The sequence below is a fragment of the Dendrobates tinctorius genome, unplaced genomic scaffold (genome assembly GCF_039654945.1).
Source record: "Dendrobates tinctorius isolate UK_male_01 unplaced genomic scaffold, ASM3965494v1 ptg000059l, whole genome shotgun sequence".
Classification (NCBI taxonomy): domain Eukaryota; kingdom Metazoa; phylum Chordata; class Amphibia; order Anura; family Dendrobatidae; genus Dendrobates; species Dendrobates tinctorius.
This window is the reverse complement of record NW_027361727.1, coordinates 11,525,768-11,774,753: the sequence shown is the minus strand read 5'-3', so window position 1 is coordinate 11,774,753 and position 248,986 is coordinate 11,525,768. Positions and strand designations below refer to the sequence as shown.

Sequence of the window (248,986 nt, the reverse complement as noted above, 5' to 3'; positions counted from 1 at the left end):
CGATTTTGATTTTACAGCCTGAAAGCGCCACTCTGAAGCCAAGTTAAGTCACTCTGCACTTCACCAGCGCTGCAGAGGTAATGTTACCTCTGCAAGTAGCATGGGAGAGTGGACAGTTAGGGACATCGGTTAAGCCATTCTGCCAGCCTGATCTGTCAATCAGGGAAGCAGCGCACCTTGGCAAGGAGAAGCGGTGCGCTCCAGGAGATATGTATTTGAGAACATCCCTTACGAGCCCTGAATAACTGCATAGTTAAAGCCAGCCATGGTGATTGATTAGGAGATTATACTTTGCTGACCATCACCCAGTACTGGTACAAATACGATACCACCGATGTCTGCAGTGAATGGTATAACTTTAGGACCACCATTATAAATTTGAGATACATAACATAAAGCTAACCTTTATGATGGGACCGCTGCCTAATTGCTTTTACTGTAGTTCCCGAAATGCACCCTAACAAAAAATGTACAATTAGTCCATGTTCACATATGGCAGAAATAATCCTAATTGCATATACACCAACTGGCATCTGTTTCTCTTTGGTGTCAGTCTCTGACAGCGGCATTTAGAAGAAATGCATGGATTGACCCCCAGATCGCGATCAATCTATGGGTTACTATTAAAGCTGGGGGCCTGCTGAAGGCCCCCATCGCTGTCCTCTCGCTATTAATGTGAAGGTCAGCCGTATACTATATGCTACAAAACCTTGTAGTAAATGGCACAAGCGATCATAGATTCAAATCCCCTAAGGGCACTAAAAAAAAGTAGTAACATTCCAAATTGACCCCCCCTTTTCTTCCGTTAAAAATAAGGAAAAAGGGTTGAAATGATAAAATACTCATCTGTAAAAGTTCCAAATATCAAAATATTTTTTTTACACCTCATCTTCCATATAAAATGTAGAAATAAGCAATCAAAGCATTGTATGTACTCCAGATTTGTGGTTAAAAAAAAGTCCACTCACTGTGCAAAAAACTAACCCTTACCCAACCCCATCAACAGAAAAATAATGATGTCATGGGTCTCTGAAAATGGTGACACAACACTACTTTTTTTTTTTTTTTTCTCCAATATTCTGAATTTTTTCTTTCTCATCACTTATACATAAAAAAATACAAAAATTGATATGATCGAAATTGTTTTCAGGTTATCTTTACTGCACAATGAACGCCATAAAATTGAAACCCCCAAAAAATGGTGAAACTGTATTTTTTAGTTTTTTAATTTTATTTGGGATTTTATTTTTCCCATTTTTCAGTCCATTGCATAGCAAAACTACAGCTGTTCTCGCAAATAAAAAACCTTTGTAAGTTTATGATGATGAAAAAAATACAAAAGTTACGGGTCTTGGAAGAAGCTGAGGGGGAGGGTAAAATCAAAAGCACAAAAAAATTATTTGGTGCTTAAGAGGCTAAAGCCTGAAGAGGCAAAGTTGTGGCCAAAAATCCAACAGGTTTAAATTTATTTATTTTTTTATGGCAGTTGCATATTTGGTTGCACATTTGCATATATTGTGTCCCATTGACAATTTGATACAATGTTACAAGTGGCATCACAATCTACACATGGCCCTGTTGCCCTTCAATAGGAGATGAGTTGTAGTACGGACAGCGGCCACCACACAATTTACGGCGCTGTGATGTAACGGCTCTTTACAACTGGCTGCAGCTGGAGCTGCAAACTGCTGATTGGTGCGTTTCTGGGGTTGAACCCTCACTGATCTGGTATTGATGACATCACCATCAATATCGAAGTTATGCAACACCCCTTTTAATGGCCTGAATAAATGCTTCATTTTTGCACCATTTCCAGAATGTTTTTTTGTGCCGTTTAGTTTAATTTTAATCCGCTGTTAATACAAAATTTTAATCATCTGTTTGCATAGAGGAAATATGCTACAACCTTCTGCCAAACCATTCATGACCATATACCTAGCCGCTGCTACATCCTGCGAAATCCACTCTGCTGCATCCGTCACACTAGTCAGAAAGAGAAGAGCTGACTCTGGAAACATTGGCTGGGGCGGTGGTAATGGGAGGCAGGTCCGGAGAGAGAAAGCAGGATGAGACAGCAAGTCCTGAAACGAGCCTCAGAAGGGAAGGAAAACCTGACCACTGACATCCGTCCACCCTAAACTCAACCGAAGACCCCCTAATAAACCTCACTATACCAGGAGGCTGCTGCGGTGGACCAGCCTGTGCTGTCATTGCCCGGTATGTGCCAGTCCGTTCTTAATTTTACAAAGTGGATTTTCTCGTTACAGTAATTTGTAGCAAATTTTCCAAGAGATTTAAAAAATGTAACTCGTTTGCTTAATGTGTTTGTAGAGCACATATGGGGTTAAATACAAAGGTAACGATAAATGCAGTATTATTATTTATTCCATTGTTATGCAAGTCCTTAATCTACAGATTTAAAGGGCAATCGCCGGGGTAGGAAGCAAAAATGACTGCACCAACATTTCTGCAAAAAAAAAAAAAAATTACATGGGGTTGCTACAAATGCTTATACAACTGTCACCGCTATGCTTCCTATTAATGACGCTGCTCCAGGAAACGTTTCTAGAACAATAGATCATGTATTGTCCTGTGCCTAAATAAAGCTTTTTGCTTGCACAATGTGGCGGCATTGTTTTATACAGTCTTGTATGTGGTTTTTAATATAAGGAAAATGTTCGTGAACTTTTGTGCGCGTGATTGCAAGATATGGGATAAAATCCTGTGCACCCCTCTGAACCTGATGGCTTGCAAAGCTAACAGGGTAAAATGTGAAGTAGGACAATGCTCCGCATAGGCAAATTTGTTTAGCTGCAATTTGAATCCCTTTTCAATGAGAAAATTATTTGAATTTATTGGGCGATGCCCTAATGTAAGGACTACTTTTAAGTTGTCAGCCGCACCCCCTGACCTGAATACCTATTACACTCTACACTTAGTTTTTTGTTTTTTTTCTCCTATTCGCAGTTTTTTCCACTTCAAACCCCATATTAATTTCTAGATATCTCCCTGCGTTCAAATGGGCAGCTGGAACCAGCACTATCTCGGCCTGAAGTGCAGACTCTGTGATTTATCTTTCTCTGTATATTCTCCTAAATAAGCGAATACATTATACGTATGCAGGCAGAGAGGCTAAGCTGTGATCTTCATTATATTTGTGTGGCAAGAGCTGTGTAATCATCATCAGTAACTGTGATAGGAGGTTCTGTCACCTACATGGAAATGATGTGTGCTGTGGCTAAGGCTAGTTTCACACTAGCGTTCTCGGGTGCAGCGCTGCATGCAATCAGCGTACCCTATATTTAGCGTTGGATACATTGACCGTGCGCTGCTCTGATTTTTGCTGGCGCTGCGCCCAGCGCACTGTCGGCGTACCCAACGCTAAATATAGGGTACGCTGATCGCATGCAGCGTCATGCGATCATAGGAGGAACTGACCGGAGTGGGTGCAGGCGGGGGCGGGGCTTTGCGGCGGCCCTGCGCTGCGCCCGAGAACCCTAGTGTGAAACTAGCCTAAGAGATATATTTTGCACTCATAGTTCTTTTGAACAGTCCAATCCCCCAACCACTTTAATGCATTGTAATCTTAGGCCTGTTTCACACATCAGTTTTTGTGGTCAGTCAAAATCCGCTAAAATGGCGGATAACTGATCCGTTCCTGAACTGACCACAACGTTTGGCACCGGACCGTTATTTTAACGGATCCGTCAAAGGAAGAATTTTGAAGGAACCGCTGCCTGGGGGGGGGGGGGAGAGAGAGAATTTTTCAGCCGCCAGAACAGAGTTTAGGGTTAAATTTGCGGCTGAGTGAAGTATTTCGGGCATGCGCAGTGAGAAGTGCGGATCCTGTCGCCTGAAAAAAACGTTGCATGGTCCGTTCGGGCATGTCGGCAGACGTCAAAATTTTGGCGGATCCACAAAAAAACGGATCCAACAGATGGCCATCCGTCAAGATCCGCCGGTAATTCAACTCAATGGGAAAAAAAACGGATCTTCCAAGAAAAATGGTGGATCCGTTTTTTTTTGCAAAACGGCGGATTTTGATTGATGGACACAAACGGATGTGTGAAACAGGCCTTAGTCTTCCAATACACCTGCATAATTAATATGCATACCAGACTTTGACATTGGATACAGTGCAGTTCCCTGCACATGATTCAGTACTTTGATGACTTTGCTATCGGATGAGGTGCTGTGCATAGGCAGCAAATACGATGAAAAAGCTCAGTGCAATGCTGAATACTTCTTTAGACCGGGTTCACACATTCGAGAAACTCGCATAAGTCACGCATCTCAATACCTAGCACTTCTGCCGGCACTCGGGGCCGGAGTGCTCAGCTGCATAGAAATACATGCAGCTGAGCGCTCCTGTCCCAAGTGCTGGCGGCAGTCCCCGGGTATTGAGATGCGAGACTCATGCGAGTTTCTCGCATGTGTGACCCCGGCCTTAAAGTGAGCTCTGTCATTTTTGCCACTGTCTATGTAGAGCTCAGCAGCCATTGACAAAGTCCTCTTGATTGCTGGGCTCTGCATGGGCACTGATGGCTGTGACCGAGATAACAAAAAGCAGCTGCTGCTTCCTGGACACCAGGTGAACTAGACAGGTGCTGCACCACTCATAGTTGAAGACAAAGCTGCGCTTGTCATTTATTGGATTATCCAACCCAAGTGAATGATTTGACACTATATTTTGTGCAACTAATAATGTTGCACCTGGGGCAGCTGCCCCTATATTCCCCCACTCTACACCAAAGGATGCTTGGTACAGCCCATATAGATTAGTTCCTGCAAGTTCTGTTCATTAAGCTATTAACACCACGAGGAAGAGAAAGGCGTCTGCTTCTGAGGTCATGTGAGCTCATGGTGCCCCTATCTGAATTTTCAGATTAAATCTAATAAATAAGATGATAATGCTAAAGTATATTTATTACGGGTTAAGAAAGAATTAAAAAAGTGTTACTTTAAAGTGTCTGCAGAGCCAGGAGATGAAACAACATTGTAAGTCACTGTCTACAGGAGATGATTACCTGCTATCTCTTTCTCGGATCTTGCCCTGTGTCTTCTTTTTAGTTCTGCTTATTTTGGCAGAGCTGTGATCTGTGACCTCCTAGATTGATTCACTGCCTACAGGGAGTCTGCGGTAGTCTGAGACACGCCTCCTATCTCATCATTGGTTTAAGTTGCTGCTTTGAGACACGCCTCCCGTCTTATCATTGGTTCAGGCTGCTGCTTTCTCCACCCACCTTCATCTCTACCTTTTCTTATTGGCTGCTGTGTATAAACACAAGACTTATAGCAGGCTCAGCGGGAAGACAGCGCATGCGGATCTAATGACCATTGGTCAAGGGCCGAACAATTACAGAGTGGAGATGAAAGTCAGAAAAAGTGATTATCGGGTGAATACCGACATTGGGGAGGGATATTGACTCTCATCAGGGAGCCTAGCGGGACCTTCACATTGCATTGTCATAATCGGCACATTTTTCGATCATCTGGAGACTTTTACCACTGATCATTCTTATCGTATGTTCTGAACAGTCGTCTGTGTCTATTGTCGTCTTCATCTACTAAAACGGCAACTATGGCAGAGAAGCGGCCGTACGGACATTTCCACCTCCAGTGAGTTAGTATTTTTTTTCCATTAACTCACCCCTGATGTTGATAACGATGGTTCTGCAGAGGTACTCCGAAAAAAAAACAGGAAATCTAATTTCCATGGTTAATCCCTTCGTGACCTTCAGCAGATATCGGTGCCCTCTCTTCATTTCTCTTTTTAAGAGAATGTGTCATCAGAAAACGTCCTATTGTTTAAAGGGAACCTGTCTTTTCGGGGAGGGAAAAAAACAATTTACCTGCAGATATAGGGTTAATCAGCACGGCATTAAAATCCTGCCTAAGGCTATGTTCACATGCATCTTTTTACAAAGGGGTTTTCTGTTTTGTTTTTGTTTCTTTTTTCATGCAAATTTAAAGATCCTTTTTACAGCGGCTACGGGGAGATAATGAACTTGTATCCTCCGTGTAGTCGCTCGCTTCCGGTTATCGGGGTGGTGCAGTGAGCGGTTACCGTTACCGCTCACTATATTGGAATGTGCACCTCGTAAGTTTAGACTGGAGGCAGCAAAGACATGTAAATTTAGACTGGAGGCAGCAAAGCCACAAAAAACAAGGAGTAAAGAAACATGTGAAACAAACCAGAATATGTGATAAACCTTAGATTTCTCAAAGTCACACCTTTTTTACTCTGATAACTGGTACTGTAGGTGTTACCTTTCTTTGTAATCCCATATGTGATGATAATGAGACTGCTGAAAAGTCTTTTGTGCTGTGTGAAAATTGTAATAATTGATGCTCCTTTAAAAATAGACGTCACAGAGAAGCCATCTTTTTATTAACAGATTGGCTTTTTGAGCACTTTTTTTTTTTTTAGAGGGCAGTTAGCCCTCATTCAGACTTTATTTTTATTTTTATTTTTACTGATGTGCACAGCGTTTTCTATAGGACTGTTCACTTTTGTTTGATTTTTTTTTTTTTTTTTTTCGTAAGCATTTATATCCGGTAAAAAAAAAATGATAGAAAACATACCCATTGTGCACTATGGTACTGATTACAGTTCTGTTTTTTGTTTTGGTGAGGGATTGTCATTTGTCTTTGAAGAGCTGTCCGCTTTTTATTTTTTAATAAGTGGGGAAAAGTTTTGAAATTTTTATATTTTTTGCATAGTAAAAAAAAAAACAACACTAATGGTACAAACTGGACACAAGGACGAAATAAAAAAAGGAGAGAGGATGCAACTCGCTGATAAAATGTTCCGTTTTTACTCACACGCAAAAAAAAAAATAAATGAATTTTTGGGCAGGATTCCGCTACAGTGGAACGTCCGTCTGGGCAGTAGAAGAACGTAACATTTGCGGGTTTTTTTTTGTTTTGTTTTTTGTTTTTTACTCCTCCAGCTACTTTTATGTATCATCTTTCCTTGAGAAAATCTATAGATCCGGTACACCCACAGCTCATTTGGGTTTTTATATCTATATCGCCACCTTTTTTGTTCTCTTTTTGGTTTGGTAATTTTCCAAGAAAGCGAGCAGCAATAGATAATATCCCAAGCTAAAGCTGAAACATCTCTGCTCCGTCGTTGTGATTGATATACTGCGCGAGGAAGCGAATGTTATTCATTGGTGGACGGCCAGAGAAACCCCAACTGTTGGTGTCCGATAGAAAAATGTTTTTCCTCTTTTGCTAAACTCAAGGGAAAAGGTTCAGACAGAATTCCAGGAAGTACAACGGGTGATTGCAAGTTTTCCCATTTTATTTTTTTTAGTGGGTTGATTTAGGTGTGTTCTGCTCTTTGTTCTTTAACTTTTACATAGTGTTTTTTTTATTTTTTTTTTAGACTAGCACAAGATTTCACTTTAAAAAATGCTGCGTTAAGTTATAAAAATTTTACATTGAGATATACTGTAATTCTTAATTTGGAATTGCCAGAATGTTGATCAAACTTTCTCACCTGTCCTGGATCCCTTCTCTTATGGCTGTCTTCTTTTATAGTATTCTGAGCCGGATTTCTCAGGTAACCTGGTGAACTCCTCTGTTATCACCATAAGCTTTTTTTTTTTAAGGGAATCTGTCAGTAGGATCATCCCTCCTAAGTCGTCTATATGGGTACGCAGCTCATAGGAAGATGAATAAAATGATACCTTGATATCTGAGATCCGATGAATGGTTCCCAAGAAATCCACGTTTTTCTTATATGCAAATGAGTTGTTCAGACCTATGGGCTGGGCTTAGATCTCCCCAAAGAATCTGCCTCCAGAGATTATTTTAAATAAAAGGGGGGTATTTCCAATATGATATGTAATGTCCTCTCTCTGCTCTACTGGTCTCACTGCAGAGCTGTTTGTTATTATAATTAACACAGTGCCCAGTGGCTTTCCCTGTATGGTGGCTCAGTGGTTAGCACTGCAGCCTTGTAGCGCTGGGGTCTTGGGTTCAAATCCCATCAAGGACGTAATCTGTAATGAGTTTGTATGTCCTCCCCATGTTTGCGTGAGTTTCCACCGGGGACTTCGGTTTCCTCCCACACTCCAAAGACCTACTGATAAGGAATTTATATTGTGAGCCTCAATGTTGACAGCGATGATGATGTATGTAAAGCACTGGCAGAATGTGATGGCGCTATATAAGCAAAGCATAATAATGTGCAGGTTCCATCTCACAGACAGAGTTGCAATACTTTTGCAGAAAAGCAGAGCTGTGAGAGCTGCAGCTCCTAACGTGTTTGTTATGAGACAAAGTTTGGTTCTGCTGTTCTGTGTTGGTCACATGTCTCACACTGATAACTCTCCCTTTCACTTACAATAAGCCCTGGAGGCAGATTCTCAGATCTATGTAGATCTTAACCGATCTTTTACATATGTGAAAGCTGTGGATTTCTCTGGAATAAGACATCGGATCTCAGAGATTAAGGTATTATTTTACTCAGCTTCTCATGACCTACATGTCCATATAGCTGACTTACAAAGGTTGATCCCACTGACCGTTTCCTTTTAATGCTGTCTTTGGCCCAAACAAAGGGTGTCACTGAAGATGCTTTGTTTCAGAGTGGAGACATAGACTGCGGCGGTGACCACAGCCTGTGGGCCCTGATGTATCTTTCCAGTTTCTCAGCATGCACTTTGAATAAAGCCGTAAGATATCGTAGGGAGGGAACAGTAGGGACTATTCAAAGTATATTAGAAAAGCTATTAGATGATTTTCATTAAATAGAGGTTTAGGATTAAATCAGTTAGTTTCAGACCACCCATTTACCGTAACTTCCGTCTTTATTTTGTGGGCCGGATCAGTCTTCCAGTGTGGTTTATCTTTTGGGTCTGGAATTTATTTCCTTAAAGGACTGATTTTACGGTTTATTTTGGGGCGTCATTGTGCTAATTGGAGTCATATACACTAATGTTTAAGGCTGGGGGCATTTGAAGGGTGTCCTCTATATCACCGCACTATTTAAGGCACCACTCCAGCATTCTTGTTAATGCAGCACTGGAGTGATGCTACTACTGTAGGGTCCCTGCCCTTAGTGTTACACTTACCAGCTGCCGTCTTCATCTTTATCCACGCTGCTCTTGACCGTCTGCAGCAGTTTGTGACCTGCTGGATCGCTCCAGTGTTTGCTGGAGGTCACTGCTCAATTTAAGTCTATGAGACCCTTGTTCTGGCTCTTACAGACTTGCATTGTTAGCTTGTTACCGTTACTTCTGCGTTCAGGCCACATTGTTGTGGTCACGAGATGGCGGCACGGGACCAGAGGGGCAACTGAAATAAATGCTGCAACGGTGCTTTAAAAGTAAAAAAAAAAAAAGTATGCATCTACACTAAAAGCTTTGAAAGATGCCTTGTTGTATGGCATACAATTTTAATTAGGTTTTATTGATTTTCAGTAAATGCAAAACAATAAAGAGCATTGAGAAATGTCATGTACATGTGTGCGACAGCACTAGAAGCCCATGGTGGCTGTACAGTATACACAATATATCCAGTGATGGGTACCATAGTGTCAGTCCCGATAACACGTAATGGCAATATCGAGAGAGGTCAGATTAGCTTCCCATCCAAACTATTCTCCGAGTGCATTTCAATAGCTTTTTTGGGTTCACAGCCCTTTTTTTTTTTTTTTTTTTTTCCATGGGTGTGGAACAAGTAACATTAATAAACTAAAAGGGAATCTGTCACCCCATTTTTGGCGTATAAGCTGTGGCCACCGCCATCAGGGGCTTCTGTAATGTTGTAGATAAGCCCCCAATGTAACCTGAAAGATAAGAAAAACGAGTTAGATTATACTCACCGGGGGCGTGGTGTGGTGGGTGTCGCGGTCCGGTCCGGCACCTCCCATCTTCTAGGGATGCCGTCCTCCTTCTTACTTCTCCCTCGGCTCCGGTGCAGGCGTACTTTCTCTGCCCTGTTGAGGGCAGAGTAAATTTCTGCAGTGCGCAGGCGCCGGGAAAGGTCGGAGAGGTCCGGCTCCTGCGCTCAACAGGGCAGAGCAGTGCGCCCGAGCTGCGATGGGAAGCAAAGAAGAGGATGTCATCTCTAGAAGTGGGAGGTGCCGGATCGGACCGCGACACCCATCGGACCGGACCCGGGACCGCCCCTGGGTGAGTATAATCTAAAGAGATTGTGTTTTAAAGGGTGAGACTGAAAAAAAGTAGGAAGTGAGTTCAGGTTTTTCACTCAGTCCCATTGTTCCCCGATGTATAGTCCGGCACCTCAGACCCGGTATATAATATCCGTCCTATTATCCTCGGTGTATAACAACCGTGCCCTCGCCTCCCCCCGGTGTATAATATCCTGCCCCTCGCCTATCCACCGGTATATAATATCTGGCCCATTAACCACAGTATATAACATCCGGCCCCTCACTCTCCACCCGGTGTATAATATTTGGACTCTCCACCTGGTATATAATATCCGTCCCATTACCCTCTGTGTATAACATTCGGGCCCTCGCCTCCCCCCAGCGTTTAATATCCTCCCCTGGTGTATAATATCCGGCCCCTTGCCTCTCTCCCCGATGTATAATATTCAGCCCCTCGCCTATCCCCCAGTGTAAAATATCTGGCCCCTCGCCTCTCCACCCGGTATATAATATCCGGCACATTACCCTCAGTGTATAACATTCGGGCCCTCACCTCCCCCCTCAGTGTATAACATTCAGGCCCTCGCCTCCCCCCGGTGTATAACATCCGGCCCCTCACACCTGGTATATAACATTCATAACAAGTCCGTCTATAACATTTCTTCCCCCCTGAATCTTCCCCCATCACTGGTGAGTGATATTATTGAGAAGTGGAAGGAACCGCAGCAACTCAGCCACAAATTGGAGACCCCATCATGTTACAGAGCGGGGGGCCGAGTGCTGAGGAGCAAAAGGTGGAAAAGTCGCCAATTCCCCTGCTGCTGATCACTTATCACTATGGCTCTGGTGGTCCCGTGCGGCTCATTACTTGCATTACAGTAGTAATGTCATGCCATACCCTCATATGACCAGTCCAACCAGTTATTGATCTAATCCTAATGCTGTAATTAATTGCTTTTGGAATGTAGTCTTTCTTTTTATTTTATGACATGACATTTTATTTTGTCTTTATAGATTGTCTTTTATCTACAGATTCCCTGTGTCATTTGTAGATTTTATAGAAAGGTAGTGCTTACCTGCAGCCGGCACTAGAGGGCGCCTAGGAGCTTACTGCATTGTTTCCTACTTCTTGCAGTTCTCATTTCTGCCACCATGTGTCAGTGTAGAGACATGCAGACTTGCCTGGTAAACAAGGTGTAATATTGCCCCTAATGTAGGGACACAAGTCCTGCACCATTACTGGGAGCTGTCACACATCACATTATTATGCTTCATTGATGATTACATTACTATAAAAGTATAGATCCAAGTGGGAACTGTCACTAAACTAACCTGCCCCTTACTGTATGTGACGGAGGAAACAAGTTGTAACAGAAGCTGAATAATGACCTAAATACATAGGAAATGAGTGTGCACCAGAGGTAATGCAGGATATTTCCAGATATTCATTTCTGGTATAGATGTGCACTAATATCACTGCTTTTGGTGTTTTATGCCTAACTGGTCATTCCATTTAAATTAAAGGGGCTTTCCACTACAATGGTATTGGTGCCCTATCTCTAGGGTGGGGCATCATTAGGAGCTCAGTAGGGGTCTGACACTTGGCAGCACCACTAATCGGCTGTCATTCCGGCAGCAAGTGGATGTATGTAACACAACAGCGCCACACACTGTGTAGTGGCCACTGTCGGTACTGCAAAGTGAATGAACGAAAGACAAAAGAGAACTAAATTAGAATAATCTCTGCTGAAAATGCACAGCGGACGGACGCAACATATGTCTGTGTGAAACCTAGAAAATATCATTAGAATTGACAGTCGAATAATCACTTTTTTTCGTGACTCACAGACTGCAAGAAATAATGAAGCAAAGGCTGTAATGTTTCCACACACTGGGATAAATCACACGTCAAAATCGGAGGTGTGAATGGGACCTTAGTATAAGCAAGAAACCTCTTTACATATGGATGTGCGCGGTGGGGTTTTTCTTTTCTCACTGACTTGAGGTTGAGTTGAAGTCCAGTCTTTTCTTTATATTACACTGTGAAAAGATTATAATTAACCAGGTAACTGTTTTTTTTAAATAAACTTTTCGCACTGGAACTCTATGCAAACATCCATTTGCTTGTTTGTGTCTAAAAAAAAACACATTATTATAGCACCATTTATTCCATGGCACTTTACATGTGAGGAGGGGTGTACATAATACATACAATTACCGTAATAATCAAAGTCACGACTGGTAGAGGAGGAGAGAGGACCCTGCCCGCGAGGGCTCACAATCTACAAGGGATGGGTGAGGATACAGTAGGCGAGGGTAGAGCTGGTCGTGCAGCGGTTTGGTCGATCGGTGGTTACTGCAGGTTATAGGCTTGTCGGAAGAGGTGGGTCTTCAGGTTCTTTTTGAAGGTTTCCATGGTAGGCGAGAGTCTGATATGTTGTGGTAGGGAGTTCCAGAGTAGGGGTGATGCGCGGGAGAAATCTAGTATGCGATTGTGGGAAGAGGAGACGAGGGGAGTAGAGATCTTGTGAGGATCGGAGGTTGCGTGGAGGTATCGGGAGACGAGGTCACAGATGTATGGAGGACTCAGGTTGTCGATGGCTTTGTATGCCATGATTGGGGTTTTATATCATGACATATCTACAGATGTCATCACGATATCAAATATCACTAAGTACTTCAGCAAGTCTGCAAGTTTGTGCAAGAAAAGGAGCCAAAGTTGTTTTTGGATCACCTTTTCAAAGTAAAAAAAAAAGTATTTTCTTTCCTTTCCCCATTTCCTTTTTATCCCTTTCCTTTTTGACCCTTTCCTTTTTTTTTTTTACCCTTTCCTTTTTTTTTACCCTTTCCTTTTTTTTTTACCCTTTCCTTTTTTTTATCCTTTTCTTTTTTTTTTACCTTTTACCCTTTGCATTTTTTTACCCTTTCCATTTTTTTACCCTTACCTTTTTTTTTACCCTTTCATTTTTTTTTTTACCCTTTTCTTTTTTTTTTACCCTTTTCTTTTTTTTTTTACCCTTTCCTTTTTTTTACCATTTCCTTTTTTCAGCTAAGTTGTATGACTGAAGATTATCAAAACGTTGTGTACACTGTCAAGATTCCCGTCTACTGCCAAATCGAGCGTGGGATAATGTGACCGTCCGTATGCCATGTTGAGAGAAGCGGATGACGTTTAGTCTGATGTTTTCTAATGCTGCTGGATGAGAGCCTGGTGAGTCGCCTCCTACCTGCCAGCATCTCTGCCTCCTCTTTGGATTGGCCGGTCTGACATGATGATATTATTGTGTCATGAAGCACACATAACATTGTGCCAAGTCGGCTTATCAAAGGAGGAGCTGGAAATGCTGGCAGATAGGTCCTGGATCCTGCAAATTGACTTGCCCATCTCTAAGGTGAATCCCGACAGCGTGCACAATGCACACTATCAGTAACCTTCAATCTGCAGTCACATAAAATGATTGCAGAAATTAAGCTGCAGCCCAGAAATCCCTTTTCAGCATCCACATCAATGCTCATCAGGAGCCTGGTCAAAAAATGATTTCTGTTCTGTACTTGAGTGCTGATATTCGGCGTGACATCTGCACAGGAAATCTGCCATAAATCTGAATTTAATTAAGTTTTAATCGGTTGTCTGATCATACCCGGGATTATCCTGTAAAGTCGGAGCAGAGAGCCTCAAGCCTGCCGCAGCTCTCATGTTTGTGGATTCTAACCATCCATTTCTTGCCATTGATGGCCATTCATCTAAGTCTACAGTAGGGTTCGTTAGTATTTAGACAGTGAGGAACTATGTAAAAAATGGCTGCGATTTCTAAAATGGCTACTGCAATAATTTTTTTTTAAACCATAATACTAAAAATTGAAAATCGTTTACATTTTATTCATGTCTTGATGACTTTGTGTCAAAACCCTTTCAGGCCCTCTAGGCTTCAGGGCCCGGATGTGATTGAAACCCCTGCGCCTATTATAGCTACTGCTCGACAGCCCCAATATATACAGGGATTTCCTGTTTGTTAGGCAAAACTTTGTGAAAATCTAGTGGTCATACATGCTCAGTCCCAGCAACCAGATCTTCTACATGAGCAACAGCGGGATAGTGACTATTCTACCAATAAAAGTCAATACTAGAAGATACTTTTTCTCACTTGCCTTAATTACTTTATTACTAGGGACTTCCTGAAGAAAAGGTTTCCACCTTTCCACCTCTGAGGAACATCTAAAGTCATTCCATAGTCAAATAAACTTTGCAAAGTGTTCTTTAAACTTTTATATCTAAAATATATATATATATATATATATATATATATATATATATATATATATATATATATATATATATATATATATATATATAAGTGTGTCTTCCTTTCTGTGTCATTTATTGGTTTTGACATTTACTGTTCTCTGGGAAATCTGTGATGAGGACTTAGTGCTTGCCCACCTATTTTGAACATTTAGGCTATGTGCACACGTTGCGGAATTGCCAGGGAAATAGACTAGTGTGACCAACTTTTTTACTATTGAGGCTGCCTATGCGGCATCAGTAGTAAAAAGATATAAAGTTAAGTTAAAAATAATAAAAAATGGTGTTTTTCTCACCTTCCGGCGTCCTGTGCAGCGTCCCGGATCCTCGCGATGCTCCCGGCAAGTCCCATTTCTAGCGATGCCTTGCGACAATGACCTTTGATGACGTAGCGGTCTCGCGAGACCGCGACTAGATCGAAGGTCATTGTCACAAGGCATCACTGGGAACGGGAGTTGGCGGGAGCATCGCTGAGGCCTGGGAACGCGGGAACGTAAGAATATCACCATTTTTTATTTTAATTCTATTTTTTTACAGGGATATGGTACTCAGAGCCTAGAGGAGAATTTCCTCTCCTCCAGACCCTGGGTACCATCCGCACATTTTTCGCTTACTTTGTGCATGGTGGCCATAGCAAAACAATGTTTTCCTATGTGTGCGGAATTCCCGCGATTCCGCACAAAGAATGAGCATGCTGTGTAATTTTCCGCGATGCGATTTTGCCGCAGAAAAATGCACAGCATGTGCAGAATACCATTGCATACAATGGCTTGCTTATTTGATGCGTTTTTGCAGCAAGTTCGCGGCGAAAACGCATAAAATCCGCGGGAATTCCGGACGTGTGCACACAGCCTTATTGTTATATAAATGCATGTATTTGGTGCTAAAATTATTTTTGCAATTAGATTTCATTAAAACTGATGCATGCTTTTTGCTTTTTTAAGCTCTTTGTTTTCCTGCACATTCCACTTTGACGTGGTCTGTGATTATAAATCAGCAGAAGAGGCGCTCAGAAAAATACAGATTAAGGCTATGTGCCCACGCTGCGGATTCTGCTGCGGATTCTGTTGCAGATCCACTGCGGATTTGCAGCAGTTCTGCAGACAGTGTACAGTACAATGTAAGTCTATGTGATTTACCTTCTGCTGTGCACATGCTGCCGATTTTCAACTGCGGAAAAGCTGCGGTTTTGAATCCGCAGAAAGAATTGACATGTCAGTTCTTTCTGCGGATTCCGCTGCGGTTTGCCACCTATTCCATTGTTCAGGGGGCAAACCGTAGGGGAAAACCGCAGGCCAATCCGCAGGTAAAACCGCAGGTCATTTTACCTGCGGATCCGCAGATACAAATCCGCGGGTGAATCCACAGCGTGTGCACATAGCCTAAGAGTTACAAACTCCTCAGACCATTAGAACAAGGTCACTGACAGATTCTAAGTTATCCCAATCTGCATCTAGGTATAGTCAGGGCAATATAGAAATCAAACTGTGCACAAATTTTAATGAAGCCTAATAGAAATTAAAAATATTTTAATACATTCATTCATAAGTATGAAATACAAAATTGCCCTAAAATGAAGACAACTCACATAGGAACTCTCATTTAGGAAACTCACTGCATTATGTAGATATTCAATACAATACCATACAACACCAGAGGGCGCAATAACAAGTATATAACAGAAATATCTACGTTCAGTAGCATTTTTGTATAATTCCAGTAGAGACTCTATTATATTTTGTGTGATCTCAAAGAGTGGTTAAACAATGCTATTCTGTTTAATGAAGAACATTAAATATAATGCCCTCAGCACTCTTCAGCATCTGTGGCTTCTTAGCAAAAATTTATATTTGGAATATGTTTTTTCTTCTGGCTTGTATTTTAGGTGTAATGAAAAAAAACTTTACTGTAAAATGTATTTCCATATTGGAAGGGACTGCTATGGGCACGGTGATCACGCCTGCAGAGATCAAAACTGATGAAAAATGGAGGATACAATTAGAATTATTCCTCTTGTGCACACACAGGACAGCTTATTTCGAATGCTAATATGAAATGACCGGTATTCTTTAATAAGCATATTATAGGTGCTATATGTTATCATTTGAGTAAATAAAAATAATATATGTAGTAGCATGAAGAGCAGTTATTATACTTTACCAGCAGTGCAACTACTATATTCTTATTAAGTTATGGAGTAATCCTAGAGAGAGCCTATAATTTAAAATCCCTTGAAAAACCCTTTTGGACAATACATGTCATATGGCACATACGCAAGTCCATTTAATACATTCATACTGTTATGTAGTAGTTTACCTTCCATGGAGGCCGATCATGCAACTGTTTAGGCACAACCTGCACTGAAGGAGGCTTTTCCTCCAGCTGCAACCAAAGGACCAGGATGGGGGGTTGCTGCATACAGCTCATGTTGAGTTTTATAGTAGCTGTGTAAGGCCACATGCATTGAGCTCCCCCTAGTGGTGCCTAGAGGCATTTAGAACTTTATCATTTACAATGCGGAGAGCAGCAGCAGGGAATTTGGAGCGCAATAAAGAGGATTTATCTGTGTTTTACATCGTTTTATGGCGTAAATACAATAAAAGATAAGGCTGTCAGGCTATCACTTTTTCTGACCAGTGCAGCTATAAGTCACGGGGTGTTAATGTCCATCGCTTTTAGAAAAGTGAAAGAAAATAACTACACCACAATGGCTGACATTAGTGCAGTGGGACCTATCCTACATTTTGCTATAGGGCACTCTAGATTCCATGTTCGAAAAAGTTGTAATTTTATCTATTATTTCTCCAGAATTTATTTATTTACTATTATTCCTAGAAAATGATTTCTGCTGAATAAGATGATGTATCACTGTATGTGATTAACCCCTTCCAATCCCAGCAGACAATATTATGTCATTAATCTTTTGGAGGTTTATGGAGTGGACTCTGGAGCTGGGCTCATGCCACACAAGGCAGGTGCCAGGTGCGTTATACAGCCAGTGTATACCTGTGAGAGCAGCAATCAGAGCTAACTCCCGTCGCAGCTTTTTAACCACTTAAATGCTGTGCAGCTGCTTAAAATGCAAGGTGTGTTTTGTCTTTGTTTTTTATTTCACAATGAACACCGTAAAAATAAAACTCCAAAAACGATATCAGAATTGTGTTTTTCCCATCATGTCACTGCACGTGGAATTGTTTTCCACAACATTGTATTAAAAATTATTGGTGTCATTCAAAAGTATAACTATTACCTTACACTTGTTTTTTTTAAGTACCTGTAATGTGATTTTTTTCATACCACGATCTTTATTATACTAAAAAAAACCACTAGTAATCTTGCAATTTTCACACTGGCCATTTGCTTTTTTAGACACGTTTCCTGTCGTTTCAGGAAGAATTTTCAGCAGTCTCATTATCAGCAGAGGCAGGATTACAATGACAGGTAACTCCTTTTTATACAGCTGATAACACAGGATTCATCAATCACAGTAGGTGACGTCACAGCACCCCTGCTCCCCCTCCCTTCATAATGACTTTTGCACCCGCTCATTAGATGCTTCAATACAAAAGATAAGGTCGGAATCTGTTCATTGTGGCTAATGTACATGTGCATTTCCTAAAACAAATTTTGGTATGGGTCTAAAAAAAATTAAAAAAAACAGTGGCCTGTGTGAAAATTGCGAAAGTTCTGTTATTTTTTTTTTTCAATTTTTAATACAGATAATGTGATAATTTAAAAAAAAAATCTTGACCAAAAAGGTAAAAAAAATAATTTAACACAAAAAAAACAATAGGTAATTTTCTGATTAAAGGCTTCTCTTTAAGGGGTTAAAAACATTAAGTTAGATTGTATCTTATGCCTAAAACATGATAATTTTTTAACCATATAATAGGAAAGAAAGCTGCAATCGGATGGGTTAGTGTGGGCATCCCTGGTCCCCTAGGTAGTATAGCGGTTCTGTATGAGGCGCACCACATCGGGTGACATTGTTTTCTCCCAGCTATTTCTGTTTGTGAACAGGAAATGTCACAAATGAGTCAGCATCATCCAATATGCTAAAATAGGCAGCGAGACGGTGCAAATGTGACCGTGACGCACAGTGTTTTCTAAAACTCTTAAAGGGAATGTGTCATCAGAAAATTGGGTAATGTTTAAATGTTTTGTTTTGTGATGAATGTAGTTTCTTAATGTATAAAGAGATATGGAAAATTTTGGGGTGAAAAAAAACTTTCACGCTGGCAACTGTGCCTAGATTCATACTTCCTGTTCTGGACAGATTACTTATTCAGCACTCATTATTGGGTCGCCCTCCCAGGGCCGTGGGGTACTCGGTACCGGGCTGGTGTCAGGGGGATGTGTCACAGCAGCGGTGACCCGGTCCGTGGCCCTGGGCGCCCAAGTAATCAATGGGAGTTTGTAATGTAGTTTAAGTGGAATGGAATAGTTTGTGACGCCACCTCTGGTGTTCGGCAAGTGAGATGTTAAGCCGACGCTGCATGCGGATCCTCTGGGGCTGGTGGTGTGCTGCAGCATAGATGGTGTAGCTCCCCACAGGTGAAGCTGTACCCCCAGGGCCGTGTAGTTGCAATGGATGAGGAGAGGCGCAGGCAGTGTAAAAGATGGTACCCAGATGTAGCGGTGCTGAGCGGCTTGGTGCAAGAATGAATGGAGGACATCGGGGCTTGTAGTTCCAAAGCTTTACTCACAGTCTGCGGTACACAAGGGTGCCTGCCTCCGGGCCGTGTCCTCCGGGTCAGAGACTCAGTCAACCTCCAGGCAAGATTGAACGCTCCTCTCCAACACTCCGCCAACATGTACCTTCCCTGAACGTCTCCTCTATAGCGCCTTAAAGTGTGAAGATCTCCTAGTACTGAGTTACACTGGAGTTCCTCCTGACTGATGTTCCATTGAACTCTACTTGTACGGCAGACAGCTGTAGCCTGCTTCGGGGACTCCTTTCTCCTGAGTCCCGGCTCTCTATCCAGTTGCAGTTGTGCCCCCAAGTCTTAGATGGGAGTAGTGCATTTACAGCTACTCCACCGGTGTCTGCTGCAGAACCATAAGTGTCCATACAACCTCGGGGACCGGGCCCCGGCCTTGCGTTGAGAACCTATTGGCACGGTTCCTCTTCTAACCCACGTCCTCTCTGTTCTCCTTACTCCTTCGTTCCGTACTTGTCTTTCTCTCTCTTATGGAAGCTTAGGTTTCAGTTCTACGTCTTTCTCCTATTCCTTTCCCGTGCCAGCTGGCTCAGATCACTGAGGCAGCTGCAGCACTCCTTCCTCCATCCCTTCTTCCAGGGATCCCCACTCCTGAGTGGCTTCCTTCCTTACTGACCTCCTGTCAGACTGACCGGTCATCCTACACTTTCCCACTCTTTTATGTATTCTCAACTCCACCCACCTCCCAGCACATCCAGTGTTCCAAGCAGGGAACCACCAAAGGTGCTCTGCTACTCTCTAAGCACTGAGCCGCAATGTGGTTGTGCAGAACTACCCTGTTGTGTGGGGAGCGAGTGTTGGAGTGTGGAAAGGAGTTCCGACCTTTCCTGGATGGTGGGGCATCACACCTTAGGAGAAGGTGCAGTATCTCTGTGGCGACCGAGCCTCAGGGGCGCCACATTATCATCAGACAGCATTACAATGACTGAACACAACTATATAAAGCTAATCACACAGGATCCACCATTCACAATAGGTGATGTCACAGCTCACCTCCTCCACCTGTACAATGACTGATAACACCTCTATATACAGTAGATAACACAGGATCCACCTGTGAGGATACCCAAGGGTGAACCCACTGGACCACGGAAACGAACCTCCCCTGGGTGAGCGGGCCAGGTGGACCACCCCCTATACAGGGAGCGTTATGGACAGGCCCAGGGGAAACTATTAACGCGGCAGCTGGTACCCGGGGCAGACACGGGAGACGTAACAGGTGGCAGGCAAGACAGTCGGGTAGATTGGTGAGACAAGAGTCAGGAGATACGGAGGGAGCGGGAATACAGGCAGGCACAGCTGGAACACAGGAACTCGGGCAGGGCGCAGACACAGACTGGCGCAGACACAGACTGGCACAGCAGGAACACTGGCAGGATGGAGACACAGGCTGACACGGCTGAAACACAGGAGCACAGGTAAGCGGTGAAGGAAACACAGGAGCACAGGTAAGCGGTGAAGGTAACACAGGTAACAGGAAGCTGAAGGCGGTAGCGGCAGGAGCGGAGGACAAGGCAAGCGTGGGGCCAGAATCACGAATAATACAAGTGGTGATCAGGCAGCGTCAATAGGAAGTGGCGGCCTGATATAGGAAGGTGAGGAGGTGCTTCCGGGTCAGAGACCTCCAGATCTTAGAGAGGAGGAGCGGCCGAGGCAACAAGGGTGAAGTGCGCGGCGAGGCCTGCAGTGTGTGTGCGCGCCCGAGAAGGAGCTGACAGCAGGAGAGAGGACGGGGGCGCGCCGGGAAACTGCGACCTGGTAAGTATGACGGGACACGGGGGGCGGCGGTGCGAGCGGCGGCGTGACACCACCATTCACAATAGGTGATGTCACAGCTCACTTCTTCCTCCCTGAAATGACATCTGACACATTGATGACCACATATCTGACCAAGGAATAGGTAGTTCACAGGACTGTGGTCCAGAAATCATGGACAACCAACATGGTCAATGAGCCAGGATCCTACAAATCAACTCTAATAAATACGTATGAACTAATGGCAAGGTTATGATAAAGTTTTGGACAATCCTTTTTTTTTCTTAAACGCATGTGATTTGGTCTAAACATAGTTTTTGCAGCTTGACTTCTTTCAATGTTTTGCATTGTTTGGCTTTTCGGCTCTTTGTTTTCCTGCACATTACCGGCTACAGTATAAGTTAACCAAGAATCCATCAAAAGCCTCTTTCTAACTTTTATTTGTCTGAGCTTGTTTCTGCTGAAGTTCATCTCAGCTTTGATGTGGTCTGGGGTCATAAATCAGCAGAGGAGCTCAAAAAAAAAAACTGAGCTCACTGATGGATTCTTAGATGAATCATTTTGCCAGATGATAATAAATAGTGCGACACGTAGGATGTAGGAGGCAAACTGTGCAAGATTTTTAGTGAAATCCATTTGTAAAAATTATTTTAACCCACAATGCCATTAAAGTTTAAACAGAAAAATAAGTATCCTTTACCAAGTTTTGGATTCTTTTCTCATCCTTTAATGATTGATGTAAAAAAAAAAAAAAAAGACATTTTTCGAGACCCATAGAGTCTCCATTTCTATATTTTTTCGGATGAGAGAGAAACAAAGAGAATTTTCTGGCTCCAAAATTCGGGTCCCCATAATTTTCAAAGGGGTTTCAGATACATTTCTGGAACCCAAACCAAACTTTGGTCTAATGTTCAAGTCAGGTACCAGAGCCCAAAGTTCCAGGGGTCCGCTTATCCCTGTTTCTATGCTTTACTTGCATCTTCAGGGGACGTTGATGGGGTCTTCTGTGGCTCCAATATTTGCAAGTATTTATGTGACTGCAGTTCAAAGTTAATATGTAAGTAACAGATTAATCTCTGGCTACCACATGTGGATATTTTTATGCTGTGGTAATGAAGAATTAACAAAGGCTGAGGAATATCTTAGTGCTTAACAGGAGCTGTTCAGACTTCCATTGGGGAGTGTTCTGAGTCTTTGTCATTTTTTAGATGTTGAGATGACGTTTCCCTCTACAATCAATTCCAAACTGCCAGATCAAAATATTATTTTGAGTCATAAAAACTCTCAAAGAAGCACTCCTCCTCATCATCCTTCTTTTCCTTATCCTCCTTCTCTTCCTCCTCTTCCTCCTCTTCATCCTCTTCCTCCTCATTCTCCTTCTCAGCCTCCTCCTTCTCATCCTCCTCTTCCTCCTTCTCATCCTCTTCTTCGGTCTCATCCTCTTCCTTCTCCTCATCCTCTTCTTCCTTCTCCTCATCCTCTTCCTCCTCCTCCTCATCCTCTTCCTCCTCATTCTCCTTCTCATCCTCCTCTTCCTCATCCTCCTTTTCCTCCTTCTCATCCTCCTCTTCCTTCTCCTCATCCTCTTCTTCGGTCTCATCCTCTTCCTTCTCCTCATCCTCTTCCTCCTTCTCCTCATTCTCCTCCTCATCCTCCTCCTCATCCTCTTCCTCCTTCTCATCCGCCTCCTTATCTTTCTCCCATGTTATTATCCTCTTAATATATTGCAGTCATCGTGTTGTATAGCACTGTGTACTTACAATTGCTCATTTTGACTTTCTATCCAGATAATTCTTCTCTTCCATTAGGTCTATAACATCAAGTGATTAAAGGGAACCTGTCACCAGTCCTGTTTTGGCCGATATGAGATACGGCCACCACCTTTCAGGCCTGATATCGAGCATTCTATACATTAATGCTTTATATCTGCCCCAACCCAATCTGCGAGCGAAGAAAAATAGCTTTTATTATATTCACCTGCGGGGAGGGGCGGTCCAGTCCGTAGAGAGTTGCTGTTCTTGGTCCAGCACCTCCCTTCTTCTTGTGACCGACCTCTTTCATAATTCTTGTGGATGATGCCACCCAGTGTCATCCGCAGTGTCTCCTCGGCATCATGCTGCTGCGCAAACGTACTTCTCTGCTCTGTTGAGCGAAGTACTGCAGTGCGTATGCACCGAGGCTCTTTGAACTTTCCCAGCGCCTGCGCAGTGCAGCACTTTGCTCTACCCTCAACAGGTCAGAGAAGTACGCCTGCACAGGAGCGCGGTGCTGAGTATATTGTGTGGATGACGTAGGGAAGTGTCATCAAAATAAGCAGGAGGACAACGATCATCAGTAGATGGGAGGCGCTGGGCCAAGACCTGAGACATCCCTCGGACCTGACCGCCCCGCAGGTGAGTATCCTTTAAAGTTATTTTTCTTCTCTTGCAGGTCGGGTTGAGGGCTTATATTCAGCATTATAGAATGCTGTATATCAGCCCCGAAAGGTGGTGGCTTTACTTCATATCAGCCATAACTGGTGACAGGTTCCCTTTAAAAACTGCCTAGCTGGATCCTTCTAAGCTCTCTGTCGAAACAGGAGGTATCTTTTCTCTTTGAGTCATCATTAGAACTGCACTCCAACCTCAATGACAAAAGGAAACCAGGAAGAGAGATAAAAGTAAGGGGGGGCAGGGGCAGCTGGGTCAGGAGTTTAAGAGGAGGTGAAGCTGGGCTGAATTGTAGTTCTAATGCTGACTCATGCAAGGAAAAGCAACTTCCTGTTTCTACATACAGTTGTGGCCAAAAGTATTGACACCCCTGCAATTTTGTCAGATAATACTCAGTTTCTTCCTGAAAATGATTGCAAACACAAATTCTTTGGTATTATTATCTTTATTTAATTTGTCTTAAATGAAAAAAACACAAAAGAGAATGAAGCAAAAAGCAAAACATTGATCATTTCACACAAAACTCCAAAAACGGGCCAGACAAAAGTATTGGCACCCTCAGCCTAATACTTGGTTGCACAACCTTTAGCCAAAATAACTGCGACCAACCGCTTCCGGTAACCATCAATGAGCTTCTTACAATGCTCTGCTGGAATTTTAGACCATTCTTCTTTGACAAACTGCTCCAGGTCCCTGATATTAGAAGGGTGCCTTCTCCAAACTGCCATTTTTAGATCTCTCCACAGGTGTTCTATGGGATTCAGGTCTGGACTCATTCCTGGCCACCTTAGAAGTCTCCAGTGCTTTCTCTCAAACCATTTTCTAGTGCTTTTTGAAGTGTGTTTTGGGTCATTGTCCTGCTGGAAGACCCATGACCTCTGAGGGAGACCCAGCTTTCTCACACTGGGCCCTACATTATGCTGCAAAATTTGTTGGTAGTCTTCAGACTTCATAATGCCATGCACACGGTCAAGCAGTCCAGTGCCAGAGGCAGCAAAGCAACCCCAAAACATCAGGGAACCTCCGCCATGTTTGACTGTAGGGACCGTGTTTTTCTCTTTGAATGCCTCTTCTTTTTTTTTTTTTTTCTCCTGTAAACTCTATGTTGATGCCTTTGCCCAAAAAGCTCTACTTTTGTCTCATCTGACCAGAGAACATTCTTCCAAAATGTTTTAGGCTTTTTCAGGTAAGTTTTGGCAAACTCCAGCCTGGCTTTTTTATTTCTCGGGGTAAGAAGTGGGGTCTTCCTGGGTCTCCTACCATACGGTACCTTTTCATTCAGATGCCGACGGATAGTATGGGTAGAAACTGTTGTACCCTCGGACTGCAGGGCAGCTTGAACTTGTTTGGATGTTAGTCGAGGTTCTTTATCCAACATCCGCACAATCTTGCGTTGAAATCTCTTGTCAATTTTTCTTTCCGTCCACATCTAGGGAGGTTAGCCACAGTGCCATGGGCTTTACACTTCTTGATGACACTGCGCACGGTAGACACAGGAACATTCAGGTCTTTGGAGATGGACTTGTAGCCTTGAGATTGCTCATGCTTCCTCACAATTTGGTTTCTCAAGTCCTCAGACAGTTCTTTGGTCTTCTTTCTTTTCTCCATGCTCAATGTGGTACACACAAGGACACAGGACAGAGGTTGAGTCAACTTTAATCCATGTCAACTGGCTGCAAGTGTGATTTAGTTATTGCCAACACCTGTTAGGTGCCACAGGTAAGTTACAGGTGCTGTTAATTACACAAATTAGAGAAGCATCACATGATTTTTCGAACAGTGCCAATACTTTTTTCCACCCTCTTTTTTATGTTTGGTGTGGAATTATATCCGATTTGGCTTTAGGACAATTCTTTTTGTGTTTTTTCATTTAAGACAAATTAAATGAAGATAATAATACCAAAGAATTTGTGTTTGCAATCATTTTCAGGAAGAAACTGAGTATTATCTGACAGAATTGCAGGGGTGTCAATACTTTTGGCCATAACTGTAGAGCTTAGACTGATTCAGTTTGTCAGTTTTTAATCACATGTCATAGACCTAATGGAAAAGAGAAGAATTAACTGGGTAGAAAAGCAAAATGAGCAATTGTAAGTACACAGTGCTGTATAACATGATGACTGCAATATATTAAGAGGATAAAAACATTGATAGGAGTGACCCACATACTTAAGACCACCCCTTTATCACCCTATAAAGGGATATGTGAAAAACTTGTTTAACAGTGGGGGTCTGACCCCTGGGACCTGCATTTATGTGATCACTTGCCTGCTGTATGATACACACATTGTCATCTCATATATTCATGTTTTTATCCTTGTTCTTGTTGCGATATGAATGCAGCGGCAGTGCGGATGCTTAATGGCAGCGTCATTGATTCCCAATGGAGCTGCCAAGCGTTGCGATTTGCTTTTAACTGCATCCCCATAGAAAATGGATTTTGCAGCGGTCGAGTGTCCCAAAATGTGCCCCAAATAACAAGAAACATGATGATGAACAACAACAAAAACTTTTTTGTTTAACGCCAGTTACCAGACATTTTATTTTTTTTCCATACGGTCAAAAATTAATATTAATTTCTGGAGCAGGAGGAGAAAGGTCCTGATGAGGAGGAGATGGGGATCCGGTAGCTTCCACGTGATTCATACCGGATATTACATGGGAATTACTGAACCCTGAGGGCTTGAACATGAATTGCATTTTATCAGGCTCTGCTAGGTTCCTGCTTATTTTGATAGTGGGATCAGCACAAACCTGACCAAGCAATCGTTACCAGATTCAGATCCATGTATTTGCAGTTTTTTGCTTTTGGAGCTAAATCCAGATCTATTTGTTAAATTACTATTAACACACACGAGTCTCGCGTCTCAATACCCGGCACTGTCGCCGGCACTCGGACCGGAGCGCTCAGCTGCATAGATATACATGCAGGCGCACACTCCGGTCCCGAGTATTGAGACGCAAGACTCGTGTGAGTTTCTCGCAATGTGACCCCGGCCTAAAACGTGAACGTGCAATCTATTCAAGTAAGAATTTTTGCAACATTCTATTTAGACTTTTTGTGCATTTTTTTTAATATGCACAAGAAGGTGAGAAGGAGTCTGTTATTTTGCGTGGACTTGTCGTGCTGTTTTGCCGATAATTGATCTATTTGTCTTTTGCCCCAGAGTATCTTGTGAAGTGCAATCTATAGAGCTGGAGGCAGAAGGCTGGAATTAACTCTATTTGTTTTATATTTACTACAGTTGGAAAATGCCATGTATTATCTATTGGCTTGTGTGCCATCCTGGCAGATTGGCATCTGTTTTCTTCTGGTAATCACTTTTGGGCCAGAAATGCTTTTATCTACATAATATAATAAACAGGTTCTCACCCTCCCCTGGTCCATTGCTGTCTCTCTGACTCTGCTCCGATCTCTGTGTTCTGAATGCAGCTTTGCCATCAATTTGATTACTCACATCACCACTGTAGAGAATAACTGAGCGTAGAGGCTCTGCCAATGTAGATGGCATGATCTGCTGCGTTCAGTGATTGGCTGCAGTGGCGATGTGCATATAAGGCCTCCTTCAGATGTCCCGATATTTCCACTGGAAAAACCTGTACTGTAGAAGTCAGTGTGTTTTCATACTTGTGGCATTATACTCACCTTAACACCTAAATCCCCTGAAGCCATTGTCTCCTGTAACTAAACAAAAATAAAAAAAAACATAATATCCCTCACCTGTCCGAAGTTGAAAGAATCCAGGGTGTCCCACACCGTAATCCATCCGTGCAACATTTGCTCATCAGCATGAGCGATGGCCGCAGACGACCACTCACGCTGAAGAGGAGGAGAGAATGACTGGCAGCAAGAGCAGGCCTTAAGGTGAATGGCGGTGACCTTAGTGAGATCATCGCAGTTCACTGTGAGATTTCTCACCATTCATGGGCCTACTCTCACTGCAGCTCCTCAGCATGAGCGGTCTCCTCCGGCCACCGTTCATGCTGATGAGCATATGTCGCACAGATGAATTACGGCGTGGGACAATGTGGATCATTTGAACTTCGGGCAGGTGAGGGATATAGTTTTTTTATTTTTGTTTATTTACGGGGACAATAGCTTCAGGGGATTAGGTGTTAAAATGAATAAAGTTTTTTTTTATTTTATTTTATTCTTCATTTTACACTCGATGTAGACAGCGGGGCTAAATATAACTCAACACTGTCTCCTGCTCGCAGGAAGAGCAGGGGACAATGAGGAGAGCCGTCTTCAGCACCCGGAGCGGGGGAACAGTGTGAACAGTACTGCTGTTTCCGAGGTGCGAGTACTTGTCACACAGATGTATCATCAATGTGCACATGTGTGAGACATTTTGCGGCCCGCGCTGCTGTTAAAAGATGGACATGTCAGTGAGTTTTGCCCACGGACACACGGTCTGTAGAAACACACAGACCCATTCACTTAAATGGGTCTACATGTGTCTCAGGTACGTGTGAAAACTGTCACCACACATACCAGACACACTGACCTGTGAGGAGGGCCCAAAAGTTTTTCATAAAGTGGGAAACTCCTTTAAGAGCGCATGTACATAGACCGGTTACAGGTCTGCGCAACCATGGAGCTTTTTATAGCCATAATACATCACCAATAACCTAAATAAGGCACGACTATACTTCTGTGTACTTCTGTGTACCTCTAATTTAAAGCCTACATAATCAGCTGGTTTTGGGGGGTTGCTTTTATTCTCTTTTTTAAAAATATTTGCGCTTTAATTTTTTTTCTCCCTTTTTCCCTAAAGCTAGAACTTTTTTTTTCCTGTCCATATAACCATAGGAGGGCTTGTTTTTTTTTGAAGGGCAAATTGTAGATTTGAGTGGTACCATTCATGTTCTAATGCACTGAAAAATGGGGGGAAAAAAATCCAAGTGCGATGAAATGGTGCAACCCCCCCCCCCACACACACACACACACAAATCCAATATTTTTGGGGGGCTATCATTGTGCAGTAGAGAGGACCCAGCAGTATGACTTTCTAGGTGAGAATTACTGCACAGACATCAAATTCATTCATTCATTCCTTTTAAAATGTTATTGGATTAAAATAATTCAGAACTTAAAAAAAATTGGTCAGTTTTGCCATTTTCTAAATCTTGTAACTTTTTTTCTTTTTTACACTTTTTTTTTTCCCATAGATGGACCTGTGATAGAATTTGATTTCTCTGAGCTGACATTTCTATTGACACCATTTCGAAGCACATACAATCTTTTCATCACTTTCATTTAAAAATTTTATTAGGGGAACTGAATCCAACCAAAATGACAATTGTTTTTTTTTTTTGTTTGTTTTTTTTTTTTGGATGTTAAAATAATTTAAAACATTTTTACAACTTGAACTTCTACAGATGTGACAACCAAATTTTTTAATGTTTTATTTGTTATTGAACTGAAAAGAAATCGGATTTATTTTTTTTTTTAATTTCTACTTAATTTTTTTTTTTTTTTGTTCTTTTTAGTTTTTGGTTCCCGCAAATCATTTCATTGCTTATACTATACACTGCATAGGCTGGGCGTCATATGAATACCATAATTGCAGCGATGGGACCTTTCAGCCAATCACTCGCTGCCGTACTAACCCATCGGCGTCCCGCGATCGCATGGGAGCCTGGTGCATGAACGCTCCTGCAATTTAGCTGTTTAAATGCTTCTGAGAGTGATTGACAGCAGAGATCAGAGCAGACTCTGATTGCTGCTGTCAGAGACAGATGCTGGCTGTATAATACAGCCGGCATCGGAGCCCGCTCCATACACGCACACCCTGATTATAACGTATCATTACGCCAGGGTACATAGAAGGGTTAATATGACAGACGGCATACTCCATAGAGGAATACCTACTTACAATGCTGACTCACACAGGCACCACAGTCAGCAGACAGAACCGCATTGCTGTGTGCACGGATCCTAAGCATAGTCATAGGCCTCTGAGGACACATATACCCTAAAATAGTTGTCGCTGATCTTCAGGCGTCTCTAGCGGCTGCTCGTCATTCACATTTTATGGTCTACAAATACTCAGCTGCCACCGGTCTTTGGCCTTTATGTGTCATCTCAACAGTGACCCCATTATTAAAGAATGTTCTAAAAATTAGAAGCGACGATAGTTTATCAACAAAATGTAAAGAGAAAATAAACAAAAGAGAGAAGTGAAAGTTTTACAGGAGGATGGCGGCCGGATTCCTTTGTCGTCTTGTGCGTTTAGTGAAATCATAGATAAATGTATTTAGGAGGATTTCCTCACTTCTCCTCTTCCATTTCCCTTTCCTCTTTCTCAGCAGTAGTACTGTGACTATTTAGTAAGTGCAGAACACGTCGGTCACTTTGCCTGGGGCCGTCACATTGCTTTTGCCTCCGTACATGTCACTTTGTATCGTCGTTTTCATCCTGCAGATGCCATATGTTTCACTTCACATCAAGAATAATACAACTTTTATGGGGCGGGTGGCGCGCTGGGAAACCTGACCGCAGGATTTAATTTATTTACCTTTATTACAGAGGTAGATTTGTGAATTTTACCTATGGAATCTGAGAGCAGAATGCAGGTGTAGGGGCAGAGACCCTGATTCCAACGATGTAGCACTTACTGGGCTGCTTTCTGTAGTTTTAACATAATCCCTGTTTTCTCTGCTTCAGATCTAGCGGTGCTTGAATGCTGAGCTGTGATAACCCCGCCCACACACCTGATTGGCAGCTCGCTCACAGTGTACACAGGAAGCTGCCAATCAGTAGTGGGGGGGTGGAGTTACACGGACTGGACCGGTTTGCACAGGCCGCCTAGTCTTCTAATGATAATCTGCTGATACAATCCATGTTTTTATCAAAACGACAGCAAGCTGCTGAACAAGTTGCACATCGCTGGTATCAGGCTCTCTGCCCCCTACGTTATGCTGTTCTCAGATTAAAAGAAGAAAAAACACCAGCACTAGATTACCACAAAGCCATATAAACGGCAACTCAAAAACAATTAAAAAAAAAAAGGAGAAAGAGTCCAAAAATCGCCAGAATGTATGCACAAAAAATAACATTTATTGAAAAATAGCCTAATAATAAATTGCAAAAAACTATTATATTACTCATTGCTTATACACAACAAATATATGGGTTCCACCATATACAATGTGACGGCATCCATGGGTATAGTAAATAGCTGAAGATACAGGACAGGTTAAATAGTTGTAAAACAGAGAGATCAAGGATAATGCAAATAAACATTCACAAGTATCCCCAATATTAGGTGCATATGCCTTTAAATATAGTGAACTAGTGCAAAGTGCAACAGTGTCTAGTATCCATACATCACTATATCACTCTGTGCAAATCATTTCTAAACAAATATCATAAAGATCAAAGCCGGGAATAATTACCCATAGAAGTGAAAGATCCTGCCTGGACCCCGGTCACATACCCCGACGCGCGTTTTGCATTCAAATTGTTCTCAGATTAAATGGCAAAAAAAACATCTGACAGATTCCCTTTAAAAGGGAACTTGTCATCAGAGTCACTCTGTTTGAAACACTGGATGCAAGATTTCAGCCAGGCGATTCAGAAAAAATGTAGTTTGAAAAGCCGTCTGGGGACTTTGTATGTCAGATGAGTAGTCCAAGGAAGATCCCTGGTGACTTCTCCCCGCCTCGCTCCCAATGATTGACAGGTCTCTCCCTATACACAGAGACAGACTGCAGCCTTTCAGAGTAAAACAGACCTGGCTGCAATCACGCATCCAATGTCTGAGGCATGATGCCCATGGTTCAGGCAGCGCGAATCTGATAACGGCTTCACTTTAAGGGCGCAGTCAGACGACCGTATAAATCGAGACCAAGATCGGACCGCAATGCACGGACTGGCCGGCGGCTCTCCCGCCCACAGTGTGACAGCTTCATATGGTTCTTTGATGCTGTTACATTCGGGTTGGGAGACTCGCCAACCACTCCGCGCATTGCGGTCCGATCTTGGTCTCGATTTATACGGTCGTCTGACTGCAACCCCAATGTCTGGGCAAAGATCCCAGAATAATGGTAAAATTAGTTTTCTATTATGGCAGGACCATGTTATAATTATCCGGACTAGTCCAAGAGGAGTGCGCTTAATGCTGCCCGGTCTGGCCCAGAAAGCTGATGATATACCCACCAAGGCTGCAGCGCCCCTTCTTCTCCTACTGCTACCTACAACTCATGAGTGCGCAGTTGCAGCCGCAGCTTCAGGCATGCACAGCGAAGATGGAAAAAAATATCTCTCCGTCTTCTCCATTCTGTCAGTGCTTAGAAAAAGGGCAGCAGTCAGATGTCATCCGAGCGCAGCCCCATGTTTTCCACGCACTCAATCACTCGCATCGGCCGAGCGCGAGCCACATGTCAGATAAAACTCGGGCCCGCTGCGGCTTTTTGATCGGAGCAAGGAAAAAAAAATAGACAAGTTAGAGAGACGAAGTCATAGATTGGTCATTTACGCAAAGCAAAACCGCGGCAGCACGTCTAAGGCTGCCAGGAATGTTTATCTGGGTGACGTCTTATGCCAGGGAGAAGGAAAAAAAAAATAATCCTAAATGTATTTAACCCCTTAATGCACCATGATCAGATGACTGCAGCAAAGGGGAACAATCAAGAAAAGAGGAACGTAAAAAAAAAGGTTCAAAAAAGTGCGAAAAATAATAAAACAAAAAAATAACAATAATCACCTTCCTTTTATCCTGTTAAGGATAATAAAAAATAAATAAATAAATAAATACACATCTGGGGTATCGCCGCGTTCAGAAAAGTCCGATCTATCGAAATCTAAAAATCATTAACCCGATCGGTAAACACCGTAAACGGAAAAAGAAAGCGAGAACGCCAAAATGAAGGGGTTTTTAGATGCTGCAACAAGCGATCGAAATGTCAAATTCATCTCAAAACGGTATCAATAAAAAAAGTCGTCTCGCCCTGTAAAGAATAAGCCGTCACGCAGGTCCACGGACCGAGAAATGAGAACATTACGGGTCTCGGAAAATGGCGACTACCCCCAATTTTTAATTTTTTTTTTTTACAAATTTCTGATTTTTTTTCACCAGTAAAATAACAGAGATGCTGCAGCCGCCGGGCACCGCCGCGATCGCACTGATGAGCAGGATCATAGCGTCTCTGCTGCTTGCTGACGGGCTCCTTCTCAGGACAGCCATGGATGTGATGTCAGCCTCATCCCCTCCTGATGGGAGCAATCTCAGGAAGCAGAGCGGCTGCTCCTCACTGCTCCCGCCCCCGCCCCCGCCCTCCTGCGCTGAGTGCAGCCGCCTGATGAGCCCTCTCCTCCTCCGCTCGGGCTGACAGCAGCAGCCGGGCGTCACCGGGGATGTGACCGCAGCAGCGGGGATTCCGGACCTGCCCACACTGCAGCTGACCCCGGAGCAGCCATGTAAGAGCCCGTGATTTGCTTCTAGTGGGGGAAGAATCTCCCGTGGATTCGGGATAAGCAGCTTTGTTGTTCGGTGCCGTCATCATTTAAAGCGCCAGTGCCCCCATTATCCCCGGCCGGGAGCTGCAGGGTTAATGTGGGCAGCTGCAAGAGACGTGCCAGGGCTGAGGGGGCACAGCGGCTGCGGGGTCTGCTGCCCCCCATACACCAGGCCACGGGGCTGGGGGCCGCTATATCGTGACAGCGGTGGTATCGTGACACTATCAGGGCCGGCTCCTGTTATGTGCGGGCTGGGGGTCTCCCTGCCCACCCTGGGGGTCTCCCTGCCCACCCTGGGGGTCTCCCTGCCCACCCTGGGAGTCTCCCTGCTGAACCCTGGGGGTCACCCTGCCCACCCTGGGGGTCTCCCTGCCCACCCTGGGGGTCTCCCTGCCGAACCCTGGGGGTCTCCCTGCCGAACCCTGGGGGTCACCCTGCCCACCCTGGGGGTCACCCTGCCCACCCTGGGGGTCACCCTGCCCACCCTGGGGGTCACCCTGCCCACCCTGGGGGTCACCCTGCCGAACCCTGGGGGTCACCCTGCCCACCCTGGGGGTCACCCTGCCCACCCTGGGGGTCACCCTGCCCACCCTGGGGGTCTCCCTGCCGAACCCTGGGGGTCACCCTGCCGAACCCTGGGGGTCACCCTGCCCACCCTGGGGGTCTCCCTGCTGAACCCTGGGGGTCTCCCTGCTGAACCCTAGGGGTCTCCCTGCTGAACCCTAGGGGTCTCCCTGCTGAACCCTAGGGGTCTCCCTGCCCACCCTGGGGGTCTCCCTGCCCACCCTGGGGGTCTCCCTGCTGAACCCTGGGGGTCTCCCTGCTGAACCCTAGGGGTCTCCCTGCTGAACCCTAGGGGTCTCCCTGCCGAACCCTGGGGGTCTCCCTGCCCACCCTGGGGGTCTCCCTGCCGAACCCTGGGGGTCTCCCTGCCCACCCTGGGGGTCTCCCTGCTGAACCCTGGGGGTCTCCCTGCTGAACCCTGGGGGTCTCCCTGCTGAACCCTAGGGGTCTCCCTGCCGAACCCTGGGGGTCTCCCTGCCGAACCCTGGGGGTCTCCCTGCCGAACCCTGGGGGTCTCCCTGCCGAACCCTGGGGGTCTCCCTGCCGAACCCTGGGGGTCTCCCTGCCCACCCTGGGGGTCTCCCTGCCGAACCCTGGGGCTCACCCTGCCCACCCTGGGGGTCTCCCTGCCGAACCCTGGGGGTCTCCCTGCCCACCCTGGGGGTCTCCCTGCTCACCCTGGGAGTCTCCCTGCGACCCCCTCTCTGCCTCCCAATACCCAGAACTTTAGTATTTGCGGTCAGTAGACCGGCACCAGGACGGGGGTTTTTTTTTTGTCTTTTTATTTGGGAGGGCTTAGCTTTTAGCATCATCACTTTGGGGTGTATATGACTCTCTGAGGGGAAGTGACCATAAAACAGCGATTCTGTCAGCGCCATATTTTTCAGGATTCCCCGCATGAGATAATGTTATGGTGCTATAATACACCACAGATAACGCTCCCTGTGGCACCAAATGCAATTTTATTTTATTTATTTTTTTTATTTTTTTTTTTAGATTTTATTTACTGTTTGCTTTTGTATTTGTATTTTTTTTTTTTTTTAATAAAAAATAGAATATTATAAAAAGAAAAATATAAATTTATGGTACATAAAATCTAAAAAAATATATATATTTTCTAGATGTTTACTGTAAACTTTTATTGTTTTTAAAGTATGTGTGTATGTGTATATATATATATATATATATATATATATATTATAATACTAGCTGAAGAGCCCGGCGCTGCCCGGGCATAGTAACTAACTGTGGTTAGCTATAGCAAATTATAATTATCCTCCATCCCATAGTCCCGTGCCCATATACCCATCATACATATCCTCCATCCTATAGTCGAGTGCCCATATACCCATCACACATCCTCCATCCCATAGTCCCGTGCCCATATACCCATCACACATATCCTCCATCCCATAGTCGAGTGCCCATATACCCATCACACACCCTCCATCCCATAGTCGAGTGCCCATATACCCATCACACATATCCTCCATCCCATAGTCGAGTGCCCATATACCCATCACACATCCTCCATCCCATAGTCCCGTGCCCATATACCCATCATACATATCCTCCATCCCATAGTCCCGTGCCCATATACCCATCATACATATCCTCCATCCCATAGTTCTGAGCCCATATACCCATCACACATCCTCCATCCCATAGTCCCGTGCCCATATACCCATCATACATATCCTCCATCCCATAGTCCCGTGCCCATATACCCGTCATACATATCCTCCATCCCATAGTCCCATGCCCATATACCCATCATACATATCCTCCATCCCATAGTCCCGTGCCCATATACCCATCACACATCCTCCATCCCATAGTCCAATGCGCATATACCCATCATACACATCCTCCATCCCATAGTCCCGTGCCCATATACCCATCACACATCCTCCATCCCATAGTCCAATGCGCATATACCCATCATACACATCCTCCATCCCATAGTCCCATGCCCATATACCCATCACACATCCTCCATCCCATAGTCCCGTGCCCATATACTCATCATACATATCCTCCATCCCATAGTCCCGTGCCCATATACCCATCATACATATCCTCCATCCCATAGTCCCGTGCCCATATACCCATCACACATCCTCCATCCCATAGGCCCGTGCCCATATACCCATCATACATATCCTCCATCCCATAGTCGAGTGCCCATATACCCATCACACATATCCTCCATCCCATAGTCCTGTGCCCATATAGCCGTCATACATATCCTCCATCCCATAGTCCCGTGCCCATATACCCGTCATACATATCCTCCATGCCCATATACCCATCACACATCCTCCATCCCATAGTCCCATGCGCATATACCCATCATACACATCCTCCATCCCATAGTCCCGTGCCCATATACCCATCACACATCCTCCATCCCATAGTCCTGTGCCCATATACCCATTACACATCCTCCATCCCCTAGTCCCGTGCCCATATACCCATCATGCATATTCGCCGTCCCATGCCCATATACCCATCACACATCCTCCATCCCATAGTCCCGTGCCCATATACTCATCATACATATCCTCCATCCCATAGTCCCGTGCCCATATACCCATCATACATATCCTCCATCCCATAGTCCCGTGCCCATATACTCATCATACATATCCTCCATCCCATAGTCCCGTGCCCATATACCCATCATACATATCCTCCATCCCACAGTCCCGTGCCCATATACCCATCACACATCCTCCATCCCATAGGCCCATGCCCATATACCCATCATACATATCCTCCATCCCATAGTCCCGTGCCCATATACCCATCACATATCCTACATCCCATAGTCCCATGGCCATATACCCATCACACATCCTCCATCCCATAGTCCCATGGCCATATACCCATTATGCATATCCTCCATCCCATAGTCCCGTGCCCATATACCCATCATACATATCCTCCATCCCATAGTCCCGTGCCCATATACCCATCATACATATCCTCCATCTCATAGTCCAGTGCCCATATACCCATCATACATATCCTCCATCCAATAATCCCATACCCATCATCCATATCCTCCATCCCATAGTCCCATGCCCATATACCCATCATACATATCCTCCATCCAATAGTCCCATGCCCATATACCCATCATACATATCCTCCATCCCATAGTCCCGTGCCCATATACCCATCATACATATCCTCCATGCCACAGTCCCGTGCCCATATACCCATCATACATATCCTCCATCCCATAGTCCCATGCCCATATACCCATCATACATATCCTCCATCCCATAGTCCCGTCCCCATATACCCATCATACATATCCTCCATCCCATAGTCCCGTGCCCATATACCCATCACACATCCTCCATCCCATAGTCCTGTGCCCATATACCCATTACACATCCTCCATCCCCTAGTCCCGTGCCCATATACCCATCATGCATATTCGCCGTCCCATGCCCATATACCCATCACACATCCTCCATCCCATAGTCCCGTGCCCATATACTCATCATACATATCCTCCATCCCATAGTCCCGTGCCCATATACCCATCATACATATCCTCCATCCCATAGTCCCGTGCCCATATACTCATCATACATATCCTCCATCCCATAGTCCCGTGCCCATATACCCATCATACATATCCTCCATCCCATAGTCCCGTGCCCATATACCCATCACACATCCTCCATCCCATAGGCCCGTGCCCATATACCCATCATACATATCCTCCATCCCATAGTCCCGTGCCCATATACCCATCACATATCCTACATCCCATAGTCCCATGGCCATATACCCATCACACATCCTCCATCCCATAGTCCCATGGCCATATACCCATTATGCATATCCTCCATCCCATAGTCCCGTGCCCATATACCCATCATACATATCCTCCATCTCATAGTCCCGTGCCCATATACCCATCATACATATCCTCCATCTCATAGTCCCGTGCCCATATACCCATCATACATATCCTCCATCCCATAGTCCCGTGCCCATATACCCATCATACATATCCTCCATCCCATAGTCCCGTGCCCATATACCCATCATACATATCCTCCATCTCATAGTCCCGTGCCCATATACCCATCATACATATCCTCCATCCAATAATCCCGTGCCCATATACCCATCATACATATCCTCCATCCCATAGTCCCGTGCCCATATACCCATCATACATATCCTCCATCCCATAGTCCCGTGCCCATATACCCATCATACATATCCTCCATCCCATAGTCCCGTGCCCATATACCCATCATACATATCTTCCATCTCATAGTCCCGTGCCCATATACCCATCATACATATCCTCCATCCAATAATCCCGTGCCCATATACCCATCATACATATCCTCCATCCCATAGTCCCGTGCCCATATACCCATCATACATATCCTCCATCCCATAGTCCCGTGCCCATATACCCATCATACATATCCTCCATCCCATAGTCCCGTGCCCATATACCCATCATACATATCCTCCATCCCATAGGCCAGTGCCCATATACCCATCATACATATCCTCCATCCCATAGTCCCGTGCCCATATACCCATCATACATATCCTCCATCCCATAGTCCCGTGCCCATATACCCATCATACATATCCTCCATCCCATAGTCCCGTGCCCATATACCCATCATACATATCCTCCATCCCATAGTCCCGTGCCCATATACCCATCATACATATCCTCCATCCCATAGGCCAGTGCCCATATACCCATCATACATATCCTCCATCCCATAGTCCCGTGCCCATATACCCATCATACATATCCTCCATCCCATAGTCCCGTGCCCATATACCCATCATACATATCCTCCATCCCATAGTCCCGTGCCCATATACCCATCATACATATCCTCCATCCCATAGTCCCGTGCCCATATACCCATCATACATATCCTCCATCCCATAGTCCCGTGCCCATATACCCATCATACACATCCTCCATCCCATAGTCCAGTGCCCATATACCCATCATACATATCCTCCATCCCATAGTCCCGTGCCCATATACCCATCATACATATCCTCCATCCCATAGTCCCGTGCCCATATACCCGTCATACATATCCTCCATCCCATAGTCCCGTGCCCATATACCCGTCATACATATCCTCCATCCCATAGTCCCGTGCCCATATACCCGTCATACATATCCTCCATGCCATAGCCCTGAGCCGGGTGGCGCTGAGCAGGAAGTTCCTGGAGATGTGCTGTTATGTAACCTGACAGTAATAGAGGAGGGGGGATTCATATCTGTCATGTGCTCTCTGCTCCTTTCTGGAGGGCAGACAATGGCTGGAGCTTATGTTCCCGGGGATGCTAGATTTCTCCATGTCGGTGTCTGCTGAGGTGTTGTCGAGTGGGAAAACTGTTGTTCATAGCAACCAATCACAGCTCAGCTTTCATCTTTTAAATAGCGCTGGTGTAATGAAAGCTGCTTAGTGATTGGTTACTATGGGCAACACAGGCAGTGTAACCTGTTGCGGTCAAGAAGATGTGCCTATGAAATTGGTATAATACATATGACAAATCCTACTTAATATTTAGTTTCTTGCTTCCTGTATGTCATAGTCTTCCACTTCACCATATGTGGCTCCCAGAGTCGCCTCTGACGTTCTCCCCTGTGGCTAGTAATGGAGCAGGCTTGGCCAGCTCATGGCTGCACGTTTATAGGGGCTTTGGTCTTTTGTAGAACATTTTAGGACGCGTCCTCCTTATTGACCCAACACCTTATTATACCGACCCCATCTTCAAAATCCACAGTAGGGAGCAGGGGACGCCATCGCCGGCATCCCACAACTGAGGAGCGCACCACGGACCCTCCATAGAATAGGGCCGCCAGGTCACGGTGCTGTAGTTTAGGGCCACATCATGGGGGGCTGCTCCAGGGCGGCCATAAATGGCGTTGCCACTACAAGGGAATGTGTTAGAATTTTGATTTATTTATTTTTTGGACTTTGTTAAAAAGTTTATTTAGAAATGTATGAAATTAAATGGTGTAATGTTTTAATTTTTTTTTTTTTATCCCTTTTTCATTGAGACGCCATTTTTATTTACTGGTGCGTAAGAGTCAGAACAAATGAGTCTGACCCAGGATGTAGCGTCGGACCCCCAGGATGTAGCGTCGGACCCCCAGGACGTAGCGTCGGACCCCCAGGACGTAGCGTCGGACCCCTGCTCCCCCATCCCATTCCCCGGCTGTGGAATTATCGTACGCGTTTTGACTCCTGAGCGTTCTGATTTTTTTTTTTATGTGTTCCTTTGCTTGTTGCTCAGAGGAGACTTTTTACTCTCTTGCCTTGGTCGTCCGTGCCTCGGCTGCAGCTGTCGTACATTCCTCATCTTGTCGCCATATGTTGGGAAATACTGTTACTCATTACACGTTGGCTGAACCGTGCTGAGATTGTGTCCTGGCGCGGACTGCCATATTTCATACAGTGTCATCATGCTTCAATATATAAATTTTAAAGGGAATCTGTCAGGAGTTTTTTTTTTACTATGTAATCTGAGAGCATCATGTTGTAGGGGCAGAGTCCCTGATTCCAGCCATGTGTCACTTACTGACATGCACGCTGTCATTTTGATACAATCACAGTTTCTCTGCCACAAAGCTAGCAGTGCACTAAATGCTGAGCCCTGTATAAACCCGCACTCGCCACTGATTGGCTTCTTTCTGTCTATATCCCTGCCCACACTATTGATTGGCTGCTTTATTTGTACACTGTGCATTGGCAGCTTTCTGTCAATGCACGGTCAGTGGTGAGGGCAAGGTTGGACCAGAAGGCACCAGGCACCTAGTCCTGTAGTAATGATCCACCAGTTTTATTGAAACTGCAACAGAGCTCAGTAAGTGATACATCGCTGCAATCAGGGTCTCTGCCCCTACATCAAGTTGCTCTCAGATTGTATAAAAGCCTGCTGACATATTTCCATTAAGGGACCTCCAGGAGTGAATTGAAATAATATATATTGACATGTACATTGGCGTTCGGATAGCTTTTCTTTTGGCTGTATTACCAGGGGCGGACATATCCTTGGTGCCAACTGCACAGGGGCCCAAACGGTAAGGGGGCCCATTTCTACCTCCAAAACAGGTGCAATTTTGCACTTTTAGGAGCTCTTGGACTGCAAAGGGCACATATATTGTATTTACACAGGAGCCCTTTTCTGTCTGTGTCCACCAGTGTGTATTACGCCATTTTTTAAAAATAAAATGGGAGCAAATTTTCCAATATGATCTAATGTTGATGCATATAGGATTCTTTATATTGAGCCTAGCTGTACTATATACACCCTGAGTGGATCACTGTTGGGTGAGCCTTCAGTTGAGATGCATCATTCTAGCACTCAATGCCAGTCTGCTGCAGACATATATGATAACATCATGTAGTCAAGGAGTATTGCAAAATTATTCTACCGATGGCTTTTTACATATTAGTGGTTACCTTTTAGTTATTGACTCGCCCCACGTTTCCCTCTGCAATGTTCATTCCTTCATTCATTTTCTGACCACCTGTTATCCTCCGACAAAGCCTTAGCCGAAACGCGCGTCGGGGTGGATGTCACTCAGCAGGGAGTATCCTATTCATCTCCTACACCCCCCGACTATCCATTATTGATATTGCCGGGCCACTTTACTAAGGACACTTTTGCACTTTGTCACTAAGGATATATGCCACATTGATAACTATATGCTTCACATTATGTATGTATTTATACAAGTACTGGCATTATACCATTACATATAATTGACTCCCCGGCTTTTTACTAAATTCTGGGTCCTCTCCCCATATTTGTGGTTTTCTGTTTGGATTATTGTTACCTTCCTGATTGTTAATAAAGGTGTGTGTATGTATATACATATAATATATTTTTGTTTATACTGGGCTTTTACGGTTGGTCCATCCTTTTGTTCCACCCTCCTTGTGAAGTTTGCAGCCTGATCCAAATGTCAGATATTTCTGTTTTCTTGGAGTGTCTCGTCCAGTAATAAAGGCTGGATGTGAGGCCTGTGTGTGTTCTGGGTGCAGTTGTCTTCATTAGCCCATATATTAGCACAGCTTCTATCCTGCACTTATTTCCTCTTCATGTATTTTTTTTTCTCTCCTTCCTTAGGCCTTGTTCACACCTTCAATATTTATAAACCAAAACCAGGAGTGGGTGATAAATACAGAAGTGGTGACGTGTTGCTATTATACTTTTCCTCTGATTGTTCCACTCCTCATTTTGATAACCAATACTGATGTAAAGTAAAATACTGACCAAATACTGAACGTGTGAACTTGGCCTTATATACAGCCTGTTTTCTCTGCCCTCCTTGAGGTTGTAGATGCTTTTCCCCCTCTCTATTTTGGAAATGTGTACATTTATCACTCCCTGCTCTCTCCATGGCTCATTCAAACCAGCATACAATTGTTCCTTGTGCTGTCCGTGTGAAGGGTGAGAGTAGAATCGGGAGCGCTGACGGATTTCTAATATTTTTGCAGGACTCTGACTCTGCAGCAGCAAAATTGTAGTCTTCATTAAAAAAAAATTGTGTTTGCAAAGTTGCTTAACTTTGCATTTAGGAAGCAAATGAACAGTAAAATAAAAAACTGTACGAGTGTGTACAGTACATAACCGTTAACGGGAATCTGTCACCAGATTTATGTTTTACAATTTGAGAGCAGCATAAAATGGGGTCAGAAACCCCGACTCCAATGTTGCATAATTTACTGGGCTTCTCTCTGTAGTTTCAATACAGTCAGCGATAATCTGCTGCAGCTCTGCTAGTCTTCTCAGTGATGAGCTGTTAATTGACCTTGTTCTCCCGACACTGTGCGTAGGAAGAAAGCTGCCGATCGATGGTGGTGGGACACCTGGGTAAGACGGAGCTCGTGAGTAATGAGTTGTATACGGCAGGAGCTCTTACTGAGAGGACTAGCAGAGCTGCAGAAGATAAAACTACAGCTGGCAGCCCAGGAATTGAGCCAGTGTTGGAATTGGTGGTCTGTTCCCCTCCATCAATTAACTGCTCCCATTCCGATCCTTGGTTATGACTGTCCGGATTATACAGTGTGTTGATAGTCGGCTTCTCCATGCTTTGCTGAGAGATCCTCTGCGTGTGTATACAGCTAGATCTCAGGATCCCCTAACCTCATCATACGGGAGATTGATCCCGATCCTGACCCCGTTCCGTGTGATTTGTCCATATATTCTACTCATCCGCCATAGTTCCTGTCTTCAGCAGAATACTGAATATTTCTTTTTTTTTTTTTTTCTGTCCTTCCGGCATTTCCTGTCTCGAAATTCTTCCGTGCCGCGTTTTTGACTGATAATGGGTTGTGTTTATTTTTTTCTTCTTTAGTGTGTTATCTTTTTTTTAAATTGAGATGATGAAATAGAACTTAGAAGACAAAGCGATGGTGTTCTGCTAAACATTCCTATCAGTAGACTATGGAATAATCTCTGCACATTGGAGAAACTGAGCGTCCACCAAGGACTGTACGAAAATTAATTAAAGCAGAAAAAAAAAATCCATAAGCATCAGGAGAGCAAATCTAAAGGGTTTGTCTGGGCAAAAAGAAAAGGGAAAAGGTTCCCGGTTGTTTGGATCTGTAAAAAGAAGAAAAAAAAAACAACAAACTGCTTGATATTTTCCTACCGGCACCCTGCTGGATCCGGCGCTAGCTGCTCCGTAGTCTGCGCTGGTAATCGGAAGAGGAGACGTCGCCGATCCACCGGCAACGGGACCGCTGCAGCCTGTCACTTGAGCAGTGCATTATCAAAAAATCAACTAAAGATGGGCTGCTCAATTCACCTGACCGCTGCAGCCAATCACTGGCTGCACAGATCCTGCTGATGGCGGAACGGTGACATGTCAGAGTCCTTTTTCAGCACAGACCACGAAGCGACGTGCACCGGATTCAGGTAGGTAGGATCAGTTACCGTAAGTTTGGTTTTTTACAGATCAAAGCCCCATGGGAAACTTTGTTGGTTTTTTTGTTTGTTTGTTTCTTTTTTTTGCCTGGACAACCCTTTTTAAAGGTAGTACACTGTGCCTTGGGTGCGGAAGTTATGCAGAATAATAAACTACAAGCGAAGCAGACGAGATTTAAAAAAAAAAAAAAAAAATGCTTCGTACATATCGTGGAAAATTTTCACGGATAAATTCAGCCCCCGGGAGCAGATTTTTTTTTTTTTAAATACGCAGCATGTCATTTTTTTATGCGGATTTACAGCCCAAATTTCTTGCAGTGCGTGGGGTGAAGTCTTCCACAGACCCACAACCAAAATCCGCTCCAAACAACAAATAATATGAAATTTGGAGAAGAAATTCTGCAGATACGATGCAGAAAAACTGCTTCAAGTCTGCTGTGTTGGCGAGTTCCCTTAATGGGTTTTCTTTACATCACTTTTTTTTTTTTTCTTTATGTTTAAAACCTAACACTAAGAGATCCCCAGGAGTACACAGACGGTGATCATAGAGCGCCTGCAGTCAAAATGAAAGCCAAAAGAGTCACTTTTTGGCTTTCAATATGTATTATATACAGGAGCTTCTCACAAAATTAGAATATCATCAAAAAGGTAATTTATTTCAGTTCTTCAATACAAAAAGTGACTCTCTTATATTCTATAGAATCATTACACACAGAGTGATCTATTTCACGTGTTTATTTCTGTTAATGTTGATGATCATGGCTTACCGCCAATGAGAACCCAAAAGTCATTATCTCAGTAAATTAGAATAATTAACAAAAGACACCTGCAAAGGCTTCCTAAGTGTTTATAAAGGTCCCTCAGTCTGATTCAGTAGGATCCACAATCATGGGGAAGACTGCTGACTGACAGATGTCCAGAAGGCAGTCACTGACACACTCCACAAGGAAAGCAAATTTGGCATTTCGTTTGGAAATCAATGTCCCAGAGTCTGGAGGAAGAGTGGAGAGGCCACAATCCAAGCTGCTGGAGGTCTAGTGTGAGGTTTTCACAATCAGTGATGGTTTGGGGAGCCATGTCATCTGCTGGTGTAGGTCCACTGTGTTTTATCAAGACCAAAGTCAGCGCAGCCGTCTACCAGGAAATTTTAGAGCACTTCATGCTTCCCTCTGCCGACAAGCTTTTTGGAAATGGAAATTTCATTCTCCAGCAGGACTTGGCCCCTGTCCACACTGCCAAAAGTACCAATACCTGGTGTACAAACAGTAACACTGTGCTTGATTGGCAGCAAACTCGCCTGACCCTATCCCCATCGAGAATCTATGGAGTATTGTCAAGAGGAAGATGAGAGACACCAGACCCAACAATGCAGATGAGCTGAAGGCTGCTATCAAAGCAACCTGGGCTTCCATAACCCCTCAGCAGTGCCACAGGCTGATCGCCTCCATGCCACGCTGCAGTCATAGGGTTAATCTGCCGGTAAATAGTGTTAAAAGGCTGCATTTCTGAAGCCGCAGCTACAAGGAGAAAATGTACTTATAGCCCCCATGTAGCCACTCGTTTCTAGTCATTGGGCGGTTACAGTCACCACTTATTATACTGTGAGAACTGTGTAATTACACACACACACACAGAGCAGGCTGTCAATCAAACTGTCAGCAGTGACTGTAACCGCCCCCTGCATCGCCCCAATGACTAGAAGCGAGCGGCTACAGGGAGAATGTAAGGTAACTTTCCCCTGTAGCCGCTGCTCCAGTAATGCAGCCAGGCAAGATTTTAACACTACTTACCTGCAAATTAACCCTATATCTGCAGGTAAATAGCATGAGCGGTTCCCTATGAGACTGAAATTTGAACCTGCGATAAATCGTTTCAACAGACGTAAGTCTCCAGGAGGAAAATTTTCTCCAGAATTTTGAGTTTTGGAAAGGATTACCTTACTACTGCCAATCGTCCCAACGAACGAGCAAAAGTCTCTTTTAAGCCTGCAGAACAACTGCGGTAGTCTGTGCCTATTACCGATCGTTCCCTGTGCATGGGAAGTGCGGGTCTCCTGTCAGTCCAGGCTGGTAAACAACGGGTGATCGGCTTCCATGTAGCGGCTTATTTGGTGGACGTTCAGCTCCGCGGGTCGGCTAGTCTAGGTGCACTCTAATTAGCGTCTCGGGATCCAGTCAGTCAGAAGTTACCTGAGCCCTGGAGATGATGGAGTTGGTCTTCATAGTGTTCCCCATTCCTAGATTAGGACTCAATAAGTCTGGCAAGTTTGGCTGAGAAAATTTCCACCTTTTTATTGCCTGGAAAGTAAGATGAATGTTCTCTCCGCAGCCCCACGTCCTTGCATCTGTGCCTATCAGAAGAAGACTTCTAGTGTGGGTTTCCCACCAATTCCTCCTGACTGTGGACCATCAGCAGCTTTACTAGGAAGTTCTTTCTTGTTCCACCACCGAAGGATTCACCGTTGGTGTCGTCTGTTCTGAATCTGGCCCCAGCGAACCGCTAGTCGCGTGCCGTCAGAATCCCTAAAAGAGACCCTTTTTGTCAGACAGGTCAGGCAGGCCTGTGGTTAAACTCCTATACTCTTTTTCTGGATCTCCTGGAAGACTTGATCCGTTCTGGAAGGAGAAAACACATCTGTTCTACAGACTCGAATTCTCAGAAACACAATTTATTTTATTTTCTTAGGGTTGTTCTTTTTCGAGTATTTTATCAATCCTAGTTGCAGCCATAGCATGTGAAGAGATGAGACTTTAGATCCTCCATGACTTTTCTACAAAAAATAGATCTTTTAGGTACAGCCCTATCAATAATTGTGATTTTTTTTTTTTTTTTTTTTTTCTCAGAAAGCCACAATGTCCACCATACTTAAAAAGGATATGTGCCAGGGTTTTGATCTCGAGACCCACAAACTCTAATTTATTTATTTTTTTTATCAGCCCCATCTGACATCATCTGAGATACCGTTTTCTATTTTTTTTTTTTGTAACCAGATAGAGCTTTTGTGTCTGGATAAGTCTCCATTCACATATCAGAGTTTCAAACGTTTTTTTTTTTTTATATCTATTACAGTCCATGTTCCTTTTCACATGCCCTCTTGATGGAGATTTGTCCACTGATGCACAACAAAACGGACAGAACACGGATGCTATCCGAGGTGCATCTGTGTGCTCCACATTTTTCACTGGTATACGCTAGAAGAAAATTGGGAAACTTCCAGTATTTATTTTTTTTCTCATATGAGAAAAATGGAAACCTGGACCAAAAAACACATTAAAATTGGATCCAGCCCAATGATGGTTGGCGGAACATGACAAACTTGATGATCTGAATTCCAGACTTCAAGATGTCAGTCTGAGCCACGGCCAGTCCATGCATTGCAGTCCGATCTCAGCCCGATTTTCACAGATGTCTGAATGCGCCCTTATACTGTGATTACCATACTCTCCCATCTTTATTCTCCTAAATAAGCTAATATACTATAAATATAGAATCGTGAAGGATGAGCTGTCATCTACATTATAACTTTATGACAGGAGCTGTCTAATCATGATCAGTAAGTGTGATAGGAGTTTCTGTCCCATCCTCCCCTCTAGTCAACTTTAGTAGTAAAATCCATATAATTTCATCATACATGCAGTTCTGGTGACTGAGATTCAGAAAATATAAAGCCATGTAAATCATTTGATCACTTGGCCTAGTGGAGAAGAAGGAATAATTTAAATTTTCATATGGAAAGGAGTAATTTAATAAGGTAATACTAGCTGAAATATACTGGGGGGCTAGCTACAGAATGAATTATTAAAATAACTAGTGGGAGTGCTACTTTAATTACAACTGTCCATTTTACCTGGTCCTCGGTGTTTTGTTGAACATGGTTTTTTTCCCATCTTGGGACAAGGATTAGGATATGACAAATTGGCAACTACACCCAACTTTCAAAGTTTCTTTGACTAATGATACTGCTAGTAATTTGGATTACTGGGGCTTATTATTATACCAGGATTGCTGTTTGTGTCACTTGATGTTTGTAACTGTCATTGGAGCACGGTGACTGTGTAATATAATAACATTGAGCATCGTCTGGTATATCATCAGAAAAAAACACTTTTTAAGCCCTTGGTGATGTGTGCTGTGAATCTATGGCCCTTTTGGCTGTTGCTTAATGTCTTTGTATTATGTTACTATCTCTAATAGGAAAAAAAACCGATAATTTTCACATTGGTCTCTACACCTTATAAGAGACTCATACTTTCTGTCCTGTACAGATGACTTTTCAGCTGTCTCATTATCATCACAAACCAGATTGTTATGAAAGGTAACACCTCTATATACAGTAGATGACACAGGAGCCACCGTTCACAATAGGTGATGACACAGCTCGCCTCCTCCTCTACTCCTGTACAATGACACGTCTATATACAGTAGATAACACAGGATTCCACCATTCACAATAGGTGATATCACAGCTCACCTCCTCCTGTACAATGATTGATAACACCTCTATATACAGTAGATAACACAGGATCCACCATTCACAATAGGTGATATCACAGCTCACCTCCTCCTGTACAATGACTGATAACACCTCTATATATAGTAGATAACAAAGGAGCCACCATTCACAATAGGTGATATCACAGCTCGCCTCCTCCTCTACTCCTGTACAATGACCCCTCTATATACAGTGGATAACATAGGATCCACCATTCACAATAGGTGATATCACAGCTCACCTCCTCCTCCTGTACAATGGCTGATAACACCTCTATATACAGTAGATAACACAGGATCCACCATTCACAATAGACGATGTCACAGCTCACCTCCTCCTCCTGTACATTCACTGATAACACTTCTATATACAGTAGATAACACCGGATTCAGCATTCACAATAGGTGATATCACAGCTCCCCTCTTCCTTCTGTACAATGACTGATAACACCTCTATATACAGTAGATAACACAGGATCCACCATTCACAATAGGTGATGTCACAGCTCACCTCCTCCTCCTGTTCAATGACTTTGCCCAGATTAGAGCATGCTCAGATAATGCTTCTGTACAAAACGAAGGTCCAGAGTCCGTCTATTGCTGCTAAAGTCTAGGTGCAGGATGAGAAGTAGGAGTCTAGTACTGGGCCTAGTCTCCAGTGTGAAAATCGTAGTATATATTTTTTCTTCAATATAGATGGTGAACTGAAAAATATCCAAAATGTTTCTAGAATACATTTATCGTAAAAACCTTTTCTTCCATTTACCTCTTACGTATTTTGATTCTAGTAAATTGGGGCAAAGCTTCTCACCAACCAGTGGGAAAAAATAGTTTTTCCTTGGCTCTTTCCTTGCTCAGCTGTCGCACAAAGGTTTGGAGGACGCAGCAGCACAGAAACGTCTATCAAACGATAAAACGCGGCGCGCCCACACCGCTAGTGTCGTAGGTGTTGGTATTGGGAATCTTTGTTCTTTCAAGGCTGCTTTTCCGTGTCTGAATATGGCAGAAGATCCTGCAGGATCCTCTAGAACGTCTGACACAATCTCCGAGCTGAACGTTCTGCTGGAGAACTTTCAATCAGATGGCGTAACTTCTCTCTGTCCAGTCATCATGGCTTCTGTCCATCGAGGGAGAGGTGCGGCGATAAAGGTGGATATATTGCTCACGTTCATGAGTGGCGTCCTTGGTGTCTTCCCTATTTACCCTGTGATTTTTGGTCTTGAGAAGTCCATGATTCTAGAAGAATTATTTTGTTTCGCCGTCCCGATTGTAGAGAGAATTTAGATTTCTTCGTTGTTCGCTTGACTTCAGTTGCCTATTGCAAGTTTTACCCAATTAAGCAGTTGTGACAGCACAGGTTAGGTCACTGGCCGGTCTCGTGAGCAATGAGTGCAGCTCTTACAAGCTCTTTACTGTAGAGCTTGTAAGTGCTGCTCTGAAGCTGACCGGATCACTAATTCCAGCCAGATTCAGTTCTATCCTAAATGCTTACCATTTTAGATGGTTCTTTTTATTATTTTTTTAATTTTAAATATAACATTTTACGTCACTGAATCATTTTAACATGCGGATTTTAGTTTATTTACTATAGGTTTGTTTTTTGGATTTTTTTTTTATATATAATACCAATGCCCCGCTTCCACGGCAGAGCAGTGTGCACAGAGACTAATACAGCTCCATAATGCCATATATACGGAGATGTTCTCTCCTAGAGGCGACGCTTATAGCCTGAAATACCAGAATCATGGGGATCTGTAGTTCAGGTTTCAGGTCCTTAGACTCTTGGCCGGGCTACCATAATGGTGGACCAAAAAGTGTCTGAAACTGACCTGATGTGCTGCTCCTGGCTTAACAATAAAGCATAAGCTTGGCTGTATTGACACTAATGTTATTTTAACCATTTCTTTTCATCAGTAATGAATGCCATGACAACCCTTAATTCAGTGTCGAATGGAAAGTGTCTGCAGGCTTTTACACATGGCAGCAGTAGTATGGTACAGCTGTGTAGGCGCTCGTGTCTCCATCAAAATGACACCTTTATTGTACACATCAGATGAGCCAGTCATGAGAAATCTAGTGTAGAAGCCATATGCAAATCAGGCTGTAAGTGCACTGGGGGCGTGTCTTGGGCTAGACTGCTTCTTCCCCCAGTGCACTTCCAGCCTGATTTACATACGGCTTGTACATTAGATTTCTCATGACTGGCACATCGGATCTGTACAATAAAGGTGTCATTTTTATCGGGAGACGAGCAGCTGTTCGACCATAACACTAACTCCATATATAAAATCCTTCTGACCGGTTCCTTTTAGGTTTATTAACCCCGGTGTTCACTTAGATTTTCTGTCTTGCAGCTGTGAACGGTTTATCGTGATCTTCTGAGTCACCATGATGCGCTTCCTCTTTCTCCTTCTGCCATAAATGGCTCTCGAGCTATTTATACATTTTTCCCTCGATGCTCCGACGATCTGCGCCGTCCGGTCATTTTCAGGATTCTTTCACACGTGCCGTTTTGATGCAGTTTTCAGAGGCGTCGCCAAAGCAGACGGAAGATACGGCTGCAAGCGCAAGAACCACGGGAGGCATAATAACCAAATGTATAGAAATTCCTTTTGAGATGGTGCTAGAATATAAAAAGCCTTGCTGGTGCTTGGCGATCGCCTGCAGCGCTTGTGCCGATGCTTATCCGCTCTTATAGAGTAAAATAAACCATTTTCGTTTAGAAGCATTTAAAACAATGAAGCAAAGTTTAAAAAAAAAAAGAGTAAAGAATAACTAACTTTTTTTTTTTTTTTTTTTTTAGCCAATCTAATTTTTAAAAATATTGTGATAGAGTTAAAGGGGAGTGTGTGATCTCTGAAAAAACCCCTGTTCCCAAGTGCAGTTTTGAGGGATGAGGGGTGGAGGAAGTAGGCTGTGCTTTACTCACCGTTCCCAGGTCCAGGGCTGACATTCCACCTTAGCTCCCGATGTCGACTGATCTGCAGTGCTGAGCGGTTTGTGTTGTCTACAAGGGCGGAGGCAAAGAGATCAGTTATTGGCTGCAGCGCTGTTGACACGACGTCAGGGCAACAGACACCTGGAGGAGAGGTGGAGACTCTGTGCTGGACCAAGGGAGAGTGAGTGAGGCTTTTTTTTTTTTTTTTTTTTTTTTTTTAAGGAGTAAACTATATGGTTTTTCTGAATCTGGAAAAGCCCCATTAGCGTATGGCATCCGATGTGATATGCTATTGACCCTCGGTCCAACTCTGCTTCGTGTGTGAGCCGAGTATCCGTGCTCTGTGCTCCGATCCTTTGGCTTGTGGAGCACAGGTGCGGAGGAGACTGAGAAAGTAATTTCTCCATCTCCTTCATTGCCGGCGTCCGCGGGAATGGCACTGCGTTCGGGTGACACCACACTCCAGTCCCATCTGCTGGAACATCAGTGCTCTCGTTATGAGTACGGCAAATTGTGTGAGCGAAAAAATTATCTGTGCACGAGGCGAGACAAGGTTTTTTTTTTTAATGATCGGGTAAATAAATAGTTAATAAATTATGGTTTAATTGCTGAACAGTAATTCCCTGTATTCACACTGCGAACGATTGCCATTTAGAGTGCGCGATCAGAGCGCGAGCAACAACAAATGTTTCAGTCGCCTTAACGACTTTGCGCCCCATGTACGTCCCATTTCCACTACACAATGATGGTGGACGATGAATCTTATCAATTTATCTTCTATATTGGAGCCTTTAGATGTTCTGTGCTGCTCTTCACCAGCAGGGCTCAGTTTGGGCAGCACATACACGTCCACTTTCTGGCCACTTGTGGTGCCTGCAGCTATGATGCCTACAACATTCGTCTACAAAGGGGAAAAAAAAAAATTCTTAAGCCACTATGGGGATACTTTAGAAAAATGTTGACAGTGGAATCTAATTTAAAGAGGTCCTGTCACCAGGTCTAAAGTGTCCAGTTTTTTTCTTTTTTTTTTATTCCCGCTGCTTCCCGGAGTATTGGCTTTTTAACTTTATTTTTTTAATCCTTTATTTGGTTCCAGAGATGCCAAGTTTGTTATTTGGTGCTAATTTTTTTAATGATCTGTACCTAGGGGGCGTGACTCACAAGGTAATTGTGTGTAACATCTGTAGACACGCCCCCAAAGAACCGTGAGCCCCACCCACTTCATAAAGACTATAAAAATTAACACTAAATGAAAAAGCCCATATCTCTGTAATTGTACGACAGATTAAAATAATAGTTATCTCATTCTGCAGCCGACACTAGACCTGCATTCCACCAGGATCTGTTTTAAGGAAGACCTGTCAGAAACTTTGGGGTAGGGGGTAGCAAAACACAAGTTCAAACCCACCTTCCTGGCCACAATTAGATATGAGACCAGTGATTGGCGGCAGCGTCCTAATGGAGTGGCCTCTCTAAACCATTCTGGTCCTTTTGTAAAAATCTTGGATGACCCCTTTTGACTTCTTCAGCCATTTTTCTAACGATGGTGCAAATCGATTCTCAAGACCAGGTCCGGCGACCATGGCTGTAATCTGTGGCCATCACACGAGCCCTGCGTACCACCTCCGTGGTGCTAATTTTGATTAGTTGACCTGGTGCCACGTTGCATGTGCGTCACACCACAGCGATGACCTCACGCCTGGCCCGATAATCAAAAGAACAGCCACGAGTGCCGTCAGGTAAGAGGCGGTTCTCAAGGCTCCTGTCCGGCAGCTCCAGAATTCTGACGGGGTGGCTGTACCAGACCCTGCAAATGGCCAAATATTTGTTTCTTCCATTTTACTCCAAACTTTCATTTTCTTTTTTTTTCCTTTTTTTTCCTTTTTTTCAAAAAAAAGTTGTGCATTTGTCTTCCGAAATCGGAAATTTTTGCCCATAAGGAACAATAGTCGGCTGGGGTCGTTCATCGTGTATAGAAATATCTTGCCTTTTTTTATTTTTCTTGCACGGTTTGTAATATTTGTGGTTGAAGACTATATGTATAGCGTCTTTGTTGTTTTTTTGTTTTGTTTTTTACTCTTGTGCCTATAACTTTTTCTCTTTTTTTTTTTTTTTTTTCCTCGATTTTCAATCATTAATGTAATAAGTTGCACCACTCGTGTATTATGCCTACTAACGTTACACTAATGCAGCCTATGACACCCTCTCTTAAAGGGGTTGTCTAATTAAGAACATTGAGGTCATATTCTTAGCACGACGCTGACCGTCGGATGGTGGCCATTACAGGATTACGGGATCCTCGTTTTGATGCTAGGTGTCGGTTCCAAAAATGGAACACGCGTCTATTGGACATTCACGGCGTATTCTATCTCGTCATAGGAGGTCTTCGTTTGACTCCTGGTTGCATCCTTGCCGTTGCCATTCTATATGTGTACGGCGTGAAACGCATCTTGACCACTGCATGAGTTTATGGCACGGAAAAGGATTTTTTTTTTCCTTATTTTTAGAAAATGTGCCAAATTTATTTCCATGTTTTTTCTTTCTGGATAAAAGGAATGTTATGGTACATGTATAGTAACATTCCTACAATCCAGCATTCATTATGCCTTTTTTCTCCCCCTATTGCCCGGCACCTGACCTTTTTCCTTTTCTGTTCTTGTGCATAGCGTTCCTACTTTAGAGTTTGACAGTCCGGCCCGTCGTCTCCCTTCCCGACTATTTTGCTGCAAATCAGTATTTGACTCCTCATGAAAACAGTGATGTCAGATAGTTTGGCAGGGGAAGTTTAGGGAGGAAACCTGCCTGGCCCTTTCCTGCCTCGGACTTTCTGGTCCTGGCTCTCCCGCAGATCTGAAGGTCTGGAAGCCGCACGGATCACTGGGGTAGATGAGGGCATCCGATATATTGATTTCTTCTGCCTGACGCCAGCAACATGAACGGCAATCTGCAAGGTAATGGGCTGTTCTTTTTTACAACATACGCGTACGATGGGGGCTTACTGCCGGAGCGAGCGTCCATGGGGGCGCTGGTGACGGAGTTAGGACCATGATGTATTTGTCTTTTACATTGTACATGTTGGAGTATTGTTGACTTCATTTTTTGATTTTGTGCACGCATCTAATAAAAAAAAGTTTTTCGGTTATTGTCATTAAAGCTTTAATTAATGGAATTACGTAGTGTTTACGAAAAATGATTTGCCGCTATCAGCATCATCACATTCACATCTAAAGGACACCGGTATCCTTCAGTGCAGATTTTATTTTTAATATATTTCACGTTACGGACATGCCTTGGTAAGTTTTTAGTTGTGCTATATAAAAATAAAGATTATTATTATTATTATACTGCTTCTATTTTTGGCTGATGGATTGAACAGAGCTCAGGCTACTTTGTATTATAACCAAACTCTGCTATACTCTTCTTTACAACTTTATCCCTGACCTGTCTGGTGGGCTCTTTGGTTTTCATGATGCTGTTTGATTCCTAAAGGCCCCGTCTCACTAAGCGACTTACCAGCGATCCCAACACCGATATCAAGGTGTCAGGATCGCTAGTAAGTCGCTATGTGATCGCTGGTGAGCTGTCACACAGACAGCTTCACCAGCGATCAGCACAGCGATGCTGAGCGCCCGGCATCGCTGGCCATCCTGTAAAAAATAGAATCAAAATAAAAAATATAGTTATTCTCACCATCCGATGTCCCGCGCAGTCTTCCGGCCTCTCTCCACGCTCCGGTCCCAGTGATCCTTTGCACGAATGACCGCGAGATGTCACGGTCTCGCGGGATAACAAAGTCTCGCGGTCATTTGTGCAAAGGATCACTGGGACCGGAGCGTGGAGAGAGGCGGGATGGCTGAACGGGACGTCGGAAGGTGAGAATAACTATATTTTTTATTTTTTTTATTATTTTTTACACCTGATCGCTGGTCTCCCGCTGTCACACACAGCGATGCGTGCTGGCCAGCGGGAGACCAGCGACCAAAGAAATGTCCAGAGGTTTCTTGCAGCGATCAGCGATACCGGCAGGGGGGCCGCTCGCTGATCGCTGTCACACACAGCGATCTTGCTGGTGAGATTGCTGTTATGTCACAAAAGTTGTGACTCAGCAGTGATCTCGCTACCGAGATTGCTTAGTGAGACGGGGCCTTAATGTTCTCAAACATACTTCTGAGTTTTTCATAGAACAGCTGTAATTCTACTGAGAATAAATTACAGGTGGACTTAACTTACTAATTGTGACTTCTGGAGGCAATTGGTCACTCAGGATTTTATTTTGGGGTATAAGACTACAGGGGCGTGAATATAAATGCACATTAAAATTTTCAAATTTATATGTTTTAATTATTTTAAAAAAACCCTGTATCATTTCTTCTACAATTTACAAATACTTGATACAATAAAAGAAAGTTTATGTTTGGGGATGTAAGGTGAAGAAAATGTGGACAAGTTACTTTTCCAAAAGGGTTGCAGAGCTTGGTGACCCGGTCCAAAGGAGCGCAAAACAAGGGGGATGAGAGTATTAGCAATTCTTATTTTTATTAGATAGTCCACAACGTGTTTCGACAGACAAGTTCTGTCTTCCTCAGGTGCCCCCAAAAAAAGAAAAAGATTCCAACTGCTATAAGATCCATTTATTGAGTGAAAAGTAAGACAGAGTTCACATGATTGTCTCTACTACGCGTTTCGAGCACCCACACTGTGTTCTTTATCAAAAATAAATGGATCTTATAGCAGCTGGAATCTTTTTCTTTTTTTTGGAGTAACTACACGCTGGACGACATGATTCTTTGCTCCCACACACCACAGGCTGCTTTCAAGTGAGCTGGTAAGACCCATTTTTTCCTCAGGTAGCACCTGAGAAAGACAGAACTTGTCTGTCCAAACGCATTGTGGACTATCTAATAAAAATAAGAATTGCTAATACTCTCATCCCACTTGTTTTGCGCTCCTTTGGACCGGGTCACCAAGCTCTGCAACCCTTTTTTTTTTTTTTTTTTTTTTTTTCCTCCAACTCGGCTGGAGCTGCATCTCATACCCTAATTCACGCATGGCTGGCGCTCCTAACTGACTGTCTTCTACTTTTCTTGAAGTTACTTTTCCAAGGCACTGTAGTGTGGAAATTCTTTCTGCAAATTTTCATAGTGAAATTTTGCAACAATACATGGGGTGAAATCCATTACAAAATTTGTAGACCTGCTGCAGAATTAGACTTCAGTGTTGTAGCACTGACTACCTTCTGTATTTTATACCCCGTATGTGATAGTTTTCCCTTTGGCTATCGTCCCTTACCATTCTTGCAGTGCCGGCCACAGTATGACAATAAATGATAGTCGTAATACATGTTGGTGTAGGCTAGCTGCCACATTAGTCTTTTAGTCTATTGGCTGTTACTAACAGAAGAGCCCTACTTCTCAACCGCAGTTCTCTATGCTGGTAGACGGTTTTTTTCCTATTTTCTGCAGTGAACATTAATTATATTCTTCCTTATCATTCTGTAATAAGTCTTAAAGGGGACCTATCACCAGATTAAAAAGTGTCCAGTTTTTGCTCTTATTTTATTCCCACTGCTCCACTGAATTTTTCGCTTTTTGTTTTTTTAAAATCCACCATACGGTTCTAGAGATACAAGCTTTATTTAGCATTAGTTTTTATATTCTTTAGCAAGGGGGCGTGGTTCACAGGATAATTATGCGGAGCAGCTTAAAGCCACACCCCCTTAGTAAAGATAAAAAAGACTCATATCTCTGGAACCGTATGGCGAATTTAAAGAAAAACAACAACAAAATGCGCAGGGGAATAACAGGAATAAAATAAGGGCAAAATCGCAAACTCTTTTGACTCAGTGAAAAGTGCTCTTTAAATGATAAACCAAAGGTGGACATGCAACTGCTGCCAAATAATTATTGGTACAGCTTTGTTTATTAATGGGCGTAAATGATGCCATGGACAGACAGACCTTCACAGCAACTTCTCCAATAAATAGTGGATTGCAAAGGAGGCAATTAAACTGTTTTGGGGGATTACTATAGATTTAGTTAGATAACCGATAAGCAAAAGCGACATTAAAATTTTATTTTTAAAGGATTTGTCTCCTAAAGACAACCCTTTTCCATTTGTCCAATGTCTTAGAGGGGGAATCCTGCGTTTGGGACTCCCATGTTGGAGCCGGATTGGCGGCCTCAGCCCCTCATTGACTTGTGGTTAGTGGGATGCGCATCAGATTTAGCAATGTTAATGTTACCGTTTCTCAAGGGAGTGGTCTGCAAAAACTCCCAGTTATTAGCAGATGTCGGAAGCAGATTAAACACTACAAGTATGGGAAGACGGGGAGGGGACCGGAGGAAATTGAGCAATTTACACAGAGGTTCAGGGTCCTGTGTTATATGAATGACTGTAGTTATGTGAAATATTCTCAGAAAAATGAGATTACAAAGATCTTTACAATTATACCTATAAATATGTTGCTTACAGGGCGCTGCCATAAATGTCCTAAGTGGATATCCTCTTTTAGAAACCCATCAGATTAATAAAAGATTCCATGAAACTTACATTTTATTCATTGAATTCCCTGGAGTCCAGTGGGTGGCCCTATTCTGTGATTGACGGTCTTCCCTGTATTACTGTGCTTCGAGAGAGAGCTGTCAATCACTACTAGGACCGCCCACTGGACCCTTATACATACAAACACCTGGGATTTTAATGAGTAAAATGTAAGTTATACTGAATCTTCGCAATCCTATATATCATTCTGCTCATCTCCTTCTCTATTCCGTGCTGTCCATAGGTCCGTCTCCAAGTGCAACATGACAGTTCACTTTAAGGCCATCACAGCCATGTTACTACAAGTTGGCTGCAATCTAATTGTCCACTTCCCAGCAATGTTCTGCAAGGTTCCTCCTGACTCTTGCTAAGGCACGTGGGGTTCCCCAGTGCATTTCCATAGGTTCCCACCATTATTTCCCTGGACCTGCAGCCTGTCAACCCTCTCATGGTGGACAAGTCCCCTCCAAACTCTCTCCCACCAATTCGCACCCTGGCTGGAGTTCACCGATGCTCCCCTGGTGGACCAATGCTAAGTCTCAACAGTCACACAGGCAAAATGTAGGTCACCGTGACACCAATTGTGGATTATTGATAGGTTCTCCTTGCACCACGGTGATGTAATCATTTTTTTCCCTTCCGTTTCTCTCCCCTCCCAAAACTATTCTCTTCACTTCCCTCCTACATTATCAGTAGTCTCCCTTCATGCTTGTACGGTGTCCTGGACCCCATTACCGAAGACCCAGCATGGTCGCACCACCGAAGATCGGGGCTGCATTAACCCTTTTTAGGCTGTCTGTGATGTTACAACAATAGTTTACTTTCCCTGGAAACCCCTTTTAATTCTACAGCATGAGTGCTTGTACATTGGATTATTTACCAGCAAGGAGGAGCACAGGACAGTAAAACATTTTATTCCTAGAAATGGTAAAAACAATGAAAATGACCAAGTTCATAAAATAATATATGTCCAGTTATTTATGCAGGAGGAGAGATCTAAGAGATTTATGCCCCTTACAGATCTCCTCTGTGGCACACAAGCCTTTCTCTGGCTACAGTACTTATTTAAAGGGGTTGTCCAGGACAAACAGGATCGGTAAGCAATATCGGATCGGTGGGGATCTAGAACCCGGTACCTCCAAACAGCTGTTCTCTGCTCAGTTATTGGCTGGATGTAAGTGTTTACGGAGCAGAAGCGAATGGCTGCAAACATTTAGCGGCCACTGCAGTTTATCTCCCATTCAAGTGAACACCGTTGCAGATATCAGCCGATTGGTAGAAGGCACTGGGGGTTGGAACCACACCAATCTTGTAAGGATAGGTTATTGATATGTCTGTCCCAGATATCCCTTTAAAATATATAGTTGACTCCTTTGATTACTTTTAGTTTTCTTTTTAGCTGAGATGTATTTCTATTTGACGCCCATTGAAAAACCGATTTTCTCTTTCAATTGTTGATGTTCCACTGATTCCAGAACAGTTTTTCCTTTTCTTCTGTGCCCCTCTGTTCCAAAGTTATGCCCCCCTAGAAATAATGATGAAAATTTTTCCTTTTAACTAACTGGGCATATACCACAGAAGTTCTCTGTGGGCGTTTGCTTTTTCTGTAATGCTGGCCAATCAAAACAAGGCCACACCCTAAGAAGGTCTGTGGTATATGCCAAGTTGATTTAAAGGGAAAATTTGCATCTTTCTTTCCAGGGGGCATAACTTTGAAACAGAGGGGCGCAGAATAAAAAGAAAAACTGTTCCGGAATCAGCGGAACAGCAGCAATTGGAGGAGGTTTTCAGCTTAAATTTAAAAATCTAGTGAAAGGTCCCCCCTTTTTTTTTTTTTTTTTTTTTTTCTTCAACAAAGGTCAAAATCTTTTTTACAAAAAAAAATTCTAAACACAATAGAAATTTCATGTTGGAATTAACATACTTGTGGCCAATGGATGGGTTGTTGTAATTGGGATCATGGAAAGCAATTAAAATGTTATTTCTCTGTTCCGACAATTACATATGAATGCAAATGCCGGGTGAGCGAATCCACATACGGCTGATTCTTATTAACAAAATGATGAATAACAATGTAGACATTTGTGTGTACTGTAAATTGGATTTTCATCACAATGCCATGACAGTCATGGTTTTGTAAAAGAGTGGGACACCAAGATGGCCATAAGAAAAAACACCCTCTCATCAGTTGGTTGAACAGATGCCTAGCAGTAGTGTCCATCTCACAAAGCATATAATGGTAATTAAAGGGAACCTCCAGAAGCACTAAGTACCTAGAGATATAGGATTATTCTACAGGTAAATGGCATTTATACACTGTATAGCCGGCTTAATACAGCAGCGGCCAAAGGGAGAAAATGAACTTCTATCCTCCCTGTAGCTGCTGGCTTTGAGCCATGGGGGTGGTGCAGGGGACGGTTACAGTCACTCCTCACTATCTAGTTAGCATGATTTAATCTCTCCCTGGCACATTGACAGCCTAGAATCCTAAAATGTTAGAGTTGTAAGGGAGCTCCATGGTCATCATGTCCAACCTCCTGCTCAATGCAGGAGTCACTAAATCATCCCAGTCAGATGTCTGTCCAGCCTCTGTTTGAAGACTTCCATTGAAGGAGAACTCATCACCTCGCGTGGCAGCCTGTTCCACTTATTAATCACCCTCACTGTCAGAAAGTACTTTCTAATATCTAATCTATATCTTCACTCTTTCAGTTTTATTCCATTGCTTCTCGTGTTTCCATGTGCAAATGAGAATAATGATGACCCCTCTACACTGTGACATCGCTTCAGATATTTGTAGACCGCTACTAAGTCTCCCCTTAACCTTCTTTTTTGCGAGCTAAACAATCCCAGATACTATAACCGTTCCTCATAGGACATACTTTGCAGTCTGCTCACTATCCTCGTAGCTTTTCTTTAACCTTGCTCCAGTTTTTTAATGTGTTTTTTTTTAAATGTGGTGCCCAGAATTGGACACAGTATTCCAGATGAGGTCTGACTAAGGAGGAGTAGAGGGGGGATAATTACTTCACGTGATCTAGACTCTCTGCTCGTCTTAATATATCCTAGAACTGTGTTTGCCTTTTTTGCTGCTGCATCACACTGACTCATGTGCAGTGTGTGATCTATTAGTATACCCAAGTCTTTTTCACACGTGCTGTTGCTTTGTTCGATTCCTCCCTCCATTGTGGCCATGAGACAGGACCTGACCCCAGCTCCTCTTTTTATGAGACTGCCCGACTTGGTCATTGTTGCGGTGATGTCACATTAAGTTTGCTAATCAAAACAAAAATCGTGACCGCCCGGAGGTAGGAGGCAGTTTTCGAGGCTCCTGTCTGACAACCACAGAATACTGACGTGGTACTTTTGGCCCAGCATTCACTCCAGTGCTCCATGGTTGCCAGACCAAGCCTCTGCAACGCTTCTCAGCTGGCACTGGCATGCCGGTATCTTTGGGTGTCTCTTATGATAATGTCATGACGTCATGGCACCCACAGTCTAGTATTAGCAAAAGACGTCCAAGATGCCAACAATCGACTGACTGCCAAGAAAATTCACACTGTCTTGATGTGGCTGCCATAAAGTGCTAAGGTCAGTTGATTTTTCTATTGCAGGCTTTTTTTTATTATAAAGAGTGTACCTTAATGTGTATTAACTTGTGACTGTTTGTGTCAGTTTTCTGAAATTGCGTAAAAAAAATTGCAGATTGGTTGCGACATGAATAAGCTCTTATTAGCAAAGGGATTTTCAGAAATGTCCTGGAATTTACCTTCTTTACCAACCTAATATTTTATTCTCCATATTATGGGAATTGGACTTTATCTGTTCCACAAAGTCAGATTATTATTTAAGATGCTCCATTGGGAAAACAAAGTGTTTCCGTTCATTCTTTGTCAGACTCGCCCAGCCTTTTCCTTTTCCTGTTCTCTAACAGTTCCTCTGCAGCGATTTCTTGGCTGTCTCGTTACTGCAGCACACATGGACAGCTGTAGATTTATATTCACACAAGCACTCCGATCAGTTGCTAAGCCCTGGAGAAGTTCATGATAACTTGGACTTAGAAAAAAAGTTTTTTTTCAAATACCTTATAAAATTTCCTGAGCTCCTCTAATTCTTCAGCTTTTTTCCGTTTTGCGCTGCGTCACTTCATTACACAGATATTCACATTTTAGAGTTTTTTTCTGGTGCACAGCATGTGAAATCGCTGCTTGCAGACCAACTGGGCGTCTTTGTTTTTTTTTTTTTTTCCTTCTCCCAGAGTCTTCTTTGAAGGGGTATAATTTTACCTCTCCCAGAAGCTGCCAATAACAGCTCCATGGTGTCTTGAACGGCTTGATTATCTGCCAGGCTGTGACAGGCAGCACCTGGGAGTGTGAAAGTGCTTGCTCCCAGAGAAAGACTCTGAAAAACTGCCTAGTTGAACTACAATCAGAGATTTCACATGCTGCTCTCCAAAAGCAACAAATGTGAATATCTCTGCAATTGAGCGACGCAGCCCAAAACAGAAAAAAACAGTGGAATCTGGGGAGATCAGGGATTCTACCAAGTGACAAGCCCTCTTTAAAGGGCTGTATCCTATTTTACAACATACTTACTGGGCCATGGGTGGTTTAATTTAAAAAAAAAAAAAAAAAAAAAAAAAAGCGTGTACACACACACACACCCCTGCACCTCCAGTTGGGACGGCTGTGTGACTCCTTTCACATCCTGTCCAAACTGGATTCTTCCACTGATCAGCGGATATGCCAGGACTTGGCCCCCTACAGATCTGATGTTGATGACGTATCTTAAGGGTCAGCAGTTTTTAATCCCCAGAAAACCCCTTTAAGCTCTCTTACTTAATGTTTGCTATGAGAATACATGTGTGGAACGTATATACCGTACTTTTACTGTGGTCTCCCCCTAGATTTCTGCGGGCTATACTCTTCCTCCTTCCTGATTACACCCTCTCAGTTGCTTCTAAAGAACTTCTCCCGTGCTGCACCTGATTTGTGAATCCTGCCTCTCATTCACCGTATGAGCCTCGCCTTACAATGTCCATGTTGAAGGTTGTCCCGGTAGTGGAGAACCCCTTTAATAATACTTGCATTGCCAATAATCATAGAAAAAAAAATCGTACCTAATAAGTTGCTAATTCCACTTCATCTAGAATTGTTTTCATGCTCTTCTTCATTTTACTTGTTTCCTCCCGAGTTCTTCCCCTCTACAGAATATGTTGGCGACATATATAATTAAGGACTATTGTTTTCGATAAACACTAGGTAGCCGTGGCCTTGCAATCTTTTTAGTACCAGCTAGTGACTCCAACCACTGCAAAACAGGAATGTGAGGAATGTGGACAAGAGGTCTGTAAGGAGAATGGGAGTGAGATTCCTTATCTGCTTTGTAAGTCGGATTAAAGCCCAGTCTCTGAGAATCTCATTCTTTATTTGCTGTCTGCACACTCGGATGGATACCGCCGTAAGCAGCACCGGGGCTGTGGGATGAGGCTTTACCGGTTATGGGTAAGGTACCGGTCTCAAAAAAAAAAAAAAAACTAGGACTTAGTACTGAAGTCTGTTCGGAGCTTGGAATTGATTGGAAAGTATTAGTTTCTACCAGAATATTGTAGAATGTAGATGTTGTCCTTTGTTTTGTTAGGTATTTTTTATTTTTTTTATACAAAATGTGACCATTTAGGCTGGGATGAGATGTAGCAGTAGTGCGCCGCAGTTTTTTTCCCTTTAAATTCTACGTTTTTGCCATTCGATAATTGACGCGGTTATATACCTACCGGGTCACGTAAATGTTTTGCCTATAGATGCCACACAGCCGAAAACTTCAACTCAAAACCACTGCCACGACGCGCGCTAGTTGGCCAATACCGCTCTTTGTAAACCTCGTCTCACCAGATGATATATGGTTGGGCCTAAAATTAGAGGGATTGTTATTGGCCGCAGACTATGAGGTTTTGCTGTTAACTGTTCCCATGTAGGGTAAAATTGCATTTAGGTGCAGTTATCAGGCTTTCATCTGATGGTAATTTAGTTGATATCCCTAGGATGGGTTGTTGTTTTTTTTGTCATTTTTGATGTTTCACGGTCGATGTACGGACTGGAGTGTCCATTCTGTCTATGGGTTGCCTGGTCTGGACTCTATCCCATCACGTTCGCTCATCACTAAAGTGTTATCTGAGCATGCTCGGGTGCTAACCGAGTGTCTCCTGCTTGCTCGAATAGTATGTTCGAGTCCGCGCAGCTGCATGTCTCACAGCTGTTTGACAGCCACAACACATGTAGAGATTTCCTGTTTGTTAGGCAAATCCTGCATGAGTTTCGGCTGTCGAACAGCAATGAGACATGCAGCCGCGAGAACTCAAACATACTATTTGAGCAAGCAGAAGACACTCGGTTAGCACCCGAGCATGCTCAGATAACACCTTATCCCATCACGTTCGCTCATCACTACTGGACTCGTATGTGAGGCTGTTGAGTTCGCGTTAGGAGATCTGTGTGTGGTCCGAAACTGGCGGTCCGCACACAGACACCTTAACACCCAGAAGGAAAAGTGCTGCATGCCGCATAATTTCTTTTCTTTATATGGCTAAAAGACCCCCACTAAGGTGAATAGGGGGTCCGTCTGGCACCTTTTCTGGTGTGTGACAGATCTGTTTTTTGAGTGGGACAGAACTCGGCTGAACTTCGACACAACAGCACCAAACTGCCCTTTGTCGGCACATAGATGAGGTGTCCATAACGGTGTTGAATCCGTGATTTAGGCAATGATCAATATGAACTTTCTATAGGAACAGACAAACAGAGTAAGTGTTTATTGTTACGGGGTCCCTCTGGGTTCAATGTTTTTTCTCGTTTTTTTTTTTTTGGGGGGGGGAATAGAAAAAAATACTTTGCCTGCATAAATTTAGAAATAGATAATAAACAGACCTTGCAATAATCTGCGTGGCCCCTCTTATTCCGTTTTGTATAACTGATTCAAAGGATCGCTCATCCGTTGGTCTGTGTGGCCCCTCTTATTCCGTTTTGTATAACTGATTCAAAGGATCGCTCATCCGTTGGTCTGTGTGGCCCCTCTTATTCCGTTTTGTATAACTGATTCAAAGGATCGCTCATCCGTTGGTCTGTTCCTAAAATGGACATGTGAACAGAACCTTAGCAGGTTGGAGCTGTTTGTGCAGCGTTTTCTTTACTTTATCCATGTAACAGTATCCAGAATCTCTCGGAAACGTCCCACGTGGATTGTAAACTCCGACCTTCTGCACAGAGCCGACTCCATGTGAGATTCTTCTGGGATTTTTGTGTCGACCCTTTTTAAACGCGTTCCACATTTTCTCTATTTCGGCCCCCTGAATCAGATTAGTATTTTTTTTCTTTTTATATCTTTTGCTTTTTTTTGTACAAGTGTTTTGTAGACATTTTGCAGTCCCCTCGAGAATGGTTCATAGGCATCATATGTAAATTAAAGTTTTACTAATTAATCTGAAGCATGGAGAACAGAAATAAGGTGCCAGTTCGTATTTTTTTTTTTTTTTTGTTAAACATCTCATGGTTGTCTGGTCTGAAATTTTGTTGCTATAGATGGTGCACCCAAATTTTAAAGTGGTTTTCTCATCTTATATCCGTGTGATAGTCCATAAATATTAGATGTAAGTCACCACCTGCCTCAAGAATTGGGGTCTTTTATGCCCTTCCCTCGATCGTCCTCACTGTTTAGGTGGTATTCTTTATTACCGGTAACATTGTCTAATGTTCTACTGGAATTGTTCATGGTTCTAAACATGATGGATGATTAAAGGGACAATAACTTTGTTTCTTTCTTTGCAGCGTTATAAATGCTGATAATTAGCTGTCACAAGATAATAGTGTAATACTCGGGCTTCAGGACAGATAAGAGTAAAGCCATCTGTTACTAGTTGTACAGAACATCACGTTAGCAGATGTGAGTCCTTTAATCCGCTTACATGAAGTTCATTTCACTAAAACTCCTGAGAGCTGCCATTGCTTAGTACATACAGTATAAACCTTGAGACCGGTTCTTGCCTGCGCTTCTGCAAGGGAATGAGACCGGCTCTTCCCTGCGCTGCTGCAAATGAATGAGACCGGCTCTTCCCTGCGCTGCTGCAAGTGAATGAGACCGGCTCTTCCCTGCGCTGCTGCTGCCGCAAGTGAATGAGACCGGCTCTTCCCTGCGCTGCTGCTGCCGCAAGGGAATGAGACCGGCTCTTCCCTGCGCTGCCGCAAGGGAATGAGACCGGCTCTTCCCTGCGCTGCCGCAAGGGAATGAGACCGGCTCTTCCCTGCGCTGCCGCAAGGGAATGAGACCGGCTCTTCCCTGCGCTGCCGCAAGGGAATGAGACCGGCTCTTCCCTGCGCTGCCGCAAGGGAATGAGACCGGCTCTTCCCTGCTCCGCTGCTGCAAGTGAGGTGAAAAACCTATCAATCACTTGCAGCCGATTTGGGAAGAGCCGGTCAAGGGGGAAGCCGGACTAGTCTGCCCTCAAGCTATGGTCCCCAAATTTCAAAGGATATTTCCTTTGAAACACCAGAGCACTTTGGAAGTGATGAAGGAAAAAAAGGGGACTTTTACTCACTTCTGGTGAACTGATAAAAAAAGAGTCCAGGATACATAAGAACTATAAATATTACGGTTTTATTAGCAACGCCTTTGGAGGTTGACACGTCTTCTTCAGGATAAAACCACATGTAGACACATTAATAGGCAAACAACTTTAAAGGAGTGGTATTAGAGTAATGGCACCAAAGAGGCACATGGATATATCAAAGATAACCTCTTACCGTGATGAAAAAAAACAACAGAGTACAATTATTTAAGTATGAAAACGCAGCAATATGCAGCTGAATCTATTTAGAACGGAACCAATTGTGATTTAATGCGTTTGGATGAAAATAATTAATTATTTTGTTCTGATAAAATATTATAGTGATGGTGAATGCACGTCTCTCCCTATGTACATATGAGGGAAAGACCTGACAATCACTTGCAGCAGTTCTGGGAAGAGCCGGCCCAAAACACACAGAGGGACAAAATTAAAAACTTGGACAAAGTTGCAGGCCAACCTTGATATTTATAAAAGAAAAAAAAGTCTACTATTGAGGAAGGTTTTTTCGTTATCAAATATAAGGAAGAACCTTTTCATATGGAAACAAACGTAATTGGCTATGACACCCCCCACAGTGAATTCCTCCACACACATGGCATGATCCTACTGTACCCCCCTCCATACCTCTGGCAAAGTCTAGTGATCTAACATTATATAATGCCCAAACTGTGATCCCCACACAAACCTCATACAGTAAAATACGTCCCACATAGTGGTCCTTACAAAATAATGGCCCCCACATAATGCTTCATACAGTACAATATAATGGGCCCCACATAGTGCTCCATACAGTATAATGGCCTCCCACATAGTGCTCCATACAGTATAATGGCCTCCCACATAGTGCTCCATACAGTATAATGGCCTCCCACATAGTGCTCCATACAGTATAATGGCCTCCCACATAGTGCTCCACACAGTATAATGGCCTCCCACATAGTGCTCCACACAGTATAATGGCCTCCCACATAGTGCTCCACACAGTATAATGGCCTCCCACATAGTGCTCCACACAGTATAATGGCCTCCCACATAGTGCTCCATACAGTATAATGGCCTCCCACATAGTGCTCCATACAGTATAATGGCCTCCCACATAGTGCTCCATACAGTATAATGGCCTCCCACATAGTGTTCCATACAGTATAATGGCCTCCCACATAGTGCTCCACACAGTATAATGGCCTCCCACATAGTGCTCCACACAGTATAATGGCCTCCCACATAGTGCTCCACACAGTATAATGGCCTCCCACATAGTGCTCCATACAGTATAATGGCCTCCCACATAGTGCTCCATACAGTATAATGGCCTCCCACATAGTGCTCCACACAGTATAATGGCCTCCCACATAGTGCTCCACACAGTATAATGGCCTCCCACATAGTGCTCCACACAGTATAATGGCCTCCCACATAGTGCTCCATACAGTATAATGGCCTCCCACATAGTGCTCCATACAGTATAATGGCCTCCCACATAGTGCTCCATACAGTATAATGGCCTCCCACATAGTGTTCAATACAGTATAATGGCCTCCCACATAGTGCTCCATACAGTAGAATGGCCTCCCACATAGTGCTCCATACAGTAGAATGGCCTCCCACATAGTGCTCCATACAGTAGAATGGCCACCACATAGTCTCTTCCATACAGTAGAATGGGCCCCACATAGCGCTCCATACAGTAGAATGGGCCCCACGTAGGGCTCCATACAGTATGGGGCCCACATAGTGCTCCATACAGTATAATGGGCCCCAAGTAGTGCTCCATACAATATAATGGGCCCCACGTAGGGCTCCATTCAGTAGAATGGGCCCCACGTAGGGCTCCATTCAGTAGAATGGGCCCCCACGTAGGGCTCCATTCAGTAGAATGGGCCCCCACGTAGGGCTCCATTCAGTAGAATGGGCCCCCACGTAGGGCTCCATTCAGTAGAATGGGCCCCCACGTAGGGCTCCATTCAGTAGAATGGGCCCCCACGTAGGGCTCCATTCAGTAGAATGGGCCCCCACGTAGGGCTCCATTCAGTAGAATGGGCCCCCACGTAGGGCTCCATTCAGTAGAATGGGCCCCCACGTAGGGCTCCATTCAGTAGAATGGGCCCCCACGTAGGGCTCCATTCAGTAGAATGGGCCCCCACGTAGGGCTCCATTCAGTAGAATGGGCCCCCACGTAGGGCTCCATTCAGTAGAATGGGCCCCCCCACGTAGGGCTCCATTCAGTAGAATGGGCCCCCCCACGTAGGGCTCCATTCAGTAGAATGGGCCCCCCCACGTAGGGCTCCATACAGTAGAGTGGGCCCCACATTAAAAAAAAAACCCTCTCCTCTTTCCCGTCTAGGCAGTGAGCAGCCTGAAGCGCCTCATTGCTTGGCCCAGCGGGCACAAAATAGTGACATCATTGCGCCCACTGTGCTGAGACACCAGATGCAGAGGAAGAATGATGGGGGAGGGAGCGGACAGCCGCCTCCTCCATCATTGCCTCCAACTGTACAGTTGAAATTGCAATTCCGTGTGAAGGTAGGGGGATTGCGTACCAAATATAATTTCACCCCCCTACGGGCCAGAATTCGACATGGATGTAAGAATGCAGCCGTACTCATTTATGAGGTTGATATTCCCAATCTTATAAACTGATAGTATACCACAGTTCCTACAACGAAGGGTCGGTGACGCTAATCTTCTGGGGATCGCCGTCTGACGCATTAACATTTAAAGGGGTCATACTACAGGTCCCTGAACAGCAAGTGACTGGTGCCTGTGTACAAGGAAAATAAATGACCTTACAGAAGACTTGCCATAAATATTATTATATCAAGCAATTGATCCAAAAAGTAGCATGTGTTCATCATCATACCAAGAAAAACCCGTCCGTTCCACTATCATCCCATAATCCAGGGAGTGAACAGAAAACATACCATTCAAAAAATTAAAAAAAAGAACAATATTTATTAATGTCAATTTGAATACAAGAATAAAATCTAATGAACTCAAATGTGAGGGACACATAAGGCTACTGTCTCCTTTAATCACACTATTGAGTACACATGAATAGCGGTCAATATGTCAATCAAAGGCCAATCATGTCATATGAATAAAGTGCTATGTGCAAAAAATGGAAGACAAAAAAATCCAGATTCTATTTATAAGGTAGCCTGACAATAATACTGACTTGTTTAGATTGGATATAACACCCAATTATCCCATAGTATCTGATCGCTAACCACAATAGAACATAAATGAAACCTCACATGGTTCTCACTCTGTGTGGAGTCTGTGCGTGTCCCTCCACCCCGACGCGTGTTTCGTCCGCACTTCTTCAGGGGGGGGGTGATTGACATTTTGACCTCTCGCGTACTCAATAATGTGTTTAAAGGAGCCAGTTGCCTTATGTGTCCTTCACATTTGAGGTCACTATAGGTTTATTTTATTCTTGTATTCAAATTGACATTAATAAATATTATTCAGCTTTTTCAATTTTTTTGAATGGTGTGTAGTTATTTTACTTGGTATAGATGCTGCTTTTCTCCTAAATGTATCTTTTTTGTTCCTGCATCGCTTCCTTCCTGAGATTTAATCTCCTCTTTGTATGTAAAATTAGTCTTGTTAGCCAAATGGCGTTATCCTCATCTATTCTTCGTGGTTGTCTTCTTTATGACCACACCTCCTTGGCTCACAAGTTGAGCTTTTCCCTAATATGTATATCTAGAGAGGTGCCGCACTGCTGCATTGGGAAGAGGCTTTCACGAGCGCCTTTCTTGAGTTCGGAGACATTCTCTTTCAGCTTCCCACTAGATACTAAGTATGATACTGCGCATGTTGACTCATAGGTGGAATTACAACTGTTTAATTATTCCAGATATAATAAGAAAGTAATTTTAGAAATCTTGATTATAATGCTTAATTGCAGGGTAGTTGACACAACATGTAAAGGCTGCAGCCCAATACATTACTGTCCTAGTATAAGGGAGGCATTCCACGGAGAGGCCCGGAAAGGAATATGTAAATTACTCAGGATGGAGATTTAAATGCACAAATGCATGTGATGTTATTGGCCTCATTAAATGTTGTACGATCGGCTTTAATAAACTACGTAAAGGCACACTGTCCCTTTTAATGGTTATTATTGCCTTTTAACATGGGAATAAAATATTCTTTTACACGTGTTAATTGTCAACTTTAGGTAATAAAAATGCACTTAGTTTTAGGCTGCAGTTATAATTTCTTCAATCATTTCTAGACCCCCTTTAAGGCAGTTTGCAGCCTAATCCTAGTATCAGATTTTTTTTTTCATGGGAGTGTCTTTCCCTGTAATACAGGCTGGATGTGAGATCTGTGTGCATCCCGGATGCAGCTTATTGTCATTAGCTCGTATATCATCATTTATATCCTTCACTTATTTTCTCTTTATGTGCTTTCCTCCTTTTTAGGCTATGTGCACACATTGCCGATTCTGCTGCGGATCTGCAGCGTTTCTGCTGCGTTGTACAGTACCATTCTTTGCAATGGTAAAATGAAAAACGCTCTGCAGATGCTTCAGATTTTTCCGCGCGGATTTGCTGCGGGTTACAATCCGCAGCATGTCAATTCTTTATGCGGATTCCGCTGCGGTTTCACACTTTCTCCAGTGTGAGGTGTGAAACCGCAGGGCTAATCCGCAGGTAAACCGCAGTACTTTTGACCTGCGGATTTACCTGCAGATTTTTACAAATCCGCAGCTCTCCAAACTATGTGTGCACATAGCCTTTTAGTCTGTTTTCTCTGCCCTCCATGAGACTGCACATACTCTCTCCCCTTCCCACATTGTAGAAATCTGTGTACACGACACTTGAGAACAAATGATCAGGCATATCGAATCCAGCATGCCCAATCCTTCTTTCCATTCATCAGAAGAGAGTTGAAACACCCGCATACCAATGCTCGTCTTCTTGACACTTGATATCTGTAATCCATAATTAAGTTACTGGGGAAAAAAAGTTGTATTTTTTTTTTCTTTCAGGGAGCACATACAAGGCTTACTCCACCATGTCGCTCTCCGTGCAATCCTCGAGGGTCACCTCCACGTCAATCACTAGAAGTCAGTCATTTGCAGGAGTTAACTCGAATTACGACAAGACCAGGTTTGTTAATTTGTGCCGAGTTTTATTAATCTCAATAATCTATGACTGAGTTAAAGGGGATTGTGAAATAATTGCTATGAAAGAATGGAAAAATACACGGCGTACTGTATGCTGCTGCTGGGCAACTTGTTGAAAATTCCCAGACGGCCCCTACATACTATACCGGTGTGTGCACATGGGTCACTACAAATCTATATGACGCCGCTAATCTTTGTACCAGTCGTTAAGGTTTCCCTCCGTTTCTTAGGTGAATCGCAACCCTCCATGTGATTGGTTTTCTCTCCATAATTGGGCCTAAGCTTGTGTATGTGCAGCTGTAGGGCTTTTTCTGGACTGTCTCCTATTGACAGCCAAGATTTGCATTAAACTAGTGACAATAAAAGAGATGGCGAAGAGCCAAAACATAATAATAATTTACAATGCTGCCGGCCGTTAGTCTTTATCATGTTCTATTTCTTTTTACTTAGAGGTATTCCCATCTCCAAGCTCCTGTCCCAATATGTAGTCGGTGTAATAATAATAAAATTAGAAAATACCCCCAATTAGTAATGTTAGTATAGTTCTTCTTATTTGCTATGTCTCTTTCCTCATGTGCAGGCATTGCAGGACCTTAGGTATCCATGGTTATGACCATTAGCAGCTAACAATCACTTCATCAGTGGACGTAACCGTGGATACCCAAGGTCCTGCAATGCTTGCATATGAGGAAAGAGACATAGCTAATCAGAAAAACTGTAATATAATTCTAATTGGAGGCATTTGCTATTAATAATATTACATCTACTACATATTGGGATAGAAGCTTGGAGATGGGAATACACTTTTAACCCCTTTCTGACATCAGATATACTATTCCGTCCATGTGACCTGGCACAATTTGACCATGGACGGAATAGTACTTCTAAGCGATCGGCTGCGCTCACGGCAGGGTGTCAGCTAATTCTGACACCCGGCACTTTAAGCCCCGAAATACTGCGATCTAACAAGATCGCAGCATTAGGGAGCCGGCACAGGGGCCGATATCCCCTCTGGATCGGAGACCCAGCGACCTGACGCAGTGTCCCGATCGTTGCCATGGTGAGCCAGATGTCGTCATGACGACATCCTGGTCACCAGAGCTAACTAAACTTGCTGATCATGCGCAGTGTGTGATCTGCAGGTCTCCCTGTCAGTGCAGCACTGACAACTTCTATGGCATGGTGACGCTGCTTCATCTGCATGCCATAGAAGCGATCAGCCTGCAAAAAATGAGTGTCCCATAGTGGGACAAAGTGTAAAAGTTGAAAAAAAAATAAAAAAATAATTCTAAAAATATATAAAAAAAAAATAAAAAATAGAATATATTGATTTTTTTTATCTCTAAATATTTGAATGAAAAAATAAACAATAAAAGTACACATATTTGTTATCGCCGCGTCCGTAACGACCTGACCTATTAAACTGTCCCATTAGTTAACCCCTTTTGTGATCACCATAAAGCATTGTTTTTTTTCATCAGCATACTGCTGAACAAAAAGTGGAATAACGCGCGATCAAAAAGACAGATATGAATGAATAAACATGGTACCGCTGAAAACTTCATCTTGTCCCGCAAAAAAACAAGCCGCCATACAGCATCATCAGCGGAAAAATAAAAAAGTTACAGCTCTCAGAATAAAGTGATGCAAAAATAATTATTTTTCTATAAAAGTTTTTATTGTATAAAATCGCGAAAACATAAAAAGGATATAAATGAGGCATCGCTGTCATCGTACTGACCCGAAGAATAAAGCTGCCTTATCAATTTTCCCACACGGTGAACGGTGTAAACGCCCCCCTCCCACGAAATGCTGGTTTGGTACCAATAAAAACGTCATCTCATCCCGCAAAAAACAAGACCTCACATGACTTGGTGGGTCAAAATATGGAAAAATTATAGCTCTCAAAATGTGGTGATGCAAAAACTATTTTTTTGCAATAAAAAGCTTCTTTTAGCATGTGACAGCTGCCAAACATACCGTAAAAACATTAGTTTTCAACCTGGACGGTGCCAAAATGCAACCATTTTTTGTGGTTCTAAAGTTAATTTTTTAACTTTTTGTTTTTGAGTTGTTTCTTGTGCTCCTCTTTGACATTTATGACCACTGCTGTTTTTGTTTCCCCCCCCCCATCATTATTAAGGGTTTAAGGCATTTTTTAACTATTGAACAATGGCGTTTTTTTGATGCAGAGTTGCTGCCATAACTCTCTGGGTGTGTTCTGAACCTTCTCATTGATTTGTTTTGTAAAGTGCAAAGCGTCTTCAGAGCGCCAGTCGCCTTAAGAACGGTCATTTCTTTTAATCACTTGGCATCTTTGGTAACGCAAAATAGTTAAAAGATGCTCAAAAGACGGAACGGAAGAACAGCAAATTTTATACAGAAATCCTTATGATTGTGCGTATGGTTAGCGCTCTTTCAGGCGGTTTACTGAGCTGAATCCTCCTGAAAAAGGCAACGTTTGCCCACCACATCACTTTCATGCTGCCAAGTTAGTCATGTCTTTGGCCTCTGATACCTATGGTTGGTATACCCCTGATTTTTCTGTTTAAGGCCGAGTTTACACTAATGTATCTCCAATTTTCAGCCAGAAAAAGAAAACCGATCATGTTCATCCATATTCCATAATACAGTTCCCTGGTTTATTGCAAAGTACACACAAAAATCAGATGGAATATGGATGATCCATGTTGGATCTGATATTTTGGGGGGAGGAGGCACCAATGGATTTGAGGAAACGTCTCATGCAAAATGTGGTACAGAATAGTATGTGCTACCATTTTATTTTTTTTTCCCCCCTCGGACATTCCGAACAGCCCTATTTAATGACGTTGTCAGATTTCAACATGGACAGCACACGTTCATATCGAACACGTCTGTCTGAACGAGTCCCAAGGGTAAGTTAGACAAGTGTTATTTTGGGTCCGTGTGCGCGAAGGACTGAATACAGACTAGTCGAAAGCAAAATTCAGATGAATGTTTTTCCTTGCAGACCGAATAAAAAGAAAGCTGAGGCCTTGAAGACGCTGAATTTTATTTTATTATGGCCGAGATTAAAAAAAAAAGGATGACCTATGAATATAAAAAACGGACACAATTTTAGCCCATATGGGTGAAAAATCCTCCTTTTTTTTTGTTTGTATTTAAGGAAGCAAAACGGGAGATTCGTACACTTGTCTGTATTCGTCCTGCGTAGGAGGACCAGCGCCAATGGAGAGTAACGGCCCTAGCCTAAGAATAAGGCCGCACGCACGCGGTGCAGATTTACATGCAAAAAGATCCAAAGCGAAATACAGAACCATCCAAATAAAATAACATTTTTTTTTAAGCACATCAAAGACATCTTGTAATTCCACCATTTGGTGACAGTGTGTTTTGGTGTTATAATTTCAATAATCTAAATGTAAAGTTGGAGAAATGATACCATGTTCAATGCCTTCGAAACTTGATGCTGGAGAAGGACCTTATCAAGACCATGGATGGCGAGGAGAACAAGCAAATCAATTCTGCAACAAATCGAACCAGACTTGTCACCGGAAGCAAGGATCACCGAGCTACGACTTGTCTACTTTGGACACAGCATACGAAGAGAGCAATCACTGGAGAAGGACATCATGGTCGGAAGAAGAGAAGGAACAAGGCGAAGAGGAAGACCAGGAACGAGATGGCTTCATACAACCAAGATGATGGTGGAGAAGATCCTGGTGGACCTCTCAAGGCTTGCACAAAATTGATCTTCCTACAGATCGTTCATCCATGAAATCGCCATAGCTCGAGATCGAGCTGAAGTTCGTTAATAATAATGATAGTGTGTAGTGTTAGGGTAAGGATCCAGGGGAGACCAGAATGGATCTTTTGGGAAATCAATTTGCACAAAAAAAAGTCTCCATCAAAGCAACAGTATCTAAGAAACGAAAGGCTAACAAACATCAGCCCTCGCCATCATCGGAGGCCGCGGAAAAAGGTCAATAACCTGTGAGCAACATGATGTCTAAGTATCCTTTTTTTTTTTTTTTATCAGCAAATCATGCACAAATGACCACGTTCTTAGCACTGCGTGTTCCTGGCGGTAGATCGCTGAATTGTCCTGCGGAGTTCATTATTTGGTTTGTCCTAGGAAACTGCTTTGGTAACCGACGCTTAAAGGAAGAGCTCAGATTCCTCGGCCTCCGATGCCGCACAAGTCTCCTGGGTCATAGTGATGTTTGGAATTTGCTACAGATCCTGTTACTTTTGATGGAGATTCAATATTACAGAAATGTACTGATCTCCACTGCACCTAAATAATGAAGATAAAAGGCTCGTCCGCTGCGGCTGTGGGGTGTAAGGCTTGGCTACATTGTCCTATATGGCATGTTTTCTTTTTTTTTTTTTTTTTTTTTTATTAGGCCTGACGTGAATGATTTTACTTTTTGTTTGTCAATATTTGCACCATTGAAAATCAATTACATTACGTTTTTCTGCTTTTCAAAGAGGTTGTCCTCTACTTTTACATAGAAGACCTATCTTTAGGATAGGTCATCAATGACTGATCAGCCGGGGTCTGACATCGGGCGAACTCTCCTGCCGATTGGCTGTCATTGGAGTTGGCAGTGGCCGCCGGCCGGAAGTACTTGCTTGCGGAGCTGGCCGTCAACTTGTAGTGGTCTGGCCTTGGGACTGCGCATCATCAACAGGAGGTGGTTGTGTAGTACCCTGTGTTGGCCACTATCAGAAGACGGCCAGCTCTGCAAGTGAGTACTTTCAGCCAGCAGCCGTCACCACCGATAACAGCTGATTAGCGGGGGTGCCACGTGTCTGACTCCGGCCGATCAGAAATTGATGATGTATCATAAGAATATTCTGCTTTATATTTAGTAAAGATTTTATTTTTTTACATATTCTATCACATCTACTTTGTTGGTTTGCTTTTGAGAATTTTTGATCGCACATAACTTCCACCATTTCTTCATTTAGACATCGTCAGGCCTTCCACACACCCACAGTTTCTCGAAGGTCTGGATCCAAAGTTCGTAGAATGTTCTCTATGTCGCACAAATCCCCTCCGCCTAAGGTGCCTCAGCCTGATAGAGTTGATGAGGTCTACAGTGCTTTAAAAAAGGGACTGGGGTAAGAATACTTGTGGTACATAAAGCATTAATAGTTGTCATTTTCCAAGATTCAGAGTTTATTATTTATTATAGTTTTTTACTATTATTATTCCTGCACCTGCATTTGATTGTTTATAACTATGTAACAAGAGCTGTCCAATCATCATAAGTAAATGTGATAGACGTTTCTGCCACTTACTGTGCAGAACTTCAGTTGAGACCTCGGATCACGAGTAATGGATATCCAAAACTTGTCCAAGACAGATTTCTGTTCCTCTTTGCCAATTTAAAGAGGTTGTCCACTACTGTAAACCATATATTCTAAATGAGCCAAGGTCGGTGGAGTGGAAACTTGAGGGGAAAAAAAAAATACTAACCTTTTGGACCAGCACTGCTTCTCTGTACTCAGTACCATGTTCCCCCGTCTGTCTCCTGACTGATTCTTCTAACCAGGGGGCGTCAAATGTCCACTACAGCCTTCATATTTCATCAGAGTCGAAAGGAACAATCTCTAGTCAGACTCTGACAAAATGTTAAGGCAAAGAAGGCAATCCGAGCAAGCACGTTCACTCATCACTAGTAACCAACCATTTGGTTTTTCCTTTCTAGAGCCTACTTAGAAGTTCACCAAATCGAATTGGATAAGCTAACAATCCAGATCCGGGAATCCAAAAGGAACTCAAGACTGGTGAGTATCTAGAGCTACGTTTCGCCAAAGCGAGCCCTTACATGATGGAGCAATTGTATATTTTATTATTATGCATTTATATAGCGCCATTTATTCCATGGCGCTTTACATGTGAAAAGGGGAAATATAGACAAGTATAATAAACATGTGCAAGACAAGGGACACACAAGTACATAAGGAGAGGGGACCCTGCCCGCGAGGGCTCACAGTCTACAGGCTCTTTATAACAGCAGATGTGGAGAAATTAAATTCCTAATTTTTGCTTTTCCTGATGCCATCAGCAGAATATAACGTTGTTTCCATGTTTTATATAACGTTACAGATTTTTCCAATTAAGTGTATAATTATAATTTAGTGTGGCTACGTTGCTTTTTTTTATTTTCCCTGTATTTAGTTTTAAAGATAATTTTTCATCCAAAATAATAGCTATAGATCTTTGTTAAATATATTTTTCAAAAAATGTTTTGAGGTTTTTTTTTTCCTATGTCACGATCTGCTAAAGTTTTTCTTTTTTTATATATTCAGACTGAACACGAAACCTAAGGGAGCCCATACACATTAAATAAAATCCATTGAAAATGCCTTTATTTATTTTTTTTATTATATTGAGTGATCATTGGCTGGTTTGGGGAAGTGAACCATTATTTGTTTTGTTTTTTTTTTTGTCTTAAACGAGAAAAGTTTTGAAATGGTTTAAAACACAGGTAGAAAAGATCCAATATTGTCTGACTGTAGTTGTGTTTGTGGCCATTGATAAAGGATAATTCGTCTGCCCCCTCTCATATAACATGGATGGTGACTTTAATACTCGACTTGCTTCTTGTTTTGACTTTACAATGACTGATAATACAGGATTCACCATTCACAATAGGTGATGTCACAGCTCACCTCCTCCTGTACAATGACACAAAAAGAAAACACAGAATGACAAATGTGCAAAAATACTCTGCAGTAAAAAATATAACAGTAGTCAGCAAGTGCTGGTAAAAAGATAAGAAATATAGGGTATTTAGTTGATACTTTTTTGCAAAAAATGTATACCAAGCCACTCCACCTCGTCACGGTAACCCTTAAAGGAGCAGTCCCTATCTAATGTATTTAAAACCTGAACATGTGAACAGTACCTAAATGAGCAGGATTCAGACAGGCGCTTCCTGATGTGGGCACGTGGTGTAAGACGGCTCTTTATGTGCATGCCACACAAGAGAGGGGTGGGGTCTCTCAAACCATGCAAAAGCAAGGAAAAAATGGATTAAAAACACATGTGACATGCACAAATGTGAACAAGTCGGTCGGACAGTGTTCACACCACCCACTGACTGAAACACAAAGCACTTGCTGACTACTGTTATATTTTTTACTGCAGAGTATTTTTGCACATTTGTCATTCTGTGTTTTCTTTTTGTGTTTCAGTCAGTGGGTGGTGTGAACACTGTCTGACCGACTTGTTCACATTTGTGCATGTCACATGTGTTTTTAATCCATTTTTACTCCTCCTGTACAATGACTGATAACACCTCTATATACAGTAGATAACACAGGATCCACCATTCATAATGGGTGATATCACAGCTCACCACCTCCTGTACAATGACTGATAACACCTCTATATACAGTAGATAACACAGGATCCACCATTCATAATGGGTGATATCACAGCTCACCTCCTCCTGTACAATGACTGATAACACCTCTATATACAGTAGATAACACAGGATCCACCATTTATAATGGGTGATATCACAGCTCACCTCCTCCTGTACAATGACTGATAACACCTCTATATACAGTGGATAGCTCAGGATCCACCATTCATAATGGGTGATATCACAGCTCACCTCCTCCTGTACAATGACTGATAACACCTCTATATACAGTAGATAACACAGGATCCACCATTCATAATGGGTGATATCACAGCTCACCTCCTCCTAAAGCTGAGACTTTCCCCTATCTGCTATACATTTTTCAGCATTTCTATAGATGACCATTCACGCAGGCCGTGCGGATGTATGCGGATGCCTCCGCATGCGTCGTTTTGACGGTGTGGCGACCCGCATCAAATGCACCATGTTGAAATTTTGTTTTTTTTGTTGCATCGTCAAAACGACTCATGTGGACGCATCCGCATACATCCGCACGGCCTGCGTACCCAATGTTAAAGATATGATACGCAGGCTGCATGCGGCCGTGGGCGGAGCTTCACGGAGGACGTCCGCAGCTCGCCCAGCCGCAAATGTGAACCTAGCCTAAGAGATTATATTGCCTGCAAAAATGACAGTTGTGATTTAGCCAGTGTAATAATTTATTTACTAACTTACAGGTTTTTTATTTTTTCCTTTGCAGGGGTTTTTATACGACTTAGACAAGGTAAGACATTTCTTCCTTTTTTTTTTTTTCAAACTATCTTAGTCAAATGACGCTGATCTGCAGTACCCGGGAGCGGCCGCTGATCTGCAGTACCCAGGAGCGGCCACTGAACTGTGGATGGCGCTGATCTGCAGTACCCAGGAGCGGCCACTGAACTGTGGATGGCGCTGTTGTGTTCTGCTCAGTTTATTGTGGAGCCGGTAACAGCCGATTGGTGGGTTTCCTGGGTGTTGAACCTCAGCAGATCCGATATTCATGACCTATCCTAAGACAAAATGTGTAAAATCATTTTACAGCCTAGATAAACAGAATAATGTGATCTTTGTTATCCAATGTGCATTAAACATTTTTAAAATGTATTTTTTTTTTCTCGAAAAACAGCAAGTGAAGTCCATTGAACGATTTATCCGTAAATTAGAATTTCACACAAGTAAGGTAAGTACTTTTTGTTAATTGTTGAACTATCGTTTTATATAAAATGGGTGGTCCGAGTCCCCTCTGGAATGTGTTACTCAGTTTATTATTTTGGACCCTTCTAATCTTTGTGTAACGCTCACTTCACTAATCTCATGGCGCTCAAGTGCCGCTGCTTTCTGGGGCCCCTGACGGTCTCTTGTGTCCTTCTTTCCAGCACATGTTTCAACACGGTCATGTGACCACCAATTGCTGACTACAGTTGCGACCCCCAGGGGTGTCCAAGCAGCCAATAAATAGAGCCGAAACATCATAGCTGGAAACCGAGACCGTCGGGGGACCTAGGATGCAGCGGCTACTAAATATCAGCTACTCCTGATAAGAAATCAAGGACACAATGCACATCACCATCTCATGGGGTCAAAATGGACCTTTTTTATTTTATACAGTCCCAAAAAGATTTTCAGAGTGTTCATCAAGACATAACATCTAGTGGCACACTGAGCATCTGGCCCAAGCCTTGGTCTCAACAATGATGATTTTAACCGATACAGGGTTTCGCCTGAAATGGCTTCTTCTGGGGCATAGATTAGCTATTCAATGTGTGTGTGTGGTGGATCGAATCTCTGTTTTCCTCGCAGACGCCAAGTAGATACATCTGTATGGACATGGTGGGCAAGTACAGCGTTATCATCAATCATTTCTTTAGGGTAGAATCGGGGTTGGTGAGCGTTTTGCGTTTTTCAAAAGAAGGTGTGAATGGTTTCTAAACCCTAGACTGTTTTTGGCCGAATTTGAAGGTCAAAATTGTTGGTACCCTTCATTTAATGACAGAAAAACCCACAATGGTGACCGAAATAACTTGAATCTGACAAAAGTAATAATCAAAAATCTATGAAAATGAATAAATGAAAGTCATACATTGCTTTTCAGCCATGCTTCCACAGAATTTTTTGAAAAATAAAACTCATGAAATAGGCCTGGACAGAAATGATGGTACCCCTGAAAATAATGTGACAAAAGGGACATATTAAATCGCGGTGTGTCCACTAATTAGCATCACAGGTGTCTACAATCTTGGAATCAGTGAGTGGCCTGTATAGAGGGCTACAGATACTCAGTGTCCTGTTTGGTGACATGGTGTGTGTCACACTCAACATAGACCAGAGGAAGCGAAGGAAAGAGTTGTCTCAGGAGATCAGAAAGAAAATTGTAGACAAACATGTTAAAGGTAAAAGTTATAAGACCATCTCCGAGAAGCTTTATGTTCCTGTGACTACAGTTGCACATATTATTCAGAAATGTAAGCTCCATGGGACTGTAGCCAACCTCCCTGGATGTGGCCGCAGGAGGAAAATTGATGACAAATCAAAGAGACGGATAATACGAATGGTAACAAAAGAGCCCAGAAAAACTTCTACCCAGATTAAAGGTGAACTTCAAGCTCAAGGAACATCAGTGTCAGATCGCACCATCCGTCGTTGTATGAGCCAAAGTGGACTTCATGGGAGACAACCAAGGAGGATACCATTGTTGAAAAAAAAAAAAATCATAAAAAAGCCAGACTGGAATTTGCCAAACTACATGTTGACAAGAGACAAAGCTTCTGGGAGAATGTCCTATGGACAGATGAGACAAAAATGGAACTTTTTGGCAAGGCACATCAGCTCTATGTTCACAGACGGAAAAATGAAGCATATCAAGAAAAGAACACTGTCCCTACTGTGAAACATGGAGGAGGCTCTGTTATGTTCTGGGGCTGCTTTGCGGCATCTGGCACAGGGTGTCTAGAATCTGTGCAGGGTACAATGAAATCTCAAGACTATCAAGGGATTCTAGAGAGAAATGTGCTGCCCAGTGTCAGAAAGCTTGGTCTCAGTCACAGGTCATGGGTCTTGCAACAGGATAATGACCCACAATACACAGCTAAAAACACCCAAGAATGGCTGAGGAAAACATTGGACTATTCTGAACTGGCCTTCTATGAGCCCTGACCTAAATCCTAGTGAGTATCTTTGGAAAGAGCTGAAACATGTCATCTGGAAAAGGCAACCTTCACACACGAGACAACTGGAGCAGTTTGCTCTTGAGGAGTGGGACAAAATACTTGTGGAGAGGTGCAGAAGTCTCATTGACAGTTACAGGAATGGTTTGATTGCAGTGATTGCCTCAAAAGGTTGTGCAACAAAATATTAAGTTAAGGGTACCAACATTTCTGTCCAGGCCTATTTCATGAGTTTTATTTTTTATTTTTAAATTCTGTGGAAGCATGGTTGAAAAGCAATGTCTGACTTTCATTTGTTCATTTTCATAGATTTTTTATTTATTACTTTTGTCAGATTCAAGTTATTTCTGTCACCACTGTGGGTTTTTCTGTCAGTAAACGAGGGGTACCAACAATTTTGACTACGTGTGCTGAGTATATATATCTCATTCTCCTCCAAACAATAAGTTACCCCCCCAGAGGTGCCATTTAAAATAAAACTCGGCCATCAAAAAAATAAAAAATGTATGCCGCTACTTTTTCCTACTAATGTACCTTTGTCATTACTCCTTTTCCAGATAGATGAGGTGTATGAAGCTTACTGTATCCAGCGCAGATTGAGAGATGGGGCACATAACATGGTTCGGGCTTATTCTGCCTCTCCGAGTAGCAAAGAGGCTCGTGAAAGTATGACGGAAGCTGGGAAAGGTTACAAGGAATACACAGAGGTGGGGTATACAATAATACGTGTGTGTGTGTGTGTGTGTGTGTGTGTATATATGTTTGTGTGTGAATGTATGAAACGTTCTATATTTTGCATTGATATGAGATGCAATCAACTGGGTAACAAGAAAAAAACAAACTGTGGCAAAAGGAAAATATTTTTACTGTATAAATCCAGTAGATGCCAAAATGCCACAAAAACGATGAATCCATGGAAAGCCGATTTGTGTGGCCCTTTCTTGAACAGATCATAGAATATATACAGACTTGAGGCCCCCTTCACTCATTCCCCATACATTGTTATGCAGAACATAACGGGCTTTATGTAGACGTCACTGTACACTGTGCTTTTCGGACATCAGATGCGGAACATCTATAAATCTGCCCAAAATTGATTTTTGTTTTTTAGTACTGTACAAAATGTTTTTCTTCCTATTAAAGCAAAGTATTTATTAATTGCTGTATATTGTTTCTACGCAGAATATGTGTGTCCTGGAGAATGAACTAGAAAATCAGCTCGGAGAGTTTCGTATTAAAATGAAGGGTGAGTATTGATATAATAGTTCAGCGCTGATGTATGCGGCCATATTAAGGCTCTGATACCTATAGAGGTGTCGTAGAGCCCGTTACGGTACCCCCATATGTTTTTGATTTTATATGATTAATAGTTTTTTTTAATGTCAGATTTGTATGGCATGCAAGAATCGTGCAACAATAGTTGGTGGCTTCGCGTGCACTGCCTCGAATTTTACGGCTAGACTCCCAAACAACTTCCATTCTTACCTTCTTAAAAGGCATCACATAATATATGGCAACTACTTCCTGTATGCCTCCCCCTCTTTATCATTACTGAAAGGGAATATCCAGGAACCACCAATAATCCTCCTCATTATCGTCCTATTGATCACATGATCGCTGGGTGTCTGGAGGGTGCAAGCCAAAAAAACGTTTATCAACTTATTGGGAAACATTGTATAAAACAAATTTAAACAATATATATAAAAAAAAAAATACAAAACAAGAATAAATAAAAAGCTGATACTTATCTAAACCGCTGTTTCTAGTCCCACTATCTAGTAAAAATAAATATATATACAGTGGGGCAAAAAAGTATTTAGTCAGTCAGCAATAGTGCAAGTTCCACCACTTAAAAAGATGAGAGGCGTCTGTAATTTACATCATAGGTAGACCTCAACTATGGGAGACAAACTGAGAAAAAAAAATCCAGAAAATCACATTGTCTGTTTTTTTTTCATTTTATTTGCATATTATGGTGGAAAATAAGTATTTGGTCAGAAACAAGCAATCAAGATTTCTGGCTCTCACAGACCTGTAACTTCTTCTTTAAGAGTCTCCTCTTTCCTCCACTCATTACCTGTAGTAATGGCACCTGTTTAAACTTGTTATCAGTATAAAAAGACACCTGTGCACACCCTCAAACAGTCTGACTCCAAACTCCACTATGGTGAAGACCAAAGAGCTGTCAAAGGACACCAGAAACAAAATTGTAGCCCTGCACCAGGCTGGGAAGACTGAATCTGCAATAGCCAACCAGCTTGGAGTGAAGAAATCAACTGTGGGAGCAATAATTAGAAAATGGAAGACATACAAGGCCACTGATAATCTCCCTCGATCTGGTGCTCCACGCAAAATCCCACCCCGTGGGGTCAGAATGATCACAAGAACGGTGAGCAAAAATCCCAGAACCACGCGGGGGGACCTAGTGAATGAACTGCAGAGAGCTGGAACCAATGTAACAAGGCCTACCATAAGTAACACACTACGCCACCATGGACTCAGATCCTGCAGTGCCAGACGTGTCCCACTGCTTAAGCCTGTACATGTCCGGGCCCGTCTGAAGTTTGCTAGAGAGCATTTGGATGATCCAGAGGAGTTTTGGGAGAATGTCCTATGGTCTGATGAAACCAAACTGGAACTGTTTGGTAGAAACACAACTTGTCGTGTTTGGAGGAAAAAGAATACTGAGTTGCATCCATCAAACACCATACCTACTGTAAAGCATGGTGGTGGAAACATCATGCTTTGGGGCTGTTTCTCTGCAAAGGGGCCAGGACGACTGATCCGGGTACATGAAAGAATGAATGGGGCCATGTATCGTGAGATTTTGAGTGCAAACCTCCTTCCATCAGCAAGGGCATTGAAGATGAAACGTGGCTGGGTCTTTCAACATGACAATGATCCAAAGCACACCACCAGGGCAACGAAGGAGTGGCTTCGTAAGAAGCATTTCAAGGTCCTGGAGTGGCCTAGCCAGTCTCCAGATCTCAACCCTATAGAAAACCTTTGGAGGGAGTTGAAAGTCCGTGTTGCCAAGCGAAAAGCCAAAAACATCACTGCTCTAGAGGAGATCTGCATGGAGGAATGGGCCAACATACCAACAACAGTGTGTGGCAACCTTGTGAAGACTTACAGAAAACGTTTGACCTCTGTCATTGCCAACAAAGGATATATCACAAAGTATTGAGATGAAATTTTGTTTCTGACCAAATACTTATTTTCCACCATAATATGCAAATAAAATGAAAAAAAACAGACAATGTGATTTTCTGGATTTTTTTTTCTCAGTTTGTCTCCCATAGTTGAGGTCTACCTATGATGTAAATTACAGACGCCTCTCATCTTTTTAAGTGGTGGAACTTGCACTATTGCTGACTGACTAAATACTTTTTTGCCCCACTGTATATACACAGTAGGTGAAAGAAAAGAGAGAGAAGTATAAAAATGACACAGAAATTAACCCCCATGTATCACAAGTAAACATTTTTTTATAATAAGTCAAATAGAAAAAAAAAAAACTGCCGCTCTTAAAACTGTCTCTACCAAAGAACAAACGAAAATGTGTCTGATCATGAGTGAGGAAAAATGGAGATCTGTGCAGTTTGAGGGAAGGTGGCACCAAGGGAGGAGAACCCATAATACTTGTGTACTAGTAAATGTCACTAAACCATGTTCCCAACGCATCAATAAACCCAAAGCCCAAAAAAAAGCCAAAACTCTTCAGTGAATATGGTGGAAGCCCCCCTGCCATCAAGTACAATAAGGATGAGGCATAGCGGATAATGACATGCCCGATCCATCCGTGCCTCATAGACAGGTGTAGGGAGAGCCGCAGCTTGGACTGTATGTAACTACGTTTTCTTTCTCTCTAATTTAGGGCTTGCGGGATTCGCCCGCTTGTGTGCCGGAGACCAGTATGAGGTAAAGCGGACACGTTACATCTGCATTAATACTCGCCGTAAATGTATCGCTACTAAATACAACACTGACTATAGGGCTAATAGTTAGGGAGTCAGTCTAGCCAGAGAACTTTATAAATGACTCCTCCATATGCAGTACATGACAGCCTGTGGCAGCTGGGGAGAGTTGGAGATAACGGGGGTCCTCGTCTTTCCATTTTATTTTGGGGAGAGCTACATGAGTCTCTTCTCCTGTACATATTTCTATTGCTGGCTCCCACCCCCTGCGGGACCCCCTGACAGGTGCAGTACTGTGCACCACTGCAAGTCGTCATTATAGAAGCATGAAAAGTCCTATTGCCACCCATAGGCTCCGCTTATTCTAGCCGCTCGTCCGCTCACATTTGTCGTAATTTTTATTTTCTGATTTCCATCAGATTTTTATGAAGTATGGCCGACAACGCTGGAAATTAAAGGGACGCATTGAAGTAAATGGAAAGCAGATTTGGGACAGTGAGGACATGGTGTTTCTTCCACTAATCACGGAGTTCCTGTCTATAAAGGTACGAAGGCTGCAGATGATCTGGCGGCCAAAGCTTGGCCCAAACGTGGTGACCAATGGCAGCACAACTGTGAGACAGAATCACGCAGCCATCGGACATCACCGTTTTTTTTTCTTTCCCAAAATTGCTGCTTAAAAACAACGAAAACATTTTATCACAATTAAGTTTGTTCCTTAACCCCTTTTAGACGGTATGTCAAAGGTCGTGACCCTGCCCCTGATGCGGGCTCCGATGCTGAGCCTGCTTCTAACACAAATGACAGCTGACCAGCTAATCAGTTAAATGCCGCTGTCAATCAGCGCTTTACAAGTCCCGCCCATCGGCGCCCCTGTCATGTGAGGCACCAATGGGTCGTCATGACATCCAGGGGTCTACATGGCCGGCATTCATAGGAGGTTGTCATTTCGGCTATACATAGCAGCTGAAGGCCTCCTAAGGGAACTATTGAAGCCAGTAAAAAGTAAAAAAAAAAAAAAAAGATAAATTAAATTTAAATACTAAAATAAAAAACAAGTTGAAATCACCCTTCTTTTTGACCCATTGAATATAAAACAATAAAAAATACACATTCGCTATCGCTGTGTTCAGAAATGTCCAATCTATCAAAATATAAAGTAAATTAATCAGATCAGTAACGAGAAAAAAATCGAAACCCAGAATTACGTTTTTTTGGCCTCCGCAACACTGCAATAACAGGCGATCAAACCATCCTATCTTCCCCCAAAATGGTACCAATAAAAACATCAACTCTGGGTACAAAAAAAATAAGCCCTTACCCAGCTGCAGATCTTGAAGAATGGGGAAGCTATGGGTCTCAGAAAATGGCAACTTAAGCAATTTTTTTTTTCTTACAAATTTTGGATTTTTTTCTCCCCACAATTTAAATAAAAAAGAAACTATACATGTTTGGTATCTGCATACTCGAACTGACCTGGTGAATCATATTGTCAGGTCAGTTTTATCATATATTGAACCTGGTAAATTAAAAAAAGCCAAAAAACAATTGTCAAACTGCACTTTTTTTTTTGCAAGTTCACCACACTTGGAATTTTTTTTTCAGTTTTTCTGTATGTTATATGGTAAAATCAATGGTGGAATTCAAAAGTACAACTTGTCACACAAAAAAAAAACAAGCTCTTATGTGGCTATTTTGAAGACAAAATAAAAAAGTTAAGGCTCTGGGAAGAAGAGGCGGTAAAAATGAAAAACTGAAAATCACAAGGTCTTAAAGTGGTTGTCCAGGAATTGGCTATTGATGACCTATCCATTGGATAGGTCATAGGTACCAAGTGTGTGGAGGGGAGGTCTAACACATGGAATCCCCACCGATTTGGATACTAGCTTGTGGAACGTCATCTGTCCATCACGTCCTACAGATGACATTGCACGAGCCATAACAAGTCAAAAGCCACACCAGAAGGAAAGAGATCCGTGGGCCTCCCGTCTATCTGCCAGGTAGCACTGACCTCGACTCCGGACCGGAATCCTGTGAATTGTTCCGCTCCTCTATAGCCAGCATCTTAGCCCGGGAAAATCCTTCTCAAGAAGCCATTGAGCTTTCAATTCTTGTAAACTCTTACAGATATCATCAGTTATTGATTAATAGTGGAAACCAGAATGTTGGCGTTTGTATGTAAAACAGTTGAATTTCTTGTTCCTGCAGGTGACAGAATTGAAGAGTCTAGCCAACCACGTCATAGTGGGCAGTGTCTCATGCGAAACTAAAGATCTCTTTGCAGCTCTCCCCCAGGTTGTCGGGGTGGATATTAACGACCTGGGAACAATCAAGCTAAACCTGGAAGTCAATTGGAAGTAAGTGGAGGCAATCGAACAGAAATCTAGACAGATCAGCCGTAGCGTTAAAACTACCAGCTTAAAAATTGTATAAATCCCCTTGGGGCACAAACTTGGTCCCAGATACTTAGAAATTACGAGGTGCGGCTTCCATGGTTTGGACTTGTTTTTTTCTGCATATTGGATTGGGATCTGGAGAAATTGGAGGCCAAGTCCTCACCCTGGACAGTATTCCATGTTCCTCAAACCATTCCTGGCCTATTTTTGCAGAGTCCTAGCGCGCAATATCTTGCGAAATGAGGGCGCTGATTGTCAAAGATCACAGCCAGCGGGGGTCGTATCTGAACCCACCCGCTGTTATCTTTTGAGTGAACAGCTCTCCGCTGTCCCCTATCGTCCAGACAATTACACGATTGACTGATGATCAACGGAGGAGGCCGTAGGCTGTTTCCACTAACAAGCTGGTTATCGGGAAACTAACAGTGAGCGTATGGTATATACACCTTCAATTCCATGGCTGTTGTCAGCAATCTGCCCACTATTGATTTGTGGCTTCTAGGCAGGGGTTACAGTTATGAAAATATGTATCATCTTCTCTGATTCGTCCTGAAACTGAAAATGTACATGACATCACTATTGGATCTATACACACTCGAATATTTCTATCTTGACCACGGAGGCAGGCTGGCTATTGTAGATATAACATTTCCCTGAGTGATCAAAAGCATCTTACACTTTTCAATCTATGTGTAAACACATTACCTTTTTGTTATCCAAACCTCAAAAAAGACCTTTCCTGTATTAATTACCTATGCAATCTATAAACTTTTGTCTACGCACAATAAACAACGTCGCTGTCACTGCAGGGGTCCCTTCAAAAAAAAAAAAAAAGGAGCTGCCTACATGTTAGGCCACTTTCACACTTCAGGCTTTTGGTATCCGGCATGGTGCGGCGAAAAACCGGACTGCCGGATCCGGTGCCTGTTACGACCAGATCTGGCTTTTTCCCCGTGCTGTTTCATTGGTGCCGCATTGCGCCGGATGGCAATGCGGTGCGTCCGTTTTTTTCTGAATCCGGAGAAAATAGCCGGACCAGCGTCTGGAAAAAATGTTGCATGCAACGTTTTTTTCCCAACGCCGGACCGGTTTTTCGCACTGCGCATGCCCGGAAACCTTCTCTGCCAGGAATATATCCGGCAGAAAGAAGGATCCGGTGTCTGCGTTTGCGGCCGGATCTGGTAATCCGGTTTTTCGCCGCACCATGCCGGATACCGAAAGCCTGACTTGTGAAAGCGGCCTTAATTAAGATCGTCACATCCGAACTATACCCGATTTCCTTCTTCTTTATGCCCATTGTACCAGTCTAGTTCAAGGCAGCTTAGATTGCAAACTCTTGTCCTACTGCAAAAGAGAGAGGAGGAGGGAGGGGAGTGAATGACCCCCTCACTAGTGGCTTCAGAGATTTTAATATTTTGTATGACATCGATGATAGGGAATACCGCTGCCAAGAAGAAGAACAGTGTTTAGCTGAGTTGCCTACATTGGAGCTGTTCCCGGAGCAGTGTCATGCCTCTTCTGGATTTGGAGCAGTCTCTTCTCCTGATAATCGGCGCACACGCTACTTGCTTTGCACATGAAAACCATGGTTCATGAGACCAAGCCTCCTTCCTCCATTGCTTGGTGGTTTTGTTCCGATATTAATGTGCCCATTGTGAATGTTTTTTTTTTTTTCAGGCATTGGGCACGGTGTATCCTCACACCATTCGGTCAACTTTTTCAGCAGCCTGTGTTCCAGTAGTTCTCTAAGATCAGGCCGGAAAGTCTCGCATCTCGTTAATCAGGAACCTATTAGCTTGTCGTCAGTAAACCCCTTGTTCTTCCATCACTATTTACTGTGGACAAAAACCATAAAGGGTGACCTAATTTCATAAGGCACTTCCAAAATACCATTAAACCTATAAATTACAAGAAGTATATGCCAAATAAATTTAAAATTCAATCTTTATTAACATTATTGACAAACAATTGGTAAAAATTAATTCTGTTAATTTAGTGGGTAGACACACAAATGGACCTGAAAACACAGGATCAGTAATACCCAATTAATGAGCTAATGATCAAAGTAAATAAAAAAGAGAAAAAAAACATGAAAAAATTAATACTAATACAAAAAAGTACTATCTGGTACAATTGGTGCTTATATGGTTCAATGGATATGAAAACAATTATTTTCCAATCAATGTGTGAATAATGGATTATTCCTAACGTTCAAACTGAACTAGAAAGCATCTATAAGATGTCAGGACATTATATCCATAATATATGAGCACTAATGCTAAATTACACTATAGGTACTTAAATGAACCATAAGGATGATACATTTATTTTCTCATGAAAGCTATAATTTTTGTTATACAGAGCTCATAACAGCGTAGAAAATATAATAATGTATTTATATATACCACTCCTCAAGTTACAGAAAAAATAACAGATAAACAAATTAATAAAATGCAATAGTGCTCAAAATGTCTTAGTGTATTCCTGACACAAACAAAATATATATATATATATATATATATATATATATGTGTATCTGCTTAAAAGATAATGCTATGATAAAGCCATAGTATATAATAAGTGTGCAAGTATGCTACTCACATACTATAAATAGTGAAACAACATTGTGCAGAAGGGAGGAGGAGGATAAATTATATTCACCTACCCCCTGTAGGAAGAAGCTAACGCGAAACGTGCATCCAGGGAGCCCTCCTGCAACCAGGTCATGTATACCCTCTGTAATTAGAATATAATTTATCCTCCTCCTCCCTTCTGCACAATGCTGTTTCACTATTTATAGTATGTGAGTAGCATACTTGCACACTTATCATTATACACTCACTGGCCACTTTATTAGGTACACCTGTCCAACTGTGTGTTAAGACTTAATTTCTAATCAGCCATACACATGGCGGCAACTCAGTGCATTTAGGCATGTAGACATGGTCAAGACAATCTCCTGCAGTTCAAACCGAGCATCAGTATGGGGAAGAAAGGTGATTTGAGTGCCTTTGAACGTGGCATGATTGTTGGTGCCAGAAGGGCTGGTCTGAGTATTTCAGAAACTGCTGATCTACTGGGATTTTCACGCACAACCATCTCTAGGGTTTACAGAGAATGGTCCGAAAAAGAAAAAAAATCCAGTGAGCGGCAGTTCTGTGGCCGGAAATGCCTTGTTGATGCCAGAGGTCAGAGGAGAATGGGCAGACTGGTTCGAGCTGATAGAAAGGCAACAGTGACTCAAATTGCCACCCGTTACAACCAAGGTAGGCAGAAGAGCATCTCTGAACGCACAGTGCGTCGAACTTTGAGGCAGATGGGCTACAGCAGCAGAAGACCACACTGGGTACCACTCCTCTCAGCTAAGAACAGGAAACTGAGGCTACAATTTGCACAAGCTCATCGAAATTGGACAGTAGAAGATTGGAAAAACGTTGCCTGGTCTGATGAGTCTCGATTTCTGCTGCGACATTCGGATGGTAGGGTCAGAATTTGGCGTAAACAACATGAAAGCATGGATCCATCCTGCCTTGTATCAACGGTTCAGGCTGGTGGTGGTGGTGTCATGGTGTGGGGAATTTTTTCTGGGCACTCTTTGGGCCCCTTGGTACCAATTGAGCATCGTTGCAACGCCACAGCCTACCTGAGTATTGTTGCTGACCATGTCCATCCCTTTATGACCACAATGTACCCAACATCTGATGGCTACTTTCAGCAGGATAATGCGCCATGTCATAAAGCTCGAATCATCTCAGATTGGTTTCTTGAACATGACAATGAGTTCACTGTACTCAAATGGCCTCCTCAGTCACCAGATCTCAATCCAATAGAGCATCTTTGGGATGTGGTGGAACGGGAGATTCGCATCAGGGATGTGCAGTCGACAAATCTGCGCCAACTGTGTGATGCCATCATGTCAATATGGTCCAAAATCTCTGAGGAATGCTTCCAGCACCTTGTTGAATCTCTGCCACGAAGAATTGAGGCAGTTCTGAAGGCAAAAGGGGGTCCAACCCCTTACTAGCATGGTGTACCTAATAAAGTGGCCAGTGAGTGTATACTATGGCTTTATCATAGCATTATCTTTTAAGCAGATACACATATATATATTTTGTTTGTCAGGAATACACTAAGACATTTTGAGCACTATTGCATTTTATTAATTTATCTGTTATTTTTTTCTGTAAGTTATTTGAGGAGTGGTATATATAAATACATTCTATTTTCTACTCTGTTATGAGCTCTGTATAACAAAAATTATAGCTTTCATGAGAAAATAAATGTATCATCCTTATGGTTCATTTAAGTATCTATAGTGTAATTTAGCATTAGTGCTCATATATTATGGATACAATGTCCTGACATCTTATAGATGCTTTCTAGTTCAGTTTGAACGTTGGGATTAATCCATTATTCACACACTGATTGGAAAATAATTGTTTTCATATCCATTGAACCATATAAGCACCAATTGTACCAGATAGTACTTTTTTGTGTTTTTTTCTCTTTTTTATTTACCGTATATACTCGAATATAAGCCGAGATTTTCAGCCCGTTATTTTGGGCTGAAAGTCCCCCTCTCGGCTTATATTCGAGTCATATACACCGGGGGGGGCGGGGGTGTCAGGTCATACTTACCCATCCTGACGCTGTCTCTTGAGCCCCCAGCTTCTCCGTGCTCTCTGTTCCTGCCTTCAGCGGTCACGTGGTACCGCTCATTAAAACATGAATATGCGCATATTCATGAGTTTTAATGAGCGGTATCACATGACCGCTGAATGCAGGAAGAGAGAGCACGGGGAGAAGCTTGGGGCTCAAGCGACAGCGTCAGGACGGGTAAGTATAGCGATACTCACCTGTCCTGCGTCCATGGCTGCTTGCTGCTGTCTGTCATTGGTCAGTGATTTCAGACAGCAGAGGGCGCAGTGACGTGATTAGTGCGCGCCGCGCCCCCTGCTGTCTGAACGTCACTGACAGATGACGCGGCAGATAGCGGTGAGCAGCCATGGACGCAGGACAGGTGAGAATCTGACACCCAGCGACGGAGAGGTGAGTATGTCATTTTTTTTATTTTTACATGCTGCAGCAGCGGCAGCACATGGGGGAATAATCTATGGAGCTTCTTATGGGGTCAGCATATGGGGGAATAATCTAAGGAGCTTCTAATGGAGGCAGCACATGGTGGAATAATCTTTAGGAGCTTCTAATGGGGGCAGTATATGGGGGAACAATCTATGGAGCTGCTTATGGGGGCAGTATATGTGGGAACAATATGGAGCTTCTTATGGGGGCAGTATATGTGGGAACAATATGGAGCTTCTAATGGTGTCAGCATATGGGGGAACAATCTATGGAGCTTCTTATGGGGGCAGTATATGGGGGAATAATCTATGGAGCTTCTTATGGGGGCAGCATATGGGGGAATAATCTATGGAGCATTTCCCACCCTAGGCTTATACTCGAGTCAATAAGTTTTCCCAGTTTTTTTGTGGCAAAATTAGGGGGCCGGCTTATACTCGGGTCGGCTTATACTCGAGTACGGTACTTTGCTCATTAGCTCATTAATTGGGTATTACTGATCCTGTGTTTTCAGGTCCATTTGTGTGTCTACCCACTAAATTAATAGAATTAATTTTTACCAATTGTTTGTCAATAATATTTACTGTGGAGTCTATGGGGTTACGCTGCCAGGAGCCAAGCTATTTTACACTAGAGACCCCGTGGAACTATTCCTGTGCGGGGGAGAAATATAGGATCTCCACATTTATCTTTATCTACACAGTTTGGCCTTGGACTAAAGCTTAGTTCACACCTTGCAGTTATGTTTATATATTTTTTTTTGTAATTTTTTGCCTTTTTTTTTTTCGCCAGTCCTTTTGACAAGGAAGACCAACCCTCGGCTGCTAGCACTGTGAATAAAACCTCTACCGTGAACAAACGATTTTCCACATTCAATCCGAGTCCCCCTGATACCCCCTCATTGCGGGAACAAGCATTTTATGTAAGTAGCTCTAATGTGCAAACTTAATTAATGCAGAAAATGTCCTCCAGGGCAAGGCTGATGTATGGTTTATGCATTTGTAGTTGAGGATTTCAATCGTTGTGGACATTTTTTTTTTCTTTTAGTTAAATGCATGTATTTGGGGCTAAAAAATACTTTTTGCAATTTGGTTTTATTAAAAATTATGCACCGTTCTGCTTTTACAGAATCTTTGCTTACCTGAGCATTCAACTTTGATGTGGTCTGTAATCTCTCATCTGCTGAGAAGCGCTCAGATATAGACAGAGAAAAGACTTATGAACGCATCGTCAGACAGTCATAGTAAGCTCACTGACAGATTCTCTGTTAACTCTTTCTGCAACTAGCAATAAAAAGTGCAATACGGGGGCTACAGAAGGCAAACGGTGCAAAATTTTCAATAAAAACTTCATTGCAAAAAATACTTATCTTTTAAATGCATGCATTTAAGTAAAAGAAAAAATTATCTTAAAAGGTGCAAAGAAAGGACAAAACTGAGATTTAAAGTATTGATTAGAAAAATTGTATATTACATCCTACTGTCTGTAGGTTGGCAAGAAACAACGAGGCAGATGAATGGAAGCAACACATGACTGTAGCACCAGACTACACATTGTTAGTTTGTAGTCTGTTACCGTGGAGACACATTGCTCTTCATAGAAGCAATATACACTACACTGTAGAGTTACCTTAAAATGAACCAGTTGGCTTCATTTTGATGGTGACAGCCAGTGTTAGTGCTCTATGGGTCCATGCGCCACAATTTCAATGATGCCTCTTTTGGTTCGGATACGTTGCACCAGAGTGAGTGCACTGGGGGGGCATATCTGCACACTTCCAGCACTTGGCTCCTCTGCTGTGTTCCCAGCCCGATGCCACCCTCTACTACTTGACTGACAGCAGAAACCGAGGATCTGGTGTGTGGTGTCAGCTCTGGTCCATTAGATGTGACCACGCACAACATAAAACTGTCTCTGCTGGGTGGAGAAAAAAAAAGTGAAGTTATACTGCAAGTGCACTGGGGGGTGTTGGTGCACTTGCAGTATAATTTGCATAAAGTAAAAAAAAAACAAAAAAAAACAACAGGATTTCTCAAAGTAAACACAACGGATCCGGGTCGTGGAGGCATCATTGGAATTGTGACATGCAGCTCTATATAACACTACATCTGGATGACTCCATAACATGACGCCGACACCGTCCCTTTAAGACTGAATATAATTACCTTTAATGAACTTTCCCCGTTAAACTATTCAATGATTTTATTTCTTAAATGAAAATCCAGCACGTTACATTTCACTGATGTCTGATAGCTAATTTTATCAGTGTTTGTAGTTTGTTTTTTGTATCAATTTTTATTCCCGATTTGAAAACAGAATACTTCTTTTTTTTTTTTTTTTTTTTTTTTTTTATCAGAACGCATTTCAATTTGAATTCCTTGACCTTCCCGCACTATTTCCACCCCCTGTATAATGCCTGTTCTTTATATTTATGCCACGAAAAGAGTTCCTTGTTGCCAGATCTGGGAAAGCACAGCTGGCCAATGCTTGTCATGCTCCGAGAGACCCTTACTGACAAACTGTCTCAGACTTGCTCGTGCAATGATGTCTCATCTGTCCAAGTTAATACTTATGAGCAAGACTACTATGTAAGTTTTTTAGATGTAGCATAGCTAATAAGTAAAACCTCCGGAAACATTCTGCTTTCTAGAATCCGTACTAAAGTTTACTGCCTGGATAGTTCACCGCTCCCATCCATGAAAAAATTAATGGTTCCTGCATTATTATTATTATTCTTATTTTTTTTTTTTTGCTTTTTCCTGCAAATTGTGTAATTGCAAGTGTGTATTAGTCTATGCAATCCCCATAGGATGCAGTGCTGGTGAATGTTTAGTCAATGGATAGAATAGAAAATGTTTTCTAATGAAATTGCTGGTATATATAGAATTTTAAGGGAATGTGTCTCATGCGCAATCTGCAGGCATTAAGGTACAGAGCAAGGGAAGCTGATAAGATTGAATAATGTCTGTAAAGCGCTGTGGAATTAATGGTGCTATAAAAATGAGTAAAATAAATAAATTAAAATATATAGTTTGTGAGAGGAGATTCAGTATAACTCGATATGTATTTAAATATCTGCTCTTTCTAGGCTTAGGAGTCCAGTGGGCGGGCCTAATTAATGATAGACCGCTTTCCTTATATAAGCGTGCATAAATTTATCATTAGTGTTATTCGTATTAGTTATCATTTATTTATATTTATTTTTTTAACGATTATAGAGTTGTCGATCACTGATTAGGACCGCCCACTGGACTCCTAAGCTTAGAAGGAGCAAATATTTAAATAAGAGGTTATACTGAATCTTTTCCCACAAAGTTTTATATATCAATCTGCTCAGCTCCTTCTGCTCTATCATGCCGCCTGCACATTGGGCTCCCATTTACCATGTGACAAGTGCATAGTTTGACTTTTTATAATGCAGAGAGTAAAAATACTATACTGCTACAACAGGATACAACTGGTGATGTCACCTATTGTGAATGGTGGCTCCAGTGTCATCTACTGTATATAGAAGTGTTATCAGGCTTTGTACAGGAGGAGGTGAGCTCTGATATCACCTATTGTGAATGGTGGTTCCTGTGTCATCTACTGTATATAGAAGTGTTATCAGTCATTGTACAGGAGGAGGAGGTGGTGAGCTGTGTCATCACCTATTGTGAATGGTGGCTCCTTTGTCATCTACTGTATATAGAAATTATCAGAATTGTACAGGAGGAGGAGGAGGTGAGCTGTGACATCACCTATTGTGAATGGTGGATCCTGTGTTATCTACTGTATATAGAGGTGTTAGCAGTCATTGTACAGGAGGAGGAGGTGAGCTGTGACATCTATTGTGAATGGTAGGTCCTGTGTTATCTACTATATATAGAGGTATTACCAGTGATTGTACAGAAAGGGTTGGAGGTGAGCTGTGACATCACTTATTGTGAATGGTCGATCCTATATTAAATTCTGTATATAGAGGTGTTATTAGTCATTGTACTGGACGGGGAGGTGAGTTGTGATATCTCCTATTGTGAATCCTGTGTTATCTACTGTATATAGAGGTGTTCTCAGTCATTGTACAGGAAGGGGAGGAGGTGAGCTGTGACATCACCTATTGTAAATGGTGGAACCTATGTTATTTATAATGTCTACAATACCATCTTTCCTATATGAGACACTCTGAAATCTGTTAGTCCGTTTTAACCCCTTGTATTCTATTACCTCTAGAATATGTTACGACGACAGGACGATTTGGAAAATGGAGCTGCCTGGTCTATTTCTTCCGAATCCTCGGATGATTCCTCCAGTCCACAGCTGTCTAGCAGTGTCCGACACGTTCCCAAGAACATTGTTCAACCCGAACTTCAGACGTCTGCTCCAGAGATAGAGATCTCCTTCACACAAAGAGAGGAGAGCCTGGACACAGGAGCTGACGCTTCAGTGCAGGAGGTGGAAAACAGTGGTAAAATAGTTCACGACAAGGTGGCGTCTACAAAACCATCGGTGGCTAACGGCCACGTAGTTTACTCAAGGACTCTGAGCCATATTAGTGAAGTAAGCTTTGATGCCTCAGGGTCGGACTTCCAGGTCTTGGACGATCCCCAGGTAATTTTACCGTTGGATAGCGATGTCTCAGAAACTGTATCTGTCCCGGTTAATTGTGAAACCGAGGACAATTTGCAAACCACTGGACAATCGGATGGTCCTCGGGAGGAGGAACCTGAAATAATACTCACCGAATCAGAGGCAGATCTCCATCCGGAGAGGACTGACTCCGCTCCGCCATTGTGTGCACAATCTCCAGTCCATGGGGCCATGCCTTGCGGGGAAGAGTTTGAGCTTTTGGTGGACGATGTTATCGAGATGGATCAGCAACAACCTGTGGTTCACTGTTCCCCCATTATTACTCCATGTTTGGACCCGGTCCCTGAAGAGAGGGAGAGTCCCATCCCTGAGGTCGTTCACTCGGACAACACAAAAAGGAGGATTGTTGACTGTGGTTTGGACGAGGCAATCAGTTCCTTGAGTTCATCACTTGACGACTACCGGGGACAGTTCCCTGAACTGCAGTCACTGGAAAATAAGGTCAAACACCTGGAAGAGATTCTCCTGGTAAGTTACTCATTATGTGGATTGCGGCAGGCAAGGGTTTTTTTTCCCCCTAACAATACTTGCATTGTTTCTGAAAGCTTAAAGGAATTGTCCGGTCCTGTGGTGAAGATCTGCAGTCACTCTATTTTGCGTGTGAGAGTACACGGTCGTGTGACTACAAGTATGCAGTTTGAATATATACAGTCACATACCGACTAGACATTGATTGAATTGAGCCAGGCCGAGCAAGTCTAGTTGGAATGTGGCCAAAACTATCACCCATAACACCAGAGAATCCTGACTGTGAGCGGTGCACATGCTGTAAAGATTCAGAAGTCCGGAGTTTCTGGACAACCTTTAGAAAGGGATTTACAAAGACTTGGTAGAGGTAATCTATATCAGATCGATGGTGGTCCGACACCTGGAATCCCCACCGATTATATGTTTGCAGCTCCAGTGGTATTCGGGTTTATGTAGCTTAAGGACCCTTGTTGTTCTCTTCACTATGTAGTGTCCATTTTTGGATGCTGCAGCTTAGTTCTTATTGAAGTGAATAGAAGCTGAACTGCAGTATCCAGGAACAGCCACTACACGGTGTATGGAGCTTCTGCGTACATCCAGCCACAGAGCAGCAAATGGCTGGTCTGCTATTGATGACCGATCATACGGCGCAGTCATCAGTATAGAAGAACTGGGCTGAAGAAGTCCGTGGCCACTGATGATGTTCTTTATTTGCTCTGCAAAATTGTAGTTCTTCAGGGTCCATACAGTTCAGTTTGGACTTGATTGAGTATTAATGTAGCAGTTCTACAACTGTACAACACAAACTGTACGTTCAGGACCGTCAAAGCTGTGTGGCTGCCATCTTCAGCAGGTCCTGGCTGTAATATACAGCCAGCATCCTGCTCTGATCCCAGCACTTTAACTTCTTATATGCTGCAGTCATTAGTAACTAAACCAACAGGGAGCCTCTTCTCCTATCAGTCCGCTTACAATCGCTGGGTGCCGATGGGCTTCCATGGCAGCTACGCTCCTGATGAAGAATAGCCTAATGGTTTGCAGAGCATTAACTATTTTAAAGCATTATACAAGCGGACCTTGAAATTAAAGAGGAGTTGTCATTTAATGTTCTTTCATTTGAAAAATCAATAGTGAACATGAACGTAAGAATATATATTATATGGGCAGCACGGTGGCTCAGTGGTTAGCACTGCAGCCTTGCAGCGCTGGAGATCTGGGTTCAAATCCCACCAAGGACAACATCTGTCTTTGGAATGTGCTCCGGTTTCCTCCCACATTCCAAGACATACTGATAGGAAATTTAGATTGTGAGCCCCATCGGGGACAGTGATGATGATGTGTGCAAACTGTAAAGCGCTGCGGAATATGTTAGCGCTATATAAAAATAAATAAATAAAAAGATAAAGATTATTCACAGATTTCTGCTGTACAATTTTCCATGACTAGCACCAGCAGCAAGGGCTATTCCCATCCCAATATATAGTGTAATAATAATATTCGCAAATACTTCCAATTAGAAATGTAGTGTAGTTCTTCTTACCCCATGTGCAGGGCATTGCACTAGCTTGTGTCCATGGTTATCACCACTCACATAGTGACAGTTACTCTTATTATACCGCTTTACATGTGAGGGGTATAGATAAAAACAAGTAATCTTTCACAATAAGTCACAACTGGTACAGGAGGAAGAGAGGACCCTACCTGCAAGGGCTCACGATCCACAATTGGCTGTTAGTCGTCATAACCATGGATACCTAAGCTACTGCAATGCCTTGCACATGAGGTAAGTGATAGTGAATCAGGAGAACTATACTACATTTCTAATTGGAGGTATTTGCTAATATTATTACACCTACTACATATTGGGATATTTCAGACGGGAATACCCCTTTAACCCTTTTCCACTTTAGACATATAGGTACGTCCAAGTCAGCCTCCCTCTGTTTGATGCGGGCTCCGGTGATGAGCCCGCAACTTTTCCGGCACATGTCCGCTTATCTGAACAGCTGACTTGTGACCCTAACAGCTGCGGGTGGAATTGCGATCCACCCGCAGCTGTTAACATGATCACGTCGAAAGCATGTCACTAATTCCGCCCATTGGCGCTCATGTAACATGACCGTGGGTCGCCGATGGGTTGACATGACAACCCGGGGTCTGCAGGAGACCCCTGTGGTTGTCATTGCTGGATAGCTATGAGCGCCACCCAGCGGTCAGCGCTCATAGCAAGTGGGCATTTCTGCTACTCAGAACAGGGCTGAAGCCCTGTAGCAGAAGCGATCGGATGAATGCAGCTTCTAGTCTCCCATGGAGACTATTGAAGCAGGTAAAAGGTAAAAAAAAAAAAATTAAATATTTAAAAAAAAATAAAAGTTCAAATCACCCCCCATTCAAAATAAAACAATAATTAAAAAAAACACATACCGTATATACTCGAATATAAGCCGAGATTTTCAGCCCGTTTTTTTGGGCTGAAAGTCCCCCTCTCGGCTTATATTCGAGTCATATACACCGGGGGTCAGAGGGGGAGGGGGGCGGGGGTGTCAGGTCATACTTACCCGTCCTGACGCTGTGTCTTGAGCCCCCAGCTTCTCCCCGTGCTCTCTCTTCCTGCCTTCAGCGGTCACGTGGTGCCGCTCATTAAAACTCATGAATATGCGCATATTCATGAGTTTTAATGAGCGGCACCACGTGACCGCTGAAGGCAGGAAGAGAGAGCGCGGAGAAGCTGGGGGCTCAAGACACAGCGTCAGGACGGGTAAGTATAGCGATACTCACCTGTCCTGCGTCCATGGCTGCTTGCTGCTGTCTGTCATCGGTCAGTGACTTCAGACAGCAGAGGGTGCGGTGACGTGATTAGTGTGCGCCGCGCCCCCTGCAGTCTGAACGTCACTGACCGATGACGTGGCAGATAGCGGTGAGCAGCCATGGACGCAGGACAGGTGAGTATCTGACACCCAGCGACGGAGAGGTGAGTATGTCATTTTTTTTATTTTTACATGCAGCAGCAGCACATGGGGGCATAATCTAAGGAGCTTCTTATGGGGGCAGCATATGGGGGAATAATATGGAGCTTCTAATGGGGGCAGTATATGGGGGAACAATATGGAGCTTCTAATGGGGGCAGTATATGGAGCTTCTAATGGGGGCAGTATATGGGGGAACAATATGGAGCTTCTAATGGGGGCAGTATATGGGGGAACAATATGGAGCTTCTAATGGGGGCAGTATATGGGGGCACAATATGGAGCTTCTAATGGGGGCAGCATATGGGGGAACAATATGGAGCTTCTAATGGGGGCAGTATATGGAGCTTCTAATGGGAGCAGTATCTGGGGGAACAATATGGAGCTTCTAATGGGGGCAGCATATGGGGGAACAATCTATGAAGCTTCTTATGGGGGCAGTATATGGGGGAATAATCTATGGAGCTTCTTATGAGGGCAGCATATGGGGGAATAATCTATGGAGCATTTCCCACCCTAGGCTTATACTCGAGTCAATAAGTTTTCCCAGTTTTTTGTGGCAAAATTAGGGGGGTCGGCTTATACTCGGGTCGGCTTATACTCGAGTATATACGGTATTTGGTATCACTGCGTTCAGAATCGTCCGATCTATCAATATATAAAAAGAATCAATCCGATCAGTAAACGGTGTAGCGAGAAATAAATTTGAAACGCCAGAATTACGTTTTTTGGTTTTTTTTGGTCGCTGCTTCAGTGCAATAAAATGCAAAAACGGGTGATCAAAACATCATATCTACACCAAAATGGTATCATTAAAATTTTATTTGTTTTTAAATCGGGGGGGGACATGAGGCTGAAGCAAAAAAAAGTATTAAAAGGATTGTCAAAAAATAAAGTATACTCTCTACCAAAATGGTGACACTCCTCCATCTGGCTGCCGGTGTCCCCTGCCAGAAGAGAAAACTAGTAGACCGGTGCTGCCAAGTCTGTGGCCACTGATGAGTTGCAGTTTTGACTTTCGGGTAGACTCTGTCCTGGTTTTAGTATTCGGCCTCCCTGAGCCCAATAATAAAATTTCCTAAAGTAGTGGCCGACCTCCAGAACATTTAGTCACAAACTCTCGTGTTTTTTGAATCCCGACAGCAGAAGCAAGGAGTATTCAGAAGCCGAGCGTCCAGCATCAGCCTCACCGTGGAAAATGCCCTGGAGAGTTTTGACTTCCTAAATACCACATCTGACATGGATGATTCAGAAGGCTCCGAGGAAGAAGCGGCTCCAAATGAGAGGCAAGGCGATGGCATTTTATCAAAGAAATACACAGTCTCCATGTAAATATGTATAAAAAGAAGGCTATTCTAGCATTCTGCAGTGGGGATTCAGGGCAACATGTCCATCTCCCTAAGGGGGCAGCTCTGTCTTTCCACTGCAGTAAATCACAAGGATGAGTAACAAGGTTGTTTTTGTTTACTAACACATTCTACACTGTTAGGCTAAGTTCACACGTACTGGAACTCTCGCGGAAATTACCGCGAGAATTCCGGAATTCCATTCCGCGGGAAAATCGCATTTTAAATTCCCGCGATTTTCCCGCGGAAAAACTAGCATTTTGCAAGCGTAATTAGCTTGCAGAATGCTAGCGTTTTCCAAGCGATCTGTAGCATCGCTTGGAGAACTGATTGACAGGTTGGTCACACTCGTCAAACACAGTGTTTGACGAGTGTGACCAACTTTTTACTACTGAAGCCGCCTATGCAGCATCAGTAGTAAAAGATAAAATGTAAAAAAAAATAAAAAATGATGTTATTCTTACCTTCCGACGTCCCGCGCAGCCGTTCCTAGTAATCCTTTGCGAAAATGCCTGCGATGACGTACGTTCTCACGGGATCGCGATGACGTAACGCGAATGACCACGAGACTTCGCGATCCCGCGAGAACGGACGCCATCGCGGGCATTTTCGCAAAGGATTACTGGGAACGGGAGTGTGGAGAGAGGCGGGAAGGCTGCGCGGGACGTCGGAAGGTAAGAATAACAATATTTTTTATTTTAAATTCTATTTTTTACAGGGATAATGGTACCCAAAGCCTGGAGGACAGTCTCCTCTCCTCCGGACCGTGGGTACCATCCGCAAATGTTCTGCTTACTTTTCGCATGGTGTGCACAGCCACATGCGGGAAGTAAGCGGAACAATGCATTCCTATGGGTGCGGGATCGCCGCGATTCCGCAAAATTAATGAGAATGCTGCGGTTTTTTACCGCGAAGCGATTCCGCCGCGGTAAAAACCGCAGCATTAGCACAGCATTGCGGAATCCCATAGGAATGCATGGGATGCTTATTTTTCGCGGTAAAATCGCGCGGTTAAAACCGCCACGGAAACGCAAAAAAAATGCAACGTGTGAAATCAGCCTTAGTCCTATATTTTGGTTACAATTCTTTTGGAAACCTTTGCATTTTTTTCATAGTTTGAATCCTCTCTCCCCACCCAGCACTTGCTCATTCATTGACTGACACTGTTAGTCAAGGGAAAGTGATGACTGTGCGCTCACCAGGGAAAGTGATGACTGTGCGCTCACCAGGGAAAGTGATGACGGTGCGCTCCCTTTGTAGTGAGTGTTATCTGTTCACATCCCACTGCGTTACCCCAGTGACTAGAAGGGAGCTGATGGGCTGCGGTGCGGTATCTGTCCTGGAGGGAAGTATTTTTTTTTTCCCCCTTATTTTATTAAGCATAATGGGGGCATTCAAAAGGAGATTTTCCAGCAGTTCACAACCCCTTTAAGTTGTTGTTCTGCACTTTCATAGATATGGTGCAGTTTTGACCAAGAGAAGAATGTTGAGTTTCACATTAAACTACAATATAAGATTTGAACTCAAATCCAGAAAATGGATGACCGCGCAGTTTTAGTGGACAATGATCATAGGCTGGTTTCACCTTTGCGGTTGTGTCCGCAGCGTTTCTGACGCATACATCCACATGCGTCTTGTTTTCCTATCTTTAACGCATGCGTCGTTTCGGGTTGTGTGGCGGGGCGCGGCTAACACAAGATGTTGCAATTTTGGAGGCGGCAAATTGCATGCGGACACTTGCAGAAGGAATGCGTCTAAACAACGCATTACAGTCTAAGGGAACGCATGCGTACACAAGCACATGAGTACACTTTGCGTTTGCACACGCAAGAATTTACATAAGACACACCCATTGGGGCGTAACTTGTGTACATTCAAAAATTTGCCGGGAAAATAGCACTTGTCAATCGTCCACAACCGCATGCATGCATTTGCGGACGATACACTGCGTACTCAACCGCAAATGTGAACCTAGCCTTGATGTACATGTCAGTATGTGAGAAGGTATTAGGGGGACTCTCACCAAATATGTTTACTTTAGATCATGGGTATGTTCTGCACTGCGACTTTCTTCCAGTAACTTGCATTGCCGCCATCCTTAATTATAGGTTTTAATAAATTGTAAAATAATATCTGATACACAGTGGGGCACATAAACATTTGCACCAGAATCAAGAGCCATTTGTCCCATTTTTTTTTTTTTGTGCAATTTCACTCCAGTAGGTCGGTGACAAACCTCAAAGAAACATAGTAGTGATGGGCGGACCCCCGGATGTTCGGGTTCGGCCAGTAAAAAAAACCAAAACAAAAAGCTTTGGTTGGGGTACCAGAACAGTACCTGGACCCCATTCACTTAAATATCCAATGCTTGCCATGCTGTCATATGTCAATGATTTTACCGCCAAATCGTGGTTCATATTACAGCGTGAGCCTGCCACTGTGATCAAAGGTAAAAAGGTTTACATCCGCTCACTGGCGTCGGCTGATGGGGACTACTACTCACACCAGCCTACCCCTGCTGCCGCTAATAACCACGAGAGCAGGCATTAGCTGATGGGAGTATTCATCAGCCTGCGCTGTAAATAAATAATTAAAAAACAAAAACGGTGTGCCCCTGTATTTTTGCTAACCAGCCAGGCAAAACTGATAGCTGAAACCCTCAGCTGTCAGCTTTAGCAAGGCCGGTTATCAAAAATAGAGGGGTCCCTGCGCTGTTTTAAAATTATTTAATTTTTTTTATTTTTTTTTAAATGGCGTGGGATTCCCCCCCCATTTTAGAAAACCAGCCTTTCTGAAGCAGACAGATGGGTCTGGTATTCTTCGGTTGGTAAGGGGCCATGGATATTGACCACCCTCAGTCTAAAAATAACAGCCCGCAGCCGATAAGAAAAGGCGCATCTATTAGATGCACTAATTCTGGTGCTTTGCCCAGCTCTTCCCACTTGCCCTGTAGCAGTGGCAAGTGCGGTTCAAATTTGAGGTCACTTTGGATTGTCCAGTGACATCGAGCCCGTGGGTTAGTAATGGAGAGACGTCTATAAGAACCTATCCATTACTAATCCTATAGTTACATGGTAACAGCCAGAATAAAGTCATTTACTTGAAATAATAAAACACTTTTTTTTATTTTAAAATAACAAAAACAGTTAACACCTAATTCCACCGAAGCCATGGTCTCCTGTAAAAAAAAAACAAACAAAAAAAACAATATCCCTCACCTGTCTGACGTTTTGTCCCACATTATAATCAATGTCTGGGAATAAACAGTTTTCAAACTGGTCAGTACCAAGATGCGACCATCCAGGCTGAGAACCACTGAGGAATGAGCTGCTCTGAGCTCAGCATCGGTGACCAGTTTCGCCTCATCGAAGTTACCACCGGTCACTGAGAATGCGTTCCCAGCTGGGCCCCTGACCACGGTGAGATCACCGCTAGCACAGTGAGAAAAAGTCACGGTGCAGCACTGAGTTCACCGCAGTTCACTGAGAATACTCTCTTCAGCTGCCGCCTGCTCTCGCTGTTATTAGCTGCATCAGGCGTAGAATGATGGGAGTAGTACTCCCATCAGTCGTCACCAGTGATCGGAGGTAAACTTTTTAACCGTGGCTCTCTGACCAGTAGTAATCATTTTACCGCCGATCAAAAGCAGTTTTTGCCGCTCTGATGAACTCATGCTGCATCTTACCTCCTGATGATCCTTACTTGGTGAAATGCATTGAAGTCAAAACTGAATAAATTTGATAAGTACCCCTTTATGTTTCCTAACTAATCACCCTGCATTGGCATGTTTTCACATCTAAAATCGATTACCGATCCCACTGTATTGTTTCATCATGAAGCCAGGTTGATAGTATAATTGATTAGTACCTGCTATAACATGTAGGTGAGGTTTGGTCCATCTCATAGGTTTTTTTCGGGTGTCCTTTGCTTCACTGTCATTGTAAATGCTGCATCTCTAATATTTCTTTTGAATGCTGACCAAGTTCATTACATTGGTTCCTTGGTTTAACAGTATTGAGGTTACACTTTTATCACTCACTCCTTTGACAAGTTTATAATCCTATGGACAGCCGCCGAGGAGCAGGGGTGCCATATCCGCTGCAAAGTAGGGTGCCAACCTCCGCTGTTTAGATTGTATTGGTAGGGCAATTAGCGCTTGCTGTTATGAATGGGTCACCGAGGAGGATGGCCCTAGACGCCTCGGCACAGCCGGAGAGCTAACTAAGCCTAAAGCAAGAAAGGTGAAATCTAAACTGCTCCGGAGCAGACCCCAAAAGGAATAAATAGTCCCCAAACATATATTGTTGGTGAGACAAGATGAAACACAGGCAGAAAAATAGACTGAGCAAACGATGGGGCCCAAACCGATTAGACAGGACAGGAAAGGAAAGACACTGTCTGCAATCCCGCAAAAGCCCTGAAAAATCCAATACGTCTGATGTACAAAAAAACACTGAAGTCACACGACTTCGCCCCCACTAATCATCACTCTGGTATGAACTACAAACAAAGCAAAAGAGACCAATATAACAGGGAACGGAACAAACTGACACAGGCTGTAACATATGGAGCGGTGGTCCAGCACAGCCCCCAGAGGAGCTAGCTGAACCCGCACAACAAGCAGAGAGAGACAAAACCAGATCAGATGCAAGGGATTGGCAAATGAACCACTTAGCTGAACAATACAGAATCAGGGCAGGAGACATCAGACCTCAGAATGCACAGGAAAGCAATCACCAGCAGGGATTGCAGGAAGTCTGCAGACTTAAATACTCCAATCAGTAACCCCAGATCTCCAATCATCATCAGGTGGCAGACCTCTGTCAATCTGGCCAGCTCCACTACCTCCAGTAACCACCGGAGGGAGCAGGGGGGAGCTTCGGCTCAGAAGTCTGAGCCAGGGCATTCACAACAGATTGCTGTTATATCCTTATTTTTAGCCCTGTTTCATGTGGTGTCTAGTTTGATAGACTATGAAGCATTAGTGTGTGTCTGTTATCATCACTTACATATAGGGCTTTCTAGGATAGAGAGGGACAGCCGCCGAGGAGTCGGGATGCCACTTGAGTGGATATTTCTATAGGGTGCCAACCTCCGCTAATAGGCAGGAATAAAGGCTAGAAATTATTTTTATAGTGTTGATCTAGAGTGCACCTTCTTTGTGTGGTGTATGTCTTTTTATGATTGTTAGTCCCTTTTAATTATATTTAACAACTGTTAGATTTTGTTGTATTTTTGGGGTTCTATGTTAGATCCTCGGTGTGACAGCAAGTACAGTAAGCATGCAAGATTTTGCTATTTTCACCCCACCTGGTCCCCTGGTAATGTTTTCATATAGGTCGGATAACCCCTTTTAATATTGTTTCCTCTTGAAGAAAGACTTGGTCCAGGACCAATAAAGTACTTAAAAGTTGTGTTGAGAATCCTTTGAGGCGGCGCTGGAGAAAAGATCCAGTCTTATTTGCTTTAGGCAACAGTCAGTACATAGTAATCTACGACTTTGATCCAGGAAGGGTTTATATATAACCATGTCTTGTCCTTACTTTTAGGACTGAGAACTGCGAAGATGGACCTGTAACGACACCAGAACAAAAACAGCCTAGAGTGGAGGAAGTTGTGGCTTGCTGCTCTCCTGAAGGACTCTCCAATCCTCTCACCACTGGAAGTGAGCAGCTGGATAGGGTCTTGGTAGCACATCTCCACAACTGCAATAGGCTGCTGCTGGTAGGTGGTTAAGGGGGCATCTGATATCGAAGACATCCTAATAGGTCACCAATATCCGATAGGTGGGGGTCTGACAGACAACCTTGCACTCCCACCTATCAGCTGTCTTCAGCATCAGCGGCATGGGAACTTGGCTAGAAGCCACTGTGTAGTGACCTCTGCTGAGAACTGCAGCTCAGTCAATATGTCTGATAATATTTTTATCATCCAGGGGGAGACATATTAACAAAATTGTATTTTACTTAAAGTTTGTAATGCCAACTCCAATTTGTTTACTCTGTACTGTTTTTTACTACATGAGCAACTTCATTTTAAATATACAGTAGTTTCCCTTATAAAATAAAACTAAATGCTTTTTGCATCGGCGCCTTTCCAGCATTGTGGGTATCGGGTCTCCCGTTACATAGTTATGCCAAATGAGCCCTGCGGCCAATCAGAGGCTGCTATTCAGCTGCTGCGCTTTCACGTCTTCCCACTTATCGGAGGTTCATCAAATGAAATTGAGAGCAAAGCAGCCCAATAGCAGCAGCTGGTTGTTATGTCATGCGAGTCCCGGCACCAACAATGCTGGATTAAAGAAAGTGGAAGAATGCAAAAAAAAAAAAAGTCACAATTGCACGTTACAATTTGAATTGCTCCTGGTACAAAATGTTGCACTAACCCGTTCTTGTTACCATTTCCTGCAGCATTTGGGCACGTTCGGACCCCTTCGCTGTCGAGAATTATATGCACTTGATAAATTAATGAGGGAAGTCCAAATCTTAGAGATGATCTGTACGTTAACTGAAGAAAAGTCAGGAAGAGCGCATTCGGCCGGAGAAGGTAAGATCTTTCCCCCTCCCCCATCGGTTATCCTTACTTTGTGCACATTTAGGATTTTCACATTTCTGACCTAAAACAAAGAAAACCTGAATTAGAATATCCACATTCAACAAACGTTTACACATAATTACATACGAAAACAAAAGCCACCGGTTTCCACCGACTGATTTTTTTTACTATATTTTTATTAAAGTTTTTCAAGAAGAAACAAGTAAAGCACATGTAAAGGAATGGTACACGCCTGAATCATTATTCCACACACAACCCATGTAGGTAAGAAATCCAAAATGATTCAGGAATGAGGAGAATCCAATACTGACAATATTCCAGCATCAATATTTGTGCAAACAAGATAATAAACCAATAAGAACGTTCAATATCTCCAGATATTGTAGAACTGCAATGAGCTTAAAAGAAATCTGTCAGCAGGTTTTTGATATGTAATCTGACAGCAGAATAATGTAGGGGCAGAGACCCTGATTCCAGTAATGTGTCACTTAGTCTACTGGGTGCAGCAGTTGTGATTCAATCCCTATTTTCTCTGCTGCAGATCTAGCAGAGCTGAATGCTGAGCTGGGCATAACCTCGCCCACACCACTGATTGGTGTCTTTCTGTGTACACTACTCATAGGTAGAAAGCTGCTTATCAATGCTGAGGTGGTGGTTGGACCATGAGGCACGAGACACCTAGCCCTATAGTGATAATCTAAACTACTGCTGATAAAACACTGACTTTTAATAAAACAGCGAAACACAGCCTAGTAAGTGACACATTGCTAGAAACAGGGTCTCTGTCCCTACACCATGCATTAACATTTTGCGTTATAAACCCTACAACATAACACAAGTGGAGGTTGGAGCCTTGTAAGTAAAGGGTAAGAAAACTTAAAGGGGTATTCTGGCTTCAAGAAGTCATAACCTATTCAAGGGGTAACTGATAACTTCTAAATTGAGGGATTGGGGGTGGGTAGACTGCTTTATCGCCAAAAAGGGACACTCACCCCCCTCCCCAACTCCCTTCTGAATAGATTGACAGTGCGTGCTTATGCCTGACATCCATTCTCTAGGGACTGCCGGAGAAAACAGAGTGCTGTACTTGGCTTTCTCCAGCAGTCATAGAGATCATTTAAAAAGCGGCATTTGAGTGTGCACACTGCGCCCTGTTCTGGTAGTTTGTGGGGGTCTCGGCTGTAAATCGTCTGCACATGTGATAACTACTTGTAACCGGTATACTCCTTTTGTAAGTTGATTTCTAGTTACCGCTGTAGCCAGTCTCTAAGCTCAGCGGTTCATGTCTACATCGGTAAAGCCGCTAAACTCAGTGATTGTCTGCAGTGGTGTGATGTAAGCTGTAATCGTGACAGCAACGCTGCAGCCGTTCAACCAAGTATGGAACAGCGGAGACAAAGCTATGAACACCACAAAAATATACATAGAAAAATAAAACAGAATTTTTTTATTTTTTTTTAATTCCCATCCGGTCTAAAAAAAACAAAAAAAATAAGTTCTCAAGAGAGCACTAAAAGTATACTATGAAAAATTGTAAAAAGACAGCTCTTCCTAGAAGAACAAGAGCTCACACAAAAAGCCAAATAAGTTTTGAGACCCTCAGAATATTATGCACAAAAAAATATTGTTTTTAAAAAGTGATGTAACTGTAGAAAAACCCACAGAAGGAAGGTTACAAGGTAAACTATAAAACTGTTATAAGATGCTTGTTTTTATTCATCTTGCCTCACACACAAAAAATAATGTAAAGTTATAAAAAAAAAAAATCATATGTACCCCAAAATGGTATAAATGAAAAATAACTGGCCCCACCAAAAAAGACTAGCCCATTGATCTTTGGACCTAGAAACGCATTAGGAATAAACTACAATCTATTTCTATACATCTGAGCCCTGTGATTCCTTACCAGCCGCGCGGCACTCTCGTATTGCTCCCTTTTAGGACATTTTATGGGGACTTGACTTTCCCTAAAGAATATTACCTTAAATATATTTGAGCAGAATTTAATTGTTCGTCTCTCATTATGTTTCTCCTTTTATTTCAATGATTTCATTTTCAACCTTTTTGATGCTTTTTATTTTTGCGTCTTGTTTCTTTTTTTATTCCACCTTTTCCAGGTTTGTTACCATATTGGGAGATATTCGTTACTACTGGCTCAGTCTATTGAAACATCTGCCTTACTGTAATATATATAGCGTCTTTTCTGCTGGCGCAGTCACAATCCATACGAAATGACTCCCTTTCTGATAGATCTTGGGTTGGAATTTTTTTTTTTTGGTCATTTGTGTTCCATTCTCTGGACCAGTATCTGTTCCCATAGGCCAAGGCCATATCCCGTCAAAATTTCTCACCAACTTTATTCTTTCTACTTTTTCAGTTTTAACGTTTTCACCACCAAAAGGAGGAGTTGCGGAGTTTTGGAACGAGTGTGTCTCGCCCTCGGACGCTTTTGTGTGCTCAGTGGAGACGCTTCTACAGTCCCTCCGTACGAGATACTCCGAGCAAATCAACCTGAAACACCCGGGGCTTTCTGATGCCGGTGAGTACAACACTGTGCAGGACCGAGCCCCGTGTAACGTGCATTGCATTCATCCTGCCATTTCTAAGGCCATGTGCACACGCTGCGGTTTTGGCCCTGCAGAACTGCAGCAGTTCCGCAGACATGGTACTTTACCATGTTAGCCTATGGGTTTTCAAAACCGCAGTGCTCACGCTGCGGTTTTTTACCTGCGGAAAAGCTGCGTTTTTTTTCCGCAGCATGTCAATTGTTTCTGCGGATTCTGCTGCGGTTTCACACCTTTAACATAGTAGAGGTGTGAAACCGCAGGGCAAAACCGCAGGCCAAACCGCAGCAAAACCGCAGGTCACTTTACCTGCGGTTCCGCGGGAAAAAACCCGCAGGTGAATCTGCAGTGTGTGCACTTCTGGTCTTGCTAATGGTCCTAGGACAGCTAATTTTGCAGGCGGTGTGGCAGACTATACACTGGTCTAAATAAAAGTGAGTATATTGCATCAAACTTATTAGAATGTGCACGGCCCTTAATAAAATTGGCACATTGATAGTTGGTCCTAAATTCAGAAAAGGTAAACTTCATATCAGCAGATTTGATCTAAAACATTCAACATTTTTTGCTTAATAAATCAGTCTAAATGTTGTTGGTCATTCCTGCTCCGACCTCTGCGCGCATCCCTTGCCGGCCTCTGCGCGGGCCCCTTGCCGGCCTCTGCGCAGGCCCCTTGCCGGCCTCTGCGCAGGCCCCTTGCCGGCCTCTGCGCGGGCCCCTTGCCGGCCTCTGCGCGGGCCCCTTGCCGACCTCTGCGCGGGCCCCTTGCCGACCTCTGCGCGGGCCCCTTGCCGACCTCTGCGCGGGCCCCTTGCCGACCTCTGCGCGGGCCCCTTGCCGACCACTGCCTCTGCGCGCGCCCCTTGCCGACCACTGCCTCTGCGCGCGCCCCTTGCCGACCACTGCCTCTGCGCGCGCCCCTTGCCGACCTCTGTGCACGCCCACGCATTAAAACAAGCGCTTCTGCCCCTTCATTGTAGTGATCATGGGGGGTTTTGGCTCCTGGACGTCACCGATATAAACATCCGTCATGGAATACATTACAGAAATCACAATGAATTGATCCCTTTAGGAAACCTATGTTGTCTGGACGAGTCTGGATTTTCATAACCCTTGATGGGACATTTTAGTATTTTGCAACATTAATAATTCTGTATCTGTACAATAGTACTTCATAAACCCCATTTCTATTTTTCAGTCCTTGTGAAGCTTGTGGAAGACATTTTGGATCAAAAGTTGCCCAGAAGGTCCCGGACCACTTACAGTGAGCAGATTACAATATTTCAGTACTGGAGATACTTTGATTCCACCACAGTGACTAATTTGGACACTCTCATTTCTGATTTATCCAAAGAAGGTAAAATAATGTTTAAGGCTCAGTTCTTTGACACCTTATCGTATGCAACATGCATAAATAGAAGCAATGGATATGAGGTCCCATTCCTATAACTGATGGTATTAAAATGAATCCGTCAGCAGGTGTTTGCTGTGTAATCTGGGAGTAGCATGGTGTAGGGGCAGAGCCCCGGATTCCAGCAATATGTCGCTTACTGGTCTGCTTGCTTGTCATTTTGATAGAATCACACTTTTCTCTGCTACAGATCCAGCAGTTCTCTGAATGCTGAGCTGTGTGTAACCACGCCCACACAACTCATTCGCCAATAAGAGGTAGGGGCTGGGTTGGACTAGGAGGCACGAGACACCTAGTCCTATGGTGATAATCTACTGCTGATAAAACACTCATTTTATTGAAACAACACCACACAGCCCAGTAAGTGACACATTCCTGGAATCCGGGTCTCTGCCCCTATATGATGCTTCTCTTAGATTGCATAACCAAACCATGCTGACAGATTCCCTTTCAAGGGTAAAACAGATACCTTTACACTTTTTATCTATAACTGGGCATTGGTATATTTTTGGGTGTAGATAGTAGGTGACAATAAGCTGATTTTTAGAACTCCAAGATACTTATATTTAACCATTAATGGGAATCGGTCACCACATTTAAGCTTGCCCATCTGAGGGCAGCAAAAAGTATGGTCAGAGATCCTGATTCTAGTGATGTCACTTACTAGGCTTCTTGCTGGTCTTCTCCTTGATGAGCTGTCTGAGCCCACCGGGAAGGAAACTACCAATCAGTGGTGGAGAGTTACAATAATGAGCCCATCAAAATTGAGGACTATATAGCAGGAACTTATATGCTGCAGTTCCAGTGCTGGAATTGGTTATATACAGTATATCTTTTTTTTTTTTTTTGTGGAAAACCTCCATAAATCCCTTGCTGCTTTAGATGAAAAATAACTTTTAAAGTTTTCACAATGACCAACTTTTTGTGTATTTTTTTTTTAGTATTATTTGTGCAAAGGTTGAATTCTGATGATCAGAATGTCGTACTGAAAGCCTTGAAGAAAGTCTCCGAGAGCAGCATACAGAAGGAAGGCTTCAAGACACTGAGCCTTTTACTTACTAATGGAAACAGCAGAGTCATTGCAGCCACGTCTTCATTGCTTAGAAGCTTCTGTGAACAACAACCTTTTAAAGAAAGGGTAAGGAGTAGGACAATACAGGTCTTTATTACCATATGTTTCCTTGTAAATTACTAAAAAAAGGTGTGTGGGGGGGTCTCCAATAAATGCTTGAGGGAATCTGTTCAGGAGGATCTGGATACGCTGGATATGTAATCTGATGTAGGGACAGATACCCTGATTCCAGTAATCTATCACTTAGTTTACCGGGTGCAGCAGTTGTGATGCAATCAGAGTTTTCTCTGCTGCAGATCTAGCAGTTATCTAAATGCTTAAATGCTAAACCCTGTATAACTCCACCCACACCACTGATTGGCTGCTTTTTGTGTACACAGTACATTGACACAAATCAGTGGTTGGACCAGGAGGCACGAGACACCTAGTCCTGTAGTGATAACCGCCTGCTGATTTATTTTTATTGAAACCGCAAAACGCATACCAGTAAGTGACGCATTGCTGCAATTGGGATCTCTGCCCCTACATCATGCTGCTGTCAGACTATGTAGCCAAATCCTGCTGGCACATTCCCATTGGCAATATTAATAGTATAGGAATGGCCTTTTATAGCCAGAGGTAGAAATTACTTTTTAATATAGAACACTTGTAGTTCCTAATGTGTTAAGTTAGATCTCCTGCTATAACCTGACAATATTATCAAAGTTTTACTAGGATTTGTGGTTTTTAGAGAACAGATCAGACAAGGCAATACAGAACTAATCCGATCCAGAGGCAGAATAAACAATAATTTCAATGACTCGTGCTTGACGTCATCTTCTCATCTGGTCCAGACCTCCATTTAACCGCCTTATTTGTTCTCATCCTATTTTGTACTTTCGCACTACATCTTCATACTTACAACACCATGTTCTCATCCTATTTTACACTACATCTTCATACTTACAACACCATGTTCTCATCCTATTTTACACTACATCTTCATACTTACAACACCATGTTCTCATCCTATTTTACACTACATCTTCATACTTACAACACCATGTTCTCATCCTATTTCGCACTACATCTTCATACTTACAACACCATGTTCTCATCCTATTTCGCACTACATCTTCATACTTACAACACCATGTTCTCATCCTATTTTACACTACATCTTCATACTTACAACACCATGTTCTCATCCTATTTTACACTACATCTTCATACTTACAACACCATGTTCTCATCCTATTTTACACTACATCTTCATACTTACAACACCATGTTCTCATCCTATTTTGCACTACATCTTCACACTTACAACACCATGTTCTCATCCTATTTCGCACTACATCTTCATACTTACAACACCATGTTCTAGCTATTTTTAAAATTGCTCAGAAACGGTGGCCGTTCCCTTTTCCCTTTCAGTGGAGGAGAAATTCTTTACCTTATCTTGGCGTTGACCTACCATCAAATCCTCATATCTATAAATTAAATGTTCAGCCTCTTATTTCTGTAGTTATACAAGAAATTCAATCCTGGAAATCCCTTAAATTTTCCTTTGCAGGTAAAGCCCATCTAATTAATATGATATCTTTCCCTAGAATACTCTTTCCTTTACAGACGCTCCCGGTTCTACTTTCTAAAGCTGATGATAGGCTACTGACACGAGCCTTCCGCCAATTTATTTGGGGCTCTAGAATTGGTGTTTTTAAGCTACAGCAAACCAAATCTTTGGGTGGACTTAATCTCCCAAATTTACGCCTCTACAGTATAGCGGCTGCTTTTCGCCATTCCCTTGATTGGATATATGCCTTTAATCGCTTCACTAATACCCCAATAGATGAGGCCATGTGTAGACCCTTCAGCCTCCCAGCATTGCTTTACCTACGAAATGCTGAAATTCCAGTGGAGGTTAGAGATAATCCTCTATTATGGTCGGTAATCTTGGGCGTCAAGCTAGACGAGTTAGCGGTCTTGACCCCCACATCTCGATGTTTCTTCCCTTTCAAGGTAACCCCTCTTTTCTACAAGTCACCTCCCATTTACAAGCTGCTTGGAAACATTGGGTGTAGACTGGTCCGAGATACGTTAACAAATAATCAATGCCTTCTTACCTTAGAGGATATGGTTTTCAAATACCCAATCCTTACAGAAGACAATTTTACTACCTCTCAAATTAGACATTACGTAAGCTCAATATTGCGAGACATACCGGATGATGCTAGAACACACCCTCTAAATGTAATATCCATTAAAGCCCAAATGGGAACTTATTCTATGAGCCACTGGTCAACAGCATTTTTGGTGCCAAAGATATTTCATCGAATTTAGGGTATTTTTGGGGTGCTGATTCTGAATATGTCATCAGTTTTGCCAGATTGGCTCAAGTTTTTGAGATTTTTGGTATCTTATTTATAGCACTTGTTGGTAAATGCGACGCATCATCTCATTAATTTCTTTGGATTAGTACTTGAACTGAGCAGTTCTCAATATAGTTTTGTGTTAATTAGTGTTCTAAAAGTTTGTTCATAGCTTGATTTTTGCACTAACTTTATGTTGTTGTCTGTTTTCCAGTGAAAAGCATGAACTCATCAAGAAGAAGTTGTCTTAACGATCCAGACTCATTCTGCTCATTTGTGGTGAATACACCCTGCCAAAACATAGAAGAAACATAACAGACTTCGTAAAAAAAGTGTATTTTGCCTATTTTGGGGTTATGCTTGGGGACCAAGACAAGTTTTGGGCACCACACATAGTGTGCAAAGCATGTATCGAATTATTACGAAAATGGAGCAAAGGACAAAGAAAAAGATTCAAATTTGGTGTTCCAATGGTGTGGAGAGAGCCAAAAAATCATCATGATGACTGTTATTTATGGTAAACACAGGTACAGGCACATCTTCACAATGAGGGACAGGCCTTCTTGCAGATTCCATGTTACTCCCATTTTCGTTTCTTATGCTTATTGAATCCTTGCACTTGCACTGCACAGAAATAACAGTCATCATGATGATTTTTTGGCTCTCTCCACACCATTGGAACACCAAATTTGAAGCTTTTTCTTTGTCCTTTGCTCCATTTTCGTAATAATTCGATACATGCTTTGCACACTATGTGTGGTGCCCAAAACTTGTCTTGGTCCCCAAGCATAACCCCAAAATAGGCAAAATACACTTTTTTTACGAAGTGTGTTATGTTTCTTCTATGTTTTGGCAGTGTATATTCACCACAAATGTAACAGAATGAGTCTGGATCGTTAAGACAACTTCTTCATGATGAGTTCATGCTTTTCACTGGAAAACAGACAACAACATAAAGTTAGTGCAAAAATCAAGCTATGAACAAACTTTTAGAACACTAATTAACACAAAACTATATTGAGAACTGCTCAGTTCAAGTACTAATCCAAAGAAATTAATGAGATGATGCGTCGCATTTACCAACAAGTGCTATAAATAAGATACCAAAAATCTCAAAAACTTGAGCCAATCTGGCAAAACTGATGACATATTCAGAATCAGCACCCCAAAAATACCCCAAATTCATTAAAATATTTTGGACACCAGAAAAAAAAATTTTTTTCGTTGACCTGTGATAATTAAAGCCTTCTATACATCGGTCAGACTCTTCACCAGGCCCAGGAAAATGGGTTGCTCAATTAAAGAACTGTCGGGTAAATGACCTTTTGAAAGCCACTCTGCGTATGAACTCTATATTACCATATGACAGTTACATAACCATGTCTCTTATGATATTTCATAGCGCATACATCTCCCCGGAGGTCAAGTCTAAAATGTCCCCCTCAGGGACTATCCCTGCCCTAAATACACTCCCCAGCTGATATTTTCCATTGCCTTTGGGACTGCCCAAAAATAAGGCAGGTGTGGGGTACACTTCTGCAACATCTCATCAACACTTGTGGCATATCTCTCTCCCCGGAGTGGGCCATATTTAATATTCTCGCACAGGACCAGTTGGTGAGGCTTTCTGTCCAGTAGCGCCGCATCCTGTTCATATGGGCGGCAGCCACACGTAAAAGCATTCTCCATTTGTGGGCACAGGATGTAACTCCTTCTTTAAGCCTAATTACTACAAAAGTAACATATCTCTTCAAAACGGAGTGGATAAAGGCCTTACTTAATAAAGAAAAAGACACGGAACGCTTTTTTTCCACATGGTCCTCTTTTATCAATACTCGGACATCTTCCACACGCCAGGCGATACATAGTTGTTTCCAGCTCAACTGGTATATGAGAGAGCAGCTTGCCGGGAATATCCCTGTTAGACTGGATTAAAATTGTGTTACGAAGTTATGGAGTTTGCCCAGGGGAGTGGGGAGAGGACGGGCGGGGGGGTTATAGTTGAAAAAATGCCGTCTAATGTTAATAATATTGCATAAATGTTCTTCTGTTATTGGACATTATATGTATACTTTGTATTACACTCAATAAAGACGGTTAAAAAAAAACAAAACACCATGTTCTCATCCTATTTTGCACTTTGGCAATACATCTTCACACTTACATCATGTTCTTACCTATTTTAGACTACATCTTCATACTTACACCATGTTCTCATCCTATTTCGCACTACATCTTCATACTTACAACACCATGTTCTCATCCTATTTCGCACTACATCTTCATACTTACAACACCATGTTCTCATCCTATTTTACACTACATCTTCATACTTACAACACCATGTTCTCATCCTATTTCGCACTACATCTTCATACTTACAACACCATGTTCTCATCCTATTTTGCACTACATCTTCATACTTACAACACCATGTTCTCATCCTATTTTGCACTACATCTTCATACTTACAACACCATGTTCTCATCCTATTTTACACTACATCTTCATACTTACAACACCATGTTCTCATCCTATTTCGCACTACATCTTCATACTTACAACACCATGTTCTCATCCTATTTTGCACTACATCTTCATACTTACAACACCATGTTCTCATCCTATTTTGCACTACATCTTCATACTTACAACACCATGTTCTCATCCTATTTTGCACTTTAACACCACTTTTTGATTTAAACAGTGGTAACCTACTGCCAGTATGGCTCCTGCTAGTAGTTGTTTGATAAGATTGATTTAATTTAGTTAGTAAAATGTGAATTTTTTTTTTTAAATGCTAAGGGGCATAAACGCCATATAACTAGGTCTTTCTCTGAATGTGTGTCTTGCAGGCTCTGGTGTCTTACTTGGAGCAGCTGGAAGATGAAGACGTGCCTGTGCGTGTGGCAGGTTGTGCTGCACTGGGATGTTTAAAGGTAAGGGGTGAAAACATGACGTAACCTAATCGGTTATCTTATTAGTCTGCTAAATCTATCAGCTTTTTAATCTTTGTAGATTGTTTACTAATTAATTAGAACATTCCTCCAGGGATGACTTTGCAGTGCTCTTAGATCCTCGGGGGCGGTATCTTTTTTGTGAAGTCCTTTCCTGCTGTTTTTTTTTTGCTTTTTCCTACTTCATTAATAAAACTCTGTTGTTACTATTATACACATGGGGTGGAGCTGGAGTTTTATTTCCATGCTTGTATTGTACACATTCTTTTATAAAGTCCTATACCAAAAAAATCTGAGAAAAATATAAAGATGCACCCCCCAATACCGAAAAAGGATTAAAAAAAATGGGTGATCATACTTTTAGTATTAAATTAATGTATGAGTGCCTTAGGGTCATCAATAGCTGATCGAGGGGGTGCAACACCCAACACCCCCACCATTCCTATTGGTGACCTGATATGCTGAGATGCAGAGCGACACAGCACCGGTCTGTCAATGGAATAGTGGTCGCAGCCGAATACTGCACATCCACCCTCTATTCAAATCGACACACCCCTACTCTGATCAGACATCGATGACCTATCCTAAGGATAGCCCTTCAATATAAAAGTCCCGGACAACCCCTTTAAAGGGTGCTCATCTGTTCTTAGTCTATGTTTGCACTTTACAATAATGATAAATCTGCCTCAATGTCTTTTTTGTTTTCTCGAATAAATTTTGCCAAGGGCTCGAAGGAACAAAAGAGGCGAGAGGGGACACCGAATAGTCAGCCATTTTATTGGCCATAACTAACCTTAGGATTGGAGTATATGCATTTGTGTTCATAATGTTCCCTTTGAATCCCATTTTATGTGAATATTCCAAAGTCATGGGGACCCTGACCGGCACTTTAATATTCAGGCCTAGTACTATAAAGGTCTCTGCCGATGGACATGCACAGTTCTCCCTTTCCTGGCCAACATGTGTATTTAAAAAAGAAAATACCTATTATCAGGCTTTGATTTAAACATTTTTTTATATATATATTTTTTTTTTTTTAATTTCTAGCTTATGTATAAAAAAAATGCACAAATCTTTCTCACTTCACACTGGCCGCTAAGCTTAGTATTCCTGCTTTGTGCAGAAGACTTTTCAGCAGTCTCATTATGGATAACACAGGATGCACCATACTATTAGGCCTAGTGGCCAGTGAGAAAAATGCAAGATTTGACCTTTTTTTTTTTTTCAATTATCAAATATTTAACAAAAAAAAAACTTTTAACATAAAAACTAGTGATGAGCGAGTGTGCTGGGATAAGGTGTTATCTGAGCATGCTCTTGTGCTAACATTATCTTCGGTGTGTTAGTGTCCCTTCGCCTGTCGCGCAGCCGCGAGACACGCAGGTTCGGGTTTGCAAAGAACTGTTAAATTGCACATTCTCTGCTGTACATCCACAGGCCAACGAAAGCATAGAACAACTTGTATACCTGTGCCAAACCGACAAGGAGGAGGTGAAGGAGGCTGCCAAGCACAGTCTGGTACTTTTTGGTAAGTTTAGTCATGGACTTATTAAAGGTTTTCCTGTGCAGCCGATCTCCGTTTGATAGTTTTATATAATGATGGGTTATTTGTGGCGCAGATCCTGGTGCTGAAGGGTTAAGGCAGCTGGGACCCAAATATAATATACAGAATTACTGCAGAATATTACACCTGCAAACAAGTAGTCGCAACGTGATGTCCTGAACGAAGGGACAATTTTATTTATTTTTATGTTCAGCTTGTTCATTTTTGGTCACCGCTCTTTTGCCAAAGATGGAAAGTATTTGATCCAAAAATGTACCCCAAAATAGTGCAAAAAAAACAAATAAAGAAACCCCAAACTATAGCTTCTCCCTAAAAATACAAGTCCTCTTACCACTCCATTTACAGAAAAGTGAAAATAAATGAATAAAAAGTAATGGGTCCTTGAAAGTAACCCATACTATCTCTGTATGTTGTATCGATCGCTTTACCTAACAGGTTACATCGCCTACTTAACTGATCACTGTTATAACAAACTGCATAAATCAATAACACAAGCGCATAGAAGAAATCTTGTTATCGATCTTATCAGAGAAATGGCTCAAGCTAAGGAACAAAAAACAAAACCTATTTCTCCATCACCAGCTAAAATCCATCGTGCTCCAAACAAGTTGCACTGTCTGCTCACTGAAGTATCAGATTACAGCTCCTTTTAAAAGGGAACCAGTCATTAGTTTTTTTTTTTTTCCCGACATAACCTATGGCCTCCACCTTTCAGCCCCATGTGACAGCATCCTGTAATGCTGCACATATGACTCCAATTTGCCCTGCAGGGGGAAAAAAAAGACCTTTTATTATACTAACCTACGGGGCGGTCTGGTCCAATGGGCGTTGCTGGTCTTGGTCCGGTGCCTCCTCTTCTTGCGATGCCGTCCTCCTTCTGTTCTTTGCGTGGATGATGCATCCTACATAATCCATAGTGTTCCCCTTTTCCGCTTCTGCGCAGGTGTACTTATCTCTGCCCTGTCGATGGCGGTGCGCATGTGCCAGCGCTCTTGACCCTTCTTCGCTTCTCCCTGCCTTGCGCATGAGCCCAGAAGTGCGAAGGGAGACACTGGGTGGATGATGTAGGATGCATCATCCACACAGGGCACAGGAGCAGATTGGCATCGCAAGAGGAGGAGGCACTGGGCCAAGACCAGTGACTCCTATTGGACCAGACCGCCCCGTAGGTGAGTATAATAAAAGTTGTTTTTTTCTATTTGGTAGGGGAGAGGGGGCACTTGGCACAGTAATAGACTCATATTGTGCTGCAGCTTCTAGCAAGTGGTTTGTCTCAAATTCAGCTACCTTGTCCTCAGTGCTGCTTCTCTCAGTGTTCTGCATAGACAAAAAGAATCCTTTTTGGACACCTAAAGAAATTAGATATTGTATATTCTTATTTCACTTTTGTTCTTTTGCTTTCTAACACAGGAGAAGATGGTAAAATTGCTTGTCGGCATTTGGAGGAAACTATGGGAAGTCTGCCTCGACTTTTTACACCGGCAGCAATGGCGAGCACGGCCTTCTGAAACCGACCAGGCGTTATATTTTTAGTAGACTCGATACCAGGAGGCAAGCGGCGCGTAAGAGGGAAGTTTGGAGATGTGAGCGAGCTACGTGGCAGTATTACCAGGCATCATTACTATGGACGGCTTTTGTGGTGGATGCGGATGGAAAGCTTTATTAAAATGAACTACCTCTGACAAGTACAAATGTTTTATGAAGCCCGAGAGCAAGAGAACAAGTGGAGACCTGCAACGCGCTTAGTGTTCAGATATACGGTCCAGCGTTGTGCGGGACGTTGCGTTTTGGAAAAGGCGCCTGCTCAGTGATGATTAATTGTAGATTTTAATAGTGTATATGGTATTAATATTCAGTCTCATGTAACAGATCGGCCGCGCATGTCCGCATTGCAGTACACGTGTAAGTATCTTGCGGTATAAGTGGCCACTGATATTTTTGTAAGGAATGCCACTAGTCCATGTGCAATGGCTTTTGACACTGAATTCTTTATTTTTTTTTTGTTTTTAATGAGAAATAACATAAGGCGAATGGCCTGATGGGGATATTCAGGCGTTGTTTATAACAATACATTTGGCTTATGTTGTTTTTTTTTTTTTGTTTTTTTTTTTTAACATGATAGCAGTCTTCGTTAGCTTGTGAACTGACAGTGCCATTTTTTTGTCTAAAATTCTGCTATATCTTTATAAATAGGAGATATAAATCTCCTGACCATCTGGACTGAATGCATATATATTGGTTCATTTTTCAGCAATTTCTTAACTCACCAGTTGTTTAGTCACTAATTAAAGGGAATCGGTCAGCAGATTTTTACCATTTAATTTGAGAGCAGCATAATGTAAAGACTGAGACACCCCGATTCCAAGGATGTGTCGCTTATTAGGCTGTGTCATAGTTTTAATACAAATCAGTGCTTTATCAGCAGATTATCACTGTAGGATTAGTTGTCATGTGCAAGCCCACCCTCCAGCACTGATTGGCAACCTCCTGTGTACACTGTCTGAAAGCTACCAATCAGGGGTGTGGGTGGGGTTAGTCACAGCTCAGCATTTGAGCGCTGCTAGATCTGCATCAGAGAAAATGGGGATTCTGTCCAAACTGCACCAAGCTGCCCCATAAGTGACACATCGCTTGCATCAGAGTCTCTGTCCCTACATCATGGTGCTGGTAAATTACCTAGCAAAACCCGGCTGACTAATTCCCTTTAAATGCACTCTAAAGGCAAACCTATTTAATTTGTTACTATGGCTACCAGCTAATCAGAAATACTCCAGCTTCTGAATGGTGTTGGATAGTAAATGGAATTTGCACAACCATTCTACTCAATACTCCCGTTGCTTACATTGCTCACACTATTATATCGCTTTCACATGTGTAAAGGTTGTTATTTTATTTTGTATATTGTTTGCTTTATGACCAAAGCAAATACAGTGTGTCACTTTTACAGTTTTAATCCTAACCTAAAATTAAAAGAAAATCCTTACATGTGGTTTTCTTCTTGGATAATTCTGTGTATTTAATAAAAAAATTAAAAAAAAACTTATAAAGATGTGTCTTTTAGTGCAGAAAAACAATACGGTTTCTTATTTAAAAATTGTAACCCAAAAGGCATGCGAGATCTCTGCAATCACTCGCTAGTCTCAGTGGCTCTATGTAGATGGCGTGAGCGGCTGTAGAAGTAACGTTACCGCTGCAGCCTGTAAACCATCAGTGGTAGCAGAGAGCAGCATAATATAAAGACTGAGACGCCCCGATTCCAAGGATGTGTCGCTTATTAGGCTGTGTCCTAGTTTTAATACAAATCAGTGCTTTATCAGCAGATTATCACTGTAGGACTAGTTGTCATGTGCAAGCCAGTCCACCTAACCTGTAACCCCACCCCCCAGTACTGATTGGCAACCTCCTGTGTACACTGTCAGAAAGCTACCAATCAGGGGTGTGGGTGGGATTCCTGCTTGCTTCATCGCGCTTCTGCGCAGGCGTACGTATCTGTGCTGTTGAGGGTAGAGCAAAGTACTGCAGTGCGCAGGCGCTGGACCTCTGACCTTTCCCGACACCTGCGCACTGCAATACTTGGCTCTGCCCTCAACAGGGCAGATAAGTACGACGCCTGCGCAGGAGGACAGTATCGCAAGAAGATGGGAGGCGCTGGACCCAGACCTGTGACACCCTTCGGACCGGATCGCCACTCGGTGAGTATAATAAAACTTATTTTTGTTATCTTGAAGGTCGGATCGGGGGCTTATCTACAGCACTATACTGTAGAACGCTGTAGATAAGCCCTGAAAGGCAGTGACCGTATCTTATAGCGGCCAAAACTGCTGACCAGTTCCCTTTAATAGCGCAATCAAAGGAGCCCAAAAAATGTTATAAGATACACAGATGTAACCTGTACGTCTGTTCATAATTTTACTATAAAACATTGAGCACCGTCCTAAATAGCCAGGTCCCTCAAGGAAAACCCCCCCCAATCCACTGCAGGCTATCGTCATGCCAGGCAGCCCGTAAGTTATTGATTTCTTTATTAAAATGTTTTTAATGTCTGCATCCCTGAAAATGAGATTTTATAGGGAATCTGTCAGTAGGATCAATGCTCCTAAGCAGTCTATATGGGCAAGTACATAATAGAAAGTTGAATTAGATTGTACCAAAGGTTCCCGAAAAATCCAGTTTTTTTGTAGGCAAATGAGCTGAAAAGATCTGTGCCAAAATAATCTGTCTCTGGAGATCTATTCAGTTCATTTGCATGTAAGAAAAATGTGGATTTTGCAGGAACTAGAGGATCATTATATGGGCCATGCAGGTCAAGAAAGAGGGCTTAGGGGGTTGATCCTGACAAATGCCCTTTTAAATGTCTCACTAAAGTATGAACTAATTCAAGCATGGTTTAACCCCTCAGTGACCACCAATATGTCTTTTTACTGACCTGCGATATAAGACTAGCATCCCCTGATGGGTGACAATCCTGTATCTGTCAGCTGTACACACAATAGCTGATCACTTGCTGCAGCAGTCACGATCAGTGATTGTACCAACTAGAATTGTTTAACCCCTCCGTTGACATTTTGTGAAAGCCCAAAGCCCCCTCACTTCCATTGCTGTAATGTGTTGGTCTCCTGGAAAATGGCCGCCGGATGCGGCGCATGTGTAGATTGAGATCTCGGGAGACGAGATCTTGGCACCGAGATCTCATTCTGCGCATGCGCCGCCTCCGGAGGCCATTTTCCTGGAGACCAACACATTACAGCAATGGAAGTGCGGGGGCTCCAGGCTTTCACAAAATGTCAGTGGAGCCCCCGCACCACCGAGCATCTGCGAAACTGCCACGCATCAGCCTAGAATGGATGTGTAGGGGCTTTCACAAAATGGTGGAGTCCCAGCAAGACCGGTCTGCCACACCAGCCTGGGATGAGTCAGATCATCGCCAGACCACCAAACACCTCCTGTGACCCCACTCCGCCAGCGCCTCCCGGTCACAACCTACACCCCCCCTCCCCGCTAAGATGAATAATTCGGACTGTAGGACGGACCCTCATTTGATGCATTCATTTTTTTTCTGAAAATTTGAGGCGCGTTTTATAGTCCGAAAAATACAATAGCTGGAACTGTCAAATGCAGCTGAAAATTAGCATTAAAAAACACCCAGTGTGAATTTAGACTAAAACATACAGGAAACCAAAAGTCACTTCAAAACTTCATAGGTCCCTAAAAAAAAAAAAAAATAAAATAAAAGTTTTGTAAATTTCTAAAATGCTACCAAAATAAAACATTTTACAAATGGTGCTGATGTAAATCAAACATAAGGGAAATGTTATTTCTTAATGTTTTTGTGTTGTGCGACTATCTGGATTAGGCCGGGGTCACACTTGTGAGTGGGACGTGAGAAACTCGTGCAAGTCTCTCACATCAATACCCGGCACTCGGACCAGAGTGTGTGGCTACATACAAAATACGTGCAGCCGCACACTCTGGTGCCGGGTATTGATGTGTGAATTTCTCACAGTACACATGTGTGACCCTGGCCTTATAGGAATAATAATTCAAAGCTCAAAAATTGCAAATAATTTAAAAATGTTGGTAAAATTTCTGTTATTTTCTGCATTTATTTATAAAAATAACAGATTTACCATTATCATAAAGTGTCACCAAAAAACAAACAAACCAACAATCTCAATCAATGAGATCTGTTGAAGCGTTCCAGAGTTATTACCACATAAAGTGACACTGGTCAGATTTCAAAAATTGGCCCGGTCACTAAGGGGTTAATATTAGTGACGAGCGACAGTGCTCAGATAAGGCATTATCCAAGCATGTCAAGTGTTTTCCGCATGATAAAAAAATATGTTCTAGTCCCCGCGGCTGTTACACAGCAGCAACACATGCAATGATTACAATTAAAACCTCATCTACATATATATAGGATTATACCATTCACAAAAGGCAATGGTCAGAGCTCCCCTCCTCCCCCTCTCTGGACAGGTAACACAGCAGCAGACATGCCAGTCTAATAAGGCTCAGGTGGTGGACAAATGACTAAATGCCCTTCTCTATTTTTTTTTACCAAGATATTCTTTTGATTTGAAAGAGTTGACCTAAAGTTCACAAATTATCCCTTTTGAAGTCACAGGTACTGGACTGTACAGGGGATGAGATTGCAATGACAAGTATCCACAAGTGCCGATTTTTGTGGTGAGTTCTCCTTCAATGGAAGTCTTCACACAGAGGCTGGACAGACACCTTGTCTGAGATGGTTTAGGTACTCCTGCATTGAGCAGGGGGTCAGACACAATGACCCTGGAGGTCCCTTCCAACTCTAACATTCTATGATTCTTCCAGCTTCTGGCCCTTTACAGATGCCAGAACCGAGAAGTGAAACTTTACAAAACCAGTGATACTCCCTACTAGCTTCAGATAAGTTGAGAAAACTAAAGTCATAACATACAGGTGCTTCTCACTAAATTAGATAATTAAAAAGTTCATTTATTTCATTTCTTCAATATAAAAAGTGAAACTCCTATATTCTATAGAGCGATTACACACACAGTGATCTATTTCACATGCTTATTTCTGTTAATGTTGATGATTATGTCTTACAGCCAATGAGAACCCAAGTCATTATCTCAGTAAATTAGAATACTTTGTAACACAAGCTTGAAAAATTATTTTAAAATCTTAAATGTTGGCCTACTGAAGTGTATGTTCAGTAATTGCACTCAGTACTTGGTCGGGGCTCATTTTACTGCATTCATGCGGCGTGGCAGGAGGCGATCAGCCTGTGGCACTGCTGAGGGGTTATGGAAGCCCAGGTTGCTTTGATAGCAGCCTTCAGCTCATCTGCATTGTTGGGTCTGGTGTCTCTCATCTTCCTCTTCACAATACTCCATAGATTCTCTATGGGGATAGGGTCAGGCGAGTTTGCTGCCAATCAAGCACAGTGATACTGTTGTTTGTACTCCAGGTATTGGTACTTTTGTCAGTGTGGACAGGGGCCAAGTCCTGCTGGAGAATGACATTTCCATCTCCAAAAAGCTTGTCGGCAGAGGGAAGCATGAAGAGCTCTAAAATGTCCTGGTAGACGGCTGCGCTGACTTTGGTCTTGATAAAACACAGTGGACCTACACCAGCAGATGACATGGCTCCCCAAACCATCACTGATTGTAGCACCAGGTTTTCATGTGAGAGACTCGCCCTGACATCAGCAAATTTTCCCGCAGCTCCCGGCATGCAACTAAAAACCTCTCATACTGACTGACCTGTATTTCCTGACTAATAAACTGAATTTTACTGAACAATCATTGGGTTTTTATAAGATACAGAACGGAACTACTGTACAGGGTGAGTAAAACAACCCATGATGCATTTACAGCAGGATATCATTCTAACACAGAAAAATAAGCTAAAATGGAAAGAAAGTTCTGATATAGGGCCATATTTGCCAGTGGTGTGAAGCAGGGAGTCGTGGAGTCTGAGGTTTGGCCTACTGAGTCCACAGCCCTGGCTTTGAGGGGGGGGAAAAGAGTTTATTTTTGTGCTTGTGTTTGTTGCTGATGCGCTGCTGCAGCTTCATGGATGGAGCTCCGCGCTGCTACTGGGCAGCGACAAGGGGGCAGACTTCTCGAAAGAGTCTACAAGAGAAACGGTCTACGTGGTTCACAATGACCAGAGTTCAGCTTTTATTTTTCCAGAGAAGTCTGTAGCAATATAACTGCAAAAATCTGAGTGTCGCTGCCACTGTACAAGTCAGACCTCCGATCCCACAGCACTGGTCACTACTGAGCATGTACAGAAATTGCAGCACAGATTCATCTCATCTATGACCCCACAGCACTGGTCACTACTGAGCATGTACATAAAGTGCAGCACAGATTCATCTCATCTCCGAACCCACAGCACTGGTCACCACTGAGCATGTACATAAAGTGCAGCACAGATTCATCTCATCTCCGAACCCACAGCACTGGTCACTACTGAGCATGTGCATAAAGTACAGCACAGATTCATCTCAACTACGACCCCACAGCACCGGTTACTACTGAGCATGTACATAAAGTACAGCACAGATTCATCTCATCTATAACCCCACAGCACTGGTCACTACTGAGCATGTGCATAAAGTACAGCACAGATTCATCTCATCTATAACCCCACAGCACTGGTCACTACTGAGCATGTGCATATAGTACAGCACAGATTCATCTCATCTATAACCCCACAGCACCGGTTACTACTGAGCATGTACATAAAGTGCATCACTGATTCATCTCATCTACCACTCTACAGCACCGGTCACTACTGAGCATGTGCATAAAGTGCAGCACAGATTCATCTCATCTACGCGTCCACAGCCCTGCCTCACTACTGAGCATGTACATAAAGTGCATCACTGATTCATCTCATCTACGCCTCCACAGCACCAGTCACTACTGAGCATGTACATAAAGTGCAGCACAGATTCATCTCATCTACGACTCCACAGCACTGGTCACTACTGAGCATGTACATAAAAGTGCAGCACAGATTCATCTCATCTACGCCTCCACAGCACCAGTCACTACTGAGCATGTACATAAAAGTGCAGCACAGATTCATCTCATCTACGCCTCCACAGCACCAGTCACTACTGAGCATGTACATAAAGTGCAGCACAGATTCATCTCATCTACGACTCCACAGCACTGGTCACTACTGAGCATGTACATAAAGTGCAGCACAGATTCAGATCAACTAAAAGCCGAGATCCTGAGATCAGGAACAGAACAGACATTTGTAGGACATTTCATAACTTTCCCAAATTATGAAAACATTTAGAGCACATCCTGCATTGTACTACTGTACCCAATTTATTATATATATTTTAGGAGTCGGTCCATTTTATACAGACTCACCAAAATGGACACTGACTTCGACTCCGCAGCCTTGGTCGCTGCTTAGCGGCGCACAACACCCCCTACCTCCATGGACACCAGCTTTCTCGTACACGATGCACTCTGTCACTGTGAGAACAAGTGTTAGCAAAACTTAATGACACCATGTACTGCTTGCAGAGAAGCTGGCACTGGAGCAGAGTATATCTGTGAGCAGGGAAGCTAGTAGCCGTCATGGTGCGTGGATGGATGCTCTGTACTAAGCAGAGGCAGTAATCACAGTATGCCGACATCCAGTAGTATCACGAAACAATCACTGACCTCAGGGAGACCAGTCAAAGAAAACACTGCGGCAGCCGGCAAAGGCGCTCAATCACAGTGAAATCCTAGGTGCATTGCTCCCTGGGAAATACAAATATGCAAATAAAGTCAGTGGAGCCTCATTTAAGAGACTCAAACACGGGACTAGCCAGATCTTCCTCCAGGGAAGGACCCATCCAAGGAGTGGCTCCTTTCGGAAACCACCATTACCACCATATTAAGTGGCCCTTTAAGTCAATATCCAGCTCTTTACGAGTTTACAGATATGACAAGGGAAACACCAATGCCAGGTATCCATCCACAGACAGCTGTTTCGGGGTGTTGCCCCTCATCAGTGTGGAGTAGGATTCTGTCTAGGTGGGAGCAATGCCTAGTAGACCAACATCTGATACCTGGCCTTGGACAACCAGTGGAGTAATTTGAGTCTGCTGGGCCAAGTGCAAAATTTGGACCTGGGCCCCCACCTCCATGGTGGTCAGATGTAAAGGCCCTTCAAGCAACCTTGATCCTATAAAGACACCTTTTCGCACCCCCCCATATAATGTTGCCCCTCCATCCTGGCACCTTCCTCTAATAATATCCCCTATTGATTATGCACCATTTCCTGCTACAACGTCCCCTATCCTGAAGCCTATTTTAGTAATAATGTGCCCCATCATAATATAATGTCCACCATCCTGGTGGAAAATTCCCTATCCTGAGCACATTCCTGATTTAATGTTCCCCATCCTAGCCCCTTCCTGGTATAATGTCCCCCAACATGAGTCCTTTCCAGTAATGTTCCTAGTTGTATTCTTCTCACCTTCCCCCAAGGAACGGCATCTTCTTCTATAGCGGGCGCAGGAGCTGACAGCAGCTTGCCTGGCCCAGTGCATAACAGCACTGCTATGCGCCTCCCATGACAGGCATGCCAATGGCAGTTGTCAGCCTCTGATTGGATGGTGGCGTATACTGCAGTGCAGGAAGTCGGCGGGTCTCAGCACTGCAATACATTTCAGCTGAATATGAATCCCTGGATGCACATCCAATGCAAAATTGGATGTCTATGCCTGGTCGCACCCTCTGTGACGATTATTACGCCCTTGCAGACAACCTTTTCTCAATCACTAAGTAAAATAACAGCAGCTATACTCCCCTCCGGGCCGACACTGGCTCTGCTGCGGCTTGCATGACATTGGTCACCCCTGGAGTCAGTGTGCAGCACAGGAGAGGGCACAGCCCTAAAGAACGTATGGCCAAAGTCTCCTCCACTAAGCAGCAGCTGCAAGACACCATGCCTCTTTAAAGGGAACCTGTCACCTGTTTTGTCCGATATAAGATGTGGCTACTGCCTTTAAGGGCTTATCTACAGAATTCTATAATGCTGTAGATAAGCTCCCGGTCCGACCTGCAAGATAAGTAAAATAAGTTTTATTATACTCACCTGGGGGGCTGTCCGAGTCCGATTGGTGTCACAGGTCCGGGTCTGGCACCTCCCATCTTCTTGTGACGCCATCCTGCTTACTTCATCGCTCCCCGGCAACGCACTCCTACACAGGCTTACTTCCCTGCTCTGTTGAGGACAGAGCAATGTACTGCAGTGCGCAAGCGCTGGGCCTCTGTGACCTTTACCGGCACCTGCGCACTGCAGTAATTTGCTCTGCCCTCAACAGGGCAGATAAGTACGCCTGCGCAGGAGCACGATGCCAGAGAGCAATGAAGCAAGCATGAGGGCAGCGTCGCATAAAGATGGGAGGCGCCGGACCCGGACCTGCGACACCCATCGGACCGGAAACCCCCCTCCCGGGTGAGCATAAAAAAAAAAGTTATTTTTCTTGTCTTGCAGGTCAGACCGGGGCCTTATCTACAACATTATAGAATTCTCAGCAGCAGTAAAGGTCTCAACACTCGGATAATCCTCACCACCACCAAAACATAAGACTATCATGTCTCCTGCGCTTGCTTAAAAAAAATGTCCCCAACCCTCTCTCCACTTCACTCCTGTAACTTTTCCATCAGTGCTGTTGTAATAAGATCCAGCAGCAGTCAGGATGGAGCCTGAGGAGAGAAGGGAGCGACACTGCTCCAAAGAGGCCGGGAAGTCCGGCAGGGGATGAAGTCCGGCAGGGGATGAAGTCCGGCAGGGGATGAAGTCCGGCAGGGGATGAAGTCCGGCAGGGGATGAAGTCCTGGCATACACTTAGGACTTTCTCTTCTTAGTGCAGCTTTTCTCATAAATCCTCCAGCACTTCGGTCCAGATCATGGCTGCTGCTGGAGGATCACAGGTGCTAATGAACAGAAAATAAGCCGTATGTGTAGTAAAGGGGCTACCAGGACATTAAACTTCAGGAAGGCAAATTCCCAATGGCTAAGAGGTGACCGTAGTGCCATAAATTGGGACAATGTTGGTGAAAATTAAAGTACACACAGCATTGTATAGCCGCTGCTCCAGCAAGGCAGGCAGTGTTCACACATAGGGTAGATGCTGCAATTTTCAACTGCTTTTTATCCACAGTTTATGCACCAAAATACGCAATCACAATCTTCTCTTTTGGTGCAGATTTGAAGCAGCGTTTTTATTGCAGTTTTTTTTTACTACTGAAAAAATGTGAATGTGCTTTTAAACGCAACTGTTTTTTTTTTCTTTTTCAAGCTAATCATAGAAACCTACAGAGAGCAAAAAAACCACAAACCGTGCACAATTCAACACCGTCATTCAATCACATCCGCTTTGCTTGGTCAGTTGCAGACAGCAGATTTTCTGTACTAATCATCCTCTCCATTATCAGCAGCTACAACGCACACTGTTCACCGTTAGGGAAGAATCAGATGGTCGTGTACCTCGGATGAGGATGGCAATGCAATGCACGTACTATGCAGCGGCTCTCCTCACTGTAGTGTGGCAGCATGCTTTTCTCTGCAGCTGTCACACTCGGGAGAGCCAACGGCCAGCCCATGCATGCTCCTGCAATCTTTGTGCCAGTTATATGGCCAGTCCGTGCACTGCGTTGTGACCCTCGTGCCAGTTCTGCGGCCATCTGGCTGTGCCACGAGTTTGCTTTTAATCCATCTTTCAACCCCCACCTGTAGCTTTCTGCCCAGTCACTGCAAACTCCAGTTAAAAGTACCAGAACTTATTTCCCCAAATGCTAAATACCTCCAGCAACTTAAAACCTCATTGAGAAGTCAGTAAATTTTTTACGCATGCAAAAAAAAAAAAAAAGAACGAGACTCAGCGTTTAGGATTCGAGTGCCATCAATGTTTGGCCCATGTGTCAGTAACTTTGAAGTTTAGAAAAATAAATAATTTGCTTCTCTTATCCAGAGCAATGTTAATCACGGACAACAGACTGATGTAACCCATGTGCTATCAGAGATTGTCACGGACCGATAGACTAGTATGGTTCAATTTCATCTATGGCGCTAATAAAAGAAGAAAAAAAAAAGGATAGAAATAACTGCCCCATCCTCCTCCCTACAGATATGATCTGTTGGGGAGAATCTGATGCCCCCCCCCATGCACATCAGATGGTTGCCAATCCCACCAAAATTAGCAGCTAGGGCAACTATCATCTAATGAGAGTCAGGGCTTTAAAGGGAATCTGTCATCAATTTTTTTGCCTCTGAGCTGCAGCCACCGGCATCAGGGGCTTATCTACAGTATTCTGTAATGCTGTAGATAAGCCCCCGATGTAACCTGCAAGAGAAGAAAAAGGAGTTAGATTATACTCACCCAAGGGCGTTCCGGGTCCGGAGGGAGTCACGGTCCGGTCTGGCGCCTCCCATCTTGCAACGATGACGTCCTCTTCATTCCTGGCCGTTGTGGCTCAAGTGCAGGCACATTGCTCTGCCCTGTTGAGGGCAGAGCAGAGTCCTGCAGTGCGCAGGCGCAGGACCTCTTCCGGCGCCTGCGCACTGCAGTAATCTGCTCTGCCCTCAACAGGGCAGAGCAGTGCGCCTGAGCCGCGAAGGCCAGGAATGAAGAGGACGTCATCGCTACAAGATGGGCGGTGCCTGACCAGACCACGACTCCTTCCGAACATAGAATGCCCCTGGGTGAGTATAATCTAACTCCTTTTTCTTCTCTTTCAGGCTACATCGGGGGCTTATCTACAGCATTACAGAATGCTGTAGATAAGCCCCTGATGCCGGTGGCTGCAGCTGGTAGGCAAAAAAATTAATGACAGATTCCCTTTAAAACGCGTAGTATCCAATTAAACATTCTTGTAGACCAAGTACCGCCACTCATAGCAATAGCATTCCCTTATGGCTGTGATCTCTTTCTTTAGGCTAATGCCACACGACAAGAATTATTCAGGAATGGTTTGAGGATAATCACAGAAGATGACGACTTGTCCTACAAATTGTCAGGGTCCTGACAGCGCCAGCGTACAGCCTCCGCTAAAAAGGGACTCACCCGCACTGTAGGGACCCCTGGGGACAAGAACAGCCGGAAAATAAAGATGCACAGGACCTGAATGTAGAAGTTTAGCAAGCCGGCACAGGACCTACGGTCATGTGACTGCATGGGGGCGGGGCTTAGCGTCCTGCTTTCAGAGAAGGTAGAAAACTCAGAGTCAGGCAAAGCGGAGGTCATGCACAATACAGGCAAGCGAGGTACAGGAGGGATAAACAGACGGGAGGAAAAGACAAAGCCAATGGTCATACACAAGATATCAGTAAAGTACCAGGGATGAGACAGAACGGATAGTCAGGGCCAAGCAGAGATCAAAATCAAACAGACGTAGAAGGTACCAAGCAGAATCCAAAGCAATATCCAGAGAACAGACCGAGTCGTACACAGAGAATCAAGCAACCAGAACACAGCACAAACACACTCAGGGGTCACCACACAATGCCAAGGGCGAAAGTATAACTGACGGGGGATGGGAGCTTCCTGAGGCTATAAGAAGCCTCCCCAGAACCAATGAGAGGCCACCATAATAGGTCCCAGGTGTGCAGGTGAGAGTCTGCACTGAGATCAGAACATTAACCCCAGAAGTGCCGGTCACCCAGCACTGGTATCATGACAGTACCCCCCTCTCAACGGGGGGCCCCTGGACCCTCAGGCTTGCCCGGGTATCTAGCATGGAAAGCCCGAAACAGACGATCCACATGCATCAACCGGGCCGGCACCCAAGACCTGTCCTCCGGCCCATACCCCTTCCAATGAACTAGGTACTGTACTGACCACTGTACCAACCTAGAATCTACGATGTGACCAATCTCATATTCCACATGTCCCTCAACCTAAACCGGAGGAGCAGCGGACTCGGATTCTCCCCGGACTGCTTCAAACGGCTTCAGTAGAGATCTATGGAAGACGTTAGGGATCTTGAAAGAGGGTGGAAGGCACAGCCTGTACGCTACTGGGTTGATTTTTTCCACAATCTTGTACGGGCCAATGAATTTGGGGCCCAACTTGGCTGACGGAATCTTTAACTTAATGTTTCGCGTGGAGAGCCAAACTTTCTCTCCAACCTGAAACATGGGACCAGGTGTTCGTTTCCTGTCCGCAAAAAACTTATACCTGCCTTGAGACCTAGATATACGCCGCTGGACTTCTGCCCATGTATCTTTTAACCGCTGAACAGAATCCTCAGCCCCGGGGCACCCCAAATCCAGACGAGAAAACTCACCAAAATCAGGACTGAACCCATAGTTGATCAAGAAAGGGGACATACCAGTGGATTGACTCACCCGACTATTGAAGGCAAATTCAGCCAACGGCAGTATATCACACCAGTCTTTCTGTCTAGCAGAAGTCAGACATCTGAGGATCTGTTCCAGAGACTGATTAGTGCGTTCCGTCTGACCATTACTCTCAGGATGGTATGCAGACGAAAAGGACAGAGATATCCCTAATTTTTTGCAGAAAGCACGCCAAAACTTAGCCACAAACTGCACACCACGATCAGACCCCACATTCACGGGTACCCCATGCAAGCGGACCACATGCTGCACAAACAATCTGGATAAGGTTTCAGCAGAAGGTAATGCAGACAGGGGTACAAAATGAGCCTGCTTTGAAAATCTGTCCACCACTACCCATACAACCGTATTACCCCTGGAAGAGGGAAGATTGGTAATAAAATCCATGGACAGATGGGTCCACGGTCTTTCGGGAACTTCCAAGGGCATCAGTTCCCCCGCCGGCCGGCTATGGGAGCTTTTAGAACGAGCGCAGACCCCACAACCAGAAATGAATTTCTTTATATCAGAACCAAGAGTAGGCCACCAGAAGATCCTAGCCACCAACAGTCGCGTGGCTGATATACCAGGGTGAGCACACAACTTGGAATCGTGGAACTCTTGCAAGAATTTAAGGCGAAATTGCTCTGGGACAAACAACTTGCCCCCTGGCTTGGCCGCAGGAGCCAGCGACTGGGCCCCCTCAATTTCCCGTTCCAATTCAGACGAGATCCCTGCTAACACCACCCCAGGGTACAGAATGGAGGACGGTGGCTCAGGGACAGACACAGGGTGAAAACTACGAGATAGGGCGTCAGCCTTGACATTCTTTGACCCTGGACGGAATGTAATAGTAAACTGGAAACGAGAAAAAAAAAGTGACCAACGGGCCTGTCTGGGCGTTAATCTTTTAGCAGACTCAATGTAAGACAAATTTTTGTGATCAGTGATCACAGTAACCGGGTGACTGGCCCCCTCCAAAAAGTGCCTCCATTCCTCAAACGCCAACTTGACCGCAAGAAGCTCTCTATTGCCTACATCATAAATTCTTTCAGCAGCAGAGAACTTCCTGGAAAAGAAAGCACATGGCCTGAGGTTGTTTAGAGTGGCAGACCCTTGGGATAACACCGCCCCCACCACAAATGGTTTGGAAGGATCTGGCTGTACCAAGACAGGAGCAGACATAAAACACTTTTTCAGCGTCGCAAAGGCCTGTTTTGCGAGTGAGGACCAATTTCTCACATCTGCACCTTTGCATGTTAGATCCTTGAGAGGTTTGACCACTTGCGAAAACCCACGGATAAATCTGCGGTAATAATTGGCGAACCCCAAGAAGCGCTGAAGACCCTTAAGATCTCGGGGTTGCACCCAATCCACAATGGCCTGCACCTTCTTGGGGTCCATGCGAAAACCCTCACCGGATACAATTAATCCCAAAAAAGACAATTCTTGCACACAGAATACACATTTCTCCAATTTGGCATACAGATGATTTTCTCTCAGTCTTTGGAGAACAGTTCGTACATGTTCTAAATGAGAATGCTTGTCGGAGGAGTATATCAAAATATCATCTAAGTAGATAACGACAAAACGACCAATGAGATCCGAGAATACCATGTTGATGAAATTCTGAAATATGGCGGGGGCGTTGGTAAGACCAAACGGCATGACTAAATTTTCAAACAGTCCCTCGGTCGTGAGGAACGCGGTTTTCCATTCATCCCCCTCTCGGACCCTTATCAAATTATATGCCCCCCGAAGATCCAGTTTAGAAAACCACTTTGCCCCTGATAGTTGGTTACATAAATCGGGAATCAATGGAAGGGGGTACGTATTCCGTACAGTAATCTTGTTGAGCTCCCGGAAGTCGAGACAGGGACGTAACCCGCCATCTTTTTTCTTTACAAAAAAGAAGCCTGCCACCACAGGTGAGACTGAAGGACGTATGTGTCCTTTGCGCAGACTTTCAGCAATGTACTCCTTCATATCCAAGCGCTCAGGACCGGAAAAATTAAACAGACGGGCTTTATGTAATTTAGCCCCTGGGACCAGCTCAATAGCGCAGTCAAAGGGTCTATGTGGCGGTAACGTCTCGGCCTCGCTTTCGGAGAATACATCTTCGAAGTTATTCAGGCATTCTGGAATACCTTCCAGCTCGACAGATGATACAGACACAGATTTAACAGGTTCAACCAGCAGTGCGGATTTATCACATAACTTAAAATCATTAAATCCCCATTGAACAATCTCCCCCGTTTTCCAGTTAATAACTGGGTTATGGCATTGTAACCAGGGCATGCCCAACACCAACCCTGCAGGTAGATTGTGCAGAACAAAACAGCCTAGGTTTTCCACATGAGTAGCGCCCACTCTGAGCGAAAACAAGTCAGACATAAAGAGAATTCCCTCCTTAGTGAGGGGAGAGGAGTCAATGGCCATCACCTTGATCGGAACCTTGAGCCTAACTGTCCCTATCTTGCAGGATTTGACCAATTGGGAGTCAATGAGATTAATCGATGATCCGCAGTCCACGAAGGCTGTAGAGGGAAAAGAACTACTGTCCACAAACAGTTCCACATGAAGTAACACTTTAGAAAACGAGGAAAAGGGTACCTGAGGGTCTGAGTAGTCTCCCCGTTGACAGCCCAGACCTAGTCGTTTCCCGCCAAACGGGTTGAAGACGGGCAATCAGGACACTCCCTTTTCCAATGTTCCATTTTACCGCAGTAAAAGCATAACTGATTGTCCTTCCGGCGTTTCCTCTCCGTATCCTTCAGGGAGAGGGCGCCTACATCCATGAGCTCAGGGGCAGTCTCGTTTCCACTGGGGAACAATGGAGTCTCCACCTGCATCACCCCTCTGGCCCGCAGCCTGCGGTCCATTCGGACGGCCTGGGTCATGGCGTCCTCGAGAGAGTTAGGCGGGGGATGTAACGCCAAGGCATCCTGCAGTCGCTCGGTCAAGCCTCTGTGAAAGAGTCCTCGGAGTGCGGCGTCGTTCCAAGAGACCTCTGTGGCCCAGCTGCGGAATTCAGTACAAAACCACTCAGCTGAGTGTTTCCCCAGACAGACGCTCATCACCATGTCCTCTGCCAATCGCACTCGGTCAGGCTCATCATTATTGTGCCCGAGGGCCTCAAAGAATGCATTCACAAACACTCTCTCAGGGGCAGTGGGAGAAAGCCCAAGCTTGTGGGGACCCTCTTAACAGAGACATAATGACCCCAACCTTCTGACTTTCGTCCCCAGAGGAACATGGTCTCAAACTAAAAAAAAAGTTTGCAACCCTCCATGAAGACCCTGAACTCCTTTTTGTTTCCAGAAAAAAAGTCAGGCAGTTTAACAGGTGGTTCTGGGGACACCAAAACAACATCACTCGCCCCAGCCCCCAGAGATCCAGCAGCTAAAGCCCCCCGCACTGTCTCAGAAACCTGCTGCTGAGAACGAGCCAGAGCTTGCTGCTCCAGAGATAAACCCTGAAACATCTGACTCAGATTTTTCATCTGGTCAGCCAGAGATTGTATGGGATCCATAACACTCTGCATGAAAAAACCCCAAAAAACTTAATGGTCAATTATAATGTCAGGGTCCTGACAGCGCCAGCTTACAGCCTCCGCTAAGCAGGGACTCACCCGCACCGTAGGGACCCCTGGGGACAAGAACAGCCGGAAAATAAAGATGCACAGGACCTGAATATACATGAGTGTTACAAATTATTACATACTCATGATTTAGGTGATAACTTCTACATCAGTGAGAGTCTGACTGTTGAAAGCCCCAATTGCCAGAATGTGGCAAGCAGATCCCTATGGGTTTGCTGTGAAAGCAGAGTACGGTGCTCCGTCAGTTCCATAGAGAATCACTGAAGCGGCAGCTGAGCAGTCACACTGTTGCTTTGTACTAGCAGTAATAAGAGTGTCCCTTCTGGCAATCAGTAGGGGTCCCACCATTCAGACCCATGCTGATCTAGACCCCTACCGATCACCCCATAACTACTTACATGTGCATGTAGCTCTGTCAAAGAAAAGTCCAGAAATACCTTTACATGACCAGTCCATTGCTTCCTTGCTGAGAAATCAGTTTGAATTCATATGCAAATGAGGCTCTAGAGCTACAGTAGATCTGTGAAGCCTCTGTCACTCCAGCTCTATTCCTCACCCAGCACCGCCTCCTCCCACTTGACTGACAGCCTCCATGCTGTGTGACTTCAGTTATAGGAGCCATCAGTCTAGCAGGAGAAGGCAGTGGTGGGCGGGGAATAGAGCTGGAGTGACAGGCTTCAGATCTACCATAGCTCTTCAGCCTCATTTGCATATCAAGTCAAACTCTGATTTCCTAGTAACAGAGGAATGAGACTGACCATGTAAAGATATTGCTGGACTTGTCATTGAAAAAGCCACATGTACATATAAACCGTTTGGTGAATTAAATCTTACTGACAGATTCCCCGTAAGTAGCATTTACCGTATATACTCGAGTATAAGCCGACCCTCCTAATTTTGCCATCAAAAACTGGGAAAACTTATTGATTTGCATGTCGCTGGGAATCTCTCAGGCAAAACTAACAGGTCAAGGAAATTCTTATCCTCTCTTGCTGACAACTTTATCTTCCAAAAGGTAGGGGAGATAACAAGGGGATCTGCTACCTTGGATCTCATCCTCATAAACAGGGAGGAAATGGTTGAGGAGGTAAAAGTGGCTGGGACCCTAGGAGGAAGCGACCATGCTAATTTTGGATAACTAGAGGAGGAAGACCTGTGAAGACTCAGACTTAGATTTCAGAAAGGCAGATTTTAAGGGATTCAGAAAGAGAATTGGAGGGATCCAATGGCTGGATATCCTTAAGGACAAAAATGTCCAGGAAGGATGGGAAATCTTGAAAAAATGAAATTCTCAAAGCACAATTGTTAACAATTCCGAAAAGAGGGAAGAATAGGAAGCATTTAAAGGGGTTGTCCGGGCTTTTCACATAATCTCAGTACATATCTGGGCTGCAGAATTCTGACAATAAGTAATTTACTTTCTGTCACTAGTTTGCACGGTTTTCTAGATATTCTGAACAGAACGTCCAAGGGGGTGTGTGTTATGGCATTGAAATGAGAACTAGTCGTAACCTCCTACTCTACTCCAAACATGCCCTCTAGAGCAACAACCCCACCCTCCATAGCTACAGGCCCTCCCCGTCCACATGAAGAAGCCCTCATCACACAGTAACATAAAATATGCCCCATAAGATGCTCCATAGAATATGCCCCCATAAGATGCTCCATAGATTATGCCCCCATAAGATGTTCCATAGCACAGGCCCCCATAAAATGCCCCATAAGATGCTCCATAGAATTATTCCCATATGCTGCTGCTGCAAATAAAAAAAAATGACATACTCACCCCTATCCTCGCTGGGGGACAGGTGCCAGTGTCGCTGCTGGCTCAGGACCCGGCACCTGAGATATTCACCTGTCCCCGTTCCCACGCTGCTCTCCTCTGTCTGCCGCATCCTCTGTCAGTGACGTTCAGGCAGAGGGCGCCGCGCACACTAACCACGTCATCGCTCCCTCTGCTATCTGAACATCACTGACAGAGGACGCGGCAGACAGCGGCGAGCAGCGTGGGAATGGGGACAGGTGAATATTGCATATCCAGTACATACCACCCCCTGGCGTGTCTATGCAGCTCCGTTCTCCCACGGTCTCCGGGCCTGCCTTCAGCGGTCACGTGGTACGGCTCATTAAAGTCATGAATATGCGCATATTCATGACTTTAATGAGCGGTATCACATGACCGCTGAAGGCAGGCCCCTGAGACCGTGGGAGAAGCAGGGGGGCTGCAGAGACGCGCCGGGGGGGGGGGGGCAGTATGATCTGACACCCCCCGCTCCCCCTCCCACCCCCTGGCGTATATGACTCGCGTATAAGCCGAGATGGGGAATTTCAGCCCAAAAAATGGATTGAAAATCTCGGCTTATACGCGAGTATATACAGTAAGTTGGATCAGCCTGCAATTTGATTTTCCACTTTGATTTTGAGTATCATTCTAAGTCCAGACCTCCATGGGATATTCATTTCGATTTACATTGATCATTTTTATGTTTTATCATTCTCAATGCATTCCACTATGTAATGAATAAAGATTTATAACTGAAACATTTCATTCAGTGACATCTAGGATGTGGTATTTTAGTGTTCCCTTTATTTTTTTTGAACAGTGTATATAAATCTGTAGGGGCATTAGTGATCAGAAAAATGCCAGTGTTTTATAGTATTATAGCTACCATAAGTAAGTTTCCATCCATAAAGACAGTATGTAATACCGTATATTAATATAGGGTTCCAAAAAGGTAACGAGATAATTACTGGTCAGCATATGTATTTTCTATTAGATATTATTGGGATGTACTTTCATTTTGTAAAGATGCTACAAAATATAAGTACATCCATATAATATCTAATAGAAAATACATACGCTGAACAATATTTCTTTTTTCTTTTCCATTAGCTCTATGACATTACGTGATTAAAAACTGACTAGCTGAATCCTTCTAAGGCCGGTTTCACATTTGCGCTTTATAGCGCAGCGACGGCCTGCGCACGGCCGCCGCTAAGCCCCGCCCCCTCCCGGCTCCCTGCCCGCCCCATCCGGTCATTGCCGCCTACTAGCGCACATGGACGCTTGCGATCTGCGCACCCTATCTTTAGCATAGGGTGCGCAGATCGTGCGTTGGCAGTGCGCTAGCAGGATTTTGCCGTGCGCTGCGCACTTTTGAAGGTGCGCCCGTGTGCGCCGAACGCAGCATGTTGCATTTCGGCGCTGAAATCTCATCCCTCGAGATCTCAGTCCCGAGATCACCATCAGCGCATGCGCAGTCCCCGGCGGCGGCCGCCATATTGCCGGAGCCAGCCAATAGAGGGAACCGAGAGGGAGCCCCGGGGCTCTGGCCTGTAGCAAAATGTCGGCAGAGCCCTGGAATGGGAACCGGAGACACCGCTGGGTACGTGGAGACACGGCTGGGCACCCGGCGACACCCACAGCGCTGACAGACACCCCTGCGGCCTACACCCAATAAGGTATATCCTCTTTGTAAGACGCACCCCCATTTCCCCCCCCCAAGTTTGAGGGGAAAAAAAAGTGCGTCTTACAAAGCAGAAAATACGGTAAACTTTTTTCCTTTCAGGCCATCGGGGGTTAATATCAGTTTTTGCCGCTGGTGTTACTACATGTTTAGTCTGCTGGTGGGTTTTTGCCCCCGATGGCTGCTGGTGTTACTGCATTGTGATTAATGTTCTATGCAGGTGAGTGCCACTCCCACCTCCCTTTATAAGGCCATCTGGTGCTGCAGCTCACAGTTCGTAATACAGTTCATTTGGAAACCAACCGTGGTGAAGACTGGACCTACCTAGTGCAGAGGGGGTTCAGCTTATCTGGAGCAGTGGTGATGCTGCTGAAGAGAGGAGCTATCAGGAGCAGTGGTGCTCCAGCTGAATGTTGTCAGGTGGCTAACTCTGCTGTCCAGGAGCATTTCAGCAGAGCAAGCTACGTTTTGTTTTTTTGGTTGCTTTGGCCCCGTGGTGTCTCTTATCTTTCCTTTCGTGTTATTGGTGCAGTACACTTATCCCTTTCTCACCTCCTGGGGATGGGGTTGAGGGGTTTTAGCTCAGGGCTAAACAGGAGATAGGGACAGGTCGGGGACTTGGGCCTCACTACCATCAAGTGTACCCCCAAGTTAAGGAAAGTCAGGGCACCTCCTTAGCCTGAGGGGCAGTTCAGGGGCCCAGGTTACACGTCTCCTGTATTTTCCCTACTGCCCTGTGACAAATATCATCAGCTGGTTCAACTGGTGGCCTATAAAAAGGTGTCACATTAGGAAGGTGCCACACAAGAAACGTCTCACGATGGGTAAAACCAATGAGCTGTCTCGAGACCTTTGCAACCTTATTATTGCAAAACATACTGATTGCATTGGTTATAGAAGAATTTCTAAACTACTGAAGGTTTCAGTGAACACTGTTGGGGCAATAATGTGAAAGTGTAAAGGACATTATTTTACCGTAAACTGGGCATGACCAGGTGCTTCCCGCAAGATTTCAGACGGAGGAGTGAAAAGAATTGTCAGAACAGTTGTCCTAGAGCCAAGGACCAACTGTGGAGAGCTACAGAAAGTCCTGAATACACAGGTATAATTGTTTCAAAGAAAATAAGTAATGCAATCAACCTCCATGTCCTGTATGCTCGCTCACCACACAAGACTACATTGCTGAACAAAACGCATGTTCATGTGCATTTAAAGGGAACCTGTCACCCTCCCAGTGCGTTTTTAAGTAAAAGAGCCACCTTCAGCAGCACTAAGGCTGCATTCTGTGAAGGTGGCTCTTCTGTTTCTGATCCCCAGGAACGCCGAAATAATAAACTTTATAAATAGGTCCCCGTACCTGTATTCAGTCCCATAGGTATGGTGCGTCCCCCTGTAGCAGCCGCCTCCCCGCCGTCAATCATTCCCGCCCTGCGCCGTCTCCTCCTGCCTTGCTGTCGCCGTTACATGGCACAGCGCAGGCGCCTGCCGGCAACAGTTCTCGGGCATGCGCAGTGCTCGCTGCCCTGGAACTGACATCAGGCTATCGCGCCTGCGTTTTTCGCAGGCGCCAAATCCCGCCCTGCAGTGTGTTATGATGTATTCACACTGCGGGGCTGGTAATCTGGAGCCTGTAAAACTCTCAGGCGTGATAGCCTGATGTCAGTTCCTGCGCAGCACACACTGCGCATACCCGAGAACTGTTGCCGGTGGGCACCTGAGCTGTGCCATGTAACGGCAACAGCAAGGCAGGAAGAGGCGGCGCAGGGTGGGCATGATTGACGGCAGGGAGGCGGCTGCTACAGGGGGACGCACCATACCTATGGGACTGAATACAGGTATGGGGACCTATTTTTAAAGTTATTATTTCGGTTTTCCTGGGGATCAGAAACAGAAGAGCCACCTTCACAGAGTGCAGCCTTAGTGCTGCTGAAGGTGGCTCTTTTACTTAAAAATGCCCTGGGGGGGGGGTGACAGGTTCCCTTTAAAGTCTGCTCACACTTAGACAAGCCTGTGAAATACTGGGAGAATACAGTGTGGTCAGATAAGAGCAAAATTGATCTCTTTGGATGCCATAACACATCATGTTAAAACACCATACCATCAGTGAGGTATAGAGGTGGGAACATCATGGTGTGGGGCTGTTTAACAGCATATTGCACTGGCAAACTTCATATAATAGAAGGAAGGATGAATAAACAAATATATAGACACAAAACTCAAGATAAAAAGCGGACGGCACCGCTGTTACCGTGTGACTTCAAATGATGTGCGGCATACAGAAGTCCAGCAGCTGGGAATCTCGGGTGCCAGACCTGGAAACAGTCAATCCTGGGAATCCATGCAAAGAGAAGAGGTCGCACTCATCGAGATGAAAGTTTCACTGATTTATTGACATATCATGAACATGTCAAGTCAGGGGAGTGACATAAGGAGTGCAAGAAAGGCTGAATATTATAGACACATTCTTGATAAAAATCTGATGCCGTCTACCAGTATGATGAAGACGAAATTTGGGTAGACATTTCAGCAAGACAATGATCCCAAATACACAGCCAAGGAAACTTTCAGATGGTTTTAGATAAAGAAAATAAAGCTGCTAGAATGGCCAAGCTGATCACCAGACCTGAATCCAATAGAAAATCTATGGAAGAAACTAAAGCTCAGAGTTCATAGAAGGATTCCCCAGGACGTGAAGAGTGTTTGTGTGGAAGAATGGGCCAAAAATCACACCTGGGCAATGGCTGACTAGTTTCTCCAGGATGCGTCTTGAAGCTGTCATCACCAACAAAGGCTTATGCACAAAGTATTAAAGGGGTTGTCTTCTACTAGGAGAACCCCTTATTGATCAAAATGTTTGACACCATAAAATAATAAAGCTTATACTCACCTCCCATGTTGGCGCCGTTCCGGCAGTGTCGGCATGGTCCCGGGGCTCTTGTGCGGTGTTGCGACATGTGATGGCGGCGCCCAATCAGCCCTGGCATCACTGTTCGCGTCTTCGGACAAATTGAATGTGAAGAGAAAGTCCGGGCTACAGCTGATCTCTGACTTCCTCTTCCTGCTCAATTTGACAGGACGCAGGGACAGTGATGCCAGCGCCGATTGGGCACCCACCGGCGTCACAACTACAGCACGGGAGCCCTGGGAGACGGAGTGCCGACACCGCGGAAACAGCGCCGGCACGGGAGTGTAGTATAATCTTCATTGTTTTATAGGGGCCAAAAGTGGGGTATGAGAAGAAGTTGTCCAAGTAGTGGACAACTATTTTAAATACATTTCAGCAAGTGTGTTCAATACATTTTCCCTATATCATTTCTCATTATTACAAATAATTTATGGACATCTATAGTTTGATTTCTTTGCCTGTGTGGATTGGATGGGTTGTTACTGACATCTGGTGAGAATTTCATGTCAATCGCTCCTTTAGAAATAGATTTACTTAGAAAACTGGTGACATGCTCAATACTCATTTCACCTGCTGTATATGTTTCCTGCTTCTTTCCTAGCAGTAAAAAAAAAACAAAATAAAAAAAAAAATAAAATTATGTAAGGTCAAGACAAATCTTACCCAGATCTAGGTTACTAAGTTAATAAGTATAGGAATTCATGAACACAGCCTTGCACAGGACCTCTAAGTAAGAGCATAGATTTTTTTTTTTTTAAGGTTTGTGTGTGGATTCTGCCCCTAAATACTGAAATTAATCGGCTGACATTTTCCCCAATGATGCGAGGGAATGTTTTATTTTATACACAATTCATATGCTGTGGAGAAACAAAAAAATTCATGCTGGTTAACCATTGAGCTGCAGATTATAAAATTGACAGCAACTTCATTAGCTACAGGTTCTATATGGGAAAAATATGTGGCTTGGTTTCATTGTGCTAATCTGAATGCACATCCACAGCAGAAATAAGACTGTGCGCCCACGTTGCGTTTTTTTAAGCATTTCAGCCGCTGTGGAAATGCTTAAAAAACGCATTCCCATGCAATCCTATGGGATTCCGCAGTTGCTGTGCCCACGCTGTGGATTCTCCCGCTGCGGAATCGCATAGCGGTAAAATCCGCAGCATGGGAATCGAGCGATTCCGCCGCCATAGGATTGCATTGAAACGCTCACTTTACGCATGTGACTATGCCCACCATGCGTAAAGTGAGCGCTTCATGTGCGGATGGTACCCAGGGTCTGGAGGAGAGGAGACTCCTGTAAAAAATAGAATTAAAATAAAAAATAGAGATATACTCACCCTCTGTCGGCCCCCGGCCCTCACTGGTGCTGGTGGCAACTCGCGAGACCGTACGTCATCAGAGATCATTCGCGCAAGGCATCCCTGGGAACGGAAGTTGCCGCCAGCGCCAATGAGGGCCGGGACGATTCTGGGGGCCGACAGAGGGGGAGTATATCTCTATTTTTTATTTTATTGCATAGGCAGCATCAATAGTAAAAAGTTGGTCACCTGATGCTTCAAATTGCTTGGAAAAGCACAAGCGTTCTGCAAGCTAGAAACGCTTGTAAAACGCTTGTGTTTTGCGGGAAAACGCATATGAATTCCGCATGCGTTTTACCCGTGGCGGGGAGTTGTGGAAATGATGCGGACAATTCCGCAGCATTTCTGCAACGTGGGCACATAGCCTAAGAGTTTCAGTCTTGGATTGCTTCTGTGGATTCTTAAATAAATATCCATGTGTTTAAGGCACTTGTTGATGATCAGCAAATGAGAGATCATAAGAACGCTAGTTCCCAATTATCGACCCTTGTGAAGATGCATTCACATGTCGCAATTTTTTTTGCCAGGATTTTTGAAAATTGCATCAAGAACTTGACTGCAACATATAAACGCAGCCTTAACATGCTGAAAATCGACGCTCATTTATCAGCTGGTTGGATTTGTGCTGGCACTAAAATCATTGTAATCAGCAGCACATCACGCTGTGTAAAAAGATTGTGCTGTAGACAACATGCATGCTGTAGAGACACAGAAGACTGGTTCTGTCCCCACCTAACTAGTATTGCAGTGTAAAGCGGCCTTCAGCTTAAATACACATTCAGGGTCTGACAGGTCCAGGATGGGGGAGGGGTGGGAGCCGAGCAAATGCCTGAAAAAGCAGCGGCTGCAGATGGCTAGGATCAATTCACCCCCTTTCCTTCATTTAAAAATAAAATTAGGAAAAAAAAAATATATACAAGTTTGGTATTATGAAAACTGTACTATACATGACCTAAAGACTCAGCAATGGAAATATCCACCTCTATATATACGTATTGTAGCAATCGGATATTTTTAAAATTTAACTTTTATTATTTGAGGATAAAATACAAGGTGCTCAAACAAACAAACAAACAAACAACACATAAAATAGTTGATGTGCTATAGTGCAAACCCAACAAATACTCTCCTCTTGTTGGAACAGGTACCTTATAATGAAATATGCCAATAGGCGTAGAACATATATGCCCAAACATCAGCCCTTTTCATCTTCTAGGTGTCAAATCACACCATAAACTCAATTATCCCGCTACCTGTATATATTGAATACATATATTCAATAGATCTATAGATCTTTCTATAGAAATTTACCATCACTATAAGAAATGTATATTTATCTTAGATCTATGTCCGACTCCTGTGTATCTAGCTGCTCATGGACTTACATTTATAGGATATGAGATTTTTTGAGACGGGTGTCTCTTTTCTGTGTTGACGTGCATCTGGGATCTTTCATGATATCCAGGGTATCATAGAGATTTCTATGTTTGAATTGGAACCTGCACATAGTTATTGGTAAGAAAATTGTAAGGGTCAATATTTCTGATTTGCTTACAAGTTTGGAGAGAGGCTTCATGGGGAGATAAATCATTGCTGTATATTAATGACTATTTCCCCTGGTTTTAAGCGTCTAGGTGCGGCGCATGCGCTGTATCTACACGGTGGGCGAAGACATTATGTCTCCTGCGGGAGGCATAAATTACATGATGTCAGCGTACCAGCCCCCTCCCACAATAGGAGCAGCGCGATGTAGCGCATGCTCTGTTATGTTTGTCCGCTCACTTCGCGCCGAGCGTTCCACGGGAACAGGCGCATGGATGACGTCAGCGGTTCAACCACAGGAAGTGATGAGGAGACTGGAAGTGTTTCTTCCGGTAAGCAAGGCGCGATTATATAAATGAACGACGCGCTATTACAATGTTCATACCATGACGGTCTGAGTACAAAACGGCCACTCATGACGCTTGGCTCCTGTAACCCCATGTGACTCCCCTGATGAGTGTAACGAAACGCACAGGGAGAAGGGGTAGCGCATCTGGCAATATGGGCAGTATATGATTGAAGCCTGAAAACTGGTGAGACCGTTCCTTTTTTATCATGGGGTTGTCTTCTCGTGTTTAACAATCCTTAATTATGGAATGCGGTGTAAGTAGGAGTGTGCACGATAGAAGACACATCCCATAATGTTTATAACATGGCCCGCATGCATATGTTTACCAATGAATCCCTCTAAATTATGAGGGACTAAGCTGATTGTGCTATGGTTTTTGTATATTATAAATGTGAAGTTTCAATATATGGCGGATATATTTCAGTATAGGCATTGGAGGATGATATGCAATACTGGATTACAAGTTAGATTGGTACCGCACTTTATAATTGAATTTGTATTTGTATGCAACATCCCTATATTGGTTGTGATAAGTTTAATACGAAGTGGTTAATAGACCATTACAACTAGGAGGTACCATAGGCCTACGGGTAGTTGCAATACATTTGTATATACAGGTAGCTGGATAATTGAGTTTATGGTGTGATTTGACACCTAGAAGATGAAAAGGGCTGATGTTTGGGCATATATGTACTACGCCTATTGGCATATTTCATTATAAGGTACCTGTTCCAACAAGAGGAGAGTATTTGTTGGGTTTGCACTATAGCACATCAACTATTTTATGTGTTGTTTGTTTGTTTGAGCACCTTGTATTTTATCCTCAAATAATAAAAGTTAGATTTTAAAAATATCCGATTGCTACAATGACCTAAAGACTCATATTGCCGGATAACTTTTGTTGCAATTAGTGATAAGCGAACGTCCTTGGATAAGGGGTTATCTGAGCAATACATACAGGTCCCGGCGTCTGCATGTCTCACGACTGTTCGACAGCCGCAACACATACATGGGTTTGCAAACATGAAATCCCTGCATGTGCTGTGGCTGTTGAACAGCCTTCGAGACAGGCAGCCGCAGGGACCTGAGTTTTTCCTTGTCTTCCTCCAGTACAATGTATGAAATAAATTAATCGTATCATTCAAAACTACAAGTCCTACCACAAAAACAAAAGCAAAGAGAAAAAAAAACAAACCCTAAGACGGCAGAAAATTAAAAAGTTATTCCTGTTGGAAGAAAGATGAAAAAAACAAAAACAAAAGTGCACTAATGAAGATTGGCTGCGGCAAGAAGGCGTTGTACAAGAACCAAACAGCTAACATAGTCAATCGGTGCTGTAGTAGTAGTAGTAGTCAATAGGTGCTGTAGTAGTAGTAGTCAATCGGTGCTGTAGTAGTAGTAGTCAATAGGTGCTGTAGTAGTAGTAGTAGTCAATAGGTGCTGTAGTAGTAGTAGTCAATCGGTGCTGTAGTAGTAGTAGTAGTCAATAGGTGCTGTAGTAGTAGTAGTAGTCAATAGGTGCTGTAGTAGTAGTAGTAGTCAATAGGTGCTGTAGTAGTAGTAGTCAATAGGTGCTGTAGTAGTAGTAGTCAATCGGTGCTGTAGTAGTAGTAGTAGTCAATAGGTGCTGTAGTAGTAGTAGTCAATCGGTGCTGTAGTAGTTAGTAGTAGTCGTCAATAGGTGATGTAGTGGTAGTAGTCAATAGGTGATGTAGTGGTAGTAGTCAATAGGTGATGTAGTGGTAGTAGTCAATCGGTGATGTAGTGGTAGTAGTCAATCGGTGCTGTCATAGTAGTTGTAGTCAATAGGTGATGTAGTAGTAGTCGTCAATCGGTGCTGTAGTAGTAGTAGTAGTCAATAGGGGATGTAGTGGTAGTAGTCAATAGGTGATGTAGTAGTAGTAGTAGTAGTCGTCAATCGGTGCTGTAGTAGTAGTAGTCAATAGGTGATGTAGTGGTAGTAGCCAATAGGTGATGTAGTAGTAGTAGTAGTAGTCGTCAATCGGTGCTGTAGTAGTAGTCGTCAATCGGTGCTGTAGTAGTAGTAGTCAATAGGTGATGTAGTGGTAGTAGTCAATAGGTGATGTAGTGGTAGTAGTCAATCAGTGCTGTCGTAGTAGTTGTAGTCAATAGGTGATGTAGTAGTAGTAGTCGTCGTCAATCGGTGCTGTAGTAGTAGTAGTCAATAGGTGATGTAGTGGTAGTAGTCAATAGGTGATGTAGTAGTAGTAGTCGTCAATCGGTGCTGTAGTAGTAGTAGTCAATCGGTGATGTAGTGGTAGTAGTCAATAGGTGATGTAGTGGTAGTAGTCAATAGGTGCTGTAGTAGTAGTAGTCAATCGGTGCTGTAGTAGTAGTAGTCAATAGGTGATGTAGTGGTAGTAGTCAATAGGTGATGTAGTAGTAGAAGTCGTCAATCGGTGCTGTAGTAGTAGTAGTCAATCGGTGATGTAGTGGTAGTAGTCAATCGGTGCTGTAGTAGTAGTAGTCAATCGGTGCTGTAGTAGTAGTAGTCAATCGGTGCTGTAGTAGTAGTAGTCGTCAATAGGTGATGTAGTGGTAGTAGTCAATAGGTGATGTAGTAGTAGAAGTCGTCAATCGGTGCTGTAGTAGTAGTAGTCAATAGGTGATGTAGTGGTAGTAGTCAATAGGTGATGTAGTAGTAGTAGTCGTCAATCGGTGCTGTAGTAGTAGTCAATAGGTGATGTAGTGGTAGTAGTCAATAGGTGATGTAGTAGTAGTCAATAGGTGCTGTAGTAGTAGTAGTCAATCAGTGCTGTAGTAGTAGTAGTTAATCGGTGCTGTAGTAGTAGTAGTCAATCGGTGCTGTAGTAGTAATAATAATATCAATGGCCTTCAGCTCAATCTCAAGCTATGGCGACTTGATGGGTGAATGCTCTGTAGGAAGATCGATCTTTTACAAGCCTAGATACTTCCACCAGGGTCTTCTCCTCCATTATCTTGAAAGTATCAAGCCATCTGATTGCTGGTCTTCCTCTTCACCTTGTTACTTCTGTTCTTCCAACCATGATGTCTTTCTCCAGTGATTGCTCACTCCAGATGACGTATCCAAAGTAGGCAAGTCCTAGGTTGGTGATCCGTGCTTTGAGTGACATGTCTGGCTTGATTTGTTCCAAAACTGTTCTCCTTGCCATCCATGGTATCAATAACGTCCTTCTCCAGCACCATATTTCGAAGACGTCGATTCTTCTGTCTTGTTTCTTTAGTTTATGGGCATAAACCTGCACATCTGTTTGCAGGTCTACTCTCTGCCTTCTGATGCCAGGAAGCTACAGGTTATCAGCCTATTCTTGCTTCCAATTAGCACACCTGACTGCAAACAAAAGGCTCTTTGTGTTTTGGGACTTGTGTAACCAGGAGCTGCAGGTGACAAAGAGAGGAATAGTAACTTGTACAGTAGTACTGGTTTTGGTGTATTCCTGTTCACTGAGGAGGTCTGATATAAGAGAGATCAGGAGAGCACAATGGCTTTTCCTTTTTAGAGCTATTCCCAATTTTACCTGCGACTGCACGTAATGCCAGTTCAATAACAAATGTAGACGTGTGATAGGTACCGTACTTACTAAATTACATCTAACATGCTTAAGATCCACTCCTGATTTTTGAAAATCTAAAAGAAATAAATAAATCAATCAGAATCTGCAGTGTGTAACCAAGTACATCAAGCAGCTGGGTACACATCTTTCCCACTTTCTTTTTTAGGCTACTTTCCAGGGCTGTGGAATCGGAGTCGGAGTCGGTGCTCATTTTGGTGGAGTCAGTATAAAATGGACCGACTCCTAAAATATATAATAAATTGTGTACAGTAGTTCAATGCAGAATGTGCTGAATATTTTTTCATAGGAATTTGGGAAAGTTATGAAATGTCCTATAAATGGCTGTTCTACTCCTGATCTAAGGCTACATTCACACACAGAGTTTTTGCTGCGTTTTTTGAGGATACGTTTTTCAGCTGCAAAAGCAGATCAGCTTTTTTAAAGAACCGCATCACCTGAAAGGTTTTTGAGCTCATAGATAATGTTTTCAATAGCAAAAGCGGATTAGAAAACGCCACACAAACTGACATGCTCATTCAGCCCAAAAACGGATCCTCACAAAACCATGTGTCTGAATGCTATATCTTGAAACCCATTGACTTTGCTGGGATGCCCAGAGTCACTGCATTTTACTGCAAAAAACGGATCCGCAAACCGCTGTGTGTGAATCATGGCCGTAGCCAGCGAGGGGCAGGGGGGGGCAGCTCCCCCCCCCCTAGAAGCAGGGGCACGCACCTATCAAAACTCACTTGTATGCTGCAGTGCCCCCGTCCTGCACCAGTTCCAGACTGCAGGGGGCAATCTCCCCTCCTCTGTCCTGTCTTCTGCCGTCTTCACCAGAGAGAGGAGGGGGAGGGGTGCCTGCCCTGCACAGGATCCGATTCCTGGGCCCCGAGCTGGAGAAAGTTGTGCACACGCTGCAGCTGGCAATAAGAGAGTCTGCAAGAGGGACATGCTGGAAATCTGATTGTAAAAGTGAGGAAATTGGTTATTGCCGCCAGAACCCCTAAAATCGATTCCATCTTGAAGAGACGTGCTGGGAAAGGGGCAATTGTCGATCAAGCCACTCGGTGGGGCAGCACCTATTTAATGATTGAGCGATTGCTGGAACTAAAACTGTTTCTTGTAGATATGGCGAACCCTCAGGTAACACTAAATGAAGGTCAATGGACAGGTGGCTGAATTGAAGGAATTGCTTAATCACCCATTTACCGTGATTAAAAAACTACAAGCTGAGGATTTAACTCCTGGCATTTTCATAACGGAGGGGAAGAACTTGCTATTTTGCCTGTCCCAAAGAAGAGGTTTAATCGCAGATGGCATTTCTGCTTCAATGAACCGGAGAGAGACACAGCTATTGGAAAATGAAATTTTTCTGGCAGCTGTTTATGTGGACCCAAGTCATCGTATACTGCTTGATGATCAACAGCTTACTAAAGGAAAAGAAGCTCTGACTGAGGTAGCAGTTAGGATGAGTGGCCTACAGGAGGACTGCCAGGTGCAAGAGGACTTAGGTCCTGACCCTGCTACTGCTGCCATATCTTCATCCTCATCAGATGAGTTTGACTTTGACAAGTATTTGGATGACATGGAGCAGGCAAAGCGCTGCCGCAAGGAAAAAGATTTCACTCCGTCTCCTATAGCAAGCAGATTGACCATATTTCAGCAAAATGTTTCACTTGCTCTCAAATAAGAAGAAAAATTCAACCGTTCATCAAAACTGACTGTGCATGAGGCAATTCCTTTATACCCGTAAATTGTTAGAGATGTTGCCCATGTGGTTAGTGCTTTGCCACCAACCCAAGTTACTGTAGAGAGGTTGTTCTCTGGCCTTAAAATTATTAGGTCAGATTTTAGGTCATCTATGGAGGAGGATCTGATGGAGGCAATTCTATTTCTAAGAACAAATTCATAGACTGCACAAATGTTATTTAGTATGGTTTTTGTTGAAAACGGTTTTTTGCCACTTATAGTTTATTACATAGTGTTATATATATATATATATATTTACACACACACACATACTATATATATATATATATATATATATTCGATATTACATATTTACAGTTTATTACAGTTTTTTGTGTTCTAAAGTTGTATTCCAATAAATAGATATTATGTTCTATCTAAATGTCTTGATTATTGTATCATAAAAATGATTAAGTGTCTGATGTTCACATTGTTCTACAATAAATTTTTCACTTAAATATAAGTAATATATGTGGGAGTCGGTGTAAGGGAAATTGAGGCGTCGGAGTCGCAGGTTTGGCTTACCGACTCCACAGCCCTGCTACTTTCCCTTGTGAACTTTTGAGGTTGCAGATTTTGGGGGCAAACTTAAAGCAGGGAAATGAAGCAGTAGAGGTGCCCGTGTGTTGACCCTGCATCATGCCCAAGAATTTTTTTTTTTTGTTAAACAAACTTTAGAATTTTTTTCACCACTTAACCCCTTCACCCCCAAGGGTGGTTTGCACGTTCATGACCGGGCCAATTTTTACAATTCTGACCACTATACCTTTATGAGGTCATAACTCTGGAACGCTTCCATGGATCCCGGTGATTCTGACATTGTTTTCTCGTGACATATTGTACTTCATGTTAGTGGTAAAATTTCATTCAAATAACTTGCGTTTATTTGTGAAAAAAACGGAAATTTGGCAAAAATTTTGAAAATTTCGCAATTTTCCAACTTTGAATTTTTATGCCCTTAAATCACAGAGATACGGCACACAAAAAACCTGATAACTAACATTTCCCACATGTTTACTTTACATCAGCACAATTTTGGAACCAAAATTTTTTTTTGTTAGGAAGTTATAAGGGTTAAAAGTTGACCAGCGATTTCTCATTTTTACAACACCATTTTATTTTTAGGACCACATCACATTTGAAGCCACTTTGAGGGGTCTATAGGATAGAAAATACCCAAAAGTGACACCATTCTAAAAACTGCACCCCTTAAGGTGCTCAAAACCACATTCAAGAAGTTTATTAACCCTTTAGGTGCGTCACAGGAATTTTTTTGAATATTTAAAAAAAAATGAACATTAACTTTTTTTCACAAAAAAAATACTTCAGGTTCAATTTTTTTTATTTTACCAAGGGTAACAGGAGAAATTGGACTGCAAAAGTTATTGTGCAATTTGTCCTGAGTACGCTGATACCTGATTTGTGGGGGGGAACGACTGTTTCGGCGCATGGCAGAGCTCAGAATGGAAGGAGCGCCGTTTGACTTTTTCAATGCAAAATTGGCTGGAATTCAGATCGGACGCCATGTCACGTTTGGAGAGTCCCTGATGTACCTAAACAGTGGAAACCCCCTACAAGTGACCCCATTTTGGAAACTAGCCCCCCCAAGGAACTTATCTAGATATGTGGTGAGAACTTTGAACCCACAAGGGCTTTACAGAAGTTTATAACGTACAGCGGTACAATTAAAAAATCATATTTTTTCCACAAAAATGATCTTTTCACCCCAATTTTTATTTTACCATGGGTAACAGGACCCTAAAAGTTATTGTGCAATTTATCCTGAGTACGCTGATACCCCACATGTGGGGGTAAACCACTATTTGGGCGCATGGCAGAGCTCGGAAGGGAAACAGCGCCATTTGACGGTTTTGGCTGAAATTGAGATCGGACACCATGTAGCGATTGGAAAACCCCTGATGTACCTAAACAGTGGAAACCCCCCACAAATGACACCATTTTGGAAACTAGACCCCCTAAGGAACCTATCTAGATGTGTGGTGAGCACTTTGAACCCCCCAGTGCTTCACAGAAGTTTATAACGCCCTGGCGTGAAAATAAAAAATTCGTATTTTTTCCACAAACATGATCTTTTAGTCACCATTTTTTTTTATTTTCCCAAGGGTAACAGGAGAAATTAGACCCTAAAAGTTGTTGTCCAATTTGTCCTGAGTATGCTGATACCCCATATGTGGGAGAAAACTACTGTATGGGCACACGTCGGGGCTCGGAAGGGAAGTAGTGACGTTTTGGAATGCAGACATTGATGGAATGGTCTGCGGGTGTCATGTTGCCTTTGGAGAGCCCCTAATGTACCTAAACAGTGGAAACCCCCCACAAATGACACCAATTTGAAAACTAGACCCCCTAAGGAACTTATCTAGATGTGTGGTGAGCACTTTGAACCCCCAAGGGCTTCACAGAAGTTTATAATGCCCGGGCATGAAAATAAAAAAATCGTTTTTTCCACAAACATGATCAATTAGTCCCCAATTTTTTCATTTTCCCAAGGGTAACAGGAGAAATTGGACCCCAAAAGTTGTTGTCCAATTTGTCATGAGTACGCTGACACCCCATATGTGGGAGAAAACTACTGTATGGGCACACGTCGGGGCTGGGAAGGGAATCAGTGCCATTTTGGAATGCAGACTTTGATGGAATGGTCTGCGGGTGTCATGTGCGTTTGGAGAGCCCCTGATGTACATAAACTATTGAAACTCCCCACAAGTGACCCCATTTTGGACACTAGACCCCCCCACGGAACTTATCTAGATGTGTGGTGAGCACTTTGAACCCCCAAGTGCTTCACAGAAGTTTATAACGCTCGGACGTGAAAATAAAAAAATAATTTTTTTCCACAAAAATGATATTTTTGCCCCCAATTTTTTATTTTCCTAAGGGTAACAGGAGAAATTGGACCCCAAAAATTGTTTTGCAATTTGTCCTGAGTAGGCTGATACCCTACATGTGGGGGTAAAACACTGTTTGGGCGCATGGCAGAGCTTGGAAGTGAAGGAGCACCATATGACTTTTTCAACTCAGAATTGGCTGGAATTGAGATCACACGCAATGTTGCATTTGGAGAGCACCTGATGTGCCCAAACAGTGGAAACCCCCAATTCTAACTCCAATCATAACCCCAACACACCCCTAACCCTAATCTCAGCCCTAACCCAAGCCCTAACCCTAGCCCTAGCCCTAACCCTACCCTAACCCTAGCGGAACAATGGAAATAAATACATTTTTTTTTATTTTATTATTTTTCCCTAACTAAGGGGGTGATAACGGGGGGTTTGATTTACTATTTATGGCGGTTTTTATTTTTGGCAGCTGTCGCACGCTGAAAGACGCTTTTTATTGTAAAAATAGTTTTTTCATCACCACATATTGAGAGCTATAATTTTTCCGTATTTTGACCCACCGAGTCACGTGAGGTCTTATTTTTTGCGGGACGAGTTGACGTTTTTATTGGTACCATTTTCGGGCACGTGACATTTTTTGATCGCTTTTTATTCCGATTTTTGGGACGCAGAATGAACAAAAACCAGCGTTTCATGAATTTCTTTTGGGGGAGTGCGTTTACACCGTTCCGCGTGTGGTAAAATTGATAAAGCGGTTTTATTCTTCGGGTCAGTACGGTTACAGCGATACCTCATTTAGGTCGTTTTTTATGTTTTGTCGGTTTTATGCAATGAAAACTATTTTATATAAAAAATAATTATTTTTGCATCGCTTCATTCTGCGAGCTATAACTTTTTTATTTTTTCGCTGATGATGCTTTGTGGCTGCTCGTTTTTTGCGGGACAAGATGACGTTTTCAGCGGTACCATGGATATTTATATGCATCTTTTTGATCGCGCGTTATTACACTTTTTGTTTGGCGGTATGATAATAAATCATTATTTTTTGCTTCGTTTTTTATTTTTACTTTTTAAGGGGTTGGCTAAAGGGGTTAACTAATGGGACAGTTTTATAGGGCGGGTCGTTATGGACGCGGCGATACCTAATATGTGTACTTCTATTGTTTTGGGTTTTATTTATTTTCAAAAAATGAATTTATTGGGGAATATTTTTTTTTTTTTTTACTAATTTATTTGGCGATTTTTTTTAAATTATTTTTAAACTTTTTTTTATTTTTTTTTTACTTTATTACATAGTCCCAGGTGGGACATCACTGTCCTGTGACAGATCGCTGATCTGTCACATCACAGATCACTGTGACAGATCAGCAATCTGTCACAGGCATTGAAGAAGACTTCCTCTTGCCTGCGCTTTGCAGGCACTGAGGAAGCCAGCTTCCTGCAGGCCCCCGTCGCCATCTTGGATTCGGGGGCCTGGAGGAAAGGAGCCCCCCGCAGCAGCGCTGCACATTGCGCTGCCGTGGGGGGCTCAGGGAAGCACGGAGGGAGCCCCCTCCCTGCTGATGCTTCCCTTTAACTCCCGGTACACCGCGATCGTGTTTGATCGCGGTGTGCAAGGAGTTAACGTGTCGGGGGCGGTCCGTGACCGCCCCTGACACATTGTGCCGGGTGTCAGCTGTGATAATCAGCTAACACCCGGCCGCGATCAGCGGCGCTCAACATGTGGGCGCCGCTGATCGCGGTAGACGTACTATCCTGTCCATGGGCATAGGGGCCCGGGTCCCATGGACGGGATAGTACGTCTCATGTCAGGAAGGGGATAAATAAAAAAGAACCTAGACATGTTTGGGGTTTATAAACTTGTAATGACCTGGAAAATCATAATGGCAGGGCAGTTTTAGCATATAGTGAACATGTACACGGTATGTTAAAACCAATGGCGACATTCAAAAGTACAACTTGTCCTGCAAAAAAGCCCTACTTCCGGGCCATAGAACGTAATGGCGTATGCCAGCGCATGCACAATAATGATTTTATGCTTTGCCCACAGTTGGGCAAAGCATACTGCGCAGGTGCGGGAGGACATTTGAATGCGCACGTGCGCTGAATCTACGTGAACGCAGGAATTACACCAAATGAATGCGTAGCGCAAACCAGAGGGGGAGATAGGAACAATAAGCTCCGCCCATCGGACCGCACCGAGGAGATGTACATACACCGCGGGAGGAATATAAAAGGTATTTACTGATCAAAGGTGGGGAGTCAAGGGGTATTAAAAAGTACTGGTATAATGCATAGTTCACACTGAATCCAATCATATTTTTCCTTGATATGCGAAAAAGTGGCGACAGATTCCCTTTAAAATGGATGCGATCATGCTACAGTGCAGGCGCCTGCCTATGGAATGAGAATTTTTTTTGCTTCAAAACATTATATTCAGTATGTAAACAAGGGGGCAGGTCAGTGAGGGATCGGTGACCTGTCAGAAGCCATACTGGTGAATAGACCTAATCAGAGCACCACATGAAGACCCCCTACAGGCCGCCCCGGAGCACGAGGATATCATTAACTCAAAACTGAGAATAAAGATTACACAACAACCACAAGACGGATTTCATCAACCAAGGTATCATTTTAATCAGTATAACGGCGCCAACCTGACACTGTCTGTACTGAGCACAACCTGCTGACAGGTTCCCATTAAAAGGTGAGCCTTTTTGGCCAGCGCATGGCCAATTTTCTTCTGTCATACTTCCCTTATAAGAGCCTTTTTCTCACCCTTTTTGTCGGGGCATATGCCTTTGATGCATTTTTTCTATATTGAAAGATAAATAAGTCTCAGTCATGGAAAACCCTTTTATCAAAGGGGTATTCTTAAAAGATATGTATACAAATGAACTCTTGATAACCTATGTGTGGGATAGGCCATCAATATGTCTGACACCCAGCACCTTTCACTAATCAGATGACAACTACTCTGACAGCAGATGGGACTAAATGAGGTCTGGGGCAAAACATGACAACTCTTAATAGTGCTTAGTTCTGTCCACAGCAGCTTTCAGCTGACTGTGGGAGTACCAGGTGACAATCCCCCGCCAATCCCATATTGATGACCTATTCTACAAATAGATTATTACAGTTGTGGCCAAAAGTATTGACACCCCTGCAATTCTGTCAGATAATACTCAGTTTCTTCCTAAAAATGATTGCAAACACAAATTCTTTGGTATTATTATCTTCATTTAATTTGTCTTAAATGAATAACTACAAATTCCCCTGAATACGTGATTTCTTCTGGTCGTTGAGGACTTGTGGATCTGCAGCAGCCGCCAGACTATATGCTTTCTCTCATCCTAATTAGGTGAGCAAATTTCTTAGTGTAAGCTCTCTCTGTAACACGGATAAGACCCTATTGCGCTTTTGTGTCTCCTTTTCTCTGCACAGGTGTTCTATGGGATTCAGGTCTGGATTCATTGCTGGCCACCTTAGAAGTCTCCAGTGCTTTCTCTCAAACCATTTTCTAGTGCTTTTTGAAGTGTGTTTTGGGTCATTGTCCTGCTGGAAGACCCATGACCTCTGAGGGAGACCCAGCTTTCTCACACTGGGCCCTACATTATGCTGCAAAATTTGTTGGTAGTCTTCAGACTTCATATTGCCATGCACACGGTCAAGCAGTCCAGTGCCAGAGGCAGCAAAGCAACCCCAAAACATCAGGGAACCTCCGCCATGTTTGACTGTAGGGACCGTGTTTTTTTCTTTGAATGCCTCTTTTTTTTTTCTCCTGTAAACTCTATGTTGATGCCTTTGCCCAAAAAGCTCTACTTTTGTCTCATCTGACCAGAGAACATTCTTCCAAAACGTTTTAGGCTTTTTCAGGTAAGTTTTGGCAAACTCCAGCCTGGCTTTTTTATGTCTCGGGGTAAGAAGTGGGGTCTCCGTGAGTCTCCTACCATACAGTCCCTTTTCATTCAGACGCCGACGGATAGTACGGGTTGACATTGTTGTACCCTCGGACTGCAGGACAGCTTGAACTTGTTTGGATGTTAGTCGAGGTTCTTTATCCAACATCCGCACAATCTTGCGTTGAAATCTCTGGTCAATTTTTCTTTCCCGTCCACATCTAGGGAGGTTAGCCACAGTGCCATGGGCTTTAAACTTCTTGATGACACTGCGCACGGTAGACACAGGAACAGTCAGGTCTTTGGAGATGGACTTGTAGCCTTGAGATTGCTCATGCTTCCTCACAATTTGGTTTCTCAAGTCCTCAGACAGTTCTTTGGTCTCCTTTCTTTTCTCCATGCTCAATGTGGTACACACAAGGACACAGGACAGAGGTTGAGTCAACTTTAATCCATGTCAACTGGCTGCAAGTGTGATTTAGTTATTGCCAACACCTGTTAGGTGCCACAGGTAAGTTACAGGTGCTGTTAATTACACAAATTAGAGAAGCATCACATGATTTTTTTGAACAGTGCCAATACTTTGTCCACCCTCTTTTTTATGTTTGGTGTGGAATTATATCCAATTTGGCTTTAGGACAATTCTTTTTGTGTTTTTTCATTTAAGACAAATTAAATGAAGATAATAATACCAAAGAATTTGTGTTTGCAATAATTTTCAGGAAGAAACTGAGAATTATCAGACAGAATTGCAGGGGTGTCAATACTTTTTGCCACAACTGTAATAGTTCATTCGTGGACAACCCTTTAAAAAGAGAAACCTGCATTCAGATTTTTACATCTGGAGCTAGTGGTATAGATTCATAGGCACTTATTCGATAAAAATTATACTTTTTTTTTTCTTCTTCATAAGATGTGCCAGTCATGATAAATTAAGCACAAAAGACATATGCAAATCAGTCTGCACTGGGGAGTACGGGATGGGGAGGGGTGTCAGCACTTGGAGGAGTGCTCTACTCCTGGTGCTTTGTAATCACACGCAGCTGTGCAGTGAGAGCAGAGCTTTCTGTCATTACATGCCTCACACAGGAGAAGCTTGATCTAGGCTACTGTAAAGGGTGTGTTACTTTTCCCCCTGTGTGTTGCAGCCTGCTTTTGATTGATCAACCTCATGCAGGGTTAGTACACGCCCCAATAGACAAATCGCAGGTAACGCACCCCCCTAATATTTAAATCTAGATTTTACAAGTGAATATCTCTGCAATAGTGAGAAAAAATTAACAAATAAAAACTACATTTTAAGCTGTAGCCGCCATTCCATGGCATGGCCAGTGTAACATGGTCAAACTGGTGAAAGGTCTTCTTTAAACACATATATTATATGGAAAAAAAAGCTTTTCAATTGTTGGCATTGTCATAATTGCAGTGACCTGGAGAATCATGTTACCAGGTCATTTTTCTCGCACATTGAACATTGTAGAGAAGAAAAAAAAGAAAAAAGAACAATGAGGGAAATGTATAATATTTTTTTGTTCACCATTTCACCTCACTTAGAAATTTTTTCCCCATTTTCAGTAGATAGTATATGAAAAAATTAACAGTGTCATTCAAAGCTACAACTCGGTCCCACAGTAAAGAAGCCCTCATTAGGCTATGTCTATGGAAAAATGAAAAAGGTTATGGCTCTTGGAAGCAGGGGAAAACAATAAAAATCCAAAAATGAAAAATTTCCAAGAGGGAAGGATTTAAAGGCAACTGTTCACCTCGGAAACCTCTTTATCTTTGTTTTCATAAATAAAAATGTTATTCTACACTTAACTCCATCCTCCCTCATTTATGCAGAACACATTGCTGCACATTAAAAAAACAACATCTACCAAATCAGGCAAGTCTTTACTCCACAACCCCTACATATAACAGGCCAATGCCCTTCCCCAAAAACCTTCCTCCCCTCCACTGAAGGAGAGCTTAGTAATTTCTCTCTACATTGCACCTCACCACTTGTGCACTGGATTCGATCCCATCCCACCTCCTCCTCCTCAACCCCACAGCCATGCTCATCCCAGCCCTAACCCATCTCTTCAACCTATCGCTAACCTCTGTTGTCTTCCCTTCTGCTTTCAAACGTGCCGCAATCACACCTATACTGAAGAAGCCATCTCTCGAGCTGACCTCTGCGTCCAGCTATTGTCCCATATCGCTGCACCCGTACACCTCCAAACTCCTATAACAGCCTGTCCATGCTGAACTTTCCTCCCATGTCACTCCCTCTTTGACAGCCTATAATCCGCTTTTGTTGCCACCACTCCACCAAACCTGTCGTGACCAAAATTACTAACGAATTACCGCCAAAGCTAACAGACCGTTCTCTATGTGTATACTCCTCTGTCTAGACCTGTCCTCTGTCTTTGACACAGTCGACCATTCTCTCCTACTTCAGATCTTTTGTTCCCATTGGTGTCAAAGACTTTGCCTTCTCCTGGACCTCCTCACACCTTAATAACCACACATTTAGTGTCTCCTATTCTCATACTACCTCTTCATCCAGCCATCTCTCTGTTGGTGTCCCTCAAGGCTCTGTCTTGGGACACCTACTTTTCTCCATTTATACATTTGACCTGGGACCAGTCCATGGCCTCCAGTATCGCCTATACGGTTAGGATACTCAGATTTATCTGTCTGCTGGCCAGAATCCCAGTGTTTCTATGAGCCATATCCTACTTCTCATCACCCTTCGTAAAACTTAATGTGGACAAAACCAAACTCATCATCTTTCCTCCATCTCACCAAACCCCCCTACCTGATCTATCACAATGAATGACGCCAAGCTATCCGCAGTACTGAAAATTAGCTGCTTCAGAGTAGCCCTTAACTCTGCTTTGTCCTTCAAACTGCAGATACAAGCTCTCTCCACCTCCTGCTGCCTCTAACTCAAAAATATTTCCAGAATCCGTCCTTTCCTCAGCTCTCAATCTGTTAAAATATTATGCCATGCCCTCATCTCCCGCCTCGACTACTGCAACATCCTCCTTTGTGGTCTACCTGCTTATAATCTTGCACCTCTCCAGTCTGTCCTTAACTCAGCTGCCCAACCAAGCCAACTCTCCTGTCACTACTCCTTCACAGATTCCTTCATTGGCTCCCAAATCCCCAATATATCTAGTTCAAACTACAAACATTAACATACAAGGCCGCCCATAATCCATCTCCTCCATATATCTTCAAACTAATCTCCCGATATCTTCCCACATGTATTCTCCGGTCCTCCCAAGTTCTTCTCTCCTTCACACTCATACGTTCTACACCTGATTGCCTCCAAGACTTCTCTTGAGCGTCCCAGGTGGGAACCAAACATGAAACAAAAAACCCTCAATTTATCTAAAAGTCAAAATACCACAATTATTTCTTAAAAAAAAATGAGTTGGTACAGGGTCTTGAATTGATGCTCCCGTGGAAATCATCCACTGGGATAGAACACCATAATTAACATATTCATTTGAAAATAATAAACCAATAATATACTTAAGAAGCGTTTAGAGGATAGAATGTGCGTTACTCTGCTTATATCCCTTCTTAACAGCGGAGGTTGGCACCCTGGGTAACGAATTGGAGCCTCCACTCCACATCGGCTGACCCTCCCTGGCCCTTACCAGGACTCCTTAACAAAGTCACCACCAAACATCTAAATAAAGTGCTATAGAGCAAAAAAACTTGTTTGTCTAGTCCTTGGTGCCTAGTATATACAGAGCTGTGCGGACAATAAGGCTCAATATTTGAGGAATTATGCTGATCATACTGTGGCAGGGCTAAGGGTCGTGTAATCGATGGGAGATATGTGTCTCATAAATGGCTTATCTCCATAATGTAAGGCAGAAGTAAAGCATAACAGATATTGTTATTGTTTTTGTTTGAAGGACCTGTGGTGAGGTCACAGTCAGGTGACCAGTCAGCTGCTGGGAACGTGGGTGTGGCTACAGCCTTATAATGTGGCCTGCTCCTGAACCAAGGAGTTGTGTGTGGGGAGGACTAAGCCTCCCATGTGTGCTGAGACTCCTGCTCTGAGTCTACAACTATGGACATTGTGTTATTTTGCCTGAGCTAAATGGCTATTTGTTTGCTGTTACGTTGCCTTGTACGTTTATGCCGTGAATAAACTGCAAGCACTGTGGAAGAACCTGTCTCACATTTGTCTCCCGCTGCACCTAAGCGAGCCACATCCCCACAATTGGTGGTACACGTGCGGGCAGCGGTCCCAGCAGAGACTTGAGACAGTTGCTGCATGTCCTGGGTGAAGTTTGCAGCGGGGCAACAAGCATTGCCGGGAATCATGGAGGACCTCATGAAACACCTGGTCCAGTCCCAGGCACTGCAGCAGGAAACCAACAAGCTGCTGTTACAGCAGATCCAGCAAAGCCAGCAGGAGCAGCGGCAGCAGTTCCAGCAAAGCCAGCAGGAACAACGGCAGCAGATGCAGCTTCTGGCAACCGCCATCCAGGAGGGCAGGACGAGCGCCCCAACCCCAGGTCGGGCTGATGCCACCGACGTCGAGAAGGCGGTAAGACGCGCATTACAAAAAATGACCCCTGAGGATGATGTGGAGGCCTTCCTGACGGTGTTTGAGAGGGTGGCTGAGAGGGAAAAACTTCAGCCAGAGCGGTGGGCGGAGGTACTGGCCCCTTACCTAACGGGGGAGCCCCAGAAGGCGTACTTTGACCTGACAGTACAAGATGCCAGAGAGTATCCCAAATTAAAAGCGGAAATTCTCGCCCGCTTGGGGGTAACAATGACTACCAGGGCACAGAGAGTGCATCGTTGGGCCTATCACCGGGACAAACCCCCGCGCTCCCAAATGTTTGACCTGTTGCACCTGGTCCAGAAATGGCTGCAGCCAGAGTCGGCTTCCCCTGCACAGATGGTAGAGCGAGTTGTGATGGATCGGTTTGTGCATTCTCTGCCGAGACCTCTACAGACTTGGGTTGCCCAGGGTGATCCCCAAAATGCTGATGAACTGGTTGGGCTGGTCGAGAGATACCAGGGGATGGAAGGTTCCTTGGGGAAGCAGCCCATTCCATATTGGGGGTCCCAGCAGGGGGCGGAGTCACAAAAAGGGGTGGTGCGTCCAAGGTCAAAAGGGGCGGGGGAGGCGGTGCCCAAGGTCCCCTCGGGTGTTATTTGCTGGAAGTGTCATGGGCCAGGACATATAGCGGCCCGTTGTCCCCAGACCACCGAGCAGATGGACTGCAGCATGGGACGCCGTAGTTCATACTACGCATATCCAGCTTGCAGTGTGAACTCGCTACCTAACAAGGGGCCACAAGCGTGTCCCGTGAAGGTGAACGGTCGAGCAGTAATGGCGCTTCTGGACTCCGGGAGCTTGGTGACCCTTGTGAGGGCCAGTTTTCCTCTAAACATACTCCCGGGTAAAAAGATTGGTGTTCGGTGCATACATGGCGATGCAAAGGACTACCCTATGGCTAGGGTGAAGATTGAAACGGCGCATGGCACCGAGTCGCATGAAGTTGGCGTTGTTCGAGACTTGTTGCATCCCATAATTATTGGCCGGGATTTCTGTCTGTTTTGGGATCTGTGGGGGATGGGTTCTGAGTGTGCTAGCAAGAGCAGGGAACCAATCCACCCCACTGAGGTATCGCCACCACCAGAGGCAGACGAGTTCCCTTTGTGTGTCCTTGTTGGGGATGAAGAGGAAGGGTCCCCTGTACCTGACATCCCGGAGTTAGGGGTGGCCGGGGAGAATTTTGGGACTGCCCAACATAGGGACCCCACACTAAGGGAAGCCTTTAACAATGTCACCGTCATTAATGGGGTTGCACAAGAGCCGGGAGCAGACACAAGGTTTCCCCATTTTATGTTGAGTGGGGAATTGTTGTACCGGGTCACGAAAATAAGGGAGGAGGTGGCAGAGCAGTTAATAGTACCAGGCCCCTATAGACGAAAAGTGTTGGACATGGCCCATTCACACATCTTGGGGGGACACCTGGGGGTGGAAAAAACCCAGGAACGGATTGTACAGAGGTTCTATTGGCCTGGGTGTCACCGGGAAATAGTAAACTATTGCAGGTCCTGCCCGACATGTCAGTTAACTGCCCCCACCTCTCATTTTCGGAACCCTCTTGTGCCACTGCCCATTATTGAGGTGCCATTTGAGAGAATTGCCATGGACTTGGTCGGTCCCTTAGTTAAATCAGCTCGGGGCCATCAGTATATATTAGTCATCCTGGACTATGCCACACGCTATCCTGAGGCCATTCCCCTGAGAAACTCCTCTGCGAAGAGTATAGCCCGTGAGCTGGTCCATGTGTTTTCCCGGACGGGTTTGCCGAAGGAGATCCTGACCGACCAGGGGACACCTTTTATGAGCAAGGTGATGAGAGAATTGTGCAGAGTCTTGCAAATTTCCCAGCTGAGGACTTCAGTGTACCATCCACAGTCAGATGGCCTTGTTGAGAGGTTTAACAAGACCCTGAAGAGCATGCTGAGAAAAGTCATAGAGGAAGATGGTAGAGACTGGGATTGTCTCTTACCGTATTTACTGTTTTCTATCCGTGAAGTTCCCCAGGCCTCCACGGGGTTCTCCCCCTTCGAGCTTCTGTACGGCCGGCATCCGCGAGGTCTCCTAGATATAGCCAAGGAAACCTGGGAAGCCGAAGTCACGCCCCACAGAAGCGTCATTGAGCATGTGGCACTGATGCAGCAGAGGGTTGCAAAGGTGATGCCCATTGTTAAAGAACATCTCCGCCAGGCACAAGAGGCTCAGGCCAGGGTCTACAACCGGTCAGCCAGAGTGAGGCAGTTCAATCCGGGAGACCGAGTTCTCGTGCTAATCCCGACGGTGGAAAGTAAGTTCTTGGCCAAGTGACAAGGGCCATATGAGGTGGTGGAGAAACTGGGAGACGTAAACTACAAGATCCACCAACCCGGAAGACGGAAGCCATACCAGGTTTACCATGTTAACCTTATCAAGCCGTGGCAAGATAGAGAGCCAGCGGTAACTCCGTGCTTGCTGGGCAACCTAGAAGGGGAGGTTGGAGCCGTTACCATAGCGGAGACTCTATCGAAGGCCCAGAAGCAGCAGTGCCGGGAGTTACTCCAGAAAAACCGGGACCTGTTCTCAGAGTTGCCGGGGTGCACGAAGGTGGTGGAGCACGAAATTCTGACCGAGCCACATGTGCGGGTGAACGTGAAACCATATCGTATTCCTGAGGCCCGGCGAGAGGTAATCTCCAAGGAGGTGCAGCGTATGTTGAAGCTCGGGGTCATTGAGGAATCCAAGAGCGGCTGGTCGAGCCCGATTGTCCTGGTCCCAAAACCTGATGGTGAATGGAGGTTCTGCAACGATTACCGGAAGCTGAATGAGGTCTCCAAGTTCGACGCTTATCCCATGCCACGCGTTGATGAGCTCATCGAGAGACTTGGACCTGCCAGGTACATAACCACTTTGGATCTGACCAAGGGATATTGGCAGATCCCCATGGCACAGGAAGCCAAGGAGAAGACGGCATTCTCCACACCAGACGGGTGCTTCCAGTATGTCCGGATGCCGTTTGGCCTACAGGGAGCTCCAGCAACCTTCCAGAGGGCGATGGATAGAATCCTTGCACCTCATAAGCTATACGCTGCTGCATACCTGGATGATATCGTCATCTTTACCCCGGACTGGGAGACTCACCTGGAAAAGGTCCAAGCAGTGTTTGACGCTCTAAGAGAGGCAGGGTTTACAATAAACCCGAAGAAGTGTGCCTTGGGGAGAGAAGAAGCCAAGTACCTCGGATATGTAGTGGGGCGTGGCGAGATCAAACCCCAAATCAATAAAGTGGAGGCAATTCAAACATGGCCGAGACCTCTGTCAAAGAAGCAAGTTAAAGCCTTCCTGGGGATTGTGGGATATTACAGGAGGTTTATCCCAAACTTCGCCACAATGGCTGCACCTCTAACTGATCTGCTTAAAGGGACAAAGTCAGTGATGGTCAGCTGGTCCGAAGAAGCAGAGTCAGCCTTCCAAGAAATGAAGGGAGCGCTTTGTAAGCAACCCGTTTTGGTGGCCCCAGACTTTAAACGTGAATTTGTCCTCCAGACAGATGCCTCAGATGTCGGGGTAGGAGCTGTCCTTTCCCAAGAGATACGTGGGGAGGAGCATCCTGTTCTCTACTTGAGTAGGAAGTTGACTTCTTGTGAGAGAAATTACTCAGTTGTAGAGAAGGAGTGTTTGGCCATAAAATGGGCAGTGGACACATTATGGTACTACCTGGTGGGACGGAAGTTTAGGTTAATATCCGACCATGCCCCACTCAGGTGGATGAGGGAAACCAAGGGCAAGAATGCTAGGGTCACCCGCTGGTTCTTAGCCCTACAAGACTTCAGCTTCCATGTAGAGCATAGGGCCGGGAAGCTACATGGGAATGCCGATGCCCTCTCCAGAATCCCTTGCCTGGTAGGTGAAAGTGCCAAGCCCCACGGCTTTAGGCAGAGGGGGGAGGTATGTGGCAGGGCTAAGGGTCGTGTAATCGATGGGAGATATGTGTCTCATAAATGGCTTATCTCCATAATGTAAGGCAGAAGTAAAGCATAACAGATATTGTTATTGTTTTTGTTTGAAGGACCTGTGGTGAGGTCACAGTCAGGTGACCAGTCAGCTGCTGGGAACGTGGGTGTGGCTACAGCCTTATAATGTGGCCTGCTCCTGAACCAAGGAGTTGTGTGTGGGGAGGACTAAACCTCCCATGTGTGCTGAGACTCCTGCTCTGAGTCTACAACTATGGACATTGTGTTATTTTGCCTGAGCTAAATGGCTATTTGTTTGCTGTTACGTTGCCTTGTACGTTTATGCCGTGAATAAACTGCAAGCACTGTGGAAGAACCTGTCTCACATTTGTCTCCCGCTGCACCTAAGCGAGCCACATCCCCACAATACACACACAACTTTCATAAGCTTTTATAACAGAGCAGTAGTATTGTTGATTTAGATATATCCTCCTTCCACCTTTACGTTAACACTCATGTCATAGTGTGATAAACAGAGGGGTAGTTAGGTTCTTATCCCCAAATAGCAGGAAATAAATAATATATTTAGGCTAATCCCTCAAAGGAGGGAGAGGTTTCTAGTCAACAGTGCAAAGGCAAAGACAATGATCAGTCAGTCATCAGACATTCATATATGAATAACCCCCCTGACGAAGGCAGATGCCGAAACGCGCGTCGGGGCTGGGCGCATCCTGGGGACCTTCTACACACAGGTATAAGGTAAAAATTGGGGGGGCTATTCAGCGGACTTACTAAAGTTTACCCTCTCTCATGGACACATACATCTTACTATTTGCTTTAATCTTGGCTATTGCTCCACTTTAGCCCCCTCCTTGGATTGACTTTCTGCATTTGCACTTTATATCCATCTACCTCATGCCTGTATATTTTTGCACACCAGCATTTTATTTTTGTGGCATATTGTTTGTTTTATTGATGGTGCTATACGTTAAGAATTACAATTATATTATGTCATCATTTTTCACTGGCCACATTATATTTATGTGCAATACATATGCGCAATTGTTGTCCCCTGCGTTGCCCCCCGTTTCTTTGGTATTTTGTTCCCACCCCTCCTTATGGTTTATGTATTTCACAATAAACATCTTCTTAATTCGAACATTGGACAGTTCTTCGGGGTCTTTTTCGTTGTTAAAGGGAACCTGTCACCCCCCCAGGTATTTTTAAGTAAAAGAGCCACCTTGTGCAGCACTAATGCTGCATTCTGTCAAGGTGGGTCTTTTATTTGGTGTCCCTTCCACCGCAGAAATAAGCGGGTTTTAAAATTTGTCAGCCATACCTGTAGTTTGTCCGGTGGGCAGGTCTTTCCCCCTCGGACACAGATGCCTCACCTCCATCAGTCATTTCTTCCTTCAGTCTTTGCTCCGCCTCCTCAGCGCTCATTTCAAATCCTGGTGCCTGCACTGTACTATATTTTCTTGGGCATGCGCAGTTAGCACTGTCCGTGCTCTGACATCACATCATGTCCTTCCTATCGCGCCTGCGTGGACGCACGGCCAGAGATCCCGCCCCGCAGTCTCTTCTGATTTATTCACACTGCGGGGCTGGGAATCTTGCGCATGCGCAGTAGTTCTCTGCGGCTCTCCCTCAAATCCCTCCGCCTATTTCCTACTGTGCAGCGTCATAGGAATTAGTGATGAGCTGACGATTCCTATGATGCTGCACAGTAGGAAAGAGGCGGAGGGATTTGAGGGAGAGCCGCAGAGAACTACTGCGCATACGCAAGATTCCCAGCCCCGCAGTGTGAATAAATGAGAAGAGACTGCAGGGCGGGATCTCTGGCTGCGCGTCCGCGCAGGCGCAATAGGAAGGACATGATGTGATGTCAGAGCACGGACAGCGCTAACTGCACATGCCCAAGAAAATATAGTACAGCACAGGCGCCAGGATTTGAAATGAACGCTGAGGAGACGGAGCAAAGACTGAAGGAAGAAATGACTGATGGATGTGAGGTGTCTGTGTCCGAGGGGGAAAGATCTGCCCCCCCGGACAAACTTCAGGTATGTCTGACAAATTTTAAAACCGCTTATTTCTGCGGTGGAAGGGACACCAAATAAAAGAGCCACCTGGACAGACTGCAGCATTAGCGCTGCACAAGGTGGCTCTTTTACTTAAAAACGCCTGGGGGGGTGACAGGTTCCCTTTAATCATTCATATATGAAAATACATAGTCCTAAATGGTACAGTAGCACCATATTCCCCAAAGCACCATGGATCCTTTAAAAGGCACCGGTACATCAAACAATAAGTTCACACTTACCTCCGCTACCCCACCACCCCGTCCCCCAATCTTCTAGAATTCTGTGCCACCACACGTCTGATTTCCAAATATTGGAGACACTTTCAGACAACTTGAAAATGCATCAAGAAAGCTTACAGCCGGCGATAACTAATAATAATCGGCAGGTTACAATGCAGATTGGCTGCCTTACTTTAACTGCAGCTACTGGGAGAAAATGAACTTCATTCCTCCTGGCAGCCGCCAGCTTTCAGTTATATGGACGCCGATTACAGTCACTGTTGACTCTACAGGTAGTGCTGGCTGTAATCATTCCCTGCCAGGCTGATGGACAGCCGTCTGTGCAGCATGACGTTAGAGACAGCGGACAGACAATCACTGCCATAGTGCAGGAAGGCGAGTGAGGTTATAAGGATCAAATAAGGGGAAGTTCACACTAGGCTTTTTTTAATGCAACTTTTCAGCTATGTTTTACATTACCAGCTATGACTGAAATTTCAGAAGTCTCATGCACACAGCTTTTCTTTTTTTTTTTGCCATCGGTATTTTCTGCTTTGTATGTTTTTTGTTTGCACAATGGACACGTCACGTCTTTCATGGTGGTGAAAAAAAAAAAAAAAACGCTAAACATCGGCAACAAAAATGCAGGTATGGGATTTTGGTGCGTTTTTTTGTGTCAAAACCTGATTCTGTAGAATGGGCCTTTTTATTGAAAAAAAAACAAAACTATCAGTATGCACAAGAGACAAATCTAACATACCAAGAAAAAAACACGTGCAGCAAAAACCAGACAAAACCTGCTATTTTTTCCCCCTGCGGCTTCTACTCTAGTGTGAACTTACCCTCCTTACATCTCCTCACTCCTTTGATCCCTGGCCCTTACTCTCAGCCCGGATTTGTGGCCTTAATGTTACCAGGGGGGGAACCTGTCCACGTGTGAGTGCAGCGCGATCCGTGTGGTCATGTGCCCCTTACCGCACACGGGCAGAACCCTCCCGGCCCAGGAGGAGGTTCCTGGGGATGCGGCGCGCACTGGACTGATGGTGGTGAGGCGCGGAGGAAAGATTTTTTTTTAAATAATTAACACTTTGATGGCCTTTACTATCACTAAAGATGACAGCAAGCAGTACCCATCAACCCTCTGAGCCCCCTGTAACCTGCCACATCCGGGGCCCCCACATCCTCCACCTACGTCATCACCTTTCAAATTTTGGCGCTCAAACTGCGTCTCCTCCCCTCCCCTTCCTCGGAGCAGTCATGTAGTCTCCTATTCCGCGAGCGCTCCCAAAACTACAACTCCCAGAAGCCCTCATGGCCACGCCTCGGAGGGCGCATGCTCAGTAGCCGATTATTCCGCCATTTTGTGAAGCAGGGCTTTTCGGAGAGATTAAACGGTGAGCTGGTTATCGCCTTGGCGCCTCCGTTCCCGGCCGTCCGCCGGTTTGACGAGTGTGGATCATCCAAATCTGGCCGAAAAGCAGAAAAAAACAGAGAAAAAGCCGCTCTAGGGAGGTAAGGAGAGGGGGAGACGCGGTTTTGCAGGATCTTTCTCCGGCCTCTAGGTGTCACGATGGGGCTCCGGTTCGGGCGGCTGATGGGGTGTTTGTCTCCCTCTATCGTTGTCTGTCTTTTGGTAGGATGTGTGCAGCCCGGGCCCAGGAGCAGCCGCTGTGAGGCGGTGCGATGCGCGCAGCTCCCCAGGATGGCGCTGCTGCGGATGGCGCGGACTCTCCTCTGGGCCTCTCCTCCATTTTCCTCTCAGCTGCCTTTTTTTTTTTTTTCCTTGTGCAGCCGGATCCGTCTCGCCGCTCGGCCGCCGCACTCTGGCACTTCTGTGCGCGGTTTCTGGGCGGCTTGTGCGCCGGTTTTCACCTCATGACTACGCGCACTGTATTATTACAGGATTTATGCGCGCCCGGTCGGTTCCCGCGGTTTTTACGCGCTTTCCTAGTTTTACTTTTTTTTTTTTTTTTTTTATAATTTTGCGAGGGGGGAAAAAATGAAAAACCAAAACTCCCAGGTTATTAAAGGAAATCCACCCGAGCAGCTCGCGTCCTCCTACCTGTGTGTCTGGAGCCGGACAGATCCGCCGCGGCCTCAGGACGGAGGGCGCCGCTGACTGGATCTGGCGGTAACTGAGCGGCTGGCGGGGCGGCCTTATAGCGGGAGCCTCCGGTGTCCCCGGCCGAGCCTCCGCTCCTGTCACCGCAGCCTGTAGGGCACATGACCATTTCCTTTTTTTTTTTTTTTCTTTACCTTTTACCTCAGAGGTTGGGGCGCGTTTTCTCCCTGCGGCGGTCACACAGCTGCGGTTTCCGCTTTGAGGCTCCTGTGGTGGAGATTTTTGTTGCTGGAAGGGTCTTCCGGGATTGTAGGGGAACATGTCAGGGAGAGATGTGTGATGCGGGCACGTATTCTGTCACAGCGGGCTATGGGGCGTATGGCCTGGTGCCTCGGAGGTGGGGTGATGGGGGGGGCTTGTGGCTCGGATGTCGCCTCAGAGGTGGGGTGATGGGGGGGGCTTGTGGCTCGGATGTCGCCTCAGAGGTGGGGTGATGGGGGGGGCTTGTGGCTCGGATGTCGCCTCAGAGGTGGGGTGATGGGGGGGGGGGGGGGCTTGTGGCTCGGATGTCGCCTCAGAGGTGGGGTGATGGGGGGGGCTTGTGGCTCGGATGTCGCCTCAGAGGTGGGGTGATGGGGGGGGCTTGTGGCTCGGATGTCGCCTCAGAGGTGGGGTGATGGGGGGGGGGGGGGGCTTGTGGCTCGGATGTCGCCTCAGAGGTGGGGTGATGGGGGGGGGGGGCTTGTGGCTCGGATGTCGCCTCAGAGGTGGGGTGATGGGGGGGGCTTGTGGCTCGGATGTCGCCTCAGAGGTGGGGTGATGGGGGGGGGGGGCTTGTGGCTCGGATGTCGCCTCAGAGGTGGGGTGAGGGGGGGGCTTGTGGCTCGGATGTCGCCTCAGAGGTGGGGTGAGGGGGGGGCTTGTGGCTCGGATGTCGCCTCAGAGGTGGGGTGAGGGGGGGGCTTGTGGCTCGGATGTCGCCTCAGAGGTGGGGTGATGGGGGGGGCTTGTGGCTCGGATGTCGCCTCAGAGGTGGGGTGATGGGGGGGGGCTTGTGGCTCGGATGTCGCCTCAGAGGTGGGGTGATGGGGGGGGGCTTGTGGCTCGGATGTCGCCTCAGAGGTGGGGTGATGGGGGGGGGCTTGTGGCTCGGATGTCGCCTCAGAGGTGGGGTGAGGGGGGGGCTTGTGGCTCGGATGTCGCCTCACAGGTGGGGTGATGGGGGGGGGGGGGCTTGTGGCTCGGATGTCGCCTCAGAGATGGGGGGGGCTTGTGGAGCGGATGGCGCCTCGGGGGGGGGGGCTTGTGGCGCGGATGGCGCCTCAGAGGTGGGGGGGGGCTTGTGGCGCGGATGGCGCCTCAGAGGTGGGGGGGGGCTTGTGGCTCGGATGTCGCCTCAGAGGTGGGGGGGGCTTGTGGCTCGGATGTCGCCTCAGAGGTGGGGGGGGGGGGGCATGTGGTGCGGATGTCGCCTCGGAGTGGGGGGGGGCTTGTGGCGCGGATGTCGCCTCAGGTGGGGGGGGCATGTGGCGCGGATGTCGCCTCAGAGGTGGGGTGATGGGGGTGGGGGCATGTGGTGCGGATGTCGCCTCGGAGTGGGGGGGGATTGTGGCGCGGATGTCGCCTCAGGTGGGGGGGGCATGTGGCGCGGATGTCGCCTCAGAGGTGGGGGGGGGCATGTGGCGCGGATGTCGCCTCAGAGGTGGGGTGATGGGGGTGGGGGCATGTGGTGCGGATGTCGCCTCGGAGTGGGGGGGGGCTTGTGGCGCGGATGTCGCCTCAGGTGGGGGGGGCATGTGGCGCGGATGTCGCCTCAGAGGTGGGTGGGGGCATGTGGTGCGGATGTCGCCTCAGGTGGGGGGGCTTGTGGCGCGGATGTCGCCTCAGGTGGGTGGGGGCTTGTGGCGCGGATGTCGCCTCAGGTGGGGGGGGCATGTGGCGTGGATGTCGCCTCAGAGGTGGGGGGGGGCATGTGGTGCGGATGTCGCCTCAGGTGGGGGGGCTTGTGGCGCGGATGTCGCCTCAGGTGGGGGGGGCATGTGGCGTGGATGTCGCCTCAGAGGTGGGGGGGGGCATGTGGCGCGGATGTCGCCTCAGAGGTGGGGTGATGGGGGTGGGGGCATGTGGTGCGGATGTCGCCTCGGAGTGGGGGGGGGCTTGTGGCGCGGATGTCGCCTCAGGTGGGGGGGGCTTGTGGCGCGGATGTCGCCTCAGAGGTGGGTGGGGGCATGTGGTGCGGATGTCGCCTCAGGTGGGGGGGCTTGTGGCGCGGATGTCGCCTCAGGTGGGTGGGGGCTTGTGGCGCGGATGTCGCCTCGGAGGTGGAGTGATGGAGGGGGCTATTGGTGCGGATGTGTGTGTTGCCTTGTGCCAGTGGGGGGCGGAGCAGACATGGCGCTTGTCGCAAATGGGCAGTGGCGCTGGTGCGGTTGTAGCCTCAGAGGTCCAGTACAAAGTATAAAGAAACTGGTGGCACATCTGTGATGAAGAAACTTAAATTGTTAAAGAGAAGTTACAGGCAATGGCCGTTTCACATCTGCCAACGCTTGTAGAGGCCAGAATTGTCGTTAGTGGCAAGTTGTTGGGTTTTTTTTCCTCTCCCATTTGTGACAACGGAGGCTGTTGGTGCAGGCAATGTTTTAGACCCTGTTCATATTTTATAGTGTTCTCTGCTGGACCTATTTGACTGCCATCCAAAACACCATAATATATGTGTATGTATTACCCATAAACCAACATGAACAAGTAAACAATATTCTAAGTTTTGTCAGGTTAACAGGGTTGTTTTTTTTTTTTTTCCATACAAAAAAAGCATACAAGCAACAAAAACAGCTTTTTCTCTGTTGTTAAGTCATGAAATTATGATAATCTCACAGGATGGAGACATGTTACTCAAATGCAAATGTTGGGAAAATGGAAATCAAAACTTTCAAACCAGCTCGATGTGTTTAGTATAAGTGCCATATGCAGAAATCCCGGCACTTGCAACCTTGGGTGCTATCACTGAGGTTATTAATGGTCATCTGAGGAAGGTTAATGCACTGGGCAAACTTATTTATTTTACTCATTTATATATCGCCTTTAATTCCACAGCGCTTTACAAACATTATTGGCACTGTCCAAATCATCAAGATCCGCTGATTGCAGCTCCTGTGTAATCACTGACCATTGAGGTTCACTATGGCAGACAAGTCCAGAGATGCTGCAGCCTTAGGCTATGTGCACGCGTTGTGAATTTGTTGCGTTTCTGCAGCAATTTTTCTGCGCTAAAATGCTCCAAAAACGCAATGGATTACTTCAATGTTAATCAATGGCATTCCTGCCAGGGCTGTGGAGTTGGAGCCCATTTTGCTGGAGTTGGAGAATGGCTTACAGACTCCACTGCGCTGATTCCTGCACATGTTGCGCAAATTTCCATCCTTATTTGCAGCGTTTTATTTTCCGTAGCATGTCAATTCTTTTTGTGGATCTGCAGCGTTTTTCACCCATTGACCACCATTGAGTCGGTCAAATCTGCAGCAAAAACGCAGGTGCAAAAAGGTTTCCAGATTTGCTGCAGAATTGTCAAAGGAAATGATGTCTGAAGGAGGAAGTGAGTGTGAACAGAGAATGTATGGGTGTGTGCATCTGTCTGCGGGTGGGTGTACCCATGCGACAAACAGCCCATAGTGATTGTACTTAGGTGTCGTCTGATGGGACTACTACTCCCATCCGGCTATGTCTTCTGTCACATACAACAGACAGAGTGAGCTGATTATGGGAGAATAGTCTCGTCATCCGGCGTCTGAGTTCAGTTGTAAAAAAAAAACATTGACATCACATACCATATACGTACTTATTGAACACCTAAGGCCTGTTTCACACTTCCGTTTGTGACCATCAGTCAAGATCCGCCGATTTGAAAAAAAAAAAAAAAAAACAGATCCGCCATTTTTCTTTGCGGATCCGTTTTTTTCCTCATAGACTTGCATTATTGGCGGATCTTGACCGGATGGTCGTCCATTCGATCCGCTTTTGTACGGATCCGCCAAGAGTTTGGCATCCGCTCAGCGGACCGGACGGAGCATGTAACGTTTTCTCTATCCCTTCGACAGATCCGTACATCCGCCGATCCGCTAACCCACGTTTCTTACAGTCCGCTTGCGGATCCGTTTTCCACTATTTTGGCGGATTTAAACTGAAGTGTGAAACAGGCCTAATCCCCGACGCCCACGTCTCCTGCAAGCAATCAAATATAATAAACCAACATATACTCCCTGTCCACCGTAGTCATTTAATACCGAGTGTCCCACGTCAACGTCACCTGGTCCCGGCGATACACTACAGGACGTAATCACTGAGCCGTTGTGAGAGTTCACCGGAGTACATCAGCTGATGAACTCCGGTGCTCTCAAAGCACCGCTGCTTGAGAAAGTTCTCACACAGCGGTAGTGCCGTGAGAGCAGCGGGCTGATGAACTCCAGTGAACGCTCAAGGCAGCGCAGTGATACACCGCGGGAGCGATTACGTCGTGTCAGTGTATCGCCAGAGGCCAGTATGAGCAGTCACAGTTCTCGATGTGACTTCTACACGTGAGAACGCCGTGGGACACGCGATATTAAATGGACTATGTCAGACAGGATAGTATTATATGTTGGTTTATTTTATTTTTGTTGCTGGAGACGAGGGTGTCGGGGATTAGGCGTTCAGTAAGTATAATTAAGATTCAATAAAGGAGTCTGTGATCATTTCAAATGAAGGACTTTATTCTGGATGTGTGTTTATTTACCATATAACTATAGGATTAGTAATGGATAGGTGTCTTATAGACTCATCTTCATTACTAAGCTGTGGGCTTGATGTCACCTGACAATACAAAGGTGACATCAACCCGTCAAATATGAACTTCACTTGCCACCGCTACAGGGCAAGTGCGAAGAGCGAGGCTAAGTGCCAGAATTGGCGCATCTATTAGATGTGCCATTTCTGGGACGGATGAGAGCTGATGTTTTTAGCCTGGGGGGTGCAAATATCCATGGCTCCTTCCCAGGCTATTAATATCAGCCCGCAGTAGTAATGAGCGAGTATAATCAATGCTCGGGTGTCCTCCCAATATTTTGGCATGCTCGGAGATTGTGTTGGCACAGCTGCATGATTTGCGGCTGCTGGACAGCCTGAATACATGTGAGGAATGCCTGTTTGTTAGGGAATCCCCACATGTATTTAGGCTGTCTAGCAGCCCCAAATCATGCTGCTGCTTCGACACAAACTAAATCTCCGAGCACGCCAAAATACTCGGAGGACACTTGAGCATGCTCGGGGAAAACACGAGTATACTCAACTAGCTCATCACTAGCCCACAGCTGTCTGCCTAGCCTTTGCTGGTTCCGATTTTATAGGGGACCCCATGTCAATTTTTTTTTCTTGGGGTTCCCTTGTAAACTAGCCAGTAAACTCTAAGCAAACAGCTGTGAGCTGATATTAATAGCCTGGGAACCTTTATGGCTCTTGGCTCCTTCCCAGAATATTAACATCAGCCGTCGGCTTTATCTCTGCTGGTTATGAAAATTATGCGGGAGCCCACGCAATTTTTAAAAAAAATTTATGAAATATAGACCGATATGCGTTTCATACAGATTTTGTGTTTGTGTCTTTATTTAGCGCTTCATGTACTGTTTTATTAATGAGGGTATCTGACTGACACCTGTTCCTTACTAAACCTTGGGCTTGGATATATATATATATATATATATATATATATATATATATATATATATACACTCACTGGCCACTTTATTAGGTACACCTGTCCAACTGTGTGTTAAGACTTAATTTCTAATCAGCCAATCACATGGCGGCAACTCAGTGCATTTAGGCATGTAGACATGGTCAAGACAATCTCCTGCAGTTCAAACCGAGCATCAGTATGGGGAAGAAAGGTGATTTGAGTGCCTTTGAACGTGCCATGATTGTTGGTGCCAGAAGGGCTGGTCTGAGAATTTCAGAAACTGCTGATCTACTGGGATTTTCACGCACAACCATCTCTAGGGTTTACAGAGAATGGTCCGAAAAAGAAAAAAAATCCAGTGAGCGGCAGTTCTGTGGCCGGAAATGCCATGTTGATGCCAGAGGTCAGAGGAGAATGGGCAGACTGGTTCGAGCTGATAGAAAGGCAACAGTGACTCAAATTGCCACCCGTTACAACCAAGGTAGGCAGAAGAGCATCTCTGAACGCACAGTGCGTCGAACTTTGAGGCAGATGGGCTACAGCAGCAGAAGACCACACTGGGTACCACTCCTCTCAGCTAAGAACAGGAAACTGAGGCTACAATTTGCACAAGCTCATCGAAATTGGACAGTAGAAGATTGGAAAAACGTTGCCTGGTCTGATGAGTCTCGATTTCTGCTGCGACATTCGGATAGTAGGGTCAGAATTTGGCGTAAACAACATGAAAGCATGGATCCATCCTGCCTTGTATCAACGGTTCAGGCTGGTGGTGGTGGTGTCATGGTGTGGGGAATTTTTTCTGGGCACTCTTTGGGCCCCTTGGTACCAATTGAGCATCGTTGCAACGCCACAGCCTACCTGAGTATTGTTGCTGACCATGTCCATCCCTTTATGACCACAATGTACCCAACATCTGATGGCTACTTTCAGCAGGATAATGCGCCATGTCATAAAGCTCGAATCATCTCAGATTGGTTTCTTGAACATGACAATGAGTTTACTGTACTCAAATGGCCTCCTCAGTCACCAGATCTCAATCCAATAGAGCATCTTTGGGATGTGGTGGAACGGGAGATTCGCATCAGGGATGTGCAGCCGACAAATCTGCGCCAACTGTGTGATGCCATCATGTCAATATGGTCCAAAATCTCTGAGGAATGCTTCCAGCACCTTGTTGAATCTCTGCCACGAAGAATTGAGGCAGTTCTGAAGGCAAAAGGGGGTCCAACCCCTTACTAGCATGGTGTACCTAATAAAGTGGCCAGTGAGTGTATATATATATATATATATATATATATATATATATATATATATATATATATATATATATATACAGTGCCTACAAGTAGTATTCAACCCCCTGCAGATTTAGCAGGTTTGATAAGATGCAAATAAGTTAGAGCCTTCAAACTTCACACAAGAGCAGGATTTATTAACAGATGCATAAATCTTACAAACCAAAAAGTTATGTTGCTCAGTTAAATTTTAATAAATTTTAAACATAAAAGTGTGGGTCAATTATTATTCAACCCCTAGGTTTAATATTTTGTGGAATAACCCTTGTTTGCAATTACAGCTAATAATCGTCTTTTATAAGACCTGATCAGGCCGGCACAGGTCTCTGGAGTTATCTTGGCCCACTCCTCCATGCAGATCTTCTCCAAGTTATCTAGGTTCTTTGGGTGTCTCATGTGGACTTTAATCTTGAGCTCCTTCCACAAGTTTTCAATTGGGTTAAGGTCAGGAGACTGACTAGGCCACTCCAACACCTTGATTTTTTGCCTCTTGAACCAGGCCTTGGTTTTGTTGGCTGTGTGCTTTGGGTCGTTGTCTTGTTGGAAGATGAAATGACGACCCATCTTAAGATCCTTGATGGAGGAGCGGAGGTTCTTGGCCAAAATCTCCAGGTAGGCCGTGCTATCCATCTTCCCATGGATGCGGACCAGATGGCCAGGCCCCTTGGCTGAGAAACAGCCCCCCAGCATGATGCTGCCACCACCATGCTTGACTGTAGGGATGGTATTCTTGGGGTCGTATGCAGTGCCATCCAGTCTCCAAACGTCACGTGTGTGGTTGGCACCAAAGATCTCGATCTTGGTCTCATCAGACCAGAGAACCTTGAACCAGTCTGTCTCAGAGTCCTCCAAGTGATCATGAGCAAACTGTAGACGAGCCTTGACATGACGCTTTGAAAGTAAAGGTACCTTACGGGCTCATCTGGAACGGAGACCATTGCGGTGGAGTACGTTACTTATGGTATTGACTGAACCCAATGTCCCCACTGCCATGAGATCTTCCCGGAGCTCCTTCCTTGTTGTCCTTGGGTTAGCCTTGACTCTTCGGACAAGCCTGGCCTCGGCACGGGAGGAAACTTTCAAAGGCGGTCCAGGCCGTGGAAGGCTAACAGTAGTTCCATAAGCCTTCCACTTCCGGATGATGCTCCCAACAGTGGAGACAGGTAGGCCCAACTCCTTGGAAAGGGTTTTGTACCCCTTGCCAGCCTTGTGACCCTCCACGATCTTATCTCTGATGGCCTTGGAATGCTCCTTTGTCTTTCCCATGTTGACCATGTATGAGTGCTGTTCACAAGTTTGGGGAGGGTCTTAAATAGTCAGAAAAGGCTGGAGAAAGAGATAATTAATCCAAACATGTGAAGCTCATTGTTCTTTGTGCCTGAAATACTTCTTAATACTTTAGGGGAACCAAACAGAATTCTGGTTGTTTGACGGGTTGAATAATAATTGACCCTCTGAATAAACTTTTCACAATTTTAAAAAAAATTAAACAAAGAAATAACATTCTTTTTTTGCTGCAGTGCATTTCACACTTCCAGGCTGATCTACAGTCCAAATGTCACAATGCCAAGTTAATTCCGAATGTGTAAACCTGCTAAATCTGCAGGGGGTTGAATACTACTTGTAGGCACTGTGTGTGTGTGTGTGTATATATATATATATATATATATATATATATATATATATATATATATATATATATATATATTGTTTGTGTAAACATAAACTTGAACATGGTATGTAATACTATGGTCTTCAATGGAGAATGAAAAAGAAGAGCTTGAAAAAGTAAATGACATCACAATTATTTTTTATAATATATCTTTAGCTCTATGGATTTACAAAAACTCATCAAAAACGTATAATATCCACACTGAATTTCCACTGCGTTTTCTGCCAAGAGATGCAGAAATGTCTGCAAGCAAATCCGCAACATGCGCACACAGCCTTAAGGCCCCGTCTCACTAAGCGACTTACCAGCGATCCCGACACCGATATCAAGGTGTCAGGATCGCTAGTAAGTCGCTATGTGATCGATGGTGAGCTGTCACACAGACAGTTCACCAGCGATCAGCACAGCGATGCCGAGCGCCCGGCATCGCTGGCCATCCTGTAAAAAATAGAATCAAAATAAAAAATATAGTTATTCTCACCATCCGACGTCGCGTTCAGTCATCCCGCCTCTCTCCACGCTCCGGTCCCAGTGATCCTTTGCATGAATGACCGCGAGATGTCACGGTCTCGCGGGATAACAAAGTCTCGCGGTCATTCGTGCAAAGGATCACTGGGACCGGAGCGTGGAGAGAGGCGGGATGGCTGAACGGGACATCAGAAGGTGAGAATAACTATATTTTTTATTTTTTACACCTGATCGCTGGTCTCCCGCTTTCACACACAGCGATGCGTGCTGGCCAGCGGGAGACCAGCGACCAAAGAAATGTCCAGAGGTTTCTTGCAGCGATCAGCGATACCGGCAGGGGGGCCGCTCGCTGATCGCTGTCACACACAGCGATCTCGCTGGTGAGATCGCTGTTACGTCACAAAAGTTTTGACTCAGCAGCGATCTCGCAACCGAGATTGCTTAGTGAGACAGGGACTTTAGAGTATGTAAGCTGCTCACGGTAGCACGAGCAACATGTGGCCTGGCATTGTCCTGTAGATACTGTACACTGCTTGAGACTCATCCGACATATGTCTGCAGATGTACCGATGTGCCTGTCTTGTGCATTTTTCGATCTTGAATATTAAAAGGAACCTGTCAGGTCCCCCCCCCCCCCCCCCCCCCCATGCCCTCCAACCCAGCAGCATTCACCTTCTATGACTAAATTCCCTGCCTAACCAGCCCTGTGTATATATCATTATTAAGTTAAATGTTTAACAAAAACAAATTAGGGCTTTGACTAGTCGCGGGGGCGTTAGTTGCTCCAGAGTAGTCAGCCCACTTTCTATGTTATGATACCCTTGCTGGCCTGATATAGACCTCTCCATCACTTATGAGAATATGTTGTATTTTTGCCTGCTGTATCCATATGCTGCGAAGATGATAATAGAACAATGTCATTGATCAATTTGACATATGCCCATTGTTTTCGTCCATTCCCCATGTTAAATTTCAGACCAGTATATTCTAAATACTTATTCTGAGCGAAATTATATAATATTAGCCATGGGTTATCATAGAATTAGACCTTTAGGCATATTCATACTTACCTGTGGGTTTAGAGCAGAATGAGAGTTCTGTCCCCATAGTATCATGTAATCAGCAGCACGTTCCCTCTCCATACAGAGCAATGTGCTGCAGATAGCGATGACCTTTATGCCACCACAAATGGTCCAGTCACTTAAATGAGCGCTTTACTTAGTGTTCAGCAGACTGCTAACATGTTCATACACTATACGATCAGCAGCAGACTTTCTTATGAGCATTCATTCAGTGAATTTCAGCCTGTCCAAATGCACATTTTGTAAAATGTTAATCTTTAAGTTAAGAAAAAAAAAAATAAACAAATCATGAAAAAAGTCTAAAGGCTTCCATATATGATTGTAATTTGGCAGAAAAAAGTCTCCTGGACTACACCATACCTTTTATGACTGATTTAGTATGGATTTTTTTTCACTGAGAATCATATCAAAGTGAGTAAAAACTGAAAACTTGCCACACTTCTCGGATGTAATAAAATGTCAGTGTTCTTTGAATATCTGTAACTAGATGGAGGCTGGATGCTATCACATCGGGAGGGCAGTAATGTCACAATGGGGGCAGGCTTCGCAGCGTTGAGAATCCCCCCCCCCCCTCCCCCCATGTGCTCACCCACCTATCCACTCTCTTTCCCCATGTGCTGACTTTTCCTGTCTGTGCTCTCTTCTTTGACCTGTCTACCCCATGTGCTATCCCCCTTGTCTGCTGTCTCCTTAGGCCTGTTTCACACTTCCGTTTTTTCAAATCCGTCAAAATCCGTTGTTTTCCGTAAAAAAACGGATCCGCCATTTTTTGCAGGATCCGTTTTTTTTGTCCCATAGACTTCCATTACGGTTACCGCGGATCCGTTTTTTTAAAAACGGATCCGTTGGCATCCGTTTCCGTCAAAAAAACGGAAAAGGATCCGTTTAGCGGACACAAAAACGGAAGTGTGAAACAGGCCTTACTGTGCTGTGTTCTCCCCTCATGTGCTGTCCCGTTTGAGCTGTCTCCCCCCTCTGCTCTGTCACTCCTGTGTCTGACCATGTACAGACCATGTACAGAACATACCACAGCTCCTGGGCAGGGGAGGAAGCAAAAGACAATACTGACATTACAGCAGGAGATCGCAGAGGATACATTTTGTGAAGTAAAATAATGTTTAAAAACAGTCTGAAATATTTTTCCTCACAAAATGTATCCTCTGCGATCTTTTGCTGTAAAGTCAGTATTGTCTTTTGCTTCCTCCCCTGCCCAGGAGATTTGGTATGCTCCGTACACAGTCAGGCAAAGACCATTTTAAAAATGATCTTTCATTCATTGGAAAACCCCTTTAATGCGACCGGCTTCCTCTGCCTGTAGACACGTCACACATCTGTCGCCGGGATCAGCCGAATGATCGCCTGCGTGGAATTCACGCAAGCGCAGTGCGACGGTGTTCTGCTGGTGGTACCGCGCAAGAGGCTGCGTGAGTGTGATACGTACGGCGTATAGAGTGTGTGGTGCGACGGTGTTCCGCTGGTGGTACCGCGCAATAGGTTGGTACCAGCAGCAGTTTCCATATTGAGACACCCATCACTTGGGTGTCCCAATATGGCGGTTGGTGAACTTCCTCCGCTTGGAATTCTGTGATACGGTGACATCTGGACAGAACAGGAAATTAAAACATTACAGGGCAATTATATAAATGTGGAGGAATGGACACTGTGATATTATATGGGCTCCTTGCACCTGTAAAGAAAACGACCCCAAAATTAGTCACCCGTTTGCTGAATACAGTCAACTGGTAGGATTGGATGAGATCAAAATTTGGGGTGTCTTTCCCAGTTGTGAAGGAAATGTGGAGGAAATAATATATAATTTTAAGAATGGGTAAGAAGTTCAACTTTCAATACCTTTTCACCCCTTTCTGACCTCAACTAAACATTCATCGGCAATTTATAGTCGTGATCAGGTATACTCAAAAAAAGCCAAGAAATCTTAAAAAAACAGTGACTGAATTACTCAACTTTCCAGTGTGTTTGTAAAACAAGGCTCCATAGGCATAACTTAACAAAGTGACTTCTGTGCCAGCCACACCCCCCCTACGAGGGCTGTCTAGTCTGATTACAGGACGTGGGCCAAAAGAGGAGCAGTGCTGGGAACTAGGGAAGACAGTGATTGGGGTTATGATGTACAGCACATTTACTTGTATATTCAGGGGTTCTTAAGGGGAAATAAAGCCAAGACATCTTTAAAGGGGTTGGCCAATTTCTCTCTCGTTAGTGAAGCTTTTCTCACAAACTGAGCATCACTTTTGTCCATTAAACTGTTGCTGATGGAGAAGAATGTGACCGGACCAGTCCATCAGCTTTCTCCAATATGAGGAGGATTTATTACTGGAGGAGTTTAATGGTCTTCTCACATGTCTCTCCTTTAGTAGCCATTGTATGGACAGAAGTGCCAGTCAGTTTTGGGATAGGGGCACTAATGATAGAAAGTGGTCGACACCTGTATGGAACGTACAGCAGTCAATAGATAAAGGGACAAAAGATTTCAAGAGCCTCTAGTTTTGCAGCTGAAGACTCCACACATCTCCTGTCTAACAATTGCAGCTTCTTTAAGTAAATCATTGGTCCCTGGTACTATTAACAGCTTGTAGAATGTCTGTTTTTGACAACCTTTTAATTTTGGGTGTGTGCGCTTACTGAAGGGGTTCCTTACTTTTGACATTTAGATGGCATTGCATTTTAGCTTCATTCAGCTAAAGGGAAACTTTCAGGAGGTTCATGCTGCCCAAACCACAGTTACAGCCTTTTCACAAATCCTGTGAGTGGAAAAGGGTCAAGGGGACCGATCCTGTCAAATGGAAGCCACAACTACATTTTTAAGCAGTGGTATAAAGCCTTATGAAAAAAATGTTAATATGAAGACCTGTTCTTGACCATTGCTCTGTGCAAACATGCCCTGCAATCAGCTAAAAATGTTTATAAAAGATTAAAAAAAAAGTAAAACTGGTGAAAATAAAAAAAATACCATAGCCACAGACTAGTTTTCTGGAACTGGAAATCCCCTTTAAGACTTAAATCTTATGTATTGAATCTGCATTATACAATGATATATCTTACATTCACATCTTTATTTCTTCTAGTTTTTTAAAAATGGAAGGCGAGATGGCAGAAGCCATTGTGGAAGATTCTGAGTCGTTCCTGAAAAGAAAAGAAACAAAGACTTATCAGAGACGCAAAGAGGGAGGCGCAGACGAAGATGGTTGTGTTCTGGTCCAGAGTCAGACAGACGTGAGTGACGTGTCCAGTGATGTTGGCAGCAACGTACAGATGGTAATGATGGAGCAGCTTGACTCTACCATACTACAGATGAAGACTGAAGTCATGGAGGGTGTAGTCCCCCAAGAGGGTGATTCTACAGTGGATGATACACAAATTATTACCTTGCAAGTTGTAAATATGGAGGAGCAGCCAATTAATTTAGGAGAACTCCAGCTTGTTCAGGTGCCAGTAGCGGTTCCCGTTACGGCTGCCTCAGTGGGTGAGCTTCACGCAGCGTACGACAATGAGGTGGTCAAAGAGGCTCTGACAGAAGGAGAACCCATGATCTGTCACACATTGCCTCTGCCAGAGGGTTTCCAAGTTGTTAAGGTTGGAGCAAATGGTGAAGTTGAAACATTAGAGCAAACGGAGCTCCAGTCACCAGATGAAGCAATATGGCAAACAGATCCCGATTACGCACCACCCATCAAAAAAATAAAGAAATTGAAGAAAAGTAAACTGCGCTACACAGAGGAAGGGAAGGACGTTGACGTTTCAGTTTATGATTTTGAAGAGGAACAGCAGGAAGGATTGCTGTCCGAAGTGAACGCAGAAAAAGTAGTCGGAAATATGAAGCCCCCTAAACCAACAAAAATTAAAAAGAAAGGTGCAGTAATCTTAACTTTTTTTGGGGTGATGGGGGAAGGAACCGCAATTCAGCCATTGTGCCTTGAACTTTGTTGTTCACTGTAAAATTGGAACAATACTGACGTTTCATTTTAAATAAAATGTCTAACATGTAAAGGTGAATCACTCGTCTAATACACAAATACTTCTGTGTGGCATTGTTATACCTGTTGGTATAAAGGTTACACATTAGGCTTAGTTCGGCCCAACCTGTTATGACACCCTTGGGTCTGACCAATGCCACTCATTTCTGCAGTGAGAGGAGAGTTGCATTAATGATGTCGCATCTGCACGTACCTGCCGGGACACCGGCACAATCCTCGAGTATCGTGCACTCCCGATGTGGAAGTGAACAATGCCATAATACCCGTCATTCTGTGTGTAGCATTAGCACCACTTGCTTCCCAATGCAAAAGTGATAAGTGCTTGATAATCTCTTACACGCTGAGATGTCCTTTAATGCTCTGCGTCTGGCAGATGAGCTTTTGTCTAATTTGTATATGTTTTTTCTTTCAGGTGTAAAGAAAACTTTTCAGTGTGAACTTTGTAGTTATACTTGTCCAAGACGTTCAAACCTTGATCGCCATATGAAGAGTCATACCGACGAACGACCTCACAAATGCCATCTGTGTGGTCGGGCATTTAGAACGGTTACCTTGCTTAGGAACCATCTTAATACTCATACAGGTTGGCTTTATTCATCAGTTTTTCTTTACTGTTATATTACATATCCATAAACATCATAAATTGAATTTTTTTAAAATATCAAATTCCCAAGATTGTTCAAGATGTACTTGTGTAAAATCTCCCCTTCAGTACAGCTTTTTGGTGATGTCCTATAATGTTGCTTATCTGCTCATTTATTACTAGGTACTCGGCCTCATAAGTGTCCGGACTGTGACATGGCCTTCGTGACAAGTGGCGAGTTGGTCAGACATCGCCGTTACAAACATACTCATGAGAAACCTTTTAAATGTTCTATGTGCGATTATGCCAGTGTTGAGGTACGTGAAAGTGTGAATTTTTTTTTTTTTTTTTTTTTTTTTATATATAGTCCATTTGTTGCCAAAAATTGAGACTGACAAATTTTTATTTTTCACAAAGTTTACTTCAGATCCTCTAGTAGCAATTTGCATTTTTTTAACCCTTCAACAGTCTAACTTAATTTTCATAGCAAGAAAGGACTTTGCATTAACTCAAAGGGGTTGTCCACAACTAAAACGTGTCATAACTGAACGAGAACCCCGTGACAGCAAGTGCTGACACCACTGGTACGGTGCCGACAAGGGAGGGCAGTATAGGCTTTATTTTATCGGGGCCAAACATTTAGATAAAGAATGACGTCTTAGTAGTGGACAACTCCTTTAATGTTAAAAAAAAAAAAAAAAAAACACTGAATTTTAACCCTGCCACAAAATGACCTGCTTGCGTCATTTCAAGCTTTCTCTGGAGAAAGTATTAACAAGCACAAGGCACTACTGTGAGCCCTCCGCCAAGGCAAGTCATGCATCCTCAGCCCACTCACAGTTGTGTTAAGAACCTGGCCACAAAGCATGAGATCTAAACCACCTCCAAGAGCAACTTTTTAAAGCGATCCAGGAGCAAAGCGGTGATGAACAATGCATTTTTCTACATGAGGGAAACCATGTCACAGGGAAAAAGATGGTAATTTGGTGTCTGAAGGAAACATTCACATTTCTAGGCGAGGGAACTCCTCAGATCTCAAGCCTATAGAGAACCTGCATTCAAACCTTAAAATGCTGGCAGACAAAGGCAGAAATTGTGATGAACTCCAAGCACTTGTTAGACAAGATTGAGGCATCAGGCACAATTTGGCCCAGAAGCCGATATCCAGCTGCTAGGGCAAAAAGTCTGGAGGAGTAAGGGAAATCACTGGAACTAGTCGTGATGTATTTGTCAAAAGTTTAAAAACGTATTAAATGCTTATTGTACATCAGTGGTTTTAAATTTTTTAGTCAGATGCTTCTATGTTTGCTGAAGCTGCAAAGTTTGTGAAAACTAAAAATTATCAGCCTCAAAACTTTTGACCACGACTGTATTTCATTTTCTTTTACCCATTGCTAACTTAGAACTTCAAAGTAATTGCCAGAGATCGCTTTAAAGTGTGTAATATAAGGCAGTCTCGTTCCATGTGTATTATGAAAAACTTACCGTACATGATAATTGGACGAAAATGAGCTGATAAACAATCATTTGTTGATGCCCCCAAATACATCAGACTACATCAGCTATTATTGGATTTTCTCCTACGCCTCATTGGGGGACACAGACCATGGGTGTTATGCTGTTTGCCACTAGGAGGACACTAAGTGAACACAGAAAAAAGTTAACTCCTCCCCTGCAGTATACACCCTCTCGCTGGCTGGGAATTTCGCAGTTCTTACTTAGTGTCTGTAGGAGGCACTTGGGTCTGGCTTCAGACCCCACCGTTATTTTCATTTTTGTATTTTCTGTAAATTTTTATTTTTTAATTAACGGAGTGAAGGGGGCAACGGTTCCTTTCAATGGCCCACTCTCCCCCGAACCAACAACAGGCGAGAACGCGGAGTATACCTCCCCGAACCCTTTCCTGCGACGACTGGGGCCTACCTGATTCTTCTGGGCGACTGTTCCTTTACGGTTCCGGTCTCCCCACACGGATACGAGGGCAAGCACACGGAGTGCAAAGAGAAGACTTGAGGAGTGCTTTCGGATGCCCTGAATCAGCCCCATAGCCTCTCCATCCCCCTGCCCATAGGGAGGATCGATTGAGGTATACCCCTTTAAGAATTCCTCCGGCTCTGCTACATCGCCTGGGAGGATGAGATCTGAAGGATCCTGGACAGCGCGGCCTGTATGAGCACCGGATTGGAGGTATGGGGTCGAGTCCTGGTCCCTGGGAGAAGCGCTGACTTAGTGTCAGCGGCGGTACACCGGTGCTCCTAGTCATGCTCGCGCTTCAGCATCGGCGAGTTCTGTCTCTCGCTCTCCCTCTCCTAATGTTCGCAGCGAACATGACTCTAAATTTGAGTGACACATTAGTCCCTCAGAATCCCCCAAATGACCAAGAGTCGCTTGATTCTCTTATAGAATCAGTCAACAAGATTCTGACGTTGGACGAGTAAAATATTCCCGCTCCGGAAGGCGTTATCTCCTTTTAAGAAGATTAAATGTGTGGGCAAGGTATTTGCCAGCCATCCGGAGTTTAAGGACATTGTCCAAAAACATAGGGACCTGCCACATAAACGGTTCACAGGGCAAAAGCCTTTCGAGGCTAAATACCCCTTTGCCCCAGATCTAATGAGGGATTGGTTACATTCCCCCTCGGTGAACCCTCCTATATCGCGTCTTCTAAAATCCTCCTATCTGTTTCTGAGGGCTCTTCAGTCAGAAACCCCTCCGATCGTCAAATTGACTATCTCGCTCGCTCAGTTTTTGAAGCTTCAGGAGCGGCACTTTTTTCCATCTTTTGCGGCGACTTGGGTGGCTAAGGCAATGGCCGCTTGGGCGGAAGTCTGAATTACTGCCGTCCAAGGTAGCAATCTTCCTCCGGAGGCAACCAGTGTCGCCAGGCAGATATTCACGTAGGGGACTTTGTAGTGGACGCTTCTTTAGATGCCGCTAATTGCGCTGCTCAGGCAGCCGCTAATGCAGTCTCCATTAGAAGAGCCCTTTGGCTACGTGACTGGCGGGCAGATTCCACCTCCAAAAGATCGTTGACTTCTTTGCCCTATCAAACTGGTCGCCTGTTTGGAGACAAACTGGACCAGTTCATTTCTGACACTACCGGGGGGAAAAGTAAATTCCTTCCCCAACTAAAGGCTGTTCGGCCGTTTCGGAATGAACAGCCGACTCGCTTTCGACCTTTTCGCAACAATTCCAGTTGGTCCTCCACAACCTTCTCTTCCGGATCAGGTCCGTCCCCGCGTGGAGACAGAGGTCCCCAGGTCTCATAAAGATCTAACCGTTCTTGGAAGCCCAGACCAAGGGCATCTGGATCTAGGGGAGCCAGATCCCATAGATCCTCTACACAATGACTTGTAGCGGTATCCGTCGGACACTGACAAAGTAGGTGGTCGTCTACTTTCAATCAGTCACACCTGGCTCGCGGTCGTCCACGACGAGTGGGTCAGGGAGCTGGTGTCCTCTGGATACAAAATAGAATTTTCTGCCCCCCCTCCCCTCCTCCGACATGTTTTTTCCGGTCCTCACCTCTCAAGACAACAGCCTTCCTTCGGGCTGTTCATGCGCTGCAAAGGGACGGAGTCATCATTCCAGTCCCTCAAGACGAAAGGTTCAGGGGTTTTTATTCAAACCTTTTTGTGGTTCCATAGAAGGACGGAACGATGCGGCCCATACTGGGCCGCATGCTGATAAATCAGTTTGTCAAGGTACGGCGATTCCGAATGGAATCTCTCCGATCAGTTGTCGCCTCCATGGAAAAAGGAAAGTTCCTAGCATCCATCGATATCAAAGATGCTTACCTTCACATATCGACTTGCCCATACCACCAGCAGTTCCTGCGTTTTGCAATTCGCGAGGAACACTTCCAGTTCGTTGCCTTGCCCTTCGGATTCACCACCGCCCCCAGGGTCTTTACCAAGGTCATGGCGGCTGTCATGGCCATACTTAATGCTCGGGGAGTGGTGGTACTGCTGTATCTGGACGACCTGCTGATCAAGGGTCCGTCCCTTCCAGCCTGCGAGGAATCTGTGGATATCACAGTAAATACTTTCTCGCCTGGGTTGGAAGATAAACTTCGAAAAGTCTTCCCCAACACTGTCCCAGCAGATTTCCTGATTGGGAATGATCTTGGACACTTCCCCCGGGTTGGTCATTCTCCCTCCAGAAAAGGCCCGAGCCTTACAACAGGCAGCGCGGACTCTTTCCCGACCAGTTTCTCACTCCATTCGTTTCAGCATGAGTTCTCGCAAAGATGGTGGCAGCGATGGAAGCGGTCCCATTCGCACAGTTCCATCTCCACCCTTTACAACATGCGTTGCTGTTAACTTGGGACAAGAACCCGTTCTCCCTGGACCATCGGTTCCTTCTGTCCCTGCGGGTCAGACAAGCTCTGAAGTGGTGGACACTGAAATCCTCCCTGAATCAAGGGAAGTCCTTTCTTCCAGTACGATGTTCGGTGGTGACCACCAACGCAAGTCTTCTGGGCTGGGGTGCAGTTTTTCGTCACCACACCGCACAGGGTCGTTGGTCAATTCGAGAGTCACGTCTCCCCATCAACATCTTGGAGGTACGAGCGATCAGATTAGCCCTACTGAGTTTCCACCATATCCTCGCAGGTCACCCCATCAGGATCCAATCCGACAACGCCACGGCTGTGGCGTATATCAACAGTCACGGGGGTACTCGGAGCAGGATGGCCATGCACGAAGTGAGTCACATCCTCCATTGGGCTGAGACCAACCATTCGCCCATCTTAGCAATCCACATCCCGGGGGTAGACAACTGGGCGGCAGATTTTCTCAGTCGCCAAGGCCTTGCCTCAGGAGAGTGGTCTCTTCATCCGGAAGTCTTTCAGCAGATTTGCCATCGCTGGGGTACTCCGGATATGGCTCTCATGGCCTCAAGACTAAACCAACAAGGTTCCTCGATTCATTACCCGCTCCATGTGCCATCGGAGCGGACGCCCTAGTTCTGCCGTGGTACCGGTTCCGGCTCCCATACTTTTTTTTTTTTTTTTTTTTTTTTTTTCCCCTCTTCCCTTGCTCCCGAGGGTCATCAAGAAAATCAGAGCAGAGGGAGTACCAGTAATCCTAGTCGCGCCAGAGTGCTGCGCCGGGCATGGTACGCAGACTAGTACAACTAGTCGCCGACGTCCCCTGGTGACTTCCAGATCGCATGGATCTACTCTCACAGGGCCCGATTTGCCACCAGAACTCCGGGGCCGTGTCTTTGACTGCGTGGCTGTTGAATCCTGGATTTTAGCACATTCTGTTTTTTCTCGCGACGTGATCTCCACCATGATTAGTGCTAGGAAGCCCATGTCCATGCACATTTATCACCGCACCTGGAAAACCACCTTCTCGTGGTGCAAGGACCATGGTCGATCCCCTCTGGTGTTTTCCATTGCTTCCATATTGGAATTCCTACAATCCGGATTATCAGGCCTCGCGCTTAGCTCGCTCAAGGGCCAAATTTCAGCCTTGTCAGTTCTATTCCAATGAAAAATTGCCACCAAACTTCAGGTGAAGACGTTCATTCAGGGAATTTCCCATGTGGCGCCTCCCTTTAAAAGGCCTTTGGAATCATGGGACCTTATCTTGATTCTCGGAGCCTTACAGGAGGCTCCTTTCGAACCACTGCAGGTTGTACCACTAACCGTCCTCTCTCTTGGAAGGTGGTCTTTCTAGTGGCAATTGTGTCGATCAGACGAGTCTCGGAATTGGCGGCCCTGTTCTGCCGTCTTCCGTTCCTGAGTTTTCATCAGGACAAGGCAGTTCTCAGGACGTCCCTGTCTTTCCTGCCTAAAGTTGTCTCTTCCTTTCATCTCAATGAGGAAATTGTTTTGCCTTCCTTCTGTCTGGCACCAGTCCATCGCTTTGAGAAGGCCCTCCACACCCTGGATGTGGTTAGGGCTCTGAGACGGTACATCTCGCGGACGGCTCCCTTCTGCAAGTCAGATGCTCTGTTCGTACTTCCAAAGGGGCATAGGAAGGGTGTAGCCGCCTCAAAAGCCACGCTAGCCAGGTGGATTCGCTTGGCTACTCAGGAATCCTACCGTGTCAGGGACACACCTGTCCCAGCAGTGATTATGGAGCACTCTACCCGATCAGTGGGCACCTCTTGAGCCATTTGGCACCAGGCGACGGCAGAAAAGTCTGCAAGGCTGCGACTTGGTCCAGTCTGCATACCTTTACAAAACATTACCAAATTCATTCTCAGGCCTCTGCGGATGCAGCGCTTGGCAGACACATCCTGCAATCGGCAGTACCACAGTGGTACATGGGGTATTAGCAGTTGTTTGCTCCCCACCCAGGGACTGCTTTAGGACGTCCCACGGTCTGTGTCCCCCAATGAAGCGTAGGAGACATATGGATTTTTGTGTGTACTCACCGTAAAATCTTTTTCTCTGAGCCAATCGTTGGGGGACACAGCACCCACCCTGTTTTAGCCTATTGGCTCACTGTAGCATTCTTAGGTTTTGACATAGTTATTGTTACTGGTTTAATGCTCCTACTGCTTTTTCACCGAACTGGGGAAATCTCAGCCAGCGATAGGATGTATACTGCAGGGGAGGAGCTAACTTTTTTCTGTGTTCACTTAGTGTCCTCCTAGTGGCAAGCAGCATAACACCCACGGTCTTTGTCCCCCAATGATTGGCTCGGAGAAAAGGATTTTACGGTGAGTACACAAAAATCCCTATTTTTCCAGCCAATGACATATCCAGTGCAGATCACTGGCCAAAAAATCCCCACTGTGCTTGATAGGTATTTTGAATGATTACGAACATTTGTTGGCCGATCATCATTCGAAAAGAAAACTGCTTGTTTCACTGAAACTTTTTGTTTGAAATCGACCATTTCATTTGACCTTTGTCTCACGGGTGTGTGCACTGCAAAATAAAGAAAGGATCCAATAGAGATCCATGAGGCTGTCTATATTTTCTCCTTTTTAAAGGAAACCTGTCAGCAGGATTGTGCTGAGTAATCTACAGTGTCAGGTTTGCGCCGTTATACTTATTGTATTAAAATTATGCCTTGGTTGATATCTGTCTTATGGTTGTTTAATCTGTATCTTCAGTATTCTGTTAATTATATGCTCGTGCTATTCATGTGCATGGCTTCTGACAGGTCACTGATCCCTCAATGACCTGCCCCCTATTTTACATAATTAATAATCTGTATATTGAAAGGAAGAAAAAAACTTTCAGCAGACGGCGGCGCCTTCGCTACAGCATGATCGCATGTAAAATGTGCATATAATTAAGTTCATTGGTGCTATAAATACATTTTTTGCAAAGGGAAAAAAAACCTCAAAGATGGCGCCGCTTGCGCAGAAGCAGCTATCGGTGATCGCCATCTTGCTAAATTAAAAAAAAGTCTCCTATGATGGAGCTGGCTGCGCATGCTCAGTGGCATGTATCGGCGATTGGATAGATATTACTGCACAGGTGCCATCTTTGAGGGGGCAATTTTTTTCACCGATGGCTTCTACTGCACGGGCGGTGCCATCTTGAAGGAGGGTTTTTTTGTTTTGTTTTTTGTTTAAATTTATTGCACTACTTAACTAAGAAATATATGCACACTTTACATGTGATCATGCTGTAGGCGTGCCTGCTGGGGGTGTTTTGTTTTGTTTTTTCTCAATATATAGAATGTTATGTAAAATAGAGAGCAAATCCCTGAGGGAACTGTGACCTGTCAGAAGCCATACAGATGAATAGCTAAGCAGAGCACCACAAAGCCCCACCCCACGGAGCACGAGCATATAATTGAAAACTGAAAATAAAGATTAAATGACCACAAGATGGATTTCATCAACCGAGGTTTCATTTTTATAATACAATAAGTATAACGGTGCCAACCTGACAGTGTCTGTAGGATAATCTGCACAATCCTGCTGACAGGTTCCCTTTAAACCGACTCCTCATAGAGAGTGACTAAGACTTAACTACTATTAAAAATTGGACTTTTTTTGTTCTGTTGATTAGGTAAGCAAGTTGAAAAGACACATTCGCTCTCATACCGGGGAGCGTCCTTTTCAGTGCAGTTTGTGCAGTTACGCCAGCAGAGACACCTACAAACTGAAGCGGCACATGAGAACTCATTCAGGTAAGTTCACCCACCACCGCCTCAATACTTTCATAGCGCACACATTACAGCAGCTGTATGTATATGGCAAACAATAGACTAAGAATATTGTTTGGCTTTTAAAGGGTTTTCCCAAAATAGTAAGCAATCCTCTCTCAATGGAATAAGGGATAGATTTCTGGTGGTCTGAATAATTGGATTCGCCCAGCTATACAGAGAACGTGGCTCTCCAAAGACGCATGTTGAATAAAGTGGAGGAATGCTGGAAAAATCACAGTACAGCGCTCTGCAATTTCCAGCAGTCTCGTGCACCTCTACTTTTTTCCACCATGGTGTTCTCCAGAGCCAAGGTTTCTGGATTGCTGGGTGGGTATCCCAGTGGTCAGACTCACAGCAATTGGCAAGCTATGCCCTATAAAATTGTTTAGGGTAATTTGATATTTGCAAATAACCCCTTTTAATAGCATTTTCTAGACATGGTCTGTGTCCTGTACAGTAATTATTGCAAAAAAAAGGGGGAGACAAAAAAGCGCAATAGGGTCTTATCCACGTTACAAGAGACAGTATATCATGAAATATGCTCACCTGGTTAGGATGAGATAAGAGCGTGTAGGTAGCGGCTGCTGCAGATCCACAGGTCTTCAGCGACCAAAGAAATCATGAATCCAAACGGAGTTTGTAGCTATATTCCGCGCTGCCGCTTTAGACAAATTCCAGGAGAGTGCTGTATGATTGCAGTGGTTTTATTCTACGCGTTTCAGGGGTCTCATGCCCCCTTCATCAGGAAATACCACAGGTGGTATTTCCTGATGAAGGGGGCATGAGACCCCTGAAACGCGTAGAATAAAACCACTGCAATCATACAGCACTCTCCTGGAATTTGACTAAAGCGGCAGCGCGGAATATAGCTACAAACTCCCTTTGGATTCCTGTACAGTAATGGAAGAGACCTGTTACTGTTGTCTCCGGGTGTCAGTGGGTTTCAGGTGTTTGTGCTTCATTATATTATTACTAACGATGTGCGGACACCTGGATGTTGGGGTTCGGGCGGACAGTTATAAAAAGTTTGGGTACCAGAACAGTACATGGAGCACATTCTCTTGAATGGGGGCCCGAAAATCCGGTGTTTGCCACGCTGTCACGTGCATGACAGCACGGCAAACGCCACTTCTGATCGGCAGTGAAATCGTCCCCGCTGGTCAGACAGGCACGGTTCCCACGCTGTCAAAAGACACTGTAAGCGCTCAGCTGTGATCGAAGGTATAAAGTTTACCACCCGTCACTGGTGACAGCTGATGGGACTACTCATCCCCATCATCCGACAAGTGCTGCTGATTACAGTGAGAGCAGGAGCGGCGGATGGGAGTGTACATCAGCTGCTCCTGCGCTGTAAATAAAAAAAAAAATAAAAAAAAATAAAAACCGCGTGGGTTCCCCTGTATTTTTGCAAACCAGCCAGGCAAAACTCACAGCTGGGGGCTGCATCCCTCAGCTGTCAGCTTAAGCAAGGCTAGTTATCAAGAATAGAGGGGTCCCCATGCTGATTTTTTAGTTATTTAAATAAATTTAAAAAAAGCGTGGGGTCCCCCCTTATTTTTGACAACCAACCTTGCTAAAGCAGACAGGTGGGGGCTGGTATTCTCAGGCTGGTCAGGGACCATGGATATTGCCCCCCCAGCCTAAAAATAGCAGCCCGCAACTGCACAGTGAAGGTACATCTATTAGATGCACCAATTCTGGCACTTTACCCGGCTCTTCGCCCTGTAGCGGTGGCAAGTGGTGGGGGTGATAGGTGGGGGGAGTTGATGTCACCTTTGTATTGTTAGGTGAAATCAAGCCCCGAGGTTAGTAATGGAGAGGCGTCAATAAGACACTCCCCATTACTAACCCCATAGTCACATTGTAAGAAAACAGACACCCAGAAGAAAGTCCTTTAATTGAAAGAATGACACTCATTTAATAATCTTAATTAAACCATACTTACGACCTCGCCTAATTCCACCGAAGCCCTCAATCTCCTGTAATAAAATTAAAATAATAAAACCACAATATACCATACCTGTCCATCATTCTGTCAGACGCCGTAATCCATGTCTGGGGAGAAATAGTTTTCAACCTGGATGGTGCCAAGACACGACCATCCAGGCTGAGAACAACTGAATGAGCGGTTACGTCACAGGCTGCGTTCCCAGCTGGGCTGAACTGCGATGACCTCGGTGAGATTCCCACTAGCACTGTGAGGAAAAACTCTCACGGTGCTAGCAGGGATGTTACCGAGGTCACTGCAATTCAGCCAGCCTGGGAACGGAGCCTCAGTGACCAGACATAACCTCGATGACGTCATCACCGGTCACTGAGGCCGCACTTGCAGCCGCTCAGTTAACAGTGTGGTTCTCAGCCTCGACGGTCGCGTCTTGGCACCGACCAGGATGAAAACTGTTTTATCCCCCAGACATGGATTACGGCGTGGGACAGAACAACAGACAGGTATGGTATATTGTTGTTTTTATTTTAGTTTTATTACTGGAGATCGAGGACTTCGGTGGAATTAGGCGAGGTGTTGTAAGTATGGTTTAATTAAGGTTATTAAAGGAGTATGTGTCATTATTTCAATTAAAGGACTTTTTTCTGGGTGTCTGTGTTTTCTTACAATGTGACTATGGGGTTAGTAATGGAGAGGTGTCTTATTGACTCCTCTCCATTACTAACCTTTGGACTTGATGTCACCTGACAATGCAAAGGTGACATCAACATCCCCCCAACTATCACCCCACTTGCCACTGCTACAGGGCCTTTTCTGGGCAGCTGCAGGCTGCTAGATTTAGGCTGGGGGTGCCAATATCCATGGCCCCATACCAACCCCTAGCTGTCTGCTTTAGAATGGCTGGTTGTCAAAAATGGGGGGGACCCCAGGCCTTTTTTTTTTTTTTTTTTTTATTAAAAACCCAGCGTGGGGACCCCTCTATTCTTGATAACTAGCCTTGCTGACAGCTGAGGGTTGCAGCCTCCAGCTGTGAGTTTTTATTTATTTACAGTGCAAGAGTGGCGGATTAATATTCCCATCCGCTGCTCCTGCTTTCACTGTTATTAGCGACTGTAGGTGTCGGATGATGGAAGCAGTAGTCCCATCAGCTGACACCAGTGACCGGTGGTAAACTTTATACCTCCTATCACAGCTGAGCGCTCACGATGTGTTTTGACAGTGTGGGAATCGCAGCGCTCTGACCAGTGGGAAGGATTTCACCGCCGATCAGAAGCGGTGTTTGCCGTGCTGTCATTCACATGACAGCGTGACAAACACCCGGTGTTCAGGCACCCGAACAGTAACACTAACTTCCTGGTGAAGTCCGTGTTTGGTGTCTGTGCCCTAAACAGTAGGTGTTTGGTACGGACGCCGAACTTAGCTGTTCGGGTTCAACTATCTCTAATTACTACCTGTTAAAACATTTTTTTTTTTTCTATTTTTCTCCTCAAAATTTGGGGTGCGTCTTAAATTCGGAGCGTCTTATAATCCGAAATGAGGGATTTTTGGTACTTGCCGTAAAATCTTTCTTGGAGCCTTCATTGGGGGACACAGGTAACCATGGGTGTATGCTGCTGTCACTAGGAGGCTGACACTATGCAAAAAAAAAAGAAAACTAGCTCCTCCTCAGCAGTATACACCGACCGACCGGCACAAAGCAACTCCGTTAAAGCTTAGTGTCTGTAGGAGGCAGACCTGGATCTGTTCCAAGATCCAGTTTTTTTCTCTTACAGTTACCCTGTTTGTATTTTTATTAATCCTTTCCCTTTGTTTTTCAGGTTCATCGTCTAGGGTAACAGGGTTTAATGTCTCACCCTGGTTTCCCACATGTCCTCGACCGAGAGAGCAGTGTGGTGTTACCCACAATGCCCACACTCTGACCCGCAGGCAGGACTTTATCCCCTGTCGCCCTTTGGGGTGCTTCTGGGCGATTACCGGTGGCATGTCCTTGCCTTTTCCCCTCCTCACCCCTCTCCTTGGAGAGGGCTGAGAGGAAGATGGTGGTCACCAGCGGTGGCCTTCCCCCTTCTTGTAAGGGGTTGAGACCGTCTTCTGCATCGTCTAGAGATGGTGTGGAAAGGAGGATCTCCGATTCCAGTGACCCTCTCCCACCCGAGGGCTCCTGACATGATCCTCTGCTGTGAAGAGGTTTCATGGACTCACCTGCAGGTAGGTATGTTACCTTCCCCACAGGCAGGATCAGTCCTCATTTCGGTCCTTATTAAGGATACCACGTTGACCCTCTTAGTGTTTTCCTCCTGCGGTTGGGTGCCCTTTCCAGCAGCTACCCCGTGCCTCTCCTTTCTGGGAGAGCACACTGCAGAGCTCCTTTATTTTGGTCCCTCCATAGGAACCGACCTGCTTCTTCACAGATGCAGCATTTTTACAGGCCGACAGCGCCTCCTACATCAGGGTGCACTCCCAGCCAAGTGCTTGTTTTAGCGCTCTTTTTGGTTCCCCTCCCCTTCTGCGTGCATCCCTTGGTGCCTATTTTCTATTATCCCCCCAGCGTCAGGGGGAGAAGAGCTCCATCTTCCCCTGTGTCTCTCGGTCTGTCCACGCCCCCTTTCTCCAATGGCGAGGGCGCTTTCACTTTTGTCAGCAGACCTTCAGAGCAGGCCACGCCCCCGTCACACCAGCCTATCAGATCCCTTCTTTGACTTTCTCAGGCCGAAAATGAGCCACACTCTGCAGAGTGCAGCTGCATCTGCGTCCCTGGGGCCATTTTACATCCTCTGCTCTGTCAGTTTGCGCCGTCTGCTGCAAACGCCGCCTTTCCTGCCTCATCCTGCACCCTCTTGCTGGGGAAGATTCATCATTCCAGGGGGGACACAGCTTTCCATTGTTCTGCTGATCGCTGCCATCTGGTAGGCTCTGCTCCTTCCCTTCCCTCGCCTTTGCCTCTATACTCCTCTTCAGCAGTATCCTAGGCTCAACCTATGCCCAACCCTGCAGGGGCTCCTCGCTTCCCCTATAAACCCCCGGTAATTCATTACACCTGCAACCACTGTCAATCAAAGTGGCCTTCAGGTCAGCCGTCCCCTTTCTGCCAGACCTGCCGTCCTTCCAATATGTCTGCACCACAGGAGCACCCTATCACCCGGGATGAGAGCACTCATCCCCCCACCCCCTGAGTGGGCTGTTGCCATGTCTGTCGGTCTTGGACCTGACTAAAATATCGCAGGCCCTGGAACGTCTTCCAAATCTATCTGCTGCCACCAGTGCTCCGAACGCCTCCCAGTGTGGTTTGCACACACCTGACCGCGGCCTTCACAGGGACAAATCGGGAAGTGTCTAAAAAGAGGGCTCTCTAGGTACTCATCGTGCTCCCCGGGCTCCTCTGCATCTTCCAGTATTCCCCGCTCTCCCAATACCACCTCGGAGGAGGCGGCGGGGTCGGACATGGATTTCCAGTCCATATCGGAGTCTGATTCGGACCAGACTCCAAGATTGCAGGACATGGTTGATAGCCTTATTTTGGCAATTACGCAGACCCTTAAAGTAAAAGAGGATGAGGCTCCCGCTCAGGAACACTCCGTTTGATTATAACGGGTAAAACGTCCTCCTCGGACCTTTCCCATTCATATAGAGTTTGAAGCGACTATGGCCAAACACTGGGAGCATCCTGAAAAACGGTTCCCCGGAATTAAACAGCTAGACATTCTGTATCCCGTTAGTACAGACCTTGTCAGTAAATGGGCTGAGTCCCCTAAGGTGGACCCGCTGGTATCGTGCCTGCCCTCAAACACAGTTCTGTCTCTGCCATACGGTGCGTCCTCTTAAGGATGCCACGGACAGGCATATTGAGTCGTTGGCCAAATCGGAGTTCTAATTGACTGGTGCCTCCCTCTGCCCCAGTTTCGCGTCCACTTGGGTGGCGAAGTCTGTCTCTTCCTGGGCCAAAATACTTTGCCAGGGCATCATTATTATTATTATTATTATTATTATTATTATTTATTGTTATAGCGCCATTTATTCCATGGCGCTTTACATGTGAGGGGGGTATACATAAAAACAAGTACAATAATCTTAAACAATACAAGTCATAACTGGTACAGGAGGAGAGAGGACCCTGCCCGCGAGGGCTCACAATCTTCAAGGGATGGGTGATAATACAGTAGGCGAGGGTAGAGCTGGTCGTGCAGCGGTTTGGTCGATCGGTGGTTACTGCAGGTTGTAGGCTTGTCGGAAGAGGTGGGTCTTCAGGCTCTTTTTGAAGGTTTCGATGGTAGGTGAGAGTCTGATATGTTGTGGTAGAGAGTTCCAGAGTAGGGGTGATGCGCGAGAGAAATCTTGTATGCGATTGTGGGAAGAGGAGATAAGAGGGGAGTAGAGAAGGAGATCTTGTGAGGATCGGAGGTTGCGTGCAGGAAAGTACCGGGAGACGAGGTCACAGATGTATGGAGGAGACAAGTTGTGGATGGCTTTGTATGTCATGGTTAGGGTTTTGTAATGGAGTCTCTGGGCAATTGGGAGCCAGTGAAGGGATTGACAGAGGGGAGAAGCTGGGGAATAGCGGGGGGACAGGTGGATTAGTCGGGCAGCAGAGTTTAGAATAGATTGGAGGGGTGCGAGAGTGTTTGAGGGGAGGCCGCAGAGCATGAGGTTGCAGTAGTCAAGGCGAGAGATGATGAGGGCATGGACTAGGGTTTTTGCAGATTCTTGGGTGAGGAATGAACGGATGCGTGAAATATTTTTGAGTTGAAGTCGGCAGGAAGTGGAAAGGGTTTGGATATGTGGTTTGAAGGAGAGATCAGCATCAAGGATTACTCCGAGGCAGCGAGCTTGTGGGACTGGGGAGAGTGGGCAGTCATTTACTGTAATTGATAGGTTCGTAGGGGGGGGTCACGTGAGATGGGGGAAAGATGATGAATTCTGTTTTGTCCATGTTGAGTTTCAGATATCTAGTGGAGAAGAAGGATGAAATAGTGGACAGACATTGAGGGATTCTGGTTAGTAGGGAGGTGATATCTGGTCCAGAGATGTAGATCTGTGTGTCATCAGCATAAAGATGATACTGAAAGCCATGAGATTCTATGAGCTGTCCCAGGCCAAAGGTGTAAATAGAGAACAGCAGGGGCCCTAGGACTGAACCTTGTGGGACTCCGACAGATAGGGGGCGAGGTGAGGAGGTGGTGTGTGAGTGGGAGACGCTGAATGTCCGGTCTGTTAGGTATGATGAGATCCAGGAGAGGGCCAAGTCTGTGATGCCGATGGATGAGAGGGTCTGTAATAATAGGGAATGGTCCACTGTGTCAAAGGCAGCCGACAGGTCCAGGAGGAGGAGGACAGAGTAGTGTCGCTTGCTCTTGGCAGTTAAGAGGTCATTGGTGACCTTAGTAAGGGCAGTTTCAGTGGAGTGGTGTGACCGGAAGCCAGATTGTAAGCGGTCGAAGAGGGAGCAAGAAGAGAGATGGGAGGACAGTTCAAGGTAGACGTGTTGTTCCAGTAGCTTGGAGGCGTATGGGAGAAGTGATATAGGGCGATAGCTAGATACAGAGGATGGGTCAAGAGAGGGCTTTTTGAGGATAGGTGTGATGGAGGCATGTTTAAAGCTTGAGGGGAAAACACCAGTTGTTAGTGATAGGTTGAAGAGATGGGTTAGGGTTGGGATGAAGACTGTGGTGAGGTTTGGGATGAAGTGGGATGGGATCGGGTCGAGTGCACAGGTGGTGAGATGTGATCTTGAGAGTAGAGTGGAGAGTCGATCTTCTGTAATGGTGGAGAAGTTGGTTTTGAAGGTGGAGGGCTGGGAAGTCGGGAGGAAGGGCTCTGGGGGTTGTTGACCAAAACTGTCCCTGATGTTATCAATTTTCTGCTTGAAAAATGAGGCAAAGTCTTCAGCTGAGATGAGTGGGGAGGGAGGAGGTGCTGGGGGGCGGAGGAGAGAATTGAAGGTGTTGAATAACTGTTTAGGGTTGTGAGACAGGGAGGATATGAGAGATGAGAAGTAGGTTTGTTTAGCTGTGGCGAGTGTGGTCTTGAAAGTAGTGAGGGACTGTTTGAATGCGATGAAATGCTCGTTGGAGTGGGATCTTTTCCATCTGCGCTCAGCAGCCCTGGAAGCTCGCCTCAGCTCTTTGGTCAGGCTGGTGTGCCAGGGCTGTCTGTTGATTTTGCGAGTTTTGGTATGTGTAAGTGGGGCAGCGGATTCCAAAGCTACAGCTATTGTGGTGTTATATAGAGCGGCAGCGTCATCCGCATTGTGTAAGGAACTTATATCTGTAAGAGGGAGGAGGGATTCGGAGAATGAGTGTAGGTCAAGGTGTTTAAGATTCCTGCGAGGGTGTGAAAGTTTGTGGGGTGGGGATTGTAGACATGGAGTGAAGAGGGAAGAGAATGTGAGCAGGTTGTGGTCAGAGAGAGGAAGAGGTGAGTTAGAGAGGTTAGATAGGGAGCAGAGGCGGGTGAAGATGAGGTCCAGTGTGTGGCCATCTTTGTGGGTGGCTGTAGAAGACCATTGAGTGAGGCCGAAGGAGGAAGTGAGAGATAGAAGTTTAGTGGCAGCTGAGAGGGAAGTGTCAATGGGGATGTTGAAGTCGCCCATGATGATAGTAGGGATGTCCGCGGAAAGGAAATGAAGTAACCAGGTGGTGAAGTGGTCAAAGAAGGTGGTGGCTGGCCCTGGGGGGCGGTAGATGACAGCCAGTTGGAGGTTGGAGGGGGAGTAGATGCGCACAGAGTGCACCTCAAAGGAAGGGAGGGTAACAGAGGGTGGCAGTGGGATTGGGGTGAAGGAGCAGGTATCTGACAGGAGAAAACCAACTCCTCCACCATGTTTGCTGCTGGGGCGGGGGGTGTGAGAAAGGTGGAAGCCGCCATACGAAAGTGCAGCAGGAGAGGCTGTGTCAGAAGGGGTGAGCCAGGTTTCGGTGATGGCGAGGAAGGAGAGTTTGGTAGTAACAAAAAGATCATGGATGTAGGAAAGCTTGTTGCAGACAGAGCGAGCGTTCCACAGAGCTCCTGTTAGTGGGACTGGGGAAGCGGGGGCTGGGTGAATGGGTATAAGGTTGGAGAGGTTACGGAAGGTTGTGATAGAGCGTGGATGGGAGGTAGAAATGACTGTGGGAATGTGGTGAGGAGGACCAGGATTTGGAGAGATATCACCAGCAGTGAGAAGGAGCAGAGAAAGTGTTAGCAGGAGAGGGCATGAGGGGGCTGTCTGTGTTTGGAGACAGAGGATTGTATGTTAAGGAACAGTTTTGAGGCGGAGGTGAGGTGGATGGGGAGGATTGAAGAAGAGATGAACAGTTCCTTACTAGGAGTAGGGATTAGGGGAATTAGCAGAAAGTGAAGGATTATTGGGGTGAAAGTGAAAACAAACAGAAACATTGTTTACAGTGACTGTGTCCAGTTACCTTCAGTTCCCTTCTGGTTCAATTCTGGTTTTAATTCTTAAATTAATCTTCACACTTCTAGCACACACTTATAGCAATCACTATGCAGACTTGTACTCTGCAATATATGTACAACTAAGTGCAGTCAGGTGTGAAGCAGAGAGGAGTGGTCTCTGCTCATCTTGGCCAGACAATTAAGAGTGGACCAGATGTATATGATCAAGCCAGAGTAAACAAGGTCATAAATAACACTGGGGTAAGCTGGGGTTAGCTGAAAGGCATACCATGTGAATGCTAGGTGCAGAGGCAAGTCTATGTGCAAAGCTGGGTGACGCACTGTGTGTCCTTCATAGACAGAGAGCAGGAGAGCTGGGTGGATGGACATACCATGTGAATGCTAGGTGCAGAGGCAAGTCTATGTGCAAAGCTGGGTGACACACTGTGTGTCCTTCATAGACAGACAGCAGGAGAGCAGGAGAGCTGGGTGGATGGACATACCATGTGAATGCTAGGTGCAGAGGCAAGTCTATGTGCAAAGCTGGGTGACGCACTGTGTGTCCTTCATAGACAGACAGCAGGAGAGCAGGAGAGCTGGGTGGATGGACATACCATGTGAATGCTAGGTGCAGAGGCAAGTCTATGTGCAAAGCTGGGTGACGCACTGTGTGTCCTTCATAGACAGACAGCAGGAGAGCTGGGTGGATGGACATACCTGTCGGAAGAATAGAGATGCTTGTTAGAGTGCGATGGTGGCAGGTAGCAGGGCACAGTCTGTATACATCCTTCTGGTTTTAATTCTTAAATTAATCTTCACACTTCTAGCACACACTTATAGCAATCACAATGCAGACTGAAGTCTATGCAGACTTGTACTCTGCAATATATGTACAACTAAGTGCAGTCAGGTGTGAAGCAGAGAGGAGTGGTCTCTGCTCATCTTGGCCAGACAATTAAGAGTGGACCAGATGTATATGATCAAGCCAGAGTAAACAAGGTCATAAATAACACTGGGGTAAGCTGGGGTTAGCTGAAAGGCATACCATGTGAATGCTAGGTGCAGAGGCAAGTCTATGTGCAAAGCTGGGTGACGCACTGTGTGTCCTTCATAGACAGACAGCAGGAGAGCTGGGTGGATGGACATACCATGTGAATGCTAGGTGCAGAGGCAAGTCTATGTGCAAAGCTGGGTGACGCACTGTGTGTCCTTCATAGACAGACAGCAGGAGAGCTGGGTGGATGGACATACCATGTGAATGCTAGGTGCAGAGGCAAGTCTATGTGCAAAGCTGGGTGACGCACTGTGTGTCCTTCATAGACAGACAGCAGGAGAGCTGGGTGGATGGACATACCATGTGAATGCTAGGTGCAGAGGCAAGTCTATGTGCAAAGCTGGGTGACGCACTGTGTGTCCTTCATAGACAGACAGCAGGAGAGCTGGGTGGATGGACATACCATGTGAATGCTAGGTGCAGAGGCAAGTCTATGTGCAAAGCTGGGTGACGCACTGTGTGTCCTTCATAGACAGACAGCAGGAGAGCTGGGTGGATGGACATACCATGTGAATGCTAGGTGCAGAGGCAAGTCTATGTGCAAAGCTGGGTGACGCACTGTGTGTCCTTCATAGACAGACAGCAGGAGAGCTGGGTGGATGGACATACCTGTCGGAAGAATAGAGATGCTTGTTAGAGTGCGATGGTGGCAGGTAGCAGGGCACAGTCTGTATACATCCTTCTGGTTTTAATTCTTAAATTAATCTTCACACTTCTAGCACACACTTATAGCAATCACAATGCAGACTGAAGTCTATGCAGACTTGTACTCTGCAATATATGTACAACTAAGTGCAGTCAGGTGTGAAGCAGAGAGGAGTGGTCTCTGCTCATCTTGGCCAGACAATTAAGAGTGGACCAGATGTATATGATCAAGCCAGAGTAAACAAGGTCATAAATAACACTGGGGTAAGCTGGGGTTAGCTGAAAGGCATACCATGTGAATGCTAGGTGCAGAGGCAAGTCTATGTGCAAAGCTGGGTGACGCACTGTGTGTCCTTCATAGACAGACAGCAGGAGAGCTGGGTGGATGGACATACCATGTGAATGCTAGGTGCAGAGGCAAGTCTATGTGCAAAGCTGGGTGACACACTGTGTGTCCTTCATAGACAGACAGCAGGAGAGCAGGAGAGCTGGGTGGATGGACATACCATGTGAATGCTAGGTGCAGAGGCAAGTCTATGTGCAAAGCTGGGTGACGCACTGTGTGTCCTTCATAGACAGACAGCAGGAGAGCTGGGTGGATGGACATACCATGTGAATGCTAGGTGCAGAGGCAAGTCTATGTGCAAAGCTGGGTGACGCACTGTGTGTCCTTCATAGACAGACAGCAGGAGAGCTGGGTGGATGGACATACCTATAGTATAGCATCATAGTATCGGCTCCTCCGGAGGAGCTGGCGGATTTGGCAGACCAGATTGCTCACGCCGGCAAGTATCTTCTGGCCGCCTCTTTGGATGCGGGTGGTTGTTCCGCCAGAGCGAGCAGTGACATCATTGCTATACGCCGCATCCTTTGGTTGAAGGCGAGGAATGCAGATCCAACGTCTAAGTCACTCACCAATCTGGCCTTTCAGGGTCACAGACTTTTTGGGTCAAAGCTAGAACAAATAATTTCAGATGCTACCAGGGGGAAGAGTACCTCTCTTCCCCAGTCAAAGCCCAAACGTCCCTTCAATAGGAAAGGGCCCCTGCCTTTTCGTACCTTTCAATCCTTCTCGTCCAGGAATTCCTCCCAGCAGGATCGCTCGTCAGCCCCTGGGGAGAGAAGGAAACCATCCTTCAAACCTGCACCTCACTGGAAGCCCAAAGGCCGCTCCTCCAAGACCTCAGGGTCCCGCTCTCACAGGTTCTCCAAATGATGGGTCATCCCCACCTGGAAATTTTTCCAGGGTGGGAGGCTGGCTTCTTCGCTTCAGGAACGCATGGTTTTCTGTGGTTAACGACGCCTGGGTGAGAGAGAGTTGCGTCGGGGGACAAAATCAAATTTTCTTCCCTCCCCAGGCAGACGCTTCTTTCTGTCTCTCCCGCCAAAACTCCCGTCTCAAGTCCTAGGGATTATTTAGGCCGTGTCTTCCCTTCTCTCAGGGGTAGTAATTGTTCTCGTTCCTTGGAACAAATGGTTTTCAGGGTTCTACTCCAACATGTTTGTAGTCCCGAAAAAAGACGTATCGCTCCGTCCAATATTGGATCTCAAACGGTTGAAGCCAAGTTCGGATCCGCCACTTCAGGATGGAGTCCTTATGCTCGGTGATCGCCTCCATGGAACCAGAAGAATTTTTGTTCTGTAGTCATCCAGGATGCTTATCTCCACATTGCTGTTTGTGTGCAGCATCAGAGATTCCTTTGGTTTGCAATCCAGGAGGATCATTATCATTTCACGGCCCTTGCTTTCGGTCTGGCGTTTGCCCCCAGAGTTTTCACGAAGGTCATGGCTTCGGTCATGACCATTCTTCGCTCCAAGGGGATTCTCATAATCCCTTACCAGGGCGATCTCGCGATCAAGGGGCCGTCCCGCTGAGACTGCAAGCCTGCAGGACACTCTGGCCTGTCTCGGCTGGATAGTCAACAAAGAAAAATCCTCCCTGACCCCAGTTCAGCGCTTGGTGTTCCTGGGTATGGAGTTCGACATGTTCCAGGCCTGGATCTTCCTTCCGAAGGGGAAGTTTTTGTCTCTCCGCCAAGGAATCTGCTCTCTACAGCGACCAGTCCCTCTGCCCTTACGGTCCTGCATGAGGGTTCTAGGGAAGATGGTTGCCTCCATGGAAGCCGTGCGCCCAGTTCCTCTCCCATCCCCTTCAGTTGGCCCTCTTGTCCGCCTGGTACAAGAAGACAGCCGCCCTGGATCGTCCAGTGCGTCTGCCCTTCAAAGTGAGGCAATCTCTGACTTGGTGGACGTTATCCGCCTCAGTCCTGCGCGGGAGGTCATTTCTCCCGCTCCGGTGGCAGGTTATCACCACCGACGCCAGTCGCTTGGGTTGGGGAGTGGTCTTCCTTCATCACACCGTGCAGGGTCGCTGGAACGCTCAGGAAGCCCTTCTCCCCATCAATCTCTTGGAAATCAGGGCATTCTTTCTTGCCCTTCTCTGCTGACAGTCCCTCCTCGCCGGCAAGCCAGTACGCATTGAGTCAGACAACGCTACTGCCGTGGTTTGCATAAATCAGGGAGGGACTCGCAGCAAACAGGTCATGGCGGAGGTGACCAAAATTCTACGATGGGCGGAACGTCAAGTCCCTACCATTTCAGCCGTTCGCATTCCAGGGGTGGAAAATTGGGCAGCCCATATTGAGTCGTCAAGGTCTTGCATCAGGAGAGTGGTCTCTCAATCTCGCCATCTTCCATCAAATATGCAGGAGATGGGGCACTCCGGACGTCGACCTAGTGGCATCTCGGATGAACCACAAGGTTCCTCAGTTCGTAGCCAGGTCCCGAGATCCCATGGCCATCAGTTACGATGCCCTAGTGATCCCATGGTCCCAGTTTCAGCTACCTTATCTTTTCCCGCCTCTCCCTTGATTCCGAGAGTTGTGAAAAAGATAAAGGAAGAAGGAATTCCCGTTCTCTTGATCGCTGTAGACTGGCCAAGACAGGCCTGGTAAGCGGAGCTCGTGAACATGCTCACGGACGTCCCCTGGATGCTTCCAGACTGTACGAATCTTCTCTCACAAGGCCCCCTCTTCCACCCGAGTTCTCAGTCTCTGAGTTTAACTGCATGGCCGTTGAAGCCGCGTTCCTGGATGAAGCTGGGTTCTCTCACAAAGTTATCCAGACTACGATTAAGGCGAGAAAACCGGCATCTACCACAGATGTTGGAAGGCCTTCATTCGGTGGTGTGAGAAACACAATTTGTTTCCAATGTCCTTCTCTCTTCCTTTCGTCCTCCGCTTTCTTCAAGCGGGTCTTGACTCCGGGCCTCTTGCTCAGTACTCTTAAAGGACAGGTGTCAGCCCTGTCAATTCTCTTCCACAGAGATCTGGCTTCACGCTCCCAGGTGAAGACCTTTCTACAGGGTGTCGCCCACCTGGCGCCACCTTTCCATCCTCCGATAGATCCATGGGATCTCAATCTTGTTCTCGGTGCTCTTCAGCATGTGCCCTTTTGAACCCATCCAGGATATCTTGTTCTCTCTCCTGTCATGGAAGGTGGACTTCCTAATTGCCATTACGTCTATCAGGAGGGTTTCAGAACTAGCAGCATTGTCTTGCCAGTTATCGTTTCCTGATCCTGCACCAGGACAAAGTAGTCCTCCAGCCCATTCCTTCCTTTTTGCCCAAGGTAGTTTCTGCCTTCCACATCAATGAAGACATAGTCCTTCCTTCTCAATGTCCTCCAGCTCATCCACTGGAAAAGTCCTTCCACAAGCTGAATTTGGTCAGAGCTATTCGAGTTTACCTCTCTAGGACTGTTTCCTTTCGTCAGTCCGATTCCCTGTTTGTCATTCCTGAGGGTTGTCGTAAAGGGCTCCCAGCTTCTAAGTCCACCATCGCTCATTGGATTCGCTCGGCGATACTGGAGGCATACCATGTTCAGGACAAACAGCCTCCTCCAGGAGTGAGGGCTCACTCCACCCGGGCTGTGGGAGCTTCCTGGGCTGTTCGTCACCAGTCTTCGGCTTTGCAGATCTGCAAGGCTGCTACCTGGTCGTCTTTACACACCTTTGTAAGGTTTTACAAGGTTAATACCCACGCCTCTGCTGATGCATGCCTGGGCAGGAAGATACTGCAGGCAGCGGTTTCCCACCGGCCGACCTAAGTTCTCTTTTCTCTACATATCTTTACCACCCTTGGGACAGCTTTTGGACGTCCCATGGCTACCTGTGTCCCCCAATGAAGCGATAAAGAAAGAGGGTTTTTTGGTACTTACCATAAAATCTTTCTTGGACCCTTCATTGGGGGACACGGCACCCTCCCTTATTGTTGTACCGCGTTGGCCGACATGCCGTTATTTTGGGTTGGTACATACAGTAACATAGTTATTAAGGTTGAAGGAAGACTTTATTTAAGTCCATCTAGTTCAACCCATATCCTATCCTAAATTGTGCTAACATGTTGATCCAGAGGAAGGCAAAAAAAAAAAAACCCATGTATTGAGCTTTTTACTGCTTCTCCTACTGCTTTAACACCATCTGAGTTGCTTTGTGCCTGTCGGAGGGTGTATACTGCTGAGGATATTTTTCCTTTTTTTGCATAGTGTTAGCCTCCTAGCGATAGCAGCATACACCCATGGTTACCTGTGTCCCCCAATGAAGGCTCCAAGAAAGAGATTTTACGATAAGTACCAAAAATCCCTTTTTTCGGATTATAAGACGCTCCGAATTTTAAGACTCACCCCAAATTTTGAGGAGGAAAAATAGAAAAAAATGTTTTTAATAAAATGGTGGTGCTTATAATCCATGCGTCTTATTGCTTACCGGGGGGTTGGTGGCTATGGTGAAGCGGGGTCGCTGCTGGAGGAGGCAGGAGTGGGGTGAAGCCGCAGGCTGGGATGAGGGGGTGTCACAAAAAAAAGTGCAACTTATAATCCGGTATTAAATACGGTACAATTAATATACGGTCAAAAAAGACTAGAGATGATCAGTATCTGCTTTCTCTCTTCTCTGATGTTTTCTGCTTGTAATCTGCAAATTCTTCAATTTCTTCTAGGTGAAAAGCCATATGAATGCTATATTTGCCACGCACGTTTTACCCAAAGTGGCACTATGAAAATGCACATATTACAGAAGCATACGGAGAATGTTGCTAAGTTCCACTGTCCGCACTGTGATACAGTTATTGCAAGGAAAAGTGATTTGGGTAAGTTACACACTGGGTACCAAGCCCTAGAGAAGTAAAGAACGTGTCAGCAAACCCTGTTATAGGCTTATTATGCAATGATCTTTAGATAAAAAACAGGAAAGAGACTGACAAATGGAGTTATAGGCAAGCCAGTGACACTTTAGTTTATTTATTTTTTTTTTTTCATTTTATTTATTTTTTCTTCTTGATTAAGGTGTCCATCTCCGTAAACAGCATTCCTTCATCGAGCAAGGCAAGAAGTGCCGCTATTGTGATACGGTCTTTCATGAGCGTTATGCCCTCATACAGCACCAGAAGTCTCATAAAAACGAAAAAAGATTCAGATGCGACCAGTGTGAATACGCCTGCAGACAGGTAACATAATGAAGTGGGGTGACAGAATTTTCTTACCCATAGGGAAACCAGTCTGTGCCCTTACAAAGCGGAATGGGTGAAGTCGTCCCAAGTGCATTGACATTACACAAATTCAAAGTAAAATGGGTGAGGGGAAATCCACTTTTATTTTCTTCACTTTTTTTGAAAGGGGAAGGTGCCACAATTTTTATTAATTTTTGCAGCCACTGGTGGCTGCCATTTTGCTTTGCAGGAGTGTGACACTTAATGCTGCAAATATGGCTGTCCTGGGCATAGGAGACAGCAGTCGCCTGCTGACCTTGTATTGAGCTGCCCCCTGCTGTGATCTGGGCACACTGCCTGGGCTGTCCAGGTCACAGCAGAGGGAGGAGATTGGCGCCATTTTTCTGGAGGCCACAGTGTATACTGTGAGCTCCACTTTCCCCCTACAATCGCATGAGCCGCGCAGTTATAGGAGGCGACCGAGGGGGGGGAGAAAGGAACAGCGCGGGGAGGTAAGTATCGGGGGGGGGGGGGCAGTTTCACCAGTGTGGTTAGCTGGAATTTACTGAACTATCACGTCCAGGGGCTGCGACACCACGCTCCAGCCAAGCCCCGACAATCCAGGCTCCACTTTCTCCATGTTCGCCCCAGGAGCTCCACATGGCTGTCCACACCACGGAGCCTCGGGTCCTGATATTCCAGGATATCACCATTTGTGTGTGTGGGGCGAAGTAATCAGCGAAAAAGCAGTGCATGTTTACAAATGTGTTTGCATATGTAACTCACCTGCAGTGAAGTGTGCAATCCTCCAATGTGCCGGAAATAGGCTGGGCAAGCACTTGAGCAAGCTGGAAAGACCCCAAGGCCAATGTTTGGATGTGTTTGTGAAGTCTGTATGTTGCTTTGGGGTAGTATGCTACCACCTGCAGGTAATTTGACCTTTCAAATGGTGTATCATTTGTTTGTGTGGGTGGAGTATGAATGGAGCACGTGTGCAATTCAATAGGCATTGCATGTTTACAAATGTATTTGCATATGTGCCTCACCTGCAGTGAAGTGTGCAATCCTCCAATTTGGCTAAAATAGGCTGGGCAAGCAGTTCGGCAAGCTGGAAAGCCCCCAAGGCAAATGTTCGGATTTGTTTGTGATGTCTGTAAGAGCTTTGTGGTAGTGTGCTTTGGGGTACTGTGGTGCCACTTGCAGGTCATTCTTCCTTACTGCAGGTTTATGAAAATTAATGTTTAAACTGTATTTTGTGATCAAATCGTGGATATGTGGTTTGTTTGGCTATTTTCTTGCTGAAGGAGGCAAGTTTACCTTTCAAATGGTGTATCATTTGTGTGTGTGAGTGGAGTATAAACGGAGATACAAAGTAATCACCGAAATAGATCATGTGATGGTTTTGTGTGTGTAATCTATATGATGGTATTATGTGTGATATACATGACGGTATTATGTGAGATCTATATGGTGGTATTATGTGAGAACATTATGGCGGTATTATGTGAGAACATTATGGCGGTATTGTAAGAACTATATGGTGGCATTATGTGTGATCTATGTGACAGTATTGTGTGTGTTCTATGTGTGAACTAGAGGGAGTACAAAGGAGGGCAACAAAATTAATAAAGGGGATGGGGGAGCTACAATACGCAGAGAGATTAGCAAAATTAGGATTATTTAGTCTGGGAAAAAAGACGACTATCTAATAACCATGTATAAGTATATAAGGGGACAATACAAATATCTCTCCGAGGATCTGTTTATACCAAGGAAGGTGACGGTCACAAGGTGTGGATCACGGCATGGTGCTTTCAGAGGGCTCATAGGTTATTCAATTACTTTGGGGGGGAAAAAAAGCAGGCTCGAATCCGTTTGGATTACCTACAAAGAGAAAAAACAAATGCGGGGGGCTGGCTATCCCGAATGCTTGGATCTGCTATCTGGCGGCTCAGATTCAGCAACTGAAGGGTTGGGATCAGTGTGGTGCACTGGAGAAAAATGGACAACTGGCAATTCAGAATAGCCCCTGGAGAGTACCAGTGTATATGGTAGATGCCCAGGGAGGGGGAAACAAATTTTCTCCGGCTCCAACTCTGGCCATGATCTATACGGTTTGGGATAGAGGAAAGCACCTGGTGGGTGGTTCTGATTGCTCTTTGTTTACACCATTGTGGCATAATCCTAGTCTTCCGGAATTTCAAACTTTAGAAGGGTGCTCTGATTGGGAGGCGAAGGGGGTGATGACTGTGGCACACATTCAGTCTAATACATAAAACACTTTGAACAACTGTGCACAGAATTTGACATTCCCAATAGGTTTTTCTACAGATCTTTACAGCTTCGGCATGCGTATGCACCTCAAATCAAAACTAGAGATCTTAGTATAGACCCTAATCCCTTGACAATGTTGGTGGAGGGGCTTGGGCTCCAGAAGAGGACTGATTTCCTCCATCTATAGAATACTTCTCATTGCATTCCACAATAAGTACCCCCTTTGCACCAAAGCTAGATGGGAGGAGGATGTTGGCCAGCTCTCAGATGATCAATGGGACTGTGTGTTGAGTTCAGTGCCATGTCTTTCGCTATCGGAGGCCCAGAGATTATCGCAGGTGTATCTAATATATAGGAAATATAAAACGCCTGCGTTCTTGCACAAAATTGCAATAAGGAGTGACTCGTGCTGCCCCCGATGTAGCTTACCTGATGCACACCTTATGCATTTGTTCTGGGAGTGTCCTCGGCTTGGATGGTTCTGGAATAATGTTCTGAATACGTTGGCAAGAGTTTATGGTGCAAGATTGCTCCCTGATCCAAAGGTCTTTGTGCTGGGTATTATACCGGATGTTCCTGGGGAAGACCCACTGGCGAACGGTATGGCTTGAATCCTATATATAGCACGGAAACTATTGCCTTGCACTGGAAGCAATCTGCACCCCCGACGGTGGAGGAGTTTATTAATGGAGTCAATAGTTCTATAAGGCTGGAAAAAGGAGTGTATATTAAAAGAAAATCTATCGGAAAATTTGATAAAATCTGGAGCCCCTGGCTTAACACCCCGGGTTTGCCATCCCAAATTTTGCTGCTGGAGAATCTGTACCCTATGCTTCGTTAATTATGGTACCCCTTACTCCCTCTTGGTTCCATATGATCTCTTGCTTTATGAATAGGTTTCATGAATATGTCTATTGCTCATTTTGTACTAAGTGCCTGACTGTTCATAGTTCTATGCTGTACAAGTCTTATCTTGTTTCATATTGTCCCCCTAAAAAAGATGGATTTTTGGTTCTTACCGTAAAATCTTTCTTGGAGCCTTCATTGGGGGACACAGATTACCATGGGTGTATGCTGCTGCTAGGAGGCTGACACTATGCAAAAACAAGAAAATTGGCTCCTCCCCGGCGTATATACCCACCGACAGATACCAAGTACCTCAGTTGGTGAGAAAGCAGTAGGAGAAGCCACGGAACTTTAAACATATGTACCAACCCAACAAGGAGCTCAAAGCCCAACACGGTACAGCTTAAACAGGGAGGGTGCTGTGTCCCTCAATGAAGGCTCCAAGAAAGAGATTTTACGGTAAGAACCAAAAATCCATCTTTATCGCCTTATTGGGGGACACAGATTACCATGGGACGTTCCAAAGCAGTCCCAAGGGCGGGAACAGCAATAAGGAACGAAAGAACAGGAAAGGCTTAGGTCGGCCGGTGCGCCACCGCCGCCTGCAGAACCTTCCTACCAACAACTGCATCAGACGAGGCCTGGGTATGAACCCTGTAGAACCTCGCAAACGTGTGCAAAGACGACCAGGTCGCGGCCCTGCAAATTTGCAAGGCCGAAGCCTGGTGTTGAGCGGCCCACGAAGCTGCCACAGCCCGGGTGGAGTGAGCTCTCACTCCCGGAGGGGGACGTTTTTCCTGAAGTCGGTACTCTTCCAGAATGGTAGAATGAATCCAGCGAGCGATCGTGGATTTGGAAGCCGGAAGCCCTTTCCGGCGATCTTCAGAGATGACCAGCAATGAATCGGATTGACGAAGCAAAGAGGTTCTGGCGAGAGAGACCCGTACAGCTCTAACAACATCCAGCTTGTGGAGTGACTTCTCCAGAGGATGAGAAGGAGCAGGACAAAAAGATGGGAGAACAATGTCCTCATTGATGTGGAAAGTGGATACCACACCTTTGGAAGAAAAGGAACAAGGCCGGAGGACGACCTTATCCTGATGAACGAGGTAAGGAGAACGACATAAGGCCTCTAACTCAGAAACTCTTCTGATGGATGTAATGGCGATCAAGAAGGTTGCCTTCCAAGAGAGGCGAGGTAAAGAAATGTCCTGGATAGGCTCGAAGGGCGCCTTTTGGAGAGCGCTAAGGACGAGATTGAGATCCCACGGGTCTATAGGCGAGTGATGAGGAGGAGCAATATGGGCGACCCCTTGAAGAAAGGTCTTAACCTGCGGTAAGATAGCGAGCTCTCTTTGGAAGAGGATAGACAGAGCAGATACTTGGCCCTTCAGGGTGCTGAGGGAAAGACCCGCATCCAGACCAGACTGGAGAAACCCAAGTATGGATGGAATGGAGAAGGACATTGGAAAGACTTTTTTATCCTCGCACCAACGGAAAAAGGTCTTCCAGTACCTATGGTAAATGCGGGAAGAGACTTGTTTTCTGGCTCTGATCATAGTCTGGATCACCTGGCTGGACAGACCTGACTCCTTCAGGATCGCTGCCTCAACGGCCATGCCGTTTACCACGAGAATTCTCAGTCTCTGAGTTTAAGGGGGCCCTGCGAGAGAAGGTCTGGAAGTCTCCAGGGAACGTCCGCGAGCATGTTCACCAGCTCCGCGTACCAAGGACGTCTTGGCCAGTCTGGAGCCACTAGAATCACTGGGACTCCTTCCGATTTTATCTTCTTGACCACTCTTGGGATCAAGGCAAGAGGCGGAAACAGATAAGGAAGTTGGAACTGGGACCACAGAATTACTAGGGCGTCGCAAGCAACGGCTAGAGGGTCCCTGGACCTGGCTTCGAAGCGCGGAACTTTGTGGTTCATCCGAGATGCCATGAGATCGACATCCGGTGAGCCCCAGCGCTGGCATATCTGCTTGAAGACAGTGGGATGAAGAGCCCATTCGCCGGATGCTAGGCCTTGACGACTCAGGAAGTCGGCTGCCCAACTTTCCACCCCTGGGATGTGAACGGCGGAGATTGCCGGAACGTAACGTTCTGCCCAGCGCAGTATCTTGGCCACTTCTGACATTACTTGCTGCGAGTGCCCCCCTGGTGGTTTATGTACGTCACAGCCGTGGCGTTGTCCGACTGAATGCGGACCGGCTGGCCGATGAGGAGAGGCTGCCAGCGAAGAAGGGCCAGGAAGATTGCTCTGATTTCCAGAAGATTGATGGGGAGGAGAGCTTCCTGTGAATTCCAGCGTCCTTGGGCCGTTTTCTGATGGATAACCGCTCCCCATCCTAGAAGGCTGGCATCGGTGGTGATGACTTGCCACTGAAGCGGAAGAAAAGACCTCCCTTGTAGAACTGACGCTGTCATTGTCCACCAAGTCAGGGATTGCCTCACTCTGAGAGGGAGGAGAATGGGTCGATCCAGAGACGACGTGTTCTTGTCCCAAGCTGAAAGATGGGACAGCTGGAGGGGACGAAGGTGAAATTGTGCAAAGGGCACTGCTTCCATGGCGGCTACCATCTTCCCCAGAACCTTCATGCAGGATCGAAGGGGAATAGGCGTTGACCGTTTTAGGGCTCGGATTCCCTTGGAAAGAGCGGTAAATTTTTCCCTCGGAAGAAACACCCGATCTAGATCTGTGTCGAATTCCATGCCCAGGAAGGTCAGACGCTGAGTGGGGCTCAGAATGGACTTCTCCTGGTTGACTATCCATCCGATACGGTCGAGCGTGTCCAGGGTTATCTGGAGGCTTTGAAGGCAGTCTTGACGGGACGAGCCCTTGATCAAGAGATCGTCCAGGTAAGGGATGATGAGGATCCCCCTGGAGCGAAGGATGGCCATGACTGTTGCCATTACCTTCGTGAAAACACGAGGAGCGGAGGCTAGTCCGAAGGGAAGAGCCGTGAACTGATAGTTTCCTGAATCGCAAATCGAAGATATTTCTGATGTTGCAAACAAACAGGGATGTGAAGATAAGCATCCCGTATGTCCACAGAGCAGCCTCAATGGAACCCGGAGAATTCCTCTATCACCGATCGAAGAGACTCCATCTTGAAGTGGAGAATCTTTACATGACGATTTGAGCAATTTGAGGTCCAGGATTGGCCGAAAGGTACCGTCTTTTTTCGGGACTACAAAGAGATTTGAGTAGAACCCTGAAAACCGTTCGTCTGAGGGAACGGGAACAATCACTCCAGCGGAAAGAAGGGAGGAGACTGCTTGAAAGAAACCTGGAATGTGGGACCGCTGTCTTGGAGGTCGAGACAGGAAAAATCGTCTGTTTGGCTGGGAAGCAAATTCGATCTTGTATCCGGATGCGATTATTTCCCTGACCAAGTGTCGTCGACAACAGACAGCTAAGCGTCCGCGAAAAAGGAAAATCTGCCTCCCACCCTGCAAAAACTTCCAGGTGGGGTGACCCGTCACTTGGAGGAGAACCTACCGGAACGGGCACCTGAAGACCTGGAGTATTGTCCTCTAGATCTCCAGCGGGGAGCGGGTTTGTAAGATGTTTTTTTCTGCTCTCGCTCCCTAGAGGCGGAAGGCCGATCTTGCTGGGTAGGTTTCTCTGTGGACGAGAAGGAACGAAAGGGCCTAAATGGCCGGAAACCCTTTCTGTTAAAGCGTTTAGGACGAGACTGGGGGAGAGAAGTGCTTTTACCACCGGTGGCATCAGAAATTATTTTATCCAGCTTGGCTCCAAAGAGCCTAGAACCATGGAATGGCAGATTGGTAAGCGACTTTTTTGAGGTGGTATCAGCATTCCATGACTTTAGCCAAAGGACTCGGCGTACGGCTACTATGTTGCTGTTTGCCCTTGCTACGCACTCAGCCGCATCCAAGGAGGTGGCTAAGAGGTATTTACCCACATGATTAATTTGATCTGCCAGATCTGCCAACTCGTCCTGAAGAGCTGCCGCTAAGATGCCTCTGCGAAGAATTTTAGCCCAAGCTGAAATGACTTTCGCCACCCAGGAGGAGGCGAAAATAGGACAGAGAGGCGCCGGATGCCTCAAAAATAGACAGCAAGACATTCTATCTGCCTGTCTGTTGGATCCTTAAGCGATGCCCCGTCCGGAAGGGATAGAACCGTCTTAGAGGCTATACGAGAGACGGGAGGATCCACTTCGGGGGTTTTGGTCCATTTTGAGAGCAGATCTACATCAAAGGGATACAGGACATCTAAGTATCTGCGGCCTGAGAAGCGTTGCTCAGGGTGCTCCCAATGTTTGCTTAGAGTATTATCGAACTCCTTGTGGTTTGGAAAGGTTCGGGATGGAGGCCTCGCTCGTTTGAATGGAACAGAATATTCCTGAGGAGGGGGGCTTGTCCTGCTTAATTTCCAGGGTTCGGAAGATGGCAGAAAGACTATCGACCATATTCCGCGTTTTAGATATGTTATCTGCTTCTGAACTAGATCCCGATTGGGGATCGTCGTCCTCTGGAGAAGGACACCTGGGAGAAGCAGACGGGCCTAGCGAACTGGAAGACGAGCCAGACAGAACACGCTTCCTAGAAATCCTTCTCGGCCTGTCCCTCTGAAGGTCGCGGTCAGGTGTGGACGACTCACCCTGAGAGGTGGTCGGTGCACAGGTGGCTGTAGATAGCTGAGGCAAACGTTCTAGGACCTGGACCAGGGACTGGGAGACTTTAGTCAGATCGGAAACCAACTGCGACATTGCAACGGCCCACTCTGGGAGAGGGGAAATACCCTCATCCCGAGGATCGGTGTGCTCCTGCGAGGCTGACATAACTGAAGGACTGCAGGACGGACAAGAGAGGTGATGACTGACCTGAAGCCCACTTCTTTTTACATCGTGCACAGGCGTAATGGGTAACGGTGGGCTTGAAAGACAGAGCCGTTGCAGGGTTGAGCATAGGAAAGTTACACCTTATGGCTGCGCTACACAGAAAAGGACTGCAGAGGAGAGCCAATTTGCCTTTAAGCGCCGAGAATCTGACGAGCAGCCGGACCCTGACGTGTCCCCCAAGCAGCGCAGGAAGCAGTGAGGAAACTGGCTGAGAGCCCGGAGGGTGGGATTTGGCGCCAAGAGGTGATTTGGAATGGGCGCGAGGAAAGCGCGCCCAGAGTAAAAGGGAGCGCTCTCAGAGCGGGGAGGAGGAAGCACGACTGAAAGTGAAAGCGGTCTCCCTCCCCGCCAGAGCTTCTATACTGATGCCCACGGTGCCACTAATTAAGGTGAGCCTGCGCTACCCTGCTATGTAAAAAAGACCCCCTCCTGTGCCAAGGGAGACCCCCGGTGTTATGTACCTCTGTATTAAAAGGAGCGCGGCTGATATGAGAGGTGCGCGGCTGGAGTGAAGGAGTAGAGGCGGGAGTTTCAAATGCAGCACTGTGCTTCCAGAGACATGCGGGGCTAAGGGATCGTTCATGATCTTACCTGACGTCCCTGAAGAGGATGACCGCAGGGGCATGACTAGGGAACAGGCCGCTGGGAGAGGTCCTCTTACCCGTGTCATGTAGAAGACGGCGTCCTTTTGTTGGGAGCGATGGCGACCGCCGTCTTCCTCTCAGCCCTGTCCCAGGATAGGGATGAGGAGTTGTTTTGGCAAGGACTGGCCACCTGTCGTCCGCCCATAGCACCGAATGGTGATAGGGAAAAAGTCCTGCCTGCGGTACTGAGTTGCGATGTGGGTGACACCACACTGCTCGCTCAGCCGCATGATATGGGAAATCAGGGTGATAGCTACACCCTGTTTCCCGACGGAGAACCTGAAAAATAAATTAGAAAAGATTAAAAGGTTCGGCTAAAAAACCTAAAGGAAAAAAGGGGTTATTAATCTGGGGAGATCCCGGTCCGCCTCCTACAAACACTAAGCACAAACTGAGGTACTTGGTATCTGTTGGTGCGTGTATACTGCCGGGGAGGAGCCAATTTTCTTGTTTTTGCATAGTGTCCGCCTCCTAGCAGCAGCATACACCCATGGTAATCTGTGTCCCCCCCAATAAGGCGGTAAAGAAATTTTGTTTCTGTATGTTAAAACTGTGTGTGCCTTGTCTCAATTTTGTAAGTTAAAACTGTTTAATAAAAATCTGTTTAAAAAAAAAAAAAAAAAGACAGCGCTCTATGTACAATCCTTGGCTGCACTCCTGAAATACTGTGTGCTGCTGTCACCCTGCTCCCTCCACCATATATGTCCCAGAATCCTTGCTGCCTGCCATCTTCGGTGACTGTCTACTTGTCAGTAACTTTGCAGTCACTCTCAAAATGTCTGCTCACTGTGTTCCTAAATGTCATCCTCTATTATCCCTTAGCAAACACCCAGGAGAGGAGGAGAGGAGTGACATGACACCCATGTCAGCAGACTCGGCCCATATTTACTGCAGGGCAGTAATGTAAGCTAGCTGTACTCTAGGTTTTTGTCAAATTTCAGTAGCTTCTCCCCCTAGTGTTTAAAAGTGGAAATACCAAACCTTTTAAAATTATTTTTCATATTTTACTAAATCATAAAAAAAAATATATTTTATAAGAAAATTTAAACATTCTTTACACTTTTGCATTTGCTGGAGAATTTTTTTTTTTTTTTTTTTTTTTTTTTTTATGGCACCTTTCCTTTAAATAAAGGGTTTCAGTGTATAGTGTAAATCCTGATCTCTTATGAAGCCCACCCTACCATCATGTGGTAAAGGGGTTAGTACACCTCTGCTGGCTTTTTTTTTTTTTTTTTTTTTTTTTTTTTTTTATTTAAATCAGATAAATTTTTATTTAACAAAATTCAAGGTACAAAACAATATAACAAAAATCGCAATGAAAACATTAACAATGGTCATCAGTTTCAGAAATTCCCTCCGTCCCTTCCCCCTCCCCCCATTACATACAAGAGCAGCAAATAATGCATGGTGTAACCTAAGTTCAGGGTCATCTTCTCTCCATCCAAGGTGTCCACAGTGTCTCAAATGTTCTTATGCTTTTTCTCAACGCAAATGTCTTTTTCCATATTCACAATATAGTCACTGTCTGAAAAATTCCCTCAACGTCGGCGGATCTTCATTTATCCAGTATCTGGCGATCAGTTTTCGTGCAATATATAATAATTAGCTATATACGCCTTATATTATGTACATGGACCTCCTCCACATATCCCATTATACACACCACAGGATCCCTTTCAATCCTACAACCATACGCTCCTATGGCATTAAGCACCGCCGTCCAATACGGGTTCAGATTTGGACACTGCCATAACATATGGAGAATTCCAGCCCCCTCCATTCGGCACCGAGGACACTTAGAAGTCTGTCTCAGACCTGCTCTATATAGCCGTTCAGGAGTCCTATATACTCTATGGAGTAAATATGTCTGCGAGAGTCTGCCCGGTTCACTCAGCGATAATTGGGGTATATATTCCATAATCACTTCCCATTTATCTTCCTCTATCCTACCCAACTCCTCCTCCCATTTCCCCTGTGCTCTAATAGGATAATTATTTAGAAAGTATGCATTAGATCCTTATAAATGCCCGACACAACACCTTTTGTCCCCCCTTGCACAGACATAATCAGTCAATATACACTTGTGAATCTCCATATTCATCGTCCTACTCTGCGTAACATAAGCATGCCTAAACCTCTGTTGGCTCTCTAACCCAGCTGGAATCTGTTGTTTACGGTGCAAATTCAGCTCTTGAGCCTGCTCCATATACTCCTGACCCGTTCCATGATGTGCATATCCATCATAAAGTCTGAAGGAGTTAAAGTGAATTTAACACGTTAATCAAACACACTTTAAAAATAAATCTGAAGTTCAATTTTATGGATTTAAATGATATGGGGAACTTCTGTCTATAATTTCTCTTAAGAGTCTTTTTTTCTGTATTTTATTCAGGAGCGTCACATGATAATGCATAAACGTACTCACACCGGCGAGAAGCCTTACGCATGTAGCCATTGTGACAAAACGTTCCGCCAGAAGCAACTTCTGGACATGCATTTCAAGAGATACCACGATCCAAGCTTCGTTCCCGCAGCTTTTGTCTGTTCCAAGTGTGGGAAAACCTTTACACGAAGGGTAAGATGTTTGCTTCTAAGAAAATAAGCTGTATTAGCCAAAAAAAATGCCAATAAGCAAAAGTTGTGAACAGAAATTACTAGGCAGTGCGCACTGTGTCTCGTATATAAAAAAAAAAATGGATATATGAAGCAACTTTTAATCCACTGTAATAAATGTATATTCTTGTTGAGGGACATTTTTTTTTTATATTCTGAATAACCACTATTCAAAACCATTTTACCCCTAACAAGCACTGCACAAACAAATCAAAAACCCTTTGAACGTCAAGTGTTTACAGCCTCTGTATTAGAAGGGTTGTATCCTCGGTGTTAATGTTTTTGTCCCTTTGCATTAAACATTGCATAGTTTTTGGGGGTTTTTATGTGCAGTGGATGCAGTAATGGTTATTTGTCAACTTGTTTCTTCAGAACACAATGTCAAGACATGCAGATAATTGCACTGGCCCTGATGGCACAGATGGAGAGAATGGAGGTCACAGCGAAGTATTGCACAAAAAAGGGAAACGTGGCCGCAAGAGAAAGATGCGCTCCAAAAAGGAAGGATCTACGGACAGTGGTAAGAATGTACTATTTGGGTAAATGGCACACAAGTGCTCGCCTAACTAAATGATCACCTTTAAAGTGAACCTGTCAACAGTTTTGGCCAATATATAATATGCTGCCATCACCTTTCAGGACGTATATGCAGCATTCTATAATGCTGTATATAAGCCCCAACATGACCTGGAAGAGAAGAAAAATAACTTTTATTATACTCGCCTGCGGGGGTGGTCCAGTCCGAGGGGTGTCGCTGGTCTTAGTATGTGAAAAATGAGGATGAATGAACTCATGGAGATCAACATCCAACACTGCGGAGACACCATCACATGTTTCTCAACGCAGTGATTCTAGAGCAGTGGTCCCCAACCTTTTTTGCACCGGGGACCGGTTTCAAGCAAGACCATTCTTCCATGGCCCGGCTGGGATGGAGGTGTGGCAGGGGCGGGGCTTTGGTCATAAGGGGGCGGGGCTATTGACACGGTTGTAGTGTAGCAGTGCATACTTATAATTAAATAACATTTATAATGTGACTCAACTCACCATAGGTTTTGAATAAGTGCTCCATCACCCCCTTCTCCCCATCATTGCCTTCACCCCATCACTCCCTTCTCCCCATCATTGCCTTCTCCCCATCACTGCTGTCTTCCCATCATTGCCTTCACCCCATCATTCCCCTCTCCCCATCATTGCCTTCACCCCATCACTGCCATCTCTCCATCATTGCCTTCACCCCATCACTGCCATCTCTCCATCATTGCCTTCACCCCATCACTGCCATCTCTCCATCATTGCCTTCACCCCATCACTCCCTTCTCCCCATCATTGCCTTCACCCCATCACTGCCGTCTCTCCATCATTGCCTTCACCCCATCACTGCCATCTCCCCATCATTGCCTTCACCCCATCACTGCTGTCTCCCCATCATTGCCTTCACCCCATCACTGCTGTCTCCCCATCATTGCCTTCACCCCATCACTGCTGTCTCCCCATCATTGCCTTCACCCCATCACTGCCGTCTCCCCATCATTGCCTTCACCCCATCACTCCCCTCTCCCCATCATTGCCTTCACCCCATCACTCCCTTCTCCCCATCATTGCCTTCACCCCATCACTCCCTTCTCCCCATCATTGTCTTCACCCCATCACTCCCTTCTCCCCATCATTGTCTTCACCCCATCACTGCCATCTCCCCATCATTGCCTTCACCCCATCACTGCTGTCTCCCCATCACTGCTGTCTCCCCATCATTGCCTTCACCCCATCACTGCCGTCTCCCCATCATTGCCTTCTCCCCATCATTGCCTTCACCCCATCACTCCCCTCTCCCCATCATTGCCTTCACCCCATCACTCCCTTCTCCCCATCATTGCCTTCACCCCATCACTGCCGTCTCTCCATCATTGCCTTCACCCCATCACTCCCCTCATGGCCTTCTCCTCATGTCCCCATCTCCTCCAGGGCCAGGCTACACAAACACAGACCAACACACACAGACATACATGTACACACATTATATACACACACACACACAGACATACACATACACACAGACACCACCTCTCTCCTCTCACCTGTCCGCCGCCCGCGCTTCCTCGCTCTGACACAGCAGCGGCCGAGCTCTCCTCTCTGTGTCAGAGACAGGAAGCGCGGGCGGCGGGCAGGAAGCTGGACGGGTCCTTGCAGCTCCGCTCCTGCTATTCCCTCTTGCAGGCAGCGGAGCTGCTTGATCGCTCCCTGCCCGCCGCTAAGAGCTTCTGCGCGCCGCCCCGGCCCCCGCTACGCCACTGACCGCCCCTGGCTCCCCTTGTGTCCGCGGACTGGCAAGGGCACTGCAGCGGCCCGGTGCTGGGCCGCGGACCGGCGGTTGGGGACCCCTGTTCTAGAGCACTGCCCCCATCCCTTATGGGAAATATGCAAAACAGAAGCCGCGGAGAAACACGTGATGGTGTCTCCGCAGTGTTGGATGTTGATCTCCATGAGTTCATTCATCCTCATTTTTCACAGTCTTTTACTAGGCATTGCTCCTACCAGCCAGTTTCCTACTCCACACTGATGAGGGGCAATACCCCGAAACAGCTGTCTGTGGATGGATACCATGTTTTGGCATAGGTGGTTTCCTTCATTGGAGACTGCCCTTCCCGTGGTTGTTCCTTCCCGGGGAAAGACCTGGCTGGTCATTGCTTGCGTTGAGAAACATGTGATGGTGTCTCCGCGGCTTCTGTTTTGCTGGTCTTAGTATGACGCCTCCAATCTTATGATCGCCGCGCTCCTTCCTGCTTGCTTCGTGTAGATGACGCGACTCTGCATCATTCACACAGGCTCCCCGGCATTGTGCTCCTGCGCAGGCATACTTCTCTGCCCTTTTGAGGGCAGAGAAAAGTACAGTTCGCAGGTGCCGTTATAGGTCGAAGAACTATGGCACCTGCACACTGCAGTGCTTTGCTCTGCCCTCAACAGGGTCGGGGAGCCTGTGTGGATGATGCAGAATCATGTCATCCGCAAAAAGGAGAGCAGCAATCATAAAAAGATGGGAGGCGCCGGACCAAGACCAGGGACACCCCTCGGACTGGACCGCCTCGCAGGTGAGCATAATAAAACTTTCATTTCTTCCAGGTCGAGTTTGAGGGCTTGTATACCATATTATAGAATGATGTATGTAAGCCCTGAAAGGTGATGGCTGTATCTTACATTGGCCAAAACTGCTGACAGGTTCACTTTAAAGTATCAATGTCCTTTTGCGCTTTTTTTTGTCAGTGATGGGTAAATGGTTTAACCAAATGGTGTTCTGGCTGCTCGAACATTGGCTTTTTTTGGCTCTGGGTTGAAAGCTGAATGTGAATCAGCTGTAGAAAGTGTCTTAGCCCATACACTCTCCCCCAGGCTCCTTCTTCAGTAGAATGGATACGATTCATCTGTTGGTTTCCACCATATAGTTACAGCAATTGTTGGTGTTTTCTCGTTCGCCTTATTGGGGGACACAGAGACCATGAGTGTATGCTGCTGCCACTAGGAGGATGACACTATGCACAAAAAAAGTTAGCTCCTCCTCCGCAGTATACACCCCACCAACCAGCAGGAACTTCCTCAGTTTAGCTTAGTGTCAGTAGGAGGTGGACACGGGTCTTTCATTAGACCCATATCTACCTCGGTGTGCGTCGTTCCTTTTCAGGGTCACGGAGGGATACAGAGTGAATAGTCACATCTGTAGTCCCACAAGAGACTATGAGTACGGCGTGTACTGCCACCCCGTATCCTCATTGCTCTCCGCAGCAGGACCAGGAGCTTTGCACAGGTGCGTGCCAGCTATACGGATGGTCCTTGCCCCCCGCCTCCCACCCACTCGCCTACCAGAGCCTGTCGGTCGGACGAGGCGCGGACACGGGGAAAATAGACTCAGACAGCGTTGGATTTACAAGGTACCTTTATTGAAGACACCACTGGAGGATTCTTCGGAGCGGCACAGGGCAGTGCCGCAGGGTCCTCAGCTGCTTGCGCCTCCCGGCAGCCGCCGCACTTTCTATTGCGCCACATGCCAGGCCCCGGCTGCTGCGCGGGCCTTGTTCCCCCCCCCCCCCCCCCCCCCCCGCCGCCCTCATTCTTATGTGGGCTTATCCTGAGGGCTTTTTTCGGGCGGCGGTTTCTTCTTGGGTGGCCGTGGCAGCGCTGCAGGACTTCCGCCCCGCGCTGACAGGCGGCCGCCGAAACTAATTTAGTCCCCGGCTTCATTTCGGGCCTACTCGGCCGTCGCGGCCACGCCCCCCGCCCTCTGTTATAGGAGGGCTGCTCTCCCGCCCGTTCTAGGACCACCCACCCTCCTAGTCTGTAGCTGGGCAGCGGGCGGTCTTCTCTCCGGATCAGGTGGCTAGCTCCGCCCTTCTCTCCTGAACCGCGCGTTCTTTTTACCTCAGGCTGCCGCCATCTTTGCAGCCTGTCAGCCGGACGCCTTTGAAGACACCGGGCAGCGGAAAGGGGTTCCTCGTTATCCTCTACTGCGGCCCTGCATCTCAGAAAAGCTGGGCACATCGCCTTTCGGGCCACCGGACTGTGAGTAGCTCTGCAACTGCAGACTGACACCCTCCTCTGCCTTCTTTCCCTCAACCTTCCGGCATCTCCCCGGGGTTCTTTCTTTTCTTTCATTATGTCTAACCCCAAACCCCGGAACGTGCCCGTCTGCCAGCACAGAGAACTTTCCCACTCCCCTCGGTTTAGACTGCAGTAATCACATTCAGCCCGATGCCGTCCAGGAATCATCTATTGCGCCACGTGAGTGTGAACCCCCCCATTCCTGGCTAGGCCTCTTCTCTATCACAATCTGTGGCAGACCTCACCAGGGTGTCTCAGTCCCTAGTGGCCGTTCTTGATAAGTTGCCCCTGGACACTTCTGCAGGGTCCAGCAGGTCGCAAGGGGTTCCATCTGAGCCAGCCAGCAGAAGCCGCAAAAGACCCAGGCAGGATCTCCGGCCGGAATCCTCTCCTGACCTGGTCTCTCCACAGAGTCCTTCCCAGCAGTCTCCTTCCCGTGCCTCCTCACCCGAGTCAGGTGAAGCGTTCTCGGATGCGTCATCCGAAGAGATTTTCAGGACGCGGACATGAAGGTTTTGGTACAGAACCTCATTGCTGCGATTAACCACACCTTCGAAATGGACTCCCCTGCGAAACGCTCAGATCAGGAGGTTTCGTTCAGATGGGCAGTAACACCTTCCAGAGTCTTCGCCTCCCACTCTGAGTTTGGCAAGATCCTTACCAGGGAGAGAGAGAAAATCCGACCAGACGCTTTCAAAGAGGGAAGCGTCTCGGCGTGCTCTATCCATTTTCAAAAGAGCTCACCGACAACTGGTCGGCTTCCCCCTCTGTAGACGCTCCCGTGTCCAGACTATCTTAGCAACACGGTCCTTCCGATTTCAGGTGTGGCGTCGCTAAAGGATTTTAATGGCAGAATTATAGAATCTCTAGCAAGGTCAGTATTCGAAGCGGCTGCGGCGGTGCTAAGCCCAGCCTTTGCTTCATCTTGGGTAGCAAAGGCCATAGCTACTTGGGCGGAGGATCTCCGCAAGGGCATCCTAGATAAAGCCCAACCGGAGCAATCGGCCGAACTGGCTAACCAGATCTCCCATGCAGGGGATTATCTGCTCTCTGCCTCCTTGGATGCCACGTCTTGCGTGGCTCAGGCGTCCAGCAACGTGATGACAATCCGGCGTACAATTTGGCTCAAGGCTTGGCAGGCGGATTTGTCTTCAAAAAGTCCCTTACCAATCTGCCTTTTCAGGGAGCGCGTCTCTTTGGATTCCAGCTGGACCAGATTATTAGGGACACCACTGGAGGCACAAGTTCCCTCCTCCCTCAGTCCAAGCCTCGTAGGCCTCCGCTAAGGCGTCAGTTTCGGCCCTTTCGGTCTACCAACAGAGGCCGCAGTCACGCCAGGATAGAAAGAAGGTCTCCTTCAGACCCACTCCCTCCTGGCGATCTCACTCATCCCAGGGCAGATCCTCCAGGTCCAGATCTGGTCAGTCCACATCAGCATGACTATCAAGGAAGTCCCGAGGGTCCTTCCCAACTGGGCGGTTGACTCCTTTTCTACAGAGACGTCTGGCTTGCCTCAATAGAGGACGCTTGGGTCAGGGAAGTTGTATCCCCAGGATACAACATAGTTAGTTTGTTTCTCGTCCCCGGGATCGTTTCTTCGAGTCCTTCCAAAAGACCCTGCCTTAGTCCGGGTTTCTTCGCATCCATCTCCTCTCTCCTCAGTTCCGGGGTGATTTTGCCCGCTCCCGAATCAGAACGTTTCACAGGGTTTTATTCAAACCTGTTTGTAGTGTGGAAAAAAGATGGTGCAGTTCGTCCCATCCTGGATCTCAAGTTACTGAACAACAGGGTCCGATTGCGTCATTTCAGGATGGAGTCTCTTCGGTCGGTAATCGCTTCCATGGAGGCGCAGGAGTTCATGTGTTCAATAGACATTCAAGATGCCTATCTACATGTTCCCATCTTTCCCGGGCATCAGAGATTCCTGCGTTTTGCGATTCACCAGGACCACTACCAGTTCGTTGCACTGCCGTTTCGGTCTCGCCACCGCACCCAGAGTTTTTACAAAGATCATGGCGGCGTTGATGGCCTTGTTGAGGATGAGAGGTCTCGTTCTTTTTCCGTACCTCAACGACATTCTGATCAAAGCTCCGTCTTTTCACCAGGCTCGCCAAAATCTTACCATCGTCCTCTACACCCTGTCCAATTTTGGGTGGCTCGTCAACAAAAAGAAGTCCTGCCTTATTCCGACACAACGTCTGGTGTTTCTGGGCCTATTGTTCGACACTCGTCGATCGAGGGTTTTTCTCCCAGAGGAGAAGATAGTTCTCTGCAGCAAGATGTACGATCGCTGCAGACCACACGACTTCCATCTCTCCGGACAACCATGAAAGTTCTAGGAAGGATTGTGGCGTTGACAGAAGCGATTCCCTTTGCTCAATTTCACTCCAGACCCCTCCAACAGGCCATACTGTCTCGGTGGAACAGGTCTGTTCTTTCCCTGGATCGTCCAATTCGCCTTTCATACCAGGTCAGGCAGTCGCTCATTTGGTGGCGGAAGTTACCTCTCATTGCCCTTGGACGGTCATTCCTTCTCATTCACTGGCAGATTGTGACAACGGATGCCAGCCTCCTCGGCTGGGGGGGCAATATTTCGCAATCAAACTGTTCAGGGTCGGTGGTCGACTAGAGACAGCTCTGCCGATCAACGTCGTCGAGATACGGGCGATCTATCTGTCTCTCGTTCACTGGGAGAGACTTCTCAGGGGCCTGCCAATCCGTATTCAGACAGACTGCCACAGCGGTGGCAGATATCAACCACCAGGGGGGGGACACGGAGTGCCTCAACCCTAGCGGAAGTGTCCAAAATTCTTCACTCGGCAGAGGTTTCAGTTCCAACAATATCCGCGGTGCACATTCCCGGCATGGACAACTGGGCCGCCGATTTTCTCAGCCGCGGGGGTCCCGCCGCGGGAGAGTGGTCCTTACATCCGGATGTATTTCATCAGCTTTGCCGTCGTTCGGGAACTCCAGACGTTGACCTGCTGGCATCTCGCCTCAACAGGAAAGTCCCACAGTTTGTATCCAGGGCTCGAGATCCTCTCGCCAGTGGCGCCGATGCTCTGACCATTCCTTGGTCTTAGTTCGAGCTCCCCTTCTCCTTATTCCCAAGCTGTTGAAGAAAATCAAAGCAGAAGGAAGTCCAGTCATCCTCATCGCCCCGAAATGGCCCAGAAGGTCTTGGTTCGCGGACATCGTCAACCTTCTCGCGGACGCCTCCTGGAAGGTTCCAGACAGGGCAGATCTGCTGTCTCAGGGCCCGATTTGCCACCTCAATTCTCGGCCGCTCAATTTGACGGCGTGGCTATTGAGACCAAGGTTTTGAAACGATCAGGTTATTCATACTATGATCTGGGCCAGAAAGCCTATTTCACTTGGTGTGAGGCCAATAACATTCCGCCCATGTCATTTTCTCCCCCTTCTGTCCTGGTGTTTCTTCAGGCAGGCCTTGATGCGGGCCTTGCCCTCAGCTCTTTAAAAGGTCAAGTCTCGGCGCTATCCATTTTGTTCCAGAAGACATTGGCCTCCCGTCCTCAGGTCAAGACCTTCCTTCAGGGAGTGGCTCATGCGGCTCCTCCTACCGTGCTCCCGTACATCCATTGGATCTTAATCTGGTTCTCGAGGTTCTGCAAGGTCCTCCCTTTGAACCCCTCAGGGAATTTTCCCTATTTTCGCTATTTTCCCTATTTCTCCTTTCATGGAAAGTAGCCTTCCTAGTAGCCTCCATCCTGCGCGTGTCGGAATTGGCGGCCATTTCTTGTCGTTCCCCCTTCTTGGTGCTCCACCAGGACAAGATAGTTCTACGGACTCCGCCTTCTTTCCTTCCTAAGGTGGTGTCCACTTTCCACCTGGATGAGGATATTGTACTCCCGTCCTCTTGTCCGGGTCCAACTCACCCTCGGGAGCGCTCCTTGAACAAGCTGGACTTGGTCAGGGCAAAGAAGGTCTACCTAGCTAGAACGACTCGTTTGAGGAAGTCAGGCTCTCTTTTCATCATTCCAGATGGGGCGCGGAAAGGTCAGCCAGCCTCCAAAGCTACTATTGCTCGCTGGATCAGGTCGGCAATTTTGGAGGCCTACCGGATCAAGCATCGAGTGGCCCCTCAGGGAATTAGAGCTCACTCTACCCGGGCAGTGGGTACCTCCTGGGCGGTGCGCCACAGAGCTTCCACGCTGCAACTTTGCAAAGCTGCAACCTGGTCATCTGTTCACACGTTTGTGACATTCTAGAAGGTCCACACCTACGCTTCGGCGGAGGCCAGCCTAGGTAGCAGGATCCTGCAGGCAGCGGTGGTGAGTCCACTGGCCTGATGGAAGTTTGTTTCCCACCCCAGGGACTGCTTTGGGACGTCCCATGGTCTCTGTGTCCCCCAATAAGGCGAACGAGAAAACAGGATTTTTGGGTTGCTTACCGTAAAATCTGTTTCTCGGAGCCTTCATTGGGGGACACACCACCCTCCCATGTTCTACAACTCCTGTTCTTATGTTGTTGGTTATGTACAGTTGAGTTGTCTGTTCTGTTTCAATCTTTTGTTACTTCTCCTACTGCTTTCTCACTAACTGAGGAAGTTCCTGCCGGTTGGTGTGGTGTATACTGCGGAGGAGGAGCTAACCTTTTTTTGTGCATAGTGTCAGCCTCCTAGTGGCAGCAGCATACACCCATGGTCTCTGTGTCCCCCAATGAAGGCTCCGAGAAACAGATTTTACGGTAAGCAACCCAAAAATCCTGTTTTTCCCAGTTCCCAAATGATCAGTCAGGGAATAGACACTCTTTACTGCTTTCATTTCCAAACTTCTTGATGATGGAGGCTGTATTTTGTCAATTTTTAGAGGATAATGCAGATCCTGATTTGGATGACGAAGAAGATGAGGATGATGAGGACGACCTTCCAATTGAAATAGACGCTGACCATGATCACGACTCGGAACAGGCCCTAACCTCTCTAAGCCCACCGGTTAAGAAACGCAGAGGTAGACCTCCAGGAAAAGCTAACAAACAAGGTATGTTTAAGTTTTATTGTGATCACATTATATTAGGTGGTAGTGTAATAAAAACCTCTATCCGCCATTAGCTTTAGCAACAAACTCCTATTTCTCTATCGCTTCATGGGGGGTGGGCACAGGAAACCAAGGGTGTATGCTGCTGCCACTAGGAGGTTGCTACTGATGCTCAGATGCAGATTTTATTTTTGCAGTGGTTTATTTTACTCATTTATATGGCGCCATTATTCCACAGCACTTTACAAACATTATTGGTACTGTCCCTATTGGGGCTCACAATCTAGAATCCCTATCAGTATGTCTTTGGAATGCGGGAGGAAATGCACGCAAACACCTTGCAGATATTGTCCTTGGTGGGATTTTAACCCAGGACCCCAGTGCTGCACTGTGCACCACTGAGCCACTGTGGTTGTATCTAATCTGTAGTACAAAGCCACTACAAATTGTGCCTGGTAAGAAGGGGATAAGTGTTCCAGCCTCTTCCCTTTAGCCAGCAGATCAGTGGTGAATAGGAATCAAGTCAATTTTGCTCTCCAAAGAGATTGAGGTTTTAATGTTGATTGCCTAACTGGATGAATATGGTATTCTTGTAATGTCTGTGCACTATCAAAAACATAAGCTTTGTCAAGTTTTCCTGAACTTCATACCTCCTATTAAAATTTATTGTCTTTATTTACAGCTGCTACCATTATTCAAGTGGAGGATCACAGTACAGGAGAAATTGAAGACATTATTGTACAGGTGAAGAAAGAAACTGACATGGAGGCAGAAGTAGTAGTAGATGCTCCACCAATTGTTCCTACTGTTGAAGCTCCAAATGGAGATATTACTGCAGAGATGATCTTTAGCACGATGGACCGGTGATGACTGAATGATTTATTGCCTTCTGATTGAACTGATGCGGGCTGTGTTTAAATGGCTCACTTCTATTTTATGGGAAATTGTTTTATTTTTTATTTTCACTTTTTGATTTTATTTTTTGCTTTCAAGTAAGTTTTAAGAACTTTACAAAAAACCCATAATGGGAAAAGTGGTGATGTACATCAGCCGACTAAAGGATGTGGTCTTCAATGTTGGAAAAGCCTGAAATCATGGACTCCGTGAGCTGTATGTAGTGAGGATGGCATTTTAATGATTTCACCAAGAAAAGAGTTGACTACTGGTCATGGTTGCTCTTCTTTTTGAGATCACAAGAAGGGTTTTTTCTTTTTTCCCCCCCTGCCAATAAAAAAAAAAAAAAAAAAAAACAGGTGAAAAAAAGGCATAGCTTGTACTTTTAGCAGATTCTCTCAAATTTTAAATGGTAAATAGACGAATATCAACTGCAAATGGACTGGCTAAATTGTCAGATATTACTTTTGCTTAAACTGTTATGTTTGCATTAAGGAGCATTGAATTCTGGTAAGACCTATGTTTTTTTTGTTTTTATTTAAAAAAGTTACGGCGTAAAACATTGTTCCAATAAGTACAATTCATTGCAAACCATTGATGTCCATTTAGTATAAATATATATATATAAAGCATGCTTAAATGTTTATTTTGACTTTCTTTTCCAGACTTTGGCTTTGTTGTGCAACACTTGATTCTGTAAATAACATTTTTTTACATTTAATCTTTTTCTATCAAGAAGTTTAAATCTGTGGAAAACTGTAGTCAGATCAATTTTAATTTCTGACATGGGGAAAATAAATATACATAAGCGTTCATGGATGCTACTATTTGCAAATCCAGTACCATCAAATTCCAAATGTTGTAATGTTCGTTTTTTTTTTTTTTTTTTTTTTTTTCTTCCCCGCCCTCTCCATCCGACCATAAGCTTAATGATGTATGGTAAGCATTATGACACTCATTTCTTTTTAGGCTATTTTATGTACCTTTTGTTCACATAGGACTCGTACATACTATATATATTACATCATAAGAGACTCCATTCCTTCTGCCTGTAATTTAATTTTCCCTATATGTGCTGCTTTTCAATAGCTATCAGTTTAGATTTTGAAAAGTCTGAATCCGTGTTTTTTTTTTTTGTTTTTGTTTTTTTTTTTTCTTTTCATGGACTTTCATCATTTTTATCAATTTCTGTCCTGTGATATTTTCATTATTTTAAAAGGCCAACATTGATTCATTGTTAAAATATTATGATGGGCAAAAAGGTAGGATTTTTTTCAAATGCGAATGTACTACTGTACAGCTAATAAATAATGTAGGATTATCTTGTGTGGTGGATTTATTTAAGACTACAACTGTGAAAGAAAAAAAAAATATATAGTTATAATCAAATCAAAATGAGGAAATGGTTGCACTCAATTATGGAGGAAAACCCGCACACCAGAAGACTTCATCCACTTCAAATTTATGTTAAGAACCTATAATTCTGCCCTTCACCTCGCCTACTTCACCACTCATCTCCTCACTGTCCAACAACCCCAAGAAACTTTTTGACACCTTTCACTCCCTTCTCAGGCCAAAAGCACATGCCCCTATCACAGACATTTGTGCTGATGACCTGGCCTCCCACTTTATAGAGAAAATAGATAACATCTGTCAGGAAATCTGCTCCCAACCACTAAGTGCTGTGACTTCCATCCCTCCCTGTATTTCCCCTGGCACACTCTCCACGTTTGATCCCATCACAGAAGAAGTGTCCAGACTCCTCTCTTCTTGTCCGACTACATACACCTACCAACCCCCTTCCCTCAATCTCCTCCAGTCTCTTTCTTCAGTTGTCACAACCCACCTAACTACAATATTTAATCTATCCCTCTCGGGCATTTTCCCATCCTCCTTTAAACACTGTATCGTTACTCCATTATTAAAGAAACCCACTCTCGACCCATCCTGCAAAACTACTACAGACCAGTCTCCAATCTCCCCTTCATCTCAACTCTTGGAGTGCCTAGTCTACTCCCTCCTTAGGCTTCTTTTACACATACCGTGTTTTTGCGGCCCCAATAGATTTCTATGGGGCCGGAAAATGGGTCCGCAAAAATTCCATGGTGTGCCTTATGGCCGTGAGGGCCGTATTTGCGGCTGTGAAAAAAGTTTAAGCCTGCTTGATCTTTTTCACGGCGTACGGACACAGCCCCCATTGAAAATCAATGGGGCCGCAAAAGCAAACAGAAGTTTGTTTTTGCGGTGCACAGTCACTTCCGGTTTTGTGGAACGCCGTTTTTTTTACCCCCAATACTCCTTCCATAGTATTGAGAAACGGCGATCCGCAAGTTTTTTTGCAGGCCATTATTGCGTCAGACGGCCTTTTTGCAGCGATACGGCCCTCCAATAACGGGCTGCAAAAAAACAGTAAGTGTAAAAGACTCCTTACCTGTTACCTCTTCACTCACTCCCTCCTAGACCCTTCATAGTCCGGCTTCTGCCCCAAACATTTGATTGCAACTGCACTCCTCAAAGTTACCAATGACCTTCTGACAGCAAAATGTAACGGTGACCACTCTCTGCTCATTCTTCTCTACCGCTCTGCAGCTTTCGACACTGTTGACCACAGTCTCCTACTCTCTAGGCTCCAGTCACAAGGCATTAAGGACACTGCTCTTCTGGTTCTCTTCCTATCTTTCTGACCGCTCCTTCAGTGTTTTGTTCGCTGGCTCTACATCTCCTCTTCCTCTCACTGTTGGGGTACCTCAGGGCTCACTCCTTGGCCCCCTTCTCCTCTCTACATGGTCCCAATTGGACAGACCATCAGCAGATTTGGCTTTCAGTACCATCTTTATGCTGATGACACACAACTATACATGTCATCCCCTGACCTTAGCCCCCGCTGTACTACGGAATGCCAGTGACTGTCCGCAGTCATGTCCGCCTTATATCTGAATCTCGACCTCCCCAAAACAACTTCTGCTCCCGCCATCTACTATCCTCCCTAAACCTGACATTTTTCCTCTCTGTGGGTGGCACCATAATAACACCCCGGCAGCAGGCGCACTGTCTGGGTATTGTTTGACACCAATTTCTCATTCACATCCCATATACAATACTCTTGCCGCTTACACCTAAAGAACATCTCTAGAATCCGCCCTTTTCTCACCATGGAAACAACAAAAACCCTTACTGTGCCTTGATCCACTCCCTCCTGGACTACTGCAATGCTCTATTAATTGGTCTCCCTGTTACTAGACTTTCCCCTCTCCAGTCCATACTTAATGCAGCAGCCAGGGTCATACATCTGGCTAATCGGTACTCGGACGCGTCCGCTCTTTGCCAGTCATTACACTGGCTACCCATTCACTACAGAATCCAATTCAAAGTACTTGTTCTCATCTATAAAGCTCTCCACAGTGCGGCACCCCTTACATCTCCTCCTTCATTTCTGTCTATTGGCCTAACCAACCGCTGCGCTCTGCAAATGACTTTCGACTAACCTCCGCACTAATCCGTACCTCCCGACTCAAAGACTTCTCCCGCGCTGCGCCAATCCTCTTGAGTGCTCTACCTCAAGAAATTAGGACTATCCACAATTTGGATAGTTTTAGGCGCTCCCTCAAAACACATTTGTTCAGAGCGGCCTATCACGTTCACTAATCAGTCATTTTATGTGAAAGTGTGCATGTGTAGCCTTTTCACTATCTCCATCCATACCCCACTCCCTCAAGATGGCTGTACCATCATTGTAAATACATCATAGTAAATACACACCTGTACTTTGTATCTCCCCCACCTCACTGTAGATTGTAAGCTCACATGAGCAGGGTCGTCTTATTTTGCTTTAATTATTGTATATGTTGTTACTTATGATTTGTGTTTTTGAAACTGTAAAGTGCTGCGGAATATGTTGGCGCTATATACCGTGTATACTCGTGTATAAGCTGACCTCCCTAATTTTGCCACAATAAAACTGGGAAAACTTATTGACTCGCGTATAAGCCTAGGGTGGAAAAGCCTAGGGTGGAAAATGCAGCAGCTACTGGTAAATTTCAAAAATACATACCAATAAAAGTAAAATTGAGACATCAGTAGGTTAAATGTTTTTGAATATCAATATTGAATCAGGAGCCCCATATAATGCTCCATACAGTTCATGATGGGCCCCATAAGATTCTCCATACAAAATGCACCCCATGAAATGCTGCACAAAGGTTAATAATGCCCCCATAAGATGCTCCATAGAATAATATGCCCCATATAATGCTCCATAAAGTTTATGCCCCCATAAGATGCTCCATAGATTATGCCCCCATAAGATGCCCCCCATATGCTGCTCCATAATCTATGCCCCCCATATGCTGCTGAAAAAATGCCATACTCACCTCTCCTGCTCAGGACCCAGCACCTGAGATATTCATCTGTCCAGGGTCCATCGCTGCTCACTGCTGTCTGCCGCTTCCTGTGTCAGTGACTGTCCAGCCAGCAGAGGGTGCAGCGCACACTAGCAACGTCACTGCGCCCCCTGCTGCCTAAACGTCACTGACAGGACGCAGCAGACAGCGGTGAGCAGCGATGGACCCTGGACAGGTGAATATTGCTATACTTACCCCCTCCTGGCGCAGTCTGCAGCCCCGCTTCTCCACGGTCTCCCTTCCTGCCTTCAGCGGTCACGTGATACTGCTCATTACACTCATGAATGTGCGCATGTTCATGAGTGTAATGAGCGGTACCACGTGACCGCTGAAGGCAGGAAGGGAGACCGTGGAGAATCGAGATGGGGACTTTCAGCCCTGAAAATCTCTGCTTATACACGAGTATATATGGTAATTAGATTATTATTGCATTAAGGCATGTCAATGTGAAATACATGAAGTGTGAATAGCATAATGGCTTTTGAAACTTAGGAAAAACACAATGAGAATGCTTAGCACAAAATTTGGCCAAAAAATGTGAGCCCATTCACCAACCTCAATGGGTCCCTGAACTAACTGCCTAGTGTGAACACTTACCTCTGGCTAATAACTTGGTAAAGTCTATATTTATAGGAAGGTTGGAACCAAATGTGATTGGATGTAATTAATAATAATAATAATAATAAATTTTATTTTTATAGCGCCGACATATTCCGCAGCACTTTACATTTCAGAGGGGATTTGTACAGACAATAGACATTACAGCATAACAATAATCACATACAGTAGATTATAACAAATACCAAGAGGAGTAATTAATTAAATTAATTAGGAGTAATTAAAACCACAGCATCGTGAAGGGCGGAGAGCTCAGTCAGAAAGCTAGCATACAAATAACAGAAAACTGACGGTACATCAAGAACTAGTCTGAACAAGTGGCGTTGGTGTATGGGCTCATGTTTTTTGGCCATATTTTGTGCTAAGCATCTCACGTGTTTTTCCTAAATTTCAAAAGCCATTACGCTATTCACACTTCATGTATTTCTCAATGACATGCCTAAGGGTGTGTGCACACGCTGCGGATTCTGCTGCGGATTGATCCGCGCGGATTTTGCTTGATCCGCGCGGATTTTGCTAAATCCGCAGGTCAAAAGACCTGCGGTTTATCTGCGAATTATCTCTACAATGGAGGAGATGGCAAACCGCAGCGGAATCCGCAGAAAGAATTGACGTCAATTCTTTCTGCGGATTAGAAACCACAGCAAATCCGCACGGAAAAATCTGCACCATCTTTTGATTACATGTGTCCAACTTTTTCAGTACTTTTTGCGTAACTTGCTGCTCTCTAACCAAGCGCTTAACCCCTTTGCAACATGCGCTGTACTAGTATGACGTATGTCGCATCTCCCCCCTTTGAAGTGGGCTCTGGCGGTGAGCCCACCTCAGAGCAAGGACATGTCAGCTGTTTTCAACAGCTGACATGTGCCCGCAATAGCCGCAGGTGGAATCGCCTGTGGCTATTAACTAGTTAAATGCCGCGGTCAAACTGACAGTGGCATTTAACAAGCGCTTTCGGCCGTCTGGCTGGAAAATTACGCGCACCGCTGATTGCCGTCACGACACATGATCTGGAGTCATTGGTGCGACGGCATAACAACCAGAGGTCTCCTTGAGACCTCTGGTTGTTGATGCTGGATATTGCTATGAGCGCCACCCTGTGGTCGGTGCTTATAGCAATGCTGTCATTCTGATACATAGAGGTGATGCTCAGGTCACCTCTATGTAGCAGAGCCGATCAGGCTATGGCAGCTTCTAGCCTCCCATGGAGGCTATTAAAGCATGGCAAAAGTAAAAAAAAAAAAAAAAAAGTTCAAATCACCCCTCTTTTGCCCCATTCAAAATAAAACAATAAAAAAATCAAACATGCACATTAGGTATGGCCGCGTTCAGAATCGCCTGATCTATCAATAAAAAAAGATTAGCAATCAGGTTAAACGGCTTAGTGAGAAATTCAAAACGCCAGAATTGCGTTGTTTTGTTTTTTTTTGGTCGCCTCGACATAGCGTTGAAATGCAGTAACGGGCGATCAAAAGAACATATCTGCACCAAAATGGTATCATTAAAAATGACAGCTTGGCATGCAAAAAATAAGCCCTCACCCAACCCGAGATCATGAAAAATGGAGACACTACTGGTATCGGAAAATGGAGCAAATTATTATTTTATTTTTTTAACAAAGTTTTGAATTTGTTTTCACCACTTAGATAAAAATGAAAGTAAACATGTTTGGTGTCTATAACCTCGTAATGACCTGAAGAATCGTAATGGCAGGGCAGTTTTAGCATTTAGTGAACATAGAAAAAAAACAAGTGTGGGTTTGCACTTTTTTTTTTTTTTTTTGCAATTTTACTGCACTTGGAATTTTTCCTTCCGTTTTTGAGTACACGATGTGGTAAAACCAATTGTGTTGCTCAAAAGTACAAGCCCTCACACAGCCATATTAACTGAAAAATAAAGTTATGGCTCTGGGAAGAAGGGGAGCGAAAAACAAACACAAAAACGTGCTCCGGCACAAAGGGGGTTAATGGCAAAATTTGCATTTGAGCCATGAATTGCCCAATAAAGTTCAGGGTTCAATTAGAATTGATATTAAACAGTCCTCCTCATAACGCTCTTCACATTTTGACATAAGACCAAGATGACACCTAACAGTTGATCTGCCATTGTGAGGCTTCAAGCAGGATGTTGTCAGATGGAAGTGGCCACTATTAGTGTGTCAAGGGCAGGTGACGGTGAGATTGGAAGAGTCCAGGAAAGGCAGAGAAGTGGACATTGACCACTTCTTTGTCCACCAGTCTCTTCAGAACAGGATGATGGGTGCCTCTCACATCCCTTAAATGTGCCTGGAGTTGTTTGGCATTCATGTTTCATGTCACACCATTTATATCAGTGTGTTCTGCCTGTGTGAGAACCTGCAAGGGTACCGGACCACACCATCAGGCACAGTTGTCATCTCCGCTGGAGGAGGGACAAGTGGGCCTCAGTGCTGTTCACTGATGAGTCAATTCACACTGAGCAGAAATGATGGCCGCCAACATTGATTGAGAGGTGAAGGAGAGCGTATGAATCAGTCATTGTCACCAGACAAGCTTTTTGGTAGTAGTGTGGGCAGTTGTCTGGTCATTACAGAGCTGTCCTACACTGTGACAAGCCCCTACTACTTGAATAACAATCCAGTCTTTGTTCCTTTGCACGAACACAGGCATGATTTCATCTTCATGGACGACAGTGCTCCAGCTCAATAAGGTCGCATCATTCAGGAACCACTTTTGGTCTGGGAGATCTCACATGGAGTGGCCTGCACTTTCTCCAGACCTGAATCCCATAGAGATCCTAGGAGTTCCTCTGGTCGCCGTGTAGAGGCTCGTAACTCTGTACACCAGAACCTCTATGACCTGAGGGCCGCCCTTCAAGAAGATGGGATGCCATACAGACCATAACGTCACTTGTGAACAGCATGAGGCATCGTTGTCAAGCTGTAGTTGATGTGTAAGGCCACATGACAAGTTGAGACGGTGACATTTTTCATAGGTATACCCACCACTGTTGGCTTTTGTTTAACCCCTTCATAACTGGAACTTTTTTCGTTTTCCGCTCCCCTTCTTCTCAGAGCCATAACTTTTTTATTTTTCCATCAATATGGCCATGTGAGGGCTTATATTTTGCAGGATGAGTTGTACTTTTGAACGACCCCATTGGTTTTACCATGTCGTGTACTCGAAAACGGGAAAAAAATTCCAAGTGCAGTGAAATTGCAAAAAAAAAGTGCAATTCCACACTTGTTTTTCATTTGGCTTTTTTGCTAGGTTCACTAAATGCTAAAACTGACCTGCCATTATGATTCTCCAGGTCATTACGAGTTCATAGACACCAAACATGTCTAGGTTCTCTTTTATCTAAGTGGTGAAAAAAAATTCCAAAGTTTGCTAAAAAGGTAGCATCTCCATTTTTCATGATCTCAGGTTGGGTGTGGGCTTATTTTTTGTGAGCCGAGCTGACATTCTTAATGATACTACTTTTGTGCAGATACATTCTTTTGATCATGTGTTATTGCATTTTAATGCAATGTTGCGGCGACCAAAAAAACATAATTCTGGTAGTTTGATTTTTTTTCTCACTATGCCGTTTAGCGTTCAGGTTAATCCTTTTTTTTTTACCGATCGGGCGGTTTTCTCTGTGTAAAGGTCATGTGTTCATATGCAATTACATTTTGCATGCACATTAATTTACTTTTTCTGCTCAGACCCAGTTTCTCATTTGTTTCATTGTGCATTCTGTGCATGTAAGGGTGTGACCGCCCTGTTTCTGAGTTGGAAAATCCATCCTGTCTGGCCTATACTATTACTGGTGGTTCAGTCCCTCTGTCCTTGTTCACATTTACGTCACTTGACAAGTGGAAAGGTTTTAAATACAAGAGTTAGGACTGTCCCACAAGGGTTGCCGTGACGTGACGTGATGGCTTCTACATTATTTTGATCAAAATTATGTTAACTAAATACCCTTATTATTACTATTATTACTACCTTCATGCAATTTTTGCAATATATTTTTTTTACTTTTTTATTCCAGGATATTTGTTTTGTGTTTTGCTTTTGGTTTTCTCTGTGTAAAGGTCATGTGTTCATATGCAATTACATTTTGTATGCACATTAATTTACTTTTTCTGCTCAGACCCAGTTTCTCATTTGTTTCATTGTGCATTCTGTGCATATAAGGGTGTGACCGCCCTGTTTCTGAGTTGGAAAATCCATCCTGTCTGGCCTATACTATTACTGGTGGTTCAGTCCCTCTGTCCTTGTTCACATTTACGTCACTTGACAAGTGGAAAGGTTTTAAATACAAGAGTTAGGACTGTCCCACAAGGGTTGCCGTGACGTGGCGGGATGGCTTCTACATTATTTTTATCAAAATTATGTTAACTAAATACCCTTATTATTACTATTATTACTACCTTCATGCAATTTTTGCAATATATTTTTTTACTTTTTTATTCCAGGATATTTGTTTTGTGTTTTGCTTTTGGTTTTCTCTGTGTAAAGGTCATGTGTTCATATGAAATTACATTTTGCATGCACATTAATTTACTTTTTCTGCTCAGACCCAGTTTCTCAGGGCTTCTATTTTGCAGGATGAGTTGTACTTTTGAACGACCCCATTGGTTTTACCATGTCGTGTACTCGAAAACGGGAAAAAAATTCCAAGTGCAGTGAAATTGCAAAAAAAAAGTGCAATTCCACACTTGTTTTTCATTTGGCTTTTTTGCTAGGTTCACTAAATGCTAAAACTGACCTGCCATTATGATTCTCCAGGTCATTACGAGTTCATAGACACCAAACATGTCTAGGTTCTCTTTTATCTAAGTGGTGAAAAAAAATTCCAAAGTTTGCTAAAAAGGTAGCATCTCCATTTTTCATGATCTCAGGTTGGGTGCGGGCTTATTTTTAGTGAGCCGAGCTGACATTCTTAATGATACTACTTTTGTGCAGATACATTCTTTTGATCATGTGTTATTGCATTTTAATGCAATGTTGCGGCGACCAAAGAAAACATAATTCTGGTAGTTTGATTTTTTTTCTCACTATGCCGTTTAGCGTTCAGGTTAATCCTTTTTTTTTTACCGATCGGGCGATTCTGAAGGCGGCGATACCAAATATGTGTAGGTTTGATTTTTGATTTTTTTGTTTTATTTTGATTGGGGCTAAAGGGGGGTGATTTGAACTTTTTTTTTTTTTTTTTAACTTTTTTTTTTTTTTACTTTTGGCAAGCTTCAATAATCTCCACAGGAGGCTAGTAGATGCAATAGCGCGATCGACTCTGCTACGTAGAGGTGATGCATAGATCACCTCTATGTAGCTGAAATACAGCATTGCTATGAACGCCGATGGCAGGGTGGTGCTCATAGCAATCTGCCATCAACAACCAGGAGACCTCTGGTTGTGATGGCAACGCAGTGATGACCCCTGATCATGTGACACGGGGGTCGTCGCTGCGCGTATTTCCGGACCGGTGTCCGGAAGTGCATTTAAATGCCCGCTGTCAGCATTTGACAGCGGCATTTAACTAAATAGGTGCGGGCGGATTGCGATTCCGCTCGCGCCTATTGCGGGCACATGTCAGCTGTTGAAAACAACTGACATGTCGCGGCTTTGAGGTGGGCACACCACTGGAGCCCACCCCAAAGCATGAACGTTTTACGTTTTCATAAATTTTCACTCGAAAGCCAAAATATCCCTAACTTTGTGTGAGTATGTATATAGTATATATACACTCTCCACTCTACTCTCAAGATCACATCTCACCACCTGTGCACTCGACCCGATCCCATCCCACTTCATACCAAACCTCACCACAGTCTTCATCCCAACCCTAACCCATCTCTTCAACCTATCACTAACAACTGGTGTTTTCCCCTCAAGCTTTAAACATGCCTCCATCACACCTATCCTCAAAAAGCCCTCTCTTGACCCATCCTCTGTATCTAGCTATCGCCCTATATCACTTCTCCCCTATGCCTCCAAGCTACTGGAACAACACGTCTACCTTGAACTGTCCTCCCATCTCTCTTCTTGCTCCCTCTTCGACCGCTTACAATCTGGCTTCCGGTCACACCACTCCACTGAAACTGCCCTTACTAAGGTCACCAATGACCTCTTAACCGCCAAGAGCAAGCGACATTACTCTGTCCTCCTCCTCCTGGACCTGTCGGCTGCCTTTGACACAGTGGACCATTCCCTATTATTACAGACCCTCTCATCCCTCGGCATCACAGACTTGGCCCTATCCTGGATCTCATCATACCTAACAGACCGGACAATCAGCGTCTCCCACTCACACACCACCTCCTCACCTCGCCCCCTATCTGTCGGAGTCCCACAAGGTTCAGTCCTTGGGCCCCTGCTGTTCTCTATTTACACCTTTGGGCTGGGACAGCTCATAGAATCTCATGGCTTTCAGTATCACCTCTACGCTGATGACACACAGATCTACATCTCTGGGCCAGATATCACCTCCCTACTAACCAGAATCCCTCAATGTCTGTCCACTATTTCATCCTTCTCCGCTAGATTTCTGAAACTCAACATGGACAAAACAGAATTCATCATCTTTCCCCCATCTCACGTGGCCCTCCCTACGAACCTATCAATTACAGTAAATGACTGCCTACTCTCCCCAGTCCCACAAGCTCGCTGCCTCGGGGTAATCCTTGACTCTGATCTCTCCTTCAAACCACATATCCAAGCCCTTTCCACTTCCTGCCGACTTCAACTCAAAAATATTTCACGAATCCGTTCATTCCTCACCCAAGAATCTGCAAAAACCCTAGTCCATGCCCTCATCATCTCTCGCCTTGACTACTGCAACCTCCTGCTCTGTGGCCTCCCCTCTAACACTCTCGCACCCCTCCAATCTATTCTAAACTCTGCTGCCCGACTAATCCACCTGTCCCCCCGCTATTCCCCAGCTTCTCGCCTCTGTCAATCCCTTCACTGGCTCCCCATTGCCCAGAGACTCCAGTACAAAACCCTAACCATGACATACAAAGCCCATCCACAACCTGTCTCCTCCATACATCTGTGACCTCGTCTCCCGGTACTTTCCCGCACGCAACCTCCGATCCTCACAAGATCTCCTTCTCCACTCCCCTTTTATCTCCTCTTCCCACAATCGCATACAAGATTTCTCTCGCGCATCACCCCTACTCTGGAACTCTCTACCACAACATGTCAGACTCTCACCTACCATTGAAACCTTCAAAAAGAGCCTGAAGACCCACCTCTTCCGACAAGCCTACAACCTGCAGTAACCACCGATCGACCAAACCGCTGCACGACCAGCTCTACCCTCGCCTACTGTATTCTCACCCATCCCTTGTAGATTGTGAGCCCTCGCGGGCAGGGTCCTCTCTCCTCCTGTACCAGTTATGACTTGTATTGTTTAAGATTATTGTACTTGCTTTTATGTATACCCCTCCTTACATGTAAAGCGCCATGGAATAAATGGCGCTATAACAATAAATAATAATACATTTATAAAATTTATAAAATATATACATTTATAAAATTGTATATAATTTTTAAAATGAAAAAAGTTTTACATTTTTTAGAATATTTATTGAAGTTTTTTCTTTTTTACCTGCAGTTTAAATTTTGGATAGCATAGTTACTTAACAGGTCACGCTTATGTTGTACAGGTTTTCCTGTTTGTAGAAAGCATGGTTTGGAGAAAAAGCTGAGCAGAATGATATATAGGTTTGTTGGAAAGTATTCGGTATGATTTTGTATTTTATTCATTGAAATTCCTGGTGTTTAGACATGAGTCTAGTGAACGGTCATATAGGGAAAACTGTCCATCGCTGAAGAGGATCATCCACTGTACGCTAGGATGCATACAAACACCAGGGATTTCAAGAGTAAAATGCAAGTCTTGTTGAATCTTTCCCCAGAAAAATGTATTTGATCAACTACTGCTCTATAACACCCTGCCTGCAGATCAGATACTATTTTACATGTTAATGTACCCTTTAGAAACAGCTCTGTGCTCATGCTAGAATAAATGCTTTAGAAGTAGCAATGTCCTCCTATTTTTAGCTAGGTTGCAGAATATACCGGGAATTTGATTGCATTGCTGATTATATAACAACTAGATGGAGGCCTGATGCTATCGGGAGGGCGGTAAGGTCACGATGGGGGCAGGCTTTGCAGCGTTGAGAATCCCCCCCCCCCCCCATGTGCTCACCCACCTATCCACTCTCTCTTTCCCCATGTGCTGACTTCTCCTATCTGTGCTCTCTTCTTTGACCTGTCTACCCCATGTGCTATCCCCCTTGTCTTCTGTCTCTCTCCTTCCTGTCCTGTGTTCTCCCCTCATGTGCTGTCCCGTTTGAGCTGTCTCCCCCTTGTGCGCTTTCTCTCACCCCCCATCTCCTGTCTTCTCTCATGTCATCTCTTGTTTGACCTGTGTACCCAATCACTAAACAATCAGTGCACAGCATGTCAGGAGGAATTTCTATTTAAAGGGATTTTCCCACATACGAAAGTTCATTTTAAAAATTGTGTCTGACCATGTACAGAACATACCACAGCTCCTGGGCAGGGGAGGAAGCAAAAGACAATACTGACATTACAACAGGAGATCGCAGAAGATACTTTTGTGAGGTAAAATATTGTTTAAAAACAGTCAGTGAAATATTTTACCTCACAAAATGTATCCTCTGTGATCCCCTGCTATAATGTCAGTATTATCTTTTGCTTCCTCCCCTGCCCAGGAGATGTGGTATGCTCCGTACACGGTCAGACACAGACAATTTTTCAAATGAACTTTCATTCGTGGGAAAATACCTTTAATGTGACCGGCTTCCTCTGCCTGTAGACATGTTGCGCATCTGCCGCCGGGATCAGCCGAATGATTCACTCCGCCTGTGCAGAATAGGCGCAGTGTGCCGGTGTTCCGCTGGTGGTACCGCGCAAGAGG

At 44.9% G+C, this 248,986-nt stretch overlaps 2 protein-coding genes and 1 long non-coding RNA gene across 7 annotated transcripts; 2 read left to right on the top strand and 1 right to left on the bottom strand.

Annotated features, from left to right (window-relative positions):
* Positions 1-32,488: 32,488 nt before the first annotated feature.
* On the top strand, positions 32,489-123,876 carry RIPOR1 (RHO family interacting cell polarization regulator 1). Of its 4 annotated transcripts, none has more exons than XM_073578409.1 (23): positions 32,489-32,761; positions 70,914-71,034; positions 76,008-76,160; positions 76,751-76,829; positions 79,176-79,199; positions 79,581-79,634; positions 82,176-82,325; positions 82,801-82,864; positions 85,496-85,539; positions 85,955-86,080; positions 87,744-87,892; positions 93,803-93,932; positions 95,455-95,598; positions 97,223-98,107; positions 102,217-102,359; positions 107,969-108,143; positions 108,830-108,965; positions 111,352-111,513; positions 112,737-112,895; positions 113,891-114,087; positions 119,228-119,311; positions 120,767-120,857; positions 122,304-123,876. In XM_073578409.1, the coding sequence occupies exons 2-23, from the start codon at positions 70,940-70,942 to the stop codon at positions 122,399-122,401; spliced, it is 3,342 nt and encodes a 1,113-aa protein (XP_073434510.1). In that variant the 5' UTR covers positions 32,489-32,761; positions 70,914-70,939; the 3' UTR covers positions 122,402-123,876. The 4 variants fall into 4 exon arrangements, with proteins under 4 accessions (XP_073434510.1, XP_073434508.1, XP_073434511.1 ...); XM_073578407.1 differs by lacking the exon at positions 32,489-32,761 and adding an exon at positions 53,529-53,705; XM_073578410.1 differs by lacking the exons at positions 32,489-32,761; positions 95,455-95,598 and adding an exon at positions 53,534-53,705.
* LOC141092345 (uncharacterized) lies at positions 77,413-174,273 on the bottom strand. Of its 2 annotated transcripts, none has more exons than XR_012232772.1 (5): positions 174,098-174,273; positions 108,805-109,035; positions 83,104-83,243; positions 79,151-79,464; positions 77,413-77,723 (listed from the first exon to the last, which is right to left on the bottom strand). It is a non-coding gene; the product is annotated as an uncharacterized lncRNA (long non-coding RNA). The 2 variants fall into 2 exon arrangements; XR_012232771.1 differs by lacking the exon at positions 174,098-174,273 and adding an exon at positions 173,904-174,043.
* On the top strand, positions 173,185-236,376 carry CTCF (CCCTC-binding factor). Its single transcript, XM_073578412.1, has 11 exons — positions 173,185-173,353; positions 187,214-187,998; positions 188,535-188,705; positions 188,889-189,022; positions 196,690-196,810; positions 212,841-212,990; positions 213,187-213,347; positions 224,357-224,539; positions 224,950-225,097; positions 233,994-234,164; positions 234,844-236,376. Exons 2-11 carry the CDS (start codon positions 187,224-187,226, stop codon positions 235,026-235,028), a joined length of 2,199 nt encoding a protein of 732 aa, XP_073434513.1. The 5' UTR covers positions 173,185-173,353; positions 187,214-187,223; the 3' UTR covers positions 235,029-236,376.
* Positions 236,377-248,986: the final 12,610 nt, after the last annotated feature.

What these genes read in the sequence shown, in the direction of transcription:
- RIPOR1 (XM_073578407.1), top strand. An exon ending in GTTTCGTATTAAAATGAAGG is followed by an intron (nt 82,865 to 85,495) that starts GTGAGTATTGAT and finishes TCTCTAATTTAG; the next exon opens with GGCTTGCGGGATTCGCCCGC. An exon ending in TGCGGGAACAAGCATTTTAT is followed by an intron (nt 93,933 to 95,454) that starts GTAAGTAGCTCT and finishes TGCCACGAAAAG; the next exon opens with AGTTCCTTGTTGCCAGATCT.
- CTCF (XM_073578412.1), top strand. Translation starts at nt 187,224, where the DNA reads ATGGAAGGCGAGATGGCAGAAGCCATTGTGGAAGATTCTGAGTCGTTC. An exon ending in GCACATGAGAACTCATTCAG is followed by an intron (nt 196,811 to 212,840) that starts GTAAGTTCACCC and finishes AATTTCTTCTAG; the next exon opens with GTGAAAAGCCATATGAATGC. An exon ending in GTGAATACGCCTGCAGACAG is followed by an intron (nt 213,348 to 224,356) that starts GTAACATAATGA and finishes TATTTTATTCAG; the next exon opens with GAGCGTCACATGATAATGCA.